This window comes from Nyctereutes procyonoides, unplaced genomic scaffold (assembly GCF_905146905.1).
Source record: "Nyctereutes procyonoides isolate TBG_1078 unplaced genomic scaffold, NYPRO_anot_genome, whole genome shotgun sequence".
In the NCBI taxonomy this organism is placed as follows: Eukaryota; Metazoa; Chordata; class Mammalia; order Carnivora; family Canidae; genus Nyctereutes; species Nyctereutes procyonoides.
The window spans coordinates 18,776,455-19,053,166 of NW_026575036.1; the positions used below are offsets into that span (position 1 = coordinate 18,776,455).

A 276,712-nucleotide genomic window follows, 5' to 3' on the forward strand; every position below is an offset into this window, starting at 1 on the left:
TACTTCGGTACCTTTTTTTTTTTCCTTTTTAACTTTAGAGTTACAGACACTTATAAGTAATCTTAAATACCAGGAGAACAATGTTCAGGTTTGTATCTTTCACCTTTTCCGGTTTTCCGCTTTCATCTTTTCATTTACCCTGTATTTCTCTTTAAATAGGGCTGAGAACTGCTTATTCTTTGGTGCACCCCAATTAACAAGACCCTACGGAGCGCAAACTCAAATTTCCAAAAGTTAATTTTAGTGAACTTTTGGCCAATGGAGCTTTAAGATAAATAACCGAGGGGGCGGGGGGAATGGGTGGCTGGGTGGGAAGGGATTTTCTCCCCTACAAAAAGCCACAGCAACCACAGGAAAAAAAAAAAAAAGAAAGAAAGAAAGAAAAGAAAAGAGCCTTCAGCCGGGGCACATTTTGATTGCAGAAATCCCTCTCCATCCCTGGTGGGAAATTATTCATTTCCCTATAGGGGGAACTCTAAAGAACATGTTTTCCTAAAAGGGGCCAACTGGGCGGTGTCCTCCTTTCCCGACGCCCAGATTTCTATTCTTAGATCTGGAGATAGGCGGCGGCTTTCATTTTTTAGGTTTCCTAGCGGGCGGCCCCTCCGCGGCGCTGAAGCAGCGGGGCCTGGGGCGCGGCGGGGGCGGCGGGGGCGGCGGGGGCGCGGGCGCGCGCGGGGGCGGGCGCGGGGGGCCCGGGCCTGGGGCTCCGTTTCCTCCCGCTCGACTCCCGGCCGCGCCGCCGCGGGGAGCAGGAGCAGGAGCCGGGAGGCGGCGCTCTCCGGGGTCGGGGACCGGGGCCACCCGGCCGGGCCCAGCCCCAGCCGCAGGCGCCCTCCCTCGGCCGAGGCTCCGCAGGCCGCTGAGCTCCTTTTTGGGGCCCGGGTGGGGCAGGAGGCAGCCGAGGAGGAGGGCTGCGGCGAGGGAGGGCGGCGCGGGGCGCGGGGCGCGGGGCCTTCCTCCCCGAGCGGCGGGCGCGGGCGTGGGCGCGGGCGCGGACGGGGCGGGCGGGGCGCGCAGGCTGCGGCGCTGAGCTGTGCTCGTGCCGGCGAGCGGCGGCGGAGCCCCGGGCCCCGGTCCTAAGCCCGGGTCCTAACCCCGGGCCCTACCCAGAGCCCTAACCCCGAGCCCTAACTCCGGCCTCTAACCCCGCCCCCTAACCCCCCCTCCCCGGCCCCTGCCCCAGCCCTAACCCCGGGCTCTAACACGGGGCTCTAACCCCGAGCCCTAACCCCGAGCCCTAACCCCGGGCTCTAACCCCGGGCTCTAACCCAGGCTCTAACCCCGAGCCCTAACCCCGGGCTCTAACCCGGGCTCTAACCCCCGCCCCTATCCCGGCCCCAGCCGCCGGCCTCCGCGAGGGAGGGACCCGCGTGGAGCAGAGTCCGTCATGGCCAGTGGCAGCTGTCAGGGCTGCGAGGAGGAGGACGAGGAAACTCTGAAGAAGTTGGTAGTCAGGCTGAACAATGTCCAGGAAGGAAAACAGATAGAGACCCTGGTCCAAATCCTGGAGGATATGCTGGTGTTCACGTACGCCGACCACGGTAATGAGTCGCAAGGAAACTCTCTCCTCCACTCCCCTCCTGCCTCTTTTTGCAAACTTTCTCCCTCGCGTTTTTCGGAGTTGCACAAACCTGGGCTCGTGAGAAGCCACAGACTGTCAACTCCTCAGGGCAGAAAGGAGCTGAGAATTGTAGGGAGGTCTTGCGCTCACTTCTTTTGCTTTCTCCCCCCGTTTCATCCCCTGTGCGTGGATGGTGACTTTGCTTCTTTTTCCCTCACCCCCTTCTCTTCCAGCCTCCAAGTTATTTCAAGGCAAAAAAGTCCACGTGCCTGTGTTGATCGTCTTGGACTTGTATATGAGAGTCGCTAGTGTGCAGCAGGTAAAGGAGTTGTTTTCATGTCACCCGTTTCCCTTATTGTCTGGAAATAGATGTTTTTCTGTCAATATTATACACCCAAAAGTTCTGGGTTAATTCTGGCATTTGGCTTTTCAAACCACTGACTGTGATTTGAAGAAGGAAGCGATACAAGTCATGATCAAATGTTACTGATGTGAAAGGGCCCGCTAAGAGCTCCCTAATTGTTTTGTAGAAGTAGATTTATACAACTGACCTACAAAATATGGTTGGTGGTGGGTAGGAAATAATCAGAAGTTGAAATTTACTTCTGTGATTGGCTAGATGAGTTCACCAGTATCAGCATTTAATCAAATTATTCTAAGAATCTTACCAAGAACAGCATGTTCTAGAGATGACACCGCTGTGAACAGTTAGGGAAAGGAGAATAATTAACCACTAAAAAATTAATGATGATTAAGTTAATAAAATGAAGTAACTGGCAAATTCTCATAGGTTTAAGCTTTCTTTCTTTCTTTTTTAAATTTGAGAACAGATTTCTGGCCTTTAATTGTAGTGTGCATTGTGTTATCTAAAGAAAGCGATGTTTTACCATCCTCCTGTAAGTTTATATTTGTATTTTTCAACTCTTTTCATATAAACTGAATATAAAAGTGAGACTTAAAATCGGTACCACAGGAAACACAAAAATTTGTTAAATGCCTTCAAAACATTAAAAAAATGAAGATGATAATTGAGGATGATTTACAGTCAAAACAAATGATTGGCTAACATATTAACTTCCTTTGTAGATTTTGAGATTTAGAGAACTGAAATCAGGCACTTGCATGTTGTTGGGTCCTGAAGAGAAAGAGAATTGAATTTTGAACTCTCTCAAGGTGTAGTCAGAAAGCCAGTGTTTCTTAATACTTACTGGAGAGGCTAGACACAAGTAAGAATAATCTGGATCTCTAAATCTGTATCTACCTTTATCTTTATGTTCATTCGTCTCTGTATCCAGCTATGTCTAGTCTGGGTGAACCATATTCCTAGCGTCTTTTAAATGAGGACATTTACATTTGGGATAAATGGTTATTTTAAATTTTCTTCAACTGAAATATCTCCCATCTGACTATTGATTTTCAAGTTGTTAGCAAACAAAATCATGAAAAGATGGGAGGCGTGATAGAGACACTGTTCCTTTTAGCATCCAGTGCCTGAATTTTGCCCATGAAATATGAGTCACATCTTAGAGCTGGCCCATTGTGCTTGCTGCTTCCCTCCCACATCATCCCTTCTCACTTGCCTCTGCTTTGGTGTTCAGAAGTGCCTTGTCTGGCAGCTTCTATTCCTTGGCTTCCGTGCATGGTATAGAGAGTCTTCGTGTTGGGTGCCACTCAGAACCCGCGGGACCTTTGGAGGGCTTGCTGTGCAGGGTCCAGAGAGGCAGTGCTAAACTTGAGAATCCAGGAGAAGCTGGAACAGACCCACCCACCACTTCATTCTTTGTTTTAGAAGCTATCCACACCTGGACATGTTTGCATGGAGTGGCTCTGAATGTCACTTAATACCTCGTCCAGTGGGTACCGGAGACAACGTATGCAAGAAAATAAGGAATTGTCTTTTGATTTGGTTACTTAATGGAATAGAGTTATTCATTTCCCCACCATGTGTGTATTCGTCTGCAAAAGGCATGTTATCCCATCATTTAATTCTCACTGGAATCACAATGCTCTCTCAGAAATCTCACTGGACATTTTTACCTTTACATTTTACCAGAGTTAAGTACCACATTGCTAATGACAGAGCCAGGACTCAAGTCTTCACATACCTTCAGAATCTCTTTTCACTATACGTTCTGAATTCACAAGCTTTTCGTGCAAGTAAGAAGTACAGTGATTTGTTACAAATACTGTGGCCTTGCTAGGCACAATTACATTATCAGTTTTAATTATCATTGGTCTTATCAAGGGAATATAGAAAGGGGTCACTTTACCAATATTTTAATACTCCACTTAAAGTGGGTTTTTTTGCTTCAGATTTCTTCATATTTGTGGTGTAATTAATATATATTAATTATATGTATATACATATACACACATCCTTTAATGCTTTATATGTTGAGTTAGTTGGAAGTGCTGAATTAAAACTTCTGAAAGATGAATTGAAGAAGGTAAGGTAAATTTAAAAGTAAATATTAAGGTTTCTTTCCAGAATTCATTTAATGTGATATTCCAGAGTCCAAATTCTTTTTTCAAGGTCTTTGTATATTTTATTACTGCTCCTTAATAAATGACAGTCTTTAGAGAATTGGCAGTTAGGCTAGCTGTCCTGTAGTTTCCTTTTTTTGCCAATCATCTCATCATTTCTCAGTGCTCCTTAATTTTACATTACTTGTCTTTATCCACACAGTTTCAACCTTTGAAGTAAGAGAACGAAATAAATGAAAGTCACTAATTTTTTCTTTAACCCCAGACTCTTTCCCATTGTTCATTAATTAGATGCTTGAATTTCCAGAATAATTATAATAACGTGAAACTACCAATTTAATTGTATTATAACTGAGCAGGATAGGAACCTACTCTCTGAGTGATAAGCTTTTAATTGAGGAGATTAATGGATCAGTTGTTACCTCTGCTCTGCTGCCAGAGATTGTTTAATCACAGAGGCTCAGTTGCCTCAATCTTTTTTTTGCAAAGCAATTACTGATGCTGCTTATTCACCAACCAAAACAAAACAGGTTTTCTCCTTGAGTCACTCATGCAGGTACAGAAATGAGTAGAGCATCCTATGTGACTTATGATTTATTTCCTACCGGAAGCTGTTCCAAATGTTATTTTCTTAAATACGTGAGGAAAAAGCTTCGATGTGTTTTATGAAAGCACGAAAATAGCTGGTTTCTATGACAGCTGGATTGTCGATGTCTGTTCAGCTTACGTGGAGGAGGATGTCCTACTTAAATATAGGTAAAAATAGCTGTCAGAAATTGCTGCCTTTTCAAACAATTTGAAATTATGTAAAAGGATGTAATGACAGAGTAAAGCAATTCATGCTTAATTCAGAAAAGATTCAGAAATAATATTGTAAAGAGATCTTGTGTAATCATTTTTATCTTGGGAAATAGCCCTTGTTTATTCTCATAAATAACAAACTTGGGCCATTATTCCTTACTGGATAATCTTACCGTGTCACTGAGCTCCGCGTCATTTCTGCGTCCAGTCTTGCCCAGCAAGAGCCTTACCCTGCAGCACTGTCCTCACTACGCAGCATCTTACTCTCCTCACAGCTTAGTAGTTTCAGAGGCTTCCATCTCCCTATTTTGAATGACTGTGTTCTAATTCCTTTGAAATCTGGCTGAAGTCTTACCTTTTCTATATTGTTTCCTTCCCTGGGCAATGCTGACAGCGGATCGTGCTGTCAGGATTCATATATCGGTGTTTATCACACATCCTACCTAGACACTTTTCATTAATCTCTAGATGCTACACATTAGTGCATTTTCTATTTCTTTGGGTTTTCTTTTTCCTGACTATATAAAATCTAGTTCTGTAATATAATAGAATGGAAGATCCCTTAACTTTAGAGAGGAATATACAATAGGAAGAGTGAGTTAAATGTAATCTCTAGTTTGAAATTCAAATACTATGTTTTTTAAAAAGTTGTATTTTTAAAAACTGTATTTTTTTTTAGAAGATCATCTTATTCAAATTGGCACCATGTATAAACAGACTAAAAAAAGTTGTATTTACAGCGTATTGGTAGGATCATATTTCATTTGGAAATGGGAAAATGTCTAGGGATATTTTTGATGTCCACATGTCATCAACTCACATTTGGATGTTCTAAAGAAACCTAGATGGACCCTTTGAGAAATTCTATCTTCTCTCTTTCTTATAGTGACTTTCTCTTTTCCGGTACCAGGTGTTACAGTGCCATCAGACAATTCCTTTTCTCTGCCAGTTATCTAGCTACCGTACTTGTGGAGCAGTCTTTCCTAATAACTTGGTTTGGTATTAGAATTTACAACTTTTCCTAATCCTCCATTCCTATTTGTTTTTCAATTAAAAATATTTTTTTAGCCTCCATTCCTAAGCACTTCATTTTTTACCCCCCCTACAATTAAAATCTTAAGTATTTAGAAGAAATTCTGTCCGATAGATGTGACTTAAAACATCTTGTACTTCATAATCTTTGTGTGTCCTCTGAAACTATTTTTTATTTCATTTTATTTAACTTCTTTTTATTTAGTTAATAGACATCTGTTTCCTTAATTCAGAAATGCCATAATATTTTTTTGTATGCCCTTCTGGTATGGTTTTTGGAGAAATATATCTTTTAAGTGTATTTCTTTCTTTCTTTCTTTATTTTAAAGATTTTATTTATTCATAGAGACAGAGAGAGAGGCAGAGACACAGGCAGAGGGAGAAGCAGGCTCCATACAGGAAGCCCGACGTGGGACTTGATCCTGGGTCTCCAGGATCACGCCCTAGGCTGCAGGCGGCGCTAAATCGCTGCACCACCAGGGCTGCCTTTTAAGTGTATTTAAAAGATATATTTTAAATATGACTTGGTTTCTTCAGTAAGTATTTTGGATATCATTTTGTTTTAAAATAATTATTTAAAAATTTGGGAGTCACCTAGTTTACTAAGAATGAAGAGACTGAATATGGTCTTTTAGCATGTTTTAAAAATGTGAATATTTGCCTTTCTTTCTTTCAGGTGGGTTGGTCGCTTCTTTGCAAATTGATAGAAATCTGTCCAAATACAATGCAAAGCTTAATGGGACCTCAGGATATTGGACATGATTGGGAAGTCCTTGGGGTTCACCAGTAAGTATGACAGATGTGTAGAAACAAACTTCATTAAGTGTTTATCCAGACATATGACAATCCTGCCCTTAATATGTCATATATTTGTAATTCAAGCAAATCTGGTAAAATCCTCTAAAATACAGATTTTTTTTCTGAAATCAATGACTTACATTTATAGAGAGCTTTCTTTCAACTCAGTAGTATATTATCTAATTGAGTTAGAAAACAACATTTGAGGTAGAATGTCAGGTGCTATTATTTTAGTAATATAATAATACAGTTATAAAATTGGTTAGGTTGTAGATTTCTGATGACTACTTATGAATTCAAATCAACAAAAGGTTTTTACTTTTTAATAGTAGAACTGATAAAAACTAGTTCAAAGAACATGAGTACTAAAAGTTTGTTCTGTAAGTAGTAATTTAGAAGTTTATGCTTTACTGTTTTTAAAAAGCACATGTATATATATTCATATATATACATTTATGAGCTTAAACCACAGCTTTCAAAATGAAGAAAAAGGAGGAAATTACCTCTCAGCACATCTGCAGTCAAATCTTGATAGCTGTTTTACCAGCTATGTTACTGCAGTTTGCAACATAATGACTTCATAGATGAAACTACTTCTTCAGCCATAATTAGTTCAGAAAAATTTTCTGAAGAAAAATGTGTTTCCAGGAAAATCCTTTTTGTATAACTTTTTTCCCTTGATGTTTAAAAATTATCTTTTCTTATGAACTTTAGGTGTTCTTTGTACCTAGTATGACTTCTGTTTACCACAGAGAAGTGAATACCTATTACTTCCAATGACATGTAGCTTGTGAAAAATGTATTTTATGCAAAACCAAATTTTACATTTTTGTATTGTTTACGGTTGATACTTCAACCATAGTTGCAAGTTTAAACAAGTAAGAGCTGTTTGTTCACAGGTGAGCATACATGTGCTTACTTGCTTTTCCATCTTTGATGTTTTATGTGTTGCTATTCTTCAGTTTCCAGGATCTAAAGAGTGCTTTGTAAAGAGCATATTTACAGTCAATGTATGTTCTCATTTCCAAACAATTTCTGAAAGTCTATGAGTCACTTCTAAAGAGTGCAGCATTTAATGAGGAATTATACAAAATATAACTGTAATTAGTAATTGAAATGTTATGTGTCCCCTGGCTTCGCTGAGAATTTCCAAAATCCCCAAAGATTAGCAGTCTATATAACCTTAGGGAGTTTTAGAAAACTCATCTAGTCATATTCTAGTATAAACTAACTGTTCAAATTAAATTACATAAACATTTCTGTAGGGAGCTCATTCACTTATTCATTCAGCCACTCATTTGCTCATTCATTCATTCACCCTCTGTTCATCATATATTTATAATATTCCTACTTTAGGACTGAAGTAATGTAAACAAGATAGACACACTGCTTTCTGTAGTGGGGCATATTAGATCATTCCCAGCAAACTTTATTTTTTTTATTAAAGATTTTATTTATTTATGAGAGAGAGAGAGAGAGAGAGAGAGAGAGAGGCAGAGACACAGGCAGAGGGAGAAGCAGGCTCCATGCAGGGAGCCTGACGTGGGACTCGATCCCAGGTCTCCCGGATCAGGCCCTGGGCTGAAGGCAGTGCTAAACCGCTGAGCCACCGGGGCTGCCCTCCCAGCAAACTTTATTGTAAAACATAATCTCCCTGTATTCAAGAACTTTTTTCCACCAAAGTCTTAGAGTACTAAAGGAGAACTCTCATGTGGAGATGAAGTGAGGAGTAGTGGGTATGGTACAGGGACAGGTAGGATAACATGAATTGGAAGATAATTGACAGAGTAGAGAGACAAGGTCTCTCAAGTCTTGACCTTGCCAACTAGAGACCATGTGGCAAGTTTCTTGGGAATCTGTGGATGTCACCAGGCTCTGTCTTCTCCAAATGATGGAAAGCTAACCACCAGTAGGTAGAAACAGACTAAAGATTGTATATTTTAGAATTGATGAACTCAGATACTTAAATTTAATGAATTTGAACTAGTTGAATATTATTGATATACTGAGTTCACTATGATAAATATTGTCAATTACTCTTTCAAGAATAGTAAAAATCAATAACTTAAATATTTATATGGGTTCTTAATTTATATGTACAAACTAACATCTTTATTACATCTCTCTATTTTAATATATCAACATCCATAACATGTAATTCACAAGTCTATATCAAATGGGCTTGATCTCTTGATGCATATAATTCTTCATGATAGTTTAGATATGGAGTTGGGTGAAAGTAGTTAATAATTGAGTTTGAATATTCAGAGGAAAAAATTTTAACTTTTTAATTTAGACATAATATTTCCCTCTTAATTGTTAATAAGTTTGGCTCAATTTTAATGAAAGAAAAATGCACAAGAGCTTCAATAAAGGGAATGAAATACAATGAGATGAATAAAAATACAGGTGAGTGAAACACAATATCTAAAAAAACGAACATCTAAGTGTGATAATTCACTCTTACCTTGATTTCTGTTTTTAATTACAGACTGATTCTTAAAATGCTAACAGTTCATAATGCCAGTGTAAACCTGTTAACAGTTGGACTGAGGGCCTTAGATCTCCTTCTAACTTCAGGTAATACATACACATGTATATTTTAATGTTGACTCAAATTAAAAAAAATTTAAACCATTTATCAAATGTGTTTTAATGTCTTTTTAAAGTATAAGAACATATACTTGAAATACTTATATACTTAAATATCAGTCATTTCCAAAAATCTTTGTTTCTATTTTCTCTCCTCTCTCTTTTTAAAGATTTTATTTATTCATTTGAGGGATAGAGAGTGCCAGCACAGCAGGTAGGGTGAGTCATGGAGGGAGAGGGGCAAGCAGACTCCTTGCTGAAAATGGACACACACGCAGGGCTCGATTCCATGACCCTGAGATCATGACCTGAGCCAAGACCAAGAGTCAGACACTTAACCAACCACTCAAGTTTTCCTCTCCTTGTCTCTTTTTTTCCTTTAAAATTCCCACCCAATATCATGGCCTTAAGCATCACCTTTATATATTATCCCCAAACGTAATTTCTGTCCCTAGCTTTGCTCCCAAAACCTGGTCCCACATGTCCTATTCCCATTAGCTTGTTGGCCACACATGTCATTGTCATTATTATATCTTTCTCCATTATATCTCTAATATTTTTCTATATATTCTAAGGTATGACATAATAGCAATATTTTAAAAGTACATAGCTTCCTTTTTGAATGCTAAATGCCAGGCTTCACATGTAAGATACTTCACATGCTTCTAAAAATGTAATCCTCAAAACATCTCTTGAGATAGGTATTTGATCTCAGTTTTCTAGTGAGGAACATGGAAGTACAAAGAGATTGCATCGGCCACTAACTAGTAGAACGAGAGTCTGAGTCCACATATCAGGTTCTTTCCTTGAGGACAATTCTGCTTGGATGATTATGGACCTGAAAACATAGAATCTTGGTATGATGCAATAATTATGATCACTGCTGTAATGGACACTTGCTGTTATATAAGGTTCTGAGAACAAAGGCTACTCACAGGGGAGCTAATCATGATGACAGGGAGTGGTTTTCCACCTCAAAATGGTAGAGGGTGCTTTAGGTCAAGAGAACAGCATGTGTAGAGTTGCAGATACCTCGGAAGATGACATGATAGGGATTGGACCTGTGGGGTAGGAAGATTTTAAATGTGCTCATTGGCCCTATTAAGTAATGAAGACCAGATAAGAGAAAGGAAGAAGGAGAGTAAAGACGAAGGGAGAGGAGTAAGAAAGGCCACTTTACCACAGCCTTTTATTAAAGTACATAATGGGATTCACCAATGAGTCTTAACCATGATTTATTTGAAACCCATCCCTGGGAACCTTTTTTTCTTTTTCCTTTGTTCTCCGTTTGCAATGGACAGGAAACTGAGAGTTTATGAATTTGAAAAATGTCCCAACATTGGGATATATTGAAGTCAGCAATGTGCAGACAATTAGGAAATCTGACGTGTGTCTTCAAAAGACTGGTTAATTTAGTATCTTCCATATAACATTTAGAATTTTGTGCTGTTAGAAAAGTTCTTAATGTGTTTTAAAGTTCATCTCAGATACTTATTAAAGGTTACTTTATAGATTGTTTCTATTGTTTGGCCTGTTAGTTAATTGATTTAGTAGCTATTGGGCACTTAACTGTTGTGTTGGCCTCCGGAGAACTCTAAGGCAAATGAGGCAAAATTCCTACAACATAGAAATTCACTGTCCAGAAGCACAGTCTAATGTAACTTTTTTTGCAATGAAGGATATGTTGCATCTTTCAATATCATGACAAATAGCCATATGTGGCTATTGAACATTTGAAGTGTGGGAAACTAAATTTTAATTTTATTTAATTTTAATTTTGAGTTTAGAAAGCCACATGTGTTTAGTGGCTACTTAATTGTACAGGACAGGGAAAGACATAAAAAATAGTGTGAGTGGGCGCCTGGGTGGCTCAGTTGCTTAAGCGTCTGACTCTTGATGTCTGCTCAGGTAATAGGATCCAGCCCTACCTCAGATTCTTCAGGCAATGGGGAGTGTGCTTGAAGATTCTCATCCTCTGTCCCTCCTCCAACTCATACTCTCTCCTCTTTTTTTATCAAATAAACAAATCTTTTTAAAAATAGTAGTGTGAGAAATAATTTCAATTTATGTTTTTAAAATTTTTTAAATGATTTTATTTATTTATTTGAGAGAGAGAGAGAGAGAGAGAGAGAGAGAGAGAGAGAGAGAAACATGCATAAGCTGGAGGGAGATTGAGAAGGAGAGAGGATTCAATGCACAGTTAAGTGCCCAAGGTAGGAAACAGAGCTGGATGCAGGGCTTCATCCTATGACTACAAGATCATGACCTGCACCAAAGCCAAGAGTCGGCCGTTTAACCAACTGAGCCACCCAGGTGCCCCCAAAAGAAGAGTCCACAAATCATTCATAGCCCTAATGTGAAAATCAACACACTAAATGTCAAAGCATTTGACATTTATCTATTTATCTGAGGCATATTGCTCTTTTCAAAATAGGCAAAATCACTTTGCTGATACTGGATGAAGAAAGTGATATTTTCTTGTTAATTTTTGATGCCATGCGCACATTTTCAGCCAATGATGAAGTCCAGAAACTTGGATGCAAAGCTTTACGTGTGCTGTTTGAAAGAGGTATTTAAAAATGTCATATTATCTTTTCTCATACTTACAGAAGAAGCAAGGGAAAAGTAGAATATAATTATGATCATTAGAAGGTATCTAAAATTTTACTATTTATGAAGAAATGGCGCTGTCAAGTCAAGGATAACTAATGGGGTTAATTCAGAAAAACTGCCCGTTTTCTGGATAGAATTTCATTCCTAGGTTTTAAATTATGCAGTTGTAGTAGACTTTCTTCCATTGCTTCACAAGGCTTAAGGCTCACTTTGCAAACCGGAAGTGTAGGTGTTAAGAAAGAAAAAATAAAACTGTGAAGCTAAAGCATAGATTAAATTTGGATTTATGATGTTGAGTCATCTCCAGGGATTTTAGAAATTGCTACAGGCTCTGTAGAAAGAACCAGGAGGCTTGCAAATTGTCCCTTAGGGAAAAAATATGTATTTTATTGCATGACACTAAGATTGATAACAGAGATTATCATGTCATTTTGGAGTTGGTTGGAACCATTAGTCCTTCCACGGACTTGATTAGGACATGGATCAGAGAGGTGACATGAGCCACTTGCCTGTGGGCACACAGCTTGTTACCATCACTGTTGTTTAGTTTACCACCATTTTTTGGGACTAGCTTCTGCATCATTATGAGAACCAACAGTGCTAGAGGTTTAGGCTAAGAATAACTTATGTGGGTTCTGTGTCTATGTCAGTTTGCCACTCTCGTTTCTGGCAGCTCCAGGAATGGAATAGATCAACATCTACTAATTTAATTCTTGTCTCGTTCCAGAGAGACTTCAATCAGCTTATAGATACTTATAATATACCAGAGGAAAAAATGGATGAGGAAATGCATGAAGGGAAAATAATATAAATCCTGGTTAAATTTACTAGGGACTTCAGGTCCTGTATACTTGTAAAGGCATGGACCAGAAATCTGGCTCTCTGCTTCCTATCAGGCAAAGAAGAGTTAAACATTGCCTGTTACAAAATTACTTGAGATAAAAATAAACCCATTTATCAGGAGACATAATCAGTCTCCTGGTCATAGGAGACCTGGGAATATACTCTCCTGGGTTTGATAAACCCTAGAAATGATAAAGTATACACATTTTGTAAGGAGTACAAAGTGTATTTCAGTGAGAGAGACTCTATCAAGTGTCAGAACAGTATGGTCCTGGAAGCTAGCTCTCTGATGATCAGCCTTGGCAGAGAAGAGGTTTACTGTGAGTGGAGAATCAAGGAACCGCTTGTCTTTTGGGATATCTTCTATAAAGGTTATATCTTGCAACTAAACCTTTGATAAGAACTGAGCAGAACTGAGTTTGAGGTTCCATTGTCTTGCGCAGGTCTGTAATCTTCTGTGTTGCAGTTTAAGGGCACATTCTTATTGATGGAAAGAAGGCTAACATCACTCACTAGTATTGTGGCACCCATCTAGGACATATGGAGAAGGATCAGGGAATGTTAAAAGGAAGCTCTTATTCAATAGAAATATTATCAGTACTGACAGTGTTTTGATTCTAAATACAGAGTAGAAAAATTTCCGAGTTTTGCTAGGACTATCAAGTTCCCTGGGACTTACTGGCACCTGTAAAGTGAATTTTCAAAATTTGAAAGTATACTGTGGAAACTACTCCATAAAATGAGAAGATTCCATGATACTCCTCATTTATTAGAAGAACCTATTCAGTTTCACATCATTTTATATGGACCATTGGTATCAAGTTGAAAAATAAGTAATGCTGATCATAAAGAATGCTGCATTTTCCAGCATATTTGTCAGTGCCATTCCTAGGCTAGATAAGCCAGATTTTTCTACTTGTTTTTGAGCTACTCATATAATAAAAATACTCCAAATGGAACTTATTGGCTTGATCAAAAAGACTTTAATTATGAAAGCTTATAATAATTTCTGATGAAATCAAGACCATTAAGACAATACTTCAAAGTCTAAGTGCTTGTCACTTGCTAAAAAGTTCACTCCTCTTGAACTGGGCTGCCTTTCACCAGTGTACCATTAACCACTCCTTTTTAAGTATTGTGATATATTCGCTTGTAGTAGGCCATCCTTATTAATCATTGGTCAGTTTCCTCTAGAATCTCCCAAATGAAATTATAAATAAAGGTGTTTTTCTGAGAATTGTTTGGTCACTGACATTTTCAGATTTTAAAACATGGAGTAACTAATATAGGTCAAAAAGAAATCTTTTAATCTCAGTAGCTTTTTTTTCCATTATAAAATTCTTAGGAAAGGCTTTGCTGAAATACGTATTTTTAACTTTATGTATGTTTACTTTGTCTCATGCAATTAACATGAATATTATATTTTTGAGCAACTGACCTTATATAGTATCTTTAAGCTTTTCCATTATTTTGTCTTCCATTTTTCTAGTTTCAGAGGAGCAGTTGATTGAATTTGTTGAGAATAAAGATTATATGATCTTGCTCGATGCATTAAAAAATTTTAAAGATGAAGAGGAAATTGTGCTTCATGTACTACACTGTTTACATTCCCTAGCAATTCCTTGTAAGTACTCCATGTGCCTGATTTCTTTTTTTTAATATGAAAAGTTAATACTTTATATCCTTTCTGAATGCATTTTTAAAATATTTTTATTATGTAGAAACTTTTAGATGTGAATTCTATTTGTTTATTAATTTAATTAATTGCTATTGATTGGTACTGTAGTGCCACTGGCTCAGGACTTGGTGTTGGGAAACAGTAGCAGAAAACATGCACATATGTTTCTTGCCTTCTCAGAGCCCATGGTGCCATGCCAGATATAGTTAAGTATATAGGTGATTACAGTGTATTATAAGGCAAGTATTAGCAGAAGTACATAGGGCTGTAAGAAAAACAAGGATAGAAGCAAGATCTCTTAGTAGAGACTTTAATGATGAGAGCTTTGTGTATGGATGTCTTTGTGTATGTGGAGGTGAAGTGAGAATGCAGACAGAACATTGTGAACATCGTTGTGTCAAGATCCTGAAGCAAGAGAGACCATAGTGCATCCAAGACAATAAAAATAGCTAGTATCCAAAAGCTATAAAGAACTTACCAAACTCAATACCCAAAGAGTGAATGAATAATCAATCAAGAAATTGGCAGAAGACATGAATGGACGTTTCTCCAAAGACACATGAAAAAATGCTCCATGTCACTGGGCATCAGGGAAGTGCAAATAAAAACCACAATGAGATGCCACCTCACACCAGTCAGAATGGCTAAAATTAACAAGTCAGGAAATGACAGATGGTGGCAAGGATGTGGAGAAAGGGGAACCTTCTTGCTCTGTTGATGGGAATGCAAGGTGGTACAGCCACTTTGGAAAACAGTATGGAGGTTCCTCAGAAAGTTGAAAATAGAACAACTCTATAACCCAGCTACCCTGTGACTAGGTATTTATCCCGAAGATACAAATGTAGTTGATCTGAAGGGGCACCTGCACCCCAATGTTTAGAGCAGCAATGTCCACAATAGCCAAATTATGGAAAGAGCCCAGATGTCCATTGACAGATGAGTGGATAAAGAAAGTGTGGTATTATATATATATATAATGAAATACTACTCGGCCGTCAAAAAATGAAATCTTGCCACTTGCAACAATGTGGATGGAAGTAGAGGGAATTATACTAAGTAAAATAAATCAATCAGAGGAAGACAGTTATATGATCTCACTCATATGTGGAATTTAAGAAACAAAAGAAGATCATAGGGGAAAGGAGGGAAAATAAAATGAGATGAAATCAAAGAGGGAGACAAACCGTAAGAGACTCTTTTTTTTTTTTGATTTTTATTTATTTATGATAGTCACACAGAGAGAAAGAGAGAGAGGCAGAGACACAGGCAGAGGGAGAAGCAGGCTCCATGCACCGGGAGCCCGACGTGGGACTCGATCCCGGGTCTCCAGGATCGCGCCCTGGGCCAAAGGCAGGCGCCAAACCGCTGCGCCACCCAGGGATCCCGAGACTCTTAATCATAGGAAGCAAACAGGATTGCTGGAGGGGAGGGGGTAGGGGGATGGGGTAGGTGGGTGATGGACTTTAAGGGGGGAGGGGCACATGATGTAATGAGCACTGGGTTTAAGACTGATGAACCACTGAATTCTACCTCTGAAACTAATAATATACTACATATTAATTAATTGAACTTAAATAAAAAATAATTAGCGGAAAAAGATATAAGAAGTTCAGTAAACTGTGTACTTAAGAGTATGTGTGCGTGCGTGTGCACGTGTGAGCACATACGCAGATACCCAGCCCTGAGTGTCTGCTTAATGGAGGTGGGGGCAGGGCTTGATAAGAGTCTCATCAGTGGATGAGACTGGAGACATAAATAGATCTTGAGGGCTCAAAAGTCACAGGACGGAGTTTGAGCTTTATAGTGATTCTTGTTTAGCATTTTCTTGATGCTTTGAAATCTAGGCACTTACCTTACAAAAAAAAAGTACAAATAAGAAAAAGTTAATTTGGGATCCCTGGGTGGCGCAGCGGTTTGGCGCCTGCCTTTGGCTCAGGGCGCGATCCTGGAGACCCAGGATCGAATCCCATATCGGGCTCCCGGTGCATGGAGCCTGCTTCTCCCTCTGCCTGTGTCTCTGTCTCTCTCTCTCTCTGTGTGTGTGTGAATATCATAAATAAATAAATAAATAAATAAATAAAAAGTTAATTTGCTCTGTATTTTACTGGTGACCACTAATGGGCTAAAATCAGGATTCATTTTATTACTTTTGTTTTGTAAGTGCACGTGAGCATTTCATATTTCATGTATTACCTATGTGAGTTTGTCCAGGATATACACACGCATTTATCTAGTGATGTTTTCATCTTCATACATGCAAAGTTATGAGGATTAAATGATTAAATAAGTTGAAAAATGCAGAATAGTACCTGGCGTGTAATAAATGTAAAAACGTTGATAGTATTATTACATAATTTGTATTTCCTATGGATACACTGTAGTATAGTATATATAATATGCATACGTAGTTTCAGATATAGAAGTCTGCAGATGTGAGTCTTCAGTAAAAACCCAATCCCATTGTGAAAGAATGCCCTTTCTTCATGATTGTTTTAAAATCCATCATTTTCTTATCTTTCTTATCTAAGAAACAACATACGAATATAGATGGGGCTGTCCTATAACAGGAAATGGACATACTTTTAATTTTCTGAGTCATCCACTGTCAAAAAACTGAATATATTTTTCATTTTACTGTTCCTCAGCTATATTTATACATTTATTTATTTGTTTTGGGCTGGCTACTTTGAAATTCATTGTCTTCCACCCACATCTGACATAACTGCAGTGAAAAATGTGTTGATTCAGAATGCAAAGGTCAAAGAAAGTAGCAACTAAAAATAAGAAAAGTGAAATGTTTTAAACACTGATTCTAATTGAAAGGTGTTTGCTTTTGAGTCTTAGGGCAAATCATGTTTGCTCTTCTGAGTAAAATCAGATAATTATTTTCAGAGGCCATTTCCTTTCATTATAACGTGTTTTCCTATACTCAATGCTCTTTAAAATACAACTTAAACAGTAAAAATACATTTTTGGGAAAACGGTTAGTTTGATTATGCCAAAAAGGCAGAAAAATGTTTTGCAAACACCTTTTTTTGGTTTGTTTTAATAATAGTCAACATTTCATTCAGAAATGTAAATTAGTTTTCTCTATATAGGTTCATATATTCACTCTTTCTATAGACTAACTGCCTTTCCCAGTAGATTCTTTTCTTCCTTTCCAGTTTGCCTGTGTTTGTCCCCTAGTCATATATCCTGCTTCCCCCATGTTTTCCCCCAGATATCTCAGTGCTTCAGGAAGCTTGATTTTGCAGTCTGCTACACTGGCTGCTCTTCTGCTGCCCTTTTGGAATGGGCAGGAAATAAGTCATAGTTGATTTTGGCTTTTCTGTTATGTGACAGGATTTTGATTTTCCTTCTGTTGATTTGAGAAAAAGGAATAAAATAAAGGGCATTATCCAATGGTGTGGTGTCTCCTTAGGAAATAGGCCCCAAATTCATTTATTTGAAAACTTATTATGACCAAAAATCACATTTTTAGATTTACATAAAAACACTCAATTATCCCTTAATTTAATTTTATTTTTAAGTCAAGAGACAAGAGTAGAGCAATTTTCCCTTAATGCTAGAGAAGAGTCCTAAATCTTATTATATTAGCATTGAACATAGTGTTTTTTACAACTATTTGACAGAACATGATACTTAAATTTGGAAGTATGGCCATTATGCTGGCATATATTTATAAAATATAGAATATGTTTTTGTATGTATATTTCAAATGGGAAGTTATTACCTTTGTATAATTATTATTTCTTTAAATTTAGGCAATAATGTTGAAGTACTCATGAGTGGCAACGTCAGGTGTTACAATATTGTGGTAGAAGCCATGAAAGCATTCCCTGTTCATGAAAAAATTCAAGAAGTGAGTTGCTGCTTGCTCCATAGGCTTACATTAGGTGAGTTATAATTCTTGTTAATTTATTATCCTGGTCTAGGGATGCCTGGGTGGCTCAGCAGTTGAGTGTCTGCCTTCAGCTCAGGGTGTGATCTTGGAGTCCTGGGATTGAGTCCCACTTCAGGCTCCCTGTATGGAGCCTGCTTCTCCCTCTGCCTGTGTCTCTGCCTCTCTCTCTCTCTCTGTGCCTCTCATGAATAAATAAATAAAATCTTAAAAAATTATTATCTTGGTCTATCTGATGTAAGTATATATAGCATATGTATGTTGTATGTTGGTAAGTAGCGTATTGATATACATTGGATGGAAATACTGTAAAATAGCAAACGATTTTGCCATGCTTAGAATTTTAAAATGAGTGGCAAAAATTGATGTGCATAATGTAAGAGAAGTCTTACTGTACTATTCATACTGTATTTAAAGTATAACTATATCAATAGTTGATACATACAAAAGAATAAGCATAACATGTAGAACATGTAAAGTGCAAAGCAGAAGAATGGCCCAACCAACTTAACTATTGGTACCTTACCAGTTCTGATAAAGCTACTCTGGGCTACTTATTTTCCTTGCTTTCTCTATTGAGTTAACACTATCCAGTTTTCAAAAGCCATCAACTCAAATCTTCGGATAAGGGTGCTTTTCTTTTTTTACTCATTTATCTCTTAACAGATTATTATTTGTACCATTTAATGACTAGAGAATTTGTTGCCTTGTTATGCTTCAGAAGAAGCTTAACTTTCTCTTCATAATTAATATAAAAGCCCAAAGTCAATGAATACATATTTAGCATTTTGTCAAATTGTGTAATTTATGGTCACACACATTACATACACATTAATGTATGTAAAGTCTTTATATAACTTGCTATGTATTTTCATATAAATTGTCTGAAAGTAAGGGAAGACCAGTCTCACTGGTATTTGCCCAGAGTCACACAGCTGGTCAATGGTAGAGCAGTAGTCAGCAGTGGCATGGTAGGGAAAAAAAGGTGAAGGAACAATCCAAGTTTAGATAAATTGGTAAAACTAAAAGAGAGTCTTTTGAAATGACTTTCCAAGGCTAAAGATTACCAAATGTGGGGAGTATGTCTGTTTAGTGGTTGAATGTGAAAGAGGCAAGAACATAAGAAGGTGTCAATAAAAGAAGAGCTATGCCTCATTAAACTGCTTTTTGATTTTGAAGCCATTGATTAACATTTGGTTTGGGCTTTAAGCTTTTCATAATATAGAATCTTTTCCAATCCTGGCTTTGTGTCTCAGGGATCATTTAATTAAATTTATGGTTAAGTAGGAGTTTTATTTTAATTTTTTAAAAAGATTTTTATTTATTTATTCATGAGAGACACAGAAAGAGAGGCAGAGACACAGGAAGACAGAGGAGAAACAGGCTCCATGCAAGAAGCCCAATGCGGGACTCAATCCCGGGAATCCAGGATCACACCCTGAGCCAAAGGCAGATGGTCAACTGCTGAGCCACCCAGGCATCCCGAGTTTTATTATATTTTTTAAAATATTTTATTTATTTGAGAGAGAGAGAGAGAGAGAGAGAGAGACCATGAATGGGGGTAGGCAGGCAGAGAGAGAGGGACAAATAGACTCCCTGCTGAGCAGAGAGCCCAGATGAATGAGGTGTTTGAAACCAGGACGCTGAGATCATGACCTGAGTGGAAGTCAGATTCTTAACTGACTGAGCCACTCAGGCACCCCTCATTTTTATTTCTAGAAGGAAACTCGTGACTGTTGGAGAGTTACAAATAAGCTTAAATGGAAGGAGGCATGCATTTCTGGAATATCATTTATAAATTCCTTCCTCATAAGGATTTAGATTTTCAGATGATGTGTTGATTCTCAGAAAAGTGAATGTAAAAAGGGGTGAGACTTTTTCCTGGTTTGGGTTAGAGGGGGTGAAAATTCTTCTTCCTTCTTTTTTTTTTCCTGAGATCATCACAGGTAAGATCAAATAATCATGTGTGACAATGAGTTTTCTGAGCAACAGCATTCCTTTAAGTGAAAGAAGGGTTCAGCAATTCGTTTAATGACAAGGGAGGATTTTCTCCTTCATCTTTAGAAGATCAAGCTATTTTGTCCAATGAATACTGTAGTGCCATGCATAACAGATACCTCATTGTTTTATATAATGACATGAGAGGGAGTGAAAGAGAATGCAATTAATGTAATTATTTTTTGCCCAGTCAGTTCCATTGTCTAAGTGAGACAAATTACTACATGAAATAAAATTTCAAACCTTTATGCAATCATAGTAAACTATTTAAATTAAATTAATATATATCTTAATGTCATTAAAATATTCACTATTTATTTTTATTGATTTAAACACTGTTGTATAATTCAAGCAATTTAAATTCCATGGATGACAATTCAACTAATATCTCACTTACCTTTCAGGTAATTTTTTTAACATTCTGGTATTAAACGAGGTACATGAGTTCGTGGTGAAAGCTGTGAGGCGGTATTCAGAGAACGCCACATTACAAATTGCAGCACTCAGCTGTTTAGCGCTCCTCAGTAAGTAGCTGTACTCAAAAGGAAATTCTTACAGCTGCATTTGATCTTGAATGTCAACATTGTGACAAGACATTATAACAAGAAAGTCATATGTGGAGTAGGAAGCATTAAATGCCTTTTCTGTTCCAATGTAATTCATTTTCTAATAGAAGATCCTGTCAAGGGAACTAACAGTTGTGATAAGTACACCCTTTCCATTTCATGCATGACTAAATACATCCTTGATTTAACTTTGTTATTGGGTAGCTAATCTCAATTAATCTTCCTCTAGTTTGTTAGATTATTTGATACTCTCTTCCTCATTTGATCATTTACCTAGATGGAATAGCAATATTCCAAAGTGTGTAATATATTTAAAAAGTCCTTATAATGAACTAAGGCCACAAATATGAAATACCTCACTTTGTTCTTAATGTTTCAAAATCTGAATTTCAAGTTGGTCATTCAAACTGTTAAGACATATCTTTATATTTTTTCAAGCTGAGACTATTTTCTTAAATCAAGACTTAGAGGAAAAGAATGAGAATCAGGAGAATGATGATGAGGAAGAAGGAAAATTGTTCTGGTTGGAAGCCTGTTACAAAGCATTAACATGGCATAGAAAAAACAAGCACGTGCAGGTTGTAATCTTTCATAAATATAATACTTATTCAAAATTATGTTCAGTAATTTATGTCTTAAATTTTTTTTCTTTTCTTTTTTCTCCCTGATACAGGAAGCTGCATGCTGGGCTCTAAACAATCTCCTTATGTACCAAAACAGTTTACATGAGAAGATTGGAGATGAAGATGGCCAGTCAGTAGTTTTTGATTTTATATGATAGGAGATTTTTAGTTACATTTTTAATCAATCCCTATAGAATACTGTAACTATAATTTTTATTATTAGAAACATTTTTAATATAGGCATGTATGTTTCAAGTGTTGCCACAAAATATTAGTGTGTATATAATATTTTGATCCCTGGTGTCTTTGAGAGATATTACCCAGGGATTTGGAATCAAGAGTCATGTAGAAATGATGAATTGTTGAGCAAGAACCTTTCAATTCTCTAGCTGATCATTTAAAAATGCTATGTTAATTAATCTCAGGTGACAGAAATTGCAGAGCCATCCGTGACCTTTTCTGTTGCAGTCTCTAGCCAGCAGGCTGTCAATATCAAGAATTAAATGTGGTCAGAAGCTTCATTAGTGATTCCTCACTTGATGTTGCATTGTTGACCTGTCTTTTCTTGCGAGAGTTATTTGTAGGTGTCAGCTTTTGAGGAGGCTTTCCACAGGAGTGTAATTCAAGCTTCATAAAACCAACCCTCTTTCTCAAAGATACAAACTAAAACCCAGAGTTTTGTGTATATCAGAGTTGTTTCATGGCCATGAGCCTTTGTGCTTTATGGAAATGCTTATGTTTGCTCTGGGTATGCTCTTACTTTTGATGACTTTTAAATGACTTATCTTGGAAACTTAAATAGGAATAGTCTACATCTCACATCCTGAAAATCTGTTTGTATAGTGATCCATTGCCAACCAGAAGAGAATTAATGACATAGATGCTATTTAATTTTACATCTCCGTTTTGAAAGGAAAAAGTAATTCTTTTGAAAACTGTATGTTAAATGAACAAACATCCTAATCCACTTTGAGCAATCTTTTTAAGAGGTTAGGTTAATGGTGCAGTTTATAAATTTCAGCTCATAGCACATTGATTCCTCAATATCCATAGGAGAACTTTAAAATAAGTACATTATTAAAAGAACATATATTCCCTATACTTTTAAAACTCATGATGCTTCTTTATAATTTTCATTTTTCTTTTGTTTCCATTTTCTTCTTTTTCTCACTTTATCTTTTAACTCTTTATTCCTCTTTATATATTTGCTGAGTCTTTCCCCCTCTACTGCTTATCAAATTTAAAGAAAGAAATACTAATTTATTAGGGTTTAGTAAATTTGAACTATCTTTTAAATATAAAACTGTTCAACTATATTTCACTCTTATAAGTGGAGGTGGCATGAAATGTTTGTATGCCTTTATTTGTTGTTAGAGGTTAGATAATGGTACATGAATATTTGAACTAATTATTAAAAATATTACCATTAATATTGTGGTTGAATTTGTGAAAGGTTCCCAGCTCATAGGGAAGTGATGCTGTCCATGCTGATGCATTCTTCATCAAAAGAAGTCTTCCAGGCATCTGCAAATGCGTTGTCAACTCTATTAGAACAAAACGGTAAGGGGTGCACCATTTTTTAATACAAGGATGTACATTTTGTGTTTTTTTAAATTATAAAGGCAATTATGTTATAAAAGTTCAGATATGTAGATTTATGTATGTGATATATGGATATATTGGTATATATATAAAAGGATAAAGAAGAAAATAAACATTTTTATTTTTTTCCTGAATTTCTATATGTATGGTCACACATGACATATACAATATGTTTTCTATTTTTGGAGAAATAGGATACTATTAATACATTTGTAACTAGATTGCACATATTTTCTTTTTCGTGATGATAAATGTAAAATTTCATATTACCATTTTTAAAGGCAATGTTATTCCCTAGTGTACAACTAGTCCTGGATACATCTGTATCCTATTTTATGAACCTGTTTTTCATTGATGGACTCTTGTGTTGAGTGGGATTTTTTTCTTTTGTACCAAATGGTCGCTTTTTTCTATATTCTTTTATATACTGTTCCTGTTATTTTTTAAAGGCAAACTTTCTAGATAATGTAATGGGTGGAGAGATATTCACCATTCTAAAATCTGGTAAAATTGTCATTTATATGTTAAGTCTTACAGTTTTCCATTATTAAGGAGACGAAAATGGCTATTAAGCCTTTGGAAATACTTTGAATTTTAAAATTGAAGCTCTGGCTGTTCAGATTCCAGGCCCCCGTGAACAGGAAATACTGCCAGAAAATCTTGGTAGAAAATTCATCATAGAGGCATTGGGACTTGGCAGCTCTTGCAGGATATTTTTGGAGAGAGAAAAATAGAGAAAAACACGCAAAGCCTGAAACAGAGACCAATGGTAGCACCGCCTGTTAGTAGAGAACCTTCACAGAGTGAAAAGAATTAGAAACCACTCATGCATGTTTCTCAATGCTGTTATTTAAGTCAAATCAAGAGGAAAATAATTTCTTCTTCCTTTTCCTCCTTTCTCACTCCACTTCTCAGTGGCACTTTAATAAAAAAAACTTGAGCTGGCAAGAGCCCTTACAGAGAGAAAGGGCTTGCCCTCTGGGATGATGAGTCAGAGCAGGAGTGGTAGGAAAGGGAATTGCTGTCCTTAAATCTCCCATCATCTGCTGTGCAGAGGCCTGGATAGGATCTCATTCCTGAAAATGGGGACCAGACTTGGCTGCTTTTGTATGGCACATCTAGGAGAGGAGAATAATCCTAGTGTCTGAGGATTAATTATGTTTGGAGCCAGCCTTGATTTCTTTGTTCAGAATCAGTGTCCTGCTCTTCCTTGTTCCTTATTTCTTTGTTCCTAGCCACCTGCTGGGTAAACTGTACTCACATCCCTGTATTGTTCTTGGAGTTCTGCCTTAGGAGAATATTAAGAACTGAGCAGCTTGGTCACCAACCTCTGCAGGCAGCATCTCATTAAAAGACACTTGGAAACATTGAGTATGCAGGATTGGATGTAGTTTTCTAGAAAAATGATTGGACTGACAGGTAGAAGAACTGGTTTCTGCCATGGTGTTACCCAGGCCAAAGCTAGAACATCTTTTTGACATTTTCCTCATTTAATTAATTAATGAGTTCAGTCAATGTGTATTGAGCTGCTGCCAGACAATGATCTAGGCACTTGGGATATACCAGTTAAATAGAATACTTACAGGTTCAGGGAGCTTAAACTCTAGTGAGGAAGACAGATAGTAATGCTAAATAAAATATATATTATCTTTCCAGTAGTTCCCTAAAGAATAAAAAAAAGAGGGACTCTTGGGTGGCTCAGCAGTTGAGTGTCTCCTTTTGGCTCAGAGCATGATCCTGGGTCCAGGGATCAAGTCCCGCATTGGGCTCCCTGTGAGGAATCTGCTTCTCCCTCTGTCTATGTCTCTGCCTCTGTCTCAGTGATTCTCATGAATAAATGAATAAAATCTTTTTTTAAAAAGAAAAAAATATATAATGTCTGAGATAGATATGAAAAAAATGAAGCAAAGAAGGAGGATTTGTGTTAGGAGTCAGAGGAGAGAAAACAATGACAAAGCAACCAAGAAAAAAGGTGAATCTTGACCAAAGAGCTGAAGGAAGTTGAATATTGTTATTGGCTCTTTAAAGCAGATAATTTATTGCTAAAATGGAGTGGCAGAGGTCAGGAGTATTGTGTAGATATATGGTAAGTGAGATAAGATATCTAAAATGTTCTGTAAACTCTGAAGTGACTCTATGATGTAATTTCTTCTAGGTCCAGTGTTTGGTGAAATTTCTATTCTCAATTTTTAAGTTAAAAGTTAGGTTAATGTCTAAGACAATGGTTCTTAAAGTGTGGTCCTTGCACCTGCAATAGTATCTCCAGGGAACTTGTTAATATAAATTCTAGGGCCCTGTTCAGACCTGCTGAAACACAAACTCTGGGTTTGGGACATAGTAGTCTGTTTTTCAACAAGCCCTTCTGGTAGCTCTGATGCTCTCTGCATTATGAGAACTTCTCGTCTAAAGGGACTTTCATCTTTTAAAGTACCCCTTGGTTAGAATTTAGCCACTTTAGGAGGGGTTGTTAAAACTTCCAACATGACTAAGCAAAATAACCAACTTATCATATTTTAATGTATGATATTCTGGGTGTCTTTAAAAGGTATGAGTTTTTCAGATTTTGGCAGTATATTAGCATGTGTATATCAATTTCTCTTATTTCTGAGTTTTCCCTATTTTCTATCATTTCTTCCTTTTCCAGTTTGAGGTTGATAACCCATTGTCAAAATACAGATCTTTCTTGACTTACAATGGGGCTGTGTCTGATAAACCCGTCATAATTTGAAAATATGGAAAGTTGAAAATGCATTTAATACACCTAAGGTACTGAACATCATAATTTAGCCTAGCCAAACTGAAATGTGCTCAAAAGACTTCCATTAGCCAGTTAGGCAAAATCATCTAACACAAAGCCTATTTTATAACAAAGTGTTGAATATATCATGTAATTTATTGAATACTATACTAAAAGTAAAAAACAGAATGAGAGGTATTGAGTGATTAAGTATATTGTTAAGTGTATCATTTGTTTACTTGTATTTTGTGGCTTGCTGCCACTGCCCAGCCTCAAGAAAAGGTATCATACCACATCTCTCCGGGAAAAGATCAAAATTCAAGTTTTGAAGTATGGTTTCTACTGTACGTGTATCACTTTCACACCATCACAAGGCTGAAAAATCATAAGTTGAACCATCCAAAGTTGGGACCCCTCTGTGGTACTTAAATTAACGTGTTCTAAGTTTCATTTCCTGTCACTTTCAGAGTGTTGAATTACAATATGTAATGTTGGAATTATATTTATGTAGAGTCTTTAAGACAATTGATATTTATATGGAAACTTCAAGATAATGAACTTGAATTTAACAAAAGAAGTTTATTACAAAGAAAAAATTATTCTATAATCATTGTTGGAATATAGTTACTTCCCCACATATGGTGTGAAGTCATTTGTAAAGCATAAGAAATATAGATTTCTTTTTTTAAAAAAAATTTATTAATTTATTTGAGACAGAGAGAGTGAGAGAAAGAGAGAGCACCTGAGCAAGAAGGGCAGAGGGAGAGGGAGAGGCAGACTCTTGGCTGAGCAGGGAGCCTGATATGGGACTTCATTCTACGATCCTGGGATCATGTCATGAGCTGAAGGCAGACAGTTAACTGGCCGAGCCATCCAGGCACCCCCATATCTGTATTTCTTAAGCTTTGGCATTGCTTTCTGAAATTATGTATTATTCTCCTAATCAGTGCTTTCCATTCCTTTGCACATGATGGTATACATAGAAAGAATAATGTTTGTACAGTCCACTGGGAGAAATGGAGAAGGTAGCTTAAGGCTGAAGGCAGCCCAGTGTGGTTCCAGCCCTTGTCCCACTCCGCTCCCCCTGTTCCCCAAAAGCTGAGAGATGGTCAGTATGTGCATGCACCTGTAACTGATTCCCAGCCCACTAGAGTCTAGCATACCTAAGAAGTCGTAACTCTACATAAGTGCAGTTATTTTGTGAAGCTGTTATAAATAATAGAAGGAAATTAGAGGGCATTATTTTAAAACGTTTTTTTTCTGCAGAAGTACTTCTTTCACATGGATGGGATTACATAGTACTAGTCTACTAACTCTATGAGTAAAACCTAAAGAATCAGAACCTCAACCTAAGTGGTTAATAAATGTGAAAAAATTGAAATGGTGTCTATTTTAAAGAAATAAACAATGATCTTTAAGTTACAATGAAATATAAATTCTATATGTGCTTACATATGCTTTTCTATGAATTTGGATTATCTTAACATTCTGTGTCTTACTGCAAAATTATGAAAATGTGCTTTCATTTCTACGAGTAACGTTAAAAAATTTTATAGTTAATTTCAGAAAAATCCTGTTGTCAAAAGGAATATACTTCAATGTATTGGAGTTAATGCAGAAGCATATACATTCTCCTGAAGTTGCTGAAAGTGGCTGTAAACTGCTAGATCATCTCTTTGAAGGAAGGTAATATAGATTCATGAACTTATGCAAAATATATACTCTTGGACCAGCTTGAATATCAATATTTTAAGTGTGTTTCTAAGAATTAAAAGAAAAACATAAGACAGTTGCAGATTGAAACATTGTAGAATATAGTCTCATCTCCCTGATACCATAGACTTATTTTATCTGACTATTTTCAATGAAAGGGTGGGTAGAGATCAAGGAAACATGTTGAATGTTAGCTTTTGTATTTTGTGCTTGGAATTTTTGACTATGTTTTGAAAAATGGCAGTAATCCAGCATGTAAGCTTAAACAGTTTTTCAAGTTATTGTGTGTGAAATGTATATGAGAGGAAATCAGAATATGGCATCTAATTGTTCCTTTTTTTTCACAGCTAATATTTATTACTGTTCTTCCCTTTGAATTAACTTTGTCTTCTCATCCTGCTCTTATTCCTTAGTTGGGAAGTCCAAAGATACTAAGGTTACATGGCTGTTTAGTGGTACAACAGCTCCTGTGGGTGAATGTCAGGCAGGGTGGGGGGTGGAGTAGTGGTGGCGGAGGGAGGGCAGACCTACTGGATTAAAGAAAAGAAAAAAAAAAACTTTTTAAAAGACCAAAACTGAATTATGTACAGAAGGCACTCGCTGCAGGATATGCTCAAAGCCTTTTTGCATTTTATTAGGCCTAAGAATGTGAAGTAACTTGGGCATAGTCTGAGCAAATTTCAAACAAAAAGAGGCTATCTGGGAAACCGTCATGTGTAAAAAAAAAATGACACAAATGTTACAGTAAAAAGTCATTCTGTGTCCTGGGTTTCACAGTAATTGGAGCCAACTGTTTGATCTTTAAACATCAGGTTCCTCATTGGTAAAGAGGAATAATAGTAATAACCTCATAAGTTGTAAGTTTATAATGTAAGTTTAAATCAGTTATTTTTTTACAAAGTTAGGATAATGCCTATACATTTTAAGCTCTCAGTAAATCACAGCTATTACTATTAATACTGTTATTCAGTATGAATAAAGGAAATTCATATGGCATGGTAAACATGTAGCACATCTGTAGGCTTTTAAGGAATTAGGTTATATTTTTAATGTCAGTCCGGCCAATCTATTTATGTTTATATTTATATGTATCATATTTTTGAGTCATATTTCTTTTATGTAAATGTTATTCTTGAATATTTGAATGCAAAGTTTATCTCCAGTGGTGATTTTCATGGTCCTGGAAGTGTGTGAACCTTTATGAGTGAGACAAAAGCAAAGTGGAAGGATCTACAGTTTAAGATTCTGTAGATTGTGTGCCATCAGTGCTCCTGGCTGTGTCTTATATGTAAAATATGTGAAGCTTTAGTCCCAGGGCCTCACTGTTAACTATGACCATGTGCCTGCCACTAAATAACTCATCATCTAGTTACGGAGATGGGTATGTAAACAGAGTCACAATACCATGTACTGTGTGATCATGCAACAGCAGGGATGTGTAAAAGGCACAGTGGGTAGAGAAGAGTGAATGAAGCGGAATGACCAAACAAGACAAGGTACAAGGAGGGGGTGTGTTTAAGCTGAGATTTACAGGTGGGCCAGAGGGACTCTATTCCAGTTATCACAGAACCGTGTTAAGTAAGGACATGCACAGGTTTTAGTTAACAGGGTACCATGGGAAGCAAGGCCTACCTGTTTTAAAGTGTAGTACCTACTGAAATCTGGTCAAGGGGCATTTTTTCATATGGAAAATAAAGAACAGCTAAAGCACCTTAGAGAAACAAAGATTTTCATGCAAATAAATCTAACTAAAAATACTGTACAGGAAGTCCAGGAGTGTTATTTTGGAAGAGGTGTTGGTTTGCTGTAAAGAGCCTGGGCTTTGGGGCTCAGATGAGTCTGCATTGCAGTCCTGGCTCCTTGTCACCTTCTGGTGATAGGACTTGGATATACAACATCTGTCAGTCTAAACTCTTCATTGGGAAAATGCAGATAAGAACACCTACAGGGTTGTTGCCAGTGACCTGTGTGTAGGTCCGAAAGAAGTTGTGTTTTGTGAAGCCGATTAAAAGAATTCTCAGGTTACTATGACTTCCACTTGAGGTCGGAATTTATTTAATTAAATAATAGTTAAAATATGTATGCTCATATTATTGAACTCAATGCATTTTTATACAGCTTTTTCTGATAAAATAGAATGGTTCTGTTTTCTTGTACTTGTTTCAATTTGGGGTTTGTACAGTGGAATTGGGTTATACTTTTACTAAGCATTTCCGTGTTGTATCTCCAGTGATGCTACCCTGGATATAATGGCAGCAGTGGCCCCCAAAATCATAACAGTTATGAAAAGTCATGAGGCATCCTCATTGGTGCAGCTGGAGGCACTCCGAGCTATTTTACATTTTATAGTTCCAGGTAAGTTACATAATTAAATATGGAAAGAGATGATAATTCTAGCAATTTTTTTTGACATTTTGTAAAATATCAACTTTCTAGGCAAAAATGAAAGGACCAGTTTCTCCCAACAAAATTCAAATCTTAAAACAACTACAACAACAACAAAAAACCAAAATTCAAATCTTCCCACTAAATCCAAAAATAAAAAGAGAGGAAAAAGATGTGTGGAAGAGTCAGATTAATTTTTAGGAAAATTCAATGATCCATTTACACATGAAATCACTATAATATAAAGTAGGGAGCTTTACTTCCAAGGAGAATGTTCACTCTGATAATTCTTTTCTATTTCTGTTGCCATCCAAGTTGTTTTTTTTTTGGTCTAAACTATAAATATAGCTAATATTCACACTTTCCCTTTTGTTCTTTTTCGATCCTTCTTTTGCTCTGTGGTTGAATGAATCTTTCTCACATATAACCATGTGGCTTTTACCCATTAACCTCTATAGCTTCTGTCCTCTCCCCTTTACCTCCTACTTATCTCTCTTTTGACCTTGTTTGTCCTCCAAATCCCATTTAAAACACTTGCTCCTCCATTCATTCAACATACAGTTATTAAGTACCTCTGATGTTCTCAACATTGTGATGGCTGCACGGTTATGACAAATGAATGCAAGGGCATTACTATACTATTATAGGAGCTTAGAGGTAGATGGATGGGTAAATAGATAATGACCAGATATGAGAGGAGCTGTTATAGCTATATGTTTATATAGAAGGCTCAGAGAATATTGGTGGAGGCACTAGTATTTATTCAAAGGAGTAGGTCAAGATTGACATATTTAAAGTTGAAGGGTGAAAGTGACTTGGTGGAAAGGCCGGGCAGGATATTTCAGGCAGAAGGAGAGAGGGCACATGGTCTGGGGCAAGTGAAATGTGGCGGGGTGAGATCGGTGTCTGAGGATGAATATGGAGCTATTGGCAGAGGCCTGAAATCTAGGGCTTGGGCACAACACTGAGCAGTATGTGCTTTTTAAACAGAAGTCAATTCAAATTTATTTAAAGGTGTTAAAAACCTATATTGTCATGACCAAATCTGCAATTTATAACAATAATGCTGTGCTGTGGAGGATGACAGTTGGGGTGAAAGCTTCCTTGAGAGAGAGAGTGAGATTGTGTTGGAGGCCATGATAATCCAATGAGACATGGTAGAGGCCCAGCAGTGGAACCAGAGGAGAGGGTGGATCTAAGAGATGGTGAGGAGGTACATTTTTCTTAGAGATTTTATTTATTTATTCATGAGAGACAGAGAGAGAGAGGCAGAGACACAGACAGAGGGAGAAGCAGGCTCCATGCAGGGAGCCTGATGTGGGACTCGATCCCGGGACTCCAGGATCATGCCCTGAGCCAAAGGTGGCTCCTGGCTAAACCATTGAGCCACCTGGGCTGCCCAGGAGGTACATTTGACAGGACTTTCTGACTACTGCATATCAGGGATGGAGTTACTTGTTTGGTAAAATTCCTAATTATTTTAAAGCCCAATTTGTGTGTGTCTTTATAATTTATTTTTTATTTTTAAAAAGATTTTATTTATTTATTCATGAGAGACACAGAGAGAGAGGCAGAGATGTAGGCAGAGAGAGAAGGAGGCTCCCTGTAGGCAGCCCGATGTGAGACTTGATCCTGGGACCCAGGGATCACGACCTGAGCCAAAGGCAGACACTCAACCACTGAGCCACCCAGGTGTCCTGTGTGTGTCCTTTTTAAACGAAATCTTCCTAAATATACACTCTTTGTAATCATATTGGCATTTTATGTTTCTAAGAGTGACAGTATACTTGGTATAAGAATATACATTTTTTTTTCAAGAAGAGGGCTTTCTTCAGCCTTCTTCTTTTTTTTAATCCCCTGGTACGTTGAACTAAAATAGCTATTCAATTAATATATTTTGAATTGAATCATGATGTGCTATTTATAGTTGTCAGGCAACTTTTTTTTTGTCAGGCAACTTTTAAGGTATAATTTAATAGACATAATTTTGCTTGAAAACATTATTACACTTTTTTTGACCTTTGTAGATTGTAAAAAACAAAACAAAAGGAAACTATTTTGATTATCTATCTTTAAAAGTGTCAGCCTTAATCTTTTGAAGGTGGATTTGAGTTTTTAAGATGAGCAGAAGATATTCAGAATGAAATCTGTTAGTTAATAAAATAATACTCTCTCAGTTCAAAAGAAAAATTTGAATATTTCTTTTCTTCTGTTCTAAGATTAAACCTGAAGCAATATTGATAGTCAATCATTTTTAGATATTTGAAATGATATATTTAAATAATAAATTATGTTTTTTATAATGATGTTTAGATGTATGAAATGAGTACCCTTGAAAACAATTATATAACTTTAGGGTTATATTTCTCATATGGAAATACATATTAATTGATACATTTATAAATATATCAGTATATAAATACCTTTATTTATTGTTAATTGTGTACTTTATTCTATGCTACCTACCACATTATCATACCACACCATACTATCCTATACTGCACCGTACTGTGCCATACTGTATCTTGCCATTCTATGTATCAATGAAATAACTATAGTATCAGTACCCCATTAGTTCCAAAGTTTATTATGATTCTGGTTTGAACATGTTAAGTTGAGGTAGGTACTTACAATATCTAAATTCATTTATTGAGTAGATCATATTCAGATATTCTTACTTGTAACAAAGATGTGCATTTTAGCAAATTTATATAATTCAGTATCTAATTCAGGGCCACATATCACATACTGTGTTATGTCCCTTAAGTTTCTTTCAAGTTAGTACTTTTCAACTTCTCCTCTTTTTTATAACAATAAATTACTGAAATAATTGAATCTGTGGCTTTAACAAAGTAATAATAAAGGCACAGTTATTTATTTTTTTAAATTTCAAGTTTCTTTTTTTTTTAAAGATTTTATTTATTTATTCATGAGAGACACAGAGAGAGACAGAGAGGCAGAGACACAGGCAGAGGGAGAAATAGGCTCCATGCAGGGACCCTGACGTGGGACTTCATCCTGGGTCTCCAGGATCACACCCTGGGCTGAAGGCGGCACTAAACCGCTGAGCCACTGGGGCTGTCCAAGGCACAGTTATTTTAATAAAATATCATTTCATTGTTTTTCCTTGACTTTTATCAGTTCTAGAGGAAATAATGTAAAATTGCTTAAGAAGAAACTTGTGCAAATTGGAAGTATACAGAGGGAGGTTATTGTGAGTATAAAATCACATCTAAAAGAGCAATTATGGGCAGGCCGGGTGGCTCAGCGGTTTAGAGCCGCCTTCAGCCCAGGGCCTGATCCTGGAGACCCAGGATCGAGTCCCGCGTTGGGCTCCCTGCATGAAGCCTGCTTTTTCCTCTGCCTGTGTCTCTGCCTCTCTGTCGTGAATAAATGAATAAAATCTTTAAGAAAAATAAAATAAATAAAAGAGCAATCAGAGAAACTGAATTTGTTTAATCTCAGATGATTTAGGATGATATGAAAATTGTATTACAGCCCATTCATTTATAGTTAATAACAATAATACCTAGCAACTTGGAGGAATTAAAATGTGTCAGGCCTTATTCAAAGTGTTTTATGTATATAAACTTAAAATTCTCACAGTAAACCATGAGGCAGATACTGCTTTTTGTGCGTGTGCCATTTTATAAATGATGAAACCAAGGCATTGAAATGTAGAGTTGTTAAGGTCACAACTTATATAATGGAGCCAGATTTTCAGTCTAATGCAGCCTGATCCAGAGTAGGCACTTTTTTTAAAAAAAATATTTTATTTATTTATTCATGAGAGACACAGAGGCAGAGACACAGGCAGAAGGAGAAGCAGGCCCCATGCAGGGAGCCCGACATGGGACTAGATTCCGGGTCTCCAGGATCACACCCCGGGCCAAAGGCAGCGCTAAACCACTGACCCACCCGGGCTGCCCCAGAGCCGGCACTTTTAAATATACATTTGTGGAACAAACATATATTGAACAACTGTTGTATAAAAAGCACTATGCTTGGTGATCTGGAGATGATTAGGTTATGGAGCCTGCCCTCAGAAAGTTTGCAGTACATGCAATTTAAAGGACTGTTATGTGGAAAGGAAATTATATCTACTATGGAGAGTAGAAACTCAAGTGATATAACAAAGATCAGAGATGAAATTTATGGTAATGTTCATTTGGTCTTTTTTTCTTTTTTTTATTTTTTTAAAAATTTATTTATGATAGTCACACAAAGAGAGAGAGAGAGAGAGAGAGGCAGAGACATAGACAGAGGGAGAAGCAGGCTCCATGCACCGGGAGACTGACGTGGGATTCGATCCCGGGTCTCCAAGATAGCGCCCTGGGCCAAAGGCAGGTGCTAAACCGCTGCACCACCCAGGGATCCCTGTTCATTTGGTCTTAATGTAAGAAGGATGTTTATGGAGACTCATACTCCATAAACTTTTTTTTTACTACTCTGTTGGCCTGTTCTTAGTGGTTACATCTGCTTGGGATGTGGGCAGTTTCAGAAATTAATGTGGGCTTGGTTACTGAAAATAAGATATAGAGAGTTAAAGTGACTTGCCCAAAGTCATACAGCTGTAGTGAATGTCTGAACCTGTTTGAATAGATTTCTAAATAAGGACTGAAAGCCCCAGGAGGGTGGAGATCCATCCAGCCTTTGTTATTCATTGTGGTAATTCCAACATGTAGCAACACCTCTGGCATGCAGGTAGGACTCAAGTTTTTTTTGTTAGGTAAATAAAAAGCTATATATGCAGCCAGTTCATAGTTTGTGTTAATACAGATTATTAAAGTGAAAGATCATATAGAATTATTTGTTAATTTATACAGTCAAAGGTTTTGGAAACATCTTTCATTCATAATAATTGTAGTATAGATTCTATAATATAGCTAATAATTTTTGACTTCCTGTTTTTTCAAGTTACCATGTAGCTTACTAAGGAATATGTTTCCTTTAAGTTACTTAACAGTATTATATCACCTTAGAGCATTTTTAACAAAACTACATACACTTTACCATCATAATGCTGAAACTAAAGTCTTTTTTTCCTTTCGCTGTTATTCCAGCTGTTCTCTGCGTTTCACGTCTGACCTTTTTATGTTGTAGTCCAAATAACTGAGCTCTTCTCAAGTTGTCCATTGTTGCATAAAAATCTTACAGCTTCTGTGTGAGTAGAGCTTACTCATACAAAAAAGATATTGTTTACTACAGAAAATTTCTCCATGTAGCAACTTCTTGCTACTTTATTTCTTTTTCTTTTTTTATTTAATTGAAAGAATTTTAAAAATTAGTTTCAGAGGTAGAATTTAGTCATGACTTGCAAATAACACCCAGCACTCTTTACATCAAGTACCCTCCTTAGTCCCCATCACCTAAATTCAGTAAGCAGTCACACACACTGTATTTATTTTATATTCAATGATAAATTTTTTATAAATTACTTAAAGATAAGAGTTGTTTCTTTAATAAGGAGCTACACATAAGAAAAAAGGACATGTGTATGTATTATTAGGTTAATTATGATCATTCTTGCAAAGCGACAGTCTGCTCAGCTTAAATATTTATGGGAATTTATCTATCTATCTAGGCATGCCAGAAGATTCCAGGGAAGACACTGAATATCAACATAAGCTAAATCTGGTTAAGAAGCAGTGTTTCAAGAATGATATTCATAAACTGGTCCTAGCAGCTTTGAACAGGGTAGGTACAATATAGGTTTTCTGCCTTATATCATTAACTAGAATTTGAGATTTGGGTAAATAAAAGGGCTATTTTTACTTCAGTTTTCCATCTTATGTTTACTATGACAGTAGGAAGTTATGTGGGTGGACGTAAGGTGCCAGTAGGGATGTAGGGAGTGAAGAGATGTACCATTCCCTCTAAAGGAAGTATACTCTTGACTACAGACTTGGACAGGTGCTTTACATTGCTAGTAACATAAATCTACTCCAGTCTACTCAATCAGAAAGAGAACTAAAGAGCTAGATATTCAGCTAAGTCTTATGAGTGATGTCAGGAATTATGGCTGCTGTTTTCTTTCTTTTGGAGGCTAGTCTTTATTTTCTGGCCTGAAAAGGTTCAGTCCATGAAGACACACAGGGTGCAATGTTAAAGTCTTCTTTGATTACATGGGCTTACTTTAATTTCATTGCTCTCCTCAGAGATGACCTCTGAAATGGTTTAGTGTGCATTATTTCTTTTCATTTTCAGTTATTTACACATCTGTGTACATTTTCAATAATTATTATAATCAACAATCAAACTAAGTATGAAAAAAAGAGGGGGATTATGTCTCTATTGTGGAATGCAGAAAGTATTGATGGAATTAAGATGGTTTGGAAGTTTAATATAAGATGAATTGGTCTTTATAAAAGGCATAAGAGTAAAGATGTAAAAAATTATTAGAGTTAATGTTTTCGTGAAAGGAAGAGAGCAGTCAAGATAATTAATGGAGATGATTCCTTGTGATTTAGTATACTTTGGAAAATGTCATAAATTAGTTATATAGCCTGCAGAGAGGTCTTCTTTAAAAATTCAATTTAAACTGAACTTTATAACGTAATTGTCTATGATATATTTGAGTCATTTGTACTGAAACCTTAAATTGATTTTTGAGCATAGCAATATAATGGGTTGAATTCAATTCCAGAAGTATTTGATGAAAATAAGTATGTGGAAGGAACTTCATTAGGCATTGGGAAGATAAAAATGATCATGGTTTGTACCCTTCTGTCTTGGATCTCATGGTTGGGATAGGGGAGTAATAGCAATGCATAAACTACTTATTCAGCATTAGCATCTATGAGCTATACTAGCCTCTTATGGACAGTATTCTAGGAATGTAGAGAAAGGAGCAGTTAATTTTATTCTTGGTATGTGTTGGTGAGAAGCATGAGGTACTAGAATAGCCTTATAAATAACTGTGATTCTGTTTAGCCCATCTTTTCTGAAGTTATTGAATATCACTGTGATGGAGTGGAAGGAGTCAGGAGTCAAGAGACCCAGCTCTACCAGTAAATACCATGATGCTGAGAAGTCACTCAGCTCTCAGGTGCTACTTTCTTTTGTTAGTTAATCCCAGAAGTGGTTGAGAAACTTGCCACCCCCCCACGCCACATTTCAACAACTGTATAATGACACAGCACCTCACTATAAATAGTGACTGTCATTTGGAGGCAGGGAGTTAAGGGCAGGAGGAAGCAGAGGTGACAGTATTTTGTTTTTTAAAATCTCCCCTGTGTAGTTCCCCTAATCCTTACCCACTTTTGAGAAAAAAATGCTCTAAAAGAGGAATATAAGTATTTCTTTAGCTCTAAAATTCTGTGATTGCATGTCTCACTCTGAATAAATGTTACAAAGCATTAGAGATTTTAGGTCCAAATACCACAGATATGTGAAATAAATTACCTTTAAAAATAAGTCTGTTCTTGGAAAGCAGAATTCCCAATAAGGTAGAATTTGAGATTCAACTAAGATTATAATGCACAGACTATAAAAAGTATTTGCGAAAGTGAATTAATGTTTGGATATATATGAAATTCCAATAACATTCAGGCTGAAGTTCAAATCTGTTGCTTTTATATTTGGACTCTCAAAGAAACAGTTTGGTTTTATCTTCTTTAAAAACTTTATAGGGATTTCACTGTCTTTAGTACTGAATGTTTTAGTGGAAAAATTCAAAACCAGCTTGTTTTTTTTTTCATTTAAAAGATGAGTGATATATAAATTCCCAAAGGATTCTTTTTCTTGAAATCCAGATATTTTATTGGATATACCTTAATGTTAGTTCTGGACTATGGTGTCTTCTTTTTAGCTCTACATTCAATTTTTTTTTTCTGGGAAGATTCTTTGAATTGCAGTTGACATAGCTAGTAGCTAGGAAAAAGGCTGATGTGATCATTTATTTTCCTGAGCTAGCTAGCTAACTTATTGAAGAAACCATTTTAATTATTTGAAAAAAAAAACTTAGAAAATGTGGGGCATAGGCAATAGGATATTTCTAATTGATGTGTATAGGTGTTCTTCCCTTGGCACTTCCAAAAACTTCATTTGGATAAGATTGCCAAGTATAAACTAGTAAATTGATTCTAATTTCCTTTTGAAAAGCAGTACATTAAATCACTGTTTTCAAGATGGAACATTTAATAAGTAAATGAAAAATCCATTGTAAACTTGTAAATATCATAAACACGTACATGTGATAGATATTTTCAAATTTATGAAATGTCAAAACTCAAATATCAGTATTTTAAATTATCAGAGTTTGAGCTCCATCATATATAGTAATGTGATACTGTCATTCTCTTTTTGCATTGAAAAATCACAGGTTTCCTGTTTCAAGTTGCTAGTCATCATCCAGCTGCACCTGAAATAGTTCAAGATTAGAGGAGTTCAAGGTAGCGGAACCAGAAGTTGAATAGAAACTTGTTAGAGTGATGGCATTAAGGACAAAGATATATGCTTTATAAATATCAGTTTGACTTACCTTTTAGTATAAAAAATAAGCCTACGATACATTTTTTATAAGATTTATTTATTTATTTATTTGAGAGAGCATGGGGCAGAGGGAGATGGAGAGCGAAACCAAAGCAGTGTAGAGCTTGATGTAGGGCTCAATTTCATCACCCTGAGATCACAACCCAAGTTGAAACCAAGAGTCAGATGCTCAACTGACTTGTCACCTAGGCATCCCAGGCCTATGATACATTTTGAGGTTAGAACTAGCTGCATGATTTGTGGGGCACAAAACAAAATGAAAATGCAGGACTTCTGGTTTAAAAATTATTAAGAATTTCAAGGCAGTAGTAGCAGAGCATTATACCAAGTATGGGGCCCTTCTGAGCACAGAGACCTATTTGAGTACATGAGTGCACACCCATAAAGCTGGCCCTGCCTAGGAAGTAGGAATAGTGCTACCATTAATCAAACAGAAGGTTCAGAAAAGACAATCTACAATCTAACTTTGTCTTTTTCAAGAAGATAATAAAATTTTAGCTTTGAGCATCTGAGTTTAAGATACTGGTGTCAAGTGAAGAGTAGTGTGGACTTAGAGCTTAAGAGAGTTTAAACTTGAGCTTTGAGTTATCTGCTTAAGGGTTTCTGTGTCTCAATTTTTTTCATCAATAACATAGAGATACTAATAGCACTTCTACAGTATAGAGTTATTGTGAGGATTAAATGAGTTAATATATAAAGTGCTTAAGAGAATATATGACACATAGCGAGTGCTACATAGATTTTGGCATTATAGTTGTGGTTGTTGCTATTGTTGTTATGGTGACATGAACCACATTATTTTATAAAGTCCCATCCATGAATAGAATAGTTTTAAGAAAAGAGCTTTGGACAAAGTTTGACGATGAAAGAAGAGATTGTTGGTTTTTTTTTTTTTTGAAAGGAGAGATTGTAAAGGATATGGGCAAATGAGTGATTTTAAATTTGAGAATAATTAGGGGCGTACCATGTCATGGAAAAATCAGCAATTCAATTGATAAAGGACTTTTTTCTTTGACTGGTTAAGACAGAAGTCTGATTATATGAAATTAAGGGGTGGTGAGAATATGGATATAGTGTGTGTAGATGTTTCTATTAATAAGTTTAGAAATGGAGAAGTGGTACTTGATGGAAGGGAAGACCAATTAAGGGACCCTCAGTCTTCCACTTAGAAGGTTTTCATCTCTGAGGTGGGTGTTTAGACCAAGGCCTGAACTGTGGCCGTCACTTGGGGCTAACTACAGGGACAGGGAGTTCTCTCATTTCATTTCACCCTCGTAACAACCCTGCTTTATCAGTGGGAGGTGAGGAAGCTGAGAGGGACATGAGCCATCCCTTCAAGTTTCACTTTGAACCACTTTGAATTTCTTTATATTTCTTGAATAATACTTTCTGAGTAAATAGCACTTCTGAGTAAATGTTATTTCATTCATTTTTAGTAGAACTAAAATGGAACTACTAGGTTTTAAAGTGGAACTGAGAGGCAGAATTGAAACCTAAATTTAACTGGCTCCAAATTACTACCCATGAAGTTGGTAAGATGGAAATAATGACAGGAAAATGTGCAAAGGGAGGCTAGGATAGAAGGGTGTTGTTGAAATGATAGAAGAAATGATGTCCGAGCTGAGCAATTATGAAAGAGGAGAAAGACACAGAAGGTGCTTTTCTCCACACCCAATACCAAAAAAAGATGCTGAATGAGGACAATAGAGAGGTAGTGGAGGACTAGATTGGAAGGAAATGAACGTCTGTTCATTGATAGTATGGAAGTGAGAAAGGTTGGAGGATAGATGGTTTTGGTTGCAGAAGCTACAACAGAGCTTGAGGTCTGACATGAAGCTCTCAACTCTGTGGTATACCCGTGGTGTCAGTCGGAGATTTGGAGTAGAGATACCATGAAACCAGTGTCTGTGAAAGCAGAAGTCCTGTGAAGGATAGCATTGCAATTTTTGAAAAGAAAGCTGTTAGGTGGATATTCCCATCATGGCAGAAGTTTGTAAAGCATTTTGGAAAAGTAGAGATGACATGACCCATTCCATGTAAGAGTTAGCTACATGTCACAGATGTCAAAAGAGGGAAGGTGTGGTTGTGGTTGTCCATGGTGGGAAAGTGTGTTGACTGTTTCTCCTTAGTCAATGAGTAGGATAGCAAAGAAAGAAAGAGAGAGAGAGAGAGAGAGAGAGAGAGAGAGAGAGAGAGAGAGAGAAAGGAAAGAAAGAGAAAGAAAAGAAAGAAAAAAAAAGAAAAGAAGAGAAAATAAAAGAAAAAAGAAAAGAAAAGAAAAAGAAAGAAGTGTCCTCTATTGCAATACTTGTAAATAATGTCAAATCATCTGGAGGAGCTGAGATTAAAAAGTTGGAAGGGGTAGCAGTTAACCTCCTGGGCTTTTTTTTTTTTTTTTTTTTGCTCCTGGGCTTTTAAGGGAATACATTTATATACAAATCCATACAAATCCATCCTAGTCCTGACACTTAACTAGCTTTGTGACTTGAGCTCTTCTTGTTCTTGCATCTTTAAAATCTGGTGAACCTATTACATAGGCTGTTGAGGGGGAATAAATGATATTTGATACTTAAAGAGTAAATTTTCGATTACTATTTTCTGTGGTGAAAGTAAGCATTGCATTTTGCTGGTTAAGTATATAGGCAGTGGGATTGAACATCCCTGATTTGGCATCATCTCAGCAATGTACAATCTGTGTGACTTAAGGAATATTCAACTCTTTAACCCTCAGTGAACTCATTTTATAAAGGGAATGATATTAGTATGGATTTCAGATTCTTGTGAAAAGAAAATCCATGTCAAGTACTTGGTACAAAACAGATATTCAGTAGGCATTAAAATTAAGCTCTTATCCTTAACAAGAACTAAAAAGTAATTGGTAATACAAGACACAAATCAAGGATAATAATCTTTATTTAGACTACTTAGTTTATATTTTATCAGCCTGTAGCTGGCTTTAACTAAGGTAAATATTAAGTCATTTTAAGTAGCAAATATTAATTGTCCTTCTGATTTTAGTTCATTGGAATTCCTGGGATTCAAAAAAGTGGATTGAAAGTAATTTCTTCTCTAGCACAATCTCCTGATGCATTAGAAGTATTATCCTTGGAAGGTGCTATTGATTCAGTGCTTCACACACTGCAGATGTACCCAGATGACCAAGGTTGGTACAATTTGAACTCAGGGTTTACAATAGATTTTTTTTTATAGGCCTTTAGCTGTTGGTTGGATGTCTTTACTTTTTTTCTTCAGTTTTGAGATTTAAAACAACTCATTTTATTATTTTTTCTTTTATTCTTTTAGAGATTCAATGTCTGGGGTTAAGTCTTATAGGATGCTTGATTACAAAGAAGAATTTATGCATAGGAACTGGGCATCTGCTGGCAAAAATTCTGGCTTCCAGTTTACAACGATTTAAAGATATGGCTGAAGTACAGATTAAAGTATGTGCATTGTCTTGAAGGGAGTTTGGGATGTTATGAAAATTTCTCTTTCAGAGCAGTTGGGACAATTCCTGCTTTGCATTAATGGAAATATTCTAGTTAATTGAAAACCATTTATCATTTTGTAGTATTTTAATTATAGAAGGTAAAGAGAATTGGATTGACTCGCTAAAGATCCTGTTTTGTTATTAAATCTCTAAAAATCAGCATATTTCTCATTTGTCTTTTTCATGAAAGAGCAGAGAATGTGCTAAAGAAATTCCACCCAGCTGACCTTTATTTGCTTAGATTTTAGATAAATAGAAGTTACAATTATTCCAAAGTTTGTCATTCTCAGTGTTTTATTGTGGGTTACTTACCTCTAGTAATTTTCTCCTTGACTTTTTTTCTTGCAGTAAAATAACTAAACATTTTTCATCAAGCAAAATTTCACATGTGATATATAATAACTGTTCCTTATAAGGAATGAAAGATATTGGCTTAGAAGGAATTAAGAAATAAATTAGCTCAGATCTTTTTTCCTATTATATATTTATTTATTTTTATTGAAGTATAATTAGCATAATATCCTATTAGTTTCAGATATACATCATAGTGATTTGATATTTTTATACATTACAAAATGTTCTCCGTGTTAAACTAGTTGCCATCTGTCATCATACAAAGTTACTACAAAATTACTGACTATATTCTCTATGCTATCCCCATGACTTATTTATTTTATAACTGGAAGTTTATACCTCTTAACCCCCTTCACCTATTTCACCTGCCCTCAGCCCATCCCCATTCTGATAACCAACAGTTTGTTCCTTGTATCTATGAGTCAGTTTCTGTTTTGCATTTTTTGTTCACTTGTTTTGTTTTTTAGATTCAAATATAGGTGAAATCATATATATAGTATTATCTTTCTCTGCTTGATTTGTTCCACTAAGCATATCCTCCAAGTCCATCCATGTTGTTGCTAATGGCAAGATTTCATTCCTTTAATGGTTAATATTCAGTTGTGTGTGTGTGTGTGTGTGTGTGGTGTGTGTGTATCACACCTTTATCTGTTCATCTATCAATGGACATGTCCATGGTTTCCATATCTTGGCTATTGAAAATAATGCAGCAACAAACATAGGGGTACTTGTATCTCTGACTTGGTGTTTTCACTTTCTTTGAGTAAATTAGAAGTGGAATTGCTGGATCATATGGTGTCTTTATCTTTAATTTTTTGAGGAACCTACAAAGTGGCTGCCCTAACTTCCATTCCCATCAACAGCGTTTGAGGGGTCCCTTTTCTCCACATTTGTTACTGACAGAACTTGTTATTTTTTGTCTTTTTGATAATAGCCATTCTTACAGGCATCAGGTGATATCTTTTTTTTATAAACTTATTTTTTATTGGTGTTCAATTTGCCAACTTTCAGAATAACACCCAGTGCTCATCCCATCAAGTGATATTTTATTATGGTTTTGATTTGCCTTTTCCCTGATTCATTAGTGATGTTGAGCATCTTTTTAGGTGTCTGTTGACCATCTGTATGTCTTCTTTGGAAAATTTGCTATTCAAGTCCTCTGCTAAATTTTTATTTGGGTTATTTGTTTTTTTGGTATTACATTGCATAAATTCTTTATATATTTTGGACATTATCCTCTTACTGGGTATATGGTTCACAGCTATCTTATCCCATTAATTAGATTATGTTTTCATTTTGTTGGTGTCTTCCTTAGCTGTGCAAAATCTTTTCGGTTTAAGTCTCATTTGCTTATTTTAACTTTTGTTGCCTTTCCCTGAGGAGTATAGTCCAAAAGAAATATTGCTGAGACTAATGTCAAGGACTCTATTGCCTATGTTTTCTTTTAGGAGTTTTATGGTTTCAGTGCTTGCATTCAAGTTGTTGGTCTATTTTGAATTAATTTTTCTATATGGTATAAGATAGTGGTCCAGTTTCATTGTTTTTGCATGTAGCTGGTTTTCCCAATGCCATTTACTGAAGAGACTGTTCCCCCCCCCCATTGTATATTCTTGGTTTAATTGATCATATAGGCAAGGGTTTATTTCTGGGATCTCAGCTCCATATCATTGACTTATGGGTCTCTTTTCATGCCAGTACCATACTGTTTTGATTACTGTAGTTTTGTAGTATAGTTTAAAATCAGGGAGCATGATACCTCCAACTTAATTTTTCTTTCTCGAGACTGCTTTGGCTATTCAGGGTCTTCTGTGGTTCTATACCAATTTTAGAATTATTTGTTTTAGTTCTGTGAAAAATGTCATTGGTATTTTGATAGGGATTGCATTAAAGCTGTAGATTGCTTAGGGTAGTATGAATATTTTGACAATATTGATTGTTTGAATTCATGGGCATGGTGTATCTTTCCATTTGTGTTGTCTTTAATTTCTTTCGTCACTATTTTATAGTTTTTAGTGTATAAGTCTTTCATCTCTTTGGTAAATTTATATTTAGATATTTTATTCTTTTTGGATACAATTATAAATGGGATTGATTTCTTAATTGCTCTTCCTGATAGCCTATTATTAGTGTGCAGACATACAACCAATTTCTGTATGTTAATTCTGTATCCTGCAATTTTAACTGAATTCATTTATTAGTTTAAATAGTTTTCTTGGTGGTGTCTTTAGGGTTTTCTATATATAATATCAATCATCTGCAAATAGTGACAGTTTAACCTCTTCCTTTCCAACTTGGATGCCTTTCATTTCTTTTCTTGCCCAATTGCTGTGAGTAGGACTTTTAAAAGTGGTGAAAGTGGACATCCTTTCCTGTTTCTGATCTTAGAGGAAAATCTTTCATCTTTTCACCATTGAGTATGATGTTAGCTGTGTGTTTGATATATATGGTTTTTATTATGTTGAGATAGATTCCTTCCATATCCACTTTGCTGACAGTTTTTTTTTTTAAAACATTAACAAAACAAGTAGTCTCTTTAAGAGTTTCTGCTTTGGTTGTGTTTGTTTTAGTAATGGAGTTTTCAGCTTGTATAAATCACACTCAACAAATATTTTCATTAATGGCAGAACTGACCAGGAATAAAAATGCCTAGGCTTTATCTTTCATATAGACATTATTAGTAAAGGGATAGTGTATCTAAGGTTTTTAATTATAAAGTGCTGAACACACACATACTTAGATTAAAAACAACAATGTGTTTTATAAATCTGCTTTTCATAGTGTGTCTCAGCCTAGGATGATTAAAGCCAAGCCAGAATTAAAAGTAATCCTAGAGAAAGGAAAAAAATTTGTACAGGTACAGAGCTCTCGGTTTACTCGGTATTAATTCATGCAGGTATAAATTTTATGATCTCTATTAGTAGAAGTTGTGAATGATTGACCAATGGGCTGAATTTGGCCTATCAATGTATTTTATTTAACCATTTCAGCATTTATAAGATTTTATTTTGAATTATGTACCTTTTTTACATTTGTGTACTTGCTTTGCTGGTGCATTCATTTGAATTTGGAGGAACCTCTAATCTAGTGATAGGTGGACCACATGTTTCTCAGACCTGCATAAATTAAGACTACTTCTCTTACCAAATGTTAGTAAATATCTGTAGAAATTCAGCATCTTAAAAGCTCAAAATAATAATTGTATTATTTAGACAATTTCATTAGTATATTATTCTGAAAGATTATTTTATTTTATTTTTTAAAGATTTTATTTGTTTGTTAACGAGAGACACACAGAGAGAGAGGCAGAGACCCAGGCAGAGGAGTAGCAGGCTCCCTGCAGGGAGCCCCACATGGGACTCCAACCCGGGTCTCCAGGATCACGCCCTGGGCTGAAGGTGGCGCTAAACCACTGAGCCACCTGGGCCGCCCAAGATAATAATTTTAAAAGTTCAATTGATCTTTTTGAGTTTACCCAAGCTAAGTAATAGTACACTCAAAAGTTCATTCTTTCTTTAGAATATCTCATGAGTGGAGAGCCCAGACTCTTCTTAGGAATATGCTTGAAGTGATCCTAAAATGTAATGGTAGGACTGATTAGTTTTTTTTTTTTTTTGACTAGTTCTTTATAAAAAATTTGTTACTATGATGTAAAGCTCAGAGTGCCTTTAGAGCTCTTCTCGAATGTACTCAAGATGAATGAAATCTGGGAGCTCACATTTGTCTCTTTGGGGTTGAAATTTCAGAAGAAAGCACATGCGTGTGCACGCACACACACACAAAGCACAGAAGAAAGGGGAAATACTAGGCTATTTAGAGAAACTAATCTGCAATCTTGAAATAAAAAATACAGTTTATTGGCTGGTTTGGGTTTGTAGCCCTGCTGATTCAGCTATTCTAATATTAATTAGTATTTGGCTTTCATCCTGTAAGTATGGCTTCAGACAAGAATCTTTAAAAGCCAACTCTTAATGCATTAGGTATTTTTTCTGCTTTGCTAGACAATGGTTTGTTACTTGGCATTTTATTCTCTCTTTGCCTGCTATACTTCTTAGTAATGAGAGAGCAAAGTGTGTTTATAGGATTATTTCAAGGCTTACAGCTTTTAAGTACAAACCCAATAAATATATCTACCTAGTTAAGTGTCATATATAGTCTCTCTGTTTTATATTATTTATTTATTCTTTTGGCCTAGAATTGCTGATATTATTATTTTGGTCACACTTTCAGGGATTTCAGACAATCTTGACAATACTAGAATTGTCAATGTCTTTTGGAAAGCTGCTGGTGCATCATTCATTTGATTCTGTGATATTCCATCAGATGTCTTCCAGTATCCTTGAATCAAAGGATCAACAGGTACAGTATTTTTTACCTATATGCTAACTGTTATGTATTTAGCTAACTCTAATCCTCATTTCCGTTCTTTTTAGTTTCTAAACCTTTGTTGCAAGTGCTTTGCGAAATTAGCTATGGATGATGAGTTAAAAAGTGTGATGCTAGAGAGAGCATGCGATCAGAATAACAGTATCATGGTTGAATGCTTGCTTCTGTTGGGAGCGGACGCCAATCGAACAAAGGAAGCAACATCTTTAATTTGTCAGGTAAATATGCAAGGCCTGACTTTTATGTTTTCTCTGTTATTTGACTCTACCAATGTGTAGCTCTTACTTACATCCTGTTATTCTTTACTACAGAATCTACCAGTTAATTGCACCATTGCTTGTGATTTGTAGTTGGAGTTTAGATTCATAGACTTTCAGAGGTAATAGGGTCCTCTAGGTATATTCAGTCTCATCCTTCATTTTACCTTTTTACCTACCTTGTTATGTTGATAAAGAGCTTTTCAAATCTGTCTCCAACTATGCATCTCTCTGAAAATTATTCTCCAGGCACACTGCACACAACATATGGTTTTATTTTGATCATCTTTCAACCATTTTCTCTCTATTTTCAGTAGAGAATATTTCTGAATTTCTCTGCTAGAAAATTCTCTCCTCAGAGCTTCTGTGTGTGGCCATGTAGGCAGTGTACTGCACGCCTTTGGGGATGCTGTTCACACTGACAGCCTCTGCCAGTGGTCAACCTCTTAGTTGTGTAGCACTGCAGTCCTGCTTGCCTTTCCTCCCTTCCCTTGTGCACTGTGCAAACACATCAATCGAAGTGTTCTCCTTTTCCTTCACAATCTAACCCAAATTCTTTTTCCCTGATAAAGCCCTCCCTGCACTTGTGACCGCCATACAAAATAAAAATTTACTTCTGTAAGCCCGTGACAATTTATGTACACTTCTTTTATATTTTGTGAGTTATATGAAAGTAGAAATATACAACGTTCATCTCTGTATCATTTAGAATAGCTAACTCATTGCTTTACATACAGTGTGAATTCAATCAGTATTTGTTGAAGTGTATTATATATTATTTCAAGTTTGCCACTCTATAAATTTTAGAGTTTATAATAGCATTCAGGTAGCACCACATATATTTTCTAGAAATTTAATAATATTTCTAACAAAGCAGTCACGTAATGACTTAATATACATTATTAAGTAAATAACAAAGTAGTATATTTTCCAATAATTTACTTTAAAGCCTTACTTTATTCAATTTCCCACTTGCCTATGGATTCAATTCAATTTGTCAACTGTAAACTAAGTTAGTGCTAATTAGCATGCTGTATAAAAAGAAACTGAACCCGTAACTTATTTTCATGCAAAATTAATTTGTGCATTAAGATCAAATAATCAAATTACTTAAACTTACTCAAATTTCATTTAAGAAATCCCTTAAAAATAGTTGCTTCTCTATTATTAAAGGTAAGTAAATTATTTCCCTCAATAATGTAATACATTTTTATTGTGTCTCTTTCATTTTTTTTCTAATAATAAATTTATTTTTTATTGGTGTTCAATTTGCCAACATACAGAATAACACCCAGTGCTCATCCCGTCAAGTGCCCCCCTCAGTGCCTGTCACCCATTCACCCCCACCCCCCGCCCTCCTCCCCTTCCACCACCCCTAGTTCGTTTCCCAGAGTTAGGAGTCTTTATGTTCTGTCTCCCTTTCTGATATTTCCTACCCATTTCTTTGTCTCTTTCATTTGATCTGCAGATCATTGCTTAACGTTACTTGCTAATGCCAAAGAACTGAAAAGAAACTTCCCCTTCAGATTTTTTGTTAAGGAAATAACATACCTAACAGCACTTGACGGCAATAATTTTACATTCCCAGTGGAAATGCTTCCTACTCTTCTCTCAATTTATGCAAATCTTTTTATACAAGCTTTTTGTTTTATTCTCCTTCCCACAGTCTTTTGGACTTAGTGCACTTATTTATATCTTTTTAAACAAAATCAGATCTTTACATCCATGGGTATATTAAATTTACAGAATTTATCTTAGTTGCCAGAACATTATTTGCAAGTAAGGAATAATAAATATTGATTAAATTTTGTGGATAGATTGAACATGTGTTGTTTTATACGAGTATAAAATAAGGTAGTCAACACTATTTGTGACCAGTGCTGTATAATTAAGGTCTGTTTGGAGCAGAGGTGGAGCTAACTCTGTTAGGTTTTCTGAGGAGAATTTAATTATTCCTATAGAAGAGTATGAAAGATTGATACTGGGCATGAAGATGCGTGAAATGAGATCCAAAGATGAAAATCATCAAATCATGGCAGGAAGAGCAACTATGATGAAGTCTGAATAAAACTGATAACAAACACTGTTGTGGTGTTCATTACCACCTGGGTACTACTCTGAGTCCTTTATTCAATTTAATCCTTACAACAAACTTAGGAATGGGTTCTAGTATTATTCCCATTTTACAGGCAAGGAATTGAGGCACAGAAAGATTATGCAACTTGCCTAAGGACACTCTCCTGGTAGGTAATAGAAAATCTGCCTCCCAAATGCCTGCTTTAATCTCTTGTCTACACCATAGATTCATGGTATGGTGGTGGTAGTAAGGGGAGGAAGGGGAGTTGTTCATTCATTATCAAAGGCTAGTATGAAATATTTGGTTTTGATTGTATGCTGCATTATTTATAAATTTGAATATGAGAGAAAGGATTGTAAAAGATAGCAAATTATACTTTTGATAATCTTTGTATTTTGAATTATTGCCATTATTTGAATGTAAAACTTATTTCTGAGCAGTAATTTTTTCTTCTCATGAAGTTGAAATTACTTTCATAATTTTTTCTTTTGTTTGATGCAATTTCTTACATATCTGTCTCCTTATGGCACCATATACCAAAAGTAAGCTTGGATCTTTTGAGCCCTCAAGGAAAATACTCTATAAAAATGTTTGAGCAACTTCTAGGTGGAGAGCACAGTGTTAAATAAGTTGTAAAGAACATATAAAGGGTTTCCTATTTCAGGATGGTTTCTTTCTAAGTGTGTATTGGGGGAAGAGAGAGGATAAAACATAAATTATCTTAATATAAGGTAGGTAGTAAGTGCCAACTTAGACATAAAAATTTGCTGGGCTACAGAGAAGGCATTTGTGGTTGAGTCTTTTGGCTCCTCTGTCCCTCCCTCTGTCCCTCTCTCTCGTTTTTTCCCCTCCCATCCTTCCTTTTAAATTTCCTGTGGGCTTTTAAAGAGGATTTTAGTAATTTGCTAATTAAATTAAATATATTTCCTAGGTATTATACTAGGCTACAGAGGTACAAATGGAATTACAATAGCATCCGAGCCTTTCATTCTAGTTTTAAAACAGATAGACATATTTGGTTTAGTGTGCTGAGTGCTATGATAAACAAAGGTGATGGGAGCCTGGAGGAGGAAGAATGTGTGTTGGTTGGGAGCTTGGTAGCATGGACTTACTGTGCAAGAGATTATAAACCTGTTCCTTCAAGAATGAACATCTTTTTGCTAGATGAAGAGCAGAATTAGATATTTAGGGCAATAGAAACAGTATATCAACTAGAAAGTTCTGAGGCTTAAAATTGCATGTTGTGTTTGAGGGAATAACTTGGAGCAGAGGGGTTTAGAAGATTTTTGAACAGGACAGTGACTTGATTATATCTAAAGGAGAAAGGTACTGTAATGGTTCTGAGGAGAATGGGTTAAAGGTGGGTAACCTGGAGGCTGGCAGGCATTAAGCTGGTACCATCAAACCACACAATGGTCCCCTCAACTCCTTTGAACATACTTTAACTCTAGAGAATTCAGGAATTTCCCCTAATCTCCTCCCCCTGATCTGGTACCTTGGATCTTAGGGTCTTCTTCTCTTTTTCTTTTCTTTTGTTTTCTTTTCTCTTTTCTTTTCTGTTGTTAATCCTTAATTTTGGGTAGTGAAAGGAGCACAGGGTTTTTGGAGCGAGCAGATTTGACTTCAAATCCGTCTCTTGTTGACTGTCTCTAAGGGTTTGGACAAATCATATATCTTTTCTAAATATTCATCTCTAAAATGGGGATAATAGGTTTTATGGGATAAATTTTTTTCTTTAAAATATTTTATTTATTTGTTTAGTTGAGACAGAGACTGAGAGGGAGAGGCAGAGACATAGGCAGAGGAAGAAGCAGGGTACATGCAGGAAGCTAGATGTGGGACTTGATCCTGGCACTCCAGGATCACTCCCTGAGCCAAAGGCAGATGCTCAACTGCTGAGCCACCCAGGCGTCTTATGGGATACATTTTTAATAAGGATTAGAAATCAAGTGTATACAGACTTTACAGTACTTGACATGTACTATTTCTATTATCTGTTACTTTGACCTTCTAGTTGATAGAGCATCATATTCCTTCACCTTTAAGAAGCTGTTCTGCATAACCTAGTACGCTACAGGTTGCTAAGTCTTCCCTCTGCTCCTGTAGTTTTTGTAGCACCTAGCATACTAACTTATATTGAGCACATGCTCTGAAAAAGTATTCAGAGGAAGGTAGAAAACTGAGAGACAAGAAATTTCTTTGTGGAAATTCAAATTCTTGTCCTGAAAACCAGAAATGAGAGATGACTGTCCTTTGCATGTGGCATTAACAAGTTTTGTAATGTTTATATTCTCATTTGGTTATTCTATATCATGAATGAAGGCAGGGCAGTAGGCTTTACTGTGTATGGTACTAGTTTCCCAGATGTTCTCCAAGGAGCAAACAGAAGCCCAGAAAGTATAAGCAGTGTGTATCATCAGTGGAGACTTAGGTCTTCTGACTTCATGTGTTATGAGCTTTTTATCCATATCATGTTGCCTTTCTCATGGTAACTAATTCTCACATGGCAGATTATTTGGCTAATTACTCTGATATTTGTGGCACTAATCTTATTTTATTTTCCTAATATATTTCAAGGATGAGTTTTGCCTCATTTTATTTCTATCTAAATTTAAGGGTATAGAGAAAAATCACATGAAATTCAATTTACTAGTCTACCAAAAGGAAGAAATACAGTCCTTTAATACATTTATCTTCCCTTTTTGTTTAATAGGTATGTGAGAAAGCGAGCAGTCCCAAATTGGTGGAACTGTTATTGAATGGTGGTTCCCGTGAACAAGATGTTCGGAAAGCCTTGACAATAAGCATTGGAAAAGGTGACAGCCAAATCATCAGCTTACTCTTAAGGAGACTTGCCCTGGATCTGGCCAATAATAGCATTTGCCTTGGAGGATTTTGTATAGGAAAAATCGAACCTTCGTGGCTTGGTCCTTTATTTCCGGATAAGACATCTAATTTAAGAAAAGAAACAAGTGAGTATTAGCAGGAATATTTTGTCCAAGTCTTGTTTTTATCAGTATTTTTTAAGTTACTCATCTTTTCATTGGGTTTATTTCAGTTTTGTGCAACTTAAGCCAAAAATATTGAGAAGGTTTGGATATCAATTTTTTTTGTCATGAAATGCTTGAAAGCAATATTATATTTAATTATTTATGACCTAGAAAATACATATTTTACAGTGGAATCATTTTGACCAGTTGCTTTTTAAAGAAAAACTATTTTATTTTTTATTATAAAAGTAATCCACGCTCATTTTAAGACACAAAAACCATAAGGAAGAAATTAACAGTAAGTGTTTTATCCCTTATTGGTAGAAAATCAATGTAGATTTTCTTACTAGATTTTTTTATATGCTTACATATATACATGCATTAAAATGTATACACAGAAACATATACACACATATACTTTGCATTTTCATGTTAACATATTTAGTTTTCAGTTTTTTTAGTATTTCAATTAAGGATGTATTTTCTTTATATTTTCAAATTAGTATATATTTTTTTAAAAAAGATTTTATTTATTCGAGAGAGAGAGAGAGAAAGAGAGAGAGAGAGAGGCAGAGACACAGGCAGAGGGAGAAGCAGGCTCCATGCAGGGAGCCTGACATGGGACTAGATCCTGGGTCTCCAGGATCAGGCCCTGGGCTGAAGGTGGCGCTAAACCGCTGAGCCACCTTGGCTGCCCTCAAATTAGTATATCTTAAGTATATTGATGACAAGTTAGCATCATCCTCCATTTATATTTCTGTCATTTCAGATGTCAATCACTCATACTATGTGTTTTTAAAACTTGAGATCCCTGCTTTCCCTTTGATAACTTATCCCCATGCCCACTTCCTTTTCCACAGTGATCATACTCCATGACTCTTCACCTTTAGGACTGCCTTATTAATAACATGTTTGCTTTACTGTCATTTTTCTGGTGCATTTACCTGGAAAAATCCTATTCCTGTTGATTCCAGCAGGATGCTTTTTTCCTCTTCTTCACCAGGGCAGCTGAATGCTGCTGGAGGAAAGTATCTATCCATGCCTATTGGTGCCTCTACAAATTCCAGGTCCCCAACATTCTGGTGGGCTCTAAAAGATTCCATCAGAATTTCCCTGAGTTTCTTAAATGTGTCATAGATTCTTACTTGTCTGTCTCTTCATTCTTTTTGCTTCAACACCATCTAACTTTTTATAAGAAAACATTCCTGCTCATGTGAAGTCTGGGTGGAAGATCTTCCTACATGCTCTGTAGCATCTTATTTCTTACCTGTACCAGCACTTATCACATTATATAACTGCCTTTTTTCTTTTTATAATCTACCTTTTGATAGATTATACGCATCACAAAGTCAATGTCAGTTTTGTCCACTGTAACTATAGCATTTATGCTAGTACTTTGCACATAGTAGACGCTAATTAAATATTTATAAGATGGGCAACAATAAAAATTTGATAAATTATATTGATGAGTGTATGTGGAAACAAGCATTTCACACATTATTCATATGAACTTAAATTATCCTCTTTTGAGGACAATCTGGCAATATCCATTAATATTTTAAATACACATCCATACTTTTTTGCCTAGTTAGCTATTGATAGAAATCTATGATACAGGCGTTCTTACTGTACACAAAAGTCATGTACAAGGATGTACATTAAAATATTGTTTGTAATTACAAGAATTGTGGGAAAAAATCCTAAGTATTCTTCAAAAGGAACTATTTGAATCAATCATGGTGCATTCATGCTGTAGAATGCTTTGCAATCATTGAGGGAAGAAAACATTGAGCAAATCCAAATGTTCATATGTACAGTGCATTATTAAGTAAAGAAAATAAAGCAAAGAACAGCGTTTTTAGTATACTGATGTTGGTGAAAGCACAGTTGAGATATGGTAGTCATAAATGTTTGAGTATGAAATGACTATGTCAGAAATAAAACTGCAGAAATTCATGCCCTGGTTGCCTCTGTGGACTTTAGAAACTAATGAATTATGATTAGATCCCACATTCCATTACTTCAAGCAGTCTCCTGCCAACAGCCTGCTTACTTGAATCTCTGAGTTCTTTTTTAAAAAAAATTATTTATTTATTTGACAGAGAGAGAGAGAGAGAGAGAGAGAGAGAGAGAGAGAACATGCACAAGCAGAGGGAGCAGCATGCAGAGGGAGATGGAGAAGCAGGCTCCCTGATGAGCAGGGAGCTTGATGTGGGGCTCAACCCCAGCACCCTGGGATCATGACCTGAGCTGAAGGCAGATGCTTAACCAACTGAGCCACCCAGGTGCCCTTGAATTTCTAAGTTCTGATAGAAAGAGATTGTAGGCTCCCTGCAGAAGGATGAAGGGAGATTTACCATTCACTGGATTCTCTTTGTTCTGCATGACATTTTTTACCTTTGCTAAATCTACTCTATTAAAAAAAATACAGTAATGTCATTTGATTGATTGGAGAGCATGGTCATAATTATATTGGCAGTTCCTCTGAGTAAAGAACATTTTGGATTCATAGCTTTAAAAAATTTTCAGGTACTACTTGACTGAGTCACATACAACATGTTTTTGAAGAAATTTTCCAGGCTATATGTAGCATAATGAGGACTCTGTGAACTTATTTCTTCATAATAGAAGATAAGGTAAAATATAATAGAATAGAAGGATATTAACTTTCAAATTTCACCAAATTTCCCAGTTGAATGAATCACTTAGCAAATAGGTTATGAACAAGAATGCATATTCTTGCATATTCTATACCCTAAGCATTGTGCTACATATTTTATATTCATCATTTCCTTTAATCTTTATTCATAACCCTACATTGTTGTCTTCACTTCCCAAGTGAAGATACTGGCACTCAGGGGGTCTTTGTAACTTGCATAGTTATTTGAGCAAAGATGTGTCTGGTTTCAAAGCCCAGGTTCTTTATTGGGTCAAGTTAATTTCATAAATATTCAGTTTTGTCACCCATTCCAAAGTTTTGAGTACGTTTTTATGATTTCTAAAAATATTAAACTCACTGCCTGCTTCTTATTAAATATCATGATTATAAAGTGACTTTAGAAATAAGAATAGGGGCACTTGGTGGCGTAATTAAGCATCTGACTCGATTTCAGCTCAGGTTATAATCTCAGGGTCATGGGATCAAGCTCTATGTCAGGCTCCGTGCTCAGTGGGAAGTCTGCTTGAGATTCTTTCTGTTTGCCCCTCCCTCCTCGTGCTCTCTCTGAAATAAATGAATCGATTTTTTTTAAAGAGAAATAAGCCTAAAAAATTCTCTAGAAGTATGAGGATACATAAGGGACTTTAGTATGATCTATGTTTATGTTTCTTGATTTTTAAGTTGCTGGTATATCTTTTTATTGTAGATATAGGATCCACCCTAGCAAGAATGGTGCTCAGATATCAGATGAAAAGTACTGTGGAAGGAGGGGCAGCCTCAGGCAGCAATGGAAATTTTCCTGAAGAAGTACTTGACAAATTGGATGAATGGACCTTCGTTCCAGACTCTTACGTGGACAGTGTGTTTGGTCAAAGTGATGACCTGGATAGTGAAGGTATTTATTATAAAGAAATATTCGCTTTATGTTTTAAAACATTTACACTCTGGCACTGACCAATAGAACCTAAGATAAACCCCTAATTTAATGCATTTGCAAAATTTGAGGAAAAATGTTTTTATTATAGGAAATAGTTAATGCTCACTAACTCCAGTTAAGGCGATGACTGTTAAGAAAATATATCTCTGCATTTCCTAAGTGTTATGATACTGACCATAGTCAGTGAATGGTAACTAATGTAGTGAAAACACTGACTCACTAGAATTGGATTCCATGTTTCATCATTGACAAGATCCTTTTTCGGCTTGTGTAAGCCCCTCACCCTTACTAAAGATAGTGTTGCCAACCTTCCAGAATTATTTATAAGAATTAGAAAAAATGTATGTAAAGTGTCTAGGAGAGTGCTTCTCATATAGGAAATGCTTAACAAAAAATATTTTTACCTTTAGAATGTTTAAAATAATATTAAGATTTAAATAACTTGAAATAATTTTTAAAAATTGACCTGGAAATATATAAAATGACAGTAATTAGGACTGACATATTTAACACAATACAGTTTGGTAAAAATGGGGTGAGTTGCTTTTTTATTAATATAGTATGATTGAAAACTGGCCCAAGTATTTTTTAAAATCAAATTTATTTAAATATAATTAATATAAAATAAAATGTACCCATTTTAAATATTTTCATGAGTTTTGAAAAATGTATACATCCATATAGTCATCACCACTATTAAATTATACATTTCTATTATCTAAAAAACCTCCTTTATGTCTATTCACAAATTCCCCCAATTCTTGGTTGTTGGTAACCACTGATCCACTTTCTGCCACTATAAATTAAACTAGTATACTTTTAAGTTTTATATGAATAGGATGATATAGTATGTTCTCTTTTACGTCTGTTTTGCAAAGTAGTTGCTGTACATCCTTGTCATACTATAATCTTGATGTTGTTTTTAATTTTAGCTGTTCTAGGGAAGGTATAGTCCTAGCTTATTTGTGCTTAATTTTCATTCCCTGATGACTACAGATATTGAGAATATTTTCATGTTTTTATTGGACATTCACATATTTTCTTTGTAAAGTGTTCAAATCTTTTGCTAATTATTAATTGTTGTTTTATCATTGTATAATAAGTGTTCTTTATATTGTCAAAGTCTTTTATATAGTTTAGGTAGAAGTCCTCTGATGGGTATATGAATTACAAATATTTTCTCCCCATCATAGTTTGTCTTTTTATTTTATTAATGTTAATTTTTAAAGAGCAAAGATTTCGAATGTAGATAAAGTGCAGTTTTTTGAGTTTTTTTCTTTATGGTTTGTATTTTTTCTATTCCATTTAAGAAATATTTTTCTATCCCAGATTTGTGAGTATTTTTCCCATGTTTCCTTGGAGAAGTGCTAACACCTTAGCTTTTACATTTAGGTCTATAATCCATTTTAAGTAATTTTTATGTATAGTGTCAGTGAAGGATTGATGTTAATTTTTTCCATATGGATATCCAGTTTCTTTTTAATATCATTTGTTGAAAAATACTATATTTGTTCATTAAGCTAATGTCATGTTGGTCCAGTTTAATTGACCATATACATATATTTCTATTTCTGCATTCTTTATTCTGTGCAATTAATTTATATTTTCCTCTTGATGCTGATGCCATACTGCCTTGATGACTTTAGTTTAATAGTAGGTCTTGATATCAGATAGTGTAAGTCCCCTGGTGTTGTGTTTGTTTCCAAAATTGCTCTCACCATTCTTTTTTTTTTTTTCAATTTTTTGGCATTTCCATATACATTTGAGTCAACAAATTAATTTAATGCTGGGGTTTTTATTAGAATTAAATACATACATTTAATTGGAATTACTATATTAATCATATATTATTAATATTATATAGTATAGAATGAACATATAAATAATATCTGTAGATTAAATCTATAAATAAATCTAGGGGAATTGATATCTTAATAGTATGAATCTACTGACATATAGATGTAGTATATATTTCCATTTATTTATCATTCAAAGTTCACCAATTTTTTGTATTGTATGTTTTTTGCTACTATTGTAAATAATATTGTATTGAATTCCAATTTCCAGTAGTTGACTGAGGGTATAGAGAAATACACTTGATTTCTTTGTATATTAATGTTGAATTTTGTGGACTTGCTAAACTTATGGTTCTAGTAGCTTCTTGTTGATTCTGAAGAAGTTTCCTTATGGTTCACAATAAGGCCAATTGCTGGTAAAGACAGATTTACTTCTTTCTTTCTAATCTGCATGTCTTTCTTTTTTCCTTATCTTATTGCACTGGCTAGAACTTCTAGTACTATGTTGAATAGAAGTAGTAAGAGTAAAAATTGTTCCCTGTTTTCCAAACTTAGAGGGAAAGCACTCAGTCTCTTATCATTAAGTGATATTACCTATAGTTTATTTTCATAGGTACCTTTCATCGAATTGAGAAAATTCCTTTCTAGTAATTGTTTGCTGAGCCTTTTTATTACTAATGGGTATTGGAAAATGCTTTTCTGCATCTGTTGAAATGAGCATATTTTCCCCTTTTATTATGTTAATATGTTAATTACATTGATGGACTTTTTTTTTTCATTGATGGACTTTCTAATGTTAAACCAAACTTACATTTGTGAGGTAAATCTCTCTTGGTTATGGTGTATTATTCCTTTTATATGTTTTGGATTTGATTTTGTTAAATTTTGTTAAGCATTTTGCATCTATGGGGATATTGTCTGTATGTTCATGTTTCCTTGTAATTCTGAGAATAATGCTTGTCTCTTTAAATGAGTTGGGAAGTGTTCCCAACTCCACTACTTTCTGAAAACATCTGTGTAAGAGAGCTATTATTATTCTAAGTATTTGATACACTTTACCAGTAAAGCCGTGTAGGTTTGGAAATTTACTTGGGGGGCTATTTTTAGTCATAGATTTAATAATTTTAATAGCTCCATGGTTATTTTGATTTTCTATTACTTCTTGCATCAGTTTTTTGTAATTTGCAACTTTAAAGGAATTTTTCCTTTTCACATAAGTTGTCAAATTTGTTTAATGTTATTCATAATAATTCTCTTACTATCCTGTCAACCTTTATAAGATCTGCAGGGATACCTGATCTTTAATTCCTTTTTTAAAGAACATTTATACATTTTTAAATTAGGTTAGCTTCACAAACAACTTGAGAGCTCTTTCATATTGAAACACTGCTTTTCACATTACGTGACTTTACTGTCTATCTGTAATATGAATCCTGAAATTGTTTGCCTGCTGTCGATAAAGGTCTGTGTTTTGTAGCTGGTGAATAAAAACTAGCATGAGAAGCTTTATCTTTTACCAGGATTAAGCACATATAGCTCAAGTAGTATTATATTTTGTCTTAAAGATTTTATTTATTTATTCATGAGAGTTGCAGAGAAAGAGGCAGAGACACAGGCAGAGGGAGAAGCAGGCTCCATGCAAGGAGCCCGATGTGGGACTCAATCCCAGGTCTCCAGGATCAGGCCCTGGGCTAAAGGTGGCGCTAAACCACTGAGCCACCCAGGCTGCCCATATATTTTGTCTTAAATAGAGGCCTGCTTGGTGACAAGTTAATGGTTCCACTAACAGGAAATGAACAGATTTTAAATGGATATTAGAGAAAGGCTATACTGGATTTCTTGATCTTTTCATGATGAGCTCCAAAAAATTAAATGAAATTTTCCAAAAAATACAAGATTTAAGACCTGCCTAGAAAGTACAGCCCACAGATAATATACTCTGACACTTTGCACAACTTCAGAGATACATATTTGAATAAAACAGGGGCTCCCAGATTAAGACTGTTGCAGTACATTTTTACAATCATACAGCCTCCCATCAATGGAACACAATTTCTGCTGACCTAAAAATACTTTAATTCTTGACATTGGTAATTTGTGTTTTTCCTTTTGTTTCTTCTTTAGCTCAAGTTTATTAAGTTTATTGATCTTTTCAAATAATCAGGTTTTGGTTTCATTGATTTTTCACTGTCATTTGTCCATTTTCTTTTTTATTGATTTTTGCTTTAATCTTTATTTCCTTTTTTTACTTATTTTGATTTTATTTGGCTCTTCTTTTTATAGATTCTTAATGTAGAAGCTTAGAGCACTGATTTTTAGACCTTTTTTATTTTATAATATAAACATTCAAGACCAATAAAGTGTTGCACCACTTTAGCTTTATCCCACAGTTTTTATATGTTCTATTTACATTCAGTTTTGAAAATTTTCTGATTTGCTTTGTGATTTTTTTTTTTTTTGACTCATGGGTTGGAAGTGTTTGTTTTCAATTATTTGGATATTTTTCAAAATAACTTTTTCTCGTGGATTTCAAATATAGCTTTCTTGTGCTCAGAGAACCTACTCTAATGATTTCTAGTCTTTAAATTTAATTGAGACTTGCTTTGTGGATTGCTGTATGATCCATTTTGGTGAATGTTCTATGTGTAACTTAAAAGAATATATATTCAGCTGTTATTGGGTCAATTAGGTCAGATTGGTACAATTTTTTAGGTCTTTTATATCTTCACTAATTTTTCTCTTTACATATTATTTTTGACAGAGAAATGTTGAAATTCTAGTCATGGATTTGTTAGTTCTCCTTTCACTTCTATCCTTTTATGCTTTGTTATGTTTGTTTATGCTTTTGTTTGTTTGTTATTATGGAGCTCTGTTACTAGATGGACAAATATTAAGGATGGTAATTTTTTTTTGGTGACTTAACTCCTTTATATTGATCATTGTAGTATCATTTCTTTCCTTTTGAAGAACTTCTTTTTACATTTCTCACAATGCAAATCTGTTGGAAACCCCTATGCAAATTACTGGAGCTCTTTTTTCATGAGCCTGCCCCAGAACTCTCAGCTAAATAAGTCTTCATGAATGTTGAACTCCATCTCTTTGTTTGAGGAAAGCCCTCGATATTTGTTTAAATTCCTCCTGCCTGTGCCTATGGCCCTTAAGTTGTCTTCAAGCCAGAAGCCAGAGTGATCATAAAGCATAAATAATTTGTTTCTCTTCTTTCAGTGATTTCACCATCCTAAACTGTTTGTTGCCCAGTGTTTAAAACCAGTTGTTTACAAGATTTCATCCAAATTTCTAGTTGTTTGTGGGGAGAGGTTCAGTTTGGTGTTTGTTATTCCATTGTGTCTGAAAAAAGAATTCTCTTTGAATTTTTTTTTTACCAATTTATTTATTTATTTGAGAGAGAGAGAGAGAGAGAGAAAGAGAGAGAGAGGGAGAGAGAGAGAGAATCTTAAGCAGGCTCCATACTTAGTGCAGAGCCTGACATGGGGCTCAATCTCAGGACTGTGAGATCAGGACCTGAGCCAAAACCAAAAGTCAGACACTCAACTAACTGTACCACCCAGGCACACCTTTAAGTATTTTTAAATAAAGAAAAACATTAGAAATGCTGACATAAAAAAGTTATAAAATGCCTTTGTTGCTTCTCTAAATAATATACTAATAGAACTTTCATAAACATAAAGTAGAATAATTATGAAAATGTAATAGTTATATAAAAATGTAATTAAACTGAAATATATTTTAAGATGCTTAAGCATAAAATAATTAAAATTATAGGATAAATTTTAATAGTAACCAAATGGGAAGTGTTTGTATCAATTTTAAGAATTATATAGAATATTATAAAAGTTGATGTTTGGATAGGTAGATTTTATAATTTGTTTTGACACTTAAAATGAATTCTTTATGCTTGTAAGATGGGGAGTGGTAGAATTTATAATCTGATAATTTTGTGATAATGTCTCCAAATTTTTTATCCTTAATAATATAATTTATTTATTGATCCGTATTTACTTGAAAATCCATAATTTTAAAAGTAGTTCTTTTCTCTTTTCTCTCAACAGAATATTGCCAACTAAACTCATTGTTTCATTTTAATGTAATTCCATAAATGGAACCACATAATATGAAATTAATCATTCAATTAATTAATTAAAAAGATTTTTATTTATTTATTCATGAGAGACACACACACAGAGAGAGAGAGAGAGTCAGAGATGCTGGCAGAGGGAGAAACAGGCTCCATGCAGGGAGCCTGACATGGGACTCGATCCCGGGTCTCCAGGATCACACCCTGGGCTGAAGGCGGCACTAAACCGCTGGGCCACGTGGGCTGCCCATAATATGAAATTTAAATAGAGATATTCTCAAAATTGCTGAATGTGAAATAATTTAGTGTGATTCCAATATTTAAATAAGATTTAAACATTTTTAAGAGCAATTCAAAGAAACAGAAAAGGATGACATTGATCAGATTTGTGTATAAACTTTTAAAAAATATTTATTTATTTGAGAGAGAGAGAGAACACGCATGCATGCACAGACATGAATGGGGGGAGGGGTAGAAGGAGAGGGAGAAGCAGACTCACTGCTGAGCTGGAAGCCAGATGTGGGTTCGATCCCAGGACCCTGGGATCATGACCTGAGCTAAAGACAGATGCTTAACTGACTGAGCCACCCAGGCACCCCAGATTTGTGTATAAACTTTCTTTGCTTCCTGTACACACATGTGTTTATTGTAACATATAACTCTTTTTACTTGGCTTTTTCCTACTGTACTATGAGCTTGTATGAGGCATGGATTGCTTTTCCTGCTTATCTTTATTCAGCATTTATTCAGTGTCTAGTTTAGGTCAGCCATTCAATAATTAGTTATGAAGAAAAATGTAGCTGAATTTTGAAAATGAAAAGCCAACATAGTTTATTATTTCTATTTTAATAATGATACAGTGGGAATTGAGCAATTTCCATCAATGAATATATGTTTAACCTTTTATGATTGTCCTTTGATACTGACATCTTATGACTGAGTCAACATTTCTTACTTGCCTTTATTTTATTGTTTAAAAATAGGAAGTGAAGGTTCATTTCTTGTGAAAAGAAAATCCAATTCAATTAGTGTAGGAGAATTTTACCATGATCGTGCCTTGCAGCGTTGCTCACCAAATTTGCAAAGGCATTCCAATTCATTGGTAAGTTAAACTGTGATTATGTTCTGTGTTTTGTTCCTAATAGTCTCTTGAAAACTGAAATCGTGCCAAAGCTAGGAGCTACTGCTGCAGAAATTGCCTAGTATATGAAAATTTTATATATAGAATATGTGTATATATTATAAACCATTCTAAATATACATTTTTTGAACCCATATGGACCGTGTTTATGCTTAAGTATGCTTCAAAATGATTTTTATCTTTTTTTTTCTTTTCAGAGTTTCATGTATGGAGCCCAGGCTAGGTCTCTATCTTATAGTGTGGCTTGGTGCCCTGAGTACTTTCACTAGAAATCTTACAGTGGTTCTTAAGGAATAGAAAATATTCTCCTTGCTCCAAAAAATGATAGTGATTTTATTATACTTGTCTATTTTTTAAATAGGGACCCATTTTCGATCATGAAGATTTCCTGAGGCGAAAAAGAAAAATATTGTCTTCAGATGACCCACTCTGTGAGTATTTGAAAGTAATTATAAATAAATAGGTATTTTGAGCAGAATACAGTAGTTTATTAAATTTCCTCTGTTCAAATTTTCTAAGTGTTAATTTTATCTTACATAATCTTCAAGTTGTATGTGCCTAATGATATCACATACTATAGAAAAATGAAATACAGTTATAGATTTAAATTTTTACCTTTTATGATGCTATGGACTGACTCTTTTTATTCTTTCTACTACTTTTCTAAAATGTAAATAATACTGTCATCAATGCCACTCTTCATCCCCTTCTCCAGACCTATTGTTTTTTTATACTACTTATACCACTTGATTAAATATTTCTTATTTATTGTCCATCTCTGCCACTGGACTATAAGCTCTGTAGTTTGGTTTTCTACTGAATCTCAGTGCTTTGAAGGGAGCCTGACAGTAGTAGGTGATCAATAAATAGTTACCAAGTGAACTTAGATTACTTGCTTATATTTCCATTGTTTGTTTTTGACAAAAGGGTCATCAAAACTTCAATCCCATATGAGACATTCAGACAGCATTTCTTCCTTGCCTTCTGAGAGAGAATATATTACATCATTGGACCTTTCAGCAAATGAACTAAGAGATATTGATGCCCTAAGCCAGAAATGCTGTATAAGTGGTCATTTGGAACATCTTGAAAAGCTGGAGCTTCACCAGAATGCACTTACAAGCTTTCCACAACAACTGTGTGAAGTAAATTTAATTTATACTTTTAACTCTCAGGATATTTGAAGAGTTTTTGCATTTTTATCTAACTTGAATTATTAAATCTTTAAAAAGAAGGATCTATTTCTGTCTGCATCATTGGACAGTAATTTTCCCTTTCTTGTGGCTTTCACAGTGGTTATCTTAGTTTGCGTGGTGTTCAGGAACATCTTTGAGGATGGAGATCTAGTAAAAAGGAATCTAGGTTCTGTCCTAATGATACATGATTCATGGTAGGATGTATCAAGGCTGTATGTTAATCATGTCTTCAGTTATTTGATTCTAGTAAGACAACTTACACTGTTTAAAGAAGTAGACTAGAAATAGACCTGGTTTGGTGGCACTGGCTCTGGCTCATCCACCAACTGTTTAACAATATGTTTTTCTATGGCTACTTTAAGCCTTCATTTCCTCATCTGGAAAATAAAGAGGCTCAAGTAAACTATCCAGAAGGCACTTACTGAGTTTTAAAATTATATGCAACTTAAAAGTTGATTTCTTTTTTTGCTCAGAATTCCTGTTTTCTTTTTTAAAGATTTTATTTATTTATTCATGAGAGGCACAGAGAGAGAGAGAGACAGACAGAGAGAGAGAGAGGAAGAGACATAGACAGAGGGAGAAGCAGGCTTCTTGGAGGGAACCTGATGTGGGACTTGATCCCCAGACTGGATCATGCCCTGAGCCGAAGGCAGATGCTCACCTGCTGAGCCACTCAGGTGTCTCCAAAGTTCCTATTTTCAAAAAATTATAAAATGATCTGCTGATAGAGTTGTCCTCTGAATATTGACTTTGTTCATCATTTTTATGTAGTATGGATCAGAAGTCAAAGAAGAGTTACTAACAAAATAATTTTAATACAAATATCTAAATTATTAAATCAAATTCTTTGAGCTGCAAAGTTTGATGACCATGCCTTATAAAAACTAGTTTAAAGAAAAGCTAGTTTTATTGCAAATGCATTTTTCCTTTTTCTCACCTATAAAATTTACAATAATTTTGAGACTTCAAAGCAGTATTGTATGTTTTTAAGTATATTTAATTTTGTCCCTTAAAGTTTATGTATTTGGAGAGAGAGAGAAAGGTGATCTTGTAACGCCAGTGTCTAAAATGTGTTCTCTCTCTCCTCCTCTTCTTTACCTGACTAAATCTTCTAAATCACGAGGGTCTCAGTTTATTTTTTTATTTTGTAAAATATTTTATTTATTTGAGAGAGAGGGAGAGCATGAGCAGTGACAGGACAGAGGGAGAAGAAGCCTCCCCTCTGAGCAGGGAGCTGGATATGGGGCTCAATCCCTGAGATCATGAGATCATGACCTGAGCTGAAGGCAGATGCTTAACTGACTGAGCCACCCAGGCACCCCAGGATCTCAATTTAAATGTCATTTCTATACCCTTTTCTTTCCTTCTTTTCTTGCCTCCAGACCAGGTTGGCTACTAATCTGATTTATATTTCCATGATAGTGTTTTTCTCCCAGTGCTCATTCATTTATAAATTTTGATCTAAGATATATTCTCTTCACTAAATTACTAACTTCTTGAGAAGAGGAGCTGTTTCAGGCTTGTTCATGACTATTCTCAGTGCCAAATAAGGTCTAAAGTAAAATAGAGACTCAATAGATGATTATTGAATTAATTTATGATGGAATTAACAACTGGTACATGGTAGACCTTCAATAAATATTTGTTAAAGAGTCAGTAAAAGAAAACTAGAATTTAGCCTAGCTAAAACAAAGATAATTTAAAAAAAGCATGACAAGGTAAGATGCATTAGGGTGTTCAAAGACCAGACCAGCTCAGAGCCTTCTCTTAAGGAAATTTTAAATTGGCATGACTAGATAGCACTTTTAAAATTACTACTTGTAGCTGTCTCTACTAGAAAATTTTTCCATTAAAATTTGGGAATAAATAATTTAAAAATATTTCCTTCTGGATAATCTAGTAGATCAGAAACAAAGGCAGATTTTTTTAAAATTTAAATACAATTAGCCAATGTGTAGTACATCATTAGTTTCAGATGTAGTTTTCAATAACTCATCAGCTGCATACAACACCAGTGCTCATCACATCATGTGCCCTTGCAATGGCAAATGTTTTGAAACAATTTTGGGGGCGTAGTTTCACTAATAAGCTTTATAATCATGTCAAATTCTTTAGAATTTCTGGGAGGATAAATACATTGATATATATAGAAGAGCATAGAGAAGAGATTGTTTTTGGTATTTTAACCTTTGACAATAATCCATACCAAAGATTTAAGAAATTGACAAATAAATGGAAAGTTTCCTATTACCATGGTATAATTAGAAATCGCTTAAAAATGGAAAATAGAGATTTGAAACTAAAAGCTTCGTGAAAAGGAAGAGGTTCTAAAATGAAACATATATACAATGACTATTTTTATGGTTAAATCTTATTTATATCAAAATGTAAAACAGTTTCTAAAAGGTAGTATTTTAAAAATGTATTCCCATTTATTTATGAATTCAAATATTTGTTGAGGCTTATTCTGTTTTCATTTCATTCTTTGCAAGAATAATTTACAAAATAACTGAATTAAACTCTTAACCATGTTTTTGTGAATTGCTTTTGACATTTTGCCTGTTATATTTTCCTGGTTTTTACCCATTTAATAGCAGGGATGGTTAGAACAGTCATTATACTGAAGTTCTCTTGTGGATTGTGTTTCAGTTTTTTAGAAAATTCTTAATGGTTCTAGTTACCAGAGGTACGGAAGGCAGAAATATTAGTTACTTTTAAGGTTTTCAGATGGTTAGAGAATTTTAAAATATTGTCTTTCCAGACGCTGAAGTGTTTGACCCATTTGGACTTGCACAGTAATAAATTTGCATCATTTCCCTCTTACCTGTTGAAAATGAATTGTATTGTCAACCTTGATGTCTCTCGAAACGACATCAGCCCCTCAGTAGTTCTGGATCCTACAGTGAAGTGCCCAACCTTGAAACAGTTTAACTTGTCATATAATCAGCTGTCTTCTTTTCCTGAGAACCTTGGCGATGTGGTAGAGCAATTGGAACAGCTCATTTTAGAAGGGTAAGAAAGGTGTTCATTAAATACAAAAGGGTTGCCTTATATTGAAGTTTCATAAGATTAACAAAATATGCTGACATAATTTTTATAGTAGTGGGTTTTAAACAGTAATATGATAAAAGGATGAGGGAATTAAAATTATAACTTCTATCAATTTTCCCAACTAATTTTAAAAATTAATAAATCTGCTTTGATGCTCTTCGAAGGCAAATTGTTCTGTTTTTTTTTCTTCAAAGCATATGAATTTATGAAATTAATCCTCATTTTGTTTCTTATGACTAGAAATAAGATACCAGGAATATGTTCCCCCTTAAGCCTGAAGGAACTGAAGATTTTAAACCTTAGTAAAAACCACATTACATCCCTAGCAGAGGACTTCTTTGAGGCATGTCCTAAAGTGGAGAGTTTCAGTGCCAGAATTAATTATCTTGGTAAGTGTTCTGTATGGGTCTTCTCCTAAATAATCTTTTTGAGTATTATAGGATTAGTCATATGTGGAGATGTTAGGTGAAGATTTAAAGATGGAATTTCAATTTAAATTTAATGGAGGAGTTTCAGATATAAAGTTAACAGGTCAGTGATTAAAAAAAATGTATTACCAAGCCATGAAGACATTGAAGGAAACTTAAATGCATATTGCTAAGTGAAAGAAGCCAATCTGAAGAGGCCACATACTATATGATTCCAACTATATGCCATTTTGGAAAAGACAAAACTGTGTTTTACTGATTGTAAAACAATCAGTGGTTATCAGGAGTTTAGAGGGAGGGAGAGAGGGATGGGGAAGTGAGTGGGATTTTTAGGACAGAGAAACTATCCTGCATGATACTGTAATGTGGATACCTGTCATTATACATTTGTCAAAACCCAGAGAATGTACAACACAGCATGAACTCTGTTGTAAATGATGGATTGTATTTAATAATAATGTATTAATATTGGCTCATCAATTATAGCAAATACATCACGCTATGCAAGTTATTGATAATAAGGATAAAAATGTGTGGAGAGAAGGAATGATGGTAAGGAAAAAAGGGGTTTATGGGGACTTCTGTACTTTCTGCTCAATTTTTCTGTATACCTAAAGCTACTCTAAAAAATAGTTTAATTTAAAAGAGTTTAATTTTAATACTAAAAAATTAAAATTTTTAGTACTGAAAAAATTACAAATTAAAACATTATAGTAGAGTGCTCATAGGTTAAAATGACAGTTCCTTGGACTCCAAATAGTCTTTATACTATGGTTCATTTTAGTCTGTGAAACTAAAATTTCATACGACTGCATGCAATTCCTGAAGCAGGAATACTGAGTTTCCTACTGAAGTTTGCTCAATTGTTTGGATTATAAGTATAGTTACTATTATTATTTCTTTTAGAAATAAAATTAACCAGTCAACAGTTTTCAAATTAGTAGGGTTAATGTGTATTCATTGAGCACCTGCTCTCTGCAGAATATTACAATAGTACTTAATATGATCATCACTTTTATTAAAAGTTGGGGAATATTCAATGTTCTCTTAGCATGTGAAATAACAGAGAATTAAGTTTATTTGTAATCTACTTGAACATTCTCATATTAAGGGACAAGTTTATGGGAATAAATGGGAACTCCCTATATTTTATCTTCCTTAAGAAAATAAAGGAGGCTGCATGCACTTTGCCATCCATGTAACTATTCTAAAGTGACATTAAAAAAATAATTTTTAATACTGCTAAAAACAGAATACAATTTGATTTATTCTAAAAGATTTTATTTTGCCAGAACTTTCAGTAGCTAGTAATGATAAAAGCTATGCTAGCTTGCATAATATTTTCCCCTTCCTCTTTTCCTCTAGGCCTCCTGAATATTGACCATGTTCCTACCATGAATCTGAAAACTGGGAATAGAGGGGTTCCCTCCTAGAGAGCAAAGTAAACCCAGTCTGTGTCCTTAAAAGAATAAATAGGTTCAGAAGATGGGCATTCAATAAATAAGCTAAAATGCTGAGGAAAAGTTGAGGCTGCTACCTCAGGGGGGATCTCATCTAGACTGTGGAGACAGGGAAGTGTCTCTGTGTCTGTGATACTCAAGTTAGGTCTGGAAAGAGGCGCATCTCAAGGACCCTGAGACTTGGTTAATGTCATCTCAGCTATCTCACAACAATCCTGTAGGGTAGGACAGGTATGATGTCTGCTTAACTGGGGAAATAGAAGCCCTGAGATTTTCGTGTGACATATTCAGAAGCATAGAATTAATTAACTAGTTGTGAAAGCTCGAATATAGCTAAGTTCAAAAATCTGTTTGCACTACACAACTGTTAGAGTTTTAGAAGTGGTCTTACATTTGGAAAAATGCTTTAGGGAGGTGATATCTGAGTGGGACTACAACCATTACAAATAAATCTATGTGAAATGCAATTTCAGTTCTTTGAATTCACGAGTCTTTTCCATATGCCATCTAAACTTCCTAATTCTTAAGGGAGAATCATTTATTTTGTCACAAATACTTTTCAGATATAGGTAAAAAATAATGGCATGTTCCTTTTTGTCTCTCAGGAAAAAGAGCTTGTGTAGCAGGGTCTTGGAATACTTTGACCCTTGAAGATTTTTCTAAAGAAAGCATAACCTGTATTCTTAACCTTTAAAATGCTAAGAAATAAATTCTCAAGCCACTTTCATAGAACCATAGATTTTTAGATCTCTAAGGAATTACAGAGTTCTATTGTTCTAGCTGCACTATTTTACGGATGAAAAACAGGCTGAATGATTTGCTCAGTTTCCAGAATTGTGTTCCACAGAATTTTTTTTCCCTGGAGGTACTTCATACTGTATTTCCTTTTTGGAAGTTCTCTCTTTTTTTTTTTATAAATTAATTTTTATTCGAGTTCAATTTACCAACATACAGAATAACACCCAGTGCTCATCCCGTCACTAAGTATATGAGAATATTGAGAACACTGAGATATTTCACTTTATTTTACTTAACGTTTCCCCAGTCTCTTAAGATAATATAATCAAAGAATGCTTTTATTAAGTAACATCCATTAGTATCCCATAGAACACTATTTACTAGGTGGTACTATAAAGAATTATTTTTTTAAAGATTTTATTTAATTTGTCATGAGACACACACACACCACACACCACACAGTGCAGAGACACAGGCAGAGGGAGAAGCAGGCTCCATGCAGGGAGCCTGATGTGGGACTCGATCCCAGGACTCCAGGATCATGCCCTGGGCCGAAGGCATGCACTAACCACTGAGCCACTCAGGGATCCCCAATACTATAAAGAATTCTTATCTTTACATTATATTGTATATTAGTATTCAAAGTGTTTTGTTATACTTGCTTAAGAGTAATATGAATTAATCTGTGGATTAGTCTATTAATTATGTATGTACACATAATGGTAATATCGTATGCAATTTAGAAGGAATATTCTAATAATTTTTACTTTTGTACAGATGTTAGACAGATGAACTTATGTTTGGACAGTTGTTTAGCTTTCAGATGAAAATATTCTTATAAGTATGGTATATTGTTTTGATGTTTAGTGTTAGGAGTTAGGGAGTTACCTTATCTTAAAAGTAGACTTTTTTTTAATTGTCAGGATGCAGATAGAAATTAAATTGACAGGTCATTGGTAACTGTTCTTATTGTCAAATCCTATGGAAATCTAGTTAAAATGATTAAAATGTCCCTCATCTCCCTTTTATTTTCTTTTAGCTGCTATGCCTTTTTTGCCTTCTTCTCTGACAAGCCTAAAATTATCTCAAAACAGATTTACATGTGTTCCAGAAGCAATTTTAAATCTTCCACAGTAAGTTTATTATTTTAATTTCAAAACCACACGAACTGGAACAAAACTTTCAGAAACTTGGTTTTGATTTAGGCATATCAGTTGATTTATAATTTGTAATTGATTTCTTTTTTTTTGTAATTGATTTCTAAAGCTACTCAGTTTAATGTCCTTAAATCTATGAATGTTTTATTTTTACTAGACAAAAGACCCAAGTTGTTGCTTGGACTTTTTAACTTTTATATTAATTTAGGGTACTATTGTGCTGAAATAATTTAAGGTTACTTAACTGTTTTATTGTTGTAGACAATTGAGATTATAGTGGCTATCACTTTAACTTTTAAATTTTACTTGCTCTCAGAGGTGAATGTGCTGCTAGGATATTATTAACTTGAAATTATACTTATGTTTGAAAGATGTTTTTGGTGGAGATTAGGAAAATTTTTATGGGTCCAAGTATTTGAGGATATTTCTGGTTGATTTCATTAAAAATGAAAGCTTCCTGTTAACTACAAATTTAGGCATTAATTAGATATCAAATATGTCATCTTAAATATCATTCTAAATGGGTTATACATTATAAACCAAATCCGTAAGTATATATGTGCAAATATATGCATATATAGGCAAATAATAGTTATAATCTAGCCATAGAAGATGTCAGACAGACATATAATAGTTAATTTCAATCTAGCTTTAGAATGAATCAGACACTGTTTTAACTGCTCACTGGTGGATCATGTTTTTAATCTTCCTAATAAAACTATTACTATCTCCACTTTATAATGAGAACATTATTTTATTAAAGAGATGAAGTAATCTGTCTAAATCATAGTTCTTAAACACTGGTGACTCAATTTTATACTCTCAACTTGTTCATATAGGTAGGCACTTTTAGAATATATTCCTTAAAATGTGTTTGAAAGTCAAATATTTATGAAAGCTGATTGGGAGAGACATGCCATAAAGGTTTGTTCCCAGATAACTAAAAATATTATTTAGGCCTCAGTTACTCTATATTTTTAGACAACATCTTTCAGACATCTTTTGTTGTAAAACAAAAGAATATGCAGTTGGCCAGCTTAAGTCCCCACTGAGGCTAAAAGGGACTTCTTTTGAACAGCCTGTTGATTCTTGCCTTTATCTAAATTGCATTGTTTATTAGACATACACATCTTATCTCTAATACAGTCCAATTAATTTTATTATTTTGATGCATCTTTATGAAATATGTAGGGCAAAATCCAGTGTCATTTTAAAATAAGAGCACGAATGTTGTGCAGACCTGAATCTTGGTCTAGCAGGTACAACTCTGTGAGTTTAGTTAGAACTAATTCATCATGGTTCAAATATGCTGGATGAAAGGGGTCGGCATATAATTGTAAAAGTTCAGGCAACCTTTAATTGTCAAATATATCGCATTTACTATCTTTATTCTTCCTGCATACATACACTTATGTGTGATATGTATGTTTTTCTGCTGTTTCCTGCAAACTTTGGGTTGTGTATTCCCGCATGAAAGCAACCAATTTGCATTGAGAGCCTACTGTATGCAAGACATCATGTTCAGTGTTGTGATATTTATCACACTGAGACAAGCTGGTAAAAGGTTATGCCCATGCACATTATTAATTAGCTCTCGGACACAGCCTCTGAAGAATACTCCGAGTAATGATAGAAATTGAAAAGAGAAGGGGGGGAAACTACATATTTGTAACTCTTCTATAGAAGACATATTTATGAATCTTGTATAGAAATGACTATTTTTGCATTTGTTAATTAAGATTTCTCATGCATCATAAACATTGGTAAACAGTCTTTCATTCTAAGATTGATATTTTATTATGTTTCTGAACTAAGGAAATTAGGTTTCAATTTAGTTTTTAATGGTTCTTATTCATTTAAATGTTGTTCCTAGTGAGACATGCTTTTTTTCTAGCCATTGTCTATCTATATATACACAGAAACACACATGCATAATTAAAATATAAATAATGTTAGTTTTAAAGTTGTGTCTCACTAGGGTGAGAATTTCCTATGTTATTTTATGTATTTTGGAAACACTCATTTGGTTTTTATCTTGACATTATATTGTTTTAGCTTGCGATCCTTAGATATGAGCAGCAATGAAATTGAGTATCTACCGAGTCCTGCACACTGGAAATCTTTGAACTTAAGGGAACTCTTGTTCAGTTTTAATCAGATCAGCATCTTGGACTTGAGTGAAAAAGCTTATGTGTGGTCAAGAGTAGAGAAACTACATCTTTCTCATAATAAACTGAAGGAGGTAAGAGGTCATCTTATTTGTTTAAAATGACTGCCAATTTAAAAATGTGCCTTTGTGATTTGAAAATATCACAAATTATCATTTTGAAATCTCTTATTTGATATTTCTTACCTTTGGATAAGATCTAGTCATATCCTGAAATAAATGGGCATATTAGCATAAATTAACTTCCTTAAAAATCACTTTGTGCTCTATTTTTGAAGAATTATATGAATATACATATATTTAATCATGAATGTGAGTAATGTGTTAAGTGTTTTATTTTATCACTAAATCTCTGATTTGCTAACAGACTTGCAAATACTCTACATTTCTCAAGTTGTTGCTGAGCCATCTGTAGTGTATGTTTTTCAGCCGACTTTTTCTTCCATTTTCTTGAATTTCTGCATTCTTCCATCATGCTGCCCGTTTGTGCAGTGGGCCAGCCTTTGCTTCACTCCATTGCTTCTGTTGTAAATCTAAAACTGATTATTCACTCGTCGCAGAGAAGAAATATGTATTTTTGCCAACTTTTAAGTTTTTTGCCTATGAAAGCCAAAAAGAATTAAGTGTCTGAAACTGTGAAGTTCAGAATAACTGTGAATGTTTTTTAGTACCTGATTTTTTTGCCAGCAAATTAATGTTTTCTATTATAAAAGTATTGCATATTGCTTAATAATTTGGAACAGGAAAAAAGCTATTACAGTACCACCTAAAGTATAAACATTTAGTTGTATTTTAAGAACAGTAAGTTGCATGTAAGTTTATGACTAGATCTTTATAGCTTTAGTGAAAAAACATGGTGTAAAGGAACAGACTGAAGTTACTGATTATTGGATTTAGATAAATATAAGGAACATCTTTACTTTCAATGTTGTGAGGAGATGAAATATATTACCAATGGATAATAGGCTTTTAAAGATTGTAAATAAGTGACTTGGATTGTTTTGGGTAAGTCCTTTATACTTATGTCTTTAAATATCTATATAGAAAACTATGGCAAACCTTTGGAAAGTTTTAGAACTCTGCTGAAAGGTAATACAAGTTGCTGATAGGCTTTCTGAGCCTTCCTTTTTTCCTAGGAAGCATCTTGTTTCTTGGCAGCACACATTTCTTGCTTCCTACCAATAGGATTTTCCTTTTTTATTTCACTAAGATTCCTCCAGAGATTGGCTGTCTTGAAAACCTGACCTCCCTTGATGTCAGTTACAATTTGGAACTGAGATCCTTTCCTAATGAAATGGGGAAATTAAGCAAAATATGGGACCTTCCTTTGGATGAACTACGGCTTAATTTTGATTTTAAACATATAGGATGTAAAGCCAAAGACATCATAAGGTTAGATAATTTTATTTCCATTTTTAAATTAAGTTCATTTCGGATTTCTTCCATTACTTTGATGGGTATATAATTACAATTTAGGAAATAATGTATAGTACTGTTTATGGTGATATGCTGTGTGTCATTTGCCATTTATTTAATAAATAAGTTTATAAGGTGCCCCTACAGAGCTTTTCATTTTCTCCTAGCCACACTAATGTTCAGAGCATGACTTCTCCTGATCATGCTTGTCATAGAAATGGACTGTAAAAGGAAATTATTTTTTCACCTCTTGTTACAAATATATATTCTAAAGAAATATAGCAGAGTATAATAACTTCTCAGGCTGCATTTTATATAGTAAATTGTTATCAGGTGTCTATTATATCTTAAAGCATTATAGATACTTAAATAATATAAAATTACTAGCTTTGATTTTACCTGGGAGGTTGAGTAACCTACTAACTCTGGTAATTTTTGAAACCACCAAAATTTTCCAAGTATCACTGTTTCTGGTCTTTACACTTGGTGAGCTTCAAATGCCTTTGGTAATGGACTTTATCTCATTCTCTGTTACCTTTTGAGCATGTCAGTCTTATTGATACTTGTAAAACTGTTTATTTGCATTTCTACAAAATTATTCCTATCTATATTTATCTTTCAGGTTTCAGCTCAATCATCAACTCTCAATGTATCCTTGACTTGACTATAATATCCAACAAGGCAGGGACCATGGCTATGTTCACTCATAGTTTGATTCTTTGTATCTAACACAGAATCTGGCATACAATTTATAATTGTTGAGTTACCAGTGAAATACATAGTTACCTAATTCTCTTCTGCTTAAATTTTCTTAAATTATATTTAACTTTTGATCTCTTTTTATGAGGAAAGATTTGGTTTTCTGTCCTCCTGGGCTTGATTTAATTTTAAAAGAAAGACTATCACCAGCTACGCTAAACTTGACTATCTTTCATCCTACCTAATTGTTTCCCATGATTTTCCCTTCTGAAACTGGATAGAAGGGATTGATTCAATTCTTGGCAAGCATTTAGTAGGACTACTTTTCAGTGTGTTATGCTATATTATCAAGCCACTATATCTACTTTTAAATGTGTTCAACATTTTTAGAAGGGAGAGACCTGGAGTAGTTTAGAAATTGTAGGCATCATTTGCTTTTTTAAAGAATGACTTTTTCAAAGAGTTTTGAATTCTTAATAAATAGATATTTGAACCATTGAAATTCTTGCTTATTGATAATGCAAACAGAACTTAAGTTATATGTGAGAAAATGATTTCAATAATAGCAGGCACAATATCTCATCTGTCAGGTTGTTTTTCTAAAGCATCAAATAAATCATGAATTACTCCATATTCCTTTTAGAGAATGATTTATTTTGCTCCTCTAATTTTAAATTTTAGCAACATTTTAACATACTTGACATATAACACCTTTTTATATTTAAAATTTGGTATTAACATTTAACAAAAAACATTTAAAATCTAGTATTAATTTAAAAGTGGTTTTATTAGCCACCTACAACACTTCTAATTAGTTTTGATTATTTTTTTCATTAAGACTGTTTAGGAAAAGCATCATATTCTCTGCTGATAGTATATAGTTTACATGCATTAATTTATAATATAACCAATATGTTCTCAGTCTCCATTTCCATTTTATACATGCATACATATACGTGAATATATAGGTTATATATACTATATATGAATATATGTGTACACACATACACAGTCACATAATATATCCAATATGACATCACTATCAAAGTTCAGTGTAACAGTATGCACATATATTCTACTTTGCTGCTCTGGCATATGGGTTTTATAAAATTTTAGACCTTCCAATTTTTAGGGTTTTATTTGTGTTATTTAAAGAATATATATCTCTATACACATGTGCATATGTATAATTCTAATTCATTCATGATTATCAGCAGTCTAATTAGTATTGCAAACATTTTTATTGTTTCTGGTGATAACGTAATGTGTCATTATATTTGATAATGCTACCAATCATTTCAACTAACTACACTAACATCACTAACAAATCTATGCAGTAAGTGTATTGAAAAACATGTACCTTATTAGGTATACAGGCTATGCGATCTTTTGCATACTATATTTGAGGACAGTCTGATATTTTAAAAATTTCAATGAATAAGAATTCACCTATATCTTAAGAACACTGTTAAGCAGTTTATTATTTAATTTCTGTTTTTTTCAAATACCAGGTTTCTTCAACAGCGGTTAAAAAAGGCTGTGCCCTATAACCGAATGAAGCTTATGATTGTGGGAAATACTGGGAGTGGTAAAACTACCTTATTGCAGCAATTAACAAAAACCAAGAAATCAGATCTTGGGGTGCAGAGTGCCACAGTTGGTATAGATGTGAAAGACTGGCCTATCCAAATAAGAGGCAAAGGGAAGAAAGACCTCATTCTAAATGTGTGGGATTTTGCAGGTATTTATTTTGTTAAAATCCTTTATTCAGATTATCTTTTATTTAGGACAGGGATTTAAAAGCTGAGATCTTATTCCAATACTGCAGAGAGACCCAGTAGATCCTATGGAATTATTCCAAAGCCATTTACTTCTCCTAATTTTACCCTTGCCAGCAGAGTGAATTTCATGGAATTCTGGTGTTAGGAACTAACAGTTGGAGCCAGCTGAAGCTTCAGTACTTCAGGGGGTTGGTAATTGACACACACGCTAAAAGTTACCAACTCATAGTAGGAGCCCAATGGGGTCTTCTAAACATTGTCTTTGGCTGTTTCTCTCTCTCTCTCTTTTTGTATGCTAAATATTAGATATTATCACATAAGAAAAAAATTTTTAAAGGCTTCTTGCCTATTGTTTGGAAAGCTAAATGAAGTCTCTAATCCTTCTTTAGGTCGTGAGGAATTCTACAGCACTCATCCCCACTTCATGACCCAACGAGCCCTTTACCTTGCTGTTTATGACCTCAGCAAAGGGCAGGCTGAAGTGGATGCCATGAAGCCTTGGCTCTTCAATATAAAGGTCAACTGTTCTAATTATTTGAAAATAGAAAATATTTTTTAGGGATGCCTGGGTGGCTTAGCGGTTGGGTGTCTGCCTTTGGCTCAGGGCATGATCCCGGGTTCCCTGCATGGAGCCTGCTTCTCCCTCTGCCTGTGTTTCTCTGCCTCTGTGTCTCTCATAGATAAATAAATAAAATCTTAATTTTTTAAAAAAGTTTTGTACTTGTAAGGTAATTGATTTTGGCCGGACAATTGCTTCAAACAGCCTCCTAAGTTTTTAAAAATAGAATTAGAAGCATTAACGTTTTGAGTTGGAGAATTTTAAAGTGTAATTAGGTTGTGACATGAAAATAGTGTATTCCATATTGGTAAATGTTATGGATACTTAAAGCCCTTTAAGCTGAAAGAATGGAAAATGTATAACTTTTTGATCATTTTATTTTATTTTATTTTTGAGGAGGGAGGGGCAGAGTGAAAGGCAGAGAGAATCCCAAGCAGCAGGCTCCATGCCCAGCGTGGAGCCTAATGCAGGGATCAATCTTAAAACCCTGAGATCATGACCTGAGCTGAGATCAAGAGTTAGATGCTTAACTGACTGAGCCACCTGGGCACCCCTGATCATTTTATTTCTTAAATGGAGGATGAACTTCCCTGACTTAAACTATACTAAACAAAAGCAATCCATGCATCATCAGTTATGTCCTCACTGGCAATGTAGTAAGAAGTACTTCAGATCTTGCACTTTTAAATGGCATCAGATTAATAGACTCTTATATCTGGAATTCCTTTTTGTAATTTTTCCACTTTGTCCCTTGCTGTCATGCTGTTAGGTATTTCTTGATGTAGTACAGCTTTTTAGAATTGAGATAAAGCAAGAGTGAGTGATGTTCTTTGAATGAAGCATCAGTGGGCTCTCCTGTGAGCCAAGTCCTTAAAAGAGTTTGTGTCAGGACATTTTAGCAGATATTTTGGCTGCATACAAGCCCATTTTGTAATTTTGGTAATTTTTTTAACTTCCTTTTTTTTGGGGTCATAGCTAGCCAAAGTGAGCGAATATTATAGTGGTGGTCATACTTGCTCTAGTACTTTTTCTGTTGTAGTTCCTGTGGACTACAAATCGAATGACTTTAAAATGAATTCAGGAGATTGAATTTATAGATAAGGAAGAGAAAATATAAACCATATTATGTCATTTTGATATAGTCTTGGGTTTATTAAATGCTCATTTTATTTAGAAGTCCAAAATACACTTACAGAATAACCCATTTTAAGGCATAAAAGAAAAAAATAGACTTCTGTTATATAGGCTGCCTGAAAAGTGGTATAACTTGGTATAAGAAGGAGTATAAGAATGACTTCAAATTTTTTTAAGGTTAAATAAAATAAAATAAAATAAAATAAATTAAAATTTCTTAAGGTTACCTTTCTCCCCTAAGTTTAAGGAAGGAAAGATAGTTGACATTTTCTTCTTCTTGATGTCTTTTAATTTCTAATTTCCACTCAACTGAATTTCATAAAGAGTAAATATGAACAGAACTGTAAGTGGTCTTGATTTTAAAACAAACACAAGAGTATTTTGTATCACTTCCTATAGGCTCGTGCTTCTTCTTCCCCTGTGATCCTCGTTGGCACGCATTTGGATGTTTCTGATGAAAAGCAGCGTAAAGCCTGCATAAGTAAAATCACCAAGGAACTCTTGAACAAACGAGGGTTTCCTGCAATAAGGGATTACCACTTTGTGAATGCCACTGAGGAATCTGATGCTTTGGCAAAACTTCGGAAAACCATCATAAATGAGAGTCTTAATTTTAAGGTAATGTGGTTAATGCCTTCTGTAGACTGGTGAATAAGTATAATTTATTAACTGTCATGTTACACAACTGTCAGAAGTCTTGAGAAGAGAACAACTGTCTTAAAATTGTGAGTTTTTTTTCATAGCTGTTAGGATTACTAAAATACTTCAATTTTAAGGTTTCTTACTTATGCCATTCCTCATTTCAAATGCATAGAAATGGGAATAAAACTAATTAGAGGATCCTGAAGGAAACGAATGTCTGAGAGGCTGAGAGAATGTTTCTGAGAGAATCTGAGAACATGTTTCTGATGCCCTTTCTCTCACAACTTTTTGTAGTGGTAATTCAGTCAAAGAATACGAGTGAATATTGGGGTCTCAGGATCATCTTTCCTCTATTCTTTGTTCTTTCTCCACTTGCTCCTTTCTTTTGGAGTTTCTCTTCTATGTACACCCTGATCTGTGCTTCCTTCACATCTCTTATCAGTGTGATACCCATTCCACATCTTTTTCTTCCCTCAGTATTGTGAGATGGCTCTTTCATGAGGTTGCCAAGATTGTGAATTTGATTTTCAACAATGTCTAAGCAATTTTTGAGTCCATATAAACTGGGTTTTCAATTTTATTTATTTTTAAAGACTTTATTTATGTTTTTGACAAAAGAGAGAGGGAGAGAGTGTGTGCATAGTAGGGGGAGAAACAGAGAAAGAGGGAGAAGCCGACTCCCCACTAAGCAGGGAACCCAATGCAGGGCTCAATCCCCAGGACCCCAAGATCATGACCTGAGCCGAAGGCAGACACTTGACTAAGCCACCCAGGTGCCCTTGCACTTTCTATTTTAGAAATTATGTTTTGATTTCCAAAGTTCTGGTAAGCCTAATATAATTTATAGGGTTCATAGAATACAAATAAATTGGTTATTAGGGAGAATACTTGTTTTTAATACTTGCAGGAAAAAGAAATCTTTCCTAAGTTCTACAGATACTGTAGTATAAACTACACTGAAAATTCCTCAAATAGTTTCATGAGCCAAACACAATGGTCAATTTCATTGTTAGTCCCTGTTGGTTTAGCTCATTAGCACTAATGATCAAGGCTATGGCTTATAACTAGGGTCCTGTTTTGCCTGGGCATTCCCAGCGTAATTAATAGTGTCCCACTACATTCTCAGAAGCATTCCAATTTGGATGATAAATTACACAATCACCCTGGTTATAATGTGTTGGCCAGTTAGCTTAGTTCTGTTCCATTTGCACAGATTATGCTCCTATCTAAAACCTAATGAGCCATTTATAAATGTGTTGGTCTTTGTGGTGCCCAGGGAGAGAATTTGCATGTTTGTATCTTTCAACGCATTTATCACAGTCACTAAAAGATTTTACCATCCGTGAGTCAGTAGTGGCATCTTATGAAAGCAGAACAACATAGTATTTATTTGGAGATTTTCGTGTTCTCTTGTTGGACATATGATTAAAGAGCAATGTGACTTTTAACAAACAAATACACAAAATTCATGTATCCAATTAAATATTCTCTATCTAGGCAGTTTTCCTCCGAGACTACACCTGTACTTACAGAACTTTACTGTTAATTATAACATTTTAGTAGCTCCTATTCTTGTCATATATGTCAGAGCATATATCATATTTTTAAAAAGACTTCTTGGAGAGGAATTTGTTTCCAAAAAGCCTGAATTAGTTGAAATAGATAAAGTATGAATAGTTTAGTTGAAGTATAGATAAACTGGTTGGTTCATCTAACTGGACTAGTAGTGCTTTAGCATGATAGCAAGTTATCACTATCAATCAATAAGACCAACTTTCTTCCTGCACTCATAAATGAACCCTGAAGCCAACACAAATGCTTTGATAAACGGCTGGATTATTGGAAGAAAGATGTATATTGCTAATGGTTGCATCATTCTGGCATTTTAGTTTGAAAATCCATCTGATTGCTTTGCAGAAAACTGGCTCTTTCAGGATCTTTCAGAACCAATGATCCTGCCAGAGCTTGAATATATTTTCATCCCTGAGATGCTTCAAGTTGTATTCAAGCAGGTTTTTAAATCTATTAGAGATTATTATTTTGTCCTGGCATTTGTTTTTCATTTGCTCCTCTATCTTGGCTCTTCTCTATTCTTTCCCTGTCTTGTCTTTATTAACATGTGTCTATGCAGACTCTAGAATAAAAATTTTGTTTTGGCTCTTGGTGATCCCATAATCAAGCTAAAAGGAGAAGTAGGACAAAACAGAGTTCATTGCCAACATTACCCCTTTAAATCTTTTAAGCCCATTCGCAGAGCTAGATTCTCTGATTGTGCTGTAACTCAGCACTATAAAATTCACCCCTTTGCTATGTAATTTGCTTTCTGTGAGAACATTGTTTACTTCTATATGTAGATTTTCTTTCTTGATTTAAAGCACAAACTTCAATATGACGTTCTATTTTGTCTTAATTTATAAATGATGAAGAGAAGGAATATGAAAAGTGGAGATTAGTGGATTTATACGTAATTTGTTGTGGTATTGGATACATGAAAACAGTTTTTTGAATGATTGGAAGTGAATATGTAGGTAATAGTATGGCTGTTATAAATAAAGCTCCTTAAAGTTCTACTTAAGAGTAGAAAAAGAGAGACGCCTTGGTGGCTCAGTGGTTGAGTGCCTGCCTTTGGCCCAGGGTGTGATCTTGGAGTCCCGGTGTCCTGTTGTCCTGGGGTCTAGCCCGCTTGGGGCTCCCTGCATTCAGCCTGCTTCTCTCTCTCTCTCTCTCTCTGTGTCTCTGCCTCTGTCTCTCTGTGTCTTTCATGAATAAATAAATAAAATATTTAAAAAAAGAGTAGAAAAAGAGCACCTTAAATTTGCATGTGTGTGTGTAATAAACTCAACTTCTGTTTATAGTAAGTTTAAAAATTTAAGTAGAGATTCTTAGGTAAAAAGAATACAAGAATATATAAATGGGTTGAGAAATAGGGAGAGTTTGCCACCTGGTGGTTTTCAGAGGCACTTTAGTCACTATTGTTACAGTTGCATTTCTATTTAAAATTAGATTCTCCTGGGGAAAAAAAGTTCGGAAAAGATTTTTTATTATAGAAATTATCATCTTAAAGTGACTCTTTTAAAATTTTTTTATGTATTTCAGTTAGCATACAATAATTAGATTATGAGTGTAATTGACCAAAAAAAATCATCCTCTCATGTCAAAATTATTTGTGTTTAGATGATTTTTTGTTTTCCCAAGTTTGAAGTTCCATGAAAAAGCATAGCTTGGGTAAGGAGATTTCGTGTCTGTATCTTGATATGTACATTCCATTAATGTAACATTTTGCAAATAACAAGCACAAACTTTAATGTTTTACCTTGGAGCATACACATTTTCATCTAATAAATAAGGCCTCAAGGCTTTGGAATACTTACTGACTTCTTATGCTAACATATCTATTGCATATATGTCTAATGTCTTAGAAAATAGCAAATCCCTTATTTGTGGTTAGTGATTTCCTGGGTTGTATCATGGTTTTTCTGGGTTGTATCATGGTTTTTCTGAATTGTTAGATAAATATTTCCATATTATTTTGATAGTTCTTTCTAAATTGGCTTCTGTGTTTATATTTTTCTTATTTTAATATTTTGTTTATTCTTCACAGTTTAGTTTTTTTTAAAAGATTTTATTTGTTTATTCATGAGGGACACACACACAGAGAGAGAGAGAGAGGCAGAGACACAGGCAGAAGGAGAAGCAGGCTCCATTCCATGCAGGGAGCCTGACCACAGGCTGACCCCAGCCTGTCCTGGGTCTCCAGGGCCACACCCCAAGCTGAAGGTGGTGCTAAAGTGCTGAGCCACCCGGGCTGCTCCAGTTTAAATAGGTTTATATCACATTTTGATTTTATTTAAAAAAATACATTTCTGAATAATATTTTACTTTCCTAACAACTATTAGCACTGAATTTACCAACCACCTGACAAGCATATGAGTGAAATGAATTTTTACAGCTTGTCATTTGTAATTACACAGATCCGAGATCAGCCTGTTGTTGGGCAGCTGATTCCAGACTGTTATGTAGAACTTGAGAAAATCATTTTATCAGAGCGTAAAAATGTGCCAATTGAATTTCCTGTAATCGACCGGAAACGATTATTACAACTTGTAAAGGAAAATCAGCTGCAGTTGGATGAAAATGAGCTCCCTCATGCAGTTCACTTCCTAAATGAATCAGGTTTGTGTGTTTGTTACATATTTTTTCAAAGCTCCAGTACAGTCATTTATAAGAATATATCTAAACCTTGTACAGAATTTACATACAAAACTTAATAGAATATCCATAAAATTCTTGGACCATTGACTTTTTCCGTTTGAAAGGTCATCATGTGCAATAATGTTGAATCATATGCCATATTATAGAAAAAACATTTAGAAACCATCTGGGACAGTATTGGGAAGAATATCCCAGCAGGAGTTAAAACATGAGAGTTCTAGAAATTGGCTTAACTATTCAGGAGCTTTGAGACCCTGAGCACAAGCCATATCTTTTCATAGTATCATTTGAATTTAGTGTGTGTGGAGTTATTTGTATACTATAAAGGGAAATTATTATTGGGGTGGTCTAACTGGGCACTTAGAGGATCAATGGTTGCCTGAGATAATAATGCACCTTTTGAATGGCAGATCCTGCCTGTTGCATTGCACATAGTCAGTGTGACCTCATAGATGAAAACACTCGCAGAAGCTTCTGTGCTATTTGTGTATTTGATCAATATGACCTTGCTAGAAAGGTGTGAGTTGATTTGTAGTACTAGAGTTAAGTGGCTGAGAAACTGCTTTTAATCCCTAGATTCTGTTGTGTGAAAAATAAATCTTTACATGGATTATAATCTGTTCCTTTTCCCCCATTATTCTTAAGCCAGTAGCTTTCTGCAATATTCTGTATTTCTTACCTATATTTAAAAATAAGATATCTTTGTAGGATATATTTAGAAAACTAAAAAAATCTGTGAATTTTTTATTATTTGTAAATATATATACAAGACAATGCATGCCATTGTCTCACATATGCTTGTATGTGATTATTTTATTTAGTTCAAAATTCCTTTATATATCTGGACATTAGAGCTTAGGAACTAGAATGCCCAGGTTCTAGTCTCAACTGTGCTGAGATTTCCTCATCTGTAAAATGAGGAGGTTGGACTAGAGTCTCTCAAAAGCCCCTTTTTATTTGTATATTGTGGATTCCATGTTTCACTGTTTGATTTTTTACTATAGGGGTCCTTCTTCATTTTCAAGATCCAGCTCTGCAGTTAAGTGACTTATATTTTGTGGAACCCAAGTGGCTTTGTAAAGTCATGGCACAGGTTGGTGTCTGGTATTTTTGTGGCATGAGGGTAATGACTGAAGAGTGCTAAAAATGATGGAATTTATATTCAGTTAAGGTAGAAAGTCCTGTACATGTAGAATACTGTAGATCAATTCATGTAGGAGTCTACATAAAGTAGAGCTTCATGAAAGAAGGGACAATGTCTGAGAGTTCACTTCAGTGTCTTTGTTTCCAACTTACAGACGGATGTTGTACCACTGTGTTCCACAGTGCTTTTCTAGAGCCTGATGACACTCTGGTTTGGTTATTGGTATAGTCAGTTGAATGGAAGCTTTGTGAAAATCCTTGGGGGAAATATACATAAGAAAATTGGATGGTGAGCCTAAAACCTTTAGACAGCATGAAGGGAAGTTTTGACTCTTGAGTGGAATATAAGCTCTAAATGCTTACAGTTTTGAAAACTGGATGGTGATGGTTATGGCTGTCCTTTTTCCATTTGTATTTCATATGGAAAAGTTTTTCTTTTGCCAATGATAATCAATTACCGGTAAGTGTATCTTAGTTAGTTACCATCTCTATAGGTTTGCCATAGAAAAATCCATTCAAGCAGAACACACTAGCTCAGTGTTTCTCACTGTCAGATTGCACCAGATAATTGTTTGTTGTACATTACAGGATGTTAGCAGCATCTTTGGTTTCTACCATCTAGATGCCAGTAGTACTCCCCTAGTGTGACAAGCACAAATGTGTCCAGACATTGCCAAATATAGGTGGGGGTGCAAAATCACCCTGGTTGAGAACAACTGCATCTAACTTAATCATGAACTGAAGGGAGCTTGAGGAGACTCTCTAACACATGTACTCACTCACTGACAACTATTTTGTTTGTGAGCATAATGCACAGTTTTGAACGTGACTCCCTGAATCTCTAAAATGATTCTGTCTTTTTACATTAGAATCATCTCTTCTAACTAAACCATAATAGTAATTAAATTCCCTCATATAATTTTGAATGATAGTTTCTAAATTTTATCTAAGGAATAAAAGGAAGATATTTTAGACAGGAAACTCATTTTTGGCTAAATCCTATATCATGGACTTTGAGAGCTTTTGAAACACAATTGACAATTGTAACATGATAGTAATAACTATTTTGGTAGATGTTTTTATTTTTATTTATTTTATTTTTTTAAGATTTTATTTACTTATTCATGACACACACACACACACACACACACACACAGAGGCAGAGACACAGGCTGAGGGAAAAGCAGGCTCCATGCAGGGAGCCTGACATGGGACTCGATCCCGGGTCTCTAGGATCATGCCCTGGGCTGAAGGCAGGCGCTAAACCACTGTGCCACCCAGGGATCCTGATAGATATTTTTAAAGTAGATTTTCATCCTTTTGCACATAGGCCATGGAAAGTGATTCCACTCATTTGCTAAATGGGAATGAAGCTGGTAGAGTGGTCAAGGGAACAATCTCTAGAGTCGGCATGACCTGTGTTCAAATTTCTTCTGTATCTTTCTTAACTTTGTGACATTTCTTAATGTTTTAAGCCTTTGTTTCTTTACTTGTAAAATAAGGATATTAACTGTTATTTTCTACATTGCTTCCTAATTCAGTGTAAGTGAGAAGTAAATGTTAGCTAATTTTATGTTTAACCTATTTGGTAATTAAAGATCTTATTTTAGGAAATGAAAAAAAAAACCTTCAAAATTGTAAAGATGTATCCATGAAATTTTGGAAAGTGTGCCAGGTACAGAGCTAAATAAAAAATATGTGTAGGTGGGTGTTCCTTTTCCGTTCTGTACAAAACAAAGGGAGTTTTAAATATACCCTGAAGATTTTTGTTGTCCTAGATGGTGCACTGTATCAGAACATAACTAAACTCTAGATAGTCAAGAAAAGGCTAAAGTTGCACTAAAAAGTGATGTTTTTCCATATGAATTGGTAATATTTAAAATTATGCAGATACAGATAATATAGGAGGGCCTCTTATTCAGTAGAATAAAGAAGTAGTTTGCATCAGAATCACAGTCTTTTAACAAAAGCAACCTTCTACCATAACCACAATAAAATCCCTGAAGATTCATGGAGTAATTAAGTTGAAACTCCATGAAAGTTCTTATTAGCATAGTTATACTAATAAACATGATAATTTAAGTGAAAATTAAGTCAAGAATTTGAACAGTTCCAAGTTATATTGAAAGATCTAAAAGAGTCAGTAGAACAATTAAATTTCATATTAATTTAATAAATGCCATCATTTTTGTTTATACTGATATATTAAAGTATAATGTCATTTTCACCAAGACTTAAAGAAAATGAAAGCTATAAATGATCAAATGAAAACAAGAATGAATTGTCTGATATCCATCAGCAAAAATAAATAGGGGTATTCACCTCCATGAATCATCAAGGCAAGGTCAGAAGCAATTTCAGGGTGCAGAAGCTCTAAGAGCCTACCTACCCTTCTCTTTGCTCCAGACTATTAGGTCATTAGATTTATTAAAGATATTTCCGTCATTGCACAGAGAAGTTTGCAAAAACTAATTTAACCGTATGATAAAAGAGATATGAAGGACACTTATTGAATTAATCAGGTGGAACACTAAAAAGCTTGCATGGCAATGTAATCTTGTTAAAAACTTGGGTGAAGAACTTGGGAAATTTTCTTCTTTGCATAACAGCATATGTTAGCAATTGTAAGTTATGAGGCAGAAGGAATATAAAGAGTTCTTTCAAAGGTGATAAAATTTAGATAACATTTCAGTTTTGTATTGTTATGTAACAAGATACCCCCAAACTTGGAGTAAAACATCAACATTTTATTGTTTCTCACTGTTCTGTGGGCTGACCATGCTCAGCGGAACAGCTCTGCTGCCATGGCATTGGCAAGGGTCATTCACTTGGCTTCCTTCATTGAGTCAAGCTGCTGAGTCCAAGAAACCTACACTCACATTTTTGGTATGTTGGTGCTCCACCATGTAGCCTTTCATATGACGAGTCCTCTCAAAGGGTGGGCCCAGAGCTGAAAAATGTCAGTTGTGCCATGTTCTATGACTGGAGTAACCATAGAGCCTATCCAGGTTCAAGAGGAATCAAGGATCCTTCAAGAAATGAAAGATCAAACACCACACCTGTGTAGGAAGAGAAGCAATTCGTGTGTCTGTCTTTGGAAACCATCTACTACAAACAGTGGTAGTACACCATAGATCTACTTAAAAACATCAAGCACAAACTCCTATTTTATTTTATTATTTTATTTTATTTTAATTTTTAAAAAGATTTTATTTATTTTTTCATGAGAGACCCACAGAGAGAGGCAGAGACACAGGGAGAGGGAGAAGCAGGCTCCATGCAGGGAGCCTGATGTGGAACTTGATCCCCAGGATCATGCCTTGAGCCAAAGGCAGATGCTCAACCACTGAGCCACCCAGGCATCCCAACAAACATGCCTATTTTAAATCAGTGTTTCTAGCAGTGCACAGCTGGCTCAGTCAGAAGAGCTTGCAGCTCTCAATCTTCCAGGTTGTGAGTTCAAGCCCCATGTTGGGTATAGACATTACTTAAATAAACCTTAAGAAAATTTTAAAAATGAAGTCAAAGTATCAAAATAAATTAGAGTAAGTATATAATAATGGCTAACATACAAGGGCTTACTTATGTGCTATTCAAACATTTTCTCATATAATTCTCAGAGCAACTCTTTTAAATGGTACTAGATTAGTCCTCATCCTGAAGATGAAGAAATTGATGGACAGAGAAGTTAAACAATTTATCCAAATCAACATATTTAGGAAGATGTAGAGTTGGGATTTCAAACTAAGTAGTTTGACTCCAGTGCCCCTAAATCGAACCCCAGGATAAAATGCTTTACACTTTCTTTTCCCCAGATTCACTCATCCAACATTGATTTGAGACCTACAGTGTCCCAGATGTTGTTCTGATGCTGGATAAGCATTATAAGCATAGATAAAATAATGTTCCTGCTTTCGTGAAGCTGATATTCAAATAGGAGGAAATAACCAATATATAAACACTTAAAATGTCAGGTGGCAGATGCTGTAAAGAAAATACAAAATATGGTTGGGAATAGAGAGGAAGTTGTCAGACAAGGTCTTATCAACTTTATTTTTAAACAATTAAAAAAAACCCTATGTATTCATGAGACACACACACACACACAGACAGGCAGAGGGAGAAGCAGGCTTCTTGAGGGGAGCCTGATGTGGGACTCGATCCTAGGACCCCAGGATCATTACCTGAGCCAAAGGCAGATGCTCAACCACTGAGCCACCCAGGCACCCCTGGTCTTAACAACTTTAAAAATGCCAGAACAGCAAACAATTTTCCTTACCACCTGATTTGTAAGAGCAGTCTGGGCTCTAAAGTGCACAATATGGGAGAAGTCCCACACTGCAGTTTTTATTATTTAATGACCCATTTATACATTGTTGTTAGACACCATTGTGTTCAGCCAGTCATGCATTCATTGATTCAATAAATATTATATGTACCAAACAGAGATATAGAAATAAAGGAGATAAGTCCGTGGGCCTAAGGATTTTACAATCCAATATTTCACCCACCTACATGATAATGTACATAATATATGCTCCTATTGAAGTATCCCTTATATGCTAAAGATTGAGTAAAGAAATTAAGCACAAACTTAAATCATTTGGCTAAGTAAAATGAATAGGAATATGTAGATAGGAATAGCTAACATGTGAGGGCTTACTATAAGCTAAAAATTGTCATATGCACTTTGCATGCCTTTTGTATGTTATCTTATTTCAATGTCATGACAGTCTAAGGGCGAGTCACTTTTATTATCTGATCTGATTGAAACTGTGGCTTAAGGAAATTATATACCTTTCTCAAGATAACGCAGCTAGTACTAGAACCTGGATTTGAACCTGGGTTCTTCTGAAGTTATACTTTTAACTTCTGTGATGATGGTCAAAGCTGAAAGTATGGTCTCTATAGTAGAATCATCTGAGTTTCTTGTTAAACAAGCACATTCTCAAGCTTCATCTCAGACCTGATCCAGGCTCCATCTGGAGTCCAGCAAAATTCTGTAGTTACTTTGTGTAAGAATCACTAACCTGTACCACATACTTCCTCTCTTCCTATTGATGGAAACCGTTTTCCTTTATGCTTAAGTAACATTTCTAAGGCAAACCTGTGGCAAACCTGTAATGAGAACATAGTCTAGAGGATAATTTCCCAATAAATATATTGTTGATGAGGCTATAATAAGGATGAAGGGTGTTGGATTGATCTGTTAATTGGAGCTGGGGAAGGTTTAACATTCATTGATTGCAGAGGATCTCTATAATATTTGATTTGCATTCACTCCCTTAATTTAATTTAATTTAATTTTTTTTTTTTTTTTGTGGAGGAATGGTTGCCCTACTGGGCTTCTGGTTACAGGGCTGCTAGTAGAGAAATCAGGTGCCCTGTTACACCTGACAACATTAAATTGTTTTGATCATATCACTTAGCAAAGAGACACAAAATGCTTTAAATTAAACTTTTCAGAGAATGAATTCTAGTGTTTATTTACGAGTTTAAATCTTTCAGATTTTGACAGTGAAAGTGGAAGGCTATCCAAAACATCCCAAGGGAATCATTTCACGTAGAGATGTGGAAAAATTTCTTTCAAAGAAAAAGAGATTTCCAAAGAACTACATGTCACAGTATTTTAAACTGCTAGAAAAATTCCAGATTGCCTTGCCAATAGGAGAAGAATATTTGCTGGTTCCAAGCAGGTAAACCTAAACTGGAAATTCACCATCTATTATATGTTTTAATTGTCAAAATAACTGGTTTATGATAAATGTATTATTATTTTTTGCTTCTTGTATACACTCTCTACTGAAATGTAACATTTACTTTTAATGAAAACACTACATTTGACATTTTAAAGGTATAGTAAATGATTTGTTTTATGTATATAATTACTGTTTGGTTTACCACTACTTGAATTACTTAAGAAAGGAAAATAGTGATGTGTGTGTGTGTGTGTGTGTGTGTGTGTCCTTAAATGGTGCTGAGGGAGTTATATTAGACAGGTTCTGGAGGATAGTGCGTTTTCATCAGAATTTATTTTTTAAAGGTTTTATTTATTTATTTATTTATTTTTTCATGAGAGACACACAGAGAGAGAGGCAGAGACATAGGCAGAGAGAGAAGCAAGCTCCTCAGGGGATTCAATCCTGGGACTCCGGGACCATACCCTGAGCCAAAGGTAGATGCCCAACACTGAGCCATCCAGATGTCCCTCATCAGATGACTTTATGGCAGTGAATTTTCAGAGAGTGGCAACACAATGAAGGCCTAAGTTCTAGCTCTGTATTATAGAAAATTTTCTTGTTGCTTTATAGTTTCTTATTTCTGGGAAATGTTATAAGGTATATGACATTGAAAAGCGCAAATTGCATTGATTGGTAGATGCTATTCAATTCTAAAAATATATGTACACTTTTTTCTAGGACATGACATTTTTTCAAGTTTTATATAATCCCTTAAAACCTGTCTATGCATAACTAATTGTAATAATTTATTTATTAGTGTAAATGGGATTACTGAAAAAAATGCATCTGAGCATGTATTTGAATTGACTAAATAGCCATTGAATTTTTGAAGAAGGAAGGTCATGTAGCAAAAGAACATTATAAAAAAGTGCAATTGCCTACAATATTTATCTTCGACTCATTGATTTTAAGTAGTAAAGCACTCTGGTTAACATGGTTGGGTAAATTTTTATGAAGCTATATAATGCTGATACCCTTTTCTCTTTAGTTTGTCTGATCACAGGCCTGTGATAGAGCTTCCCCATTGTGAGAACTCTGAAATTATCATTCGACTATACGAAATGCCTTATTTTCCAATGGGATTTTGGTCGAGGTTAATCAATCGATTACTTGAAATTTCACCTTACATGCTTTCAGGAAGAGGTATGTATTTAATGAAGTCTCAATATTTGAGAAGTTAGGGGGGAAGCATATTAAAACTGACATGTCATTTTCACAGAGTTCATGTATTTATAAGGCCACTGAAAATTAGAAAATAAGCTTATAGGACTTCAGAGTAGCCAGGATAAGGACACATAGGCTCATTTAAGTTCATGTAGTTTGTCAAGAAGGAAATTTCTTAAGTCCTCACTCAAAGTGTATTTGTTTTTATTTTAGACACATTTATAATTAGTATGAATATCTTGCTTTCCAAGCCAGAGTAGACTAGAAGCAACAGTTTTAGAAGGTAAGATTACTAGGATTCACTGGTGTTAAACACATGCACATGTGCAAACCGACACACACAAATGAACAAAGAAAAATTACAAGTGACTATCACTGCAAAGCCAGAGAGTCTTAGTTAACAAAAGTAACAGGTTCTGACCGTTCAGACCATTCAGTGTAAAGACTTAAAAGCTCTCTTGCTGTGCAATTCCTGAGGGATTTATAAAAAAGATTAAAAATGGGTCTTTAGGGCAGCCCTGGTGGCTGAGCAGTTTAGCGCCACCTTTGGCCCAGGGCCTGATCCTGGTGACCTGGGATCGAGTCCCGCGTCGGGCTCCCTGCATGGAGCCTGCTTCTCCCTCTGCCTGTCTCTGCCTCTCTCTCTCTGTCTCTCATGAATAAATAAATAAAATATTTAGAAAAAATGGGTCTTTATAAGCTCCTTCTTCTTGAAGAAAGGGATAACTAGTGCTCCAAAGGAAAAATATCATTTTTGGGGGTGGGGTGGGGAGTTAAAAATCAGCTTTATGCATGTGTTACTGTATTTTGAAATAAACCTTATTTTGCTTGCAATTAATCAATATGTAGGTAGTTACATCACATTAAAATAAATCATTCCAGAGTTTTTATTTTAGTGTGACAACCAACCTCCTTTTAAGAGTTTTAAAAGTTATGAGAATTTGGGGTGCCAGTGGCTCAATTGGTTAAGCATCTGGCTCTATTTCAGCTCAAGTCATGATTTCAGGTTTGTGAGATCAAGCCCAGCCCAGTATTGAACCTGCTTAAGATTCTCTCTCTCCTTCTCCCTCTGCCCTTTCCCACCTTTCACTCATGCACACTCTCTCTTAGAAAAAAAATTGGAAGTTATGATTACTTATTTATGATTCTTTTTCTTATGTTAAGCATATAAAACTATTTTAACATCATGAATCTGAACTATCTTTTAGGTTTACCTACTGGGCATTTTATTTTATTGCCTTGCAAAATTGAGGCTAAAATACTTAATTTCATGCACAATAGATATGAATGAGGAGTTGTGTCATTAACAATTCCAATACTTTGTTTCAAAACATATGTATCTCTATTACTTACTTGTGGCATTTGCAGTGATTTTTCTGCTCTTTTAATTTATGAAGTTCATAATTAATGGATACATTTGGGTCCATTTAAACTTCTTTCAGAACGAGCACTTCGCCCAAACAGAATGTATTGGCGACAAGGCATCTACTTGAATTGGTCTCCTGAAGCTTATTGTCTGGTAGGATCTGAAGTCTTAGACAATCACCCAGAGAGTTTCTTAAAAATTACAGTTCCTTCTTGTAGAAAAGGTGAGGAAATTAATTCAAAACTTTGAATTGTACCACTAAAGAAATATAAACATTTTTTTTCAAACTTTGTAGTCCCTCTTTCTAGCTTTGCAACAGAATAGGGTTCAGATAGGGTGTTGATGAGCTCTTCTTTGGATCATGTAGGCTGTATTCTTTTGGGCCAAGTTGTGGATCACATTGATTCTCTGATGGAAGAATGGTTTCCTGGATTGCTGGAGATTGATATTTGTGGTGAAGGAGAAACCCTGTTGAAGAAATGGGCATTATATAGTTTTAATGATGGTGAAGAGCATCAAAAAATCTTACTTGACGACTTGATGAAGAAAGCAGAAGAAGGTAGTATTGATGTAACTTTCAAAATTTTTAAGTGATCCTTTCAATGTTCAATGGCCCACTGGGCAACATAACCTCAACTATGAAATAAGAATACTAGAACCTACCTCATAGAATTGTTATGAGGATTAAAATAGATGATACATGCTTCCAGAATTTGGCTATTGTAAATAATGCTGCAGTAAACATAGGGGGTGCATATATCTTTTTGAATTAGTGCTTTCTTTTTGTTTGGGCAAATAGTCATAGAATAAGCAGAATCACATGGTATTTCTATTTTTAATTTTTCAAAGAACCTCCACACTGTTTCCCACAGTGTCTGCACCAATTTGTATTCCCACCAACAGCATGTGAGGGTTCTTTTTATTTCACATCCCTGCCAACACTTGTTATTTCTTGTTTTCCATTGTCATTCTGACAGGTGTAAGACGATATCTCATTGTGGTTTTGATTTACATTTCCCTGATGATTAGTGATGTTGAACAACCCAAGTGTCCATTGATAGGAGACTGTATAAAGAAGATGTAGTATGTGTATATATATATATGTGTGTGTGTATACATATATATGTGCATACATACACATGTGGGATACACATACATAGATACATACATATATGCACTATATATATAATATATACATACATACACACTGGAATATTACTCAGCCATAAAAAGAATGAAATCTTGCCATTTCCAACAACATGGATGGACCTAGAGGGTATAACACTAAGTGCAGTAAGTCTCAGACAAAGACAAATGCCATATGATTTCACTCTTTAGAACTTAACACACAGAACAAACAAACAACAACCAGAAAAAGGTAGACATAAAAAACCCAGACCCTTAAATACAGAGAACAAACTACTGATTACTAGAAGGGAGGTAGGTTGAAAGATACATGAAATCAGTGAGTGGGATTAAGAGTACATTTATCATGATGAGTACTGAGAAATGTATATCAGTATATTGTACACATGAACCTAATATAACACTGTATGTTAATTATACTTGCATAAAAATATAATAGGATGATACATAAAAATAATTTAGCAATTTGTTAACCATGTAACAAGTGTCCCCACAAATGTGGTAAAAGTAGAGAATAGATATTTCTTAGACAGATGTCAGTCTAAGGAAGTTCTGAATTCTAATTTCTAATGAGTGAACCTAGGAATGAATTTGTAGCATTCCAAGTGCATAGGTGTTAACTGAACCTTTAACGCTTTATCAGATTTTCTAGAGAAAAATAGGATCGGTAAGAAAACCTAAAAGAAGGATTAGAAATCATAGGAAATATGATTATTTTTGTGCAAATTTATGTATATCCTTAAAAGTATGTTTAAAAAAAACCGTTTTGTGTACTTTTCAGGAGACCTTCTAGTAAATCCAGATCAGCCAAGGCTCACCATTCCAATATCTCAAATTGCTCCTGACTTAATTTTGGCTGACTTACCTAGAAATATTATGTTGAATAATGATGAATTGGAATTTGAACAAGCTCCAGAGTTTCTCTTAGGTAACTACTTTTGCTGGTTTGAGAATAAAAATGAGGATATAATTTTTCCCTTATAATCTAGAAAACATTAAAATATAGTTACATTGTCATAGTTTTTATTGTCTTCATATATTTGTTATAGTGGGTTTTTTTTCGGAATGATGTACTTGAAAGTAGTGTTACAGACATAGAATTTGCTTTGCATACATTCTCAGGGACTAGATTCGAGATAAGAATGGGACTGCCATGGAAGTTCATGTGTTTGTAAAATATATCCTTGCATTTGTTTTAAGTGCCAGAAATGGGGGGGGGGCAGATAAGGAGATTTTCAGTTGTGTAATGCAGTTATTTTTCAGTCTCAAAAAGATGGGATAGGTAAAGGAAGAACACCTCTAGGTAGTCATAGAAGCAGTTTTGTTCCTCAGGATGACAAGCATGAATTCTCATAAAAAATATTCACAAAAAGCAGTTTGAGATAAAAAATTTAGAAGCATTATGTTGGTGACATACTCAAGTTCTGAGAGACTGGGAACAGTCAAGAAAGAGCATTGGGTTAAATTACTATAAAGTATTTGAAGACAATTATGGCTTTACTTTGTGGAGTATTCACTGTTGTGTGTGTATACATTTAATTTTAATTAAATTTCACAGAAATAATGCCTAAAATATGTCTGTTAGGACATTAAAATTATTAACAAAGAATGTCCAAGATTTGTGACATGACATGTAAAAGGTAAATAAACTGCTTTACACCTTTATTCTTCACATCAATTGAAAAAATTTAGAATGAATTTGAATGTTTTGGAACTCTGGAAGTGAATATATTATTGAGTTAACACAAAATGCTGAATTGTCAATGCCAAATTTTAGCTTTTAACCAATGCCACAGTTGACTTGTGATTTAAAGGGTACAGCTAAGTACCAGGCATTCTGTTTTCTTTCTTTGAAGAAGTCTCAGGCTACAGACAAAGCTCCCCAGAATATCTCTTATTAGTACATTAATATGTGTTTCATATTAATGGGTACTTTTGAGCAATGAATGTAGAAATGCTCACAAAATTCATTTTGAAGCACTTACATTTTTTTGTTTTATTGATATAGTTGACATACAGCACTGTATAATTTTAAGATATACAGCAAATGATTTGAGTCTACATATATTTTGAAATGATTACCATAATGAATTTAATTAAAATTGGTTATCCCATATAGATATAAAATAGAAGAAAAGATATTTTTTTATTTGTGGTGAGATCTTATAGGATTAACTCTTAACGACTTTAAATATATTTCACATAGCAGCATTAACTGTAGTCATCATGCTGTACATTCCATCCCTAGTACTTATTTATCTTATAACTGAAAGTTTTTAACCTTTGACCACCTTCAAAAGCGTCTATTTTGTTCTGTATGCCATTAATTACACAGAGGAAAGTGTTCATATAAGTACTCCCATTCTCTAGTCTCCTGTCCCAGAAACCCATCAATTTCATGTTTATTTACAATTTCAGGGTTTCTCAAACTCTATACTGTTGCTTTTTTAGATTGGCTGATTCTTTGTTATGGGGCTGTCCTGTGCATTGTAGGATGTTTAGTAGCATCCTCTCTTCTACCCACTAGATGTCAGTGGTGTATCCTCACCCCCTTCCCCGGGTGTGACAATCAAAAATGTTTCCAAACATTGCCGAAATTAGAGGGTATAGGGAGGGGAGCAGCAGCATTCTAGTTGAGAATCATTGACTAAACAAATGAGATATAACCTTCTAAAAACATTTTATAATCAGAGACACCCCGCCCCCCCCGCCGAGTATATTTATGCTACGGTAGTGTGGTAGAGGTCATTCATTGCTATTTTCCTTATAGAGTGGGAATGAATTTCGGGCTTCCAGTTAACACTCTCTTTCCAATATAGCAGTTACTATATGACACTTCTTGTTAGATTTGTGAATATTGATGGACTTGTTTTATGAAAAAAATTTAAATGCACAGGTATGGGGTTGTATGTATCTGTTTGAGGAATTGTGGGGTGCATTTCCCCTTCAGGAGATTATTTTTTCCAGAGAGCCACACGAAAGGTACTTGAGGGGTATTATTTGATGGGGTTAGTTATTCTCAACCGTGGTTGTTCATTAATATCACCTGGGAATTAAAAAAAATCTAATGACCAGTAATTCCTGTAATTAATTAGGTCAGAATCTGTGAGGGTGGACCAGACGTTGGTACTTTTAGAAAGCTCCTCAGATGTCCTGTGCAGCCCAAACTGAGAGAACTTCTGGGCTAGAGTACTGAGAATGAATAGCAGGACAGGAAGGGAACCACAAGGGGGAATTTGGAGCTACAACATGGATTTGTCCCTGATTTGGGATCTTATTTAGTAGACAGCATAGCATAATTTATTTTTGAACAAGAGAGTGACACAATCCAAGTATAATTATAGGGAGCTTGATTTTGCAGGAGAAGTAGATGGCATTGGACAGAATGAACTCAGAAGGCCTCCACAGTCTAGGCAGAAAGCGCCAAGGTCACCAGATGGGTGTGGTGGGGACGGAAATAGGAAAGAGGCAAGGGCAAAGAGCTAAGATGATTTTTTGGTTTTGACTCTAGAATGAGTACAAAAAGAGGATTTTTAAATTTGTTTTAAATCAGCTATATGAGGTGGAATAAAAACTAGTTTGGAGGGGCACCTGGGCAGCTCAGTGTATGGGCGTCTATCTTTGGCTCAGGTCATGATGCCAGGGTCCTGGGATTGAGTCCCACATTGGGGTCCCCACAGAGAGCCTGCTTCTCTCTCTGCCTATGTTTCTGCTTCTATCTCTGTGTCTCTCATGAATAAATAAATGAAATCTTTAAAAAAAAAACTAGTTTGGAGACAAGATGATGAGCATGGCTTCTGATGGAGCATGGTTGAGATTTGGAGGGACATGCCAGTGATCTCCAATGCAAACTTGTAATACAGGATAGAGTTCAGAAGCTGGCTTGTGGCTATAAATGAAGATGTGAAACACCCAACATATAGGAAGAGATGAAGTTAGGGAGTCAATGAGGTAATTGAGCAGGCAGTATGTAGTCCGAAGACGAAAAGGCTGTAACAAAATCTTTAGGTGCATTGTAGTTCATGGAGTAGAAGGAAGAGGAAGCATCAAAGGAGACTTGATTCAATGAAACAAGTGGGTCAGATTTCTCTTCACGCACACAACAATGTAATTATAATTGATAGAATTTATTTAGCTTTTTTTCTTAGATTAACTGAAGTGCTTCTTTCTTTTCAAAAGGTGATGGCAGTTTTGGATCTGTTTATCGAGCAGCCTATGAAGGAGAAGAAGTGGCTGTGAAGATTTTCAATAAACATACATCACTTAGACTGTTAAGACAAGTAAGAAATCCAATAACATTATTACACTAATTGTTAATCTCCTGGAACTCTGTTTTTGCATGTATTTGTGAAAATGCAAAATGATTACATTTCCCCCAAGTCTACCTGAGTCCAGTTAGGAAATCCCACTTTTGTCTTTTCCTTATAGAGTAAAAAAAAAAAAAAAAAAGTTTGTTTCATTTCTCCTGTTGAAAAACAAAGAAAAGACAGTATTCTGAGAATTCTTGTACAAGGCATCACAGTTACCTGCCCCAAGTACAGAAGAAAAGAGGGTAGCTCTTTTGAGGTCTTGTATGTTAGAGGAACCCAAATCCTGTGCACATTTATAAATTTCTTTTGGTTTCACTTATATCACATGTTCTTTTTTCCAAAAGCACTTAGGTTCAGGACAGTGCCATGCACTGATTGGCTTAGCCCTGCATTACTCAGTCAATCTCTATGGTAATGTAGATGGTATTACTCATAACAGTCCCACCTTTTCCTGAGGCTAGAGTTGGGCTGCTTCCCCCTAAAATTCATGGTCTGCTTGGGTGAAGGTTGGGCAACTTAGCAAAAATCAAGGTACCCTTAGAAAGAAAGAAAAGTGAGTGGATGTTAAATGCAAAGCCCACAGTGATCACTCTAGTACCCTCTCTGGTTTTGAATACTGTGGGGATTTATTTTATTTTCTGAATCTTTCCTGACAGTAAGAATGAGAGAATGAGTCAGGGTGAAAGCAAAGGTAAAATCCAATTCAAATTCTGTGATCTTATGCCAGAACTCAACTGTATTTTTGAATCTATTCAATCTTATTAAAAAAAATAAAAAGTAATTGGTGCCTAAATGTGAAACTAAATGACTTATGTAAACTAAAAAAGGGGCACAGTTACAATATATTAGTTATTCTGAAAAATGAAAATAATTCCATGTCTGTGTAAAATATTCTGGAGTAATTTTATTAGTAATACCAGAAGTTACACTGTGGCTCCAGAAATAAGTTAATAAACATTTCATATATAGAAACAAGTCTGTGAAGCAAATCTGGGTGCAGTCTCTTTCCATCTATAGGCAATTGGTTATATACATTGATTTTTTTTCAGCCTTGGTTATCAGTCTTTAATATATGTTTCAAATTTTATGCGGTGTGCTCAGGGAACCTGTTGAAAATCAAAACACTAAGAATATATACGAGACTGAGTAGTGTATAGGCAGCTCGGTGACCTAAGGAAATAATAGGAAAAATAGTTACAGTAGCGTGTGTAATGTGCTTGTTCTGAAGAAGAAGAAGAAGAAGAAGAAGAAGAAGAAGAAGAAGAAGAAGAAGAAGAAGAAAAGGAAAGGACTTCAGTGTCGGGTGCTGCCTCTTGAGGGTCATTCTACCAGTGGTCATGAACTGGGGCCGATCTAGTAGAGTCTCCTGTTCCTTTCTCTTTGAAATCAGTGAGCACTTTTCAAGGATGGAGAATTTGGATTAAGCTTCTTTCTCCCTGGGCTTCTGGAAGAAAACAGACCTAACTTGACTGTCTCATCAGTTTTAACCAACTGAGCTGATCAGACAGGGGAAGAAACGATTCTTACCACTAAGGAAATATGATTTCAGTCCAGAGCTTTTGTTCTTGGAAAATCCCCACTCAGGGCATTCAGCCTTTCTTCTTCAGCTTGCAGAATTCTCCACACTCCCATTTCCTGACAAAGGCGGTTGGCATCGATACTCCACACCTTTGAAGCTGGCTGTTAAGAAGCAGAGCTTCTGCAGAAATCACAGCTTAAAACATGTCTCAATTTAATACCACATGTACTATAAATTTCAACTAAATTAGAGTTTTGGCGTAAAGTGAAATATACAGAAGAAAGTGTGTATGGAATTCACAAACCACAGTATTATAAAGGAGACTGTAAAGTCTCACAGGATGTGGTCTAGGAAGAGGATCGCATCAGAATGGAGACGTCTCTGTTCAACCTGAAGTAGTATCTCTGGCTCCTTGGAGAGAGATTGTTGCCACCAGGGATTCCTTTAGTGAGAGTGGTTCAAGGCAGGTCTCTCTGAGAGAGTAAGAGTATTTGAGCTAAGATCTGAATGATGAGAAGCCTTTGGCCATGTGAAGGGTAAAGGGGTTTAGAGCAGAGGGATCCAGCATGGGCAATGGGCCTGTGACTGGAATGAAGGAGCTGGGCACGTGCAGAGAATTGAGTGGACATCAGTGTGGCAGAAGAATGCTGCATGAAGTATAGGAGACAGGAAGAGAAGGGTTTGAGAGATGGGCTGGGGCTAGGTCAGATCAGGCCACGAAGGCTGTTCATGGGGTTTTAACCCAAAAGTCACAGGTAGTTATTAGAGAGTTTTCAGGAGGAGTGATACCATATATCCCTGTGAGCTTAAACACTCTCAGTAAACTTTTCTAGGCATTAAACCATAAATGATAGGCAGGTTGTATCTCACACACCAGTTGCAGTTGATCAGTAGTGGCTGCTCAAAATTCTGGGCTAAGTAGGACTCTGCTAGGATTCATTAGATAAGACTGATGTGACCTGTTAGTGTGACCATAGGGTGTGTACTGTCCCTGCATTAAATCTGAAAAACATAGAGCAAAAGGAAAGCTAGAACTTAAAATTTTCATTCAAAATGTATTTTTATTATTTATTTTTTTAAAAAATATTTTATTTATTTATTTATGAGAGACAGAAAGAGAGAGAGAGGCAGAGACACAGGCAGAGGGAGAAGCAGGCTTCACGCAGGGAGCCCGACGTGGGACTCGATTCCAGGTCTCCAGGATCAGGCCCTGGGCTGAAGGCTGCGCTAAACCACTGAGGCACCTGGGCTGCCCAAATGTATTTTTAAAAGGCTTTTGATTCCTGAAAATGTGAAAAATATAAAAAAAAAGATCAAAGAGGAAATGGAACCTTTGCTCTAATCCAGTTTCCCAGAGAAGCGTTAATACACTTAAGGAAGAATAATGGGACCGTAGTGCTCATGAATGTTTTTTTGCTTTTTCAGGAGCTGGTAGTCCTTTGCCACCTCCACCACCCCAGCTTAATATCTTTGCTGGCGGCTGGGATTCGTCCTCGCATGTTGGTGATGGAGTTGGCCTCCAAGGGTTCGCTGGACCGCTTGCTTCAGCAGGACAAAGCCAGTCTCACCAGAACTCTGCAGCACAGAATTGCACTACATGTGGCTGATGGCTTGAGGTAATGAGTTAGGTCATACGGTTTTCTACTCAGTGTGTGTGACAAGAGTGAGCCTTAACTTACTCTCAGGCTTGGAGATCTGCACTTTCCAGTAACATGTCCCCATAACATTTTACAAATAGCTTGGTGGAAAAAACTACCATTTCCCTGACCAGATTTTGTAATTTCATAAAATAAGAGTAGGAAGACCACGCAAAACCTCATAGACAGTGGAAGGAGCATTTGGATCCAGGAATTCTGTTCTAGAGCTCATCATGATCTTAACCCTGTCTTGACCTCCTTCCCCTAAAAAAATATAGGTTAGGTTTTCAAGTGTCAAGGAAAGTGTTAGTTCTCATGCATAATTCTAATAAGGAAAGTGGGAGAATGCCTGGGTGGCTCAGTGGCTGAGTATCTACCTTGAGCTCAGAGTGTAATCCCCGGGTCCTGGGATCCAGTCCCACATCAGGCTCCCTGCATGGAGTCTGCTTCTCCCTCTGCCAGTGTCTCTGCTTCTCTCTCTGTGTGTCTCTCATAAATAAGTAAAATCTTTGAAGAAAAATAAGGAAAGATTAGTCTGTATTTCTGAAGGGGATTGGAGTGATTTGATTGTGTCAGAGGCACACCCGACCTTGCAGCCAGCCGGTACCAGGAGGCAGCGCAAGAGAGTGGAAAGGCCAATGGTCTTTGGAGACAAAGAGACTGGGAGAAATCACTGCTCTACACACTTAGTAACTGTGATTTTACACTTCCGAAACTTTTTTTTGTTAACGTCTGTAAACTGTGACTAATACTTAATATGTAACGTTCCAAGGACTTTTGTGATAATTGAAGACATCTCAGATTAAAGTCTGGATTTCCTCCTCCTCCACTGCCCCCATCTCCAGTCATGCATTCATTTCACCTTGGAGTCATCTTCCATTCCTTCCTTTCTCCCACATCCCATACCTAATCCTTCAGCAAATATTTTCAGCTCTGCCATCAAAATAAATCTTAATACAGCTACATCTCATAGTCTCTCCCTACTGGAAGCATCTGAGCCACTGTTATGGCTCCTTGCCTAATCTGCCCACTCGCTTTCATCTTTTCCCCATATGCCTGCTACTTCACATGGCGGTCATGGTGGTTTTTCTCCATGGAAGTTGGATCAAGTACTTTATCCCGTTATCAACTCTCTCCCATCTCACTCTGTGCTCAGCCACTTGCTTCTCTGAGATTTCTCAAAAATACCCGGGGCTTTATACCAGCTCTTCTCTTGACCAGGAGTGCCTGATGTGCAGATATCCTCTTGGCTCACTTCTCATTTCTTCCAGGTCACCTTTCAGGGAGGTTGTCCCTGCCTACCTTATGTCTCTCTGGCACCTATAGCACTTATCACTACCTGATATGCTTTGTGTCTTCATTTAAAAAGTTTGTTTGTTGTTTGTCTTTGCCACTAGAATCTAAGGGCCATGATAGTGGGGACTTGCCATCTTATTCACCTCCATGTCCCTAGCACTTAGAACAGTGGGCCCTCAATAAATATGTGTTGGCAGTAGGGAGAGAAAAAAGGAAGTAGGGAGGGCGGAAAACAGTACCTGACTCATATAGTCACACAGTGGATGCAAATTTCTTTTTCTTCCTTCCCTTCTGAAATACTGTGTCTATTCCTCTCAGACAGTATCCAGAAATGTAAATGGAATGGGTCATAGGAAAACAAATGAACACTGCTCATAAAAAAATAAAACCAAACCAGGAAGATATAGCTCAATAGTATATAGAGAATATAAAAAGAGCATAAAATAAGTAGATTTTCCTTTTCTGAAAGAGTTCAGAAACTACTGAAAAACAGATTATTATTGAGACAGTACTGTGGAGGTTTGTATTTGGGTGGGTATATCTGCTTTGGACACCAGGGGGAACCGTGTATTAAATGAATCTAGACAGTGTGCAGCAACGCCTCATGGATTTCAGAGCTGGATCAGTTGCTTTCCTTAATTTAACTACGTCCAGATCCTAATTTCCCCCTAATTCTTCCATGTAATTCCTAAAAAAGTTTATTTAGAGAATGAAGAATTACTATTTTTCATTCATGACTGTTTGAAAGACCTCATCTCTAAAATAACTTACTCTAGTTCTCTGCAGCCTTACTTTAAATAACAAAATTCAGCAGTTTCTGATGAAGTAAATTAAAGCTCAGCATATTTTCCTTTAATCTGGCTGATTTCTTCTCAGCATGATGCTAGGACAGCTTTCTGGATCTTGTGCCACCAGAGGCTAGTGGATTTCAGTAGCTTTTAATCTTCTGCCAGCACTAAGTATATTGTTAAAAACTCAGCATTAAGGATTGTCTCCTCAAATGTATTTCACCTGAAACTATAACTATGGAAACAATACAATCACACTCCTCTGGAGTCCCTTAAACGATGGAGCTGTTTAGAGGGATATACAAGAACTTTTTTCACATTATGTATTCTTTTACTGTATTGCCTACAACGGTTAGCTTTCATTTCTAATTCAGTCCTCTCCCTTGAGTTCTTAATCATAATTCTCAATTACCTATGAAGATACGGTCATCTGTAGTTCCCATAAGTTTCTGTGTTTCGTTATTTACAAAATTGAGTTTCCTTTCTCTGCTCCTTCCTACCCTGAATATCTTCTTTCTCTTGTATTTCTCACTTCCGGACAAAGATACTTGTAGTCACATCTAAACTATTCCTCTCCTCAGAGGAGCCTCAGTGTCCATCAAAAGGTGAATAGATAAAGAAGATGTGGTCTATGTATACAATGGAATATTACTCAGCCATTAGAAACGACAAATACCCACCATTTGCTTCGAGGTGGATGGAACTGGAGGGTATTATGCAGAGTGAAATAAGTCAATCGGAGAAGGACAAACATTGTATGGTCTCATTCATTTGGGGAATATAAAAATTAGTGAAAGGGAATAAAGGGAAAGGAGAGAAAATGAATGAAAATATCAGTGAGGGTGACAAAACATGAGAAACACTTAACTCTGGGAAACGAACAAGGGGTAGTGGAAAGGGAGGTGGGTGGGGGGTTGAGGTGACTGGGTGATGGGCACTGAGGGGGGCCCTGAGCAGGATGAGCACTGGATGTTATGCTAAATGTTGGCAAATTGAACTCCAATAAAAAAATAAAAATAAAAATAAAAAAATAAAATAAACTATTCCTCTCCTCCCCAAAGTAAGTATCAATTTGGTCACCAGGTCTTTGACTATTTCACATTATCTTTTTCATCCATTCATTTATTTTTATGCCACTATTGCTGCCTTGCTCCAGTCCCTCTAGGGAATTATCAAAATATTTCTCCCAAAATAAAAATCTAATTATGCTTGAAATTCCCTGGTAGTTCTAAGTTATCTGTGAAGTACATCCAAACTCCTTGTTGTGGCATTGAAACTTTTTGTGCTTTGCCTTTCTCTCCATCCTCCTGCATTTCCACTGCCCTCAGTCTCTATTCTAATCATGCTGAAGGCCTTGACTCTTCATTGACATCCATGTTTGTCTTGACACTTGTCATTCGTCTCTTTCCACAAATTTGCCTGCCTAGAGAATACATTTTTCTGTAGAATTTGCTCACATACCATCTTCACACTGAAGCTTGACAGCACCATGAATAAATGGCCTCTCTAGCACATATTTTGTGAGTTGGCTCTATGCAAGACTTTGTGCTAGGTGCTGAAGAGGGAAAGGCAGAGATATACATATTATCTTATCAAGGCTGAAAACTTAACAGTCTCCTGGCAGAGTCTGCTTTGCTATCTTTATGTCTGTTTTTCTACCTCTGGCTTTCCTAGCATTTGGTACTCACCACAGTTATGCAACCTTGTTCGAGGACCTGTCTCTCCTCTAGAATGAGACTCCTCAAGAGCAAAGATATAAGGATGGCTTTGTCTCCCCTAGTTACTGGCCCTCTTAGATGCCCAATACATATTTGTTAAAAGAGTGAATAAATGCATTTCATTTTTAGAATAATTCTACTTAAGATGAGATAAACTTTAAATTATAAAAAAGGGGTTTCCTAGCAACACTGATAATCACAATTAAAGAATGACTAACAGAGTTTAGACTAGTTTATTTTAATAAAATATTTGACAATACTCATTGTCACATAATGCATAAATTATGGCTGAATTATTTTCATAAGGGAAGATCCGCACTTGTTAATATATCCAGAGCTATTTTGCTAGTCTATTAGAAGCTATTAAAACTGTACTTTTTAAGATTAAATTCTATAATTGAACATTTTAACTAACCCAGTTAATCTTTCCCTCCCACTGACATGATTTCAAATTAAGTTTAACTATTTTTTTAACCTTTGAGAAGTATTGTGAAAGAGTCTACATTCTATAAATATTCTAAAAGAGGCATGCATTAGGAAGGATTTGGATGCTATTCAATTATTCATGACTTCGCTTTAACTTTTTTCTTCTTAATCTCCCAGCTTTTCTCTTCAGCAGGGCAAGGGTAGCTAATGGCCTTTCAGTAAGCCCTTAGTAAATTTTTCTTTCTAGTCCATTACTTATTGTTAAGGTCAACTTCATTAGTACATTTATCTTATTTTCCAGCCAAAAATATGTAGAGCAGAATGAGTAGGCCTAACATCATATGTCCTGACTACATCCTGGAAGAGGAAGAAAGTTCTGCTTCAGCTGATGCAATTAAATGATACATACACTGTAGGCCCTCATGCAATGGAAAGTTCAGAGTATTGCCGCCACTCGGCTCGTAATCCCTCTAGCAGTGATGAGTATTAGGTAATGGAGTAAATATTTATGGATACAATGTGAACCCAAACCAAAAGCCACAAACAAACAAAGGATTTGAATTTACCTCTGTTAAGTTCTGTAAAAAAATTGTCCTTTCAAGGCAGGTCATAATTTACTTGTGAGATCATGCAGAGAATTATAGCAAATTTAACATCATGGAGCCAGGAAAACAGAATTGGAGTGGAGGGGAAATCTGAATTTTGTGAATATGTAAGGAAAGGTGGTAATGGAATTACTTTAGTAGTTGGAGCACAGTGGTAGGCTCTCTGGCTGAGTTCCTAGAATGGACAAGACCTGGTTAAGATGGAAACTTTATTTTGTTTTTAAATCTTTACCTGCAGTGTCCAACTCTATTGCTTATGTTTGATTGGATCAATCTCTAATGGGAGTGACTTTAACATCATCCAAGATCACCTTTCTCAAGACACTGTTTTACTCATTCTAATTCTCAGTCCAAAATGTTTTTTGTTAACTTTAATTCATAATAGAATTAAGTTTAAGGTAAATTACATCTTTGAGCAGAGTATAGTATTGGTAGGTAGATATATTTTTATGTTGATTTTTTTATTACTGAAAAAGGTAAAAATATTTTCCCACAATTTAGGAAACATTTTAATAAGAGAAAAATAAATATCAAAAAAGAAATGGAATAGAGAGAATTTTAGGAGCTAAGATAAAGTCCTATATGATTTTAAGAGAATAAAAACTATTAATTGGAATTATAACAAAATACTACCAACTCTTATTTAACATATTTACATTTTAGACTAATTATAAAATAATCTTATGATCTTTGAGGGAATTCAGAATTCCTTTTATGTGATTATTAGGTATTTAAGAGAAAGGTTACCAAAAACTAGTACTTTGCTTGAACGGGTTGTGCTGTAAAGTTTAAATCACTCACTTATGAAGATTGACCTGTTTCTTGTTGGGTGGTGGAAGGGGAGGAGGGAGGGGGGTGGGGGTGACTGGGTGGTGGGCACTGAGGGGGGCACTTGACGAGATGAGCACTGGGTGTTATTCTGTATGTTGGCAAATTGAACACCAATAAAAATAAATTTATTATTAAAAAAAAATAAAGCGCAGCTGGTTTTGTAATATTTGGCTCATGTTTTCATTTCCTTCTATGATATCTCTTTGCCTCTTTTTTTTAAAAGATTTTATTTATTTATTTATTTATTTATTTATTTATTTATGAGAGAGAGAGAGAGAGAGAGAGAGAGAGAGAGAGAGAGAGAGAGGCAGAGACACAGGCAGAGGGAGAAGCAGGCTCCATTCAGGGAGCCTGATGTGGGACTCCATCCCAGGTCTCCAGGATCAGGCCCTGGACTTAAGGCAGCACTAAACCACTGAGCCACCCGGGCTGCCCTCTCTGCCTCTTTTGAGGGGATCAAACTTAGCACAGAAGTTTTGAAGCTTTGCAAAATGGACATATATTTTTAAGGAAATCATGACAAAAGTTATAATAATATAATCACATTTTAATGACATTGCCTGTATGTTTTCTGACAGATACCTCCACTCAGCCATGATTATATACCGTGACTTGAAGCCCCACAATGTGTTGCTCTTCACCCTGTACCCCAATGCTGCCATCATCGCAAAGATTGCTGACTACGGGATTGCTCAGTACTGCTGTAGAATGGGGATAAAGACGTCAGAGGGCACACCAGGTAGGTGAGAAGGTTTGCTTGGTGATTCTTTGGGATGGATAACCAGTGACTTCAGTTGTAAATTTAGGAGAATCAAGAGAACACTGTGTCCTATCATGTTGTGAGCAGATACATCTTGTGTGAATGATTGTGGCCACTACATTATGATTTTAATAACTGTATTCTGTAGAGGAAAAAAGATCTACTGATGTAATTTTCTAGGGGAAAAAATAACAGAAAATAGAGGGTGTTTGATGTAAAATTATATATTTAAAAGTTGGATCTTTAAAAAATTTAGATACTCCAGAAGTGGTAAAAAAAAAAAAAACAAAAAAGCAAAAGTTTTAAAGTAGGTATTGTTCACACTTACTGCAAAATGAGGCAGGCCAAATACAGGTTCACAAGCCCCTTTTCATAACTCTTAAATCGAAAGAACTTTGAAAACCCAAAGATTTTTTTTTTGTAACTGATTGGTAGCAAAATCTGACCTGAACTAACTTGATGTTTATTATAATCTTTGTTTCTCAAACTTTGAATATGTGTATGTTTCATGGCAGAAATATAGCACATTTGAGTACAGGGTTCTGGCCTTGACCCTACTGAAAGTTTCTGTAATTATGTTATATATATCATTTTTAACTCTCTTAAATATGAAAAAAGTATAAATTCCTAAATACTTCTTGTCCCAAGAGTTTCAGATAGGGACTTGGGGCCAGAGTTTTCAGTTGTACTGTTCTTGATACAGGCATACTTTCTTCTTCTAATAGAATGCTTATAGGAATTTAAACCTTTAAACATAGCACTTTGGTTTTCTTTCTTCCAAATTTATGTCATTGATACTTAACAATTTTTTTTTAATTTTATAAATTAATTTTTATTGGTGTTCAATTTACCAACATACAGAATAACACCCAGTGCTCATCCCGTCAAGTGTCCCCCTCAGTGCCCGTCACCCATTCACCCCCACCCCCCGCCCTCCTCCCCCTCCATCACCCCTAGTTCATTTTCCAGAGTTAGAAGTCTTTATGTTCTGTCTCCCTTTCTGATATTTCTCACACATTTCTTCTCCCTTCCCCCATATTCCCCCTCACTATTATTCATATTCCTCAAGTGAATGAGAACATACACTGTTTGTCCCTCTCCGGTTACTGTGGCCAAGTTCAAAAAGGGTGTTGCCTGAGTTCTCCTCTGGGATTTTGATGGAATCTTGTCTCACATTTAGATCTTTCATCTATTTTGAGTTTATCTTTGTGTATGGTGCAAGAGAGTGGTCCAGTTTCATTCTTCTGCATGTGGATGTCCAATTTTCCCAGCACCATTTATTGAAGAGATTGTCTTTCTTCCAGTGGATCGTCTTTCCTCCTTTATCGTATATTAGTTGACCATAAAGTTCAAAGATTTTATTTATTTATTTATGAGAGTCACGGAGAGAGAGAGAGAGGCAGAGACACAGGCAGAGATAGAAGCAGGCTCCATGCAGAGAGCCTGATGTAGGAATCAATCCCAGGACTCCAGGGTCATGCCCTGGGCCGAAGGGAGGCAATAAACTGCTGAGCCACTCAGGGATCCCCTGTCATTCATACTTTAATACTTAAAAATAATGTGGCTTCTCTCTTTGGCCCTATATAGCATGAAGAGTCATGGTTGCTATGTAAAGTGAAACACCGATTCTGGATATCATTATGTCTATGGTCTCCAGAAATCACAGACATCATTTTCTTGCTTTAAAGTTTAATGTTGCAAAACAAAAAAGTTTAATGTTGCTTATTATGGTCATCCTCAACCCCTACTTGTCATGCCTGTTCTAATAATCCTATCACATCTACAGTTAATTGAGTCTCTACCAGTGAAAATCCACTTCCTGTACTCTTGTGTGTTTAGATATGTTCTTTCCAATTACTGTCTACTCCATGCGATCCTTCCTTTCTTTCTCAACTCCCATTCTCCTTTTAGTCTCAGGTTCATTAGAACCTCAGGTTCTGATTAATAAGAAACAGTCATAAGCAAGTGCTCTGTACAGACATCTTGTCTTTTGGTCTTCAGTTTGAACAGAAATAGAAAATTGAGGGGTTGATTTATGTTTGGAGCAATAACTCCAACTTTAGAAAAATCTTGTATAGTTTGTTATTTGTAAATAAAATTACACCATCTTGATGATCGGCACTCAATTAAAACACATGCCTTAGACAGAAGACAATGGGGGATATCTAAGAAAGCAAAAGATCCTAGTTTGTTCTCTAACCATCCCCCTCACCCTCCCACCTTACTTATGTACTTGGATAGGCAGATGGCCCCAGCTTGCAATGTGTGGTTTTATTTTTGCTCCAAATATGTATCCTCTTTTTTGTTTTTCATAGCTATGTGTTGGAAGTAGAGTGTACGCTCTCATAAACTTTTCAAAGTACATATTATGGCTGCAAGTGTCTCTGGGTTGTTTAATAATAAAGTGATTATCTCTTGAGCACCAGCTGTGTATCAGGCTCAGTGCCAGATACATCAGACACATGGTATCTTATCCTCATGTGAAGGCTGGAAGTTAGCTTTTACTTTCTCATCTGTAAAGTGAGGAAGCTGAGGCTCAGCAAGATTCTGTACTTGCAGGAGGTCATGCAGTAAGTGGTCAAGATAACAACTCAATCTAAATGAAAAATGAATCCAGAGCTATTTGGCTTTAAATTCTAAATCTCTTTCCTAGATTACATGCAACTCTAACTTGTACTTAAAGAGGCTTAAATATCCAATCTTCATTATAAAAAATAAAAATAAAGCAAAATGGGGACACCTGGGTGGCTCAGTGGTTGAACATCTGCCTTCGGCTCAGAGTGTGATCCCTGAGTTCCAGGATCGAGTCCCACATCAGGCTCTCTGCATGGAGCCTGCTTCTCCCTCTGCCTGTTTCTCTGCCTCTCTCTGTGTTTCTCCTGAATAAATAAATAAAATCTTAAAAAAAAATAAAGCAAAATGATGGGACCATAAACAACAAAGATTACCAACTACAGGTTTGGAAGAAGAATCTTAGAGGATGGAATTCCATAGGCTTCATACACTTCCACCTAGAAAATGTAGGCCCAGGATAGGGGTCTTCTCTTGGGAGATGTGCTGATGATTCTCGTGTGATATGAAAGTGGGCCACACCACTCAACTGAGGCCTGCAACTTGTTCCCCCTCCAAACTGCAATCCAGTAACAGTGTTCATGGAGTAGAAATCCTCTTGACGAGGCCTTGTCCACCTAGTTGGACAGAGGATCTGTCTGGTCCCTGTTGACTGTGTTCTGAGGTTCAAACCTGCCACTTCCCTCAGTGGGCTGGACCAGCTAGCAGCCCACTCAGTTCAACTCTATTCAGACTCATTGCCCTTCGTTTTAAGTATCTGACTTCCTCGCTGGGTCTGAACCTGCCTAGAGTTCAATATCCAATTGATTCTTCATGCCAAGGCAGATACTTGTTACTGATCCTTTTAACCTGCTGCTATATCAATGTAGGATAATATACATAGTGAAGAAAGATCATGACAAAAAAACCCAAAGCCTGATCCTTTCTGTTCTGTCCCCTTTTCCTCCAGGCTGCTTAATACATTGTAAGCATTTTTTCTCATATATCCCGGACCTTCTTTTTATCATTATTCTATTCATTATTGTTAGAGCACTTTCATTTATCTCAGCCCTAAACTCAGCCTCAAATTTTAAGTAACTGTTACCACTGCTAACCACCATCACCAACTCTTCCTTCTCCAAAACAATTATGTTTGAGAAGAAAATCATCTCCTTTCTTTTTTTTTTTTTAGACTTTATTTATTTATTCATGAGAGACACAGAGAGAGAGAGGCAGAGACACAGGCAGAGGGAGAAGCAGGCTCCATGCAGGGAGCCTGGCGTGGGACTCGATCCCAGGTCTCCAGGATCCCACTCTGGACTGAAGGCGGCGCTAAACCGCTGAGCCACCAGGGCTGCCCAAATCATCTCCTTTCATATGTTTTTAGTTATCTCCTGTCTTTTCCTTTTAAATGAATCTTCTTCTTAATATTAATAACCTTTAACTTGGAGACTTTTAGAGAAACAAAAGACTGTGTGTTTGTTAAAATTTTGTGTGTGTATCAGTAGATGGGCATGTTTTATAGTAACCCTTACTGTGGTGCATTCACTCTGTTGAGTGCATGTGAGAGTGGGTTCGTTACTATTTTCTGAGAGGAGATGTGAGTGGGAGCAAACTGTGGCATGTACAGTGTGGTGCCTTGTGCTTAGACTTTTGTGTGGGTTGATTATCTCATTTAATCCTTATGACTGTCTGGCACAGTTCTTACTAGTGTTCCTGGTTTGCAGATTAGGAAACCAAAATTTAGAGCCCGTTAGAAGTGTCCATAGTCATACAAGATGCAAATCCAACCTACCAGGGAGCAGAGCCCCTGCCAGGTAGCATCAAAGGTAGAATACAAGTTAGAAACAATTCAGTTATTGGCAAGGACTGATGCAACGTCTTTTTACATTTCGAAAGGTTAATATGGGATGGATTCTTTCAACTGTAAATAACTTGTAGAGCTTCAACTTTAACTCAGTTAAATGATATATTTATATCATATCCTGTTGAGAATGACAGTCATTTCTGGGTCCCATCATAGTTGCACTGTTGACTTGAGGTGAATGCTGAATGATGGCTTCAACCTTGCCAACATCCATAGAAATACAGTCATCTTTGTGTAACTAAAAATATTCTCTGGTTATACACTATTATGTGATAGAGATTATAAAACATGCTCTACTGATATTCCTCTAAAAGTAAAAAAAGGAAAGAAAATATGTTTCTGTGTACTGTGTGAAGTATAGTCAGACCTAACATAAATTTCTCATATTTTTTAAAGATTTTATTTACTTATTTGAGACAAAGAGAGAACGTAAGTTGGGGGGGAGGGGCAGACGGAGAGGGACAAGTAGATTCCTCGCTGAACAGAGAGGCCCTGAGGCGGGGCACCATCCCAGGACTCTGAGATCATGATCTGAGCTAAAGTCAGATGTTTAACTGCCTAAGCCACCCAGGCGCCCCTAAATTTCTCATATTTTTGACCTATGGATCTTTTCCTTATTTACTCATTGCACTAGTTAAAATGCAGGCTCATCTGAAAAATTGTTAAAAATAGTTTTTAGACAATGAATTGTATTCCCAATTATTTTGATGTTATAATTGTCATGATAATTCTCCAAGGGGAAATTATCTTTATTCACTTATTCATGCATTTGGCAATAATTTATTGCATGTTTGCCAAGTACCAAACTGGTACTTAGTAAGTAGTACTAGCTGTGTGATGTTCATCAAGATTTACTGTCTGGGGGGATCCCTGGGTGGCGCAGCCATTTGGCGCCTGCCTTTGGCTCAGGGCGCGATCCTGGAGATCTGGGATCTAATCCCATGTCGGGCTCCTGGTGCATGGAGCCTGCTTCTCCCTCTGCCTGTGTCTCTGCCTCTTTCTCTCTCTCTCTCTCTGTGACTATCATAAATAGAAATAAAAATTAAAAAAAAGATTTACTGTCTGAGGCTCAGTTTTTACTTGTGTAAATTGAAAAAAAATGTCTACCTCATAGGGCTGTTTTAAGGGTGAAATGAATAATCCACATAAATAGCATAGAACAGGTCTTGGCATATTGCACTTGCTCCAACTGTCAGCAATATCTCTAGTGGTGAATTTGGGGAATGTGCATGAATAAATGTATATTTTACCCTCCAGAGAGCACATATTCTGCCAAGAGAAATAGGGCTATAAAGAAATAATCATAAAGCATTTTGTTAGTTTCAGTAGGTGATCTAGTTCAAGATAAAGTGATAAGAGCACAAAGGAGCAAGTAATTAACGGAGTTGTAAGTTTTCAGGACTTCCTTCATATAGGAGATGATTCTGGAATTATATCTTAAAGGATAAGCTGGAAGTTTGAGAAAACAAACAAACAAACAAAGAAATAAAAGATCCAGAGTAGATATTCCAGGCAAAGGGTACTAAGGTATATGACTTGTCTTATTCAGATAACTGCGAATTCTTATGGTCTAAGTGATAGATGGAGGAGGGAGGGTTATTTAGCCAAGTATCTTTCAATTCTAGCTGTGTATTATTAGATAACAGCACGTAGAGCTTTAAAAATGTATCTAGTAGGGCTGTATCATTTATAATTCTATTTTAGAAGGTGTGGAGTGGAACTCTCAATCTGTCCACAGGTTAGAAGTTCCTACAGTACTTTTAAATATGTAAATATGGGGACCTCATCCCCAAGGATTCTGATTTAAGTTCTAGCTAAGCTACGATGGAGCCCAGATATGGATGTTATTTAAGTATATCCAGGTAATTCCAGGGTGCATTCAAGACCTAGAGTTCCTGGCCTAGAATGAGAGTCAAGAACATCTTCAGTCTTTTGTTTCACACAAATATTCCTGATACATAGCCCAGAATAACACTTTTCTATCTCATGAAGGGCTTTTTAGATCATGCCAAATAATATAATCTTTCAGTTATGGGGAGTCACTGAAAAATATTCTTGTTTGTTAGCAAAAGGGTTCCCATCTCTGCATCGTATAACTAGTGTCATTGCCTGATGAGTCAATGATAAGATGGGCAGCTCAGATTTTGGTACTGTCTCACAGTGGGGGGAAATGTTATTTATAGAAAAACCTTTAAGAAGCTAAGTTTTTACTAAAGATTTTTAAAGTATTAGTCTGTGATAGAATCAAAAAGTTAAGAGAGTGAGTAAATATGAGTAGAGTTTGGACTTCCATCTAAATTGTAAAGAACAAAACAATGTCAGTTACTTTAGTTAATCTGTCTCAGTGGTGCACATTCTAGGCACCACAGTGGAGTCTGGAGATACAAAGATAGATACAACTTAGTGAACCATTTGTCTGTCTGGAATCTGTTAAACATAGGCTGTGAAGTCAGACTGTCTGGTTTTGAATTCTTGATCTACCACTTACTAGCTGAGGCTTGGAAATTACCTAACTTCTTTTCTTGGTTCAACAATAGTACCTAATAACAGTATCCGTTTTTGTGGATTGTTGTGAAAATTAAATGAGAGATTCATATAAAGTGTTGAGCACAATGCCTGGCACATTCTAGCTGCTTTGCCTTCCTGAACTTTTTGCTCTTTCTTGTCAACTTTGAGGGTGCTAGGCTCTGTTTTTGTTTCCCTTCCCTGTGCTTTGGGCTGGAAACTCTGTGGGGTTGTCAGAGGACTCACTTTGTTTGCTTTCTCTCAGGGATCACTGTCCTGTGCCTAGTGTCCAGTGGTTCATATATTTTGCCTGGTATTTCACTGGTTTATGCAGGATGGTAAGTCTAGTCCTGGTTATTCTGTCTTAGTGAGGGGTAGAAATGACACATGTTAAAAGATTTATTTGAACAGCCTAATATAACAAATATACATTTAGGATTTCAGTTAGTGTTTGACCTTTCTAGTCTTTGAGAGCCATTGATGCTAAACAGGGTATCCCTGCAGTGTGGTGAGATGGTCCGTGAGCACCGTAGTTCATTCCTAATCCTAGATCATCACTCCTGTGGCAATACTGCCCTTTTGTAGAGATGCAAGAGATGTTCCTATTTCTTTTTTTTTTTTATTTTTTTTTTATAAATTAATTTTTATTGGTGTTCAATTTACCAACATACAGAATAACACCCAGTGCTCATCCCGTCAAGTGTCCCCCTCCGTGCCCGTCACCCATTCACCCCCACCCCCCGCCCTCCTCCCCTTCCACCACCCCTAGTTCATTTCCCAGAGTTAGAAGTCTTTATGTTCTGTCTCCCTTTCTGATATCTCCCACACATTTCTTCTCCCTTCCCTTATATTCCCCTTCACTATTATTCATATTCCCCAAATAAGTGAGAACATACACCGTTTGTCCTTCTCCGATTGACTTACTTCACTCAGCATAATACCCTCCAGTTCCATCCACGTTGAAGCAAATGGTGGGTATTTGTCGTTTCTAATGGTTGAGTAGTATTCCATTGTATACATAAACCACATCTTCTTTATCCATTCATCTTTCGATGGACACCGAGGCTCCTTCCACACTTTGGCTACTGTGGACATTGCTGCTAGAAACATCGGGGTGCAGGTGTCCCGGCGTTTCATTGCATCTGAATCTTTGGGGTAAATCCCTAACAGTGCAATTGCTGGGTCGTAGGGCAGGTCTATTTTTAATTCTTTGAGGAACCTCCACACAGTTTTCCAGAGTGGCTGCACCAGTTCACATTCCCACCAAGAGTGTAAGAGGGTTCCCTTTTCTCCGCATCCTCTCCAACATTTGTTGTTTCCTGCCTTGTTAATTTTCCCCATTCTCACTGGTGTGAGGTGGTATCTCATTGTGGTTTTGATTTGTATTTCCCTGATGGCAAGTGATGCAGAGCATTTTCTCATGTGCATGTTGGCCATGTCTATGTCTTCCTCTGTGAGATTTCTCTTCATGTCTTTTGCCCATTTCATGATTGGATTGTTTGTTTCTTTGCTGTTGAGTTTAAGAAGTTCTTTATAGATCTTGGAAACTAGCCCTTTATCTGATATGTTATTTGCAAATATCTTCTCCCATTCTGTAGGTTGTCTTTGAGTTTTGTTGACTGTATCCTTTGCTGTACAAAAGCTTCTTATCTTGATGAAGTCCCAATAGTTCATTTTTGCTTTTGTTTCTTTTGCTTTCGTGGATGTATCTTGCAAGAAGTTACTGTGGCCGAGTTCAAAAAGGGTGTTGCCTGTGTTCTCCTCTAGGATTTTGATGGAATCTTGTCTCACATTTAGATCTTTCGTCCATTTTGAGTTTATCTTTGTGTATGGTGCAAGAGAGTGGTCTAGTATCATTCTTCTGCATGTGGATGTCCAATTTTCCCAGCACCATTTATTGAAGAGACTTTCTTCCAGTGGATAGTCTTTCCTCCTTTATCGAATATTGCTTGACCGTAAAGTTCAGGGTCCACTTCTGGGTTCTCTATTCTGTTCCATTGATCTATGTGTCTGTTTTTGTGTCAGTACCACACTGTCTTGATGACCACAGCTTTGTAGTACAACCTGAAATCTGGCATTGTGATGCCCCCAGATATGGTTTTCTTTTTTTAAAATTCCCCTGGCTATTCGGGGTCTTTTCTGATTCCACACAAATCTTAAAATAATTTGTTCTAACTCTCTGAAGAAAGTCCATGGTATTTTGATAGGGATTGCATTGAACGTGTAAATTGCCCTGGGTAACATTGACATTTTCACAATATTAATTCTGCCAATCCATGAGCAGGGAATATTTTTCCATCTCTTTGAGGAAAACACATTTTTATAAAGATTATGTAATTTGTACAATGGAGAGTCCTCCTCTGCCCACCACAGGTGATTTTGGGGCATAGCAAATGAAATACTTAAGAAAGTATCTATAAAATGCTTTATTAGTATGAGTTAGGAGATGTTGTTATATGTTTACATTATGTCACAAATACAGTTGATTAGGGATCTATTTAAGAACTGTCCTACTTACACAATTCTTTAGTTTTGGGTGTGATTATGATATTATGGCTATGTAGGAAAATGTTCTTTTTCTAAGAAAATAGCTATTATATGTGTCTCTTTCTATATAGACAGGTGTATATATAGACAGGTGTGGGAAAATGGTTTGTGTGTGTGTAGAAAGAGAGAGTATGAACAAATGTGACGTGTTAACTGGAGAATGTTAACAATTAATACAATAGGGACTATGTTCCTCAAATTTGACTTTCCATCTTTCTGATTCTTCACGTCCTTCCAGCCTGGTGAAGGACTGCTGAGCTTCATCTTAAACTTTGTCGAACAGAACTCTTTCCAAATTCATCATTGACTTCTGGAAGGCTGTGAATTCATACTTTGTTTATTTCCCTGGCTATATATTTAAACTATAATAACAATCATATATCTTCATTATGGAAAAAAAATTAAGTATAAAAAATTAAAATAATAATAAAAAACTACCCACACTTTTAGCACATAGAAGTAATCATTATTATATTCAGGTGTAATTCTTTGTAAATTTTTTATTTTGAAAATGTTTAAGTCCACCAAAAAGTTGAACAAATAGCACTATATACACCCATATGCCCTTCATATACATTAACTGTTTGCCACACTATCCTTTCTTTCGCTTTTGTTGAATATGAATTTGAAACTTTGAAATTAAATTGCAGACATCAAGCTGCCATGCCTAGACATACTGACATTCTATTCTTTAGAATAAGGATGTTTGTTTACATAATCACAACACCATTATCATAGCTAAGGAAGTGAACTCACTTGATTTTTTTTACATGCTTGATAACCGTCTGTCCTTGTGAAATTATATCCAACATTTTCTTTTCACTTACATTATACCATGTCGTCTTAAAAATGATTTTTAAGTTAACGCATAGCACACATTATTTAACCAATTTCCTTTGATAGTTGGATTTCATTAGATTGTTGATATTTTGACTCTTGTGAATCATGTTGAAATCACTCTTTGGTCTGAGGAATTTAAAAGTGATTTATCTCTATTATGAGATGAAAGGTTTTATTTCCTTTTGAAAGAATTTCAGTCATGAACCAACACCTGAGAGAGAGAGCTTTTATTCGTTTTAGTCATGGTTTTATTTTCATTTTTCCATTGGGTACAAGGAGTAGAGTCACAATTTCTGGAAATAATGAAGGCGTTGGACTTCAGTCAAGTTTAAGTGATTTGGAGTGAAGTCTAGAAATCTTGCCCTCTTGACCTCCCTTTGTTTGACATACTTCTCTGGGAATAGTTATTTTTAGGAATGAGAAAACTGATGTAGGGCTTTTTTTCCCCCATTAGGCTTAATTTCTTTAATTTTGCAATATTACTTAATAATTATTATTGAATGTTTATCATTATTTTTCAAGAGCAATTTTGTGGTGAAATGTCAGCACAGGGCTGTTAATTGGCTTGAATCTATGTATCTCTTTATAGAGACGACATGGCCTGATTTAGAACTCATCTTCTGGACTCTTCATCAGCATAGATCCCTAAGATACCTCCTGGGGTGTATGAGCCCTGGGTTGGGTGTATTTATTAATATATCTGCTTATTTTCAGGATTTCGTGCACCTGAAGTTGCTAGAGGAAACGTTATTTATAACCAACAGGCTGATGTTTATTCATTTGGTTTACTACTCTATGACATTTTGACAACTGGAGGTAGAATAGCAGAGGGTTTGAAGTTTCCAAATGAGTTTGATGAACTGGCAATACAAGGAAAATTACCTGGTAAGTCTTATTTTATCTACAGTAAAGATGATTATTTTTGCTAGCAGCAGCTTTATATCCAAGTTATTTAATTGTAGTTGTATACTTAATTCATCTCACAACTCATGATTTTTTGTTTGGTGCATGAAGATTCTTAAATCCTGTGACATATTAATAAAAATCATGTGAGAAATATAACAGTTTTAGGCTTTTTAAAAAAACTCCCAAATTAACATTGATATATTTGGTATTATATTTAGAAGAATATTCAGAAAATTGCTGTTAGAGCTCCATGCTTAGCGACTTCTGTTCTTGTAATGAGTAACTATGTATGTGCTCATTAGCCTGGAGTAGTTTCATTTTCTTAGAGGGAGATAATTTATATGCAGGGATGGAAGCTTGAATTATTTATAATAAGAATTTTTAGTCGTAAATATTAATGAGAATTAGTAAATGATTGTTTAATGAGATGAGATTTCATTTTGAATGGTTGTTTCATGCTTTTAAGAAATTCTAGAACATTATTGTTCATTCCTTGACTGTTAACTTCAGTGCCCTCTACAAAGTACTCTTTTATATTTTTTCATGTTTTCTACTTTCACTTTCACTTAAGAAATATTTTTGACTATATGCTATGTGTCAGTACAGCAAAAATAGATTTAACTGCCTCCTTTGGGGGGACATTTAAAGATTCCCAGCAAAAGGAAATTTATTATTTGCATAAACTTTCCACACGATCTGGGTCATTGCCCTGATTTCACAAGTTACCTGTCCAGTGATAGTTCCCAGGTCTGTAGTTTATACCAGTTAGAAGAATGGCATTCCTCTTGTAAAAAAAGAAATGTGCACAAACCGACACTGGGGACATGATCAAATGCTTGCTGAGTTTAAATATTAAAATAAAAAGTACTTCCATAGAAGTCTAATTATTATATGAACAAAAGTATCTTCAAAGTATATGTGAAATGCAGGTGTGGAATGAAAAATCTATTCTTTTATTCAATCAGTCTTTGTATCTTTTTTATATAATAAAAATCAAGAAGTCTTTTTGATGTCTCTAGAGTAGAGATAAAGTTAACAAAACTATTTCTAAGTTTGTGAGATAAGTAGATCCATAATAAATATAGGATTATGGAGGTAAGCATTTTCCTTTGCATGGTCTGGACTTCTTATATACATTGAAAGGAAATGAAATAATTGTTCTGATTTGTCTGATGTCCTAGCATGATATGTTTTTGAATGTTTCAGATCCAGTTAAAGAATATGGCTGTGCCCCCTGGCCCATGGTTGAGAAGTTAATTAAAAAGTGTTTGAAAGAAAATCCTCAAGAAAGGCCTACTTCTGCCCAGGTACTCTTATAGTCAAAATTTGTCAATATTTTATACAGAGCATCCAACCATGTATACACACATATGTAATCTTCACACACACACACACACACATATTCAAATACATAAATAAACACACACATCTGACAAACAATCATAAAGCAAAACTTTGATATTCGCCCCACCCAAGGCACAAAATAAAGAGCATTGCCAACACCCTGGAAGCCCTCGTATGCTTCTTCCTGATTTAACACTCTCCTTTCCCTATAAATGTAGCTATTTTGCTGACTTTTGAGACAATCCTTTTCTTTCCTTTATGTTTGCTACCTAATTTAGTTTTATTATATTTTTCTTTAATTTAAAATAGAATTTGTCATGCTGTGTTCTGAAATATTTTCAATTGTTCTCCCAGCCTTATTTTGTAAGCTTTATGGAGATTGCTAAACATCACTGTTGGTTATTTTCACTGCTATTCCATTCCACTGTTTGAGCAAGAGTATATATATGCATGATCATATCTATGGGTATTGGTATTGCTTCCAGTTTTTTGCTGTTATGAACATGGTTGTACCTGTCTCTTAGTGCAGAATGTATGAGAACTGCTTTGTGATATATACCTAGGAGTTGAATTGCAGAATCATAGGTTATGTGAATATCCATACTGTTTTCTGAAGAAGTTGTACTAGCACAACACTTTCATCATCTGTATGTTAGGGTGGCCATTTCTCTATAATATTCTCCCCAGATTTAGTACTGAGTTCTTAATTTTTCCAAATACGTTGTCTTGTGTATTGATTTACATTTTCCTAATTACTAATAAGGATGACCCCCTCTTTATATGTTCATTGGTTGTATATGTTTACTCCTCTAGAAAATGCCTGTTCATTACTTTGCCCATTTTCCTATTGGATTATTTGCATACAAATGAACCAAGGAAAAGAAAAAAGAGATACCAATCCTCTGTTGGTTATATATATTGTGAATTTCTTTTCCCAATTTGTAGTTTGCCCTTTTATTTCCTGCCAGTGCCTTTTGATGAACAGAATATCGTAATTTTAATACAGATAACTTTAACAACCCTTTTTATGGTTATTACTTTTTTGGGGTCCTGTTTAAGAGTCCTTATCTCTCCTAGAATCCCAAAAATATTTACCTATGGTTTTTCCAAATGGTTAAGTTTTGGTTTTGACATTTAAGTTCTTAACCCTTTAGGAATTGGTATTTTTATCTGAATCCAATTTTCTTTTTTCTATATGAATAACTAAATTTTCCAGCTTTATCTATTAAATAGTTTTTTCCTAATTTTTCTACTGATCTTCCTCACCTCCCCCATTTTCACTCTGTAATTTGTGAGATACACACACATCTACACACGTCTTCTCTTACATTGGTCAGCTTGTCTGTTCTTCCTCTAAAACTGTCCAGTCTTAATTCCTGTCAGTGTATAAGCCTCCTTTCCTTACTTATTTTTCTCCTCTAGAAATGTGTTAGGTATTCTTGGATTTAGTTTTTCCATATACATTTTAAAATCGTTTTGTCAACTTTTATGAAAAACCCTACTGTGATTTGGATTGGACTTGGGATGAATCTGCAGACAATTTGGGGAGGATTCTATCTTTGTGAGATTAAGTCTTTCTATTCTTGGATGTGGGTTACCTTCCTATTTATGTCTTCTTAAATGTCTTTCAATATAGTTTTATATTTTTGCATACAGATCTTTTGCACTTTTTTTCTCAACTTTCTTGCTGCAAATTGCTTTAAACTCAATTCCTGGCTTGAGGTGTTGTTGTTGTTCTTTGTTTGTTTAACTGCCCAGGTGATAGGAATCTAGTCTACAAATCTTGAGAACAAGACTGGGGATAACAATTTCTCGGGGTTCTTTTCCCTTCTCCCCATTTGTCTATAAACACCATCTTTCCTTGTGCCAGTGAAAGTGGAAGAAGCATGGAGTGGCTTTATTTCTAGTTCCCATTTACTCTGAATATGCCCTTTGGAGTCCCAGCTTTATTGGAACAGGCCTTTATTGAACTCCACTTTGGGCAGGCTCTAGATTTAAACTTCTTTCTTACTGGCCAACAAGAAAATCACACATCAGTTTTGCCTTCAGTAGACAAATGCCTTAAAGGAAATATCTGGCTTTAAGGTTCTGTTGACCTCTCTTTCACTGGATTCTGTCTTTTATTAATATTTTGGCCTCGTAAGTTCTTAAGATGTCAGATCTTTAATTTTTTTAAGAGATTAAAAAATAATTTTCCTAGCATTTTAAGTTGCTTTTAGATGAGTGGTTTGCCCAACTAACGTTTCCATCTTTTCCACTGATGATAATCAGATATAGATTGCTTGGGATACCTGGGTGGCTCGGTGGTTGAGCGTCTGCCTTCAGCTCAGGGTGTGGTCCCGGAGACCCAGGATCGAGTCTCACATCAGGCTCTCCTGGAAGAGCTTGCTTCTCCCTCTATATCTCTGCCTCTCTCTCTGTGTCTCTCATGAATAAATAAATAAATAAAAAATTTTAAGAAATACATTGCTTACTATGTTTTGCACTGAAACAGATTTTAATAGATCAGATCTCTATGTTGTGGACTCTTGATTTGGTATAACTCGTTGAAAAAATTTGTTTAATTTTAAAATTTCTACTCAAAAATAGCTGAGTACATACACTAACTTTAACAAACATTATGTTATTATCTTGGCTACTTTCCTTGACCTCCCCCCTTCCCCTAGCTTTACTGAGACATAATTGACATAAACATTGTATTAGTTTTTAGATGTACAACATGATGATTTAATGCATGTAAATATTATGAAATTATTACCACAGTATGTTTAGTTAACATCCATTACCTCACAAGTTACAATTTTTTTTCTTGTGATAAGAATTTTTAAGATCTACTCTCTTAGCAGTTTTCAAATATACCATTTGCTAACTTTAGTCACCATGCTATGTTACATTCCTGTCTTATAACTTGAATTTTGTACTTTTTGACCCCCTTGTCCCATTTTACCCACTCCCATGCTCTGCCTCTGGCAACCACCAGTCTGTTTTCTGTATCTAGAAGCTTGGTTGGTTTTATTTTATTTTATTATTTTTCAGATTCCACATATAAGTAAAACTTCATATACAATATTATACTTTATATACAGTATATAAAACTTTAACATACAGCATTTGTCTTTCTCTGTCTGACATATTTCACTTTGCAGTATGCCCTAAAGGTCCATCTATACTGTTACAAATGGCAGGATTTCCTTCTTATTTATGGCTGAATAATATTCCATTGTGTATATATAGACATACATATATACATTTGCATATATATAATATTTTCTTTATTCATTCATCCATTGATGGATACTTACATTGTTTCTGGATCTTGGCTATTGTGAATAAGGCTGCAATGAACATGAGGATGTAGATATTTTTTAAAGATAATGATCTCATTTCCTTTAGATATGTACCCAGAGGGATCCCTGGGTGGCGCAGCGGTTTGGCGCCTGCCTTTGGCCCGGGGCGCGATCCTGGAGACCCAGGATGGGATCCCACGTCGGGCTCCCGGTGCATGGAGCCTGCTTCTCCCTCTGCCTGTGTCTCTGCCTCTCTCTCTCATTCTGTGTGACTATCTTAAATAAATAAAAATTAAAAAAAAGATATGTACCCAGAAGTAGAAGTTCCATGATAGTTCTATTTTTAATTTTTTTTTTTTAGGAATCTGCATACTGTTTTCCATAGTGGTTGTAGCAATTTATATTCCCACCAACAGTGCACAGATGTTCCTTTTCTCCACATACTTGTCAGCACTTCTTATTTCTTATCTTTTTGATTTTAGCCATTCTGGCAGGTGTGAGGTGTTATCTTTTGGTGGTTTTGCTTTGTATTTCACTGATGATGAATGTTGAACACATTTTCATGTACTGGTTGGCTCTTTGTATGTCCACTTGTTTTTGAGTTTTGGTTACTACTGGTGTTAATCACACAGACTTCTTGTATTTTTAAAAACAATTTCACAGTGTAATTTTCCATAGCTGAATTATTGTCTTACTCTTTCCTCCTTTTATTTTCAGTGATACTTCACCTGTGTTGTATAGATGACATCACTACCTTGAATTTTTTTTAGTATAGAACAGTATTTGACTTTGACATACCTACTTAACCTTTAAATACAGTATATATTAGGCAAGATAGGTAAACTTATCACCTTTGTCAGATGAGGCATAGAGAATAAGGAGCTTTCTGAGTCTTGTGGGTGGAAGGCAAGTGGCTGTGTCATGGCTTTAATTCCAGTTTCCTCAGTCCTGGTTCTGTTTCCTTATGGTGGTCCCCACCCCACCTCCCCTGTCTCTCTAGTTCTTTAGTTTCAAAGAGAAACATGAAAACAGTATCTAGAAGTGATTTGTGAATTTCATTACCAAAGATAAAATTTCTTTTCCCCTCAATTGGCAGAAGGTCTATTCCATTGGTGGCCTGTGTTTATCTGTAACATGATGTGGCTCCGCAGTATAAAATTGAGTGAAGAATAACTCCTGACTCTGCTAAATTCCTGCTCAATTGGCACTTTTGAGATTTTTTCTTTTTAAGTTACAAAACATTCCCTAAAAACAAATAGTGTATCTCATGCTTAGTCTAAAAATAAGTATTCATTTTAATGTAATTTTATCTGCAGTTTGGATTATTAATCTTGTTGCTTGGATTAGATACCAGTTTAAGAGATTTAGGTTTTTCTTGATACAGCTATAAGAAGTAGTTCTACATTTTGTACCATAATATGATCTTTCAAGAGGACATATATTAACTTGATGTGTACTGTTTTGTTATTTTAAAAACTTTCTCAGGTCTTTGACATTTTGAATTCAGCTGAGTTAATCTGTCTGATGAGACATATATCAATACCTAAAAACTTTAGTGTTGAATGCATGGTCGCTACAAATCATAACAGCAAGAATGCAAGCATCTGGCTGGGCTGTGGGCACCCGAGCAAAGGACAGCTCTCATTTCTTGACTTAAGTACAGAAAAGCACACTTCTGAGGTAACTCCAAGCACCCTTTAAATTACAGCTACTTTGAAAAATTTATTTTGCTAATTATTCTAAAGCATGTTATTAGTTTAAAAAGTTACTTTGGAAGAAATTAAATGAAAGCAACATAGTATTATTTAGTTTTCTGGTAGAACAAGAGCATTTATGTGAAATAGTCTGTGTTTTGTTTTAAAATCATAGTATATGTATGTCTTCCATCAGGATCCCTAGAAACAGAGTCTTAGACAGAATTACTCATACAAGTGATTTAAGGAGAGAGTAGCTTTTAAGGAAATGAAGGAAGACAAAAAGAACAGGGGAAGAAAGTTCAGAAAAATGTAGTTTCTGAGGAAATCTACCCTCAGTCTCTGGCCATGAGGAAATCTGAGGTGTGAGTAGCAGCACAGATTGATCTCTCAAGGGAGCCAGTCTTTGGATTACACGTAGCAGTCTGCCAGAGGGTGGCTGTGGCGTAACCTCTCAGCCATTCCGGGCAAGCAGACCCCACCAGCGGAGGGCGGTCTGTGGGGAGGGTGCAGCTCTGAGCTGTTAGCAGCCCATGCTTGGAGCAGTGGGGTGGGGTAGGGGAATGTGGGGAGGGGAGGGGGAAAGGAGGGAGGTGAGGGGGAGTGGGGGAAGGGGTGGGGTGGGTGTACCTGACTGGTAGAGCTTTACGAGATGGATTGATAAATTATATTAGCAAATACAAGATAAATTTCTAGACTTAAAAACTTAATATTTTGACTATTGCCTTGAAATAAATGTATGCCTAATCATTATTTAAGTTGAACAGTCCCCTCGTATTATTTTGATGGAATGAGAAATAATGATACTCAAAAGTAAATTTCAATTTTAATTCTAGTTTTCGATTCACTTTTGGTAGGCAAAATTGTTTGCCAGTTAACTCATTTATTGTTGAACGTTCAATAAAACTGACATTGTTTTTAAAATTAAGAGCAATAGATTAAAACGAACTTCATGTATGGATCACCATATTTCCATTCTGTTCAATTTCTAGTCACTTAAGCTAGAATCAAATAATCAAGTTCTTCAGCATTTGTTTTTTCTTCTTCTTCTTCTTCTTCTTCTTCTTCTTCTTCTTCTTCTTCTTCTTCTTTTTCAGGAAGTTACTGATAGTAGAATACTGTGCCTGGCTTTGGTGCATCTTCCTGTTGAAAAGGAAAATTGGATTGTGTGTGGGACACAGTCTGGCATGCTCCTGGTCATCAATACTGAAGATGGGGCAAAGAGACATACCCTTGAAAAGATGACTGATTCTGTGACTTGCTTGTATTGCAATCCCTTTCCCAAGCAAAGGTGCCCTAGTGAATTTGACCTTTGGGAGAAAATTATGTAACTTTTAGATGACTGAATTGTGTGGAAAACTGTTACTGCTTCAGGAAAAATGCTCATTTTTAACATAATTCTATTTCTTTGCATATATTAAGGGTATTGTAGGAAGGCCACAAAGATATTCTAGGTTAAGCTGAGGCAGTTATTTAACAGATCAGTCCTTTCTTCAGGTCTGCCAGCCCTACTGTGGGTATTACCTCAACTCTAGTCCCTTTCTTTACCAGCCCTTTAGCTTACTTTTCTTTGTAGGGCCTCCTTAGGGATGACCTTTTCTTTATCCTTTTTCTGAATATGAACAGCCTGTTACATGCCAGTTTAAAACAGACCAGTTAACTACCAAATTGAGAAAATATCCAATAAGTGAATTCATAAATTATTAATAGGTGAAAATGACACACCATTATTAGTTGTGGGGGTCTCCTTCCAAAGGATTTTATCTAAATGGCAGGTGTGAGTAACAGGTTGGTTGCTGTAATACTTGAGGCAGGATGGTTTCCAGGAGCCATTGAGATTATACTCCATGTATTTCTCTGGTTGAAGTCAATACTGGAAAATAAATATTAGAAATATTTAATAATAAATATTAGAAAAATATGAAACTCAAGTTTCATGCAGCTGAAATAGGAAGCCCACTGGCAGTTTGGGTGTTGATGTTATTTGGATAGTGTCAGAGAAAAATTTTGTCATTAAATAGTCAAGGAAGGCTTTAAGATTATTGCGATAAAAGACACAAGTTGAACTCAACTCTGCTGAAACGAAAGGTGGGAGAGTTTTGAACACGAGGGTGAGCTACTGGAAAAGTACTGGAGGACTTTGTGGGAGGGTCAGTGTGATAGGTCATCTGTGTTTGCTAATTGCTGCTTATTGCAGTTAGGCTCCTACCCTCCCACAGAGACTGGGAGATAGGGCCCTGCCTTTCTTGATGCTTACATTTGAAAAGGAAGGATCCTAGTTCCTTGAGAAAGACACACCTGGGCGGTAAAACTGACAAGAGGTCAGGAGGAGTTACATCTCAAATGCACAGAAGAATTTACAAATGTTAAGTTTTCCAAAGTAAATGCTATTAGAAAGGGAGGTCAGGGCCGTGTCTAAGTCATGAAGAAGCTAGTCTAAAGTTTAGTCAACCTAGAAGGGAATGTTAGGGTCATCTTGGTCAATATCAGCATTCTTTTTGACAATTTTAACATTTTTGACATTTTTTTTAGCAAGCAAAGAAATTTTCTTCTGGTGGGGACTGCTGATGGCAATTTAGCAATTTTTGAAGATAAAACTGTTAAGGTAAATGTGGAATCCATTCTACATCAAAGATTTTTAAGTTCTTTGTATTATGTATGCTTATCCCTGCCCCTCTTCTCAATGATCATAAATCCTGCTTTTCATATTTTTATTTTCATCAGGTGTTACATACAGTAGATCTTCTATAAATACTTGTTGACTGTACATTTTATATGAACGAACTAAGGATAAGATGATAAATGAGATCTGATTTATGATGTTAGGAATGAAAGTAATTCTATTTTTATGTAAATGAAGTGATAATTCATTTATATAAATATAGTGTGGAAAAAACAAAACTTAAGTTTTAAATCTGGTTTGCCACCAACTTTTTCTTTAGTCTGGAAGAAGTCATTTAACTGTCTGTTCCTCAGATTCTTATTTGTCAATAAAAGATTTATTCTTCCCTCCATCCACTCATCTGTGGTTCCATCTGTTTATCCAACACCCTACCCATTTATACTCCTTGTTACCAAAGAGCTTATTGTCTAATGAGAGACAGACAAATGGAGTATAATCCCTGCGTTATTTCCTGAACATTTTTTACATGGAGAGATAAAGAGATTGGTTATAAGGATAATGTTTTGCATACCACTTGAATTGAATCATGTTTTCATAAAACCTTTGAAAAATGTATCTTGAATTTTTATTTTAAGTCCTCTAGCCATTTATGATGGAAAAGTAGCTTTTAGAAAGCACAGCAAATTTTACAGCATTTCATTCTGCAGATACTCAGCTTATTGAATGTGTTTCTCTTCTTGGCAAAGTGTAAAGGAGCCGCTCCTTTGAAGATACTAAATATAGGAAATGTCAGTACTCCACTGATGTGTTTGAGTGAATCCATGAATTCAACTGAAAAAAACATTATGTGGGGAGGATGTGGTACGAAACTTTTCTCATTTTCTGATGATTTCACCATTCAGAAACTCATTGAGACAAAGACAAATCAGCTGTAAGTTATTTCTATCTATATAATTAATTTACTGCTTTATTCATGTTTATTCTTCATAATCATATCAATAATGCTATTGCAATCCAAGCAAAAATCTTTTAAAATGCATAATTTACTTTTCTATTAAAGACATCACCCAGCCCAATCATATTTGAGATAAAATATTAAAAGCCACGATAATCTTAGTAGTATTTACCAATCTAAATTTTTAACAGTTTCATTATCTCTTTATCAAATTAAACATGAATTTGAAAGGCAATATACTCAGTATTTTACTTCACCTGTTGGTTTTACATATGTGTCTTGGATAACTTCCATTAAGTATTGATTGTAAAAAGCATATGCTGCAGGAATAAAGTCATCTCTAGATTTGATGATTATATAGAGTCCTCTTTACAGTGAAGTTAGTGATACCACTTTCCAGTGAAAATAAAATAAACTATGAACCTTGTTCCAATTTGCTTCAAGTTTTAGAGTTGTATTTTAACCAGTTGGTTCTTATTTATTACATTCCTCAGGGAGAAGCAACATAGGATGGTAGATAATAGCATATATTGTAGTTCAAATATTGGCTTTGCCATGTATTGATTTTGTGAACTTGGGAAAGAACTTAAATATCCAGTCTTCTCTAACCTGAGAATTGTAATATATTCTATCTCAAAGGGATGTTTGGAAGACTAGACAAAAAATTAATATAAGGAGCTAACATAATGCCCAGCACTTGGTAAGCTCTTAGTAAACGTTAGTTATGATTATTATTAGCTTTGAGTCACAAATCCCTATCTCAGAGAATATCCTGCTTTCTCAGTATCCATTGAATTACCTAAGACTGAAATTCAGGAGTAATCCTTGACTCCTTTGTCCTTGTCCTTTACTCTCTTTGCTCCTTAACTCTCCTCCTAATTGACTCTCAAATTCTTGCATTTCTCACTTTTCCTACTGCTGCTTCCATGGGCCAGGCTGTCTGTCACCCACCGTTGATGGCCATGTTAACCAGAGCCTCTTTCTAATCAGTTCTCTACTTCTGATTGGGCTCCCTTCAGTCCATTCTCAACAATATAGACAGAGGGTTTTTTCTAAAATGCAAATCAATCTGATGTCAGTCTCTTACTGAAAACCCTCAGTCACATCCCACCGCCCTTTAAGTGATGTTCAAATTTCTTAAGCGAGCCTACCAGGCCCTTGCTTCCCTCTCTAGATTAATATTTTGCAGCCTCCTTGCCCTCTGTGCTTTAGCCAAACTGAAATCATCTCCATTGTCAAAGACAACCTGCTCCACTTTTAACCAACCTAAAAAAGCCTGAAAATATTTAAAAAGAAGGCCCCACAGATTTCTTTGCTTTTTTTTTTTTTAATTTCATACAGCATGTTATGAGATCATTGGTATTGATCCCCTAAAATTCCATGTAAAATTGGGAGTATAAGTGCTTTATCAGAGAGAATGCCTGTAAACATGAAGCACCCAAAGCTGTTCATCTCCCAAAAGAGGTTAGGACCCCGCTTCATAGACACGTGGAAATATTTACTCGCTTCTCAAAAAGTGTCTCCTGTTGCCTTGGACTCTCCCTGGCTAAGCAGACACCACATTGCTAATCCGATGCTGCTTCATCCTCACTACCCTCCTTTTTGGACACACTGACAGAGGCATGATGAGTAGTGGAAGATGATGCGGCCTCTGGAGCTACAGGCCTCTGAAGACCTTTGTATAGTCCTGCTTCTGTAACATGCCAGTCATATGGCTTCAAGCAAGTTACTTAGCATTTGTAAACATTCTGTAATTACAGACATTGGGACTTGTAATATTTTATAAGATTTTTTTATTGAGGATCAAATAGAATAACACACCAAAATATTTTATAAATTCTGAAAGTCTATAGAATATTTGGGGTAGTTTGAACTGTCTTCTGTTAAATACAGCAGAACTCAGGAAGGAATTGCCTAAAATGTAGTGGCTCTTTGGCAACACATGTTCTTGCCTCCCTTGCCAGGACAAGAATAAGATGGAGAAAAAAAAAATCTTTCTGCCCTAAGACAAACTAAAGATTTTTACACCCTGTGATATTTTTATGTCATTTATCTGATCGAATTGCAACTTTACCCATTTTTACTTTTTTCTTGGTTGTTCATTCCTTCTGTTGGTTCATTCTCCATCTATCAATCCTTCTGTCCATCCACCTGCTTTGTTAACCAGGCATTTTTTTAGATGGATACTTACCCATTTCTCTACTATATGTATTTACTAGATAAATAGGTACTTGGTAACTCTTTACTGGATTGTAGTTGTATAGAAAACACATGGTCCTTGTCCTTAAGAAATCACATTTACAGTCTAGTGTCAGAGACACAGTAATTAATAAATACAATTTTATATTTAATAAGCTTATATATTACATCTGGTACCAGTGCAGGAGAACAAAAGGCTGGTGTATTTTGATAGGGATGAATGCCAGAGATGCTGATATTTAAGTTAAGCCTCAAGGGCTGACTAGGAGTTTGCCATGAAGATAGGGCATATGGTAGCCAATCTGTTTGCAAGAAATGAAGCACAGTGATGTTCTTTCTTTCCCTCTAGGTTTTCTTATGCAGCATTCAGTGATTCCAACATCATAGCAGTGGTGGTAGACACGGCTGTCTACGTCGCTAAGAAAAATAGCCCATTTGTGGAAGTACGGGATAAGAAAACTGAAAAACTCTGTGAACTAATAGACTGTGTGCACTTTTTAAAGTAAATATTTTTATTGTATTTTATTGTGGAAAGAACATAATGTGAGACTGACCCTCTCGACAAATTTTTAATTATACAACATATTGTTGACTGTCGGTACAATGTCATTGGTTTTTTTATGTTATGCTTGGAAGAGCTGTCTTTATACTTCAGATTTCACAGAGAAAGGAAATATGACTAATATTGCTTCGTTTCTGCCTCTAACTAGAACATTAAACAAACAAAGACAAACTCAGAAACAAAATTGTTGGGGTACCTGGGTGGCTTAGTGGTTAAGTGTCTGCCTTTGGCTCAGGTCGTGGGATAAAGTCCTGCATTGGGCTCCCTATAGGGAGCCTGCTTCTCCTTCTGCCTATGTCTCTGCCTCTCTCTCTGTGTCTCTCATGAATAAATAAAATGTTTAAAAAAAATTGTTAATGCTTTTTAGCACCTTCCCTTGGTATCTACCAAATTTCATTTTTGGGGGAAAAAGGGAACATAATAATTATGGTTTCTTCAAGGTATTACAAAGAATATCCTCTAATGAAAAAATAGTACATTATTGAAAGTGATCATACTGGATTCATTGCTGACTGTACATCTAGCTAGTAGTGTTACAGTATCAAAAATTATTGCTTTTTAAAAAAATGTGGTTACTTATTTATTTATTTGGGAGAGAGAGAGAGAGAGAGAGAGAGAGAGAGAGAGAGAGAGAGTGAGAGAGGAAATGAAGGGAGGGCAGTGGGAGAGAATCCTAAGGAGACTCCATGCATATCACAGAGCCTGACTCAGAGCTCGATCTCATGACTCTGAGGTCATGACCCTGAAATCATGACCTTAGCTGAAACCAAGAGTTGGATGCTTAAACAGCTGAGGTATCCAGGCGCCCCTCAGGGTTTACTACTTGTAATTGTCCTACAGATTCAATGATACTTTGCTCTAAAGGTAAAGTAAAAAAAAAAATTTTTTTTTAAACGGGGGATAACTAGTGCACTGACTGCCTTAGGATAAAGGGTCAAGACACCAGTCTGACAGGCAGTTCTTAGTCTGCTCCAGCATGTCAGACACAAATCTCAGACTTTAAATCAAATACATCTTTTGTGTGCTGCTGCTGGGAAACAGGACCACTGCCAACCTTATTTCTAGCCACTTTTTATTTTTCTTTTGTTTTGTTTTAATGTGTAGATTCTTTTATGCTCTGGAGAACATTTAGATTACACACTGTGTCTGTAAAATGAGACTTCAGAGTTTACTCTCCTAGAATCTTTATGTTTTTCTCTGGATGGTAAAGAGATTTGTATTCTGAAGTGCTGAGAGTGCTAGTAAAGGCTCCCTTTCTTCGTGAAGTTCTACAAGTATTAGAATTCTTTTATTTCTGGACACCTCATTTTTGTTATGAATTATTCATCGGCTCAGGGAAGAATTTAGTGGTTGGTATTGATATGTTTTACATATAAATGAGTAAAATTTAATTTTCCTTTGTAACTTTTAAACTTCACGGAAAGCTTTTGAAAATAACTTTTTCTATTTATATTGGGCAAATTTGTTCTTTTTTTTTACTGAATTACATAGGCTTATTATTTATAAAGATTATATCCATTTTATTTACTTCAGAATTTCTTGAAGTCAAGAGATATTGTGTTATCTTTGATAATTTGTTTCGAGTAGAAAAGCTACTTCAACATTCTGTATTTAGCAAAGCTAGTTTTGTAGAATTTTAATGATATATAATGTATACTATTATGTATTCATAATATAAAACACTATATAGTGTGTATATGTAGACACTATTTTATCTCATATCTATTTTATCTCATAATTTTCAATAAAATTATTAATGCATACTTTATGGTTTTAGGGAGGAAATGGTAAAAGTAAATGCAGAGTCAAAACACAAGCTCTCTTACTCTGGGAGAGTGAAAACCCTCTGCCTCCAGAAGAACACTGCTCTCTGGATAGGAACTGGAGGAGGCCATATTTTACTCCTTGATCTCTCGACTCGTCGAATTATACGTATAATTCACAATTTTTGTGATTCTGTCAGAGTCATGATGACAGCACAATTAGGTACGTTTCTTTCCTTTAGATCTTTTCTCATATTGTCTGTAATTATAAAAATATGCTTTTATTTTTAATTTTTCTCTCTTTTATTTTTAATTTCTCTCTTTCTAATGTCATTTGAAGTATCTTAGCAGGTTCCATAATGAAATAGGAATGGGATACATTTGGAATCAGGTCATTCAAACAAGGAGGGAGTAGATGCTTTCAGTCCCATTGAGAAGCAGATTATTGCAGCTGAGCACTGAATTTACGTCTTACTTTCTCTATACCTAAGGAAAAAGAGGAAATAGATAATGTTGAATATTTTAAAATTTAATCAAAGATATTAAAACAAATATTTATTTTGATCCATTTAAGCTTCCCACCCTTATTAAATTTGGTTTTTCATTCTATAAGCAAATTTATATTCTTGTAACAATATATGCTGAACTCTACAATGTACAAGTATTCACAATGATGATTTATGCAAACTTTTATATCTTTTCTTGCTCTTACTTTTCTATTTAAATAGGAAGAAATCATAAGAGCCCGTGAAATATATTTCCTACATAAATACATTCCATTGTCTTCTTAACTAATTTATTTGGCTTAGAGAATAGCATTAGCATATATACAAAGTTGATCATGTAAATAACATAAGGGAATTAAGTTCTGCAAAACTAGAGTTTATGTAACTTTAGCAAGTAAGTCATAATGTGTTTGAAAAGTGAAAAAATAGTAAATTCCTTTTACAGGAATGTATTAAGGAGTGACAGGTGTTTCTCTTTACTCTCAACCCATTTTTTTTATTGGAGTTAAATTTTCCAACATATAGCATAACACCCAGTGCTCCTCCCACCAAGTGCCCCCCTCAGTGCCCATCACCCAGTCACCCCAACCCCCCTGCCCACCTCCCTTTCCACTACTCCTTGTTCATTTCCCAGAGTTAGGTGTCTCTCATGTTTTGTCACCCTCACTGATATTTTCACTCATTTTCTCTCCTTTCCTTCTATTCCCTTTCATTAATTTTTATATTCCCCAAATGAATGAGACCATATAATGTTTGTCCTTCTCCGACTGACTTACTTCACTCAGCATAATACCTTCCAGTTCCATCCATGTCAAAGCAAATGGTGGGTATTTGTCGTTTCTGATGGCTGAGTAATCACCCATTTTTTATGAATGGATATTGGAGTTGCACAAAGGTTAGATTAGATGCTGTGAGTGGTTGGTTCATTATCAGGATATATATCCACACACGCAGAGCAGTAGGTCTCTAGTGAGTTGTCTCTCTAGTTTTATTCTACCAAGGTTGTTCCAACCTCTAATTTAATTAGTATGTACTTCGGAACCCAAGTGGTTTTCATTACTGACATTATGTGGGATTTCAGTGGGTTTAATTGATTTTTTAAAATAAAGATAAATTTAAACATAATCTACAAGTGCAGCAGCCTTCACCTGCCTTTGTAGCTTCTGTCAGTTTCCACATTACTCCCAGTGCTTTCTGATCTAGAATATCGTTCAGTCCCTCTGACATACCATGCTTCATGCTGCCTCAAGGTTTTCACGTGCTGTTTCATTCTTTGCTGATGTAGCGTAAGGTAATGTAGTTAAGTAAGACAAGAAGATAGACTAAGTTAACTCATTCTTTGAAACAGTAGTTCATGTATCAAAACCTCTGAGAAGTCAACACTGATGAGGTCAAACTTCCCTCTTTGGGGCTCTTATTACATCTCTCTTGCATAGCATTGATCCTAGTCATGGATTTTTTTCATTAATGTCAATCTCCTCACTAGAATATAAACTGCATGTGGGTAAGTCTGCATGTGTTTGTTGACCCTTTCACTGCTAGGGCCTATCTAGGGCATCCTCTATAGAAAGCTTTTGGCAGGGATCCCTGGGTGGTGCAGCGGTTTGGCGCCTGTCTTTGGCCCAGGGCACGATCCTGGAGACCCGGGATCGAATCCCACGTTGGGCTCCCAGTGCATGGAGCCTGCTTCTCCCTCTGCCTATGTCTCTGCCTCTCTCACTCTCTCTGTGACTATCATAAATAAATAAAAAAAATAAAAAAAAGAAAAAGAAAACTTTTGGCAAATGTTTGTTGAATAAATTAGTGAATGAGTTGAGAAGAAAGTATGGTTCTGTGACAGACTATCAGTATATACATCCATGCAGTTTTTATCCAAATGGTTCACATTTGACTAGTGCCAAAGCACCTTCATGCATATGATCTCATTTAATATTATAACTTTCTGTGTATAAATATTAAACCCATTTCTTACAGGTTAAATTGTTTTATCAGATTAACATAATTAATAAAGATTATAGCAAGGAGTAGATCACAAATTTTCTAACATTAAATAATTGCTGGTCGTGGAGAGTTTTTATTCAATGTAATTGAAGTATCTCCTAAAAAGTAGAATTATAAAGTAAGTCCCATGGACTTTTTAAAGTCCAACTTATTATGTTGTTTTAACAAAAGACTCATATTTTTTTAAAGGAAGCCTTAAAAATGTCATGCTGGTTTTGGGGTATATCCGGAAAAATACTGAAGGTACACAACCCCAAAAAGGTAATGTTTAATAAGATACTGTATTCTAAACACAGTACAATGACATTGATGATTATAACATGTTATATGTTTTATAAATTTATAATAAATATAACATATGCTATAATACTTCAAGCAGTTTTAATTGGTAGCTTCTTTATAGTGTAAATAATTTAAACATAAATCTTCAAAACTAAGCTTCAGTGATTTAGCAGTGTTGTTTATTTTTTGAAATGAAGTGGAAGTATCAATCACTATAAAATGAGAACTAGCCCAAAGTTAAGCTAACTGTGGATATTTTTTCCTTACAACTTACCAATATCCATATGAGGTCTGATTTTGAACAGGATTTTATAAAATGATTTCTTTTAGAAAATGAAATATTAGGTTATTAAAGGTCTATACTCTTTTTGAAATGTAGCAGTTTCTGTATATATTTCTTAAAATATATTTTAAATATTTTCTAGATGGAGTTTCATATAAATGACAGTAATTTAGTATGTTATTTTTAGCTGTACTTTTGTATATGTTTGTAAAAGACAAATATAAATGAACAAAATTGAAATAAAATAAAAATGTCTTATGCCGAATCTTTGAAACATGGTTTCATTATTTTGTTTTGTAGAGATACAATCTTGTTTGTCTGTTTGGGACATCAATCTTCCACATGAAGTGCAAAATTTAGAAAAACATATTGAAGTGAGAAAAGAATTAGCTGAAAAAATGAGAAGAATATCGGTTGAATAAGGGAGATATTGAAGATCTTCATCTTTGGATGGGAAAATTATTCTATTGTAAATATTTCTTTGAAAATGTTTACATATGTAAAGGGTACTTCCACGTTTTGAAATAGCTTGTGTATATGAAGGAATGTTTATATATTTTATTTTAAATATAAATATGTGTAAAATAATTATCAGTGGAAATATGTTTTAAAGAACTATTTAAAACATAACATTTTATTTCCTATGCATCCTAATTAATTTTTTGGATTAAGTAATGAAAGGAAATCTAAAAAATACATAATTGCAGGACTCATACTAAAATTTACAAAGTGATTAATTTTGTTGTTAAAGGAAGGTAAGCATTATTTAAAATTCTGCACTTAAACAAAAATGTTGTTTGATTACTTTCTATGTATTTTGCAAAGTAGAATAAACACATTAGGACTGTTTCATGTGTAATACATTCCTTCTTAGATTGCTTTTAAATGCAACTATCATATATGCTTGTAAACAGTCAATGAATTATCACTAATAAAGCCCATCATTGGGATGTGCATTCTCTTTGTTGCTGATTCAAACAATGCATCTATTGCAGCTTCCTTCAATCTGAAAGAAAACGTCATGAAAAGTGCTAATGAGAAAATGAAATATATTTTTCTCATATCCAGAAAAGACACAGTTACTTTCTCTTTTCCTGTTTTACAGTTCTATCTTTGAATGTGGATACCCTGAAATTTGTATAATTGGTGTAGATACAATGTTCAGTCTCGAAGTGATATTTTTAATGTTTAATTTGGATTTTCAGTGTTAAACTAGATAGCTGGTTACTTGTTCCTAATCTCTGATGCTTCTACCTATCTTCTTCCTAAATTTATGACTCTGCAAATCCTGCATCACTCAGGAAAAAAAAAATTACAGAATTACAGAATTCCACAACTCCCATCAAGACTATGCATGCAAGTTTGTAACACTTTAGTTTGATGAGGAAGAGAGGAGCTTCAGGCTATGATGGTAAATATACTTGCTAACCTAGTCTCCTGAGTTATACCTAAATTGTTTAAATATCTGGCCACAGTATGAATATCAGGGCCAAGTATCTACAGAACAAATTGAGTGTCATTTCTGTTTTAAGGAAAAACATTTCTAGTAAATCCATTGGCCCTGGCCAATATTCATGATTTCAAACAATTTCCTATGATAGGATAACTAGTCCATTTAGTATTCTCAGAACTGACTGATGTTGTATTATAGGATGATTTTAAAAATAACGAAGGAATTTGTTCCTATGATATTTCTCACTTTCTTTGTATTTATTGCAATTTTTTACAAAGATAATTATGAAGAAATATGTAAATGAAAATCATATTTAAGTGGAACAATAAACATTTTTAAAGCATGTTTAAGAATTTTAAAACTTTGTGATAATGTTTTATTTTTCATATATAGGTCTATAATCTGCTTAATATGAAATTTTATATGAATACATGTATGGGTATATAGAAAATGCTAACTAAAATTTTCTCCTGAGGATTTATCCAGTTTTCTTTTCTTTTTTTTTTAATTTTTATTTTATTTATGATAGTCACAGAGAGAGAGAGAGAGAGAGAGAGAGAGAGGCAGAGACACAGGCAGAGGGATAAGCAGGCTCCATGCATCGGGAGCCCGATGTGGGATTCGATCCCGGGTCTCCAGGATCGCGCCCTGGGCCAAAGGCAGGCGCCAAACCGCTGCGCCACCCAGGGATCCCCTCCAGTTTTCTATAGTACACATAGTTTCCAGGATCCCAGGATAAAACCTGACAGGCCTGATATGTTTCATTTTTTAAGTTCTCATAAAAATTAAGTAGGATTGTTCAGTTTTGAGTGTTGAAAAAAAGTGACTTTAGAGCAATTAATAAAAAAATTGACAGTCATTTTAAGTTTTGCCTGGTTAGAACCCCCAAAGAAGCTACTAATCATTATAAAAGCATAAGAGTTTATCTTCATAGAAAATATTTTGGGAGGAAGTTTAAATGTAAAAAGAGAGGCCCTCAAATATAATTTTGGCAAGCACTATGGATTATGTGTGAACTACTTTAAGTAAAATTCATCTTATTTTTCATCAAGATTGTGATATAAATTTATGAAACACAGCAAAAAGTAGTAAAATTTTTTTTTGAGAATTTTCCTAAATTGAAAATACCAAAAGTAGATATGTCTAAAACCCTTGGGACTTTGCATCTTTATGTAATCTATCACTGTAGATAGCTTAACACCTAGCAATACTTTTGTGTTTCATGGACACTCATCAGCAATATAAGTAAAATCTTAAACTGTGCCAACTCAGGAGAAATTGAAATTCTCATTCTCTGGCCAGTTTCCCAGCCTTGGTGCCATTGTTTGTTTGTTTGTTTGTTTGTTTGTTTGTTTCTTTCTTTCTTTCTTTCTTTCTTTCTTTCTTTTTGGTGCCATTGTTTCTAATAATTCAGAATCTGACTGTTTAGAAATACATAGGTATTGGTTCTTACAATTACTCAAGGTATTTGGAATGTTCTTAGCACCTTCACTTTTAGTTGGGAGCCAGGCCTGCAGTCTGAATGCACTGTGAGTGGTGAGCAGGAACATGGCTCTCCCATTGTGCTATCCTCTCCCTTCCCTTGGTTTCCAGGCTCACTGGGAAGTCCCTGTTTGGGAGAGTTTCAGGCTAAGATAAAGTGTGGGGAGAGGGATGCTGGTATTAGCATCTAAGTCTTGGCAGGGAGAATCTGTTCAGCCTCCAGAGATTCCATTGTCCCATGGCAATAGAGCCTGGGAAACCAGACTTTATATATCTCACTATGACTGGGACTTCACCACATTGACTAATCTGAAGACCACTGAGAGGTTATTATTAACCTCATTTATTTCTGAAAATACAAACTCGAATGATAAATGCTATGCTAGAAGTATTCTACCCCCCCCCCCCAAAAAAAAGATCATATGCAATAAAAAAAGAGGCAACCCAAGAAACGGACTCCTGAACTATAGAGAACAAACTGGTGGTTAAGGGGTTGGGGAGGTGGGCAGTGAGGATGGGTAAAAGAGGTGATGGGAATTAAAGAGTACATTTGTGATGAGCACTAGACGTTGTAGGGATGTGTTGAATCACTAAGGGGAAGGAGTTAAGATGGTGGAGGAGTAGGAGCACCCTGACCTTGTATTCTCCAAGTTAAATAGGTATCAAATCATTCTGAACATCTAAGAGATTGATTGGAGGTCCGAGAGAACAAAACCCACAAGTCTACAAGTAGAAAAGCAACCACATTTGGAAGCTGGGAAGTGTGGAAGTTCACTGAGGGGAGACCTAGCTGTGGATGCAGTGGTGGAGAGGGAGCCTGCTTACAGAGGTAAGCAGTAGTAGAAGCAGCGGAGCACAAAATCTGAACTTTAAATTCAGTGCTCTGGGGGCTGTGCCTGGATTAAAGGTGCTCAGGTGGCAAAAAGGAGCAGAATCACCGAAGTGACAGGGCGGTCTGAGGATCTCTTAGGTTACAGGAAGAATGGGTGGTGCCAAGGTGTTGCACTGCTCCCAGGCATAGGAGCCAGAAAGCTGGCACAGAACAGCAGGTCTTGGTGCAGGCTTTCTGCTATAAACTGCAAACTGCTGTGTGGTTGTGGGACCACCTTCCTGGGACAAGTCAGCAAACACGGGGAGATCCCTGGAGGAACAGTGTGGGTCTGCACTGTGGCCATCCCTGAAATTTAGAGTTTTGAAACTCCAAAAGGCTGAGACTCAGGGTGAATGCAGGGTCTCGATGGAAACCAGGGAGACAAATAGGCTGATTGCTTTGTTGTGGGGGCTCAGAGGAGGGGGTGCAAACTTTGAGCTCTGAGGCTAGAGAGCAGGGCTCAGCCATTTTCACTCCACTCATCAGGGCTGAAAGCAAAAAACAGTGCCACCTGGTGGAAGCCAGACTGTGCACACTAAGTCCCCCGCACTGTGCATTTCCACTGAAACCAGAGAATCTGCGCAGCAGGCCCCTCCCCCAGAACCTGCACAGCCTGCTCCCACCAAGCTTATTGATCATAGAAGGCTGCAAAGTCTTAAGCTCTAAGAGAAATAGGATCAAGCCTCCTCTTTACTTTTATTATTTCTTTTATTTTTATTATTTTTTCATTTATTTTCTTACATTTTCCAATTCCTTTGAAAATATTTTTAATTATTATTTAAAAAATCATATATGTACTTTACATATATATTTTTATTTTTTGTCTACTTTCATTGTAATTTAATTTAATTTTTTATTTTGGGATAAGATTCTTTTTTTGAGAGAGAGAAAGGCAGAGACACAGGCAGAGGGAGAAGCAGGCTCCATGCAGGGAGCTTGACGCAGAACTCGATCCCGGGTCTCCAGGATCACACCCCAGGCTGCAAGAGGCGCTAAACCGCTGCACCACCGGGGCTGTCCCTGGGATCAGATTCTTTTAACAAGCCGACCAAAACACACCCAAGATCTAGTTGGTTTTTTGTTTTTTGTTTGTTGTTGTTTTGGTTTTCTTGTTTTGTGTTTTTCTTTTTTTTTTTTTTGTATTTGTTCTGTTCTTTTTTGTTGTTTTTTGCTTTGCTGTCATGTGATTTGTTTGTTTGTTTTTGTTGTTCTTTTTTTTTCTCTTTTTTTCTTTTCTGGACAAAATTATGAGACATAGGAATTCACCTCCAAAGCAATAACAAGATAGAACTCTCAGCCAGGGATTTAATCAATAAGATTAAGTAAGAAGTCTGAACTAGAATTTAAAATAAGGATTATAAGGATACTAGCTGAGCTTGAAAATAGCATAGAAGACACTACAGAATCCTTTAATGCAGAGGTAAAAGAACTAAAATCTAATAAGGCCAGGGAATCCCTGGGTGGCGCAGCGGTTTGGCGCCTGCCTTTGGCCCAGGGCGCGATCCTGGAGACCCAGGGTTGAATCCCACGTCAGGCTCCCTGCGTGGAGCCTGCTTCTCCCTCTGCCTGTGTCTCTGCCTCTCTGTCTCTCTCTGTGTGACTATCATGAATAAATAAATAAAATCTCTAAAAAAAAAAAGATCTAATAAGGCCAACCCTAAAAATGCTATCACTGAGATGCAAACACAAATGGAGGCCATAAAAATTAGGCTGGTTGAAACAGAGTGGCTAATCAGTAATATAGAAGATGAAATTATGGAAAATAATAAAGCCAAAAAGAGGGAAAGAAAGGTAATGGGCCATGAAGGTAGACCTAGAGAACTCAGCCACTTAGGAAAACACAGTAAGATTCATATCATAGGTGCCTTAGGAGATGAAGAGAGAGATAAGAGGGTAAAAGGTTTATTTGAACAAATTATAGCTGAAAACAACTTTGAGTGGAGGAAAAAAACAAACAAAAGTAACAAAGCCTAGAAAGTACCAGAGAAAATCACCAGAAACACCAACTCTACAGGTAACAAAGACACAGGGCATCAGAATGGATAGAAAAAACAAGACCCATCTATATGCTGCCTACAAGACACTCATATTAGGCTTATAGATATTTGCATATTGAAAGTGAGGGAATGGAGAACTATGTATCATACTAATGGGTGTCAGAAGACAGCTGGAGTAGCCATACTTATATCAGACAAATTAGATTCTAAAACAAAGACTGTACAGACTGTACATGAAGAAGGGCACTTTATCAAAATTAAGGGTCTATCCATCAAGAAGATCTAACTATTGTAAATATTTATGCACTCAACTTGGGAGCACCCAAATATATAAATTAATAATAAACAAGGAAATTCATTGATGATGATTATACAATAATAGTAGGGGACTTTAACACCCCACTTAGAGCAGTGGATAGATCATCAAAGCAGAAAATCAACAAGGAAATAATGGCTTTGAATGACATACTGGACCAAATGGACTTAACAGATATATTCAGAACATTTCATTTTAAAGCAGCAGAACACAATTTTTTTCAAGGGCATATAGATCATTTTCCAGAATAGATCACATACTGGGTGACAAATAGATCCTCAACAAGTACAAAAAGATCAGGATCATATCATGTATATTTTCAGGTCACAATGCTACGAAACTGGAAGTCAAACACAAGAACAAATTTGTAAACACCTCAAATACATGGAGGTTAAAGAATATACTACTAAAGAATGAATGGGTTAGTCAAGGAATTTAAAGAAGAATCAAATAAAAAGTACATGGAAGCAAATGAAAATGAAAGCACAACAGCCCCAAACCTTTGGGATACAGCAAAGATGGTCCTAAGAGGGAGGTATATAGCAGTACAGAACTACCTCAAGAAGCAAGAAAAGTCTCAAATCATAACCTAGCCTTACACCTAAAGGATCTAGAAAAGGACTGGCAAATAAAGCCTAAGCCAGCAGGAGAAGGGAAATAATAAAGATTAGAGCAGAAATAAATGATATAGAAACAAACAAAAACCCAGTGTAACCAATTAAGGAAACTAAGAGCTGGTTCTTTGAAAGAATTAATAAAATTGATAAGTGTGAGCCAGACTTATCAAAAAGAAAAGGGAAAGGACCCAATAGATAAAATCACAAATGATAAAGGAGAGATCACAACCAACACCACAGAAATACAATTATAAGAGAATACTCTGAAGAACTATATGCCAACAAACTGGGCAATCTGGAAGAAATAGATTCCTAGAAACTTACAAACTACTAAAACTGAAACAAGAAGAAATAGAAAATGTGAACAGACTCATAATCAGCAAAGAAATTGAATCAGTAATAAAAATCTCTCAGCAAACAGGAGTCCACAGCCAGATGGCCTCTGAGTGGAATTCTTCCCAACATTTAAAGAAGAATTAATACCTATTCTTCTGAGACTGTTCTAAAAATTGAAAATGGAAGGAAAACTTTCAAATTCATTCCATGAAGCCAGCATTACCTTGATCCCCAAACCAGACAAAGATACCACTAAAAAGGAGAATTAGAGACCAATAGCCCTGATGAACATGGATGCCAAAATTCTCACCAAAATATTAGCCAATAGGATGTAACAGTACATTGAAAGGATTATTCACCATGACCAAAAAGGATTTATTCCTGGGCTGAAAGGGTGGTTCAACATCCACAAATCAATCAATGTGATACACTACATTAATAAAAGAAAGGATAAGAACCATATGATCCTCTTCACAGATGGAGAAAAAGCATTTGACAAAATACAGCCTCCTTTCTTGATTAAAAAAAAAACCAAACTCTCCACATTGTAGGGATCGAAAGAACATCGGTATCATAAAAGCCTTATATGAAAAATCCTCATTCTCAAAGGGAAAAATTGAGAGTTTTTCCCTTACAGTCAGGAACATGATAGGGTTGTTCACTCTCACCACTGTTGTTCAATATCGTACTGGAAAGCCTAGCCTCAGCAATCAGACAACAAAAAGAAAAAAAAGGCATACAAATTGACAAAGAAGTCAAACTTTCACTACTGTAGACATGATACTCTATGTAGAAACCTGAAAGACTCCACCAAAAAATTGCTAGAATTCATAAACAAATTTAGCAAAGTCATAGTATATAAAATCAATGTGCAGAACTCTGTTGCATTTCTATACACTAATAACAAAGCAACAGGAAAAGAAATCAAGGAATCAATTGCATTTGCAATTGCACCAAAAGCAATGAGATACCTAGGAATAGATCTAAAGAAGTAAAAGATCTATACTTTGAAAACTATAGAGCTCTTATGAAAGAAATTGAAGAGGACACAAAGAAATGGAAAAGCATTCCATGTTCATGGATTGGAAGCCATAGATAAAATGTCTATACTACCCAAAGCAATCTACATATTTAATGTAAACCCCAACAAAATGCCACCAGCATTTTTAACAGAGCTAGAACAAACAATCCTAAAATTTGTATGGAACCACAAAAGACCCTGAATAGCCAAAGCAATTCTGAAAAGGGAAAACAAACCTAGAGGTATCATGATTCTGGATTTCAAACTGTATTACAAAGCTGTAGTCATCCAGATAGTATGGTACTAGTGCAAAAGGAGACACCTAGATCAACAGGACAGAAGAGAACCCAGAAATGGACCCACAACTATATGGTCAACTAATCTTTGACAAAGCAGGAAAGAATATACATTGTAAAAAATACAGTCTCTTCAACAAATGGTATTGAGAAAACTGGACAGCCACATGCAGAATGAAACTGGACCACTTTCTTACACACAAAAAATTCAGAATGGATGAAAGACATTAATGTGAGACAGGATACCATCAAAATCCTAAAGGAGAACACAGAAAACTCTTTGATCTTGGCCATAGCAATTGCCATAGCAATTCTCACTAGACACATCACCAGAGGCAAGGGAAACAAAAGCAAAAATGAGTTATCGGGGCTTCAGCAAGATACACAGTTTCTGCAAAGGAACTAACAAAACTAAAAGGTATCCTATGGAATGAAAAAATATGTTTATAAACAACATATCTAATAAAGAGTATCCAAATCTACAAAGAACTTATCAAGATCAACATCCAGTTAAGAAATGGACAGAAAACATGAATAGACACTTTTTCCAAGAAAGACATCAAGATGGTGAATAGACATATGAAAAGATATTCAATATCACACATCATCAGGAAAATATAAATCAAAATTATGATACTATTCCATTTCACACCTGTCAGGATGGCCAAAATTAATAACACAAAAAACAAGAGATGCTGGAGAGGATGTGGAAAATGAGAACCTTCTTGCAGTGTTGGTGAGAATGCAAACTGATGCATCCACTCTGGAGAACACTGTGGAGCTTTCTCAAAATGTTAAAAATAGAACTATTCTATGATCCAGCAATTGCACTACTAGGTATTTACCCAAAGGATGCAAAAATACAGATTTGAAGGGATACATGCAATGCAATGTTTATGACAGCATTATCAACAATAGCCAAACAATGGAGAGACCCCAAATGTTCATTGACTAATGAATGGATAAAAATGAAGTGGTATATATGGTATATATATATATATATATGATGGAAAATTGCTCAGCCATTAAAAAGAATAAAATCTTGCTATTTGCAATAACATGAATGGAACTGGAATGCATTATGCTAAGTGAAATAAGTCAGAGAAAGACAAATACAATGTGATATCACTCATATGTGGAATTTAAGAAAGAAAGCAGATGAATACATGGGAAGGGGGAAAAGAAAAAAAAAAGCAGAGAGGGTAAGAAGCCCGAAGATACTCTTGACGATGGAGACCAAACTGAGGGTTGATGGAGACAGGTGGGTGGGAGATGGGCTAGATGAGTGATGCATATTAAGGAAGGCACTTGTTCTGATGAGCACTAGGTGTTGTATATAAATGATGAATCAGTAAATTTTACTCCAGAAACCAGTATTGCACTGTATGTTAACTACCTATAAAGAAAGAAAAAAGAAAGAAAGAAGAAAGAAAGAAAGAAAGAAAGAAAGAAGAAAGAGTTGAATCGTTAAATTGTATACATGAAACTAATATTACACTGTATTTTAACTAACTGGAATTTAAATAAAAACCTAAAATAAAAGTGTTACAGTAAAGAAGAGAATGTAACTATCTGGCCAGAGTGGAGGATCTGGGAGGCTCCTACACAAAGAAAAGCTATTATCGAAGCAGATCCACTCAAGACAAAAAAACACTCAACAGTGTTAGGGTAGGATAAGCATTCTAGGCAGAGGAATCACATATGCACTCTCTTGGGAGCATGAGATTATTTTAAAAGCATCCTATTAAATACTGGAATTTCTGACAAATTCCAACCCCTAGAGCACTTACATCTACTCTATAAGGAGACACTTAAGTAACTGAAGATTCAAAAATATATATACTCATGTGTTGATATAGAGTTTTACTCTGAAATGTGAGACTATAAAGCTAATTAGGCCTTTGGGGGGCATGTTTGCTACAGTGAAATTAGAAGAGTTGTTTAAAACAACCTACAATTCAACAATAGCACTATTAGGCATATACCCAAAGGATACAAAACTACAGATTCAAAGGGGTACATGCACCCGATGTTTATAGTAGCATTATCAACAATAGCCAAACCAAAGTTTCATCCACTGAAGAATGGATAAAGAAGATGTGAGATAGTGATATATATATATAATGGAATATTACTCAGCCATCAAAAAGAATGAAATCTTCCATTTGCAATGACGTGGATGGAGCTAGAGTGTATTATGAAAAGTGAAATAAGCCAGTCAGACAAAAACAAATACCCTAAGATTTCATTCATATGGGGAATTTAAGGAACAAAGCAGATGAACATACGGGGAGAAAATTAAAAAAAAAGAGTAAATAGGGAGAAAATTAAAAAAAAGAGAGAGTAAAACAACCCATAAGACTTTGTTTTTGATATTTATGACTATTTTATTTGTAAAAATCTAATACAAAGGCAAATTTCTCAATAATCACGGAATCATTAGCTTAAAAAGAACCATTTATGGTAATTCATCAAAGAAAGTATAGACAAAATTAAGAGAATGTGGCAAGAGGACAAAGTTATGTAGGACCTCTATACTTTCATGTCATTGCTTCAACCTCAATACTGTCTGGTAATTAATTAAAATCCTTCAACATTGAAATCATTCTAGATTATTCATTTCTTGCTTTTTGTGATTCAATATTGAGGTTTCCTAAATGCTATCAACTTTCATGAAGTAGGAAAAATACCATAGAGATCAAATGATAGAGAACAAATTGAAGGTTGATTGAAGGAGGTAGGTGGGGAGTGGGCTAACTGGCTAATAGGAAGTAGGGAGGTACTTGTGACGATGAACACTGGGTGTTGTATGTAAGTGATGAATCACTGAATTGTACATCCGAAGCCAATTTTACCATATATGATAACTAACTAGAATTTAAATAAAAACTTAGGGGGGGGTGCAGTGTAATTTACTAAGTGGGAGCCCAATGGGTAAAATGTTTTGCAAGTTTATTCTCTCATGTTGGCATTGTTTTGATTTCCTGTTATGCATGGTATAGTGCAGAGGAGGTATCTATCAGAGTAATAAGGGCACCATAGATAGAAGCTGCTTGTAGGTAAGAGTATTCTTTGACCATAAACTTTGCGTATATGGATTTCTGCTGCCAATCACTTGATACATACATATTTGTATGGATTGAATCAAAAGTCTTTGCTGTAGACAGATCAATAATAACAATGCTATTTTGGCTAAAGTCATGCTTTTAGAAAGGGCGTAAGTTTACTAATATGTTTAGGGGTTACCCACCTTTGATGAGGCACTACAATTTGGAACAAACAAAGTATGCCTACAAAGAAATATAAAAAGAACCTGTGAATTCATAAGGAAACATGTTCTTTAATAAAATCACTTTGGAGGCTCTTCCTTTATTTCATCGGTGTTGTCATCTCCACTCAATTTTTTTTAATTTTTATTTATTTATGATAGAGAGAGAGAGAGAGAGAGAGAGGCAGAGACATAGGCAGAGGGAGAAGCAGGCTCCATGCACCGGGAGCCTGATGTGGGATTCGATCCCGGGTCTCCAGGATCGCGCCCTGGGCCAAAGGCAGGTGCTAAACCGCTGCGCCACCCAGGGATCCCACCACTCAATTTTTAAAAATTATCGTCAGTGTTACTTTAAGAAACATTAGAAAAAGAAAAGTTACCAAGGAAAAAAGTTAGAAGGACCATACATTTAGAATTGGTAATACTTTGAACTAAATTTCAGATTCAGCAGTTAGTAGCTCAGTAAACAGGAGCAATTGGCCCAAATGGCCAGAGAACTAGTTTCCTTATCTGTAAAACGGCAAGAGTAGTACACTCACCTTCTAGAAAATGAGGATAAATGAGATAATACCTATGAAATGATGTAATGAATTCCCAGACAAGTCACATGCAAGCACCATCTTATAAGGGATTTCATATGGTACCTCAGTTTCACTAAACATATATTTCTCTAACAAATTGCTTATCACTGTATGTCATGGATCTTTGGAAGTTTCTCTTGCAATAATTAGTGATGAATTGCCAAACAGCGAACTAAAACCCAAAGCCAAATGGCCTTTCCCTTCCTCATGTCCACATCATTGCCTTCTTGTCTGTCTCCATGCCACATACTGATCTACTTTTCTGTTCTCCACTGGTCTATGTTCCAGGTCGGCTTATAACAAGCAAGGAGATCTCCTCATATCAAAATGAAAGTGGAGTTGCAAAGAGGTGTATGAGGTGTTTTGTTTTGGTTTTGTTGTCTGCAATTACTAAAATAAACACATTAAGTGTGACTCTATCCTTGATTTTAGCTACAAATTCTTAATTTTCTAAGAAGTTGATCAGTGCAGTTGAATAACATTTATGATTTTCTCTACTTCAGTGACTTGTTTGCAGCTGTTGGAGCATGTTTTGGTGCATCAGAGGGGAGTAAGATTGCTTTAACTTTTTTGCTTTTGTTTTGGGGTGTGGTGTAGCGGTGGGAGAGGAGAGCAACACTGAGGTTGAGGATCTTCTGACAAAAATTTTACGTCGGTACAGAGTCCACTTTTTTCGTGTAACTTTTATACATTACAATAACCTCTCTGCTCCCCTTTCCTCCTACAATATGAGGTTTTGCTATTTATGTTTCATATCTACTATATCAGAGCTACATTACTGATGGGTAGAATGTCTGTGGCACATAATTACATCTGGGAAATTAACTTTGGCATTTAAAACTGTCTGTGAATTCTGATAATTTCTAAGAAGTTCTTTCTTCTTGCAGTAGGGAATTATAGAATAAATGAGATCATTTCAGTTTTATGTGTCAAGCCTGCTTGAGTCAATATGGGAGTATCTTTATTTAGCAAGAGGGATTTTCTTTCAAAGATAAATATAAGTTTTAGCTGCATAAAATAGAATGTCTTCATTGATATGTGCTTATTTCAAAAGTAAACACAAGTGGTAGCAATATCTAGTAATATTCTGAGTGACCTATAATGTTAAGCTCTTAAGTCCACTCAATTAAGTATTCATTAAATGCTCTCAGTTATTTTATACAATTTGGTGTTCCATAAAGATGATTAATATGTGTCAATTACAGGGAGATACATAGTCCTTCATCTGTTAACTACCAACATTTTACTTTTTACAATTCCTTTCTGACTTATTCACTTCATATTAAAGAAAGTGGTTTTCCAGGTATAGACTTATTTTTTAAATATCAAAATATAAATTATTCAATTGTTTCTTCAAATAATTTTTATACTTTCAAAGTAATGTAAATTGGAAGAAAGAAAATTGACACAATTTGAAACGTTGAAGTTTTTTTTACAATTAAAAAAATTAAATTCATTTAACATATAGCATATTATTAATTTCAAAGGTAGAGGTCAATGATTCATCAGTCATATATAATACCCAGAATTCGTTACATCATGTGCCCTCCTAAATATACATCACCCAGTTATCCCATCCCCTGACCCTCTGCTCTCCAATAACCCTCAGTTTGTTTCCTATGAGTAAGAGTCTCTAATGGGGGGAGGAGGGGCAGGATGGCGGAAGAGCAGGGTCCCCAAATCACCTATCCCCACCAAATTACCTAGATAAGCTTCAAATCATCCTGAAAATCTACAAATTCGGCCTGAGATTTAAAGAGAGACCAGCTGGAACGCTACAGTGAGAAGAGTTCGCGCTTCTATCAAGGCAGGAAGACGGGGAAAAAGAAATAAAGACACAAAAGGCCTCCGAGGGGGAGGGGCCCCGCGAGGAGCCGGGCTGAGGCCGGGGCGAGTGTCCCCAGGACAGGAGAGCCCCGTCCCGGAGGAGCAGGAGCTGCACCAACCTTCCCGGGCGGGCGGAAAGGGGCCAGCAGGGAGTTGGAGCAGGACCCAGGAGGGCGGGGATGCCCTCGGGCTCCCGGGGACACTAACAGACACCTGCGCCCCGGGAGAGTGCGCCGAGCTCCCTAAGGGCTGCAGCGCGCACGGAGGGGACCGACCGGAGCAGCTCGGAGGGGCTCGGGCGGCGGCTCCGCGGAGGGGGCTGCGGGGCGGGAGCGCGAATCCACCAGCGCAGGCCCCGGAGCACAGGGCGCCGGGACACAGCCCAGGATCCGGCCTCCCCCGGGACAGGCAGAGGCCGGGAGGGCCCAGGACCGCGAGGACGCTCCTGCCCCAGCTGAGCAGATCAGCGGCCCCGCCCCGGAGCCTCCAGGCCCTGCGGACGGAGAGCCCCGGAGTCACTGCGGGGGCTGACTCCAGGGCTGCAGAGCTGCCATAGCCACTGCGGCTGTTCCTCCTGGGGCCCCACGGGGTAAACAACCCCCGCTGAGCCCTGCAGCAGGCAGGGGCAGAGCAGCTCCCCCAAGTGCTAACACCTGAGAATCAGCACAGCAGGCCCCTCCCCCAGAAGACCAGCTGGACGGACCAGTTCCAGGGGAAGTCAAGGGACTTAAAGTCTACAGAATCAGAAGATACTCCCCCGTGGTTTGTGGTTTTTTTCTTTTCTTTCTTTCTTTCTTTTGCTTTTTGATTTGTTTGCTTCCACCACCCCCTTTTTCCCTTTCTTTTCTTGCTCTTTTTCTTCTCTTTTTTTTCTTCCTTTTATCTTTTTTCTCTTTTCTTTTTCTCCCTTCTTTCCTTCTTTCTCTCCTCTCTTTTTCTCCTTTTCCCAATACAACTTGCTTTTGGCCACTCTGCACTGAGAAAAATGACTAGAAGGAAAACCTCACCTCAAAAGAAAGAATCAGAAACAGCCCTCTCTCCCACAGAGTTACAAAATCTGGATTACAATTCAATGTCAGAAAGCCAATTCAGAAGCACTATTATACAGCTACTGGTGGCTCTAGAAAAAAGCATTAAGGACTCACGAGACTTCATGACTGCAGAATTTAGATCCAATCAGGCAGAAATTAAAAATCAATTGAATGAGATACAATCCAAACTAGAAGTCCTAACGACGAGGGTTAACGAGGTGGAAGAACGAATGAGTGACATAGAAGACAAGTTGATGGCAAAGAGGGAAACTGAGGAAAAAAGAGACAATTAAAAGACCATGAAGATAGATTAAGGGAAATAAACGACAGCCTGAAGAAGAAAAACCTATGTTTAATTGGGGTTCCCGAGGGCGCCGAAAGGGACAGAGGGCCAGAATATGTATTTGAACATATCATAGCTGAAAACTTTCCTAATCTGGGAAGGGAAACAGGCATTCAGATCCAGGAAATAGAGAGATCCCCCCCTAAAATCAATAAAAACCGTTCAACACCTCGACATCTAATAGTGAAGCTTGCAAATTCCAAAGATAAAGAGAAGATCCTTAAAGCAGCAAGAGACAAGAAGTCCCTGACTTTCATGGGGAGGAATATCAGGGTAACAGCAGACCTCTCCACAGAGACGTGGCAGGCCAGAAAGGGCTGGCAGGATATATTCAGGGTCCTAAATGAGAAGAACATGCAACCAAGAATACTTTATCCAGCAAGGCTCTCATTCAAAATGGAAGGAGAGATAAAGAGCTTCCAAGACAGGCAGGAACTGAAAGAATATGTGACCTCCAAACCAGCTCTGCAAGAAATTTTAAGGGGGACTCTTAAAATTCCCCTTTAAGAAGAAGTTCAGTGGAACAATCCACAAAAACAAGGACTAAATAGATATCATGATGACACTAAACTCATATCTGTCAATAGTAACTCTGAACGTGAACGGGCTTAATGACCCCATCAAAAGGCGCAGGGTTTCAGACTGGATAAAAAAACAGGACCCATCTATTTGCTGTCTACAAGAGACTCATTTTAGACAGAAGGACACCTACAACCTGAAAATAAAAGGTTGGAGAACCATTTACCATTCAAATGGTTCTCAAAAGAAAGCAGGGGTAGCCATCCTTATATCAGATAAACTAAAATTTACCCCGAAGACTGTAGTGAGAGACGAAGAGGGACACTATATCATACTTAAAGGATCTATCCAATAAGAGGACTTAACAATCCTCAATATATATGCCCCGAATGTGGGAGCTGCCAAATACTTAAACGAATTATTAACCAAAGTGAAGAAATACTTAGATAATAATACACTTATACTTGGTGACTTCAATCTAGCTCTTTCTACCCTCGATAGGTCTTCTAAGCACAACATCTCCAAAGAAACGAGAGCTTTAAATGATACACTGGACCAGATAGATTTCACAGATATCTACAGAACTTTACATCCAAACTCAACTGAATACACATTCTTCTCAAGTGCACATGGAACTTTCTCCATAATAGACCACATACTGGGTCACAAATTGGGTCTGAACCGATACCAAAAGATTGGGATCGTCCCCTGCATATTCTCAGACCATAACGCCTTGAAATTAGAACTCAATCACAAGAAGAAGTTTGGAAGGACATCAAACACGTGGAGGTTAAGGACCATCCTGCTAAAAGATAAAAGGGTCAACCAGGAAATTAAGGAAGAATTAAAAAGATTCATGGAAACTAATGAGAATGAAGATACAACTGTTCAAAATCTTTGGGATGCAGCAAAAGCATTCCTGAGGGGGAAATACATCGCAATACAAGCATCCATTCAAAAACTGGAAAGAACTCAAATACAAAAGCTAACCTTACACCTAAAGGAGCTAGAGAAAAAACAGCAAATGGACCCGACGCCCAGCAGAAGAGGAGAGTTAATTAAAATTCGAGCAGAACTCAATGAAATTGAGACCAGAAGAACTGTGGAACAGATCAATAGAACCAGGAGTTGGTTCTTTGAAAGAATTAATAAGATAGATAAACCATTAAAAAGAAGAGAGAGAAGACTCAAATTAATAAAATCATGAATGAGAAAGGAGAAATCACTACCAACACCAAGGAAATACAAACGATTTTAAAAACATATTATGAACAGCTCTACGCCAATAAATTAGGTAATCTAGAAGAAATGGACGCATTCCTGGAAAGCCACAAACTACCAAAACTGGAACAGGAAGAAATAGACAACCTGAACAGGCCAATAACCAGGAAGGAAATTGAAGCAGTCATCAAAAACCTCCCAAGACACAAGAGTCCAGGGCCAGATGGCTTCCCAGGGGAATTCTATCAAACGTTTAAAGAAGAAATCATACCTATTCTACTAAAGCTGTTTGGAAAGATAGAAAGAGATGGAGTACTTCCAAATTCATTCTATGAGGCCAGCATCACCTTAATTCCAAAACCAGACAAAGACCCCACCAAAAAGGAGAATTACAGACCAATATCCCTGATGAACATGGATGCAAAAATTCTCAACAAGATACTAGCCAATAGGATCTAATAGTACATTAAGAAAATTATTCACCATGACCAAGTAGGATTTATTCCCGGGACACAAGGCTGGTTCAACACTCGTAAAACAATCAATGTGATTCACCATATCAGCAAGAGAAAAACCAAGAAACATATGATCCTCTCATTAGACGCAGAGAAAGCATTTGACAAAATACAGCATCCATTCCTGATCAAAACTCTTCAGAGTGTAGGGATAGAGGAAACTTTCCTCGACATCTTAAAAGCCATCTACGAAAAGCCCACAGCAAATATCATTCTCAATGGGGAAGCACTGGGAGCCTTTCCCCTAAGATCAGGAACAAGAGAGGGATGTCCACTCTCACCACTGCTATTCAACATAGTACTGGAAGTCCTAGCCTCAGCAATCAGACAACAAAAAGACATTAAAGGCATTCAAATTGGCAAAGAAGAAGTCAAACTCTCCCTCTTCGCCGATGACATTATACTCTACATAGAAAACCCAAAAGCCTCCACCCCAAGATTGCTAGAACTCATACAGCAATTTGGTAGCGTGGCAGGATACAAAATCAATGCCCAGAAATCAATGGCATTCCTATACACTAACAATGAGACTGAAGAAAGAGAAATTCAGGAGTCAATCCCATTTACAATTGCACCCAAAAGCATAAGATACCTGGGAATAAACCTAACCAAAGAGGTAAAGGATCTATACCCTAAAAACTATAGAACACTTCTGAAAGAAATTGAGGAAGACACAAAGAGATGGAAAAATATTCCATGCTCATGGATTGGCAGAATTAATACTGTGAAAATGTCACTGTTACCCAGGGCAATTTACACGTTTAATGCAATCCCTATCAAAATACCATGGACTTTCTTCAGAGAGTTAGAACAAATTATTTTAAGATTTGTGTGGAATCAGAAAAGACCCCGAACAGCCAGGGGAATTTTAAAAAAGAAAACCATATCTGGGGGCATCACAATGCCAGATTTCAGGTTGTACTACAAAGCTGTGGTCATCAAGACGGTGTGGTACAGGCACAAAAACAGACACATAGATCAATGGAACAGAATAGAGAACCCAGAAGTGGACCCTGAACTTTATGATCAACTAATATTCGATAAAGGAGGAAAGACGATCCACTGGAAGAAAGACAGTCTCTTCAATAAATGGTGCTGGGAAAATTGGACATCCACATGCAGAAGAATGAAACTAGACCACTCTCTTTCACCATACACAAAGATAAACTCAAAATGGATGAAAGATCTAAATGTGAGACAAGATTCCATCAAAATCCTAGAGGAGAACACAGGCAACACCCTTTTTGAACTTGGCCACAGTAACTTCTTGCAAGATACATCCACAAAAGCAAAAGAAACAAAAGCAAAAATGAACTATTGGGACTTCATCAAGATAAGAAGCTTTTGCACAGCAAAGGATACAGTCAACAAAACTAAAAGACAACCTACAGAATGGGAGAAGATATTTGCAAATAACATATCAGATAAAGGGCTAGTTTCTAAAATCTATAAAGAACTTCTTAAACTCAACAGCAAAGAAACAAACAATCCAATCATGAAATGGGCAAAAGACATGAAGAGAAATCTCACAGAGGAAGACATAGACATGGCCAACATGCACATGAGAAAATGCTCTGCATCACTTGCCATCAGGGAAATACAAATCAAAACCACAATGAGATACCACCTCACACCAGTGAGAATGGGGAAAATTAACAAGGCAGGAAACCACAAATGTTGGAGAGGATGCGGAGAAAAGGGAACCCTCTTACACTGTTGGTGGGAATGTGAACTGGTGCAGCCACTCTGGAAAACTGTGTGGAGGTTCCTCAAAGAGTTAAAAATAGACCTGCCCTACGGCCCAGCAATTGCACTGCTGGGGATTTACCCCAAAGATTCAGATGCAATGAAACGCCGGGACACCTGCACCCCGATGTTTCTAGCAGCAATGTCCACAGTAGCCAAAGTGTGGAAGGAGCCTCGGTGTCCATCAAAAGATGAATGGATAAAGAAGATGTGGTTTATGTATACAATGGAATACTACTCAACCATTAGAAACGACAAATACCCACCATTTGCTTCAACGTGGATGGAACTGGAGGGTATTACGCTGAGTGAAGTAAGTCAATCGGAGAAGGACAAACAGTGTATGTTCTCATTCATTTGGGGAATATGAATAATAGTGAAAGGGAACATAAGGGAAGGGAATAGAAATGTGTGGGAAATATCAGAAAGGGAGACAGAACATAAAGACTCCTAACTCTGGGAAACGAACTAGGGGTGGTGGAAGGGGAGGAGGGCGGTGTTGGGGGTGAATGGGTGACGGGCACTGAGGGAGACACTTGACGGGATGAGCACTGGGTGTTATTCTGTATGTTGGTAAATTGAACACCAATAAAAATTAATTTATTTATTATTTTTTTAAATTTTTATTTATTTATGATAGTCACACAGTGAGAGAGAGAGAGGCAGAGACACAGGCAGAGGGAGAAGCAGGTTCCATGCACCGGGAGCCTGACGTGGGATTCGATCCCGGGTCTCCAGGATCGCGCCCTGGGCCAAAGGCAAGCGCCAAACCTCTGCGCCACCCAGGGATCCCTAAAAATTAATTTATTAAAAAAAAGAGTCTCTAATGGTTTGTCTCCCTCTTTGATTTTGTCTTGTTTTTTATTTTTCCCTCCTTCCCCAATAACCCCCTTTTTATTTCTTCAATTTCACATATAAGTGAGATCAAATGATAATTGTCTTTCTCTGATTGACTTGTTTAGCTTAGCATAATACCCTCTAGTTCCATTCATGTCATTGCAAATGGCAAGATTTCTTTTTGATGGCCAAGTAGTATTCCATTGTATATATGTGTATATATACTACATTGAAGGAGAGTTTTATAACATAATTGAACATTATGGAAAAAGTGCAACCTAAATCTTTAATCATTAGTTGAAGGGTTGTGTGTCAGAAACCTTTGGGAAAGTCTCCCTTGTAAGTCTATATAGACAGAATTGCTTTCTTTTTGTGCATCAGAGTCAAAGAAACTGTGGAAGTGAGGAACATGGGCTCTGCACTCATGATTATACCAGCTCACCTGCCCAATCTCTTTTTGTGTCAGTTTCCTCATATATAAAAAGATGAAAAAATACTACCACATATAACTGTCAGGAGCATATTGTTCTCAGATCCTCCTTACCTCCAAATCTAAAATAACTTTTAGCTGCTTTATATTGTTGATGGAAGGAAGGTGAATTTTGGAGTTAGCTGGTAGATGGAGCCAATATTCTGTGATTACTCATCCTGGTGAGTTATTTGAATGGCAGACTATAGTCTCTGGATTGTGTATCATAGGTATCAGTGGCTGAGTAACTTGGTATCCCATCAAACTAACACTTTGAGTAATTGTTAGCCTTTATTCAGTGAGACCCAGGAGAAACTGATTTTGTGGTAACCAAAAAAAAAATATGAAAAAAAATTGGCCTTGGTTTCATTTCCAGTTATATGGCAATGATTTGGGAGGCTAGGCAAGATGGCAGAAGAGTAGGGGTCCTCAATTCATCTGGTCCCACAAACTTACCTAGATAACTTTCAAATATCCTGAACACCTATGAATTTAACCTGAGATGTAAAGAGAGAGCAGCTGGAATGCTACAGAGGGAAAAGTAATTGCTTCTGACAAGGTAGGAAGACAGAGAAGAGACAAGATGGCAAGCCCAGGGAAACTGGGCTGAAAGCAGAGACTGGACAAGCTGGGGCACAAAAGCAGAGCTGTGGCAAGCTGGGGCATGAAAGCCAAGCCATGAAAAGCCGTGAAAGCTGGAGCACAAAAGCTGAGTCCTGGACAATTGGGAACTTTAAAAATCTGCACCTAAAAAAGTCTTCCCTGACAGAAGTGCTCAGTGGGGAAATAGGGCAGAATCACAGGAGGGGTAGTGAAGCCTCAATATTCCTGGAGACACAATAAGAATAGGGGTGCCTGGGAGAAAGCTACCACAAACCATGGTCAGGTTGCAGTAAAGGGCTAGAATGCCACAATGTTCTGGGGCATTTGGGAACGCTGGCCAGTTATATGGGCTGGCACCATAGCTCTCTTTACCCTAGAGCCCGGCAACAGACAGAGATGGCTATCCTCCATTACCCTCCAAGAGGTGGACCTCGGGAGGACACAGGACAGTGAGAACTCTTGCTTCTGGGTGCCCTTCAATTCGTGCAGATCAATGCACCCTCACCTGTCCCCAGGAGCATCCAGGCCAGTGTAGATGGGGAGACTGTGGTTGGGTACTCATGGGGAGCTCTTGGCTCAGGAGCTACAGTTCTGGCTGCTACCATTTTTTATCTTTTTCTTCTTCACCCCTTTCACCTGGGAGATGCAGGGCCTCTAGGGAACAAAACCTCACAGGATAAACAGCTCACACTGAGCTGGGCCACCTGGCAAAGGGCGGGGACATCTCTGCCCAGGCACAGACACCTGCGAATTAGCACAGCAGACCCCTCCCCCAGAAGAACTGCTGGAAGAAGAAAGGAAGAGCAAGTTTACTGACCAAGAGCACTGGGAAGCTCCAGAACTGATGGAAAATAGTATATAGAACTAGAGGCTTCTTTCATTACAATTCGGTTTTTATTTCAGGTTAAAAATTTCTGATATTTTTTCTCTTTTCCCACCTTAACTACAATATTTTACCAACTCTTCATTTTTAAGATGTTTCCTTCTTGACTTTCATATTTCTACAATTACATGTCTTACATGTATTCAGTTTTGGATTCCCTTCAACATACTCAACTTAGTTTTGGTAGATGTATGAGTTATAAGTTTTTTTTTCTGTCTTATTTTGTTTTATAATGATGGAAGTTAGTACCTTCTAACATACGGACCAAAATACACCCAGAACCATTCTGTCCCATTCTACCCCCCTGCTTGATCTTGTTTCTGTTTTTGTGGTTGATGTTGGATGTCTATATAAGTTTTGCTCATTTATATAAATTTGGAATTTTGCATCTTCTAACAAACAGAACAAAATAGACTCAGAACCAAGAGGATCATCTATTGGTCCCCTCAGAGAGACTATATTTTCTCCCCAGCACTACTCTCTCCACATCAACATTTTTCCCCTTTTCTTCTTTATTATTATTATTTTTTTACTTTTACTATATTTTGTATTTGTTTTTCACTTTAGTGGTCCTTTTACTTTGTTCCGTTCTTCTGTTTCTTTTATTTTCTGGTGTCCGACCTCTTTGGAATTGCCTAGGGTGTATTTTACTTAGGTCACAGTTGATATTTTTGACTCTACTCACTCAAACAGACACCTTGCTCTGGGCAAAATGTCTAGAAGGAAGAATTCACCACAAGAGAAAGAACTGGAAGTAACACTTTTTGGAAACTAATGAAAATGAAAATACAACTGTTCAAAATCTTTAGGATACAGCAAAAGCAGTCCTAAGAGGGAAATACATCACACTACATGCCTCCCTCAAAAATTTGGAAAGAAAATTAAAATACACAAGCTAAACTTGCACCTAAGGAATTGGTGAAAGAACAGCAAATAAAGCCTAAACCAAACAGAAGAAGAGAGATAACAAGGATTTGAGCAGAAGTCAATGAAATAGAGACCAGAAGAACTGTAGAACAGATCAGCACAATCAGGAGCTGGTTCTTTGAAAGAATTAATAAGATAGATAAACACTTAGCCAGCCATATTATTTTCTCAGCCAGCCATATTAAAAGAAAAGAGAAAAGACTCAAATTAATAAAATCATGAATGAAAGGGGGAGATCACAGACAATACCAAGGAAATACAAATAATTTAAAAAATGTATTATGAACAACAATATGCCAACAAATTAGACAATCTGGAAGAAATGGATGCATTTCTGGAAAACTACAAACTATCAAACTTGGAACAGGAAGGAATAGAAAACCTAAGCAGGCCAATAACCAGTGAGGAAATTGAAGTAGTCATCAAGGACTTCCCAAGACACAAAAGTCCAGGGCATATGGCTTCCCAGGGGAATTCTCTCAAAATTCTCATTTAAAGAAGAAATAATACCTAGTCTACTAAAGCTGTTTCAAAAGATAGAAAGGGAGGGAATACTTCCAAATTCATTCAGTGAAGCCAGCATTATCTTGATACCAAAATTAGACAATCCTCTTAAAAGGAGAATAATAGACCAATATCCCTGATGAATACAGATGCAAAAATTCTACCCAAGATACTAGCTAATAGGATCCAATGGTACATTAAAAGGATTATTCACCACGACCATGTGGAATTTATCCCTGGGATACAAGGATGTTTCAACATTCATAAAACAATCAATGTGATAGATCACATCAATAGGAGAAAAAAACAAGAACCATGTGACCCTCTCAGTAGACACAGAGAAAGTATTTGACAAAATACAGCATCCATTCCTGATTAAAACTCTTCAAAATGTAGGGAAAGAGGGAACACTCCTCAATATCATAAAAGCCATTTATGAAAAGCCCACAACAAATATCATTCTCAATGGGGAAAAACTGAGAACCTTTCCCCTAAGATCAGGAACACGACAGGGATGTCTACTCTCACCACTGCTATTCAACATAGTACTAGAAGTCCTAGCCTCAGCAATAATACAAAAAAAGAAATAAAAGGCATTCAAATTTTCAAAGAAGAAGTCAAACTCTCCCTCTTCACAGATGACATGATACTCTATATAGAAAGCCCAAAAGACTCCATCCCAAGATTGCCAGAACTCATACAGCAATTCGGCAGTGTGGCAGGATACAAAATCAACGCACAGAAATCAGTGGTATTTCTGTACACTAACAATGAGACTTAAGAAAGAGAAATTAAGGAATCCATCCTAATTACAATTGTACCCAAAATCATAAGATACCTAGGAATAAACCTAACCAAAGAGGTAAAGGATGTATATTCAAAAAACTATGGAACACTTCTGAAAGAAATTAGGAAGATGTAAAGAGATGGAAAAAAATTCCATGCTCATGGATTGGAAGAATAAGTGTTGTGAAAATGTCTATGCTACCCAGGGCAATTTTTTTATTACCCAGGGCAATTTACACATTCAATGCAATATCCACATCAAAATACCATGGATTTTCTTCACAGAGTTGCTACAAATAATCTTAAGATTTGTATGGAACCTGAATAGCCAGAGGAATGTTGAAAAAGAAAAACCAATGCTGGGGGCATCACAGTGCCTGACTTCAAGCTGTGTTACAAAACCGTGATTATCAAGACAGTATGGTACTGACACAAAAACAGACACATAGATCATTGGAACAGAATAGAGAATCCAGAAATGGGCCCTCAACTCTAAGGTCAACTAATATTTGACAAAGCAGGAAAGACTATCCACTGTAAAAAACACAGTCTCTTTAATAAATGGTGTTGGGAAAATCGGACTGCCACATGCAGAAAAATGAAACTGGACCATTTTCTTACACCATACACAAAGATAAACTTAAACGGTTGAAATATCTAAATGTGAGACAAGAATCCATCAAAATACCAAGGATAACACAGGCAACAACCTTTTTGAACTTGGCCACAGCAACTTCTTGCTAGACACATCTGTGAAGGCAAGGGAACCAAAAGCAAAAATGAAACTATTGGGACTTCATAAGGATAAAAAGCTTCTGCACAGTGAAGGAAACAATCAATAAAACTAAAAGACAACCTATAGAATGAAAGAAGATATTTGCAAATGATATATCAGACAAAGAGCTAGTATCCAAGAACTTATCAAACTCAACACCCAAGAAACAATCAATCCGGTCACGAAAGGGGCAGAAGACATGAACAGACATTTCTCTGAAGATATACACATAGCCAACAAGCATATGAAAAATGCTCCACATCACTTGTCATCAGGAATGCAAGTCAAAACCACAATGAGATACCACCTCACACCAATGAGAATGGCTAAAATTAAGAAGACAGGAAACAGCAAATGTCGGAGAGGATGTGGAGAAAAAGGGCACCCTCTTACACTGTTGGTGGGAATGCAAACTGGTACAGACACTCTGGAAAAAAGTGTGGGGGTTCCTCAAGAAGTTAAAAATAGAGCTACCCTATGACCCAGCAATTGCACTACTGGATATTTCTCTCAAAGATACTGATGTAGTGAAACACCAGACACTCGCACCCTAATGTTCATAGCAACGATGTCCACAATAGCCAAACTATGGAAGGAGATACAATGTCTTTTGACAGATGGACAAAGAAAGTGTGGTATACATGCAATGGGATATTACTCAGCCATCAAAAAGGATGAATACCCATTTGCTTCACGTGGTTGGAACTGGAGGGTGTTATGGTGAGTGAAATAAATCAATCCAAGAAGGACAATCATCATATAGTTTCACTCATATGGGGAATATAAGAAATAGTGAAAGGGATTATAAGGGAAATGTGGGAAACTGAGTGGGGAAAAATTAGAGAGGAAGACAAACCATGAGAGCATTGTAACTCTGGGAAACAAAGGGTTGCGGAAGGGGAGGGCTGACTGGTGGGGTAATGGAGTGACAGGCACTTGATGGAATAAGCACTGGTGTTATACTATATGTTAGCAAACTGAATTTAAATACAAAATTAAAAAAAATATGCAATGATTTGGAAAAGTCCAGCTGCTGAAAACTAAAAAGTTTAGATAAAAAGAAAGATCTGATAAAGTGCTATGGTAATATTAGGCCAAAGTCAACATGAGGGTTAGAACATGGTGATGTACATTTGTACAGTGAACATTTGTTGATCCTAACAAACTTGAGCTGCAGTCTCCTCAGCTTTGAGTGGATTGGAGGGCAGAGGACATATCCCATCGTACCCTGAGCTTGGGAACCAAATACACAGATGTTCCCATTAGGCAAGGGCTCTGATGACATACATCTCAGAATAAGTGAGAAGCAGTAGAACTTCCCCATCCTCTTCCACTGGGACAGCATGGTCCTGAGATACCCTGTAAATTCTCCCTTCTAGAGCTACAATCCAAATTCATATCATCAATATTTTTAAAAACAAAATCATTTAAACTATTGATTCAATGACAAATAATTAAAGTCCTTGAATTAGGTAGGAACAGGGCAAATGCATTTGGATTTTGATAAATATATGTTTTTTTCATTCCTAGAGAATTCACTAAAAGAATAGGTACAGGGTATATAAGTTCTAAAGTAGTTGAGGAGGAAAAGAAATTATAAAACATTTTTCAATCCAAATGAAGCAAGAAATTAATGAAATAGAAACATAGAAAAATTGGGACAGATAAGAAATATGCCATAGGTATAAAATTAAATATATCAGTTTTTTACATTAAGTGTAAATAAACTTGATCCAATTAAGTAAAGATTTTTCAGATTTGATAAAAAAAATAAAAATCCATCTGCACACTATGAGATATAACTATATTTTAAAAATACATAAAGGTTGAAAATAATAGAAATATGAGCATACCTAGGTGGTAATAAAAGACTCTGAGACACTGTGACTCTAAATCATAGCAGAATTATAGGCCAAATTTTTATCACACGTGTTTCCAAAAAACATCAGAAGATTTTTTATCAAAAGTAGTTCTACTGGTAGTATTTTGGTACCTGGAAGAAGAAAACTGACATTTTCTGAAGGAGTATACACCTATTCTATCATTTAAATGATATAAATAAGTTTTTAAAAACAATAATCAGTGTAGTCCAAACAAATAAAGCCTCCAAAAAAAAAAAAAGAAGATAACATGAGAGAGAAGAGTCAGGATCATCTCAGAGCAGAAGGAGACTAGCTAAAAGTCTAATTATTATAATAGTGAAACATAAAATCTGAGACAAAAAGAAACTTGAAAATATATTCAGAGTTATAATTACCATGAAATTATAGATATTACTGAGAAGATTTGATAAAGAGTCAAGTGGAACTTCTGAACAGGAAAAAACAATAATTATAATTAATAGTGTCATAGATGGGTTTAATAATGTTAGACACATAAACAAAAAGTTAATAAACTGGAAGATAAGTCAAAACAAATTTTCTAAAATGCAGCATGGATAGAAAAATAGATTGAAAATAGAATAATCAAGAATCATGTAGCATGGAGTAAGAATGTCTCACATATGTCTGACTGGAATGCCAGAAGAGAGAATATAGGGGAGAGGTACATTTGAAGAAATAAAGGCTAAGAAATAGTTAGAACTGATGAAAGACAGCAATCTATATATACACAAGAAGTCTTGAGAATCTTAGTTAGGATAAACTGAAAGTCATTTCTACACAGACACACAAAAATACAAATGCAGAACTCAAATAAGAATATCTGGATGATTCTCACAAGCATAATACGATTGAGAGTAGCAAAACAAAATAACAAAACACAGAATGCTCCTATTTACATAAGGTGGAAAAGAACTGCCCTATTGTTTAAGGATGCATATATAGGTGGAAAAACACAAAACAAATAAAGAAATGATGATTACAAATGCCATGACAGTCATTATCTCTATAAAAAAAGAAAAGTATTGTGACTGAAAAGCAAGCATGTGGGGAATTCTGGGATTTCGGAAAACTTTGTATCTCCTGACCTAGTTGGTGTTAGATGTGTTTTTGTTGTATAATGCTTCTTTAAATTATGCACTTTTTATGTATTTATTCATGTACATCTCAATAAAAAATGGAACACACTAATTTACTTCCACCGAATGAAATAAAATTCTTCTGAAAACATTTTTTAAACTTCTGTAATTCTTATCCCCTCAGGTTTAGCTTTTTATTTTTTCCTAGTCTGTCAAGTGTTAGTAGGTTTAATAGGGTATAAATGATTCATTAATAATAAAATAAGTCACTGTTTCTGGTTAGCTTCACTACATAATGCATCATTTATTTTTTAAGTAAATAATATGTTACATTAAAAAGTGAATCTGTTTATATTTTACACTTGCTCCCCTTTATTTTTTGGCATAAGTCTTTGGGGGCCATGTTTTGTCAAATTTTTTTAGATATTCTTTGGTTATACTTTAAGTTTTCATTATTTATTTATTTATTGAAGTATACTTGATATATGACATTAGTTTCAGGTGTACAACATAATTATTTGATATTTGCATATATTGTGAAGTAATCACCACAGTAAGCCTAGTTAACATATGTCCCCATATTATAGTTAAAAACGTTTTCTTCTTGTGATGAGGATTTTGAAGATCTATTCTCTCATCAACTTTCTTTTTTTTTTAAGATTTAATTTATTTATTCATGAGAGATAGAGATAGAGAGAGAGAGAGAGGCACAGACACAGGCAGAGGAGAAGAAGGCTCCACTCCATGCAGGGAGCCTGATGTGGGACTCGATCCCAGATCTCCAGGACCACACCCTGGGCTGAAGGCAGCACTAAACTGCTGAGCCATCCAGGCTGCCCTCTCATCAACTGTCAAGTATGCAATGCAGTATTATTAACTTCAGTCACCATATTGTATAGGACTTATTTATGTTATAACTAGAACTTGTACCCTTTAACCTTCTTTACCCATTCCACCTACCCCATGCCCTACCTTTGGCAACCATCAATCTATTCTCTATATCTATGAGCTTGTTCTATTGTTGTTGTTGTGTTTTGTTTATTTTTTTTTGATTCCACATATAAGTAAGATCACTGTTTGTCTTTCTTTGACTTATTTCACTTAGCATAGTGCCCTTAAGTTTCATCCATGTTCTCACAAATGACAGGATTTTAACATCAAGTTTAAAATCATTCAATTTTAATATCACAGTTAAGACTATACATGCAAAATAATTCTGAAATTTTAAGGTTAAATTGTTAAGTATTGAAAACCTACTGGGAAGTAGAGAAGAGGAACAGGTTTGGTGCAGATGATTAGTGCCTACATGTTTATTTAATTAAGCTTGCAAAACATACAGATAGAAATGTTCAGTAGACAATTATGAATGCCGATCCAAGACTCAGAAGAGACTATGGGGTCAGAGGTACATCTGCAATTGCTGAGAGGTCATTTGTATTAGTTTGTTAAGGACTGTTACAGCAAAGTATCAAGGATTGGATGGCTTAAATATGAAAGATCAATTTTCTCAGTTCTGGAGGCTAGAAATCCAAGGTCAAGGTGTCAGCAGGTGGATTACTTCCAACGGCTGTGAAAAAAGAAGCTGCTCTGGGTTTCTCTCCTTGACTTGCAAATAACCATCTACTCCCTATATCTTTTGACTATCTTTCCTGTGTATGTATCTGTGTTTAAATTAACTCACAAGAACACCAGTCATATTAGGTTAGGGTCTACTTCAATAACCTCATTTTACTTTAATTACCTCTTTAAAGGCCATATCTCCAAATATGGTTACATTTTGAGTAGTCAAAATATAGGGGTTAGGATTTCAATATATGAATTTTTGAGGGGACACAAATCAGCTCATAATACCATCATTTCAAAAATGCAGGAGAGTCTGAGATGGCGGAGAACATACTGTACAAAAAAATCTCCTGGAAACATCCATAGTCAGAAGCAATAGAAAGGGAGAGGCCAAGAGAGAGATGATTTAAAGAAAGAGATGATTGGTGGACTCAAAAGTGTCAGAATAGTCCATGAGAATCCAACTGGACTGAATGAAACAAACGAGTATGGTGACCATTTAGAGAACAGTTTATAGACTGAAACTCTAACTAAAGTGGGCAGAGAAGAATGTGTAACTAAGAAGATGCAGTGAGAATGAAAATACATTAGGGAATGTTGAGATGGAGAAGAAAGCTGGAGGGCAGCCCGGGTGGCTCAGCAGTTTAGCACCGCCTTCAGCCCAGGGCCTGATCCTGGAGACCCAGGATCGAGTCCCCTGTCGGGCTCCCTGCATGGAGCCTGCTTCTCCCTCTGCCTGTGTCTCTGCCTCAGCGTGTGTGTGTGTGTGTGTGTGTGTCTTATGAATAAATAGATAAACTCTTTTTCTAAAAAAAGAAGAGAAGAAAAATAAATAAATAAAGAAGAAAGCTGGAAAGAAGGAATTGATATAACCGTGGGCATAATTGTGCAAAACAAATGATAGGGTGATGTTTAAAATATGGCTTTAGATGAGGCTTAAGAAGCCATTCCTGTGATACTAATGCAGGGAGAAGACACAGATGAGGGATCCCTGGGTAGCGCAGCTGTTTAGCGCCTGCCTTTGGCCCAGAGCGCGATCCTGGAGACCGGGGATCGAATCCCACGTCGGGCTCCCGGTGCATGGAGCCTGCTTCTCCCTCCACCTGTGTCTCTGCCTCTCTCTCTCTCTCTGTGTGTGTGTGTGTGACTATCATAAATTAAAAAAAAATTAAAAATAAAAAAAAGACACAGATGATAAAACTTTTCTCTACAGATCTTATTAAGAGAAGTCCAATGTTCAAATTCTTAAATTTTTATTCAGGAAAGTTGACACTATAGTGATAAGTATCAATGCCTCTATGATGTCCTGCTCAGAACTCTGAAAAAATGTCTTTACTCTTTAAAAAATCACCATCTGAGAATCTACTCTAACATTACTATTTTCTTCTGCTTAACTACTATGATAAACAATTTTGAGATGTTAAATTGGAGGTGGCAATTTACGTGAAAAATTATTTATTATTCATATATAATGTTAAGTATTATATATGTTAAATAATTATATCAAGTTAAATAGTATTTATTCAAGAATTTAATCATATTTTTATTTTTCTTGGAGTGAAGTTACCATATAACAAAAAATTTCCAATATCTAGACACTCCACTTTCCAATATACTTTCAGATCATGATATATATGAAAGTAAGGAACTTCTTGTTCCATAATCCACATAAATATTGTTTAGCATTTTCTGTATTTGCTCCCGGTACAAATGTGCTTTAAAAACAATAAACTGTCTTGCCCATACTGATCCTATTGTTCTTTCAACTGTTGACTTTTCCTATGACACTGTGTCATTAAGTGTACAGACACTTAAGCCACATTCTTTTAAATCAAGAAGGAAATATTTGACTATTGTTCTTTCTGATGGATGTGCTTTTACACTATGTACAAGCTGTTATGCAGTATATGTCTTAATATTATTAGATGGCTTTATCTGATTGATATACTGTTATAAGAGAGTTAGAGTGTTTAATTTCCTTGTAAAAACAAGCTACCTATGAAGAATTTCAGAACAAAAATGAGTCTGCCTCCCAGAAACATTAATTTCTTTTTAATAACCCTCTTCAACATTTGCTAAATTGGTAGTTTTAATTATTTTAAAAACTTTTCTCTTATAGTGATATCAATCATGGACACTTTGAAATTTTAGAAGGTAAAAAAGAATAACATGTGGTGAAATCTTGAAAGGAGTGGCTTGAGAATTATAAGGACGTGAGAATCGAGCAAATGGGGTTGTAGCTTTCATATATAATCATTGAGTTCTCTGATCTTTCATGAAAATGGAAAGGCAACCAATATAAATATAGTAGATTGGCATTTTATTGTCATCTTCACTTTTGGTGCCAGTGTTGTGGGAGTGCTGACAAGAGTGGCTCCATCTTTGGCCCTCCATCTTATTGATGCCCACGCAATGACCTCCCTAAGACATTTCATGTTTCAGGCCCTTTGGAGGTTAATGTATGCCTCGACCAAAATGTGAAAAGACTTGTTCTGATTGTCCCTAAAGTGGCACACAGATGGCACCACTTTAGGTAACCAGTAGAGATAATCTGTGCACAGAAGTTCCTATTTTAGATAACTACCCCTGATCTCATACCCCTGATCTCAACCCAGTGCCCTTTCTCTATGAAAACTGTGGATCAACGTCCAAACTGGGCTGACGATAGCTGCACAGCGCCTGGATTGGCTGCTTCCTGCCCCCAACCACCTTCAGTAAGTTACCCTGACTGACTTTATAAATGTATTGGAGTGGCTCACTTTGTTTTGGGGTCTTAAAGTAGCTTCTCAGTTTGGAGGATTCTTTATTGTCCCTCCTCCACCTTTAACAACTGTAAAGCCAATTTCATCTGTAGTTATTAACATTATAGTGAAAAAGATCTAGGACTTTGACTACCAGGTAACTGAGCTGGTGAAATCAAACAAAACTATTAACATCACTGGTACAGCATGTCTCCCTTATAACAATCCAGGATGAATCTGGACTAGAAGTTTCAAGTGGTGGGAACCTTTTCAAAACCATCAATATTTCCTCAGTTTTACTATAGTGTGTCTAACTCATTGTATGCTATATTATGTTGCATTTAATCTCAATATAAATAGTTTCAATACTAAAATCTAAAATGTGTTTATCATTATTATGATTATTGCCATTGTTATTTAATGTAACTTTTATTTTTGAGCATGGCAAAATTGTTCCTAAAATCTTCATTCAATATTTATTGAGCACCTATCATGTGCCAGACTCTTTTCTAGGCACCGGGACTCAGTAGTGAACAAAACACACAGAGATTCCTGACTTAATTAAATTTAAATTCTAGTACTAAACACAGACATGATTAAATGTATTAAACAGATTAAGTAAAAATATACATTAGATGGTGGTAAATTTTGTGGAGAAATATAGAGGGAAGGAGTGCTGTGGGGTGAGGTTTGTAATTTATTCAAGGAAGGTATCCATGTGAAAAGTGGATTTTGGGCAAGGACCTAAATGAGGGGAGGATTGATATCTGGGGGAAGAATTAGAAATTCCGTAAAAGTATGAATGACTTAGAAGAAATTGAAAAGGCTTTTAATTTTGAAATTAAAATATTTAGTTCTAATAGTATAAAATATTGATTGTGCCAAAGAATTATATAACCATCTTTTTGGATGTCTGTTTAAAACATATGTAAATTATCCATATTTTAAATTTCTTACATAGAGATAGACTTTGACTCACTAAGTCTGAAGTTTAATCATAATTCTGAGAAAGATCATTTTGGAGGAAAAATAATTATAGCATGTAGAAGTAGATAGTAGCTATTTGCAAAATATGTCATTAAAATGCACGTTTTAATGAGGTTAAAGAACACATTCTGTGTATACCTGGGGAGAAAGTATTCCAGGGAGTTGAAACAGCAAATGCAGAGACTCTAAGGCAGGATTGCCTGGTGAGGAACAGTGACAGCAGGGAGGCCTCTGAGGCTGGAGCAGAGATAGTGAGAGCAAGCAGACAGGAGGTAAAATCAGAGTTGGGGCTGACGGAGTAGGGCCTTGAGGACCATATTAAAGATGTTAGTTTTATTTGGTGAAATGGGGGTTCCCGCAGGGTTTTGAGTAGAAAAATGTATGTTAAGAGTCAGTTTGCACAGGACTGCTCTGGCTGATGTCTGAGACTATAAAAAAGGAGCCTTGCTAGAAGTCCACTGTGGTAATCTAGGTCAGAGGTAGTGCGGCCGAATGAAGGGAACCAGGTGGTCATAGAGGAGTTGGTGCGCAGAGGTTTCACTCTGGATTTATTTTATTTTATTTATTTTTTTTTATAAATTAATTTTTATTGGTGTTCAATTTACCAACATACAGAATAACACCCAGTGCTCATCCCGTCAAGTGTCCCCCTCCGTGCCCGTCACCCATTCACCCCCACCCCCCGCCCCCCTCCCCTTCCACCACCCCTAGTTCATTTCCCAGAGTTAGAAGTCTTTATGTTCTGTGTCCCTTTCTGATATCTCCCACACACTCTGGATTTATTTTAAATCAAGAACCAATAGGATTTTCTGATAGAGTGTGTGTGGGAGGGGTGGCAAAAGAAAAGGAAAATTCAAGAATGGCTATAAATTTTAGGGGGTAAAGTAACCCAGACAGATTTGCTATTAACTAAGTTTAAAAAGACACTAGGAGAAGTACATTTGTGGAAGGAGTGGGTTTAGAGTTTTATTTGGGGCACACTGAGTTTAGTTGCCTATTAGACATAGAGGTGAAGATGTGGAAAATAAGCTTGGAAGCAGGGGAATATTCCAGGCCTGGATATATGAACCTGGAAGTCATGAGTATCTGAATGGTATGTAAATCCATAGAACTTGGGTACAATCACCAAAGGTGTGAAGTGTCTAGAAAAAAAGAAGAGATCCAAAACTGAGTGTCAAGACCCTTATGTTAAGAGGTGCTGGAGATGAGGAAGAGTCAGCAGAGGGGAGAATAAGAGGTAGCAGCACATGAAACAGGAAAAACTGAAAATTGCAGGAGTCACAGTGTACTAAGAAGGAAGAATTGATCAACTATGTGTCGAATGTTGAGAGGTCCGTAAAATGAGGGCTGACAACTGACCACTGACTGGATTTACAAAAGATCACCTGTGTCCTTGATTCTGTGCATTGATGGAGAGAACTTAATGGGTGTTGAGTGAGTTCATGAGAGAATGAAAAATCAGGACTGGAGTCAGAGAACGCAAGGAACTCTTGTGAAATTTAGCCATTAAGGGGGGCAGAGAAATGGGAAGGGAGCAGGAAGGAAGTGAGTGCAATTATCATTTTTTTTATGAACAGCTTTATTGACATACAATTCAGTCACCATAAAGTTGACTTTTTGTTACATTTATTTTTCTTAGTAAGAACAAATAACTGCATGTATTCATACAGTTGGAATAAATCCAAAAGAGGAAAGAAACCTTGGTAATATGGACACAGGTGAACAAATTACTGGCTCTAATGTTCTTGGATGGAATCCAGTACACAAATGACCTTAAATGGTGGCACAAAGAGTTCTTGTGTATTAATAATGCAGGCAGAGCAAAGGGTACAGATACCAGCAGATGGAGATTTTGGGGGAGCGGATCTTATAGAGTTTCTCTTTTGATAGCTTATATTTTCTCAAATTGGAAGTAAGGTCATTTCCTGAGAGGGAAGATGGAAAGGAGGCACTAAATATTGGAGAAGAGAAGAGAAAGCATGAAGAGTGTGAAAGCAAATGGAGCAGGAAATATAATTGCCTATCTTTAGGGCCCAGTTGGAGTCATAGACTTAAGAGAGGAAAGGAATGAAGGGTTCATGTAAGGGAATAATGATAATAATTAACTGTAGAATTTAAACCAAGTAAGAGAGAAGCTGAATTGCAGAGGGGAGCAAGACTGAATGGAATGCAGCAAAATCAATGAATTTTAGGTCCCAGTGGAGGCAATAGATTCTTGGAATCACACTAATAGAACAAGTGATCTAGAAAGTGAAGCGGGTGGTAAGACATTAGAATGCTTGAAATTGCATTTGACTTTTTCACAATGCATTTTCCATTTAGAATCCTTCCTTGATTCTGCATGTCCAGGTTTTATCTACTTTCTTTTCTCAGGTTCAGCCCTTGAACTATCCTCTCCATGAAATTTTTCCTCATTCTTGTAACCTATAAGAGTGCTACCTTCCTTCAAGTTTCCAAAGCATTTTACCCGATCCCTGCTTGTGGAAAATTTCCCATCTTGCATATAGTTTTAGTTTCCTCAAAGCCTCAATGTAACTTTGTTTCATTCTGGTCTACATATCTAGGCCAACTGTTGACACATAACAGAACAATCATGTCATAATGATAATCTGAAAAATGGCTCTCCAAGACCAAATGTCCTTCACAATGAAGTCATGTATGATTGAAAAAGCAAAAGACCATTGTAAATAGTCATGTTTATATGAGTCATACGTCTCAAAGGGCAATATTCCCTTTTAACTAAACTTTTTTTTTTCTGTTTTGGAGAAAAATCCTCAATATATAGTCTTTATTTGCAAAGTACTGAGACAATCAGAGTTGGGTTTTGGAAAAACTACAAAGTCAGTAAAGGCAGTCTTATCCCCTCCAATTTCTGTTACTTCCTTCTTTGCTCTTGGGGTGAGCCCTCTCCCCAGTACTCCTGTGTCTATTGTTTGCCCCCTTTCCAAATCCCAGCCCCACCAGGAAAACTCAGACACTTTCAGTGATGTCAGATTAAAAAATACATGGCCTTCAAGGAATGCATTACCTTGAACAGGAAAATACATTTAAAATATTCAAACCCGATAAATTCTATCCAAATTCAAGATGATTTAAGGAATCAACAAACAGACTAAGGAGATTTGATGGAGACAGGAAGAACAAGAGTAAAAGCATTCACAATGTATTGGTAAGGCCCTCTGACAAGGCAGGTATCATTTATTTCCTTCAGATTAGTTGAGAATGAGTGGATAAAGGGGAAGTTAAAGGATGCTTACCCATAGTTTTTGCATCATTAAACTATGGAGTTGGCTCTTTTAGTTTTCAGGTCTACCTTTCATAGCCGATTATCTCTACCCTGCTCAGCACAGACCAGACTCTCTTCTCTTAGACCATGACTTGAACTTCCTCTCCCTACCCCAGAATATCTACATCTATAATTCATGGATGGTATTTTCCATTTAATTTTATTTTTGTTCTAAAACATTCTTTTTCTGACATTCTCATTTTCATGTCTTCCAATTATATATCAGATTATAAAGTTCATCGTAAGCCTGTATATCATTGGAATGCCATGTGTCCTTGTGAGTAATAAAGCTATTACAGTAACCATAGTGCATTGTGTGTCTTAGTATATCTACAGCTATACTTATTCCTGTGCCTAGTGATAATTATATACTTTTCTAAGGAAATACCTACTAATATATTGATAAATAAAGAATTCTTTGTTTCGAGGTAGGTTAATGTTTAAAGTACGTTTTGATGTTAAGGGAGAGACAATATTACAATATTTAATCACACTATTTGAGTTTCTTAAGGTATGAAGACTTTTGCAATGATTAATGGGATACAGACAAATGTATATTATTGGCTTATTTGGTTTTTAATCTTGGGGCTTTTAGTTCCTGCCTTTGCTGTTTGCACAGGGTGGCAAGAAGGTGTGCTCTGGGTTTGGTATGAGCTGGACTTGATCCAAGATAGAAGATGGCACAAATAAGACACTAAACTGACTTGAAACGGATTTCATCTTTGGCATGCTATGATATTTATCTTTGCTCTTTCATCAACACACCTAGCCCATGATGAGATACAGTGGTTAGAGTGGGTATAAAAACTCCAGCGAGAGGGTCCCTTATGGATCTAGTCCTCCAGGATGACTGGTCCCCATTTCTAGGTCCCAAATTACCACCATGAAGCTGATTTTTTTGTATTTGGTTGTGGGCTTATGTGTCTTCTGCAAAGGTAAGGTACTAATTTAAAGAATCATTTCAAATTTGATAGACATGTGTCTATGTTTGTTTAAATGTTTAGTGTTCTCTACCTCAAACATGTTTCTCCATCAGAAAACTTCCCTGTATCACAGTAGGATAAAAAGTAAGGATACTAGGATACTAAGAAAACTAGATTTTCATCCTGTTCAGCTTTAATAAGCCTTCTTAAGGAAATATTAGTGAACAGATTACTCAAGATGCATATAGTGTTTAGTTATCTATTTTTTATCACAGTTTATCTTTTAATGACTCAATCTTGAACTTAAAACTGCATTTACACCAAAGACCCACACTGGTAAATTGCCGTTTTCACAAATCCTAAAAGTATCACCAATTAAAAGACTGGCTTATCACAAAACTTTTATTGTAGGGAAAACATTTCTTAAACTAACAACTTTCTTGGATATTTCATGAAGTCAGTTAATTTCTAAAATTAATTGAAAACTAAGACATCATTATTTTTTTTAAGATTTTATTTATTCATGAGAGACACAGATAGAGAGGCGGAGACACAGGCAGAGGGAGAAGCAGGCTCCATGCAGGGAGCCTGATGTGGGACTCCATCCTGGAACTCCTGGATCACGCCCTGAGCCAAAGGCAGACGCTCAACCTGCTGAGCCACCCAGGCGTCCCTCATTAATTTTGTTAATTAAAAATTGAGCAAAATGGGAAAAAATCTAAAGAAACAAATGTATCACTTTCTCTTTAGTTCTATTTCTGAAAAGGGCAGAAAAGCAGTAACATCTAAGCATAAGGAGAAAGGTCAGCAAAAGGGAGACTATTCCTTCTATATCTAAATTTAAAATCTATTTTCTAACTTGGGAAGTGAAGTGCATTTTGCTTTTCTATGAGAAGACAGAATGTGAAGGACTATGATTATTTGTTATAAGAGAAAATATTTCTATCCTTAATCCTTAATTCAACTACCTGGCAAATCATCTGATAGACCATTAGAAAATGATTACTTCAAGTAATGGTGACCTTCATAATTTTAAATAGCACTGTGTTATATTCTTTGCTTCTACTCTGCATAAATGTATTTATTTTTTAAATAACAGTGCACAAAACACAGTATTTTCAAAGCATTTATTAAGTGAGATCATATCCCAACAAAATGTTTTAAAAGTATTGAGTAAAGTATATTAAGTTCACCAGAGAATTGGAGTGTATTTCTAAAGTAAATTCTTAAATATCCCTGATCATTCTAAAAATGATTATGAATATTTCAATAGCATTTCCACAGATTGGTGATTCTTTTGGCAAAATGCAGTGATTATATGTATTAGTAAGACCATATTGAAAAATAAGAAACCTACCTGGAAAAATGCTCTGCAGAAATTCCAGATGCCTTAGTCAATGAGCTCTAAGTTCCAAATACAGATTCTCTTCATCTTCTGTAGGTTATAGAATGGTAAAGCTTTGGGGACTGCAAGTTGGTAAAGGCAGAAAATTTAGGACGTCTTCATGTAATCAATAAGAAGAAAAAATTATACTGTTTAGCAATCATAACTGTACCAAAAAAGAAAGAAAGAAAGAGAGAAAGAAAGAAAGAAAAGAAAAGAAAAGAAAAGAAAAGAAAAGAAAAGAAAAGAAAAGAAAGAAAAGAAAAGAAAAAGACAAAACCCTGGCTAAGTGGGGAAAAACTTCAGTAATATGAGATACAGATCTGGTGTGAAATAGGTACATATAATCAAGTATTATTTTTTCCCACATTATTTTATCTTCTCAGTAGTAGAGTATAATTTATACAATTAATTATCTTTGTTTGTTTGTTTTGTCTTTTGTGTAATTTACTGCTTATGAACACACTAACCAGAAATGTTTAGAGGAAAATAAAACCAGGTGAAATTTAAATCAGAAAATATACTTCAGATTGACAGCTGTAAAAAGTTTCAGTAGTATAAAAAGATAAAAAGTACTGGCTAATATAAATTTGTGGATTTAATTTATTTAGCCATATATTTTTTTCAATAATGAGTTGATACTGAAAACTTTGATTCTGAATTTGTTGATAGGTAAATGCATTACATTAGATATATATAATAGATCTATATAAAAAAGCTCTCAAATTAATGAATTAGTATTTAAAATAATAATTTTTAGATATAAAAAGTGATTCCTTGGATTGAATTTAAAAGAATGGGAACAAGAAGAATGTTATTTTCATTGTTTTAAAAAACATGCTATAGAGAAATATAAAATGACTTAATTATTGTTACTTTTTTCCTTTTTTATAGATGGGGAAGCCCTATTATTCAAAAAAAATTCAGGTTTGTATCTTTCAGAAATTAATCTTTACTTTGAGATATCCAGGTGTATTCTGAGTCTACTTCTTTTGGAACACAGGGATTTTTTTTTCCAGCTTTGAGATATAATTGACATATAACATTATATAAGTTTAAGATATACAACATGATTTGATACATGTATATGTTGTGAAACGCTGACCAATATGGTTGTTCAACACTTCTATCATCACACATAATCACCTTTGTGTGAGTGTGTGGTGAGAATTTTTACATCTATTCTCTTAGTAACTGTCAAGTATATGATACAGTATTATTACCTGTAGTCACAGTGCTATACACTAGATCCCCAGAACTCATTCATCTTAGAATCAACTTTGATCAACCTCTCCCCATTTACTCCAACCTCCAACCCCTGGCAAACACCATTTTAGTTTGTTTCCATGAGTTTGAAGTTTTTAAATTCTACATACAAATGAGATTACACAATATTTGTCCTTCTCTGTGTGACTTATTTCCCTTAGCATAATGCCTTCAAGGTCCATACACGTTGTCCCAAATGGCAGAATTTTCTTTTATTATGGTTGGATAGTATCCCATGTGTCTATTGCCACACTTTCTTTAGCCATTCATGTGTTGACAGACACTTAGGTTGTTGCCATGTCTTGGCTATTGTGCATAATGCTGGAACAAACATGGAACAGGTATCTCTTTGAGATAGTGATTTTACATCCTTTTGGATATATACCCAGAGGTAGAATGTGTGGGTCATATGGTAACTCTATTTTTATTTTTTGAAAAACCTCCATACTATTTTCTATGATAGGTGAACCAATTTACATTCTTGCCAACATGGAATACAGAAAATTGATACATTTTGTGCACAATTGATTTGGGAATAAATTACTATGACTCCTTGCTCATCTATCCCGTATGGCTGTAAACTCCTCAAGGATAGGATTTTGATCTATCCTGTTTGTTGTGTATTCTTAATCCTGAGAACAGTGGCTGCAATGGAACAGACACTGAAATCATACTAGTTTTGAATTAACAATATAATTTGGGATTATAGACTTGTTTTGTTCTGCATATAACATTTTTCTATATGAAAATAACCCAAATCCTTTGCAAAGTAAAATTTATGAACTACAGATATTCTATATGTTTTTAAAGATTCTTATTTATTTATTCATGAGAGAGAGAGAGAGAGAGAGAGAAACAGGCTTCTTGTGGAGCAGGAGCCTGATGTGAGACTCAATCCCAGGACCATGACCTGAGCTGAAGGCAGACGTTTAGCAGCTTAGCTGCACAGGCGCCTGATATTCTTTTTACCTGAGAGACAAGGGACTTCTGAACATAGTCTAATCTTTTCTGGGGACACAAAACTGAATGTCAATTCTCATATTATATATATCATGCCATGCCATGCCTTGGGATCTAATGCTGTGTGTAAGATAGTTGAACCTTACTCAAAAGAGTATGGTTTCTATGTTTCTGCTTTTGATTTTCCTCTGGTCTCCTCTGTTTCTACTAAACATTTAACTGTATATCCTGGTAGGATTACATCTGGTAACTATAACCCAGTTACCAATTTTTACTTACTGCTTTTGGTCTTGTATCTGTTATAAGACTGTGTGTCCTAAGTGGAGACTCAGAGACTTTTTTCTGTTGGGTAAAGTTCTTGGGTGGGTTTTGTAACATCTCTGTTGTAAGACAATTTGAGAATAACTTTTGACTGCAAACTACATTTTAGATAATTAGAATTTTTCAGGTTTTTAACCTATATGGAAAATGTTGCTGTGTACTGTTCCTTAGAAGCATTTATATTGTCTCCAAACCATTCCTTCTTAGACTCTGGCTAAATATGTTGTGTGTTTTTGAATGTGTAATTACATACAACTTGGTTTTCATATGTTTATTGGAACACATGGGAAACTGTCTTTCAACTGGCTCTGTTTCCTGTTTTACTTAATATATGCCTATGTTTCTGGAATAGGTTTGGCATCAAAGTCCTGGATTTTTTAGGACACTCTAATTTCTGAAAGTTTATCTTAGTATCAGACTATATGCTTTGACTTTTGGGTTGGGTTTAGGAAATTTGTGAAGATTATAGAGCATGGAGAAACATTAAAAAAAATCCAAAATCTATGATCCATTAAGTACCAAACAGAAATGTTACCCAAATGGTTTTTTTTTGAGTTTTCTTGAATATGTAATCAACATGTAGATTTTCTTTTTAAAGATTTTATTTATTTATTTATTTATTTATGAGAGATACACAAACAGAGAGAGGTAGAGACATAGGCAGAGGGAGAAGCAGGCTCCCTGTGGGGAGCCTGATGTGGAACTCGATTCCAGGACCCCGGGATCATAACCTGAGCCGAAGGCAGAGGCTCAACTACTGAGCCACCCAGGTGTCCTTCAACGTGTAGTTTTCTGCAAAATTCTATTGCAATTGTTAAATGTTTCATTTTACATAATTCTTGAGAAAATTCTCTGGGAAACCAATGCTTTTATATACTTGATAAAAATGTTTATATCTGTAAATACAATTAATATATGTGCTTATATGTAAATTGTCATTTGTTATAAAGTACTTACTCTTAGCACGTTGATTCAGCTGTACTTATTATTAAGTATATTTTTACCATTTTAAAGGTAAAAGGTATAATTTTGACGAGCTTGCAAATTTACATACTATTTACTTAAATATGAAGAAAATTCACCTGGGTAAACAATAATAATACTTAAATTACTTGTACGTAAGCATGTACTTTAATTTTGTATCCAGCAGCACAATAGAAATTGCAGACATTTTATTCAAATTAAGTAGTTAGTTTCATCCAATATTTTTGAAAAAAATCTTTTACCTAAAATTTCTGCATTTCACTAACAGAATAGTAATCAATGCTTTGTACCTTTTCAGTATCCAATAATAATAATAATAATAATAATAATTATTATTATTATTATTATTTGCTATGTTCTAATTCCTGCATCTAGGGTTACTTTAAACTGTCTGGAGGACCAATGAAGTCTTTTTATTTTATGAGGGTATAAATATACCATGGAGAGGTATAAATATACCACGGTCAATGAATAATTACCATATTCATGCCTCAGTATTGAATTCAATGAGCATATCTCTGTGGGAATATCTTCCAAGAACAAGAAATGGCTGTAATCAAAATTCACTTTTTGTTGGCAAATCTGTCTGATAAGCTACTAATGACAGCAATTCTCCCATTTTTTCCTCAGGTGGAAAAATAGCTGAAAGAACATCAGATAAATTACTTTTATATTAAACAACAATAAAGTGACAGTGCTTTTATTTGGAGAGAAGGCATATCTCCCCTGAAAATAACATTAAAACATTTAAAATGAAATATTCCTTATTACAAGAAAATATACTATAATGTGTTTTTGAATATTCTGGGCCAGATATTTAAAAAATTAATCAGCATTTTAAAGGTGGTAATATTTGAAATAGAAAATTCTGTGGTTACTTGCTTTTCTAAAATTTTTAAACTTGTAAAAGAAATGTGGATATAATTTAAGGATTCACTTTCCTTAAGTAAGTATTTTGTATTATAGGATTAATTTCTTAGTGATCTGTTTTAATTAAAATTGATCCGGGTCCTGTCAGTTTTATTACAGATTCCCTCAGAAAATTGAATAACACTGAATATTAACCATTATTTGTTTCCCTATCCACCAAGATGAATAAAATAAGCCACAGCAACTCAAGACTGCTTTTATGGAATTTTTCTTAAATCTGAGAAATTTTGCTAATATCAATATAGATTCAATTTTATTCTGGCCTAATGCATATAGCAATCAAAATAGCCCAAGTTTGCTTTTGTATGTTTTTTATGTGTTATTTTAGATATCTGTGTCTTTCTACAACCTAAAGACAGTAAAATATAATTGGAAAATGTGTTCTTTGAGGTAAATATAGACTGAGAACAAGCAACAGATCAGTTGTCTCATGAAGATGGCAAAATTTTCATTATGGACAGGACTCATTAGGTTTTACTATAATGATAGAGCAAGAGCCTCTTTCCTTCTAAGAGAACAAAATCTGACTGTTAATTGAATAATTAGGTCATATGAGTCTTGAGTGTTCAACTAAAGGACCTCATTTGAGAAGTTTGTGTGAGGCAAGGGAACATTTAAAATTCTATAGTTCTCTGAAAGTCTTCTGAAATTATTAGTAATTGAGTTTTTTCCTATGTCTCTCAGGGAACATTCCAGGTATGGGTATTACTTAGGAGGGGCTTGAGGATCTCTAAGGTTAGAGCTGCATTGGATGAATAAAAATGCCAAGCAAGGAAGCTTCAACCAAATCACTTAACCAGCCAACATAAAACTGGCCAAAATCCAGAACAGTGGTATCCCTCATAATCTTTATTCCTTAATGAGACAAAGATTCACATATTTAGAAAAGGATCCATAAGCCACCAGAGGACTTGTTTTTTGATATTTTTGATATGTTTTTTGATATTTTTCAATTTTACTGATTTCAGACAATGTAACTTGTTTGTTGCCATTACCTTTAAAATCTTCCTTTCTAGGTAGCTTATCCATATTCATCTCCCTCATTCAGCAGTTTTTCTCTATAAAGTGAAGGTGGAGGAGCAGCGTTATGTCTGTTTCTGTTTTCTGTTTCATTCTGTGGTACGAAGTCTGTGGTATGAAGTAAACACTCAATCTTTAGCATTTTATAAGCAATTTATCTTTAAATGAGGTGAAGGTAGTATGCATTTTGCATAAGAAAAAAGGATTTCTTGGCAACTTTTACCATGTGACCTTAGGCAATTATTCAACTTCTTTTAAATATCTGTTTCCTTTATCTATAAGTGAGGAATAATAATAGTACCAACTTTTGGGGAGATTGTGAGGATTGAAGAGATAAGGCATGTAAGATACGGTTACATATCTAAGATGTGGTACATAAAAACACATACCAGCCATTACTGCTAGTGATTCTAATGGCAATATATTTCTGAGTAAGTTTTACATATGAAAGAAAAGGGACAAATTAGTTAGTAGAAACAAACATGGCACATTGGCTAAGCTACCAGGTTATTCATTTTGACAATAGAATGAATAAATTCAGAGGAAACATTGGTTTAACAAAATGAGAGATCTAATGATTTATCCATGGGGTTGAACTCAGGAGAGGTATAAGTATAATGAATACTTGTGAATTAAATGATGAAATAAAAAGATTCTGCATGATTTTCATGTGACAAGTTGGGTGAGGAAAATAAAATATCTTCAAAGATACTGTTCTTCCTTACTGAATACTTAGTATGTGCCAGAGACTGTGCTAGGTGATTTCATCTTATTTGATACTTTCATTTAATTAATCACCACACATTAAGGTGGATAATATTTTTTTTATCATTTACTGATGTAGTCTCCATTTAATAGATAAAGAAACTTTGTTTCAGAAGTACTGAATATATCTAAGGGCATAGCTGGGAGCAAGAATAGCTCATGTATAAATAAAGGAACAAAATTTAAAATAATTTTTCCTCCCAAGTTGACAAAAACATATTTGTGACCACTGAGAAGGCCTGATTCTAATGCAGAATTTTTAGATCACTGGAATTTAATGGGAGAACAGGGTGGGAGGTGCCCTTGACTTGTCCCTGTCCCCTTGTTCTTTCCATCCCTAGCTATACAGAAATATCCTTGCCTGACTGTCTCAGCATCATCTATTTCTCCTGCAGAGAAGCACCTCCTGTTCATACCCCCAGGTCTAGGGGTTCTCATTGCTGCAATATGGTTTAACCTTGGGAAAATGATCTTGGAAGCATGCTTATGGATATCCTGAGAGCAGATTTGGGACTATGGGGCTTTGAGGACTTAGTATGGTCTACAGTGGGGCAGGGAAGATGACACAGCCTTTGAGTTAGTGTATCTTGACTGCTCTTTGTTTTTTGCTCTCTGAGGAGAACCATGGCATGAAGAAGGCCAAAGTAGGACTAGAGTGGTTCTGCGTAGAAACCCCCCGCCCTTGCTTGAGTCTAGAGAGGAATTATTAAAGGCAATTCTGATGGTAGGTCTGGGAGTACAGATAAGTTTGACTCAAATATCTATTGATTTCCCACTACTTAATACTGTATTATTTCTCCCTACTTTGACATCAAACTAAGATATTTAGATATTAAAATCTAATATCTAGACACCTGTGGTACCTCAGTAAATAGAACAGGTAAAAAGCCTTGAGTTTATGGAGCTCAAAATCTAGAAGAAGCAGATAGGCAGTAAACAATAAAGCACTAAGTAGTAAACGTGGTATGTTACATGATGATAAAATCTCTGGAATAAATATAATGATAATTGGGAGTGTTAGAATGGGGATGGCAATTTTAAATTTCCAGAGTGTGTCTCATTGAGATGATATTTAAGCTAAGATTTGAAGGAAGTGAATGCTGCAATTTATGAGTAAATATTCTCATTGTTTTTTCTTTACAGGAAAACAGAAAAGACAATTAGGTATGTTATTTTAATTTTATCAGCTATAAATAAAGGATAAGCCAAGGATGGTGTGGATTCAACACAGCAGAATATTTTGATGGTGGGGAGGTTGGACACTGGAACTCAGGGCTTAGCAATGAAAAGGAAACAGCTGGGGAGGTTTCTTCCCTCTTTATAAGAAACATTTCTAGTGCAGGGTGGTGAAAGCTTCATAGCTCTATTCATCTCTCTTTCTTGAAGTCTTAGAATATGACAAAAAGGTATGGATATGGCAAGTAAGGCAATAAGCAATGTATGTCATTCCAAGGGCTTCCAGAATAACAGGGAAATAACATGCAGCTTTCTAAGTGTAACAGTCAAATCACTTTTTTGTGCCGACAATACTATTTTCAATTATGATCTTCTGTTATTCACATTAGGTGGCTCTTTGTTCAGTAGTCTGAACTTTGGTGACCCAAACAGAAGAAAGAAATCTCTGGTTGGTTCACTCCCTAACATTGGATTTAATGCTCCTAGAGGGGCTGAAGATGGGTTGAGGAAACATCGAGATACTGATAGTTCAGTGTTAAAAGACACTCCCGCAGGTACTGTTAGAGAAAAATGCTTACCTAGGAAACAAGTACTTCGTTTCATTTGGGATAACCTGATAATCCTGGCATTATTTGCAGCACACGGCCTTAATAGTAATAGTGGGGAATAGAGAGAGTCACTAATTCCAGGGCCAATGAGACTGATGAATTCTTGTCTTTAGAGAATTTTGGAAGAGATGTTTACATTAAGTTACATTATTTTTCCTGATAGTTTTAGCGTTCTTATGCTATCTTTCTTCTTGGTGCTAATCTTATAGTGATCAATAATTTTTATGGTATTTAATTAAAATACTTCCTTCCCCCAAATTTGATTCAAATTTGGCTCACATTTTGTCTCCAACCACAACTTATTTTACATACTGAGATTCTGTCTTTAAACTGCATGCTCAGCTTTATGAATAATATTATAAAACACAGTTCCTAAACAGTTTGTAGACTGATGTTTGATTTTATTTGAAAAAAAATCAATTTTCTTTAGATGAGGCATGTTCTCCCCAGTTCTACATACTTCTCCCAAGTGGCCTACTTTTACTTTACTTGTGTGGTCCCCACAATGTCTATAGTTCATACCTGTGCCAAAATAGACAAGAACGAGATCCAGTAAGGAAAATAACTTCAATATTTTATATTGAAATTTAATATTTGAGTCCAAAGATGATAACTGAAAAGGGAGAAACATTTTGGGATTTAGGGGTAGAGTTGAACTATCTTCAGGAAGGACACAAATGTCCTGTCTGTCAGTCATCGATTTTGGGACTGAGAAACTCAGTGTGACTAACAAGTTAGTACAGATACACTTGCTCTTGTTTATAATACTGAGGTGTTGTTTGCTCATGTTCTAAAGAACATAGTGAAATTTACCTTAAATGGCCCCAATGCTTTAGTTTTCTCATGGAATTCTCAAACCTCATGGTAAATCGGTTGCCATGCACACCCCCTGATTACACTGTATGAAATTATATATGGAAAAATATATAGAGGGAAGGAGAGCGATGTTTTGAAATGATAATGTAGGCCCAGTTTAAGCAATGTTTATTGAATAATATCTTGTACATTATGAATGAATGCACCTTTTTTCCTGATAATGATTATATTTTTGTATGGCAGAGAAAACCAATTTAGCAAGTGGTTTTGCCAAAAGTATATCTTGTAGTATTGAATTTGGTGGCACTGCTTCAAATCAAAATGACATTGGTAGGGGTCCATCTGGCCAAAATGGATTTAATGTGAATGCAGTAAGTAGATTAGCTGGCTCTGATTCTCCTCCCAGTGAAACAGGTATTCTAAGTTTTTCCTTAGTTTCTGCTTTTGACAGAAAAAAATCAACCATTTAGCAAAGCAGGGAAGATGGCATTGCTTTGACCAATACAGATTTAGAGTTAGATGAACTTGTGGAAATGATTTTTAAATAATATTTGATTCTTAAAAGATTTCTGTTATATTCAACAGAAATCAGCAAGTTAAACATTCTAGTGAAGAGGCAATTAGATTTCATTCTTTTGTGAAGGAATTTGAATGAAGGAAGACACCCAGTTTCTATTTCCAGTCTTTCCTGCTAACCTTCCATGGACTTTGGGAAAGCTACTTAAACTCTCTTATTCCCAAGTTTTGTCACAAGGAACAGAAAAAATTGATTCTCATGTTTCTGTACTTTTGTGGTGCTAATTTTTAAAATTTTGTTACTTATATTTCAACTAGTTTTCTTGAAAAAGAATTCCAGAAAAAATAACTTACAAAAGTGTGGATAAATAGTATTTTCTATTTAGAAATTAAAGTCAGTGAAAGAAGTTAGAGTCAGTAAAGTACAGTAAATCTTGCTATTTTTGTGTCAGAGCAAGTTATCTTAAAAAAGGTGAAAATTGGTGGCAAGAGGAAAAACAGAAAGGAATTTGTCGGCAAATCCATAAGCTTTGGTTCTTATATTAGTGACCCAGGAATTCTGATCCAGACTCTATTAAGAAAAATAAATAATTTATATCCCTTGTTTTTTTGGTCTTGATAACAGTTGAATTTTACATTTGCTGATTTTGGACTTGGTGGTAGAAAGAAGAGTGATTTTGAATTTAGTCTTGGTAATTTTGGCTCATGTGGAATGCGTATCAGTGGTCTTGCATACAAAGACTTTGGTGAAAATGAAATAGGAAATTCAAGTTCCAGTGATCTAATTATTAATATTTAGATTTTGTGCATAGAAAGCAAAGAGTCATAAGTTGTATTTAATTATTACCTGGTATCATCTGGTAACAACCTTTCTTTTTTCTTTTTTCTTTTTTTTTTTTTTTAATTTTAGCAGATAATACCAATCCAAGAAGTAGGGCTGGATTTAGTAGCAGTGTCTCTGGAAATTTGGGTTTTGGTTTGGGGGCACCTGATCCAAAGGGATTGGACATTGGTAGAGCTGACTGGAGTGTAATGAGCAGCAGAGGATCTGCCGGTGGTGAATCAGTGGGTTTCAGATTTAATGCTCGTAGCTCAGGTACTTCAACTAAGACTCATTCTACAAACTTTGAAATTAATTAAAGTAACTAATTGATTAAAAATGCATTTCTTTAGTATTTAATACTAAAATTATTAAGATTGATTTTTAATAACATTTTAATTTTTCTGTCAGTTGGAACTGGGTCTTTTGGTTGGGAACTTGGAAAAAGGAAGGGCAATGCTGCATTTGGTTTTGGAGCTTCGGGTTCAAGTTCATTTGGTGGCAGTGGTGGTAATGGCAAAATAAAAATTGAAGGAAGTCAAATGAGTAGTTCTGGAGGACCCGTTCCCAAAAAGCTAGGTATTGATATCTCATTTTTATGCATAAAAATTTCTGAATCATGAAGTATTTTCAGTACACTTGGTGACATCATTTTATATTCTGCAGGTGATACCAGTTTGAGAAATCAGAATACACTTGTTGGTGACAGCTCTGGAAAATCAGAAACCAACTTAGGGGTTTCTGATGAACAGGGATTTGGAATCAATGAAATTGGAGGGAATAGAATGAATGGCAGTAGATCTGCCAGGGCTGGATTCAAAGGCTTTGGATCTGATGCTGGTAGCTCAGGTATTCCACTGTCTCTGTTCCTGAGAAATTGGATTTCAAATATTTGTTATTTTTATTTTATTTGATAATATTTTGAATTTCCTAATAGAGAAAAGGCCTGGGTCTTTTGATTTCGGACTTGAAGGAAATAAGTTTGGAACTGAATTTGATTTTGGAGATTCTGGTTCAAATTGTTGTAGTGACAATTGTCGTAATGGAATAAAATGTACTAGTGAATTTAGTTCCAGTGATTTAGATGTTGATGTTTAATTTCTGTGCCTAAAATATTTGAATCATAAAGTGTATTGGAATATGTTCTGATGACAATCATTTTACATTCTGCAGGCAATATAAGTGCAAAAATTGGGGATAATTTTGTTGATGACATATTAGAAAATTTGAAATATGATTTTGAGAAATTTGGTCAAAAGGGATTTGAAAGCAGTAGATTTGGTCAGAGTGATAAGAGCAGCAGGGAATCTGATGCCAGTGGCTCTGGTAGTCTAAGCGTCTTGGACTCTGCTCAGGTGAAATCTAAATTGATTTCAGCCTTTCATCTATTATTGTATTAACATTTTTATTTCTCTGTTAGCGGAAAAGTCCTCATCATTTGATTTGAGACATGGAGAAGGGAAACGTGAAGTTGATCTTGGAGATTCTGGTTCAAATCGATTTGATGACATTGGTCTTAGTGAAAATGTAATAAAAGGTACTAGAAAATCTAATTTTAGTGGTATGGATGTTGATAGTTAATTTTTTGCTTAAACATTTCTCAATTATAAAATTTATTAAGTATGTCTTATTGCCACACATTTAATATTCTGGTAGATGTACGAGTGCAAGAGGTGGCAGTGAACATGCTGGTGATAATTTTGAACGTTCAGGATTTTGTGTTTGGGCATTTGATAAAAAGGAATTTGGAGGCAGGGGATTGATAGAATGAGCAGCACCATGTATGTTGTCCTGAATCCATGAATCTCAGGTCCAATGCCCATAATTCAGGCATTCTACTAACCTGCACTTGGTGAAATTGAAATGGATTTCAGTTTTTATCATTTTTATTTTTTTATTTTATTTTATTTTTTATCATTTTTAAAAATAACATTTAAATTTTCCATTAGAGGAAGGACTTGGTTTTCTAATTTTGAAAATGGAGAAAGGAAGGGCAAAACTCAATTTGTTGTTGGAGATTCTGGTTCAAATTTAATGGCTATATTAGTAAAGACTTTGATGGAAATAGAGTAGGTGGTCCTGGAGGCTCTAGCTCTATTGCTCTAGGTATTAATGGTTGATTTCTGTGTATAGAAAAATTTTGAATCATGCTATGCATTAAACATAATTCTTGTGACCATTATTTTGATTTTTAAAAAGATTTTATTTATTTATTTGAGAGAGTAAGTACATGAGCAGGGGAAGGGCAGAGGGACAGCACACTGCCTGCTGAGCAGGGAGCCCAATGCAGAGCTTGATCTCAGGACCCTGGGATCATGACTTGAGCTGAAGGCAGATAACCAACTGTGCCCCTGTGACCATCATTTTGTATTCAGCAGGTGACTCAAGTGCAAGAAATGGGGATGGATATTCTGGTGGTACCTCTGAAGATTCAGGATTAAATTGGGGGTCATATGATCAGCAGGGATTTGGAATCTTTGAAAATGGTGGGAATGGAGAGAGTTGCAGTGGACTCATGGGGCCTGGATACTTGGGTCCTAGTTGTGATGTCAGTGGTTCAGGTATCTAACCTGGACTCTATTCCCAATAATTCCAAATTAATTTCTTTTTTAATCACATTTTGATTTTCCATTAGGAGAAAACGCTTGGTCTTCTGGTTCTGGAAGTGGTGGAGGAAGGAAGGGTGCAGTTGGACTTGGTGGTGGTGCTTCTGGACCAAACAAATCTGATGAAACTGGTCTTGGTGGTACAGGTACCTGTGATACTGGAAAGGATATTACTGGATCTGGCTCTCAAAACTTGAGAATTGAGATTTGTGTCTGATGATTAGAAAGTCAGGATTCTAAAATACATTATAAAATAACAATGAAAATCACAAACATTTATAATGAAATAAAAAGCAAACTAAAATTCTGGAATGATAAATTATTTACATGTGATCAGGGAAAAGTCAATTAATATTTTTAGCATAGAATGTGGAATGAATTTTACAATTCTGATTATACTGATATGGAATTGTTTTTGTTGTGCAAAATTGATTTGGAGTTGCATAAGTTGAAGAGATGGTTAGAGTAGCAGATAATCTGTTGGGTTTGAGCTTTGTATTCTGAGTCTGGTCTTGGTAGTTTACATTTTTTTACATGTTTATTACTGATAAGAGTAAGCAACTTCCATCCCTTTTGAAAATCTCATAAAATTTAATATTTCCAGTTAATGGAAATATTAGATTGAATAGGAATTTGTGGTATATATTGTTAAAATAATATTTACCAAGGTATGGAAACTATTTTGATTTTGCTAGCAGTATTGGAAAGCCTTGGGAGCCACTAGACTAGATGACCACAGAACTGTGGCAGTAGACTTCTAATGACATGGGTGATGTGAAGAATATTCATAATTCACATTTAGAACTCAACTTTAGGATTGATACATTTTTAAAAGGAAAAGTCTAATTAGCAAGAGATATAAGGTAGTGTAGTAATGGTTGATCTCAGTCAGGATTAACTATCAATGAATCTGCTCAAAAAAGATTTGGTCATACAGAAATAATTCCATTTTGGGTAGTTCTTAATCTTTGGATCTCAGTTTTGAGGTCAATACTGCAATGGAATTGAGAAATTTAAAATCATTATTTATACCACCAATTTTGTTTAAATGCAGTTAATATAAATGGTTTAAGAGACTGAATATCTAAACCCCAGATCTGCTGCCCTTAGTTCAGATATTCAAATTTAGGATGTGTTCCTGAGAGATGTATTAAGAAGTAGTTGCCTCTCATATTTTTATTGTGGAGTAGTTACCGATTTGAGATTTTTCTGTTGTTTGGATGCCAGCTTTTGACTGCTTTAATTTTTTAACTGAGACAGATTTTTATTAATTAGTGTCCTTTCAGATAGTATATCTAATTGCAGTGCATCTAGTGGCTTTGAAATGGCAAGTTCTAAATCTGTTGACATTATTGTCTCTTGACATTAGACACGTTGTGATGAACATCTCAGCTCAACTAGATTAGTGGCTTTCATACTTCCAGTTTTTGTGTGTGCAGAATCCTTTGTTCAGTTGACATCTTGAAATGGTACCTAGATTTTGCAAATGTAAAGCAATTCAAAATGGAAGTAAGTGGGGTTAAAACTGGGATGGGAGACCCTGAATCCTGTTTACACAAACCTTTCTTGCTTCCTGAATACATTTTAAGGCAATTGATCTGAACTAAATTAATTTGGTATCAGTTCATTTGGTGGTGAGGCATTTCATTTTGTTTCTCCCACCGGTTATTAGGTTGATAATATTTTTTTTCATATACAGCTTCAAATAATTCTAAATCTGCTAGCATTAGCATTGCTGAATTTGGATCCATGATTTTACATCAGATTTTAAAAACTTTTTTTCATATTTTACCAAGTAAGATGTCCACAGTTAAGAAACAGCTTAACTATTTTGTCTTAAAATAGGTACCACAAGGTCATCTGACAACAATGCCTCTGGATCACTCGGTACTCCAGGTAGTTTGATTTATGACTTTCAGTGTTTAAAAATATACATATATGATGCATATGTATGTGTGTGTAGATATAGAATTTTGAAGTGTAAATGTTCTATGGATTATTGATTTACTAGGACATGATATTATTATGTCTTTTCCATGTTGAATTGAGCTTCTAAATGCTTCTCTTTGAAGTTTAGATAACCAACTGTATATTTTAAACAACTTCATGAATAAGATAGATTAAATTATACCATAAGGGAACCTAAATAAAACATAATGCATCCTTCATCATTTTAGATATATTATTTAAAAAATGACTTTATAAATAAATTAAGAGTTCAATCTACTTCCACCCAATGTGAGAAAAGACAACCTGTAGTAAAGACAAGTGGCCTCAAGACACACAATAAATGGCATTGTAAAACATATTGAAAAATTCTATCAAAATATTGACTTTTGTAATTGTTGTTGCTCCTCTATTCTGCTTGATTTTAGACCTTGCTCTAAGATTTCATATAAATTTACTTGGTTACATAAAAGGGTCAGTGTGTTAGAAATAACAATCATGGGAAAGTATCAAGGGATATGAATTTTCCTCTTTGATCAGGAGAATTGAATTCTCTTTATATTTAGGTAATGGAATTATTAGTATTATGTAATAGACTGATTTAATAAAATCTGCCTTGGACCTGTTTAGCTAGTGACTCCCAATAAAAGTATGCTAGTAAAGTTCTATTTTTGAATTTCAAAATACAGTTCTGTAGGGGATGCAGAGTATCTTAGTAATTGCACATGACCCAAAATGAATAAGCTCATAAGATTTCTGAAAATACTATGGCTAATTGTTCAAGAAAAAAAAGTATGGATTTCAGAGATAATCATGTATATGACTTTGGTAAATCATAGCTCTCACAAAATGAAATTTACATATTAAGATAAAGAAACTCATTGATGGCCTTCAGAATTAGCTTCTAAGTTCCCATGGAGAACTGTCCCAAATGTTCTGTATATTTAAAATCAATGTATCTCTTGAAATTTAAGTAATCTATTCATTGTGTTAAATAGCAGAAGGATCCAACATTCCAGAAGCAATTCCGAAATACTCAAAAATAAGCCCAATTATTGGTAAGTAAAAATGACTCTGATTTCTATCTATATTTTTATGTTCAAGCCAGCCAGTCCCTAATGGCATTACAAAGTAACCAAAATTTGGAACTAGTTTTAAACTCATTACATGTTTGAATGGCATTACATTTGTACTATTTGTCCTCAAAGACACACATACACACACATGCACACACATATACACAAGACACCTACTCATGAACATATATACATATACATGTACATAGAGGAAAACTATTTTTAACACTTATTTGATATAAATCATAACCCATTAGAAAGATTATCTCTACAAAATGCAGAACAAGTAAGCAAACAGACCACAACTCCCTCCATATATTCCTTCCCACATTAGAGACAATTTCCCTTTTCTTTAGGAAAAAGATATTTATTCATATTTCGCTTGAGCCAGAATACACACGATATTTTGTTTGAGCCAGAATAGACACCTGAGCCAGAATATTCCCAAGCATTTAGGTATTACTTTTAGTGTGTGTTTTTTTGCTATATGTGAGAAAGAAAAGTATTGATTTAAGGTGGTGGCAGTGAGAAAAGAACCTTTCAGTGACATTTTCTCTTGGTATATAAATACTTAAAAAATAAGAACTAGAAGTTACGTTAATGGTTCTACATAATTATGAATATTTTACTCTAAATATTTTGTAGGTGAAGCTTCTACTTGGGGCAAAGGAGCATATAAAGCTTTCAATGGCCGCATCTTTTCCTTTGAGTCTTCCTGTGCATACACTTTCTGCCATCATTGCGTTGAATCTGGAGGAGATTTCAATATTGAAATCAAACGAAACAGTAACAGTGACTTTGAAAAAATAGCAGTTAAAATTGACAATAATGAAGTCTCTATTTTTGGTGATAACATTGTAGTCAATGAAAAAAGGTAAATGTCACAATTATGAATAAATGCTATAGAAGAACTTAGTACCTAGAGCAAAAAGAAAAAAAGTTGAATAGGGAAAAGATGGTACTCTTTTCTTATTTTGGTGCTCATATCGGTAACTATAATAATTTCTTGGACATAGTGTGATAGAAGATTTTGTTATATGTGGGATTATAAGATACTATATTCATTTTTATAACAAGGTAAGAAGAAAAAGAGTAGTTTTATTTGAGTATTTTGAATATCTAGATTTGGGCAACACGAATACTCAACAAATCTGTTAATATAATATTTCAATTTTCAGTTGTAAGTTTATCATTAAATAAAAATATGAAATTTTCCCTATATTGAAACCTAGACCATTGTTTTTAGAAGTAGCAATTCATTTTTGGAAGGGATGCCATATTTGAATACTTTCTGGGATAAGAAGTTGAGGCATAATAATCTACTTGTGAACATTTCAAATTTTTTGAACATTTATTTCTTACTGGACCAGTTTCTTCTTTTTTATTTCTCCAAAACCCCAAGGATTTATTCATTGTTCTTTAAAGTCTTTCAAAAATTGGAAAGCCAAAACTATTGTGTCCCCTTTCTGAAATGAGAGGGGAAAAAGAAAGCTTTAATATTTATTAGCCAGTATTATATTTATGATACTACAGAACACGAATTATTTTTTAAAAAACATGTTATAATACTATATTTACCATAATATGTATTTGAATTTTATACTTTTCAGTGTACAGATACCATATGACAATAAACTGATACACATTAAAAAATATGGAGAACATTATGTCCTGAAAAGCCGGAGAGGAATCCTGTCTTTGATGTGGGACAAAAATAAACTCTCAGTAAGTCTGGCTCTGATTTTCTTACATTCCTGTGCTTTTTGTTCTTTGCTTTCAGTTATAAAAACATTATATCATAAGGAAAATAAGAGCTAAGTTTTGTCAAAAAATCTCTGTATTATGCACTGTACTAAGCATTATCTTATTTAAACCTCAAAATACCTTGAAGTACATACTATCATTAATCTTATTTTACAGATGATGGAACTCAGAAAATTCAGGCTAATATAAGCTAAATAATCTACCCAAAGACACATAATAAGAAAAAGAGTCAGGATCTTTCCAACTTCTAGATCCAAGTCCTTTAAGAGAGGTTCTGTTTACATGCCTAAGTAACCAGCTTAGGTAGACTTGAATATGAACAGACTCTATCTTTTGGTTTGGATAGATTTTTCTCTTAAGGTATTTTTAATATTTTATAAACATGTACATGTGATTTTTTTTCTTAAAAGCTTGCTCTTCACAAGCAATATCCAACTTGTGGTCTTTGTGGCAACTTCAATAGCACTCCAGGTAAGATTTCAGTATGTTAAGTCTAAGAAAATTGCTTCCCAAAAGAATTATAAAGTGATTGGTCATATTTGAATAAATCTAACAATAATTTGCATTTGTCTAAGGAATAAGAAATTGTTAAAAAATATGTTGTCAATTTAGCTATATTTACCTTGAAAATAACATGCATATACATAGTGAGTATGTTGAACTAAACATTATTTTCTTTTTAAGGAGACAATATCAATGAACACATTGCCCATAGTAAAATTCCTGGTGATTGTCCCAAAGCTGTTAGTAAAAACTATGAAGTTTGTGAAGATGGTGTACAGGTAAGATATTTATAATTCATCTAGTAGCAAATTTCAGCACTATTCCCCTTGATTTCAATTTAGATAGCCAACATCCTCTTCTAAGTACCTGTGTCTTATTCTCAGAATTGTGCAACTGCTTTTTCTCCAATGTCCCTGCAGTCTTTCTTTTTCTCAGCTTTAGTTTATTTATTTATTAAGATTTTATTTATATATTTGACAAAGAGCACACAAGTAGGCAGGGCGGCAGGCAGAGGGAGAGAGAGAAGCAGCCTCCTGGCTGAGCAGAGATTGCTTCAAAGCAATCTTTGAAGATTTTATTTCACTTACTCTTATATCTCACTTGGAGAATGTTATCAGTTGTCTTAGGGCTTCATTGGTACAAATTGTGCATTTGCTTGACAGTGGTTTCATATTTCTCTGTGACAAATAGATTTAGAAAACAACTATGTGGTAGTTATGTTGAAATTTTAACTCCTATGAGTTCAATAATGTATGTGTTTTCCTCTTTAGCCAACATAACAAATACATTTCCAGCACCAACTCACATGCCCCCACCAAGAAAGCACCCTACCACTCTATCTTGCTGCTGCATTTGCTCACTGAATAGAAGACTGGCAGATAAAGGACTGTTTTTCCTCTGTCATTTGTGGTCTCAGTCATTTACCATCCCACTCTCTGGCACTGACAACATCTCTTTTTTCTCTGCCCTTCCATTTTTTTAAGTTGTAAACTTCATGTCACCTTTGGAGAAATTTTGGATGAATGTAGGTACAGCCATTTCTGAAGTTGTTACGTAATACCCTTCAGAGGTGAAGTATGCTTTCAGGATTCACTGTGCCAATGAACATATTTCAAAAATGCTCCATGTCAACCAGCATTCAGCAACTCTCCCTGCCCCTAAAGTTATAGGTTATCATGCAAATACTTCTGAATTGATCTTTTCCTAATGTTCATTTGATTGTCAATTTTTTCTTATGTTTTAATAAAACTTCATGCTTTATTTGGCAGCACTGTGACAAAATTATTGGAACTTACTTTGAAAAATGTAGAAAGGTCGCCGCTTTTTCCACTGACTACAGAATGATCTGTGTTGATGACTACTGCCGAAATAGAGACAAAAATGCTACATGTGACACTTATTCAGAATTGTCCCGCCTGTGTACCTCAGATGGTCCTGGCATCTATGAGTCCTGGAGAGATGATTTGGATGTGACTTGCGGTAGGTTTTAAATTTGATTGCAGATTCCAAACCAGAGAGTTTTTGTAGCACTTTAAAGTTGAGCTATATTTCAAAGTAATCTTCTCAAATAACTATAAGCCCAGAAAGGGATCTTAGATACAATGGAGTCTTATCTCTCACAGGTACTTATGAGGAAACAGTCCTGTTTTGGTGAAGTGACTTGCCATATTACAGTTCTTTGCTTTAAGATTTCAATTAGGAACTTTATAGCCTATAATTAGTAAAAGGCACTGGGAAAAATGAGAAATCCTACAAAAAGTGAAAATAAGTAACTGGGAAAGTTATCAAAAACATGTTGAGTACTACTCTGGTTTTCTTTCAAAAAATTAGTACAACATATAATGTGAATTTCACACAAGTGTAAAAATACTTTCAACTTATGCTTTACTCGATCCTTATAAGTTAAATACAAGCAGAGGATCCATTTCAAAGTAAGATGAGATGTTATGACATATATAATATACATTTCTTCCTCACTTATGTCTTTATTTTTTTCTCCAAATTAAATATTGTATCATAAAGTAATACATGAGAAATTGGCATAATTTAATTGTAGTGAGTATTTTTAAAGACTGACTCCTGTCTTGAAAATTAGACTCAAAGAATCCCATTGAAAATATCTCCATTGTAATATTATGTATTTATCACATTCATTTCCTTCTCGTTCCCATGTATACATATTTCTGTATTTCTTCAGGAAAACCTACATGCCCAGAAAAACACATCTACAAAGAATGTGGTCCCTCAAATCCTGCAACTTGTTCTGATGTGGCTCCTTTTCAAGACAGTGAATGCGTGAATGGCTGCATCTGCCCAGAAGGTAAGATACCCTGTGAGAATGTTTATGCTAAAACAACTGAAAACAGTGACTCAAGAATGGTGGGTCTTATTTCTTACTAGATTTCTAATGAAATCACCTCTCATAATCCATCCTTCTAGCAAACTGCAGAAGAGAGGTAGGAGAGGCTTATAAAGTTATTGTGTATATCTACCTCTATAGTACCTGAGGGCTCTGGTACTTCACAGATGACCCGGTAGTCCTATATTGGGCTCCTAAGAATGCTCTATGGCCTAGAAAATTATATTCTTGCCAGTTCTCAAACTAAGGGTGATAGCTGAATGGAGCTTACCATTTCAAGTGCGTGTTTACGCTGGAAAAAATTAGCTCAAGAGTGATTCCATAGTTAATTTCTTGAGAATTTATTGATGTTTATATAGTTCTTGTATAATATATTTATTATAACATAAATTATATTATAAGTAAAATAAATATATTATTGTAATACATTTATTCTAGGTTATCTATTGGATGATATTGGAGGGAAAGGGCGGTGTGTATTAAAAGCTGAATGTCCTTGCGATTTACATGGAAAGATCTATCAGTCAGGGGAAGTCCGAGGAGGTCCTTGTGGTTCTCAATGGTATGTGCATGCTTTTTGTTCACATTTTATTAATAGTGAAATAATGCTAATATTTTGATCATTTGAAATAATTCCTAAATCCACCCTTAAAATAAAGTTTTCAGAAATAAACACTGAATTTTCTGTGTTGATAATTTAGATTTTATTTCTTAGGGAAAGTGTAGTGTGCTTTTTAAATAAAACATATGAACTTTCTATGTATTTTTAAAATGTGATGTATTTCTCTAACTGAAATAGTGTTTCAAAGAGTAAATCAATTGGTGGTTGCAAATACAGAGCAAAGAATAATACAAGAGTATGGTTATAACACTGAAACAATTATACTAATTATCAAGAATATTTAATAAAATGTATAATCAGAAACAATCCAATACTTTTTAAATAAATTTTATATGTGACTACATTGATAAAGATATATTTAATCTTCATTTATATATTTGTATATATTTATATATGTTTATAAATATATAATCTTTATAGATGAGAGTGGATTTTAATGTGCCAAAAATTAGTGTAGATTATTTGAGTTCAGAAACAATATGCTGTTCAGAGAGTGTTCATCATTCTTCATTATGATTTTTCTCTGAAACTAAATTTCTGCAGAACCCCAAAGGACTTCCCTAAAAATGTATTGTGCCCTGGTAGGGAAATAATCTGACTCAATGAAAACTAATCTATTATTTATACTATAGTATGTTCTTTATAAATGAGAAGTATTGCTGTTAGTGTGGCAATAATATAATAGTAATAATTATGAATAACAATAGGTATGATTTATTGAATATCTAGGACAATGCTATCCAAGAGAAATATCATGTGAGCCACGAATATGACCTACATACATAATTTAACATTATATAGTTGATGCATTTTTAAAAAGCGAAAAGACTGAAGTGGAATTAATTTTGGTTATGTATTTTATATATCCAAGATACAGTATTATCATCTAGAAATGAAATTTCTGTATAATAGATTAGCTTTATAAAAAAGCTAATACAAGATTTTACAATCTGTTTTTCAAATTAAGTCTTAAAAGTCTATATTTTGTATATATATCAAATGTCAATCAGGACTAGTCACATTTCAAGTAATCAATAGCTCTATGTTTCTATACTTTATTGAATAGTGAGGATCTACAATGCGGCATGTGGCAGGTGTTTCAGTACTAATAGTGAAAGGCATTCCATTTAAACAAACCTCTGAAATCGAGTTTAAAAGTTTTTATATGTTTAATGGAGGCAGAAGCTATTATTTTAGTCCATGGAATTCAAGTCCTTTAAAATGCCAGGATGTCACCATCAATGTGACATTTAATCCGATTTGAGATGCTGCGTGGAGAATAAGGGTAGTCTAACAGGGGTGTGTGGCTGGCTCAGTTAATAGACATGTGACTCTTGATCTTGGGGTTGTTTGATCAAGCCTCATGTTGGGTGTAAATATTAACTTTTTTTTAGAGATGGTCTAATAAAGCTTAAGTAAATGTCTTAGTTTAAGTTTTGATTTTTAATGTTGGGATATTTATTTTCACCACAGAGAAAACAAAACTGATGACCTTTAACATAACCATTGCATTTTAACAGCACATGCCAAGACGCAAAGTGGTCTTGCACTGAAGCATTATGTCCTGGAAGATGTAAGGTGGAAGGAAATTCAATCACCACCTTTGACGGTGTTAAATACCATCATCCTGGAAACTGTCACTACTTGGCCATCTATGTATGTAATAGCTTGGGACACTTGAGAACATTGATGCACACACACACCGAGTTATTCAACAAATTTGAACACAATCTTTACTTTAAATTACTATTAAAAAATAACAAGCAGCTCTTCAATTATTGATTACATATTTCAGTATCTGTTTTCTGTCACATATTGACATTGACAATTGGTATTACCTGTACTCCTTAGAAATTCCTTCCCAGGGGACACCTGGGGGCTCAGCAATTGAGTGTCTGCCTTGGGCTCAGGGCGCCGTCCTGGGTCTGGGATCGAGTCCCACATCAGGCTCCCTGCAAAGAGCCTGTTTCTCCCTCTGTGTCTCTACCTCTCTCTGTCTCTCGTGAATACATAAAATCTTAAAAAAAAAAGAAATTCTTTCCTAAACAAACAAACAAAACCCCCCAAATTTCCTTTATCACTAGTAACTTTCTAAATATACTGGAAAAATATTTCTTTTTTCTATTTTTCTTTGCATGTGTTCACTAATGCTTCAATTGAAACTATCTTTTTTGTTCCATGAAACATCTTCCTTTTTCATCATTATCCCTTTACATTTATTTTTAGTTTTTATAATACAATTATCATCAGTATGATAAAGGCTATCCTTACTTTTAAATTCTTTCTCAGGACTAAAATTTTAAGTAATCTGAATTTCAATAAAAGATGGATTCCATCTTATAGCTTTGTACCTTTAGCTAGTCTGAAAATACAATTGTATTTAATCTTATTGGTAAGAAACCAAAATGAGCAGAATCTGTGACTCCTGAGGTGAGAGATGTGGGTCATACTCAGTAATCTAAAAAATGTAGCCACAAGGCAGTTTTCCAGATCTTTCCTTCCTTTTATATTCTTCATATAATCCATGAAAGTAGGGAATGAGGAAAACAAAAGGAAATATACCACAATACATGGAACATTTGTTTCTTATATATTTGATTTCTGAATCTTGAAATGAGAACTGGAAGTCAGTGTTTGACATGGCTCATGTTATGGTTTTACAAATTCAATACCTCTCACATTGGATTTAAATAGACACTATAGATTGTCTAGATAGCTATGCTATCTCTAATTCCTACCAGTCTCTACAATGCAGCACTTTCCCTGGAAGAGAAGACAAAAAGTATTGATAAAAGAAAAAAAAAACAGTGACTATGAAAATCCACTATTTAAACTATTTAAATATAGTGTATGCAAAGCACTTGGACCTTCTATAAAACTTTTGGCCAATTCTAGACTTAGCACAGACTGAAAAAGGTTTTATTTTCAGAGGAGACTGATTAGATGTAGGAATAGTGTGTGTTTAAAATGCAAACATGCATTGTGACTGAATCACATGGTAATAGCATATCATCAATGACATTTTAATAAATCAATGAAATTCATTTTTTAAACAGGATAAAGATTGGTCTGTTAGTGTTGAACTTCGTCCATGTGCAAGTGGCCAGTCAGGAACGTGCTTAAATAGTGTTACACTCCACTTAAATTCAGTAAGTAATCAGCTTCCTAAAGTTTATCCAGAGTAAAATTGAATGATCCAATGAATTACTTCACAAAATCAGAATTTTAGTGGCTGAAGAGAGGCTTTACTGGGTAAGTTGAAATCACAAATAAGATTGTATAGAAAATTAGTAAAATCCCTGGAAGAGCTGGATAGTTCTAAGGCTCCTTAAGTATATAAAAATTATCATATACACACAACTGATGTGTTAATTACAGATCAACGCATGTGTTTATTAAATTATTAAACTCTGTAGACCATTTAAGAAGGTAATTATATTTGTTTAGAGTTTCATGTATTTGGAACTGACACTGTAAATGGAAATAGACCTAAATGGGGAGGGATGACCCCAAGATTGGCCTTTGGTACTTAGAAGCCATTTGATCTTTGGAAATGGAAGTCACTGTCTTGGACTGCAGTTTCCTCATCTACAAATTATGGATGAAGATTCCTTTACAATTCTCCTCAAAGAATTGATATAAGAAACAATGAAGCAACATAGGAGTGCTTCAAAAGATGTTCTGTATTTTAGATAGTTAAAACTAATCCAGTAAAATGAAACATTTTTATGGCACAAAAATTTAGGTTCATATATTACATTAAAATCAATTAATATTGCAAATAAACATGAACTAACAGTTATTTTCAATATTAGTCTGTTTCAGTTGACAAATATGTGTTTGATAGAAATGGAACAATCACAAGCAATAAGATTAAACACAAAACCCAACGTTATGACTATTCAGGTAAGTTTAATACCATTAAAAAAAATCTAAGCTGCATTCATTTGTTCAGTTTTTAGGGACAGTAAAAATTTGTTTTCAACAGTATAAAACCATTTTAATAAATAAAAAACTTAAATATTATAATCATTACTGTTAACATTATTATTTTAACAGATGGAGTGTATGTCTTCAAACCATCTTCCTCATACCTTCAAGTAGAAACAAATTTTGGTGTCAAAATGCAAATACAAATTGCTCCTGCAATGCAATTATATGTTTCACTGCCACCCAATGATTTCACAGAAACTGTAGGTAAGTCCCCTGGATGTGTTTTTATTTTCAAGGCTCTAATATGACCATCGTTTATTTTAATTTTCAGTTATCTTTCTATTAAAAACATGGGCTCATTAAGCATTTTTACTTAATGTTCCATTCAATATTGCAGTAAAACAGTTTCAACTGATAGTAAAGACAGTTTTATTTATTACAAAATCTATTCCCAAATGTTTTTCAGCAAATGTAAACATTTTAAGGTTTTTAAATTAAGGTTTTTTTTTAAGTGAGGTTTAATAATATATGTTATATCTCACTTTGTTAATGTAAATGACAAAAGCTTTTACCTACAGGAGAAAAAGATGGAAATATTATAAATATACATCTTTTGAATATCAAGTTTCAAAGACAAGCTATATTACAATTTGTCTTTCTGCTCATAGATGACAGTTACCTCTTTCTCAGAGGTTTTCTGTGATAGAAATTACTTGTTACATACCATCATGGATGTCAAACAAAATAAAGAAACAAACAAACAAACAAACAAACAAACTGTGGGGCAAGCCCACAGTTACTAGTTTCAGACCATCTGAGCTTTTGTGACATGTCTTTACTCCAGAAGGTGACTTACTTATACATAGAGAAAAAATGTAATTCATGGGTCAGAAGGCTCCAGATAAGAAAGCCATATAGCCCTTAACATGATTCAGCTCTCCACACTAATATTGAAAATATGCAGTCACAAATGCCCTGCTTATAAGCATGCTTCCTACCTTGTTAAAGGAGGTTAAGTGATAGCAACACAGGAAAAACAGAATGTTTGTGGCAAATGGTATCTCTGTGTTCCTGGAATTTGAATAAAATGAGCATTCATCTGAGGTGTCCTAAGATTATACTTATGTGTACAAAGGCTAACGACGACATTTTCTCAGATAGTTTCTGCTAGTTTTGATTTAAGCACAGAACTGAATGTGATATGAGAATGTGAATCCAAAACACCGAGTAGGTTGAGGAAATGTTAAAATTTGTTCTGTGCTCTATACAGGACTCTGTGGTTCCTTCAACAACAGAGTAGAGGATGATTTAATGTCAAGTCAGAATATATTGGAGAAGACGCCTCAGACATTTGCTGATTCTTGGGAAATGATGCCCTGTCCTAAAGGAAATCCCTCTTCATGCATCAGTATAGAAAAAGGTATTGGTAATTGAGCATCAAACTCTGTAATTTAATATTTGGTGCTAGGAATTCTTATCCTGATAATAACATGAGACTATCAGATAATCCTAGGTTTAGCTAGAGTTTGTTGTACTGTCCCCAACAGTTTTACAGGGAACAGCAGAGAAACAGTCTGGCTGGCTGAGGGTGCAACTAGAAATCCCATCTTTAATCGATGAAGGGAGATCAACAGAGTTGTCTTTTCTATACCCATTCTGTTCCTCCTTGGACAGTTTTCTCTGTAGCTATAGAATAGCAGGGTCAGAGGAAATCTTACAGATCTTTAATTTAGGCATGGGAGTTGTCATTGTTTGAAATAGCAAAACCCAAACTGCTGAACTACTCAATGATAGAGCTGTAGCTAGATCTAGGTCTCCTAACTACTGCTTTATGTATATTAACTATACCAAACATCAAATGTAGATTTTTTCATTTTTCTTTCACTTATTTTATTTTATTTAAATTAAATTTGCCAGCAAATAGAGTAACACCCAGTACTCATTCCATCAAGTGCCTCACTTAGTTCCTGTCACTCAGTTACCCTATCCCACAACCCAACTCACTTTCCGTAACCCTTTGTTCATTTCCCAGAGTTAAAAGTCTCTCATGGTTTGTCTCACTCTCTAGTTTTTCCCAGTTTCCCTCCTTTCCCATATAGTTTCTTTCACTATTTCCCCTTTATCCATATCCTCTCCAACATTTGTTGTCTCCTGTCTTATTAATTTTAGACATTCTCACTGGTGAGGTGATATCTCATTGTGGTTTTGATTTGTATTCCCCTGATGGCAAGTGGTGCAGATCATTTTTTCATGTGCTTGTTGGCCATGTCTATGTCTTCTTTGGAGAAATGTCTGTTCATATCTTCTGCCCATTTCATGACTGGATTATTTGTTTCTTGGGTATTAGGTTTGATAAGTTCTTTATAGATCTTGGATACTAGCCCTTTGTCTGATATATCATTTGCAGATATCTTCTTTCATTCTATAGGTTGTCTTTTAGTTTTATTGATTGTTTCCTTCACTGTGCAGAAGCTTTTTATCTTTATGAAGTCCCAATAGTTTCATTTTTGCTTTTGGTTCCCTTGCCTTCACAGATGTGTCTAGCAAGAAGTTGCTGTGGCCAAGTTCAAAAAGGTTGTTGCCTGTGTTATCCTTGGTATTTTGATGGATTCTTGACTCACATCTATCTAGATATTTCAACCATTTAAGTTTATCTTTGTGTATGGTGTAAGAAAATGGTCCAGTTTCATTTTTCTGCATGTGGCAGTCCGATTTTCCCAACACCATTTATTAAAGAGACTGTGTTTTTTCCAGTGGATAGTCTTTCCTGCTTGTCGAATATTAGTTGACCTTAGAGTTGAGGACCCATTTCTGGATTCCTATTCTGTCCCAATGATCTATGTGTCTGTTTTTGTGCCAGTACCATACTGTCTTGATGATCACGGTTTTGTAACTCAGCTTGAAGTCAGGCATTGTGATGCCCCCAGCATTGATTTTTCTTTTTCAATATTCCTCTATTTGGGGTCTTTTCTGGTTCCATACAAATCTTAAGATTATTTGTTCCAACCCTGTGAAGAAAATCCATGGTATTTTGATATAGATTGCATCGAACATGTAAATTGCCCTGGGTAGCATAGACATTTTCACAACACGTATTCTTCCAATCCATGAGCATGGAATGTTTTTCCATCTCTTTACATCTTCCTTAATTTCTTTCATAAGTGTTCCATAGTTTTTCGAGTATACATTCTTTACCTCTTTGGTTAGGTTTATTCCTAGGTATCTTATGCTTTTGGGTACATTTGTAATTAGGATGGATTCCTTAATTTCTCTTTCTTAAATCTCATTGTTAGTGTACAGAAATGCCACTGATTTCTGTGCATTGATTTTGTATCCTGCCACACTGCCGAATTGCTCATGATCTGGCAATCTTGGGGTGGACTCTTTTGGGCTTTCTATATAGAGTATCATGCCATCTGCAAAAAGGGAGAGTTTGACCTCTTTGCAAATTTGAATGCCTTTTATTTCTTTTTGTTGTCTGATTGCTGAGGCTAGGACTTCTAGTACTATGTTGAATAGCAGTGGTGAGAGTGGGCATCCCTGTCATGTTCCTGATCATAGGGAAAAGGCTCTCAGTTTTTCCCCATTGAGAATTATATTTGCTGTGGGCTTTTCATAAATGGCTTTTATGATATTGAGGAATGTTCCCTCTCTCCCTACATTTTGAAGAGTTTTAATCAGGAATGGATGCCGTATTTTGTCAAATACTTTCTCTGTGTCTACTGAGAGGATCATATGGTTCTTGTTTTTTCTCTTATTTTTTTAAAAGATTTTATTTATTTATTCATGAGAAACAGAGAGACAGAGAGGTAGAGACACAGGTAGAGGGAGAAGCAGGCTCCACACAGGGAGCCTGACGTGGGACTCAACCCCGGGTCTCCAGGATCAGGCCCTGGGCCAAAGGTGGGGCCTAACCGCTGAGCCACCCGGGCTGCCCTGTTTTTTCTCTTATTGATGTGATCTATCACGTTGATTGCTTTATGTCGAAACACCCCAGCATCCCAGGGATAAATTCCACATAGTATGGTGAATAATCCTCTTAATAAACTGTTGAATCCTATTTGGCTAGTGTCTTGGTGAGAATTTTTGCATCCATGTTCATCAGGGATATTGGTCTATAATTCTCCTTTTTGGTGGGGTCTTTGTCTAGTTTTGGGATCAAGGTGATGCTGGCCTGATAGAATGAGTTTGGAAGTGTTCCCTCCCTTTCTATCCTTTGAAACAGCTTTAGTAGAATAGGTATTATTTCTTCTTTAACATTTGATAGAATTCCCCCGGGCAGCCATCTGCCCTGGACTTTTGTGTCTTGGGAGGTTTTTGATGACTGCTTCAATTTCCTCAGTGGTTATTGGCTTATTCAGGTTTTCTATTCCTTCCTGTTCCAGGTTTGGTAATTTGTAAATTTCCAGAAATGCATCCATTTCTTCCAGAGTACCTAATTTGTTGGCATATTGTTGCTCATAATATGTTTTTTAAATTGTTTGTATTTCCCTGATATTGGTTGTGATCTCCCCTCTTTTGTTCATGATATTATTAATTTGAGTCTTTCCTCTTTTCTTTTAATATGGCTGGCTAAGGGTTTATCTATCTTATTAAATCTTCTAAGAACCAGCTCCTGGTTGTGTTGATCTCTTCTACAGTTCTTCTGGTCTCTATTTCGTTGAATTCTGCTCTAATCTTTATTATCTCTCTTCTTCTGCTTGGTTTAGGCGTTTTTTTTTTTTTTGCTGTTTTTTCTCCAATTCCTTTAGGTACAAGATTAGCTTGTGTATTTTAGTTTTTTCCAAGTTTTTGAGGATGGCTTGTACTGTGATGTATTTCCTACTCAGGACTGTTTTTGCTGTATTCCAAAGATTTTGAACAGTTGTATTTTCATTTTCATTAGTTTCCATTAATCTTTTTTATTTTTCTCTAATTTCCTGGTTGACCCATTCATCTTTTTAGTAGCATGCTCTTTAGCCTCTATGTGTTTGAGTTGCTTCCAAATGTCTTCTTGTGATTAAGTTCTAGTTTCAAAGTTTTGTGATCTGAAAATAGGCAGAGGAAAATCCAAATATTTTGGTGTCAGTTGAAACCTGATTTGTGACCCAATATGTGGGTCTTATCTGGAGAGTGTTCCATGTGCACTTGAGAAGAATGTGTATTCAGTTGCATTAGGATGGAATGTTCTGAGTGTATCTGTGAAATCTCTTTGTTCTTGTGTGTCATTCAAGGCCTTTGTTTCTTTGGTGATATTCTGCTTAGAACATCTGTCTCTTGCTGAGAGTGTTGTGTTGATGTCTCCTGCTATTAATGTATTATTATCTATGTATCTCTTTTCTTTGGTTATTCATTGATTGGTATACTTGACTGCTCCCACATTAGGGGCATATGTATTCATAATTGTTATGTCTTCTTGTTGGATAGATCCTTTAAGTATGATATAGTGTCCTTCTTCATCTCTTACTACAGTCTTTGATATAAATTCTAATTTATCTGATATGAGGATTGCTACCCCAGCTTTCTTTTGAGGGCCATTTTAACGATAAATGGTTCTCCACCCCTTCATTTTCATTCTGGAGGTGTCCTTAGGTCTAAAATTCACCTCTTGTAGACAGCATATAGATGGGTCTTACTTTTTTATCCAGTCCAATACCCTGCATCTTTTGATGGGAACATTTAGCCCATTCACATTCAGAGTAACTATTGAAAGATATGAGGTTAGTGTCATCATATTACCTATATAGTTCCCATTTAAAAATACATCCTAGATGATTTCAAAGAGGTCAGAGACCAGAAAATAATAATAATAATAATAATAATAAGAAGAAGAAGAAGAAGAAGAAAATAAAATAAAACAAAAAGACTATTGATATGAAAGACAAATTTTAAAACAAAATCGTAAGCATAATAATCAAAAAGAAAAAAAAGAAAAAGAATTGGGGAATGGTGAGAAAGTGGTGGTGGAGAGAGAATATAGTCTTTCCAAGGGGACCTAGAGGGTGATCCTCTTGGTTTTGAGTGTATTTTGTTCTGTGTGTTAGAAGATACCTAATTCCAAATTTATATAAATGAGCAAAACTTATACAGAGACCCAACATCGACCACAAAAACAGAAACAAGATAAAAGAGGGCAGCAGAATCGGAAGGAAGAGAGAATATAGTCTCACAGAATGTACCAACACAGTGTTCCACTTGGTTCTGGATGTATTTTGGTCCATGTGTTGGAAGGTGTTAACTTCCACCATTGTAAAATTAAATGAGACAGAAAAAATAAAAAAACAAAAATGCATAATTCATATATCTACCAAAATTAAATTGAATCCATTGAAGGAAATCCAATAATGGGATATATATCTAAGACCTGATTTTAGAAAAATGAAATTCAAGAAGGAAAAAGCTTAAAATGAAGAGTTGGTAAACTATTGTAATTAAGGCAGGAAAAGAGAAAAAAAAATTGGAGATTTTTAACCTGACATATAAATGAATCATAATAAAAGAAGCCTCTAGTTCTATACACTATTTTCCCTTAGTCCTGGAGCTTTCCAGTGCTGTTTGGTCAGTAAACTTGCTCTTCCCTTGTTCTTCCAGCAGTTCTTCTAGAGGGTTCCTCTCTGCTCATTCACAGGTGTCTGTGCCCCACCCCTTTCCAGGTGGCCTGGCTCAGTGTGAACTGTTTATGCTGGGAGGTGTTTGCTCCCTAGAGGCCCTGCCTCTCCCAGGTGAAAGGCGAGAAGAAGAAAAAAAAATTAAAAAATGGTGGCACCCAGATCTCCAGCTCCTGAGCCAAGGGCTCCCTGAGAGTATGGAATTGCAATCTCCCAGTCCACACTGGCCTAGGTGCTCCTGGGGGCAGGTGCGGATGCACTGACCTGTACAAATTGAAGGGCGCCCAGCAACAGGAGATCTCTTGCTGTCCTGTGCCCTCCTGGGGTCTGTCTCTTCTAACACAAATTTAGGACAGGCTTCACTGCCCGTCCTACAATTCTGCCCTATTTCCCTGCTGAGCACTTTTCAGAGAATACTCCAGAGCAGATTTTTAAAGTTCCCCCTTGTCTGGGGCTTGGCTTTTGTCTGGGGCTTGCTTTGTTTCCCCTTTCAGGCTGGGTTTTCCCAGCTTGCCGCGGTTCCCCTCCCTCACCTTTTTTTTCTTCGCCTTCCTACCTTGTCAGAAGTGATCACTCTTCTCTCTGTAGCATTCCAGCTGTTCTCTCTTTGCATCTCAAATCAAATTCATAGGTGTTCAGAATGTTTTAAAAGTTATCTAGGTTAAGTTTGTGGGACCAGATGCATTGAGGACCCCTTCTCTTTTGCCATCTTCCCAAATATGAATCTCACGAGGAAACCTTTATTCTTGTGCAATTAAGCTCATGTTTTAGTTTACCAAAGTCTTCCATAAATGTCAATTCAGTTTATTACCAAAATACTCATGAAAGGCATGGATAAGGTTATTATCTCCATTAATGTAGATTTTGATAATGGAGTCCAGATAGAGTGTACTTAATAAGGGCTAAAGATGAAGTTGTAACCCAAGTATTTTATTATTTATTTATTTATTTAATATATTTTTATGGAAGTATAGTTGACACAATGTTGCATTAGTTTCAGGTGTACAACATAGTGATTCTACAAGTCTATACAATGACAATGTCATACTCACTGCAAGTGTAGCTACTGTCACCATACCATGCTATTACAGTATGACTGATTACATTCCCTGTCGTAGACTATTTATTTATTTATTTTTAATATTTTGTTTATTTATTCATGAGTGATGCAGAGAGAGAGGCAGAGACACAGGCAGAGGGAGAACCAGGCTCCCGGAGGGAGCTTGATGTGGGACTTGATCCCTTGACCCTGGGATCTCACCCTCAGTGGAAGGCAGATGCTCAACCACTGAGACACCCAGGTGTCTCTGTGCTATACCTTTTATCCCTGTGACATATTTATTCCGTAACTGGAAGCCTGTATCTGCCACTCCTGTTCACCCGTTTTGCCCGTCCCCCCATCTGCTTCTCCCCTAGCAATCATCAGTTTGTTTTCTATATTTATGTGTCTGTTACTGATAACCCAAGTATTTTTAATTGAAATCTGTCTCTTATTGTTCCCTTGGTGTTGCTGACTTTAATGATCACTTTATCTGATGTTACTTCTTTCAAAAATAATGCAATGCAATGGAAAGTAAATTAGAATGTATTATGTTGGGATCCCTGGGTGGCTCAGAGGTTTAGCACCTGTCTTCGCAGGGTGTGATCCTGGAGGCCCAGGATCGAGTCCCACATCAGGCTTCCTGCATGGAGCCTGCTTCTCCCTCTGCCTATGTCTCTGCCTCTCTCTCTCTCTGTGTACTCTCATGAATAAATAAATAAATAAAATATTTTTTAAAATGTATTATGTTTAGGGGATGCCTGTGTGGCTCAGTGGTTTAACACTTGCCTTTGGCCCATGGTGTGATCCTGGCATCCCAGGGTGGAGTCCCATATCGGGCTCTGTGCATGGAGCCTGATTCTCCCTCTGCCTATGTCTCTGCCTCTCTTTCTCTCTCTCTCTGTCTCTCATGAATAAATAAATAAAATCTTTTAAAAATGTATTATGTTTATATGTTAGTTATTTATTTTTTAAAAAATTATTTATTTATTTGAGAGAAGGGACTGAAGGGGGAGAGGGAGAGGGAGAGAGAAATCCAAGCAGACTGTACTCTGATGCGGGGCTTGATCTCATGACCCTGAAATCATGACCTAAGCTAAAACCAAAAGTCAGATGCCCAACCCACTGTGCCACCCAGGCACCTCTAATTAGTTGTTTCTATATTAATCTGCTTATTTGAAACAAATGTCTGATCAGCTTTTGACAATATTTAAAAATTACAAAGCCATTCATTCCTTTTTTAAAGTTTCATTTAACCTGTTATGATTTATAGAATGAGTTGATAGAACCCCATCAACATGGTAATACATATTTCAGGGTTTAATTGTCAAGTTATTTTGTTTTGCAAGTGTTGCAATGAGAATAATTAAAATAAGAGTAGGTAAAAACAAATGTATATCTCATAAGAAACCAAGCCAATTTATATTAAGAAGATTATATTAACACTTGAGAGCTATATAAATTAGCAATCTCAATTTTCAATGTTTTTTATTTAACTTAATAAAATAAAATCCAATTAAACTATGCTTAAATAAGCTGTTAGTAGGATTTACATAAAAAATGATGATACCTCAGTACAAGTTTGTCAAAATTTTAGAAATAATTGTCCTCAATGTCCTTTTAATATATTCAGTCAGCTTCCTTTATTGCTTCCTGGTGACAGTAACTTTAGAAGCCAATCAATAGGGGATCCCTGAGTGGCTCAGCAATTTAGTGCCTGCCTTCAGCCCAGGGCATGATCAAATAAATAGTTTTTAAAAATTAAAACATTTTAAAAAGAAAGATTTTGCCTCTTAGCTGCTTAAGGTATTTCTGTTTATATCATGCTATTTTTATATATATTGATAATAAATTAGAATGTTATAGCAAAAGCACTTTAAAAACACAATTACACTTTTTTAATTAAAAAATTATGAAGGACAAACAGTGTATGTTCTCACTCATTTGGGGAATATGAATAATAGTGAAGGGGAATATAAGGGAAGGGAGAAGAAATGTGTGGGAGATATCAGAAAGGGACACAGAACATAAAGACTTCTAACTCTGGGAAATGAACTAGGGGTGGTGGAAGGGGAGGAGGGCGGGGGGTGGGGGTGAATGGGTGACGGGCACGGAGGGGGACACTTGACGGGATGAGCACTGGGTGTTATTCTGTATGTTGGTAAATTGAACACCAATAAAAATTAATTTATAAAAAAAAAAAAAGAACCAGATTCAACAGCTGTTAGATACATTCATGAATATTGGGCATTTTATAGTTGCATAATGCACTGAAGATAGTTGGTGGTGTTTAGAATATGTACCTAATCTGTACCAATGCACTAATAATTAAATCCTTCGATAAAAAAAAATTATGACATTATTGATACTAATTTTGAGTGCATGAATTTTCTTCCAGAAATATTTGCTGAAAATCATTGTGGAATTTTTCTTGATTCACCCGGGCCTTTTGCTTCCTGCCATCCAATTGTGAATGTTAAACCGTATTATGAGGTATGTGAGGGTCTAAGATTAACAGCTCTTTTTGTGAAATATTTTGATAATATCAATAGAAGCCTATAGACATTAAAAATTTTCAAGTAATGGGCATTGTCTGTAGATTAAGACATAGGTTTAAATTTAACATTGGATTCCACTAATTTATTCAGTTGTTAGATATAGCAATTTTAAAAAATGGTACTGGAAAATAACCCCAAATGAGAAAAATCTTGAATAAGTTTCTCTGCTTTTTCCAAGTTCTTTGAAAACTTAGTTAATATTTGATTTGCTACTTTGCTTATTTCAAAAATAAATATTTCCCAAAGTTTTAAGACAGATTTTTTTCAAGGAAGAGGAATGGTTATGAACTGAATTAAGATACCCAGTTTATCTGTTCTTGTGAATATTTTCATAATGAAATGTACATTAATTTCTTAAAGGAATGCAAAAGATACACTTGTACTTGTAAAAACAGTAAAGATTGCTTGTGCACGATTTTTGGCAACTATGTGAAAGCATGTGCTGAGAAAGAAGTATACATGGTGGGCTGGAGAACTGGACTATGTGGTAAGTAGGACAGGGGCTTTTTAGGCTTTTTAGATAACTTTCCTTTCACTTTTACTGTAGAGTGTGTCTGTGTGTGTGTGTAGTTTAGAAACACATACTTACAAATTTGTATTTGGTTTTTTCAAAGATGATTTTTGTTTTTTTAAAAAAATATGTTTGAGTGATCCTTGCATTTTTACTTCTTGAGTCTTTTATCTTGATTTAATATATTCATTTTTAAATAACAGCAGAATATACATGGATTTATATATGAGCATAGGTTTCTGTTCAGTTTTATATGATGAAATTTAATATTCCAACTCCTACTACATTTTAAAAGGATAGTTAAATATTAATAACATTGTATTGTATTTATTTTAAAGATCTATTCAGAGAGAGAGAGTATATGGAGGAGGAGTGCTGTACAGAGGGATGGAGGGACAGAGTGGGGGGCAGACTCTCTGCTGGGTGCAAAACCCAAATTAGGGTTTGATCTCCTCTCCTGGAGATCATAACTTGAGCTGAAACCAAGAGGCAGACACTCACCCAACTAAGATGCCCTGGTGCTCCGATATTAATAACATTTGAAAAAACAAATAAAAATAAATAAATTAGGGACTCAACTATCATATTTATTGAATCTTGCCTTAAATATTTATTGCAGTATTTGAATATGACTTTAGAAAAATACTTGGCTTACCAATAAAAAACTTCATGGAAATACATTTTCTGTAGATTATACTTAATACCTCATAGCCCATATCTAATTAATAAAGGCTGTTAAGTTCACCTCCAAAATTTCCCTTAAATCCATTCACATTTGTCCATCTCTATGGACATCACCCTAGTTTAAAATTTTTTTTTCTCCTGGATGATTGCAATTGCCTCCTTCAATATTCACTTTTTCTATAAAGAAATCAGTGCACTCTTTAAGCAAAACCAAATAAAACTAACCTGATTAAGTGACATTCCAGTCTATAACAAGTCAGTGGCTTCTCATTGTTCTTTTTCTTTTTTTTTTTACTTAAGTTTCAAGTGTTTGTTTGTTTGTTTGTTTATTTATTTATTTATTTTGGTTTTGTTTTTATTCAAGTGTGATTTGCCAACATATAGCATAACACCCAGTGCTCATCCCCTCAAGTGCCCTCCTCAGTGCCTGTCACCCAGTTACCCCAACCCCCATCCGCCTCCCCTTCCACAACCCTTTGTTCATTTCCCAGAGTTAGGAGTCTTTCATGGTTTGTCTCCCTCTCTAATTTTTCCCACTCATTTCCCCTCCTTTCCCTTATAATTCCTTTAACTGTTTCTTATATTTCCCATATGAGTAAAACCCTATGATGATTGTCCGTCTCCGATTGATTTATTTCACTCAGTATAATACCCCCCAGTTCCATCTATGTTGAAGCAAATGGTGGTATTTGTCCTTTCTAATTCTATGTCTGGGGAACAGCCTAAGTCAGAAGAAAGGGAAATTCTTTCAAAGAACAAGCAGAAGAATAGAAGCTATAAATGCAGAGACAAAAATCAGTGGTTAGAACTTTGAGGGCCTTCGATGTTCTTCGACAGATGAATGGATAAGGAAGATGTGATATATATATATATATATTATATATATATATATACACACATGGAATATTACTCAGCTTCTCATTGTTCTAAGGCTAAAGGCCGTTCTTCTGCTTGCTCTTTGGAAGAATTTCCCTCTCTTATGACAGATTTTCATGGAGGGCAAGTTCCCAGTTGTACATATTAGAGCTTCCCATCTTCCTTCTTTATAGCATGTGCCATAATTGTCCTTCCCCCAGAAATATAAGCCATATGACAGCAGTATATTTCCTATCTTGTTTATGGGCTTAACCCCACCAGGATATGTAAATATAAACATATAGTAGGGACTCAATATTGACTTAAAAAAAAGAATGAAAAATAAAAATAACAAATAATTTTTCTTGATTATTCATAACCTCAATTGTGAATAATTCACCTGTAAACATCAAGTTAAAGTAAAATTGTTAATTTTCCTGAATGTATACATATTCACTATTTTTTATTTCTATACCAACAGATTCCTCTTGTCCAAGTAACCTCGTTTTCAAGTACAATATAAAAGCCTGCAATAAAACTTGTCGATCATTGTCAGAAAGATATAGGAGCTGTGATATAGAAGGTGTTCCATTTGATGGATGCACTTGCCCTGATGGAATGTACCAGAATAATGAAGGGAATTGTGTTCCAAAATCTCAGTGTGACTGCTATGTAAGTGGCGAGGTCATGAAACCAGGAAAACTCATCAATATTAATAACAACAAATGGTATGGAAATTACATATATACTTGTTATGACTTCGAAATTAAAGGACTGTCCTTTTTAGAGAAATAGACTGTTCTTAAAGTCTTTGTTAGACCTGTCACTTTTTAAATTTTCTACTTCTTATTGAAGTTAGTTATTGCTCTCTTTAAACTTAAGTGCTCACTGCATTATAATGGCTCTGATTTGTCCTACTTTTGTTTGGTTTTAAATACCAATAGAAAAACATTCTAGCAGTATGTATTCTACATACAGAGAATGCAAAATGATTTTCTATTGAGACAATGCTTTCTAGTTGTCTCTCAGCATTCACCATTCGACAAACACTTATTAAATAGATATTTGTCATGTGCCAGGCCTTGTGCTAAGGGCTGAATTTACAAAGATGAGTGAACATTGTCTTGGACTCACAGAACAAAGGTGCTGACTATTGCAAGGAGGTTTGTATACTATAATATGGGAGCAGAAAGGCCAGTCACTACTTGAGGAGATAATGAGAACTTCTCAGAGGAGAACATCATTTGAATTTTCCTAAGAAATGAAACTTTTTCCAGATAAAATTGAAGTGGGAAGAGAGATTTCCAGGAGAGTAAACAGAATGCATTCAAGTAGGAAATGCTTGACAGGTGTTGCACATGTAGGTTCTTGTTATATAGGATCACACTGGAAAAGTAGACAGTGGCCAGGCTGCACTCAAGTTTTTGAACTTAGTTCCTGGGCAGTAAGAGAAATTGAAGAATTGACTTTTTTTATAATGGCTAACTAAAGAGGTTGTGATTTTTACAGTTTCAGGCAAAGTAATTTGCCCATATTTTAATTCTATAAGCAGACATAGCAATTCTTAACAACATGAATGCAAAAATGAAGAAGCCATTCCAAAAAATTTTGGATGTGCCTTCTATCTTTTCTTTAGTTCCATGGAACTATCACGTAGCAATGAATGATTTTTCTTGGCCATTTAAAAGGAAAGCATAGGTAACAATCCCTTTCCATCACAGCATACAAAAAACATTTGGTTGGGGTTTGATAATGATACTTTCTCTGCAGATGTTAAGGAATCATTAGGTTACTTTTTAAATGAAACTTAGGCTATCACCTCCAAATTATGGCTCCCTTTATTATTACCCTATTTCAGACCCACATGAGCTCTTACTGGCATCATTGTGAAGAATAACTTGCCTGTTCTTTGCCTTGCTTCTGTCTCGTATTTCTTGCTCTACCTCTAAAATGACTAACCTAAAACATTATTCTGATTGTGCCACTTAGCTGTTCAGGAACTTTAATGGTGATAGTTGCCGGAAGAATAGAAACAAGCTTGCTTGGCATTTAAGACCATCTGAAATCTGGCCCTGACTTGCTTTTACCACTTGCCCTTAGCATGCTTCTTGCCTCCTATCCAAACAAATCATTGGCATATCTATTGTTCTTTCCAGCATCACAGCTTCGCATCTTATCAGCAGTATCTGGTGACTCTTACTTGCCCATCAAGATCTAGCCATCATTTTCATGTTGTCTCTGATGTCATGTAGGACTTTGATTGTACATTCCTATGATAGAACAGGGCTGTATCTTATAATTGGGTACATGTAATAGAGTTTGTGAGGCACTGTGTCTCATTCATCTACTTGTGTGTGATAAGACTTGTGAATGAGAGGTTAAATTTGCTTTTTGGGGGGAGGGGAGGATCCAATCTCTTTATTGTCAGGGTATCCTCCCTGTGACCCTCCCCTCTCCAAACATATAGAAAAACTCAAAGCCTGAGAGTGTCTTGGGAGGGGAAGTAGAGTGTAGGGAAACCTCTGTGCTCTGCCCTCTGGCCTGGGCAGTGCCAACAGGGAGGGCGCGTGGGGAGGGGAGGCCAATTATCCAGCCTACAGAGAGTGTGACACTGGCTGGGATGTGTGGGGGAGGAGGTGCCTGCTGCCAGATCTCTTGGGACCCACAAAGGGTAGTGTCCAGGGGTGGGTGTCTAGCTTTGGGCCTGGTCCAGTGCACACCCTTCTCCTGCCAGTGGCCATTGCTTCTATCAGGCTGGTTACTGCAAGGCCCCATCCTCTGTGTCCATGTCCTGGCTATGCTCCAGCTCTTCCTCACTGTGTGTCAGCAGCCCCTCCTCATCGCCATCTTCTGGAGCCTGTGCTTCTTCCTGGGGCATGCCTGCCTCAGAAGTTGTATTAAGAAGTTGTCATTGAAGTTTAAATGTATAATTTTCTTCTATTTCCAGTATCTGTCGGGATGGAATTTTTCTTTGCCAGACTCCCATTAATTCAGCCCAACGTAAGTGTTGAAATCATGATACAATCTATCTACTTGGGTTAAAATAAGAAGATCAAGATGCCCTTGATTAACAATTTCCTTTATCCTGCAGAGAATTGTTCTGGAGGAGCCGAGTATGTTGACTGCAGGAACCCTAGGGCACAGGGAAGAGTTGATGGTAAATGTGGCACTTGGAGCATGCCTGGTTTTGATGTAAGTGACATGGCATTGCAGTTTAGCCTTTTCAAACATTGCATTGTGTCAAGATGGAAGCAAACTAAAACATCAGTGAAAAATAATTGAAGGTCAAATTTATTGTGTTATTTTGACTTGTCAAATGTTGGCTCTAAATGTATACTTGGTCTATATTTATGCATTGTAAATTAATGCTGATACTGTGACATGTTAGAATAGTACCTTACAGTGTACATTTTATATTTATTCTCATAGGAGAACTTGCCTTGCAAAGCTGGGTGCTACTGTCCAGTAGGCATGGTGCGAAATTCTAAAGGGAACTGTGTCTTTCCTGAAGACTGTCCATGTTCTTTTGGTGGATCAGAGTATGACCAAGGAAGTGTTACTTTGGTTGGCTGCAACAAATGGTGAATAATCAAGAATTACTATTTTATATGTTTTGGATATTAGAAAGTACAGTCTGCTTTTATTTTTATAAGAAAGAAGTCATACTTGGTTTGTGTGAAAAATATTGGTCAAATATAGTTTAAAGTGTTCTTTTTAAAGTAGAAACTTTAGATTATTTTATTTTTATTGAAGTATAATTGATATACAATATTATATTAGTTTTAGGTGTATAAATAACATGGTGATTCAACAATTATATACATAATGAAATGCTCACGGCAATGATGTAGTTATCATCTGTCACCATATGAAGTTATTACAATATTATTGACTATATTCTCTCTGTTGCACTTTTGGAAATAGTTCATTTGGCATTTTATATGGTGAACATCATATAATGACAACTGCAAAATTTAAATCAATATAAAACAAGGTTTTTTGCTTCTTTATAAAAGTAGTATGAAAATGTGAATCTTGGCATAATATAATTACCACACTCTATCATTTTTTTTCTTTTAGTACTTGCATAAAAGGATCTTGGAGCTGTACACAAAATGAATGTCAAACCGTCTGCCACATCTATGGGGAAGGTCATGTTAGAAGTTTTGATGGTAAAAGCTACAGCTTTGATGGTCTCTGCCAGTATTCATTTGTTGAGGTAATGACTAGTGTGTTTTGTTATAATGTTTTTATTCTTAATAATTAATTTGTAGATGAGCTCTGGAGAATTTAATTGTCAAAATGTGAAGTTTAAAGCAATAGTACCTCAAATGTTTTTCAAAGAAAGTGAAATATAACACAATGGAATGCTGACTTGGGAGGCAGTAGGCCTAGATTTCAGTCCTGACTTTATCATTTCTTTGATGTAACTCTGGCACATTCCTTAATCCCTCTGTGTCTCAGTTTCCTTATCTGTAAAATGGGGGTGGAAATAGCCACCATAGTATAGTATTGGAACACATACTAAGTGTTCGATAAATGTTAGATATCATCATTTTAAGAGCAGCACTTACAGCAACAATGACAGTTACCATTTTATAAGTGCTTCTTTGCCAAGCAAATTTATTACATTTAATCATGACAATACTCAAAAGTTGTGAAGATGAAGAGATTGAGGTTTAGAGAAGTTAAGCAATATGAACTGCTAAGTAGAAGATGCCATATTCAAACCCAGATCTGTGTCATTCCAGAGCTCATGCTTAGCAGGTGCTAAGCTGCTTCCTAAGTCACATCTAATCACTGAAATTTGAATTGTTTTGTATTTATGTATTAGTTTTGGCTGAATATCAAGTTTCATAAAAATCACAAAGGGAGGAAAACACCTTTATCATCTAGCTATTTTCAGAGCCTAGAACTAAATCGATGGTTATAAACTATATTATATAATTTAAGTACTGTGTACCTATGGTCTAATTCTGAACTTGTATAGAAGTAACAGGAAGAGGGCTAAGTGAAAGCGAATTAACTAGGTTGGACTCAGCTAAGACTACTATCTGTATATGCAGTTAAACTCTTGATTTTTGGAAATTCCCTAATATAGCATATGGTAATTTATTGAGTTTAAGGTATCACTGTCTAAGAATTAGTTGATGCAAATATTGTACTTGAGTTCCACATCACTGATATTTATTAACTATTATTATAATTTACTTCTTAAAGGATTATTGTGGTCGTGAAAATGGCACGTTCCGTATTTTAACAGAAAGCATCCCATGCTGTGAAGATGGGCTTACATGCTCAAGAAAAATCATAGTTTCTTTTCAGGTACATTTCTCTTTATATATTTTTTCCCCTTAGATTATGAATAGCCAGATAAAAATGGTGTTATTGTAAGTCTATCTTAATTTACAGGATCAGAATGTTGTCTTGCATGATGGAAAAGTAACAGCATCCAAAATTACAGAAAGTAAGGAATGTGGATTCAATGGAAATACATATTCTGTGCATACTGTTGGCCTGTACCTGATTCTGAAATTTTCAAATGGAATAACCATAATTTGGGATAAGAATACAAGAGTTTCTGCTATATTGGATCCTCGATGGCATGTATGTATATCATTAATAAGTGATGAATGGGGAAGCAAAATAATTTGTTTCTGAGATAATTTGTCAATGGAAAGTGATAGAGTGGTAGTTTCTGTCATAGAACAAGCCCGCCACATACAGAACCTTATCATGAAACATGAAATGTAATCAAAGATGATAGAATCTGGTAAAAAAAATGCAACGAACCTGAGACATTCTAGTTTAACCTTGATTGGTTACTCTAGTTTAAGCATGCTTGGTTACAATTTTAAGGTACCTGGTGAATGGATAAAATTAAGTGTATTTCTTGGGGCAAATATTCTAGGAACCTAGAGTGTATACTCCTGTATAATTTAAAGCTAGTGAATATAATTTGTTTTTTTACGATTCTGAAATTGTAAAATTAAATTCTAATTCTCAATCTTAGTTAATACCAAATCATTTTGTGATATAAAATATCTTGGATTAAACAATTGTAGACTCTTATCCACAGATTCTAGTTTCCTTACAAAATTTGGAATTTAAAATAGATTTGTGATAGGGTCACCTGGCTGGCTCAATCAGCAGAGCATATGACCCTTGATCTCAGGGTTGTGAGTTTAAATTCCATGTTGGGTGTGGAGCCTAGTAAAAAGAATAATAAAATAGATTCATGGTACTATATATAATCATAATTTCCTTATCTATATGTGTCTATATACAACTGTAGTATTGCTCATTTTTAAATTTTCCTTTCTGATCTCATCTCTTAATATCTCTGTATCCATAGTATCCTACTTGTTGATTTCCCTTTCTGATCTCTGTAGGGCAAAGTGTGTGGTCTTTGTGGAAATAATAACGGTGACCTCAAGGATGATTTCATAACAAGACATTCAACAGAAGCTATTGGAGCACTGGAATTTGGAAATAGCTGGAAAACGAGTCAAAAATGTTCAGACACACTACAACAAAATTTCCCATGTGACTCAAACCCATACTGTAAAACCTGGGCTGTGCAAAAATGTGAGATCATCCGGGACAGCATTTTCAAAGAATGCCACCACAAGGTAGTGTGGCTCTGAGAGCCGTGACACTGTCCCCCACAAGGTTTTGCTCCCAGAGACTCATGTGCTGTACTCCATCTAGGTGGACCCTGAAGCTTACTTAGAAGCATGTATTGAAGAAGCCTGTGCATGTGACACACAGGGGAAGTACTTGGGATTCTGCACAGCTGTGGCTATGTACGCAGAGGCATGCAGCGCAGTTGGAGTCTGTGTCACATGGAGAAAACCAGATCTCTGTCGTGAGTAAAGTCCATGTGTTGTTTTTTAAAAATGTAATTAGATCCAATTGTTTTGCTAGGTAATCAGTCTCCCTCTCATATTTCCTATAAAATACATATTCTTGGGCAGCCCAGTTTAGCGCTGCCTTCAGCCCAGGATGTGATCCTGGAGACCCAGGATTGAGTCCCGCGTAGGGCTCCCTGCATGGAGCCTGCTTCTCCCTCTGCCTGTGTCTCTGCCTCTCTCTCTGTGTGTTTCTCATGAATAAATAAATAAAATCTTTAAAAAATACATATTCTTGAACCTAGAAAGTTTTAAAAACATGTTAATATATTTATCATGGGAAAAGTACCTATTTTAAAAAATAGTGCACCCAGCACAGCACATCACGTTCAATTTTAGTTACAGAAGTTCTTGTGTTAACAGGAGAAAAATTAAATACTGATGGAAAACATCTCTTATTTATATTTAGATGAACAGTGAACTGTTTACTTATCTTGGTATAGTCATATATCCTTAAACATTTACCTCATCTACTACTTTGGGTTAAAGTCCTCAAGCATTATTTTTTAAAACTTTTATAGAGCGCTCGTCAAGACAAACTATAAAATGAATATAAGCTGAATCTCGGTATGTATGGAATATGATTAATTTAGCAGAAATCGGTCAACTCTTTCCATTCTAATGGAAAGTATCATGAGAGAGAATATGATAAATGAGAAATATTGCCATTGAATCCACATTTTGTTCAGTTTATCATGCAAAACTGAAATCTTTAGTTACCTCATTCAGGAATGGCTATTTATCTATTAAATAAGCCTGATTTCCCCAGACTTATTTTTGTAACTTAAGCTTGAACATTGGAATTATGAATCTGGACTATTATCTAAAATATCTCAAAATGGGAAAATCAATAAACTTTTCTACTTCAAATCAACCTTAGTGTGAAAAGTCAAAGGAAAGTGCTTTCCCGTCCATTTTTTGTGAACTACTTCAGCTTGTATGGCAATTTGGGTAAAGCCAATGGGACTTGATAATTCAGACTGATATATTCTAGGTCTGTTTATTGTTAATATCATCCAAAATCCCTTTTAAGAATGCTTTGGAAAGTGAAAGGTGAAAATCATCATATAATGAATGGCAGTAATTTGAAATGATTCAATTATAGCTGTCTTCTGTGATTATTATAACGAACCTGGGGAATGCAGTTGGCGCTATGAACCTTGTGGTACAGTGACTACAAAAACATGCAGAGACCAAGTTATTGGCCAGAAATTTTCTGCAGTTTTAGAAGGTAAAGTGTATTTTTGTAATATCTATGAAATAGTACAAATTATATTGATATTTTAAAACTGAAAAATGATGTTAGTTTCTGCCAATTCAGTCCTATATTTTGTAAACTAATGAATAGATATTTATATTTATCATGATGTTAATATTTCTACATTAGAAACATTTTCTTTAGACATAAATAATTTGTTTAATAAGACGGTGGGGGGGAAAACACAGTGCTATGATCCCATTGTCAGTTTTTATACCTTCTGTTAGACAATATAATTTATTGAGAATGTAGTTTCAGAATGCAATGTGTAGTATAGTCCAATTAACTATATCCCACACTTAAATAGTACTTTCTTCTTAGCATTACATATCTTAGGAAGAAGTGGCAAGAGAACAAGATGATGAAAAAACTTCCCAAAGTTGCCTCTGTGTTAGCTCCCAGGTTTTGGGATCTTTCAAACTCATTTTATTATGATATCTGGATCTTCATCTATCCTTATTAAAATAGATATTTAGAACTGGCATTCACATTTCAAGATAGGTGTTTATCAAAGACTTGTATTATGTTCAACATCATGCCATCATTAAAGTAGCAAATTACTTTAAAATACCTTAGGAAACATTTTAGAAAAAAATAAACCAGCCAAAATTTGTAAGTTGTTAGGTTGATATTCCGTTGTGAGTATTTGAATCTTATTCAATTTATATATTTTCATTAAGAATGTGATATCATTTTGCTATTATCTGCTCCAGTTCCTGTAATCATTTATATAACTTTACAAATATATAATGTAGTATGACACATTTCTATAAACAGAAATGAACCATGGGTCATTTTTCATACAGGTTGTTATGCTAAATGCCCGGATAATGCTCCTTATCTGGATGAGAACCTCATGAAATGCGTTACTTTATCTGAGTGCAGCTGCTTCTATAATGATATCATACCAGCAGGTGGAGTGATTCAGGATAACTGTGGAAGAACATGGTACATTCTCTATTAACTTTCCAATAAACCGTTCTGTTTCTTACATTTTTATTTAGAAAAAAATTAAAAATACATAGATATAAATTTTAGCTCTCTTATTTCTAAATGAGAAAGCTCATATTGAGTTTTACGTAGGTTGTGCCAGTTATTTTGTACTTTCAGTAAATCCACATATCAACAAATGGTTTGTTAAATCTTATAATACAGAAGACAGGACAGAAAAAGTCACTTGTAATTTTAGGTAAAAAAAGTTTTAATTCTGTAAATATAAGATCATGTTTATAGGCTTCAAACAATGACATGGAAGCAAAGAGGGGAAGTCTATAGTAGAGCAGCATGACCATCAGTGTCATGTTTGAAGCCAAAAATGTGAGAACCAAACTTTACAGCTTGACTGCAAAACATTCCTTCAGGTATCAAGAATGCCTCAGTGAAATGATTATGAATAACAAATAGTACAGCATGTGAACTAAATAAGCATATTCCTGGGGAAACAATTATTTACTGTGCTCTTATTTGTTTTTGTTTTGATTTTTCAAGGTTAGACAAATTGTTGTTAAATTTGGGAGGTGTATATCATTAGAAGTTAAAATTTCAACCTCATTTTCTTTAATGTAACTTTCAGCTATTGCATCGCAGGAGAATTGGAGTGCAGTGGTGAGTACTTGCTTTTTACTTGACTTGAACTAAGGAAGGAGAGGTAAAGGCTAGGAATCTTTTCAGATCGTCAACAGCAAAGGAGTAGGTACTTAAGGCTTTCAACTGCTCCTTCCTTACTGGTTTGGGACAATTCCACTGCACTGTATTTGTTCACTTCAGGTCACTTCAAAACCAAATCTGCTAAGGTATTCCAACAGCTGGCTAATGGAGGCAGTTCTGCTGCTGCATGGGAGCCCCTGACCATATGTAGGCACTGGGAATTGAGGGAGTGAGACATAAGTCACAATCATTTCATAAGGGAATGGAACAAAAGGTGAGGATTAGATGGATAGAATTAAATGATTGAAGGATCACTCATGAGCAACAGAGATCTTAAGAATAAATCTCAATAAGCTTTAAAAGAATACATGAGCTACTCCTTGTTTTGTATCAGAAAGGGTAGTAAGTAAAATAAACAAGATACAGATAATTCATAGGCAATTTGAGATTTAGAATTTTTTTCACAATTTTTCGTTCTTGTAATAGTAATTTATGATTATTTCAGAAACTGCTTCTGCAAATTCAACCTTCACAGGTAAAATCATCGTGATTTTCAATGTGTATTTCTGATTTCTTTTTGTGGGAAATCTTTTATAGTTTCACAAAAGTCTGTGCCAGTAAAAAGTATGCTGGTAAATCTGTTATAAAAATTTCAAATTAGAATGAATAGTTATTAGAAAATCTGTCAAAATATTATTTCACTATACTCCTGTGTATTCAGTTAGGAATATGATAGAACATACATTAGGTAATGTATGCTTATTAGTTAAATATCATCATCCAAAGCTTGACATTTTTAGATAGTAATTGGAACAAGTGGAATAAAAATGAGTTGAATGTGATCTCTCATGAAGTAAATATTTTAAAATCATGATTATACTGGGAAGTAATTTGAAAACATAGAAATAAAAAATTAATTTCTTTTTCTTAACTCTTATATTTGCTATAAGGACATTTCAGTTATGTCCATTCAAGAGAGTGTGGAGAGAATGTAGTTCAACTTTAGTTTCAGGACGTGTAATTTACTGGCAATATAAGTATACCTAGAATTGCTGCAGTACACTTATGTATTCCTGTTTTGCGTGATTCAAGGTGGGATTTTGTTTCCTATAGATTGATATACAGAGATAATGTCAATTAAGAGACAGTAAATTAAATTGTAGCTTAGATTTTGAGAATATATTTAAAATTGTGTTATTGTCTGTAAAATGCTATTTAAATTTTAGTTACTACTGATCACTTACCTATAGCTAAGTTATAACATGTCAGGGTTCTGAATCTTATTTCTTGGCCCTTAAATAGACCTTATAAAATTCCTATGAGATTTTGGCTAAGTGGTAATAACAGAAAATAGTTATTTTTGATGGACTTATAATAAATATATAAGGTTATTTGTGTTGATTTAAATGAGAGATTATTTTATCACTTAACCTCTGAATACAATTTTAGAAATGTTTAGTTTATTGTAAATGTTTTTTTAAACTAAACTTCCCAATAAAATTATTCAAGTAATTTAATTTTCATAGATATTTTCTTCTCCCACAGTTTCTACTACAACAGTTACCTCCATATTAAGCACTGAATCAGGTAAAAAAAAAAAAAGTTTGCCTTTTTAGTTTCTAAATTGGCAGCAAAGTGAATTTGCAATTCTGGCAATTTGGCCCTTTTTTCAAATTTGTCATTCCCTATTTATTTCCTAAATGCCAAATAGCAGAGTCTATATCCAACTGTAATATTGGTGAAGAACATCTTCTCTATTCAGAGGTTATTTATCCTGAAAAGAATATTCTGCATACTACTAATTTGGAGAAAATGAAGAAAATTCTACTACTGAAGAAAATTCTATGTTAAATTCTTTAAAAGTAATTTGCCATTTCTCTTTTACTAATATCAAGGGATCTTAACTTTAATTGAATGATTTCTAATAAAACAATAGCCAAAGGAGAACTAAAGTTTATTGAAATGCGTGAATATCTCAAAAACGAATTTAACTGTTACATTAATAATTGATTTGCATTTTAGATATAAACATGTCACTAGATAAATATTTAATTTTGTCTTTTAACACAATTTAACATACACTCTCAAATATTTGTCTCCTTCTTTGTATAGTAATTACATCAGTAACCAGGAGCTCAGGCACAGGTAAGCCATAATCTTCAACCACCCAACTTAATCAAGAGGGCATTAAAAAAAACCCAAAACCACCTTTTGCAATATTATACCTTTATGATGACATTTTATGGGGAATTTTGTCTTGTTTTTAAGAATGTTTTAGAGGAACGTTTTGGAAAAATGTTATACAAAATTTTCTTTGCCTTTTACAGGTGGTCTAAGGATTTGAAAGCTTTAATTTTACATTCTAACATCTAATCACCTATATGATCAAATTTCTTTAAAATTTTAATTTCAAGTTGATCTATTTGACATATAAATATAGATGTTCTCAGAGGCATAATTTCTCCACTATACAAAATTAATTTTTTTCCATCATTTTCTCTAATTCAGCAGCTTCCATTCCAATGCGTATGACATCAAGCAGTGAAACAATAGGTAGGTGAATCAGAAAGCTTATAAAATGACAAATACACTTTTTACATATATTAAAAGAGGTTTTTTAAAATTTAAAATATATTTCAATCAACATTATCCACTCATTTGTACTTAGGACTTTTTCTTCCCCCAACTAAACACTATTTCTCTTTCTCTTGTTATTAATTACATTCTCTATTTTTTTTAAAATATATGTATATAAGGGTGCCTGGGTGGCCTAGTTGGTTAAGCATCCCACTCTTGATTTTAGCTCAAGTCCTGATCTCAGGGTCTTTGTATCAAGCCCCGTATGGTGCACTGTGCTCAGTGGGGAGTCTGCTTGTCTTTCACCTTTGCCCTCTGCTCCTCCCCTTGCATGTACATGTGTGCATGCTCTCTTTCTCACCAAAATAAATAAATTTAAAAATCTTAAAAAATATGTATATATATTTAAATCCATGATATTTTTCATTGAGGTATAATTGACATATTATATTATTTTCAGGGAAACCTCATAGTGATTTGGTATTTCTATGTATTACAAAATGATCACAAACCTAGTTAACATTCTTGAAATCTCAGACCATGTTTTGGAATCCCTGTATTTCCAACCACACCTAGTTCTAAGCTATATATTCAGTAAATATTGTAGAATAAATGGATGATATTTCTTTTTCCCTATCCCAAATTTCAAATTTGGATTTTTCTTTTTTTATTTTTCTTTCTTTCTTTCTTTCTTTCTTTATTTTATTTTATTTTATTTTATTCTTTTTTTTGCGAGGGGGAGGGAAGAGGCAGGCACAGAACTTCTGGGGAAGAATAAACTATTAGATTTATTTATATTGATAAATCTTACACTTTATACATTTTATTCACTGATGCAATATTCTTTCTCTAAAATACAAATATATAGTGCAAAATGAAGACTATTTTTGGATTGTAATTTTATGTCATGATATAGAATTATGACTATAATTTTGGGTACTTTGGTAATTCTTATTGTCTGATTTATTTTACGATTAATATATGACTTATATTTAAAGGGAAAAATATATATCTTAAAAGTATCAGCCATTATACCATGGAATATCATTAAAAATACCCAACCTAACAAGTTTAGTTCTTACCAAACTTTCTCTTATGTTGTATGCCATTAACAACACTAAGCACTACTGACTTGTTCAGTGTAAATCTTAGAAAGACTGATAGGTTTTAGAAGTATTTTTCCCTATTCTACAGTTGTAAATTTCCTTGCCAAGGCCTAACTACAGTTTCATCCTGATAGTTCTTCTAGGTTGTTTCTTATACAATGCAGAATAAATTTCCAGCTACATATTATTTCAGCCATAAGCAACGGACTGAGTTTCTAATTCTTGGCCTGGTTCTGTTTCCAAGATTAATTTCATTGCTTTACAGTTCTCTTTTGGTTAAAATCATTTGTCCAGCTATTAAAATTGTTGAATCTTGTGACCATGTAAGGAAATAAAACTACTCTTGACTGTTGATTTGTAAAATTGTATAGTTATGCATGAGTCACAAGGAATTTCAATAACATTTCAAGGTAAAGGTGTCATCCTTATCCTATATCACAGTAGGCACTCAGAACGAAGAAAACTGGCATGATTTTTCCAGTTAACACATATAGTTCCTTTCATTTCTTTTCTTTCCCCAAGAATTCAGTTTTGAATATGATATTTGGCAATTTTATTTTTCCAACATTTGGTATTATAGCAAGCAAACGTTTTATATAAAACAGAAGGTCATGAGTCAGTTAAGGAGTTTTTGTGAGCAACTAATGAAGTTTCAGATAAAAAGTCCAATAAACTTTAAAACACTACACAAATCTCAATTATCTCTACCATACTATTTAAAAACTCCTAAATCTAATGTAGAATTGAGTTACAGTAAAAATTACTCAGACGATTTTTTCCCTCTGAATTCATGAGGTATCATTTATGACATTTAATGCATAGCCTTGCTGAATCCTAGGGTTTTATTTAATTTCACTAAAGTTCCAGCGAATATTTCATGTTCTAGAAGTATAATATTCCTAATTTAGTAAAATGTTGTATTATACTGTATCACAAAGATCAGAAGAAAAAGGAATTTTCTGGTGTGATGTAGAGAGAAATCAGCATTGTTTTCTTTTCCTTGTTATCTGTATAAGCCAGAATTATTGCCAGAAATTATCATTTCAAAGATGTGAATAATTAAGGCTGCATCAACATTTTTCTAAAATCAGTAGACAAAAATAATTTTTTCATGTTAAAATTGTCCATCTGTGCCACATATTGTATGTGTTTGAAATAAATTTACTCAAATAATCCCAATCTGCAGACAACATTGGTTATCAGGTTATCAAACAATGATATCTTTCCAGCATTCTTTAATAGTGTAATGTAGCTTATCTTATTGCTGGAATAAATCTGTATGTGCTTATTTCCCAGATGAACTGAGGCATACAAAATTGTGGTTATTAGTTAATTCTAAATTTTAAACGTGAACAGCAGTAGTAACACTTGGTTTAACTCTTAGTTCCTCGTTCTCTATCCCACATCTTTCTGAGACTATGCCTATATCATACATAACAGGAGGGAATTTAGAAGTCATGCAAGGAATCATTGATTTAGTTTTCCAAAAATCTGTGACTTTTAGGCTTGGATCATACCACTTGTTCATCTTTGTTGATTCACTTAGCTAACTGAATTAAATTGTCTACTTCAGCTTGTGCTATGAACTCAAGGATTGGGTACCAAATATTCAGACTGAAATGTGACATTTCTGAATTTGAACAACCATAAGAGACCACATGCCCATTTACTTCTGACTCAAATCATAGCAATCTATATAAAGTCAGTATGGCAATCAGGAGAATCTTAGAAAGTGCTAGTTGCATGTTTACTGGTTGGTATATTTTGAAGTTCTAAAAGGAAAAAAAAAAAGCCAAGTCTGGTGGTGGTGTTTTTCATTATCCATGTAGGAATAAAATACTTCATTTTAAGACACACCAACATAACTTTTTTGTTTCCTTTTTAAACTTTGTGTTTTTTTTTCTAATTTCACCCAATAAGCATCATGCCATAGTGAAAATAAAACCATTTAAAATATTTGCCTTGTGAATATTTTTTTTAAAGAAATAAAATCTTTTTGTGGAACAATTGCCTTACACAAATTGTAGACTTGAAAGTCACTTTCCATTTCTTTTTAGTGACATTCATGGTGTAAAGGTTGAACAGCAACTGACAAATTGTGATGAATTCATAGCTGCATAATGATTTTTGTTTTTTAGCTTTTTAGGGGTGAGCTGCTTGATCAGTGATGAGAAAAGCAGATGCCAAAATAGGAGTGTAGTCATTATCACTATCAAAGTTTATTGTTACATTCTAAATATAGTATTCATCAACTAAAAATATTTAAATAGATATTTAAAAGCAGAAGCCTAACATTTCCAGATACAATAAAGCTAGGAAAGCACATCATTTTGAAGGGGTGCTGCCTCTTCATGAACTCTCTGCAATATGTGAAAGGATTCTTTCTTAGACATGGAAGCCCATTTCACCCAGGATTTTACTTATAGATTAAGTGTTCTAAATGTAATTTCATTTTGGATAATATACACGTGCTTTTGAATAGACCCAATGTGATTAGTGGGTTGATTTAATTTAGTCAAAGCTTTTTTACTTTTATTTTCTGCTTTAAGAAATGAGTTTGATATAAAAAATATGATTCTAGAACATATAGGTAAGATTTATGTTTTTAAAAGAGTCTGAGCAGAGGGGACCTATAGGGCATTATCATGTTCCCTGCATGAAGTAATTTTAATCAAGTACTGGATCAGATGCTTCCCTGAATCAAGGACTTTTCACTGACCATTAGTGTTTTGTTTTGTTTTTCATCTATAACTTGAAAGAGTTAAATTATTTTAAAGTTTCTTTCCATAAATTTAAATGAGCTTTCTCAGATGGATGGAAGACATTCTTGCCAGATAGAAGCAGAAATGACTAGGTCTTCAGGAGTGAATGATGTTTATTTGAGTTTACACTCAAGCCTCTTGAATAGAAGCTAAGGTATAATTACACTGTTGCATATATCTTTGAGGTAAAGAGCACAGAAATGAAATTCACTTTTAATGAAATTGAAAAACATTACAGAAAACTTTAAAACACATGGGAACAATAGGCAAAGAAAAAGCTTTCCTCCATTCATTACATATCTCTTTTCTTTTCTATTAAGTAAATGCTTTCAGAGGGTTAAAGTACCCTGGAGAAATCTAGCCAACCATTCCAATAAGTAAGTTCTTGTAGAATAAAAAAATGTGCAATTGTGGGGTTTTTTTTTGGTATGTTTAATTATAAGATCTTGAAAGAGAGCTAAAATTTACTAAGCAGTATTATAAGTGTTTGATGCATTTGATACAAGGATTCTGCGAAGTAGATACCATAATTCCCCTGATATACTAACAAGGAAATGGAAGCTAAAAGAAGTTACGTTATGTTTCCAAGGATGTTTGCTAAAAAAGGCTAAGAGAGAATGAAACTTGAGGACATGATCTTCTAGATTACATGCCTAGTGCTGCTGTGTTATTTGAGAAAGAGAATAAGGTTAAATTTAAGCAAAATCAATCAAGAAATTGGATATAATGGCATATTACAATTAAAATTTGAGACATAGGTTAAATGGATGGTTATGTAGTAAACTGCCTTTGAATTTTTTTTAATACTTATTTTTTTTAATTTTTTAATTTTTATTTATTTATGATAGTCACAGAGAGAGAGGCAGAGACATAGGCAGAGAGAGAAGCAGGCTCCATGCACCGGGAGCCCGATGTGGGATTCGATCCCGGGTCTCCAGGATCGCGCCCTGGGCCAAAGGCAGGCGCCAAACTGCTGCGCCACCCAGGGATCCCTGCCTTTGAAATTTTAAAAGGCTCATTGAACCTATGGGATACTGGTTCATATAATTAAAAAGTGATGGGATCCCTGGGTGGCACAGCGGTTTGGCGCCTGCCTTTGGCCCGGGGCACGATCCTGGAGAACCTGGATCGAATCCCACATCGGGCTCCCGGTGCATGGAGCCTGCTTCTCCCTCTGCCTGTGTCTCTGCCTCTCTCTCTCTCTCTCTCTCTCTCTCTCTCTCTCTCTGTGTGTGTGTGTGTGTGACTATCATAAATAAATAAAAAATTAAAAAAAAGTTTAAACTGTTAAAAAAATAAAAAAAATAAAAAGTGAGTTTCTGTTACATAACAATTTGATGGCTTAAAATGCGTATTTTATCAAAAGGTTAAAATCTCAGAAGGGTGCAACTATAGCTTATATAGGAATTTTGTTTGTATAAGGAGCTTATTGTAAGACAGCGTCCATCATGGAAGGAATCTCATTACATCCGGCTAAGATAGAGAGCCACCTGGGTGGAGTGGGAAGCAGAGGTCTGAAAACCTAAGATTCTCAATCCCTTCTGTTCCACTTACCAGCTGTATGAACCTAGTTTAAGTCTTTCAACACTCTGTACATGAGTTTTCTCACGTGTTGTGTGGGGAGGACAAAGAATCTATGTTAGAGGACTGGAGAAAAGAGTCGGTAGGAGAGTGCCACTTGAGTGTTACACACACAGTTAAGTCCTCAGTAAAATCAACCTGATGACTACTCACCATTGTCCAAAGAAGAAATCCTGATGTAAATGACCTTAGGATTTTAGCAAAGGAGTTAGATAGGTTTTTGATAATCAGAAACAATTCTTCCTGGAGGGAAATCAACTTCATGGGTTGTTTTTATCAAATATGATCTGTTGCAAAACCTGCAAACTTTGCACTACTCAAATTGTTGTTTGTTTGGGAACATGTTATGGATCCTCCTTCACCCTGACATTTAGACATATGTCCTGAGTCCAATGGAATCCGCTCAGGGAAAATTAGCAAAATATTTTTTCTATGAGAATGAAAGTGATTCTTAAAGTCATCAGGAAATGCTAGAACTAGCAGAAAAATGAGTTGCCAGGTTTTATTCTAATTGTTCAGTATCTCCTGAGGTAAGATACAAGCAAGGCAAAAGTAATAAAATTGCTGAAACTCTTTGAAAGAAGTTTAGCAGGAGGAAAGAATAAATGGGCCTACATAGCCACTTGCAAAGGGTTGCAGGAGTACTACTGCATAATGCACAGAGATATCAATATTTTGGTAAAGGCAGCTCTTCCTATTAGCACTTATGTCTTGGCAACAAAAAGGGGATCCACAGGAATGACGATATAGAGTACTTTAGGCATATAAGTTCATTCAAAAGGGAAAGAAAAGCCGAGTGTCACAGCAGTGGTTATGGATGTCAAAAGGAAAGAGAACAGGAAGGTTCTTTCAGCTTTGATAAGGAAACCATGAAGAAAAGGGGATTGGTTCGTTTATATTCATGGTAGTAAAAGTGAGTCCCTATTTTTATCACCACACCCACCATTTCTGACTTCTACCTTCGGAAGTTGATCTGGGGGTGAGGGTGGGGGGAAGCTGTGTTAGTGTAGCCCAACTGGTATATCCTCCAATCTGTGACAAGTCTAGAGAACTCTTCTAGCCCTGATTAAAGATGGGTCTTTGAGGTCCCCATCTCAATCTAAAATACCCTGTGGCCCTGTGAGCCCCACTAATCCCAAGGAAAGGCCTGTGGATGTGTTTTCTCATTCCTATGCCAAAATCACTTAATCTGTGCCCTACCATCTATGGTGAACTGCTGTGTTACCCTTTACTCCCTGTTGATCAGAGCCTATTCTGTTATGGCATGTTTGAAGAAGAGTTGCTTATGTTCCATGGGAGGCTGCTGCTTTTCATTCAAGGTTGTTCAGTTCAACCTTGAGCTGAATTGAGTGAATGAGCTCAAATGAGAATCATTGAAATTCACTCAAGGTTCCATCTGGTGTGGGAAATGGCATATGCACCAAAATGTTTTGTAGCATCTCTCTCTCTATCCTGCTACATCATTCTCAGCTTGATAGCGTCTGTGGGGCAAGTCCAAATAGTCATTCTAGGGGATCCTCACATCCAGATAGGCAATACATTTTAATTCAATGTCCAATTGATATTTGGTCAGTGAGGAATGATCGGATCTGACTTGGTGGGTCTGTGGGTAGAGCATGCATAACACCAAATGAACAATTCTTGCCAATGAAACCATGCCACTACTTTGGAGAATTCTCACAGAAAATTGCTCTCCAACTATCTTACATATTTATCATATCCTTCTGGTGCAGCAAGGAAGAAAGAAAACTTTATTACTTATTTGATATGAAGTGGTATTTTATACTAGTCTAACCTAGAATGATTTCATGTATATGATGTATACATACTCAAAACACGACTTGAGACCCATCATGATATGTAGAGGAAGGGTAATCTAAAAAGCAATATGGGTTGGACTCCTGGGGATGGGGTGATTTGGATTTAGTCCAAGCCTACACACTACCTAGCAGCTCTCTTGTAAAAGTCACTTCACTCTTCAGAGCCCAGGTCTTTGGAAGTGCTGGGAGGTGGTGGTGGAGGTGGTGGTGAGGGGAAGAGGCAGAGGGAGAGAGGGAGAAGGATCTTCAGCAAGATCCATGCACAGCCAGCTGCCGAATGAGGGCCTTGATCCCACAAACCTGAGATCATGACTCCAGCCAACTTTAAGAGTCAGACATTCACATACTGAGAGACCCTGTTGACCCTCATTTCTCTTTTCCTTCACAGGAACAACTCTAAGTCTTTGGAGTGAACCTTTTAGTACAGGTTAGTATCTTAATTACTGTCTTTGGAAGTAAAAAACAAAAACATATTCCAGTGCAAATTGTTAGTAACTTTGAGTTTGTGAGAAAAAATTGGTCGGGTGTATGGCCTCAGACATAATTTGCAAACAAGTAACTTAGCAAGGTTTTGGCATGGATTGACAAACCAAGAAAATACAACATGAACTTAACTTGTCTATGACCAGGTCAGATGGATTGACTCTAATAGGGATTCCAGATTTATTTTCTTCAATGTCATCCACTAGTAATATAGAATTTAAAACACAACTAAATCACATTAAATGCCAAAGGAAAAGTATGAGACATGACAAAGCATGCCTATATCTAAACAAATCTACTGATCTCAGTATAAAGGAGCAAGTGGCTATGTCCAACAATTCATCATAGTGACTATCATCCCTGAGCAACAGTGTCATTAGGGCGGGAGGATCCCTATCATTAAAAGAAACCTCATAGAGAGAAATATAAGAATTAGTACTGAAAGCAGGTCAAGACGGAGAATATGAGATTAAAATGAATAAATATAGATAACTAAATACATAGAGACATAGATAAAGAGATATAAAGATAGATTAGTAGATAAGGAATAAATAAATAAGAATGAAACAATAAATAAATAAGTAAAAACATGAATAGAGAAGCAATAAAGACAACAACATAGAAAAAGGAGGGAAACCAAATCTAGGAAATATGATGGACTCGAAGAAAAATTTAGGTGACAATGGACAAGAAGTTGCTGGATCCACGATTCCAGGTTCTATAGTGGAAATTGAGTGAACAGTGAAATCCTTCTTGTGAAGTACAATGCAAGTGTCATTGAAATGAGAAATTCCTTGTATATTTTTCTCAGGTGTGGCTGGGAGTCCATTTCCAACGACCCTAGAAGCTAGAAACGAGGGCAGGGCTACAGAGGGACCCAGCTTCACCAGTACTGGGCGAATAGCAGGTGAGTGGAGTTCAGAAGCCACTCTACCATCCACACCTAAGCAACCAACATTAGGCAAAGCTGCTACTCAGTATCACAGTTGACAATCCAAAGACATCTGAGACCTTAGCTGGAGACATGTCAGCACTGGTAGATATGGCAGCAGGCGTGTGCCTTTGCGTCACCATCAAGAGAAGGGTACAACTTAACACAGGCTTCAGAGGAGGTGGAAAAAAGAAATGAGTCAAATTCTAGGGCTTCCAGGACTTGAATCCACTGGGAGTCCTCGTTTCCCAGTCAGGAGCCCCGGCACCCTGGAGACAATAGCATATGCTGAGAGTGGCTGGGAGTGGGGGTCGAGTGGCAGGCAGGTCGAAGTCAGCTGATGGATGACTTGGGGACAACCCTCAGTGATAGGAATAGTCATAGTTTCCATATGTCTGCATTCACTCATCTTTCTATGGCACCCTAAGCTCCGAGACTGTGCTCCAAAACCAAGCATGGGAACGTAATGCACACTGACACCATGGCACTTGGGAAGGCAACTAGGTCTCAAGAAGGAGGAATGGAAAGAAAGACCTCTGGGCATGCAGAGGCAGGAATAGAAGCCAAAAGTCTTGGCCATGCATGGAACGGCGCAAAACTGCCAGCATGGGAGCCACCTGCATAGGAGCATGCGTCCGAGGAGAAGATAGGAGAAAAGCGTCTCATAGTGCCTCATGGCATTCATTGCAACAAGTGTTGCTTTCAGCACAAAAGCATCTCAACAATTGACCAAATAGAGCTAATTTTGTTGGTGCTAGGAATGGCCCTGAACATAACCCAGGTCGCGCTCCAGACGAGCTGCTGATTGTAGGACTTGGAGCTGAACTAGCTAGCGGTGGCCATCCTGGGAGTCCCTCCATGACCCTTTGAGGCTAGGAAGCTCCCTGCTGTCCTCCGGGCAAAGGGTGTGGTAAGCAGGCAGGCTGCTGCCCCGCTGGAGGTCAAAGCCTTTCCCCGCTGTCGTGGCAGGGACCCCGGAAGGTTCCGAGGGCTTCACAGCAGCACCCGGCAGTGAGAGCACACGTGGAGACTCGGGCGCCCCGGGCACGACCTTGGGAGGCAGAGCAGGTATGCCAAGTCGGGAGCTTCTTCTCAGGCACCTCAGGCACGCGGCCAGTGCCTAATGGCAGGAGGGAGTTTCACCTGGTCAAGTGGGAGGGGCCCGTCCTCAGGAGCCGACTCTCCGTGTGTTTGGGGGCCTTCATGGCAGCGCGTCTGTCACATCAGCTCAGACGTGAGCAGCTTTGCCACTCGCTCGCTCCTTTGGAGAAGTCTCCCGGATAAGTGTTCTCCCACCACCATCCCTATGGATCCTGTGCATGTGGTGTAGCGAGGAGGGAGGAGCGAACGTCTGGTGACTTCTTTGCTCCTGAGCTGCGCCTTTCTCGAGTCTAGTCTCGAAGGCTTTCCATGCTACCCGTGGTGAGCGGGCAGTCCAAGCACGCCGTGAGACGCCCCACGTAACGCAGGGAAAGCTTCGGCTCAGAGGCCATATGCGTTGGACCTCTGAGGCCTGGGTGACGTGGCTTTTGTTTGGTCCCGGCCCGGTCAGTGCCTTGCAGCTCTCCTGGCTGGACCAGTGACTTCCCTCTTGGGAGCTCAGACCGGTGGAGGTGTGGGCGGTGGTGGAGCTGGTGGTGAGATGGCGGGTGCAGAGGGAGAGAGGGAGAGTGGATCTTCAGCGGGCTCCACCCAGGCAGGCTGCCCCCCGAGGGCCTTGATCCAACAAGCCTGAGGTCATGACTCCAGCCCACCTCAAGAGTCAGACGCTTTCCAGGACCGCGTCACCGCTTTTCTTGACCTTCGTTTCTCTTTTCTTTGTGCGCAGGAACCACTCTAGGTCTTGGGAGTGAACCTTCTGGGACAGGTGAGTATCTTCCCTGCTGGCTTTGGAGGTCCGAAAGCAAACACATCTCCCAGTGCCCCACTAGGATTCCTGTTGGCTTCGTCAGGAAGCGCTGATAGGGCATGGGAGGTCGGCTTCGGACAGAGTGTTGCAGACAAGGAACGTGGCGAGGTTTCGTCAAGTGGGAGGGCCCCGTCCTCATGAACCTAATCTCCATGTTTTTGGGGTCTTCATGAGCTCTAACTTAGTACATCCTTTGAGTCCCTCTGAGCCACTTTGAGGCTAGAAAGGTCCCTTCTGTCCTACGTATAAAGGGTGTCGTGTATAGGAGGATATTCATTCTCAAAGTAAAACCATTTTGGCTGTTGTGGCAGGGACCCAGAAGGATCCGGGGGTCTTCATAGAAATACCTGGTAGTGGGAGCACACGTGGAAACTCCATCATGCCAAGGACGACCTTGGGTTCCAGAGGAGGTATGCCTTTCAATGTAGTCAATGTCTGCTTCTCAGGGACCTCTGGGCAGCTGCCAGTGGCTAATGCCATGAGGGAGTCGCTCCTAGTGAAGTGCGAGGGCCTTTTATTCATGAATCGACTCTATCCATGTTGCGTTGCTTCATGTTAGTGTGTCTGAACTGTCAGCTGAGATGTGAGTAGTTTTGCCACTAGTTTGCGGAATTCTCACAGAAAAGTGAGGGGGCACTTGACAGGATGAGCACTGGGGTGTTATTCTGTATGTTGGTAAATTGAACACCAATACAAAATAAATTTATTGTAAAAAATAAAAAAAAAAGTGTTCTTGAACTACTTTTGTATGAATTTTCTGCAGTGAGGTGGAAAGAACACTTTATGTCGTATTTGCTCCTAAGCTGCTCCTTTCTCTAGTGTAAATCTGGAAGTATTCCATGCACTTGTTGAATGGATAGTCCAAACACGCTGTGAGGTTCATCATGATCCGTTGAGGCAGCATGACCTCAGAGGCCTTTGTGGGTTGGTGTCTGTTTTACCGGGTGACTTGTCTTTTTATCCAGCCTTGTTACTGCCTTTCAGCTCTCTTGAACAAGTGACTTCCCTCTTGGGAGCCCAGTCCGGTTGGTTTTCTTGTGGTGGTAGAGTTGGTTGTAGAGATGCAGAGGGAGAGAGGGAGAGAGGGAATCTTCACCTGAGGTCATGACTCCAGGCCACCTCAAGAATCAGACGCTTCCCGGACCGCGTCACCGCTCTTCTTGACCTTCATTTCTCTTTTTTTTGTGCGCAGGAACCACTCTAGGTCTTGGAGTGAACCTTCTGGGACAGGTGAGTATCTTCCCTGCTGGCTTTGGAGGTCCGAAAGCAAACACATCTCCCAGTGCCCGCTAGGAGTCCTGTTGGCTTCGTCAGGAAGCGCTGATAGGGCAGGGGAGGTCGGCTTCGGACAGAGCGTTGCAGACAAGGAACGTGGCGAGGTTTCGTCACGAATCCACGGGCCTAGCGGACCCGACTTGACATTAGCTTGTCTTTGACCGGGTCCTACGGACCGGCTCTAACAGCGTCTCCAGGTTTCTTTCCTTCCTTTCCATCCCTCGTGATAAAGGATCGATCCCAGAGCTCACGAAATCCCATCGAGCCCCGACTGAAGCTGAAAGCAATAGCATGAGGGGACAGAACCATGCCTCTGTCTCCGGACACCTTGTGCTCCTTGCGTTGTGTGAGGTGAAAGGAGCAAGTGGCTGTGTCTTGACAGTTCTTCCCAGTGATTCTCATCCCTGAGCGACAGGGTCGTCAGGGCCCAACGTTCCCGTCCTTGGCAAGCAATCTCATGGAGAGCAGCAGAGGACGAGGACTGAGGGTGGCCCCAAGGGAGACGCAGACCGCAAAGATTCCAATTATCCACAATTGAGACATAGACAGATCGATAGGCGAGTCGATACCTAGGTGAGGAGAGAAATGAGGAGAGAAATGGGCATGACTGAAGAACGTAGCCCCTAAAGAGAGGGGTGTCAACCAGTCCACCAATCAGTGGATCAAGTGAAAGGCTTGAGGCCCACCAGGAAAGAGTCAGGAGGGAAAGCCACCCTTGCAGGGAGGTCGTATTGGAGGAAAGTGTGAGCCGCCCCTGGACAGAGACTCCGTGCAACCACGCCTCCCTGTTCTGTGGTGGGCGCACGTGAGGGAAGGGTGAAATCCCCCTTGGGAGTCCAAAGCCAGTGTGGTTGAGGTGAGAGGTCCCTTGTGTGTTTGTGTCAGGTGTTGGCAGGAGTCCGGTTGCCACGACCCTGGAAGCTGGCAGCGTGGGCAGGACCGCAGGGGGCCCCGCTTCACCAGTCCTGGGCGCGTAGCAGGTGAGTGGTGTCGAGAAGCCAGTGTCGGCTCCACGCCTAAGCGACGGGCATCGGGCCCCGCTGCTGCTGCTCGCGATCACGGTTGCCAAGCCAAGGACATGTGAGCCCTTGGCTGGAGACATGTCGGCCGTGAGAGTCTCTGGCAGCAGGCGTGTGCCTTTGCATCATGCTCCAGAGAGGCAACGGGTGACGGGACCGCTCTCTGGGGGATTGATGCACTAAGGCCGGCCCGCCGTGGTCTTGGTCGGTGGGGTCTCTCCTGCCACATGCTTGGAGACTCACCATGTGTGTTGCCGCTGCCCTCCGGAAGAAAAGAGAGTTTGCATGGCAGCCTCGTGCCCCGAGCTCTCCTCCAGTAGAGCAGCGCCAAGCCAGAGCCTGTTAGGCATCCAGGTCGCTGGGGGCTTTAGGGCCATGGGCGGGGCGTGATCCTTGAGATTCCAATTCCACAAGGTGGAATCCGAAGGATGGGGTCATGCAGACCAGTCGGTCAGCTGCGTGCGTGTTTCGGCCGTGAGGCAGCATGGACAGGGGCTATGAGCAGGGCTACTCCAAGGGGGGTTTCACAGGGGAGCGCCATCCAGAGCTGGTTGTTCCTGGCCCGAGATGTGGCGAGACGTGAGGTGCAGCCGGCCAGGCGAGTTGATGTCTCCGTAGGAATGGCTGAGGTTGCCTTTGGCTTCCCCGTTGAACAGAGGTGCCCGTGTCTTGCTGGACAACGGCCTTTGCCCCGAAGCCTCCAAAGAGGGGGCAGATGGGGAAGTTGATGGAATTGCTCTCTGACCCCAGACGCCTCGTGAAGCTTTCTGAGCTGCGGCGGCCTGGGTTTGGCCTGGGGATGTGCGGTCCGCGAACCCCGGGCCCTGGTCCGCTGTGCCACGTCTGTGCCATGGGAACGCAAATGCTGCCTGGTCTGGACGGGACGACTTGGCAGGTTTGGAAGCGTTTGAGGTCTCGAGTGTCCGCTGATGTGCTGTCTCTCTTCTTCTGTTTTCTTTAGGGGGAACTGGCAGCCCGACCGCAAGTGCCAGAGCAGGTAAAGAAGGCAGCACCCCCCCACGGCCCCTAGCCCAGGAGGGACCAGCCTGTGGTCACGAGAGCAGTCAGGAGAGACCTTTGAGGCCCTAGGAAATGGCCCTGAGTGGGACCCAGGTGGCGCCCCAGGCTGAGCTGCTGATTGTAGGACTTGGAGCTGAGCTAGCTAGCGGTGGCCATCCTGGGAGTCCCTCCGCGACCCTTTGAGGCTAGGAAGCTCCCTGCTGTATTCCGGGCAAAGGGTGTGGTAAGCAGGCAGGCTGCTGCCCCGCTGGAGGTCAAAGCCTTTCCCCGCTGTCGTGGCAGGGACCCCGGAAGGTTCCGAGGGCTTCACAGCAGCACCCGGCAGTGAGAGCACACGTGGAGACTCGGGCGCCCCGGGCACGACCTTGGGAGGCAGAGCAGGTATGCCAAGTCGGGAGCTTCTTCTCAGGCACCTCAGGCACGCGGCCAGTGCCTAATGGCAGGAGGGAGTTTCACCTGGTCAAGTGGGAGGGCCCGTCCTCAGGAGCCGACTCTCCGTGTGTTTGGGGGCCTTCATGGCAGCGCGTCTGTCACATCAGCTCAGACGTGAGCAGCTTGCCACTCGCTCGCTCCTTTGAGAAGTCTCCCGAACAAGTGTTCTCCCACCACCATCCCTATGGATCCTGTGCATGTGGTGTAGCGAGGAGGGAGGAGCGAACGTCTGGTGACTTCTTTGCTCCTGAGCTGCGCCTTTCTCGAGTCTAGTCTCGAAGGCTTTCCATGCTACCCGTGGTGAGCGGGCAGTCCAAACACGCCGTGAGACGCCCCACGTAACGCAGGGAGAGCTTCGGCTCAGAGGCCATATGCGTTGGACCTCTGAGGCCTGGGTGACGTGGCTTTTTGTTTGGTCCCGGTCCGGTCAGTGCCTTGCAGCTCTCCTGGCTGGACCAGTGACTTCCCTCTTGGGAGCTCAGACCGGTGGGGGTGTGGGCGGTGGTGGAGCTGGTGGTGAGATGGCGGGTGCAGAGGGAGAGAGGGAGACTGGATCTTCAGCGGGCTCCACCCAGAGCGGGCTGCCCCCCGAGGGCCTGGATCCCACCAGCCTGAGGTCATGACTCCAGGCCCCTCAAGAATCAGACGCTTCCCGGACCGCGTCACCGCTCTTCTTGACCTTCATTACTCTTTTCTTTGTGCGCAGGAACCACTCTAGGTCTTGGGAGTGAACCTTCTGGGACAGGTGAGTATCTTCCCTGCTGGCTTTGGAGGTCCGAAAGCAAACACATCTCCCAGTGCCCGCTAGGAGTCCTGTTGGCTTCGTCAGGAAGCGCTGATAGGGCAGGGGAGGTCGGCTTCGGACAGAGCGTTGCAGAAAGAAACGTGGCGAGGTTTCGTCACGAATCCACGGGCCTAGCGGACCCGACTTGACATTAGCTTGTCTTTGACCGGGTCCTACGGACCGGCTCTAACAGCGTCTCCAGGTTTCTTTCCTTCCTTTCCATCCCTCGTGATAAAGGATCGATCCCAGAGCTCACGAAATCCCATCGAGCCCCGACTGAAAGCAATAGCATGAGGGGACAGAACCATGCCTCTGTCTCCGGACACCTTGTGCTCCTTGCGTTGTGTGAGGTGAAAGGAGCAAGTGGCTGTGTCTTGACAGTTCTTCCCAGTGATTCTCATCCCTGAGCGACAGGGTCGTCAGGGCCCAACGTTCCCGTCCTTGGCAAGCAATCTCATGGAGAGCAGCAGAGGACGAGGACTGAGGGTGGCCCCAAAGGGAGACGCAGACCGCAAAGATTCCAATTATCCACAATTGAGACATAGACATAGACAGATCGATAGGCGAGTCGATACCTAGGTGAGGAGAGAAATGAGGAGAGAAATGGGCATGACTGAAGAACGTAGCCCCTAAAGAGGGGTGTCAACCAGTCCACCAATCAGTGGATCAAGGTGAAAGGCTTGAGGCCCACCAGGAAAGAGTCAGGAGGGAAAGCCACCCTTGCAGGGAGGTCGTATTGGAGGAAAGTGTGAGCCGCCCCTGGACAGAGACTCCGTGCAACCACGCCTCCCTGTTCTGTGGTGGGCGCACGTGAGGGAAGGGTGAAATCCCCCTTGGGGAGTCCAAAGCCAGTGTGGTTGAGGTGAGAGGTCCCTTGTGTGTTTGTGTCAGGTGTTGGCAGGAGTCCGGTTGCCACGACCCTGGAAGCTGGCAGCGTGGGCAGGACCGCAGGGGGCCCCGGCTTCACCAGTCCTGGGCGCGTAGCAGGTGAGTGGTGTCGAGAAGCCAGTGTCGGCTCCACGCCTAAGCGACGGGCATCGGGCCCCGCTGCTGCTCGCGATCACGGTTGCCAAGCCAAGGACATGTGAGCCCTTGGCTGGAGACATGTCGGCCGTGAGAGTCTCTGGCAGCAGGCGTGTGCCTTTGCATCATGCTCCAGAGAGGCAACAGGTGACGGGACCGCTCTCTGGGGATTGATGCACTAAGGCCGGCCCGCCGTGGTCTTGGTCGGTGGGGTCTCTCCTGCCACATGCTTGGAGACTCACCATGTGTGTTGCCGCTGCCCTCCGGAAGAAAAGAGAGTTTGCATGGCAGCCTCGTGCCCCGAGCTCTCCTCCAGTAGAGCAGCGCCAAGCCAGAGCCTGTTAGGCATCCAGGTCGCTGGGGGCTTTAGGGCCATGGGCGGGGCGTGATCCTTGAGATTCCAATTCCACAAGGTGGAATCCGAAGGATGGGGTCATGCAGACCAGTCGGTCAGCTGCGTGCGTGTTTCGGCCGTGAGGCAGCATGGACAGGGGCTATGAGCAGGGCTACTCCAAGGGGGGTTCACAGGGGAGCGCCATCCAGAGCTGGTTGTTCCTGGCCCGAGATGTGGCGAGACGTGAGGTGCAGCCGGCCAGGCGAGTTGATGTCTCCGTAGGAATGGCTGAGGTTGCCTTTGGCTTCCCCGGTTGAACAGAGGTGCCCGTGTCTTGCTGGACAACGGCCTTTGCCCCGAAGCCTCCAAAGAGGGCAGATGGGGAAGTTGATGGAATTGCTCTCTGACCCCAGACGCCTCGTGAAGCTTTCTGAGCTGCGGCGGCCTGGGTTTGGCCTGGGGATGTGCGGTCCGCGAACCCCGGGCCCTGGTCCGCTGTGCCACGTCTGTGCCATGGGAACGCAAATGCTGCCTGGTCTGGACGGGACGACTTGGCAGGTTTGGAAGCGTTTGAGGTCTCGAGTGTCCGCTGATGTGCTGTCTCTCTTCTTCTGTTTTCTTTAGGGGGAACTGGCAGCCCGACCGCAAGTGCCAGAGCAGGTAAAGAAGGCAGCACCCCCACGGCCCCTAGCCCAGGAGGGACCAGCCTGTGGTCACGAGAGCAGTCAGGAGAGACCTTTGAGGCCCTAGGAAATGGCCCTGAGTGGGACCCAGGTGGCGCCCCAGGCTGAGCTGCTGATTGTAGGACTTGGAGCTGAGCTAGCTAGCGGTGGCCATCCTGGGAGTCCCTCCGCGACCCTTTGAGGCTAGGAAGCTCCCTGCTGTATTCCGGGCAAAGGGTGTGGTAAGCAGGCAGGCTGCTGCCCCGCTGGAGGTCAAAGCCTTTCCCCGCTGTCGTGGCAGGGACCCCGGAAGGTTCCGAGGGCTTCACAGCAGCACCCGGCAGTGAGAGCACACGTGGAGACTCGGGCGCCCCGGGCACGACCTTGGGAGGCAGAGCAGGTATGCCAAGTCGGGAGCTTCTTCTCAGGCACCTCAGGCACGCGGCCAGTGCCTAATGGCAGGAGGGAGTTTCACCTGGTCAAGTGGGAGGGCCCGTCCTCAGGAGCCGACTCTCCGTGTGTTTGGGGGCCTTCATGGCAGCGCGTCTGTCACATCAGCTCAGACGTGAGCAGCTTGCCACTCGCTCGCTCCTTTGGAGAAGTCTCCCGGATAAGTGTTCTCCCACCACCATCCCTATGGATCCTGTGCATGTGGTGTAGCGAGGAGGGAGGAGCGAACGTCTGGTGACTTCTTTGCTCCTGAGCTGCGCCTTTCTCGAGTCTAGTCTCGAAGGCTTTCCATGCTACCCGTGGTGAGCGGGCAGTCCAAACACGCCGTGAGACGCCCCACGTAACGCAGGGAGAGCTTCGGCTCAGAGGCCATATGCGTTGGACCTCTGAGGCCTGGGTGACGTGGCTTTTGTTTGGTCCCGGTCCGGTCAGTGCCTTGCAGCTCTCCTGGCTGGACCAGTGACTTCCCTCTTGGGAGCTCAGACCGGTGGGGGTGTGGGCGGTGGTGGAGCTGGTGGTGAGATGGCGGGTGCAGAGGGAGAGAGGGAGACTGGATCTTCAGCGGGCTCCACCCAGAGCGGGCTGCCCCCCGAGGGCCTGGATCCCACCAGCCTGAGGTCATGACTCCAGGCCACCTCAAGAATCAGACGCTTCCCGGACCGCGTCACCGCTCTTCTTGACCTTCATTACTCTTTTCTTTGTGCGCAGGAACCACTCTAGGTCTTGGGAGTGAACCTTCTGGGACAGGTGAGTATCTTCCCTGCTGGCTTTGGAGGTCCGAAAGCAAACACATCTCCCAGTGCCCGCTAGGAGTCCTGTTGGCTTCGTCAGGAAGCGCTGATAGGGCAGGGGAGGTCGGCTTCGGACAGAGCGTTGCAGACAAGGAACGTGGCGAGTTTTCGGCACGAATGACGGATCTGTCGGACCCGTCTTGAACGTAGCTTGTCTTTTATTTTTTTAAATAAATTTAGTTTTTATTGGTGTTCATTTTTCCAACATACAGCCCAACACCCAGTACTCATACCGTCAAGTGCCCCCCTCGGTGCCCGTCACCAATTCACCCCCACCCCTCCCTCCTCCCCTTCCACCACCTGTAGTTCGTTTCCCAGTGTTAGGAGCCTTTATGTTCTGTCTCTCTTTCTGATATTTCATACCCTTTTCTTCTCCCTTCCTTTACATTCCCTTTCAGTATTATTTATATTCCACAAATGAATGAGATTATATCATGTTTGTGCTTCTCTGATTGACTTATTTCACTCAGCCTAGTACCCTCCAGTTCCATCCACGTTGAAGCAAGTGGTGGGTATTTTCCTTTCAAATAGCTGAGGAATATTCCATTGTAGACATAAACTACATCTTCTTTATCCATTCATCTTTCAATGGGCACCGAGGCTCCTTCCACAGTTTGGCTATTGTGGACATTGCTGCTAGAATCATCGGGATGCAGGTGTCCCGGCGCTTCATTGCATCTGTCCAACAGTGGAATTCCTGGGTGGTAGGGCAGGTCTATTTTTAACTCTTTGAGGAATCTCGACACAGTTTTCCAGAGTGATTGCACCAGGTCACATTCCCACCAGCAGTGTGAGACGGTTCCCTTTTCTCCGCATCCTCTCCAACATTTGTGGTTTCCTGCCTTGTTAATTTTCCCTCTTCTCACTGGTGTGAGGTGGTATCTCATTGTGGTTTTGATTTGTATTTCCCTCATGGCAAGTGTTGCAGAGCACTTTCTCATGTGCATGTTGGCCATGTCTACGTGTTCGTCTGTGAGATTTCTCTTCAAGTCTTTTGCCCATTTCATGACAATCAATGTGAGTCATCATGTCAGCAGGTGAAAAACCAAGAACCATATGATCCTCTCATTAGATGCAGTGAAAGCATTTGACAAAATTCAGCATCCATTCATGATCCAAACTCTTCAGAGTGTAGGGATAGAGGGAACATTCCTCACATCTTAAAAGCCATCTACGAAAAACCCACAGCAAATATCATTCTCAATGGAGAAGCACTGGGAACCTTTTCCCTAAGATCAGGAACAAGACAGGCATGTCCACTCTCACCCCTGCTATTCAACATAGTTCTGGAAGTCCTTGCCTCAGCAATCAGACAACAAAAAGACATTAAAGGCATTCAAATTGAAAAGAGAAGTCAATCTCTCCCTCTTTGCCGAAGACATGTTACTCTACATAGAAAACCCAAATGACTCCACCCCAAGATTGCTAGAACTCGTACAGCACTTTGGTATCGTGGCAGGATACAAAATAAATGCCCAGATATCAGTGGCATTTCTCTACACTAACAATGATACTGAAGAAAGAGAAATTAAGGAGTCAATCCCATTTACAATTGCAGCCAAAAGCATAAGATGCCTAGGAATAAACCTAACCAAAGAGGTAAAGGATCTATACCCTAAAAACTATCGAACGCTTCTGAAAGAAATTGAGGAAGACGCAAAGATATGGAAATATATTCCATGATCATGGACTGGCAGAATTAATATTGTGAAAATGTCCGTGTTACCCAGGGCAATTTACACGTTAATGCAATCCCCATCAAAATACCATGTACTTTCTTCAGAGAGTTAGAACAAATTATTTTAAGATTTGTGTGGAATCAGAAAAGACCCCCAATAGCCAGGGGAATTTTAAAAAGAAAACCGTATCTGGGGGCATCACAATGCCAGATTTCAGGTTGTAAGACAAAGCTGTGGTCATCAAGACAGTGTGGTACTGGCACAAATACAGACACATCGATCAATGGAACAGAATAGAGAACCCAGGAGGGGACCCTGAACTTTATGGTCAACTGATATTTGATAAAGGAGGAAAGACTATCCTTTGGAAGAAAGATGTTCTCTTCAATAAATGGTGCTGGGGAAATTGGACATCCACATGTGAAAGAATGAAACTAGAGGGTCTCATTGAACATGGCGCCAGATGTGTAGACGGCTGTTGTCTCCGCGAGCCGAGCCCGGCCCACACAGAAGCAACTATATCTAAGGGACCTGCAGTCGGGATCGATCTTGGCACCACCTACTCCTGCGTGGGTGTCTTCCAGCACGGGAAAGTGGAAATAATTGCCAATGATCAGGGAAACCGAAGCACCCCAAGTTATGTCGCCTTCACGGACGCCGAACGATTGATCGGTGATGCTGCGAAGAATCAAGTTGCGATGAACCCCACCAACACGGTTTTCGATGCCAAGTGGCTGATTGGACATAGATTTGATGATGCTGTCGTCCAATCTGATATGAAGCCTTGGCCCTTCCTGGTGGTTAATGATGCTGGCAGGCCTAAACTCCAAGTAGAATACAAGGGGGAGACCAAAAGTCTCTATCCAGAGGAGGTGTCCTCTATGGTCCTGACGAAGATGAAGGACATTGCAGAGGCCTACCTTGGGAAGACTGTTACCAATGCAGTTGTCACGGTACCTGCATACTTCAATGACTCTCAGCGTCAGGCTACCAAAGATGCTGGAACTATTGCCGGTCTTAATGTACTTTGAATTATCAATGAGCCAACTGCTGCTGCTCTTGCTTATGGCTTAGACAAGAAGGTTGGAGCTGAAAGGAACGTGTTGATCTTTGATTTAGGAGGTGGCACTTTTGATGTGTCAATCCTTACTATGGAAGATGGGATCTTTGAGGTCAAGTCCACAGCTGGAGACACCCACTGAGGTGGAGAAGACTTTGACAACCGAATGGTCAACCATTTTATTGCGGAATTCAAGCGCAAACACAAGAGGGACATCAGCGAAAACAAGAGGGCCGTCCGCCGTCTCCGAACTGCATGTGAACGGGCTAAGCGTACACTTTCTTCCAGCACCCAGGCCAGTATTGAGATTGATTGTCTGTATGAAGGAATCGTCTTCTATCCCTCTATTACTCATGCCCGGTTTGAAGAATTAAATGCTGACCTGTTCCGTGGAACCCTGGACCCTGTAGAGAAAGCTCTTCGAGATGCCAAGCTGGACAAGTCTCAGATCCATGACATTGTCCTGGTGGGTGGTTCTACCCGTATCCCCAAGATTCAGAAACTTCTGCAAGATTTCTTCAATGGAAAGGAACTGAATAAGAGCATCAACCCTGATGAGGCCGTTGCTTACGGTGCCGCTGTCCAGGCAGCCATTCTTTCTGGTGACAAATCTGAAAATGTTCAAGATTTGCTGCTATTGGATGTCACCCCACTTTCTCTTGGTATTGAAACTGCTGGAGGAGTCATGACTGTGCTCATCAAGCGCAATACTACCATTCCTACCCAACAGACACAAACCTTTACTACCTACTCTGACAACCAGCCTGGTGTGCTTATTCAGGTCTATGAACGTGAGCGTGCCATGACCAAGGATAACAACCTACTTGGCAAGTTTGAACTCACAGGCATACCTCCTGCTCCTCGTGGCGTTCCGTAGATTGAAGTCACTTTTGATATTGATGCTAATGGGACCCTCAACGTGTCTGCTGTGGATCAGAGCACAGGAAAAGAGGACAAGATTACCATCACTAACGAGAAGGGCAAGGAGGACATTGAGCGCATAGTCCAGGAAGCTGAGAAGTACAAAGCCGAAGATGAGAAGCAGAGAGACAAGGTGTCTTCCATGAATTCACTTGAGTCTTACGCTTTCAACATGGAAGCAACTGTTGAAGATGAAAAACGTCAGGGCAAAATCAATGATGAAGAAAAACAGAAGATTCTTGACAAGTGCAATGAAATCATCAACTGGCTCGATAAGAACCAGAATGCAGAGAAGGAAGAATTTAAACATCAGCAGAAAGAACTGGAGAAAGTCTGCAATCCCATCATTAAGAAGCTATACCAGAGTGCAGGAGGCATGCCAGAGGAATGCCTGGAAGCTTTCCTGGTGGTGGAGCTCCTCCCTCTGGTGGTGCCTCCTCGGGGCCTACCACTGAAGAGGTTGATTAGGCCAACCTGATGACAGGGCTAGCATTGTTCCACAATTTGAAGGACCCAAAATTCTAGCAAATTCCATGGCACTTTTAAAGTCAAGCTGCTATATTAAATATATTGGGAATTCTTGATACTTGAATATGGAATATGTGCACAGGTAAAGGAAATAGACATTGCACTTTATAAGCACTGTGTTGTTAAGTGGAAAAAGGAATGTCTTAAATAAAATAGTATTTAAAATTGGCACCAAAAAAAATAAAAAAAAGAAAGAAGACCACTCTTTTCACCATACACAAAGATAAACTCAAAATGGATGAGAAATCTAAATGTGAGACAAGATTCCATCACTGAAATCATAGAGGAGAACAGGAAACACCCTTTTGAACTTGGCCACAGTAACTTCTTGCAAGATACATTAAGTGAAAGGCTTGAGGCCCAACAGGAAATAGTCAGGAGGGAAAGCCAGAAAGGGAAAGTCTCCCGGATAAGTGTTCTCCCACCACCATCCCTATGGATCCTGTGCATGTGGTGTAGCGAGGAGGGAGGAGCGAACGTCTGGTGACTTCTTTGCTCCTGAGCTGCGCCTTTCTCGAGTCTAGTCTCGAAGGCTTTCCATGCTACCCGTGGTGAGCGGGCAGTCCAAACACGCCGTGAGACGCCCCACGTAACGCAGGGAGAGCTTCGGCTCAGAGGCCATATGCGTTGGACCTCTGAGGCCTGGGTGACGTGGCTTTTGTTTGGTCCCGGTCCGGTCAGTGCCTTGCAGCTCTCCTGGCTGGACCAGTGTCTTCCCTCTTGGGAGCTCAGACCGGTGGGGGTGTGGGCGGTGGTGGAGCTGGTGGTGAGATGGCGGGTGCAGAGGGAGAGAGGGAGACTGGATCTTCAGGGGGCTCCACCCAGAGCGGGCTGCCCCCCGAGGGCCTGGATCCCACCAGCCTGAGGTCATGACTCCAGGCCACCTCAAGAATCAGACGCTTCCCGGACCGCGTCACCGCTCTTCTTGACCTTCATTACTCTTTTCTTTGTGCGCAGGAACCACTCTAGGTCTTGGGAGTGAACCTTCTGGGACAGGTGAGTATCTTACCTGCTGGCTTTGGAGGTCCGAAAGCAAACACATCTCCCAGTGCCCGCTAGGAGTCCTGTTGGCTTCGTCAGGAAGCGCTGATAGGGCAGGGGAGGTCGGCTTCGGACAGAGCGTTGCAGACAAGGAACGTGGCGAGGTTTCGTCACGAATCCACGGGCCTAGCGGACCCGACTTGACATTAGCTTGTCTTTGACCGGGTCCTACGGACCGGCTCTAACAGCGTCTCCAGGTTTCTTTCCTTCCTTTCCATCCCTCGTGATAAAGGATCGATCCCAGAGCTCACGAAATCCCATCGAGCCCCGACTGAAAGCAATAGCATGAGGGGACAGAACCATGCCTCTGTCTCCGGACACCTTGTGCTCCTTGCGTTGTGTGAGGTGAAAGGAGCAAGTGGCTGTGTCTTGACAGTTCTTCCCAGTGATTCTCATCCCTGAGCGACAGGGACGTCAGGGCCCAACGTTCCCGTCCTTGGCAAGCATTCTCATGGAGAGCAGCAGAGGACGAGGACTGAGGGTGGCCCCAAAGGGAGACGCAGACCGCAAAGTTTCCAATTATCCACAATTGAGACATAGACAGATCGATAGGCGAGTCGATACCTAGGTGAGGAGAGAAATGAGGAGAGAAATGGGCATGACTGAAGAACGTAGCCCCTAAAGAGGGGTGTCAACCAGTCCACCAATCAGTGGATCAAGTGAAAGGCTTGAGGCCCACCAGGAAAGAGTCAGGAGGGAAAGCCACCCTTGCAGGGAGGTCGTATTGGAGGAAAGTGTGAGCCGCCCCTGGACAGAGACTCCGTGCAACCACGCCTCCCTGTTCTGTGGTGGGCGCACGTGAGGGAAGGGTGAAATCCCCCTTGGGGAGTCCAAAGCCAGTGTGGTTGAGGTGAGAGGTCCCTTGTGTGTTTGTGTCAGGTGTTGGCAGGAGTCCGGTTGCCACGACCCTGGAAGCTGGCAGCGTGGGCAGGACCGCAGGGGGCCCCGGCTTCACCAGTCCTGGGCGCGTAGCAGGTGAGTGGTGTCGAGAAGCCAGTGTCGGCTCCACGCCTAAGCGACGGGCATCGGGCCCCGCTGCTGCTCGCGATCACGGTTGCCAAGCCAAGGACATGTGAGCCCTTGGCTGGAGACATGTCGGCCGTGAGAGTCTCTGGCAGCAGGCGTGTGCCTTTGCATCATGCTCCAGAGAGGCAACAGGTGACGGGACCGCTCTCTGGGGATAGATGCACTAACGCGGGCCCGCCGTGGTCTTGGTCGGTGGGGTCTCTCCTGCCACATGCTTGGAGACTCACCATGTGTGTTGGCGCTGCCCTCCGGAAGAAAAGAGAGTTTGCATGGCAGCCTCGTGCCCCGAGCTCTCGTCCAGTAGAGCAGTGCCAAGCCAGAGCCTGTTAGGCATCCAGGTCGCTGGGGGCTTTAGGGCCATGGGCGGGGCGTGATCCTTGAGATTCCAATTCCACAAGGTGGAATCCGAAGGATGGGGTCATGCAGACCAGTCGGTCAGCTGCGTGCGTGTTTCGGCCGTGAGGCAGCATGGACAGGGGCTATGAGCAGGGCTACTCCAAGGGGGGTTCACAGGGGAGCGCCATCCAGAGCTGGTTGTTCCTGGCCCGAGATGTGGCGAGACGTGAGGTGCAGCCGGCCAGGAGAGTTGATGTCTCCGTAGGAATGGCTGAGGTTGCCTTTGGCTTCCCCGGTTGAACAGAGGTGCCCGTGTCTTGCTGGACAACGGCCTTTGCCCCGAAGCCTCCAAAGAGGGCAGATGGGGAAGTTGATGGAATTGCTCTCTGACCCCAGACGCCTCGTGAAGCTTTCTGAGCTGCGGCGGCCTGGGTTTGGCCTGGGGATGTGCGGTCCGCGAACCCCGGGCCCTGGTCCGCTGTGCCACGTCTGTGCCATGGGAACGCAAATGCTGCCTGGTCTGGACGGGACGACTTGGCAGGTTTGGAAGCGTTTGAGGTCTCGAGTGTCCGCTGATGTGCTGTCTCTCTTCTTCTGTTTTCTTTAGGGGGAACTGGCAGCCCGACCGCAAGTGCCAGAGCAGGTAAAGAAGGCAGCACCCCCACGGCCCCTAGCCCAGGAGGGACCAGCCTGTGGTCACGACAGCAGTCAGGAGAGACCTTTGAGGCCCTAGGAAATGGCCCTGAGTGGGACCCAGGTGGCGCCCCAGGCTGAGCTGCTGATTGTAGGACTTGGAGCTGAGCTAGCTAGCGGTGGCCATCCTGGGAGTCCCTCCGCGACCCTTTGAGGCTAGGAAGCTCCCTGCTGTATTCCGGGCAAAGGGTGTGGTAAGCAGGCAGGCTGCTGCCCCGCTGGAGGTCAAAGCCTTTCCCCGCTGTCGTGGCAGGGACCCCGGAAGGTTCCGAGGGCTTCACAGCAGCACCCGGCAGTGAGAGCACACGTGGAGACTCGGGCGCCCCGGGCACGACCTTGGGAGGCAGAGCAGGTATGCCAAGTCGGGAGCTTCTTCTCAGGCACCTCAGGCACGCGGCCAGTGCCTAATGGCAGGAGGGAGTTTCACCTGGTCAAGTGGGAGGGCCCGTCCTCAGGAGCCGACTCTCCGTGTGTTTGGGGGCCTTCATGGTAGCGCGTCTGTCACATCAGCTCAGACGTGAGCAGCTTGCCACTCGCTCGCTCCTTTGGAGAAGTCTCCCGGATAAGTGTTCTCCCACCACCATCCCTATGGATCCTGTGCATGTGGTGTAGCGAGGAGGGAGGAGCGAACGTCTGGTGACTTCTTTGCTCCTGAGCTGCGCCTTTCTCGAGTCTAGTCTCGAAGGCTTTCCATGCTACCCGTGGTGAGCGGGCAGTCCAAACACGCCGTGAGACGCCCCACGTAACGCAGGGAGAGCTTCGGCTCAGAGGCCATATGCGTTGGACCTCTGAGGCCTGGGTGACGTGGCTTTTGTTTGGTCCCGGTCCGGTCAGTGCCTTGCAGCTCTCCTGGCTGGACCAGTGACTTCCCTCTTGGGAGCTCAGACCGGTGGGGGTGTGGGCGGTGGTGGAGCTGGTGGTGAGATGGCGGGTGCAGAGGGAGAGAGGGAGACTGGATCTTCAGCGGGCTCCACCCAGAGCGGGCTGCCCCCCGAGGGCCTGGATCCCACCAGCCTGAGGTCATGACTCCAGGCCACCTCAAGAATCAGACGCTTCCCGGACCGCGTCACCGCTCTTCTTGACCTTCATTACTCTTTTCTTTGTGCGCAGGAACCACTCTAGGTCTTGGGAGTGAACCTTCTGGGACAGGTGAGTATCTTACCTGCTGGCTTTGGAGGTCCGAAAGCAAACACATCTCCCAGTGCCCGCTAGGAGTCCTGTTGGCTTCGTCAGGAAGCGCTGATAGGGCAGGGGAGGTCGGCTTCGGACAGAGCGTTGCAGACAAGGAACGTGGCGAGGTTTCGTCACGAATCCACGGGCCTAGCGGACCCGACTTGACATTAGCTTGTCTTTGACCGGGTCCTACGGACCGGCTCTAACAGCGTCTCCAGGTTTCTTTCCTTCCTTTCCATCCCTCGTGATAAAGGATCGATCCCAGAGCTCACGAAATCCCATCGAGCCCCGACTGAAAGCAATAGCATGAGGGGACAGAACCATGCCTCTGTCTCCGGACACCTTGTGCTCCTTGCGTTGTGTGAGGTGAAAGGAGCAAGTGGCTGTGTCTTGACAGTTCTTCCCAGTGATTCTCATCCCTGAGCGACAGGGTCGTCAGGGCCCAACGTTCCCGTCCTTGGCAAGCAATCTCATGGAGAGCAGCAGAGGACGAGGACTGAGGGTGGCCCCAAAGGGAGACGCAGACCGCAAAGTTTCCAATTATCCACAATTGAGACATAGACAGATCGATAGGCGAGTCGATACCTAGGTGAGGAGAGAAATGAGGAGAGAAATGGGCATGACTGAAGAACGTAGCCCCTAAAGAGGGGTGTCAACCAGTCCACCAATCAGTGGATCAAGTGAAAGGCTTGAGGCCCACCAGGAAAGAGTCAGGAGGGAAAGCCACCCTTGCAGGGAGGTCGTATTGGAGGAAAGTGTGAGCCGCCCCTGGACAGAGACTCCGTGCAACCACGCCTCCCTGTTCTGTGGTGGGCGCACGTGAGGGAAGGGTGAAATCCCCCTTGGGGAGTCCAAAGCCAGTGTGGTTGAGGTGAGAGGTCCCTTGTGTGTTTGTGTCAGGTGTTGGCAGGAGTCCGGTTGCCACGACCCTGGAAGCTGGCAGCGTGGGCAGGACCGCAGGGGGCCCCGGCTTCACCAGTCCTGGGCGCGTAGCAGGTGAGTGGTGTCGAGAAGCCAGTGTCGGCTCCACGCCTAAGCGACGGGCATCGGGCCCCGCTGCTGCTCGCGATCACGGTTGCCAAGCCAAGGACATGTGAGCCCTTGGCTGGAGACATGTCGGCCGTGAGAGTCTCTGGCAGCAGGCGTGTGCCTTTGCATCATGCTCCAGAGAGGCAACGGGTGACGGGACCGCTCTCTGGGGATTGATGCACTAAGGCCGGCCCGCCGTGGTCTTGGTCGGTGGGGTCTCTCCTGCCACATGCTTGGAGACTCACCATGTGTGTTGGCGCTGCCCTCCGGAAGAAAAGAGAGTTTGCATGGCAGCCTCGTGCCCCGAGCTCTCCTCCAGTAGAGCAGCGCCAAGCCAGAGCCTGTTAGGCATCCAGGTCGCTGGGGGCTTTAGGGCCATGGGCGGGGCGTGATCCTTGAGATTCCAATTCCACAAGGTGGAATCCGAAGGATGGGGTCATGCAGACCAGTCGGTCAGCTGCGTGCGTGTTTCGGCCGTGAGGCAGCATGGACAGGGGCTATGAGCAGGGCTACTCCAAGGGGGGTTCACAGGGGAGCGCCATCCAGAGCTGGTTGTTCCTGGCCCGAGATGTGGCGAGACGTGAGGTGCAGCCGGCCAGGCGAGTTGATGTCTCCGTAGGAATGGCTGAGGTTGCCTTTGGCTTCCCCGGTTGAACAGAGGTGCCCGTGTCTTGCTGGACAACGGCCTTTGCCCCGAAGCCTCCAAAGAGGGCAGATGGGGAAGTTGATGGAATTGCTCTCTGACCCCAGACGCCTCGTGAAGCTTTCTGAGCTGCGGCGGCCTGGGTTTGGCCTGGGGATGTGCGGTCCGCGAACCCCGGGCCCTGGTCCGCTGTGCCACGTCTGTGCCATGGGAACGCAAATGCTGCCTGGTCTGGACGGGACGACTTGGCAGGTTTGGAAGCGTTTGAGGTCTCGAGTGTCCGCTGATGTGCTGTCTCTCTTCTTCTGTTTTCTTTAGGGGGAACTGGCAGCCCGACCGCAAGTGCCAGAGCAGGTAAAGAAGGCAGCACCCCCACGGCCCCTAGCCCAGGAGGGACCAGCCTGTGGTCACGAGAGCAGTCAGGAGAGACCTTTGAGGCCCTAGGAAATGGCCCTGAGTGGGACCCAGGTGGCGCCCAGGCTGAGCTGCTGATTGTAGGACTTGGAGCTGAGCTAGCTAGCGGTGGCCATCCTGGGAGTCCCTCCGCGACCCTTTGAGGCTAGGAAGCTCCCTGCTGTATTCCGGGCAAAGGGTGTGGTAAGCAGGCAGGCTGCTGCCCCGCTGGAGGTCAAAGCCTTTCCCCGCTGTCGTGGCAGGGACCCCGGAAGGTTCCGAGGGCTTCACAGCAGCACCCGGCAGTGAGAGCACACGTGGAGACTCGGGCGCCCCGGGCACGACCTTGGGAGGCAGAGCAGGTATGCCAAGTCGGGAGCTTCTTCTCAGGCACCTCAGGCACGCGGCCAGTGCCTAATGGCAGGAGGGAGTTTCACCTGGTCAAGTGGGAGGGCCCGTCCTCAGGAGCCGACTCTCCGTGTGTTTGGGGGCCTTCATGGCAGCGCGTCTCTCACATCAGCTCAGACGTGAGCAGCTTGCCACTCGCTCGCTCCTTTGAGAAGTCACCCGAACAAGTGTTCTCCCACCACCATCCCTATGGATCCTGTGCATGTGGTGTAGCGAGGAGGGAGGAGCGAACGTCTGGTGACTTCTTTGCTCCTGAGCTGCGCCTTTCTCGAGTCTAGTCTCGAAGGCTTTCCATGCTACCCGTGGTGAGCGGGCAGTCCAAACACGCCGTGAGACGCCCCACGTAACGCAGGGAGAGCTTCGGCTCAGAGGCCATATGCGTTGGACCTCTGAGGCCTGGGTGACGTGGCTTTTGTTTGGTCCCGGTCCGGTCAGTGCCTTGCAGCTCTCCTGGCTGGACCAGTGACTTCCCTCTTGGGAGCTCAGACCGGTGGGGGTGTGGGCGGTGGTGGAGCTGGTGGTGAGATGGCGGGTGCAGAGGGAGAGAGGGAGACTGGATCTTCAGGGGGCTCCACCCAGAGCGGGCTGCCCCCCGAGGGCCTGGATCCCACCAGCCTGAGGTCATGACTCCAGGCCACCTCAAGAGTCAGACGCTTCCCGGACCGCGTCACCGCTCTTCTTGACCTTCATTACTCTTTTCTTTGTGCGCAGGAACCACTCTAGGTCTTGGGAGTGAACCTTCTGGGACAGGTGAGTATCTTACCTGCTGGCTTTGGAGGTCCGAAAGCAAACACATCTCCCAGTGCCCGCTAGGAGTCCTGTTGGCTTCGTCAGGAAGCGCTGATAGGGCAGGGGAGGTCGGCTTCGGACAGAGCGTTGCAGACAAGGAACGTGGCGAGGTTTCGTCACGAATCCACGGGCCTAGCGGACCCGACTTGACATTAGCTTGTCTTTGACCGGGTCCTACGGACCGGCTCTAACAGCGTCTCCAGGTTTCTTTCCTTCCTTTCCATCCCTCGTGATAAAGGATCGATCCCAGAGCTCACGAAATCCCATCGAGCCCCGACTGAAAGCAATAGCATGAGGGGACAGAACCATGCCTCTGTCTCCGGACACCTTGTGCTCCTTGCGTTGTGTGAGGTGAAAGGAGCAAGTGGCTGTGTCTTGACAGTTCTTCCCAGTGATTCTCATCCCTGAGCGACAGGGTCGTCAGGGCCCAACGTTCCCGTCCTTGGCAAGCAATCTCATGGAGAGCAGCAGAGGACGAGGACTGAGGGTGGCCCCAAAGGGAGACGCAGACCGCAAAGTTTCCAATTATCCACAATTGAGACATAGACAGATCGATAGGCGAGTCGATACCTAGGTGAGGAGAGAAATGAGGAGAGAAATGGGCATGACTGAAGAACGTAGCCCCTAAAGAGGGGTGTCAACCAGTCCACCAATCAGTGGATCAAGTGAAAGGCTTGAGGCCCACCAGGAAAGAGTCAGGAGGGAAAGCCACCCTTGCAGGGAGGTCGTATTGGAGGAAAGTGTGAGCCGCCCCTGGACAGAGACTCCGTGCAACCACGCCTCCCTGTTCTGTGGTGGGCGCACGTGAGGGAAGGGTGAAATCCCCCTTGGGGAGTCCAAAGCCAGTGTGGTTGAGGTGAGAGGTCCCTTGTGTGTTTGTGTCAGGTGTTGGCAGGAGTCCGGTTGCCACGACCCTGGAAGCTGGCAGCGTGGGCAGGACCGCAGGGGGCCCCGGCTTCACCAGTCCTGGGCGCGTAGCAGGTGAGTGGTGTCGAGAAGCCAGTGTCGGCTCCACGCCTAAGCGACGGGCATCGGGCCCCGCTGCTGCTCGCGATCACGGTTGCCAAGCCAAGGACATGTGAGCCCTTGGCTGGAGACATGTCGGCCGTGAGAGTCTCTGGCAGCAGGCGTGTGCCTTTGCATCATGCTCCAGAGAGGCAACGGGTGACGGGACCGCTCTCTGGGGATTGATGCACTAAGGCCGGCCCGCCGTGGTCTTGGTCGGTGGGGTCTCTCCTGCCACATGCTTGGAGACTCACCATGTGTGTTGGCGCTGCCCTCCGGAAGAAAAGAGAGTTTGCATGGCAGCCTCGTGCCCCGAGCTCTCCTCCAGTAGAGCAGCGCCAAGCCAGAGCCTGTTAGGCATCCAGGTCGCTGGGGGCTTTAGGGCCATGGGCGGGGCGTGATCCTTGAGATTCCAATTCCACAAGGTGGAATCCGAAGGATGGGGTCATGCAGACCAGTCGGTCAGCTGCGTGCGTGTTTCGGCCGTGAGGCAGCATGGACAGGGGCTATGAGCAGGGCTACTCCAAGGGGGGTTCACAGGGGAGCGCCATCCAGAGCTGGTTGTTCCTGGCCCGAGATGTGGCGAGACGTGAGGTGCAGCCGGCCAGGCGAGTTGATGTCTCCGTAGGAATGGCTGAGGTTGCCTTTGGCTTCCCCGGTTGAACAGAGGTGCCCGTGTCTTGCTGGACAACGGCCTTTGCCCCGAAGCCTCCAAAGAGGGCAGATGGGGAAGTTGATGGAATTGCTCTCTGACCCCAGACGCCTCGTGAAGCTTTCTGAGCTGCGGCGGCCTGGGTTTGGCCTGGGGATGTGCGGTCCGCGAACCCCGGGCCCTGGTCCGCTGTGCCACGTCTGTGCCATGGGAACGCAAATGCTGCCTGGTCTGGACGGGACGACTTGGCAGGTTTGGAAGCGTTTGAGGTCTCGAGTGTCCGCTGATGTGCTGTCTCTCTTCTTCTGTTTTCTTTAGGGGGAACGGGCAGCCCGACCGCAAGTGCCAGAGCAGGTAAAGAAGGCAGCACCCCCACGGCCCCTAGCCCAGGAGGGACCAGCCTGTGGTCACGAGAGCAGTCAGGAGAGACCTTTGAGGCCCTAGGAAATGGCCCTGAGTGGGACCCAGGTGGCGCCCCAGGCTGAGCTGCTGATTGTAGGACTTGGAGCTGAGCTAGCTAGCGGTGGCCATCCTGGGAGTCCCTCCGCGACCCTTTGAGGCTAGGAAGCTCCCTGCTGTATTCCGGGCAAAGGGTGTGGTAAGCAGGCAGGCTGCTGCCCCGCTGGAGGTCAAAGCCTTTCCCCGCTGTCGTGGCAGGGACCCCGGAAGGTTCCGAGGGCTTCACAGCAGCACCCGGCAGTGAGAGCACACGTGGAGACTCGGGCGCCCCGGGCACGACCTTGGGAGGCAGAGCAGGTATGCCAAGTCGGGAGCTTCTTCTCAGGCACCTCAGGCACGCGGCCAGTGCCTAATGGCAGGAGGGAGTTTCACCTGGTCAAGTGGGAGGGCCCGTCCTCAGGAGCCGACTCTCCGTGTGTTTGGGGGCCTTCATGGCAGCGCGTCTGTCACATCAGCTCAGACGTGAGCAGCTTGCCACTCGCTCGCTCCTTTGGAGAAGTCTCCCGGATAAGTGTTCTCCCACCACCATCCCTATGGATCCTGTGCATGTGGTGTAGCGAGGAGGGAGGAGCGAACGTCTGGTGACTTCTTTGCTCCTGAGCTGCGCCTTTCTCGAGTCTAGTCTCGAAGGCTTTCCATGCTACCCGTGGTGAGCGGGCAGTCCAAACACGCCGTGAGACGCCCCACGTAACGCAGGGAGAGCTTCGGCTCAGAGGCCATATGCGTTGGACCTCTGAGGCCTGGGTGACGTGGCTTTTGTTTGGTCCCGGTCCGGTCAGTGCCTTGCAGCTCTCCTGGCTGGACCAGTGACTTCCCTCTTGGGAGCTCAGACCGGTGGGGGTGTGGGCGGTGGTGGAGCTGGTGGTGAGATGGCGGGTGCAGAGGGAGAGAGGGAGACTGGATCTTCAGGGGGCTCCACCCAGAGCGGGCTGCCCCCCGAGGGCCTGGATCCCACCAGCCTGAGGTCATGACTCCAGGCCACCTCAAGAATCAGACGCTTCCCGGACCGCGTCACCGCTCTTCTTGACCTTCATTACTCTTTTCTTTGTGCGCAGGAACCACTCTAGGTCTTGGGAGTGAACCTTCTGGGACAGGTGAGTATCTTACCTGCTGGCTTTGGAGGTCCGAAAGCAAACACATCTCCCAGTGCCCGCTAGGAGTCCTGTTGGCTTCGTCAGGAAGCGCTGATAGGGCAGGGGAGGTCGGCTTCGGACAGAGCGTTGCAGACAAGGAACGTGGCGAGGTTTCGTCACGAATCCACGGGCCTAGCGGACCCGACTTGACATTAGCTTGTCTTTGACCGGGTCCTACGGACCGGCTCTAACAGCGTCTCCAGGTTTCTTTCCTTCCTTTCCATCCCTCGTGATAAAGGATCGATCCCAGAGCTCACGAAATCCCATCGAGCCCCGACTGAAAGCAATAGCATGAGGGGACAGAACCATGCCTCTGTCTCCGGACACCTTGTGCTCCTTGCGTTGTGTGAGGTGAAAGGAGCAAGTGGCTGTGTCTTGACAGTTCTTCCCAGTGATTCTCATCCCTGAGCGACAGGGTCGTCAGGGCCCAACGTTCCCGTCCTTGGCAAGCAATCTCATGGAGAGCAGCAGAGGACGAGGACTGAGGGTGGCCCCAAAGGGAGACGCAGACCGCAAAGTTTCCAATTATCCACAATTGAGACATAGACAGATCGATAGGCGAGTCGATACCTAGGTGAGGAGAGAAATGAGGAGAGAAATGGGCATGACTGAAGAACGTAGCCCCTAAAGAGGGGTGTCAACCAGTCCACCAATCAGTGGATCAAGTGAAAGGCTTGAGGCCCACCAGGAAAGAGTCAGGAGGGAAAGCCACCCTTGCAGGGAGGTCGTATTGGAGGAAAGTGTGAGCCGCCCCTGGACAGAGACTCCGTGCAACCACGCCTCCCTGTTCTGTGGTGGGCGCACGTGAGGGAAGGGTGAAATCCCCCTTGGGGAGTCCAAAGCCAGTGTGGTTGAGGTGAGAGGTCCCTTGTGTGTTTGTGTCAGGTGTTGGCAGGAGTCCGGTTGCCACGACCCTGGAAGCTGGCAGCGTGGGCAGGACCGCAGGGGGCCCCGGCTTCACCAGTCCTGGGCGCGTAGCAGGTGAGTGGTGTCGAGAAGCCAGTGTCGGCTCCACGCCTAAGCGACGGGCATCGGGCCCCGCTGCTGCTCGCGATCACGGTTGCCAAGCCAAGGACATGTGAGCCCTTGGCTGGAGACATGTCGGCCGTGAGAGTCTCTGGCAGCAGGCGTGTGCCTTTGCATCATGCTCCAGAGAGGCAACGGGTGACGGGACCGCTCTCTGGGGATTGATGCACTAAGGCCGGCCCGCCGTGGTCTTGGTCGGTGGGGTCTCTCCTGCCACATGCTTGGAGACTCACCATGTGTGTTGCCGCTGCCCTCCGGAAGAAAAGAGAGTTTGCATGGCAGCCTCGTGCCCCGAGCTCTCCTCCAGTAGAGCAGCGCCAAGCCAGAGCCTGTTAGGCATCCAGGTCGCTGGGGGCTTTAGGGCCATGGGCGGGGCGTGATCCTTGAGATTCCAATTCCACAAGGTGGAATCCGAAGGATGGGGTCATGCAGACCAGTCGGTCAGCTGCGTGCGTGTTTCGGCCGTGAGGCAGCATGGACAGGGGCTATGAGCAGGGCTACTCCAAGGGGGGTTCACAGGGGAGCGCCATCCAGAGCTGGTTGTTCCTGGCCCGAGATGTGGCGAGACGTGAGGTGCAGCCGGCCAGGCGAGTTGATGTCTCCGTAGGAATGGCTGAGGTTGCCTTTGGCTTCCCCGGTTGAACAGAGGTGCCCGTGTCTTGCTGGACAACGGCCTTTGCCCCGAAGCCTCCAAAGAGGGCAGATGGGGAAGTTGATGGAATTGCTCTCTGACCCCAGACGCCTCGTGAAGCTTTCTGAGCTGCGGCGGCCTGGGTTTGGCCTGGGGATGTGCGGTCCGCGAACCCCGGGCCCTGGTCCGCTGTGCCACGTCTGTGCCATGGGAACGCAAATGCTGCCTGGTCTGGACGGGACGACTTGGCAGGTTTGGAAGCGTTTGAGGTCTCGAGTGTCCGCTGATGTGCTGTCTCTCTTCTTCTGTTTTCTTTAGGGGGAACTGGCAGCCCGACCGCAAGTGCCAGAGCAGGTAAAGAAGGCAGCACCCCCACGGCCCCTAGCCCAGGAGGGACCAGCCTGTGGTCACGAGAGCAGTCAGGAGAGACCTTTGAGGCCCTAGGAAATGGCCCTGAGTGGGACCCAGGTGGCGCCCAGGCTGAGCTGCTGATTGTAGGACTTGGAGCTGAGCTAGCTAGCGGTGGCCATCCTGGGAGTCCCTCCGCGACCCTTTGAGGCTAGGAAGCTCCCTGCTGTATTCCGGGCAAAGGGTGTGGTAAGCAGGCAGGCTGCTGCCCCGCTGGAGGTCAAAGCCTTTCCCCGCTGTCGTGGCAGGGACCCCGGAAGGTTCCGAGGGCTTCACAGCAGCACCCGGCAGTGAGAGCACACGTGGAGACTCGGGCGCCCCGGGCACGACCTTGGGAGGCAGAGCAGGTATGCCAAGTCGGGAGCTTCTTCTCAGGCACCTCAGGCACGCGGCCAGTGCCTAATGGCAGGAGGGAGTTTCACCTGGTCAAGTGGGAGGGCCCGTCCTCAGGAGCCGACTCTCCGTGTGTTTGGGGGCCTTCATGGCAGCGCGTCTGTCACATCAGCTCAGACGTGAGCAGCTTGCCACTCGCTCGCTCCTTTGGAGAAGTCTCCCGGATAAGTGTTCTCCCACCACCATCCCTATGGATCCTGTGCATGTGGTGTAGCGAGGAGGGAGGAGCGAACGTCTGGTGACTTCTTTGCTCCTGAGCTGCGCCTTTCTCGAGTCTAGTCTCGAAGGCTTTCCATGCTACCCGTGGTGAGCGGGCAGTCCAAACACGCCGTGAGACGCCCCACGTAACGCAGGGGGAGCTTCGGCTCAGAGGCCATATGCGTTGGACCTCTGAGGCCTGGGTGACGTGGCTTTTGTTTGGTCCCGGTCCGGTCAGTGCCTTGCAGCTCTCCTGGCTGGACCAGTGACTTCCCTCTTGGGAGCTCAGACCGGTGGGGGTGTGGGCGGTGGTGGAGCTGGTGGTGAGATGGCGGGTGCAGAGGGAGAGAGGGAGACTGGATCTTCAGCGGGCTCCACCCAGAGCGGGCTGCCCCCCGAGGGCCTGGATCCCACCAGCCTGAGGTCATGACTCCAGGCCACCTCAAGAATCAGACGCTTCCCGGACCGCGTCACCGCTCTTCTTGACCTTCATTACTCTTTTCTTTGTGCGCAGGAACCACTCTAGGTCTTGGGAGTGAACCTTCTGGGACAGGTGAGTATCTTACCTGCTGGCTTTGGAGGTCCGAAAGCAAACACATCTCCCAGTGCCCGCTAGGAGTCCTGTTGGCTTCGTCAGGAAGCGCTGATAGGGCAGGGGAGGTCGGCTTCGGACAGAGCGTTGCAGACAAGGAACGTGGCGAGTTTTCGGCACGAATGACGGATCTGTCGGACCCGTCTTGAACGTAGCTTGTCTTTTATTTTTTTTAAATAAATTTAGTTTTTATTGGTGTTCATTTTTCCAACAAACAGCCCAACACCCAGTACTCATACCGTCAAGTGCCCCCCTCGGTGCCCGTCACCAATTCACCCCCACCCCTCCCTCCTCCCCTTCCACCACCTGTAGTTCGTTTCCCAGTGTTAGGACCCTTTATGTTCTGTCTCTCTTTCTGATATTTCATACCCTTTTCTTCTCCCTTCCTTTACATTCCCTTTCAGTATTATTTAAATTCCACAAATGATTGAGATTATATCATGTTTGTGCTTCTCTGATTGACTTATTTCACTCAGCCTAGTACCCTCCAGTTCCATCCACGTTGAAGCAAGTGGTGGGTATTTTCCTTTCAAATAGCTGAGGAATATTCCATTGTAGATATAAACTACATCTTCTTTATCCATTCATCTTTCAATGGGCACCGAGGCTCCTTCCACAGTTTGGCTATTGTGGACATTGCTGCTAGAATCATCGGGAAGCAGGTGTCCCGGCGCTTCATTGCATCTGTCCAACAGTGGAATTCCTGGGTGGTAGGGCAGGTCTATTTTTAACTCTTTGAGGAATCTCGACACAGTTTTCCAGAGTGATTGCACCAGGTCACATTCCCACCAGCAGTGTGAGACGGTTCCCTTTTCTCCGCATCCTCTCCAACATTTGTGGTTTCCTGCCTTGTTAATTTTCCCTCTTCTCACTGGTGTGAGGTGGGATCTCATTGTGGTTTTGATTTGTATTTCCCTCATGGCAAGTGTTGCAGAGCACTTTCTCATGTGCATGTTGGCCATGTCTACGTGTTCGTCTGTGAGATTTCTCTTCAAGTCTTTTGCCCATTTCATGACAATCAATGTGAGTCATCATGTCAGCAGGTGAAAAACCAAGAACCATATGATCCTCTCATTAGATGCAGTGAAAGCATTTGACAAAATTCAGCATCCATTCATGATCCAAACTCTTCAGAGTGTAGGGATAGAGGGAACATTCCTCACATCTTAAAAGCCATATACGAAAAACCCACAGCAAATATCATTCTCAATGGAGAAGCACTGGGAACCTTTTCCCTAAGATCAGGAACAAGACAGGCATGTCCACTCTCACCCCTGCTATTCAACATAGTTCTGGAAGTCCTTGCCTCAGCAATCAGACAACAAAGACATTAAAGGCATTCAAATTGAAAAGAGAAGTCAATCTCTCCCTCTTTGCCGAAGACATGTTACTCTACATAGAAAACGCAAATGACACCACCCAAGATTGCTAGAACTCGTACAGCACTTTGGTATCGTGGCAGGATACAAAATAAATGCCCAGATATCAGTGGCATTTCTCTACACTAACAATGATACTGAAGAAAGAGAAATTACGGAGTCAATCCCATTTACAATTGCAGCCAAAAGCATAAGATGCCTAGGAATAAACCTAACCAAAGAGGTAAAGGATCTATACCCTAAAAACTATCGAACGCTTCTGAAAGAAATTGAGGAAGACGCAAAGATATGGAAATATATTCCATGATCATGGACTGGCAGAATTAATATTGTGAAAATGTCCGTGTTACCCAGGGCTATTTACACGTGTAATGCAATCCCCATCAAAATACCATGTACTTTCTTCAGAGAGTTAGAACAAATTATTTTAAGATTTGTGTGGATTCAGAAAAGACCCCCAATAGCCAGGGGAATTTTAAAAAGAAAACCGTATCTGGGGGCATCACAATGCCAGATTTCTGGTTGTAAGACAAAGCTGTGGTCATCAAGACAGTGTGGTACTGGCACAAATACAGACACATCGATCAATGGAACAGAATAGAGAACCCAGGAGGGGACCCTGAACTTTATGGTCAACTGATATTTGATAAAGGAGGAAAGACTATCCTTTGGAAGAAAGATGTTCTCTTCAATAAATGGTGCTGGGGAAATTGGACATCCACATGTGAAAGAATGAAACTAGAGGTCTCATTGAACATGGCGCCAGATCTGTAGACGGCTGTTGTCTCCGCGAGCCGAGCCCGGCCCACACAGAAGCAACTATATCTAAGGGACCTGCAGTCGGGATCGATCTTGGCACCACCTACTCCTGCGTGGGTGTCTTCCAGCACGGGAAAGTGGAAATAATTGCCAATGATCAGGGAAACCGAACCACCCCAAGTTATGTCGCCTTCACGGACGCCGAACGATTGATCGGTGATGCTGCGAAGAATCAAGTTGCGATGAACCCCACCAACACGGTTTTCGATGCCAAGTGGCTGATTGGACATAGATTTGATGATGCTGTCGTCCAATCTGATATGAAGCCTTGGCCCTTCCTGGTGGTTAATGATGCTGGCAGGCCTAAACTCCAAGTAGAATACAAGGGGGAGACCAAAAGTCTCTATCCAGAGGAGGTGCCCTCTATGGTCCTGACGAAGATGAAGGACATTGCAGAGGCCTACCTTGGGAAGACTGTTACCAATGCAGTTGTCACGGTACCTGCATACTTCAATGACTCTCAGCGTCAGGCTACCAAAGATGCTGGAACTATTGCCGGTCTTAATGTACTTTGAATTATCAATGAGCCAACTGCTGCTGCTCTTGCTTATGGCTTAGACAAGAAGGTTGGAGCTGAAAGGAACGTGTTGATCTTTGATTTAGGAGGTGGCACTTTTGATGTGTCAATCCTTACTATGGAAGATGGGATCTTTGAGGTCAAGTCCACAGCTGGAGACACCCACTAGGTGGAGAAGACTTTGACAACCGAATGGTCAACCATTTTATTGCGGAATTCAAGCGCAAACACAAGAGGGACCTCAGCGAAAACAAGAGGGCCGTCCGCTGTCTCCGAACTGCATGTGAACGGGCTAAGCGTACACTTTCTTCCAGCACCCAGGCCAGTATTGAGATTGATTGTCTGTATGAAGGAATCGTCTTCTATCCCTCTATTACTCATGCCCGGTTTGAAGAATTAAATGCTGACCTGTTCCGTGGAACCCTGGACCCTGTAGAGAAAGCTCTTCGAGATGCCAAGCTGGACAAGTCTCAGATCCATGACATTGTCCTGGTGGGTGGTTCTACCCGTATCCCCAAGATTCAGAAACTTCTGCAAGATTTCTTCAATGGAAAGGAACTGAATAAGAGCATCAACCCGATGAGGCCGTTGCTTACGGTGCCGCTGTCCAGGCAGCCATTCTTTCTGGTGACAAATCTGAAAATGTTCAAGATTTGCTGCTATTGGATGTCACCCCACTTTCTCTTGGTATTGAAACTGCTGGAGGAGTCATGACTGTGCTCATCAAGCGCAATACTACCATTCCTACACAACAGACACAAACCTTTACTACCTACTCTGACAACCAGCCTGGTGTGCTTATTCAGGTCTATGAACGTGAGCGTGCCATGACCAAGGATAACAACCTACTTGGCAAGTTTGAACTCACAGGCATACCTCCTGCTCCTCGTGGCGTTCCGTAGATTGAAGTCACTTTTGATATTGATGCTAATGGGACCCTCAACGTGTCTGCTGTGGATCAGAGCACAGGCAAAGAGTACAAGATTACCATCACTAACGAGAAGGGCAAGGAGGACATTGAGCGCATAGTCCAGGAAGCTGAGAAGTACAAAGCCGAAGATGAGAAGCAGAGAGACAAGGTGTCTTCCATGAATTCACTTGAGTCTTACGCTTTCAACATGGAAGCAACTGTTGAAGATGAAAAACGTCAGGGCAAAATCAATGATGAAGAAAAACAGAAGATTCTTGACAAGTGCAATGAAATCATCAACTGGCTCGATAAGAACCAGAATGCAGAGAAGGAAGAATTTAAACATCAGCAGAAAGAACTGGAGAAAGTCTGCAATCCCATCATTAAGAAGCTATACCAGAGTGCAGGAGGCATGCCAGAGGAATGCCTGGAAGCTTTCCTGGTGGTGGAGCTCCTCCCTCTGGTGGTGCCTCCTCGGGGCATACCACTGAAGAGGTTGATTAGGCCAACCTGATGACAGGGCTAGCATTGTTCCACAATTTGAAGGACCCAAAATTCTAGCAAATTCCATGGCACTTTTAAAGTCAAGCTGCTATATTAAATATATTGGGAATTCTTGATACTGAATATGGAATATGTGCACAGGTAAAGGAAATAGACATTGCACTTTATAAGCACTGTGTTGTTAAGTGGAAAAAGGAATGTCTTAAATAAAATAGTATTTAAAATTGGCACCAAAAAAAAATAAAAAAAAGAAAGAAGACCACTCTTTTCACCATACACAAAGATAAACTCAAAATGGATGAAAAATCTAAATGTGAGACAAGATTCCATCACTGAAATCATAGAGGAGAACAGGAAACACCCTTTTTGAACTTGGCCACAGTAACTTCTTACAAGATACATTAAGTGAAAGGCTTGAGGCCCAACAGGAAATAGTCAGGAGGGAAAGCCAGAAAGGGAAAGTCTCCCGGATAAGTGTTCTCCCACCACCATCCCTATGGATCCTGTGCATGTGGTGTAGCGAGGAGGGAGGAGCGAACGACTGGTGACTTCTCTGCTCCTGAGCTGCGCCTTTCTCGAGTCTAGTCTCGAAGGCTTTCCATGCTACCCGTGGTGAGCGGGCAGTCCAAACACGCCGTGAGACGCCCCACGTAACGCAGGGAGAGCTTCGGCTCAGAGGCCATATGCGTTGGACCTCTGAGGCATGGGTGATGTGGCTTTTGTTTGGTCCCCGTCCGGTCAGTGCCTTGCAGCTCTCCTGGCTGGACCAGTGACTTCCCTCTTGGGAGCTCAGACCGGTGGGGGTGTGGGCGGTGGTGGAGCTGGTGGTGAGATGGAGGGTGCAGAGGGAGAGAGGGAGACTGGATCTTCAGCGGGCTCCACCCAGAGCGGGCTGCCCCCCGAGTGCCTTGATCCCACCAGCCTGAGGTCATGACTCCAGGCCACCTCAAGAATCAGACGCTTCCCGGACCGCGTCACCGCTCCTCTTGACCTTCATTACTCTTTTCTTTGTGCGCAGGAACCACTCTAGGTCTTCGGAGTGAACCTTCTGGGACAGGTGAGTATCTTCCCTGCTGGCTTTGGAGGTCCGAAAGCAAACACATCTCCCAGTGCCCGCTAGGAGTCCTGTTGGCTTCGTCAGGAAGCGCTGATAGGGCAGGGGAGGTCGGCTTCGGACAGAGCGTTGCAGACAAGGAACGTGGCGAGGTTTCGTCACGAATCCACGGGCCTAGCGGACCCGACTTGACATTAGCTTGTCTTTTATTTTTTTATAATAAATTTATTTTTTATTGGTGTTCATTTTGCCAACATTCAGCACAACACCCAGTGCTCATCCCGTCAAGTGTCCCCCTCAGTGCCCGTCACCAATTCACCCCCACCCGCGCCCTACTCCCCTTCCACCACCTCTAGTTCGTTTCCCAGTGTTAGGAGCCTTTATGTTCTGTCTCCCTTTCTGATATTTCCTACCCTTTTCTTCTCCCTTCTTTTACATTCCCTTTCACTATTATTTATATTCCACAAATGAACGAGAATATATAATTCTTGTGCTTCTCCGACTGACTTACTTCACTCAGCCTACTACCCTCCAGTTCCTTTCACGTTGAACCAATGGTGGGTAATTGTCATTTCTAATGACTGAGGAATATTCCATTGTATACATAAACTACATCTTCTTTATCCATTCATCTTTCGATGGACACCGAGGCTCCTTCCACAGTTTGGCTATTGTGGACATTGCTGCTAGTATCATCGGGATGCAGGTGTCCTGACGCTTCATTGCATCTGTATCCAATAGTGGAATTGCTGGGTCGTAGGGCAGGTCTATCTTTAACTCTTTGAGGAATCTCGACACAGTTTTCCAGAGTGATTGCACCAGGTCACATTCCCACCAGCAGTGTGAGACGGTTCCCTTTTCTCCGCATCCTCTCCAACATTTTTGGTTTCCTGCCTTGTTAATTTTCCCTATTCTCACTGGTGTGAGGTGGTATCTCATTGTGGTTTTGATTTGATTTCCCTCATGGCAAGTGATGCAGAGCATTTTCTCATGTGCATGTTGGCCATGTCTATGTCTTCCTCTGTGAGATTTCTCTTCATGTGTTTTGCCCATTTCATGACAATCAATGTGATTCATCATATCTGCAGGAGAAAAACCAAGAACCATATGATCCTCTCATTAGATGCAGTGAAAGCATTTGACAAAATTCAGCATCCATTCATGATCCAAACTCTTCAGAGTGTAGGGATAGAGGGAACATTCCTCACATCTTAAAAGCCATCTACAAAAAACCCACAGCAAATATCATTCTCAATGGGGAAGCACTGGGAACCTTTTCCCTAAGATCAGGAGCAAGTCAGTGATGTCCACTCTCACCACTGCTATTCAACATAGTACTGGAAGTCCTTGCCTCAGCAATCAGACAACAAAAAGACATTAAAGGCATTCAAATCGTCAAAGAAGAAGTCAATCTCTCCCTCTTCGCCGTTGACATGTTACTCTACATAGAAAACCCAAATGACTCCACCCCAAGATTGCTAAAACTCGTACAGCACGTTGGTAGCGTGGCAGGATATAAAATCAATGCTCAGAAATCAGTGGCATTTCTCTACACTGACAATGAGACTGAAGAAAGAGAAATTAAGGAGTCAATCCCATTTACAATTGCAGCCAAAAGCATAATATACCTAGGAAAAAACCTAACCAAAGAGGTAAAGGATCTATACCCTAAAGAACACTTCTGAAAGAAATTGAGGAAGACACAAAGAGATGGAAATATATTCCATGCTCATGGACTGGCAGAATTAATATTGTGAAAATGTCACAGTTACCCAGGGCAATTTACACGTTCAATGCAATCCCTATCAAAATACCATGGACTTTCTTCATAGAGTTAGAACAAATTATTTTAAGATTTGTGTGGAATCAGAAAAGACCCCCAATAGCCAGGGGAATTTTAAAAACAAAACCGTATCTGGGGGCATCACAATGCCGGATTTCAGGTTGTAAGACAAAGCTGTGGTCATCAAGACAGTGTGGAACTGGCACAAATACCATAAATACACATAGATCAATGGAACAGAATAGAGAACCCGGAATTGGACCCTGAACTTTATGGTCAACCGATATTGGATAAAGGAGGAAAGACTATCCTTTGGAAGAAAGATGTTCTCTTCAATAAATGGTGCTGGGAAAATTGGACATCCACATGTGAAAGAATGAAACTAGAGGGTCCCATTGAACATGGCGCCAGATCTGTAGATGGCTGTTGTCTCCCCGGGCCGAGCCCAGCCCACACAGAAGCAACTATATCTAAGGGACCTGCAGTCGGGATCGATCTTGGCACCACCTTCTCCTGCTTGGGTGTCTTCCAGCATGGGAAAATGGAAATAATTGCCAATGATCAGGGAAACCGAAGCACCCCAAGTTATGTCGCCTTCACGGACGCCGAACGATTGATCGGTGATGCTGCGAAGAATCAAGTTGCGATGAACCCCACCAACACGGTTTTCGATGCCAAGTGGCTGATTGGACATAGATTTGATGATGCTGTCGTCCAATCTGATATGAAGCCTTGGCCCTTCCTGGTGGTTAATGATGCTGGCAGGCCTAAACTCCAAGTAGAATACAAGGGGGAGACCAAAAGTCTCTATCCAGAGGAGGTGTCCTCTATGGTCCTGACGAAGATGAAGGACATTGCAGAGGCCTAACCTTGGGAAGACTGTTACCAATGCAGTTGTCACGGTACCTGCATACTTCAATGACTCTCAGCGTCAGGCTACCAAATATGCTGGAACTATAGCCGGTCTTAATGTACTTTGAATTATCAATGAGCCAGCTGCTGCTGCTCTTGCTTATGGCTTAGACAAGAAGGTTGGAGCTGAAAGGAACGTGTTGATCTTTGCTTTAGGAGGTGGCACTTTTGATGTGTCAATCCTTACTATGGAAGATGGGATCTTTGAGGTCAAGTCCAGAGCTGGAGACACCCACTTAGGTGGAGAAGACTTTGACAGCCGAATGGTCAACCATTTTATTGCAGAATTCAAGCGCAAACACAAGAGGGACATCAGCAAAAACAAGAGGGCCGTCCGCTGTCTCCGAACTGCATGTGAACGGGCTAAGCGTACACTTTCTTCCAGCACCCAGGCCAGTATTGAGATTGATTGTCTGTATGAAGGAATCGTCTTCTATACCTCTATTACTCATGCCCGGTTTGAAGAATTCAATGCTGACCTGTTCCGTGGAACCCTGGACCCTGTAGAGAAAGCTCTTCGAGATGCCAAGCTGGACAAGTCTCAGATCCATGACATTGTCCTGGTGGGTGGTTCTACCCGTATCCCCAAGATTCAGAAACTTCTGCAAGATTTCTTCAATGGAAAGGAACTGAATAAGAGCATCAACCCCGATGAGGCCGTTGCTTACGGTGCCGCTGTCCAGGCAGCCATTCTTTCTGGTGACAAATCTGAAAATGTTCAAGATTTGCTGCTATTGGATGTCACCCCACTTTCTCTTGGTATTGAAACTGCTGGAGGAGTCATGACTGTGCTCATCAAGCGCAATACTACCATTCCTACCCAACAGACACAAACCTTTACTACCTACTCTGACAACCAGCCTGGTGTGCTTATTCAGGTCTATGAACGTGAGCGTGCCATGACCAAGGATAACAACCTACTTGGCAAGTTTGAACTCACAGGCATACCTCCTGCTCCTCGTGGCGTTCCGTAGATTGAAGTCACTTTTGATATTGATGCTAATGGGACCCTCAACGTGTCTGCTGTGGATCAGAGCACAGGAAAAGAGGACAAGATTACCATCGCTAACGAGAAGGGCAAGGAGGACATTGAGCGCATAGTCCAGGAAGCTGAGAAGTACAAAGCCGAAGATGAGAAGCAGAGAGACAAGGTGTCTTCCATGAATTCACTTGAGTCTTACGCTTTCAACATGGAAGCAACTGTTGAAGATGAAAAACGTCAGGGCAAAATCAATGATGAAGAAAAACAGAAGATTCTTGACAAGTGCAATGAAATCATCAACTGGCTCGATAAGAACCAGAAGGCAGAGAAGGAAGAATTTAAACACTATCAGAAAGAACTGGAGAAAGTCTGCAATCCCATCATTAAGAAGCTATACCAGAGTGCAGGAGGCATGCCAGAGGAATGCCTGGAAGCTTTCCTGGTGGTGGAGCTCCTCCCTCTGGTGGTGCCTCCTCGGGGCCTACCACTGAAGAGGTTGATTAGGCCAACCTGATGACAGGGCTAGCATTGTTCCACAATTTGAAGGACCCAAAATTCTAGCAAATTCCATGGCACTGTTAAAGTCAAGCCGCTATATTAAATATATTGGGAATTCTTGATACTTGAATATGGAATATGTGCACAGGTAAAGGAAATAGACATTGCACTTTATAAGCACTGTGTTGTTAAGTGGAAAAAGGAATGTCTTAAATAAAATAGTATTTAAAATTGGCACCAAAAAAAATAAAAAAAAGAAAGAAGACCACTCTTTTCACCATACACAAAGATAAACTCAAAATGGATGAAAAATCTAAATGTGAGACAAGATTCCATCACTGAAATCATAGAGGAGAACAGGAAACACCCTTTTTGAACTTGGCCACAGTAACTTCTTACAAGATACATTAAGTGAAGGGCTTGAGGCCCAACAGGAAATAGTCAGAAGGGAAAGCCAGAAAGGGAACGTCTCCCGGATAAGTGTTCTCCCACCACCATCCCTATGGATCCTGTGCATGTGGTGTAGCGAGGAGGGAGGAGCGAACGTCTGGTGACTTCTTTGCTCCTGAGCTGCGCCTTTCTCGAGTCTAGTCTCGAAGGCTTTCCATGCTACCCGTGGTGAGCGGGCAGTCCAAACACGCCGTGAGACGCCCCACGTAACGCAGGGAGAGCTTCGGCTCAGAGGCCATATGCGTTGGACCTCTGAGGCCTGGGTGACGTGGCTTTTGTTTGGTCCCGTTCCGGTCAGTGCCTTGCAGCTCTCCTGGCTGGACCAGTGACTTCCCTCTTGGGAGCTCAGACCGGTGGGGGTGTGGGCGGTGGTGGAGCTGGTGGTGAGATGGCGGGTGCAGAGGGAGAGAGGAAGACTGGATCTTCAGCAGGCTCCACCCAGAGCGGGCTGCCCCCCGAGGGCCTGGATCCCACCAGCCTGACGTCATGACTCCAGGCCACCTCAAGAATCAGACGCTTCCCGGACCGCGTCACCGCTCTTCTTGACCTTCATTACTCTTTTCTTTGTGCGCAGGAACCACTCTACGTCTTGGGAGTGAACCTTCTGGGACAGGTGAGTATCTTCCCTGCTGGCTTTGGAGGTCCGAAAGCAAACACATCTCCCAGTGCCCGCTAGGAGTCCTGTTGGCTTCGTCAGGAAGCGCTGATAGGGCAGGGGAGGTCGGCTTCGGACAGAGCGTTGCAGACAGGGAACGTGGCGAGGTTTCGGCACGAATGACGCGTCTCTCGGACCCGTCTTGAACGTAGCTTGTCTTTTATTTTTTTTTAAATAAATTTAGTTTTTATTGGTGTTCATTTTTCCAACATACAGCACAACAACCAGTGCTCATCCCGTCAAGTGCCCCCTTCGGTGCCCGTCACCATTTCACCCCCACCCCCGCCCACCTCCCCTCCACTACCTCTAGTTCGTTTCCCAGTGTTAGGAGCCTTTATGTTCTGTCTCTCTTTCTGATATTTCATACCCTTTTCTTCTCCCTTCCTTTACATTCCCTTTCAGTATTATTTATATTCCACAAATGAATGAGATTATATCATGTTTGTGCTTCTCTGATTGACTTATTTCACTCAGCCTAGTACCCTCCAGTTCCATCCACGTTGAAGCAAGTGGTGGGTATTTTTCCTTTCAAATAGCTGAGGAATATTCCATTGTAGACATAAACCACATCTTCTTTATCCATTCATCTTTCAATGGGCACCGAGGCTCCTTCCACAGTTTGGCTATTGTGGACATGGATGTTAGAATCATCGGGATGCAGGTGTCCCGGCGCTTCATTGCATCTGTCCAACAGTGGAATTCCTGGGTGGTAGGGCAGGTCTATTTTTAACTCTTTGAGGAATCTCGACACAGTTTTCCAGAGTGATTGCACCAGGTCACATTCCCACCAGCAGTGTGAGACGGTTCCCTTTTCTCCGCATCCTCTCCAACATTTGTGGTTTCCTGCCTTGTTAATTTTCCCTCGTCTCACTGGTGTGAGGTGGTATCTCATTGTGGTTTTGATTTGTATTTCCCTCATGGCAAGTGTTGCAGAGCACTTTCTCATGTGCATGTTGGCCATGTCTACGTGTTCGTCTGTGAGATTTCTCTTCAAGTCTTTTGCCCATTTCATGACAATCAATGTGAGTCATCATGTCAGCAGGTGAAAAACCAAGAACCATATGATCCTCTCATTAGATGCAGTGAAAGCATTTGACAAAATTCAGCATCCATTCATGATCCAAACTCTTCAGAGTGTAGGGATAGAGGGAACATTCCTCACATCTTAAAAGCCATATACGAAAAACCCACAGCAAATATCATTCTCAATGGAGAAGCACTGGGAACCTTTCCCTAAGATCAGGAACAAGACAGGCATGTCCACTCTCACCCTGCTATTCAACATAGTTCTGGAAGTCCTTGCCTCAGCAATCAGACAACAAAAAGACATTAAAGGCATTCAAATTGGTAAAAGAGAAGTCAATCTCTCCCTCTTTGCCGAAGACATGTTACTATACATAGAAAACCCAAATGACTCCATCCCAAGATTGCTAGAACTCGTACAGCACTTTGGTATCGTGGCAGGATACAAAATAAATGCCCAGATATCAGTGGCATTTCTCTACACTAACAATGATACTGAAGAAAGAGAAATTAAGGAGTCAATCCCATTTACAATTGCAGCCAAAAGCATAAGATGCCTAGGAATAAACCTAACCAAAGAGGTAAAGGATCTATACCCTAAAAACTATCGAACGCTTCTGAAAGAAATTGAGGAAGACGCAAAGATATGGAAATATATTCCATGATCATGGACTGGCAGAATTAATATTGTGAAAATGTCCGTGTTACCCAGGGCTATTTACACGTTTAATGCAATCCCCATCAAAATACCATGTACTTTCTTCAGAGAGTTAGAACAAATTATTTTAAGATTTGTGTGGATTCAGAAAAGACCCCCAAGAGCCAGGGGAATTTTAAAAAGAAAACCGTATCTGGGGGCATCACAATGCCAGATTTCAGGTTGTAAGACAAAGCTGTGGTCATCAAGACAGTGTGGTACTGGCACAAATACAGACACATAGATCAATGGAACAGAATAGAGAACCCAGGAGGGGACCCTGAACTTTATGGTCAACTGATATTTGATAAAGGAGGAAAGACTATCCTTTGGAAGAAAGATGTTCTCTTCAATAAATGGTGCTGGGGAAATTGGACATCCACATGTGAAAGAATGAAACTAGAGGGTCTCATTGAACATGGCGCCAGATGTGTAGACGGCTGTTGTCTCCGCGAGCCGAGCCCGGCCCACACAGAAGCAACTATATCTAAGGGACCTGCAGTCGGGATCGATCTTGGCACCACCTACTCCTGCGTGGGTGTCTTCCAGCACGGGAAAGTGGAAATAATTGCCAATGATCAGGGAAACCGAACCACCCCAAGTTATGTCGCCTTCACGGACGCCGAACGATTGATCGGTGATGCTGCGAAGAATCAAGTTGCGATGAACCCCACCAACACGGTTTTCGATGCCAAGTGGCTGATTGGACATAGATTTGATGATGCTGTCGTCCAATCTGATATGAAGCCTTGGCCCTTCCTGGTGGTTAATGATGCTGGCAGGCCTAAACTCCAAGTAGAATACAAGGGGGAGACCAAAAGTCTCTATCCAGAGGAGGTGTCCTCTATGGTCCTGACGAAGATGAAGGACATTGCAGAGGCCTACCTTGGGAAGACTGTTACCAATGCAGTTGTCACGGTACCTGCATACTTCAATGACTCTCAGCGTCAGGCTACCAAAGATGCTGGAACTATTGCCGGTCTTAATGTACTTTGAATTATCAATGAGCCAACTGCTGCTGCTCTTGCTTATGGCTTAGACAAGAAGGTTGGAGCTGAAAGGAACGTGTTGATCTTTGATTTAGGAGGTGGCACTTTTGATGTGTCAATCCTTACTATGGAAGATGGGATCTTTGAGGTCATGTCCACAGCTGGAGACACCCACTAGGTGGAGAAGACTTTGACAACCGAATGGTCAACCATTTTATTGCGGAATTCAAGCGCAAACACAAGAGGGACATCAGCGAAAACAAGAGGGCCGTCCGCCGTCTCCGAACTGCATGTGAACGGGCTAAGCGTACACTTTCTTCCAGCACCCAGGCCAGTATTGAGATTGATTGTCTGTATGAAGGAATCGTCTTCTATCCCTCTATTACTCATGCCCGGTTTGAAGAATTAAATGCTGACCTGTTCCGTGGAACCCTGGACCCTGTAGAGAAAGCTCTTCGAGATGCCAAGCTGGACAAGTCTCAGATCCATGACATTGTCCTGGTGGGTGGTTCTACCCGTATCCCCAAGATTCAGAAACTTCTGCAAGATTTCTTCAATGGAAAGGAACTGAATAAGAGCATCAACCCTGATGAGGCCGTTGCTTACGGTGCCGCTGTCCAGGCAGCCATTCTTTCTGGTGACAAATCTGAAAATGTTCAAGATTTGCTGCTATTGGATGTCACCCCACTTTCTCTTGGTATTGAAACTGCTGGAGGAGTCATGACTGTGCTCATCAAGCGCAATACTACCATTCCTACCCAACAGACACAAACCTTTACTACCTACTCTGACAACCAGCCTGGTGTGCTTATTCAGGTCTATGAACGTGAGCGTGCCATGACCAAGGATAACAACCTACTTGGCAAGTTTGAACTCACAGGCATACCTCCTGCTCCTCGTGGCGTTCCGTAGATTGAAGTCACTTTTGATATTGATGCTAATGGGACCCTCAACGTGTCTGCTGTGGATCAGAGCACAGGAAAAGAGGACAAGATTACCATCACTAACGAGAAGGGCAAGGAGGACATTGAGCGCATAGTCCAGGAAGCTGAGAAGTACAAAGCCGAAGATGAGAAGCAGAGAGACAAGGTGTCTTCCATGAATTCACTTGAGTCTTACGCTTTCAACATGGAAGCAACTGTTGAAGATGAAAAACGTCAGGGCAAAATCAATGATGAAGAAAAACAGAAGATTCTTGACAAGTGCAATGAAATCATCAACTGGCTCGATAAGAACCAGAATGCAGAGAAGGAAGAATTTAAACATCAGCAGAAAGAACTGGAGAAAGTCTGCAATCCCATCATTAAGAAGCTATACCAGAGTGCAGGAGGCATGCCAGAGGAATGCCTGGAAGCTTTCCTGGTGGTGGAGCTCCTCCCTCTGGTGGTGCCTCCTCGGGGCCTACCACTGAAGAGGTTGATTAGGCCAACCTGATGACAGGGCTAGCATTGTTCCACAATTTGAAGGACCCAAAATTCTAGCAAATTCCATGGCACTTTTAAAGTCAAGCTGCTATATTAAATATATTGGGAATTCTTGATACTTGAATATGGAATATGTGCACAGGTAAAGGAAATAGACATTGCACTTTATAAGCACTGTGTTGTTAAGTGGAAAAAGGAATGTCTTAAATAAAATAGTATTTAAAATTGGCACCAAAAAAAAATAAAAAAAAGAAAGAAGACCACTCTTTTCACCATACACAAAGATAAACTCAAAATAGATGAAAAATCTAAATGTGAGACAAGATTCCATCACTGAAATCCTAGAGGAGAACAGGAAACACCCTTTTTGAACTTGGCCACAGTAACTTCTTACAAGATACATTAAGTGAAAGGCTTGAGGCC

The 276,712-nt window shown here is 38.2% G+C and overlaps 1 protein-coding gene and 4 pseudogenes across 2 annotated transcripts; all 5 read left to right on the plus strand.

Moving 5' to 3' along the window:
- The first annotated feature begins 388 nt into the window (after window positions 1–388).
- LRRK2 (leucine rich repeat kinase 2) lies at window positions 389–137,358 on the plus strand. Of its 2 annotated transcripts, XM_055318624.1 has the most exons (52): window positions 389–441; window positions 1,345–1,544; window positions 1,798–1,883; window positions 6,558–6,667; window positions 9,171–9,259; window positions 11,706–11,840; window positions 14,217–14,351; window positions 18,170–18,301; window positions 20,709–20,828; window positions 21,309–21,448; window positions 21,544–21,623; window positions 22,947–23,053; window positions 27,389–27,518; window positions 29,776–29,900; window positions 35,515–35,627; window positions 41,442–41,586; window positions 41,727–41,866; window positions 46,495–46,623; window positions 46,698–46,868; window positions 51,698–51,956; window positions 55,340–55,528; window positions 62,446–62,564; window positions 62,965–63,034; window positions 63,531–63,748; window positions 66,561–66,811; window positions 67,091–67,239; window positions 70,516–70,609; window positions 72,689–72,875; window positions 74,011–74,192; window positions 76,427–76,656; window positions 77,086–77,213; window positions 78,789–79,007; window positions 83,004–83,205; window positions 84,249–84,337; window positions 89,896–90,083; window positions 91,117–91,271; window positions 92,735–92,881; window positions 93,026–93,217; window positions 94,586–94,732; window positions 97,984–98,084; window positions 101,059–101,249; window positions 107,513–107,673; window positions 118,718–118,888; window positions 120,116–120,216; window positions 125,026–125,220; window positions 126,332–126,525; window positions 127,767–127,839; window positions 128,604–128,788; window positions 131,361–131,513; window positions 133,351–133,559; window positions 136,033–136,104; window positions 136,709–137,358. In XM_055318624.1, the coding sequence occupies exons 2-52, from the start codon at window positions 1,391–1,393 to the stop codon at window positions 136,828–136,830; spliced, it is 7,584 nt and encodes a 2,527-aa protein (XP_055174599.1). In that variant the 5' UTR covers window positions 389–441; window positions 1,345–1,390; the 3' UTR covers window positions 136,831–137,358. The 2 variants fall into 2 exon arrangements, with proteins under 2 accessions (XP_055174599.1, XP_055174598.1); XM_055318623.1 differs by lacking the exon at window positions 389–441 and having other exon boundaries at window positions 1,040–1,544.
- Window positions 137,359–245,617: 108,259 nt separating this feature from the next.
- LOC129505604 (heat shock cognate 71 kDa protein-like) lies at window positions 245,618–265,822 on the plus strand (annotated as a pseudogene).
- LOC129505605 (heat shock cognate 71 kDa protein-like) lies at window positions 263,837–265,310 on the plus strand (annotated as a pseudogene).
- Window positions 265,823–269,185: 3,363 nt separating the features above from the next.
- LOC129505610 (heat shock cognate 71 kDa protein-like) lies at window positions 269,186–271,057 on the plus strand (annotated as a pseudogene).
- A 3,256-nt stretch (window positions 271,058–274,313) lies between these two features.
- Window positions 274,314–276,289, plus strand: LOC129505609 (heat shock cognate 71 kDa protein-like; annotated as a pseudogene).
- The last annotated feature ends 423 nt before the right edge of the window (window positions 276,290–276,712 follow it).

Coding starts and splice junctions, on each gene's coding strand:
- LRRK2 (XM_055318624.1), top strand. CDS start 1,391: ATGGCCAGTGGCAGCTGTCAGGGCTGCGAGGAGGAGGACGAGGAAACT. Junction 66,812..67,090: donor GAACAGCTCATTTTAGAAGG/GTAAGAAAGGTG, acceptor TCTTATGACTAG/AAATAAGATACCAGGAATAT. Junction 98,085..101,058: donor CACTTAGACTGTTAAGACAA/GTAAGAAATCCA, acceptor TTGCTTTTTCAG/GAGCTGGTAGTCCTTTGCCA.